This window comes from Thalassophryne amazonica, chromosome 20 (genome assembly GCF_902500255.1).
Source record: "Thalassophryne amazonica chromosome 20, fThaAma1.1, whole genome shotgun sequence".
In the NCBI taxonomy this organism is placed as follows: domain Eukaryota; kingdom Metazoa; phylum Chordata; class Actinopteri; order Batrachoidiformes; family Batrachoididae; genus Thalassophryne; species Thalassophryne amazonica.
This window is the reverse complement of record NC_047122.1, coordinates 46,832,894-47,121,251: the sequence shown is the minus strand read 5'-3', so window position 1 is coordinate 47,121,251 and position 288,358 is coordinate 46,832,894. Positions and strand designations below refer to the sequence as shown.

General features: G+C 42.0%; 7 protein-coding genes and 1 long non-coding RNA gene across 25 annotated transcripts in view; 7 read left to right on the top strand and 1 right to left on the bottom strand.

Moving 5' to 3' along the window:
* Window positions 1-35,588, top strand: part of LOC117501876 — a 120,487-nt gene extending 84,899 nt beyond the window's left edge. Inside the window, exons 39-46 of one of the 2 annotated variants that reach the window (XM_034160842.1) lie at window positions 25,132-25,266; window positions 25,347-25,772; window positions 25,847-25,915; window positions 26,030-26,169; window positions 27,644-27,775; window positions 27,882-27,939; window positions 28,044-28,121; window positions 34,805-35,588. In XM_034160842.1, the coding sequence (XP_034016733.1) occupies window positions 25,132-25,266; window positions 25,347-25,772; window positions 25,847-25,915; window positions 26,030-26,169; window positions 27,644-27,775; window positions 27,882-27,939; window positions 28,044-28,121; window positions 34,805-35,352 (1,586 nt within the window). In that variant the 3' untranslated portion in view covers window positions 35,353-35,588. The remainder of the gene's footprint in view (window positions 1-25,131; window positions 25,267-25,346; window positions 25,773-25,846; window positions 25,916-26,029; window positions 26,170-27,643; window positions 27,776-27,881; window positions 27,940-28,043; window positions 28,122-34,804) is intronic. The other variant, XM_034160843.1, reaches the window with a different exon arrangement.
* An 8,173-nt stretch (window positions 35,589-43,761) lies between these two features.
* si:ch211-199g17.2 lies at window positions 43,762-55,121 on the top strand. 2 transcript variants are annotated; one of them, XM_034160852.1, is made up of 12 exons: window positions 43,762-43,897; window positions 46,759-46,790; window positions 46,893-46,970; window positions 47,919-48,061; window positions 48,148-48,270; window positions 48,369-48,426; window positions 48,515-48,901; window positions 49,679-49,815; window positions 49,921-50,037; window positions 50,150-50,207; window positions 53,396-53,467; window positions 53,590-55,121. In XM_034160852.1, exons 2-12 carry the CDS (start codon window positions 46,781-46,783, stop codon window positions 54,768-54,770), a joined length of 2,364 nt encoding a protein of 787 aa, XP_034016743.1. In that variant the 5' UTR covers window positions 43,762-43,897; window positions 46,759-46,780; the 3' UTR covers window positions 54,771-55,121. The 2 variants fall into 2 exon arrangements, with proteins under 2 accessions (XP_034016743.1, XP_034016742.1); XM_034160851.1 differs by having other exon boundaries at window positions 46,759-46,805.
* Window positions 55,122-58,727: 3,606 nt separating this feature from the next.
* LOC117501719 (regulation of nuclear pre-mRNA domain-containing protein 1A-like) lies at window positions 58,728-80,350 on the top strand. The gene is made up of 7 exons (XM_034160686.1): window positions 58,728-59,105; window positions 64,014-64,143; window positions 74,306-74,412; window positions 74,612-74,706; window positions 74,935-75,061; window positions 76,523-76,698; window positions 79,847-80,350. Exons 1-7 carry the CDS (start codon window positions 58,955-58,957, stop codon window positions 79,943-79,945), a joined length of 885 nt encoding a protein of 294 aa, XP_034016577.1. The 5' UTR covers window positions 58,728-58,954; the 3' UTR covers window positions 79,946-80,350.
* Window positions 80,351-80,984: 634 nt separating this feature from the next.
* On the top strand, window positions 80,985-134,845 carry si:ch211-13c6.2 (uncharacterized protein LOC100000125 homolog). Of its 6 annotated transcripts, none has more exons than XM_034160919.1 (15): window positions 80,985-81,311; window positions 81,935-82,003; window positions 84,907-84,931; window positions 89,128-89,214; window positions 90,686-90,831; window positions 90,941-91,060; window positions 93,509-93,554; window positions 102,618-103,446; window positions 107,147-107,264; window positions 108,104-108,193; window positions 108,281-108,382; window positions 108,512-108,746; window positions 111,771-112,039; window positions 120,831-120,843; window positions 133,841-134,845. In XM_034160919.1, exons 1-13 carry the CDS (start codon window positions 81,252-81,254, stop codon window positions 112,013-112,015), a joined length of 2,172 nt encoding a protein of 723 aa, XP_034016810.1. In that variant the 5' UTR covers window positions 80,985-81,251; the 3' UTR covers window positions 112,016-112,039; window positions 120,831-120,843; window positions 133,841-134,845. The 6 variants fall into 6 exon arrangements, with proteins under 6 accessions (XP_034016810.1, XP_034016809.1, XP_034016808.1 ...); XM_034160918.1 differs by having other exon boundaries at window positions 102,543-103,446; XM_034160917.1 differs by lacking the exons at window positions 120,831-120,843; window positions 133,841-134,845 and adding an exon at window positions 112,144-112,367 and having other exon boundaries at window positions 93,509-93,557; window positions 102,546-103,446.
* nfyc (nuclear transcription factor Y, gamma) lies at window positions 112,556-137,753 on the top strand. Of its 10 annotated transcripts, none has more exons than XM_034160924.1 (11): window positions 112,556-112,684; window positions 128,730-128,839; window positions 128,983-129,051; window positions 130,237-130,350; window positions 131,613-131,708; window positions 133,533-133,709; window positions 135,103-135,171; window positions 135,602-135,760; window positions 136,061-136,165; window positions 136,292-136,351; window positions 137,267-137,753. In XM_034160924.1, the coding sequence occupies exons 2-11, from the start codon at window positions 128,741-128,743 to the stop codon at window positions 137,384-137,386; spliced, it is 1,068 nt and encodes a 355-aa protein (XP_034016815.1). In that variant the 5' UTR covers window positions 112,556-112,684; window positions 128,730-128,740; the 3' UTR covers window positions 137,387-137,753. The 10 variants fall into 10 exon arrangements, with proteins under 10 accessions (XP_034016815.1, XP_034016818.1, XP_034016819.1 ...); XM_034160927.1 differs by having other exon boundaries at window positions 112,582-112,684; window positions 128,733-128,839; XM_034160928.1 differs by lacking the exon at window positions 112,556-112,684 and adding an exon at window positions 120,332-120,463 and having other exon boundaries at window positions 128,733-128,839; window positions 128,980-129,051; window positions 137,270-137,753.
* Window positions 137,754-154,885: 17,132 nt separating this feature from the next.
* Window positions 154,886-262,275, top strand: LOC117501302 (potassium voltage-gated channel subfamily KQT member 4). Its single transcript, XM_034160151.1, is given in 16 exon segments — window positions 154,886-155,526; window positions 232,100-232,190; window positions 236,889-237,015; window positions 239,542-239,717; window positions 240,273-240,398; window positions 241,753-241,863; window positions 241,935-242,030; window positions 242,130-242,218; window positions 245,423-245,516; window positions 245,518-245,549; window positions 249,142-249,198; window positions 250,824-251,053; window positions 251,136-251,235; window positions 259,589-259,720; window positions 259,825-259,963; window positions 260,421-262,275. Coding segments are annotated over 16 exon segments (2,106 nt in total). The 5' UTR covers window positions 154,886-155,224; the 3' UTR covers window positions 260,625-262,275.
* Window positions 161,907-174,405, top strand: LOC117501305. Its single transcript, XR_004558003.1, has 3 exons — window positions 161,907-161,917; window positions 166,098-166,104; window positions 174,319-174,405. It is a non-coding gene; the product is annotated as an uncharacterized LOC117501305 (long non-coding RNA).
* On the bottom strand, window positions 240,225-282,042 carry cfap300 (cilia and flagella associated protein 300). Of its 2 annotated transcripts, XR_004558002.1 has the most exons (9): window positions 281,925-282,042; window positions 281,765-281,846; window positions 278,481-278,550; window positions 278,244-278,401; window positions 277,998-278,170; window positions 269,144-269,210; window positions 267,750-267,853; window positions 241,797-241,958; window positions 240,225-240,335 (listed from the first exon to the last, which is right to left on the bottom strand). XR_004558002.1 is itself a non-coding variant. In XM_034160152.1 (7 exons), the coding sequence occupies exons 1-7, from the start codon at window positions 282,035-282,037 to the stop codon at window positions 267,722-267,724; spliced, it is 795 nt and encodes a 264-aa protein (XP_034016043.1). In that variant the 5' UTR covers window positions 282,038-282,042; the 3' UTR covers window positions 267,665-267,721. The 2 variants fall into 2 exon arrangements, 1 of the variants encoding a protein (XP_034016043.1); XM_034160152.1 differs by lacking the exons at window positions 240,225-240,335; window positions 241,797-241,958 and having other exon boundaries at window positions 267,665-267,853.
* Window positions 282,043-288,358: the final 6,316 nt, after the last annotated feature.

The following is a 288,358-nucleotide window of genomic DNA, read 5'->3' as shown; positions in this document are numbered from 1 at the left end:
ATCGGTACGCATTGTTCCTATCACAACTATGTACTGTGGCATTTATTATTGGACTGGGGTCTTCGTTACTTCTTTTTGGTCTCTGCAATCTGCGGAGGTGATCCTTATTATCATGTCCCGTGCTTATGGCTTTTAATAATAAGCCCAATCCGAAAAAGAAAAGTAGCATAACAAGGACTGTCCATGGGGTCCAGAAACCCTCGTTCTTTTTGTTTTTTTCTTTCGCCATTTCTGCACACTACAGCACACCTATGTTCAGAACAGTGGCTTCTTAATGTCTTCTGCTAGTTTTCGTGTCTAACCTGGATCTTAACACCAAGCTCACACACTATTACTAGTCTTGTCCTACTGTTCTTACTGTTTGTCTGTGTCTGCAGAAATGACTTTCTTACAGTGAGTTAAATGAATCCATGTACTTCTTTCCCCAATTTTCAAGGCTGTGGGTGTTGTGAGTAGTACTTGATGGGGCCCTTCCCATTTAGGTGAATGCCAGTGTTTTCTCTTGATGCTTCTTATCAACACCCAGTCTCCAGGTACCACTTTAGGGTCCTCCTGTGGAGAAATGGGATCATCAGTGTTTGAAGCTCTCCCTCGTTGTCTTTCTAACATCTTTCTCATGTAATCTGCCAAATTGGCTTCCTCAGGTACATCCCAAATTTGCCCATAATATGGCAATCGATATTTTCTGCCAAACAATGTTTCATACGGTGTCAACCCCATGGTACTAGTTATGTTTATATACATTTTTACCAAATCTACACAATGTGTCCATGGTCTGCCTGTTTCCTCCATTGTCTTTCTAAGTCTGTTTTTTTTAAGCACAATGATTTTTGAGATTAACCTGTAGCGCTTCTCCTACGTATTGCACTATTGTATTAACAAAATGCGCTCCATTGTCCGAATAGACTGTTTCTGGTATTCCAAATCGTGGAATGATGTCTTTGCATAATGCTTTAGCCACTGTAAGTGCATCTGCATGTTTTGTAGGGAACAATTCTACCCATTTTGAGAAGGCATCAATTATGACTAAACAAAATTCCTTCCCTTCATGTTTACTCAGCTGTATATAATCCATATGAATCACTTGAAAGGGATATTGTGGTGTTGGAAATTTGCCTCTTTGGGGTCTCAAATTGCCTTGTGAGTTGTGTTTTGCACATATCATGCATGCTCTACAATGCTGTTTTGCATATGCGTCGAACCCATAAAGACAAAAAATAGATTGCAATTGCGATATCATACCCCCTGATGAGACATGCGTCACGCCATGGCTCATGATAGCCGCCCATTTAAACATATTTTTTGGCAATATGGGTTTCTTTTGTGGTCATAAGTACAAATCATTTGCATATGTAGCTCCTCTATTTAACCACATTCGTTTTTCTCTTTCAGTTGCCTGCTGTTGCATGTCAGCAAGCAGTGTATGACCTAAGTGCAAATCTGGAGTGGTTTCCTGTACAACAAAAATAGAAGGAGCTGCTGCTGCCTCTTTTGCTGCTCTGTCAGCAAAATCATTTCCTTTCGAAACACTGTCAGAGCCTTTAGTGTGAGCCGCACATTTGCATATAGCAATTTGTTTAGGCAATTTCACAGCTTTCAGTAGTGCAGTCAGGAGAGTGGCATGAGTCACTGGCTTTCCAGATGATGTCACCATTCCACGCTCTTCCCACAGTTTTGCAAACACATGCACTGTGCTGAAAGCGTACTGGCTGTCTGTATAGATTGTGACAGCCGTACCTTTAAACAGATAGCAAGCTGCAGGTAAAGCAACTAATTCAGCTGCTTGTGCTGAAAATGACGATGGCAATGAAGCCGAATCCAATACTTCTGAATTTGTGACAACAGCATATCCAGATTGTGTTTGTCCATAAGCATTTTTAGTGGAAGAACCATCCACATACACAATTGTACTGTGTGGGATGGGTGTGTCCTGGAGGTCTGGGCGTGCTTTCGTACAGACTGTAGCTACATCAAGACAATTGTGCGGCTCACCATCCTCAGGTAAAGGTATCAATGTGGAGGGATTCAATGTTGTACAGCGCTCCACCGTAAGGTGTGGTTGTGATAATAGCAAGGACATGCACGAAAGATGTCTTGCTGGGGACAAAAGGCTCATGTTTGTCTGCAACAGAAGTGCAGAAGCTGCATGTGGAACTTTCAATGTCAGCTGATGGAATAGAACAACATTGCTGCTACTTTGAACAGCCATAGAGGCTGCAATAACAGCCTGTACACATGGTGGTAGAGCACTTGCCACTGCATCCAATTTAGATGAGTAGTAGGCAACTGGCCTTAATTTTGAGCCATACACTTGTACCAAAACACTAGTCATGAACTTATTCTTACAATCAACTGTTTGAATGAATGGTTTACTATAATCTGGTAGTGCCAAAACTGTGGATGACACTAATGTTTGTTTTACTTTTACAAAAGCTTCCTCAGCTTCTTTGTTCCATTCCAACACGGTTGACATTGAAATATCATCTTTGTACATCAAATCAGAAAGTGGACTAGTCAATTCTGCATAGCAGGGAATCCATGCCCTGCAGTAATTAGTCAGTCCAAGAAATGACATCATCTGCTTTTTAGTTTGTGGTTTTGGAGCGTGCAAAATTGCTTCCTTCCTGTCAGACAGGATCGTGCGCCCAGTGGCTGATAATTCATGTCCTAAATATTTTACTTTATCCCTACACAACTGAACTTTGTTTCTACTCACTTTGTGGCCATTATCAAATAAGAAACATAATAATGCTACTGTGTCAGTTATGCAGTTTTCTCGTGTGTCAGAGGCAATCAAAATGTCATCAACATACACTAATAGTTGGCTATCTGCCGGTGGAACGAAATTGGCTAAACATGCTGACATGACTTGAGAATAAATAGTTGGACTCTCTGCGTAACCCTGCGGTAATCTGGTAAATGTTCATACACTGGTGTTCCTGGCAATATGCCACTATGGACTCTAAATACATTCTCAAATCTGCATCTAAACTCTGTCCATGGCTCTCCTTCTTTCTGTGTTGTCCTGGTAATTTCAGTATAATTTATCTTTGGTCCTAACACACCTTTTGCACGTGTAATCATAGCTTCCACTCTTGTTTTCAAGACTAGATCATCATGTGTCAGTGGTACGCCTTGTTGGTCTGCAGGACTCCAGTCTCCGCGTATCTGACTCCATTTAGGGCCACATGCTTTCATCCACACCTGTTGGACTTCAGGTCCATTAAGGTGGTAAGAATTTCTAATGTTTTCTATATCCTGCATAAATCCCTCGATATCGACACGTGGCGATGGCATTATGTCGACTGCTGCTTTGATATCATCAGCATTCCATGTCCGATATACGAGCATGGTTGATCGCTGTCCTGCTGTTCCTGCACGAGGATTTGGTACTTCTATCATAGGATAGGCATCTCCCTGGTCACTGTGTTCCACCATGGGAGGGGCTGTAGGCACTTTCGCTTGACTGCGTGTTTGTGGTTTTTCTGTTTTTTCACTTTTTACCTTAGGTTTTACTGCCAAATCATACTGTGGTGGCGGCACATCGTCATCCTCTGGTAGAGGAGGATATAAAGGTGTTGTTGTCGCCGACGATTCAGCCGGCGGTGGTTGTTGAGGCTGTTCTGGTTCTCTGTGCTGAATTATCACATCTTCTTCTGCCTTACCTACAGCTTTCTTTTTCCTTGCTTTCTCTAATCGTCGCTTCTCTGCTTCCTTCCATCTGTTCTCTGCTTCCTCCTCCCAAAATGCCACTAAATCGGCCCCTACTTTCTGCATCTTTTTCTCATCACCTTTATGTTCCTGTTCTAACTCCTTCTTTAGCTTCTGTATACTGATCAGGTTCAGTCGTCCGTCAAAGTCATGTTTATTTATCCAGGTCTCCAATTTCTTTGTTGCTTTTGGATTTTTTGCTTCCATAAATTTCCAGTCGTCAGTTGATAAATTTTCCTTATTTTTAGACGTCTTACCCCCCATTTTTATTATCCCTTGTTATAATTTGGACTTCAGACGGGGGCACACCTAGGGTGTTCTAAATCTGAAGTTTTCACTTCTTTGGACGGGACAATTAATTTGCCGTCGTGTGGTTGATTCCTTTCACCTCCCCGTAGGAAGCGGAATCACTTGCCTCTGCTTCCACACACACGGTTGTCACTAACGTTGTCCAAAGTATTACACTTTCACACAGTTATTCTATTTACACTTACACAAAACACTATTTACACATAGAAACACTTTTAATAATCGTACGCGCATTCTTAGGCCAGGGGAGCTCGCCCTCCCGTGGAATTTAACTAATGTCCTGCATTAGGGGACTCCACCGTCCCTGCGAGATTTAACTGCCTTTTTACAGTGCACGTATTTCTACCCGGGATTCCCCTTACGTATTAAAACAGAGGAGTCCGTACCCTCCTTCGGAATTTAACTACGTGCGTCCCTCGCAACCGTAGAGGAGTCCGCCCTCCTTACAGAGTTTAACTGTGTTTCATTAACAGACGATTCTGTATCATCGCTTACGGAGTTTAACTGTTTTATGTGATCTGATCACCACTCACTCAGTACTGTTACAAAGAAATTCTACTCACTGACTCGACCTCCTGCCTGTCTTCTTCGGGAAAATCTCGTCAACCAGACGATGCCAACGGTGGTCGACAATTGCAGACACGATCAATCGATCGGACCTTGGCCAAGGATTTACGTCTGGACTTGGCGACCCCCGCCGGACACCTCCGGTGTTGTTGAGATCCCGGACGAGCCCCCAGTCAATGTTGGGTATTTTCTCCTCCAAACATTCTTAAAACCTTGATAAGACAAACAGAGTCAAGAAACACCAGTGAGACAGAAAGTCAAATTAATCTCGCGCGGAGTGCAGTCAGGCTGTACACCAAGGCTACACTAAAGTCTGGCCTGCTCTCCCGCTCTTTTTATTAGAGAAGCCCTCACCACATAAAAAAAACTTGTCCTAAGGGTGGGGGGGAGCGACGCAAGACAAGTTTCTTCCCGTAACATAAACACATACGTCAATAAGTGCAGCTGTAAGGAAAAACAGTTTCTTTCTTTTACTCTTATCGTCGAAGGTCAGCACATCCCGTTCGTCTGTTGCAGTTATCAGCTGTTCTGCATCTGCCTGGAGTGTCCTGTTCTTCACACTAAGCATCACATCACAACAGTCAAAACAACCTCCAGTTCTTTTACTCCCAGTTCAGCCTGACCCCATCATGCTTCACTCCCAGTCGTTAGCGGCTACACAACAAAGTTGTATAATAATAATAAGTACATCCAGCTCTTCATTCCCAGTTCAGATTGACCCCAGCATGCTAAAACAAGGTTGAATAACAAGCACAGGGTTACGTTAAGACAGGTGCCAAACAGCACAACACCGTTTTCATGGGAAAGAAGACAAAGGTACAAATGTTTAACAGTGATAACATATATACAAAATCTTTAACAGATGTATTTTACGAATAAGTGAAATGAATGATTATATGAGTTGTTTTTCATAGAGTGCAGAGTCAGAGAAAAAGAGGGAGTGAAGAAGATGTCGCAAGTGGGGCAAGAAAAACTGATGTGAAACAATTGACCAAATGATTAAGATGTTGGTAAAATATGAAATGAATAATAAGGAATGAGAATGTTTGTATATGATCATATGAATTGTTTTTATGTGAAAGAGAGTTGTAATGAAATGATTGATTTAAAAGAATGAATTCTCAGAAAAGCTGAAGTGTTAACAGAAAAGAGGAACTTGAGAAATAAGTTACTGGTAGGGGCTGCGGAGATTTCCAGTAAAGCAGAAGGAGAAGGGAGGATGTTTTGAGTCAAAAGTGTCCCCATGGTAGCCAAGATCATCTGAGGACGACTGGAGTCAGGAACATATATAACTTGTTGAAACACCAGAAATCGGGGTTATTCTTCCAGGGAGAGGTGCTGTTGCCACTACTCCCCTGCTACGAGGAGATCACAAGACTTGACCATTTTGTGAGCATCAATTGGAATCGTGGAGTGAGAGGATTGGAGCCGTGCAGAGTCATTTGAGAGATATTACAACGCCCACTCAGGCCGTCCAGTTACGGAGTAGCAGAACGATGGAGGATAACCACTGGCCTTAAGTCTGAGTGGGAAATGTTCAACGATTTCTCTCAAGGAATATCACAGCATACCAGAATGGATTAGATCAACTTGTGGTTGATTGAAGATGGAATAATATCTTTTTTGGATTAACTTTGCTGAAGGATCACAATATCGCACAAGGATCGTGGTCAGCCAACGACTAATAGCTGATGAAGAGGAAATCAAGTTCATCGAGCTGGGGACCTTAACCTCGAAAACCTTCCTCCCTCACTCCCAGGAAAATTTGTTAAGAAATCAATCCAGTCCCAGTCAAAGCAAGATCAGTCAGAATTATTGTATTATATATATATAAAAAAAAAAAAATAATAAATCTCAGCCAATCATTATTTTAATTATATTTGTATTACTGTTGTGAAATCATCACCATATAACCCATGATGAATATGTTATCGGCCCTTGCAAAACCTGCAATAAAACTCCAAGCATGCAGTCAAAGTGTTAAGGCTCGGACATTGGATTATTGATGCTTCTTAAGGTGTGAAAGTTAAGTATATTGGGTGCACAACATCAAAGTGCTCTAAAAGGTTAGTCTGGTTTTCAGTAAAAATAACACATCCTGGGGACTCGCTGTACGAGTCACTAAATTTAAAATCTAGCAACATTCCAAGAGCCCTGATCCATAAGAGGAGAGCTGCCGTTAACGGGCGTGGCCGGTTCATATCCTGGTTCCTGAGGAGGCTATTCAACCGGGGTGCGAGACCAGCTTCAGCGGGGTGGACGTCCGGATGGAGGCAGTGAGCAGCTAGACGAATCTCCTCGACACCAGCTTAAATAGCCTTTGTGTAGCCTTGCCGGGTAATACCCGTGGAGACACGAAGGTCGGACCCCAGAGACGGAGAGCTGGTTTTACACAACCACACTCAGCGGAGGGTGAGCGTGTGCCATGTATCTAGGTAGTGGGATCGGACACGTGGTGCCCGAACAGGGACCAGACAAAGTGTAGTCGGGTCCGAGGAAGAATCCTGGCCAAAGGAGAGTCTTTGCCATTGGGCAGGTGGAAAGCCCCTGAATAGATCACCGTAGAGGACAGTGTTGTGGAGAGTGTCGGCTGATGGCTTGTATAGGTCCAGTAACGGCTTGAAACATATCTGTACTCCAGAGGCGACCACCAGAACGACGAAGTAAAGGAAACAGGAGTAATTATCCCAGGGAGCTGGGATCGGGGACGAGAAGCAGACGGGGATAGCCTGCTGGATTGTCATTAAACGACGAGGAAGGGAAGCAGGCAAGGGAGCCTGCTGGATCGGATCGTCAAGAAAGCAGGTATGAGAGTATACCGTGCAAAATGGTGATCTACAAGAGAGAATAGGATCATCACCCCGTGAGGTTCCTGAGGGGAGAAGCGGGAAAAGGAGCAGCTGATCTGGAATTAACCTCTGGAATTAGCGCTGAATAGCCAAGTAGTCTGTCACTCATCCCTGACTCAAGGCGCCAAGCAGTGAAAATATGGCTGAAGGAGAGCCAGGACCCGTAGCAAACCCTGAATCCGAACATGAAGGGAAAAAAGAAGTGGATTTCCGGCCACACAGATTGGTATTGTATGGACGAGGATATGATACTTGGGCAGAAACAGTTCAGAAATATGTCATAGATCACAGTGTGGAAACTGATGAATGTTTCAAAGAAGACATGACAGGAATTATACACACATTAGGGATATACTATCCAGGTAAGCATAAGGAGGGGCAGATCCTGGCCGTTTTGAAGAGCCCACCAGTCCCAAAGGACAAGATGGGGACCAGAGAGTGGCTTGTATGGTGGTGTAAACGTCTCGGAGAAGAGTGGAAAAGAGGACAAATCACCACCTTAATAAGCCCCGAGAAAATTGGGCCAAAACAGTCGGCGACAAAGAAGTTGCAGAAGGAGAGGCAACTCCCTATGGAGCCATACGACTGGACTATGTACACCGATGGGTCGAAGAAGGGTACAGACAATATAGCTTATTGGGGCTATATTCTGAAGTATCAAGATAGAGAGAAATATCGTCAAAAAGGTCGAACGCCAGGGAGTGCCCAAGCTGGAGAAGTTACAGCAATACTGGAAGGAATCTTGGAGATTTCCAAGAGGAGAGTAAAAAGGGCTAAAGTGGTTACAGACAGTCATTACTGCGCACAAGCCCTGAAAGAGGACTTATCCATTTGGGAAGAAAACGGATTCGAGGGAGCTAAGGGGAAGCCTGTAGCTCATATGGATTTGTGGAGGAAAATAGCCGAGTTGAGGCTAACAATGGACTTAGATGTGGTACATCAGAAGGCCCATGTAAAAGAAGGAGCACATTGGAGCGGGAACGAAGAAGTGGACCGCTATGTGCAGCTGAGAAAAGTCGTCGTTGTCGGGATCGAGAAGTGGGAACAGACACCCAAGGGAAGGGTAGTTCCAAAAGAGTCCGTGAAAGCGATGGTGCTGGCCGTACATGAAGCGCTTGGCCATGCAGGTACCATTCCCACACGGAAGGAGCTGGAGAAGCTGCAACTTTGGATTCCGAGAAACCAAGTCTGGCGAGTCCTCAAAGACTGTGAAGTATGTGGTCGATACAATGCAGGACGACGAGGACAAAGGGTGGATGGTTTCACCATAAAAAGTACTGTTCCATGGGGATCAGTATGCATGGATGTTGCCGGGCCCATGGGGGTGAACGGTAAGAAAGGAGAAAAGTATCTGTTGGTGCTTGTAGACTCTATGTCGGGCTATGTGACTGTTAAGCCTGTGAGAAAAGCCAACGGCAGCAGTGTGATTAACATGTTGGATCAAGTGTGTTCAAATCTGGGGATACCTAGCGAGCTGAGAACGGACAATGGGACACATTTCCGTAATGCTCAGGTCGACCAGTGGTGCCAGGAAAATGGAGTAATGAGAATTTACTCGCCCCCATACACCCCTCAAGCAAATGGAGTTGTGGAAAGGGCTATTGGACTGGTGAAAAACTGGATTGGGAAGAATGCTAACACGAGGGAATGGAGTACTAAGGCCCTGGAAATTGGACAGGCCCTGAATGACCGCCATCGTGCCGGCAGGCCCACCCCTTCGCAAGAACTGAACCAACGCCCATTTTCAACACCGGAAGTGGGGCAGAGTCAGACTAAAAGGGACGGAGAACCAGAACCAAAGATCCCATTTAAGGTTGGGCAGAGGGTGTGGGTGAGAGCTCAAGATCACCTAACCAACACTGCTGTTAAACCTAAGTATGAGACCACAGATACAGTAGTGAAGATACTGGACAGCAACACAGTAGAATTGAAGAAGAAGGGAATTCAAGGAGTAGAGCAGCTGAAGCCAACTCCTAACTAGACGAAACCAGGAGCTAAACATGGCCAAAAACACCCAAGATCTTTCACCCTTCGTCAGAGTGGCCACTGTCAATGGGGTGGTTGCCTTAAGAAGAACAAAAACTGACCTCTGGGCAGGCAGAGCCCTGAGGAAACTATATCATGCAAAGAAAGGATTTTTATCTTGTGAAAAGGAGATATTACAATGGAAAAAAGTTGAGAATCACTGTGTGATTTGCCGCGAAGAAGTACCGCTGACGGTCCAATGGTCGGGACCTGGGATTAGAAAACCCCCAATTCCAAGTGGGGCAAAACATGAGTTCAAGCAAATACTTCACAAGCCAGTGAAGGTTTTGGATGCACTTGTATGTGGGATATGCCAACTAACCCAGTTGCCAAGAATGGTCTTTTACACCCAGTGGGAGATACGTGGAGACGATGTGGATATGCAGGTGTGCTCATGCTATTGGAATGGACATGCGATCGAGTATTGCCTGGTGTGTAAAGCAAAAACTCATATGGGAAGAATTCTGCATGTGGCAAGAGCAGAAGGATGGCAAGTGAGAAGGTTTTTGGACCCCCTGAGGACCTTTCACACCGATGAAGCCTGTTGGGCTAATCCTGCAGCAACAGTTGCACTTGATCAAGCTGAAGGGAATCAAGGCAGCGGTGACGTGAGTCCAACGGCACCAAGTGTCTATTTGATGTTGGAAACAACTAGAGCAGGAGGAGGTAACCAAGCTGCAGGAGGTGGTGAGCGGAAGCCGTCTTTGTTGCATAAAGCTAGTTGTTGCATAAAGTTGGTCCCATGATCCAGAGTATGGGCAAACTTATGACCCTCCAATAGACACAGTGCAAATTCCACTGGTGTTCAGAGTGTATAGAGATCTGGAGCGACCCGGATATACAGACATGATGGGAGGACTGACAGATGAACAGCAAAAAGCCCAAGAAGAAGGATGGATTGGCCCTTGGGAATTGACAACTTGGGCCAAATTGATAGAAGAAGTTCTAAAAAACCCAGAAATTCCACTGGAAGATGCAGAAAAGGTGCCACAAGAAAAAGGGGGCAGAGAAACCCTCATGCATTATTTTACCACTGGACTAGACGCCTGGGGAAATAAAGCAGCAAAACCGAAGAAGAAGTCAGCCGAGTACCACGTGACACCCGAAGAATGGGTGAGAAAGAGGAGGATACAATCTTTGGGGGGAGTGGCTAGCAGAGCAGACACTCCTAGTAGGCCGGACCAAACACTTAGGGTGCGGCTCACAGTGCTGGTGGTGTTGGTCCCCTATGTGGGGGTTTACTCTGTCGGGGCACATGTTGACCTCCTGGAGGAACAGCGGCAGTCGTTACACCAACCGACTCAAGGTGAGGAAAAATCAGGAAAGCCTCAGAGTCGCTGGATGCTTCCCTCCATTTTCCGCGGGATAAGGAAGAAGTAAAAAGAGCGGCTGTTTGCAAAATGTCGCAAGGACCAGATGTAAATAGAGTACCCATTATTAATAATCGAGGAAGATTTGGACCCTATATACAATGTGGCATTGGTGCTGAGAAACTATACTTAAATTGGCCAGAAAAAGATTTTGATGAAGAAGATTGGGAACTAGCATCTAATGGATTTATGTCTCAAATTATGAATATAAAAGAGATGCCGACTTAACAGAGACAACAGGACAAAAATTACTTGCGGAACGAGTGCTTAGTGTGGAAAGTCTGCGGCATTGGTACATAATAGGACGCCGAAAACTACCCCAATCGGTTCCAAGATGTCCAGACACCTACTCTTGGATCATTAGTGATCGATCTCTGCCCCCCTTCTCGGCATGTCTTTTTCCTGGTTCTTTCCCTCAGCCCCAACCAGTCTCAGCAGAAGACTGCCCCTCCCTGAGCCTGGTTCTGCTGGAGGTTTCTTCCTGTTAAAAGGGAGTTTTTCCTTCCCACTGTGGCCAAGTGCTTGCTCATAGGGGGTCGTTTTGACCGTTGGGGTTTTTCATAATTATTGTATGGCCTTGCCTTGCAATATGGAGCGCCTTGGGGCAACTGTTTGTTGTGATTTGGCGTTATATAAGAAAAAAGTTGATTGATTGATTGAACTCAAAGACCTGAGATTCACATTGAGATTGGGGATTAATTACGTTGAGCCACTCCAAGGAGTCTATGTTGAAATATACCTTAACCAATGCTTGATCTGGACAACAAGCCCCAACATGCGACGTCGATTGAACAGACGACTGCAAGATCCAAGATATCCCGTATTAGATAACCAGACATTAAATTTGAGAGTTATCGATCAACCCCTGGCCTGTATGACCTGCCTACCCCCAACCATACCACCAATTTTTGTAAATCAAGACTTCTTCTACCTGTACAGAAGAGGAGTCTGGAACTGTAGTCAAGCAAGGAAAATTCAGCTTCAAATTGAACCCAAGGATCAAGAAGACAAGCCTATAGTTCCCCTTTATCTAGCCCTATCACAAACCAGGTATTCTGGACACCAGTTTTGGCAGCATTGGCAAGATCTATGGAACTATGTACCCCCACATCAAGTACAGAGGATCCCTGAGGGACCCCTCCCTAAACCTGACAGAATAATTGTTACGATGTGGAAGTGGGCGTGGAAAGGAATGGATTCAGAACTTAAGCACCCATCTCCCATCTACACTCATCTCTTTAAGAGACGACTATTCCCTATGGTGGTGCATCTTGGCAGAAAGAGAAGGAGACCGATGGCAGAGTGATAACTCACTCTGAATCATGCTGCGGACCTTCAAACTGGATGAAAATAATGTAAATAGTCTACGATCCGGGCCTGGAGGACTCGCACCATACTTGGAATTACCCTACAAGAAAATATGTTTAAGCTGGCCACAAAAGGATTACAAAGAAAAGGGATGGTTGCTGGGAACAGGAGGATACTTTGTAGATAATGACTCATATAAAAGAACTGCTGACCTTGCAGAGCCTGGAATATACACTCCTCTGGAAGCTATCGTGAACAAAGTTGGACAACACTGGAATTGCCCTGGGGTTGGATGGAAGTTTTACCCAATTCCCCGATGTCCAGACTTATACCCCTGCATCTTGAACATAGTGTATGTACAGAGAAGGGGCTACAGATTTAAAATAAGGTGGGGACCTAATTATGTTGATCCATTACAGGGAATGTATGTGGATATTTGGCTTGGATCTTTCCAGATCTGGACCAGTAGTCCCTATATGTTTAAAAGACTTCAACTACAAGAGGCACGTTCAACTTTTTATTTGATTGAGAACCAAACTTTGCCAATATGCACGACAGTACAGTACCTTGACATCGAGAGAGGCGGAAGTCTCCCGCCTATTAGTGGATGGCGAACCAGAGTACTAGTGGGGCTTTGGCAACCCCCAAAGGCTATACTGATACGACTTGGCATAAAGTCGGGAAGAGGACTATTTCGGAGATCAACTCCTCTGTACTCTGTGATGGCGCAGTATGTCTACAGTGGAACGGCATATTGGGACGCCTATGAGGATATCTTGCACCTACGTAGAGAATTGAATCCTGCATCTTCACAGTGTTTCTACACACCCCAGGGACCACCGCCTGAAATGAAGGAGGTGACAGTCGTCACTTGGAAATGGGCGTGGCGAGGACTAGATATTAGACTTCCATGGCCATCTCCCTTGTTAATCACCCTTCTTCAGCAACGAGCATCAAGCGTCTCTGTTGGGAGCACGAGACAAACAACAGCACCTAAGATCATCTATCTCCGAGATGGGAGAACCACGGGAATACAGCGTGATCACCACGCAACCTCAAAGAACCAACGAAAGACCAAGAGAAAGAGAATTTGGCATAGAAATGCCACTACTGCAACAACAAAAGATGGAGCTGCTGCCACCAGTACCGAGTGAATTCTACTACGAAAATGTTGGAATAAAGCAGCAGCAACAAAGCCAGCCGTGGAAGAAAAAGTGCCTCCAATGTTGGAGTTGGATGGCCAGACTTACAGCATTATTAGTCCGCGTTGCTGTACTTCTAGCTATCCTGTACCACTATGGTAGTACGCCCTGGACCTTAACCCATATCAGGGTCCAGTACGCAACAACTAAAACTTTCCAACAGACATGTTGGGGAGTTGAATCAAGAAACATCTATATGATATGGGACCAGAATTCTACAGAGAAATGGGCAAAGATGAAGAACCTAACCCAGCAGATGCAAAAGAATAAGTGGCTGCAATACTTGAACGACAGTGGGGAATTTCCAACCGTCACCACCAATCACAGCCTGACCACCGGAGCAGACATCCTTCAAAACCTACAAGTGAGGGAGCAAGAGATTATCGTGGCAACCATCTTACGGGTAAAACAAAGAGAGCGAAGAGAAGTAGGCTGCACTTGGATAAGACCTGAACCTGGCGAACCAGCCTGGTATTGCTCATGGGGATGCAGAGTACTGCTGGGCTATCGAGCAGGATATTGGGAAAAAGAAGCTGTTTTTCCAGCATCACCAAGACATGATGTTTGCAGAATGATAATGCCTACCTGGAAACATTGGGGTAATTATAACCTCACCTGTGACAACACCCGCAGCAGAGTGCTGAAAGTGGATACTACATCTACAATAGTCCCTCCATTGAACAATGCTACCGACATAGGAACAGGAATACCATATTCCAAACCAACCACCATCTCACCAGCAGCATTGGTGGGATCCACAAAGATATCACCAACACAGGAAAAAACCAAACCACTCCCTACATCACCAACACAAGATAACCAGCAAGTATTAGAACCAAAAGTTAAAAGTATTGATAACGTGGTTAAAAATAGATGGAAGAAGATTCATGATTATTGTGTAAAAGAAAAAGTGGCAAAATTAGATAGATGTTATTGGAATCGACCTATTGGATGTAAATCTCAAAATTACATGGTGCTTGCACCATTCCGTGGGTCTGGAGTGTTCCACTGATACATTTTGAGGGGAATTTTCCGAAGGGATACACGTGGACTGGTCATAGTTTGCGGGGTCCACATAAAGCAAAATTCTATGTGCAAAAACTACCAAAGCCTGATGAGCTAAGGTCAGTACCTCAGGAAGATTTTAACAAAATTGATCGATGCGTGGCGAATAGAATCTATGGAAGCTTACATGAGACAGAATACCATAATAATTTGGCTGAAGGTTCTGGTAAATCCCCCCGATGTCCCATAGACCAAATTAAGACAGGGAATTGGATAAGATGTGTATATAACTGTACAAAGTTGTTACAGGTTCCAACCATTAAGGGGACCCTTCAAGCATGGCAGGAAGGAGTTAGACGTAGTAAGGACGTCACCTGGTGGGGAATGGAGAAATATGAAGTTGAAGATTGGGTATTCCCCTGTTTAGATCAAAGTGATAATTATTGGGTTAAATATCAATACATCGCCACGGTTTACTCCAGAGACAGAGCTACTTGGTCCAGTGTACTCTGGAGACCAAACCCTTATGTTACGCCACGGCCCTGGAAAATGATTTGTAATAGACGTAATACCACATGCACGATAAGCCTTGCCCGCCAAAATTGTAGAAATGTTCCCGGCTGGGAAGAATATTGTGACGCTTACTATGACGGCGAGTACGACACTTACGGCCATCAAACAGTTTGGGAGAAGAACAGTGCAGGCGAATGGATAAGAGGTTTTCCACCCAACGTTGGATGTGCCAAGGCTGTCAAAAAGGAAGCAGGTCCTAGGCCACATAGTGCCATTTGTTGGTGATGCTTTGATAATGCTTGAGGAAGGATACGCCTTCAAGAAGAGTCTATGTGAAGGACGAGAAATTGTCGGTTACGAATGGTTGGGACCCAATCAGATTTACAATAATGGTACATGTGAATCGCCTGCAGAACATTGGTTGAGCTGTGGAAAAGGAAGAGGTCGGCATGAATGTTCTTGGTGGGAAAGAACGCAAATAGTAGCTGGAGGAATAATCACCACTTTCGCTGCAGAGACCGGAGAAGTCATTAAAGAAGGTCTCGAAGTAGTGACTGGTTGGATTGGACATTTGTTTGGATATCTATCTGTTAATCATAATAGGACTTATTATTGCTGCAGTGATTGGATATGTTTTGTTAAAAGGAAGTTTCGCAGCCGCCCTGCGCTTGTGTGGGAGGAGCACACAACGCAGTGATATGGAGCCCCTCCTCCGTTAGGGGAGGAGCGATGAAGCCTACAAAGCCTGACGCCGAGACACGCCCTGTTCATTCTGCCTTGGGGGAGTGAAGGAAGAAGAAGCATCTACATAACAGCATACCAACTTAAGGAGATAAGTAAAAAGAACAAGAGAGCACAATGTCCAACAATACTGGCGGCATAAATGACACCATCTTCAAAGTGAGTAGAGTGGAGTTTATTGCACTACTGTTAATATGGCTGCTATACTGCTGTGTCGGCCGTTGGGACTTACGACAACCACTGCGAATAGTAACGCTACTACATGGATGTGTCAGATTGGCGATCATCAATCTGCACTATGGTCAGAGTGACCTAGGGTTGTCTTTATTCATCACTCACGTCCTCGGTCGCTTTACTCTCCAGTTTGACTGTTGGGGAATATGGCAGTACACATCAATTACAATTTGGATGGTGATAGATATGACAGCAATCTTTTACGCCCCAGCAGTGATAGCTGACATTGTGTGTGAAGCTGTGATGGCCCTGACCCTATTGGCGTACATAGCTATGTTAACTGGAGCCGTACAACGCAAGAAACCCTGGCTCTACAAACTTGGACTTATCATAATTTGGGCCTTAGGATGGGGAATATTATCAGCTTTATACTGGCTGTCCATGGTTAGTCAACTACTCCTGCTGTTATGGTTTACGACCTATGATGCTTGCTTCCCGCGTACAGCTCCTTCAGCTACAGCGGGAATGGTAACGTCATCACAGTCCCACTCTCCTACGGTGATCATGAGGCGTCTCTGGCGTACATCTGAATAATCCCGACGAACACTTTTGCTTGCTTGCAATATAATAGTTAAAAGACTAATGTTTCCTCTTACACTATAGGGGGATATAAGATGTATTCATTGTCAAGCCACCCTGGAACTTCTTCTGGGAGATAACACCGACTCTGTGGTGCCCGACGTGGTATAGCAACAACTTCGCTGTTCAAGTGGCACGAGGAATAATGGGACGGAAGGATACATCTTTTCTGCCCCAGCTACCATCAGATGCATACATAAAAATTGAGATCGAGGCAGACATGATCTGGCATTCTCTCTTGAGTGATCAAATACGATCTGACACTATAGTGTCTCCAGAAGGATATATGTATTGCCCCGTGTTTACCAAAATGTGGATGTATCCTACGGGAATAAGATTCTCCACAGCTCATCTTGCTGATGGCCGGATCGTGGCCATTGGTCCTTCATTACCACCAGTTCCACGTTCATCTCCACAGCGCACTGCTGAGGTTGGGGTGCAAACCGAGGATATGAACTGGTGTTTGGATGCCCTCACGCAGGTGTTCCTGGATGAACACCTTCAACAGCCCGAGCCTGAGGATATTCACGCTGAAGCTTCACCTCAAACGAAGGATACATCACCACGGCCATCTACACCAATTACATCGTGTTATACACCCGTCACCCCCACTTCACCATGTGCACCATCGTTCCCTGATGGATTATCATCTCAGGAATATGAGGCAACTCTGTCTCCATTGGGATTACCATCACAATCACCACTACTGGATGAACAGCCTTCTGACGGCGACAGCAATCTACAGATGGGCGGAGAGGAGTACGTGGTGCTGGATGAGTGTCGTTCAACTCCAGCTCCTCCTGTTCTGTCTCCAATGGTGGATGAAAAAGAAGTGCTCACCCTTCACCCTGTCGACGATGACGAGGATGTTTTTATGGAGGTATAGAGAGATCGGCAGAGCTTCAAGTCATGGAGGGGGTGTCAAGAAAGATGACTTTAAGCTTGCTTTCGGCTTGTTTTCATCTTGGAATATAATACGAGCCATGGAATTAATATACATGCTATTGGATTAAACTGCACAGTGTTTGGTACCTTACAGAAGTAAGTGAGGTCATACCGGATTTTTCCATTACAAATGGGGAGGCCCACGGAATGAACTCAGTGGTGAAGACGATGGAATATGTCTAAGAATGATTCTAACATGACAAGTATGATTAAATGAAGTATTAATGTGTTAAAATTAAGAGTTGATTAGAAAAAGTATGTTACAAATAAGTGAAATTAATGATTATATGAGTTGTTTTTCATAAAGAGTGCAGAGTCAGAGGAAAAGAGGAAGTGAAGAAGTTGTTTTTCATAAAGAGTGCAGAGTCAGAGAGAAAGAGGAAGTGAAGAAGATGTCGCAAGCAGGGCAAGAAAAGCTGATGATAAACAACTGATCAAATGATTAAGATGTTGGTAAAATATGAAATGAATAATAAGGAATGAAAATGTTTGTATATGATCATATGAATTGTTTTTATGTGAAAGAGAGTTGTAATGAAATGATTGATTGATTCTGGTGGTTGGTTCTCACTGCCGTATTGTATCACTTCCTGTTCCGGAGCACAGCGGTGTTTTGCTGTATCTGTTAGCTGTTTAATCTGCGCAGTTAGATTGATCTAGTTATCTAGATAACGATTTGTTTCACAGTGTAATCTTCACGTGCCTTAACTAAAGCACTCCTTCTGCTGAATCACCTCTAAATTATTTACACATTATTCACTTTGCGTGTTTTTAGTAATCCGCTAGCTTAGCGCAGCTACTAGCTCTTAGCCGATTTAGCATGGCGGCTTCTCCTGTCTCTCCCGCACTTTTCTGCTCTGGGTGTGAAATGTTTAGTTATTCCTCGGCCTCCTTTAGCAGTAACGGTACTTGTAATAAGTGTAGCTTATTCGTAGCTTTGGAGGCCAGGCTGGGCGAATTGGAGACTCGGCTCCGCACCGTGGAAAAGGTAGCTTAGCCGCCGTTAGTTCCCCTCTGGCAGATCCCGAGCAGCCGGGAAAGCAGGCCGACTGGGTGACTGTGAGGAGGAAGCGTAGTTCTAAACAGAAGCCCCGTGTACACCGCCAACCTGTTCACATTTCTAACCGTTTTTCCCCACTCGGCGACACACCCGCCGAGGATCAAACTCTGGTTATTGGCGACTCTGTTTTGAGAAATGTGAAGTTACCGACACCAGCAACCATAGTCAATTGTCTTCCGGGGGCCAGAGCAGGCGACATTGAAGGAAATTTGAAACTGCTGGCTAAGGCTAAGCGTAAATTTGGTAAGATTGTAATTCACGTCGGCAGTAATGACACCCGGTTACGCCAATCGGAGGTCACTAAAATTAACATTGAATCGGTGTGTAACTTTGCAAAAACAATGTCGGACTCTGTAGTTTTCTCTGGGCCCCTCCCCAATCGGACCGGGAGTGACATGTTTAGCCGCATGTTCTCCTTGAATTGCTGGCTGTCTGAGTGGTGTCCAAAAAATGAGGTGGGCTTCATAGATAATTGGCAAAGCTTCTGGGGAAAACCTGGTCTTGTTAGGAGAGACGGCATCCATCCCACTTTGGATGGAGCAGCTCTCATTTCTAGAAATCTGGCCAATTTTCTTAAATCCTCCAAACCGTGACTATCCAGGGTTGGGACTAGGAAGCAGAGTTGTAGTCTTACACACCTCTCTGCAGCTTCTCTCCCCCTGCCATCCCCTCATTACCCCATCCCTGTAGAGACAGTGCCTGCTCCCAGACCACCAATAACCAGCAAAAATCTATTTAAGCATAAAAATTCAAAAAGAAAAAATAATATAGCACCTTCAATTGCACCACAGACTAAAACAGTGAAATGTGGTCTATTAAACATTAGGTCTCTCTCTTCTAAGTCCCTGTTGGTAAATGATATAATAATTGATCAACATATTGATTTATTCTGCCTTACAGAAACCTGGTTACAGCAGGATGAATATGTTAGTTTAAATGAGTCAACACCCCCGAGTCACACTAACTGTCAGAATGCTCGTAGCACGGGCCGAGGCGGAGGATTAGCAGCAATCTTCCATTCCTGCTTATTAATTAATCAAAAACCCAGACAGAGCTTTAATTCATTTGAAAGCTTGACTCTTAGTCTTGTCCATCCAAATTGGAAGTCCCAAAAACCAGTTTTATTTGTTATTATCTATCGTCCACCTGATCGTTACTGTGAGTTTCTCTGAATTTTCAGAGCTTTTGTCTGACTTAGTGCTTAACTCAGATAAGATAATTATAGTGGGCGATTTTAACATCCACACAGATGCTGAGAATGACAGCCTCAACACTGCATTTAATCTATTATTAGACTCTATTGGCTTTGCTCAAAATGTAAATGAGTCCACCCACCACTTTAATCATATCTTAGATCTTGTTCTGACTTATGGTATGGAAATAGAAGACTTAACAGTATTCCCTGAAAACTCCCTTCTGTCTGATCATTTCTTAATAACATTTACATTTACTCTGATGGACTACCCAGCAGTGGGGAATAAGTTTCATTACACTAGAAGTCTTTCAGAAAGCGCTGTAACTAGGTTTAAGGATATGATTCCTTCTTTATGTTCTCTAATGCCATATACCAACACAGTGCAGAGTAGCTACCTAAACTCTGTACGTGAGATAGAGTATCTCGTCAATAGTTTTACATCCTCATTGAAGACAACTTTGGATGCTGTAGCTCCTCTGAAAAGAGAGCTTTAAATCAGAAGTGCCTGACTTCGTGGTATAACTCACAAACTCATAGCTTAAAGCAGATAACCCGTAAGTTGGAGAGGAAGTGGCGTCTCACTAATTTAGAAGATCTTCACTTAGCCTGGAAAAAGAGTCTGTTGCTCTATAAAAAAGCCCTCCGTAAAGCTAGGACATCTTTCTACTCATCACTAATTGAAGAAAATAAGAACAACCCCAGGTTTCTTTTCAGCACTGTAGCCAGGCTGACAAAGAGTCAGAGCTCTATTGAGCTGAGTATTCCATTAACTTTAACTAGTAATGACTTCATGACTTTCTTTGCTAACAAAATTTTAACTATTAGAGAAAAAATTACTCATAACCATCCCAAAGACGTATCGTTATCTTTGGCTGCTTTCAGTGATGCCGGTATTTGGTTAGACTCTTACTCTCCGATTGTCCTGTCTGAGTTATTTTCATTAGTTATTTCATCCAAACCATCAACATGTTTATTAGACCCCATTCCTACCAGGCTGCTCAAGGAAGCCCTACCATTATTTAATGCTTCGATCTTAAATATGATCAATCTATCTTTGTTAGTTGGCTATGTACCACAGGCTTTTAAGGTGGCAGTAATTAAACCATTACTTAAAAAGCCATCACTTGACCCAGCTATCTTAGCTAATTATAGGCCAATCTCCAACCTTCCTTTTCTCTCAAAAATTCTTGAAAGGGTAGTTGTAAAACAGCTAACTGATCATCTGCAGAGGAATGGTCTATTTGAAGAGTTTCAGTCAGGTTTTAGAATTCATCATAGTACAGAAACAGCATTATTGAAGGTTACAAATGATCTTCTTATGGCCTCGGACAGTGGACTCATCTCTGTGCTTGTTCTGTTAGACCTCAGTGCTGCTTTTGATACTGTTGACCATAAAATTTTATTACAGAGATTAGAGCATGCCATAGGTATTAAAGGCACTGCGCTGCGGTGGTTTGAATCATATTTGTCTAATAGGTTACAATTTGTTCATGTAAATGGGGAATCTTCTTCACAGACTAAAGTTAATTATGGAGTTCCACAAGGTTCTGTGCTAGGACCAATTTTATTCACTTTATACATGCTTCCCTTAGGCAGTATTATTAGACGGTATTGCTTAAATTTTCATTGTTACGCAGATGATACCCAGCTTTATCTATCCATGAAGCCAGAGGACACACACCAATTAGCTAAACTGCAGGATTGTCTTACAGACATAAAGACATGGATGACCTCTAATTTCCTGCTTTTAAACTCAGATAAAACTGAAGTTATTGTACTTGGCCCCACAAATCTTAGAAACATGGTGTCTAACCAGATCCTTACTCTGGATGGCATTACCCTGACCTCTAGTAATACTGTGAGAAATCTTGGAGTCATTTTTGATCAGGATATGTCATTCAAAGCGCATATTAAACAAATATGTAGGACTGCTTTTTTGCATTTACGCAATATCTCTAAAATTAGAAAGGTCTTGTCACAGAGTGATGCTGAAAAACTAATTAATGCATTTATTTCCTCTAGGCTGGACTATTGTAATTCATTATTATCAGGTTGTCCTAAAAGTTCCCTAAAAAGCCTTCAGTTAATTCAAAATGCTGCAGTTAGAGTACTAACGGGGACTAGAAGGAGAGAGCATATCTCACCCATATTGGCCTCTCTTCATTGGCTTCCTGTTAATTCTAGAATAGAATTTAAAATTCTTCTTCTTACTTATAAGGTTTTGAATAATCAGGTCCCATCTTATCTTAGGGACCTCGTAGTACCATATCACCCCATTAGAGTGCTTCGCTCTCAGACTGCAGGCTTACTTGTAGTTCCTAGGGTTTGTAAGAGTAGAATGGGAGGCAGAGCCTTCAGCTTTCAGGCTCCTCTCCTGTGGAACCAGCTCCCAATTCAGATCAGGGAGACAGACACCCTCTCTACTTTTAAGATTAGGCTTAAAACTTTCCTTTTTGCTAAAGCTTATAGTTAGGACTGGATCAGGTGACCCTGAACCATCCCTTAGTTATGCTGCTATAGACGTAGACTGCTGGGGGGTTCCCATGATGCACTGTTTGTTTCTCTTTTTGCTCTGTATGCACCACTCTGCATTTAATCATTAGTGATCGATCTCTGCTCCCCTCCACAGCATGTCTTTTTCCTGGTTCTCTCCCTCAGCCCCAACCAGTCCCAGCAGAAGACTGCCCCTCCCTGAGCCTGGTTCTGCTGGAAGTTTCTTCCTGTTAAAAGGGAGTTTTTCCTTCCCACTGTAGCCAAGTGCTTGCTCACAGGGGGTCGTTTTGACCGTTGGGGTTTTACATAATTATTGTATGGCCTTGCCTTACAATATAAAGCGCCTTGGGGCAACAGTTTGTTGTGATTTGGCGCTATATAAAAAAAAAAATTGAAAATTGAAATTGAATTGAATATGATTGATGTGATTCTAAAGAAATTATTTACAAGAATGAATTCTCAGAAAAGCTGAAGTGTTAACAGAAAAGAGGAACTTGAGAAATAAGTTACTGGCAAGGGGCCGCAGATGACTTCCAGTAAGCGAAGGAGAAGGGAGGAGGTTTTGAGTCAACAGCGTCCCCATGGTAACCAAGATCATCTGAATACAACAAGAGTCAAGCACATATATAAACTGTGAAACACCAGGAAACGGGGTTATTCTTCCAGGGAGAGGTGCTGTTGCCACTTCTCCCCTGCTACGAGGAAATCACAAGACTTGACTATCTTGTGAGCAGCAATTGGAATCGTGGAGTGAGAGGATTGGAACCATAAAGATCGTTTGAGAGAGTTTTCAACTCCCACTCAGGCCGTCCAGTCACGGATTAGCAGAACATTGGAGAATAGTCACTGGCCTTAAGTCTGAGTGGGGAATGTTCAACGTTTTCTCTCTCAAGGAACATCACAGCATACCAGAATGGATTAGATCAACTTTTGGTTGATTGAAGAAGGAATAAACTCTTATGTGGATTAACTTCCTGAAGGATTACAACATTACACAAGGATCGTGGTCAGCTAACGATTAATAGCTGATGAAGAGGAAATCAAGTTCATCGAGCTGGGGACTTTAACCTCAAAAACCTTCTTCCCTCACTCCTAGAAAAATTAAGTCAATCCAGTCCCAGTCAAAGTAAGATCAGACAGTATTATTGAATCAAAAACAAAAATCTCTGCCAATCATTATTCTAATTATACTTGAATTACTGTTGTGAAATTATTACCATATAATCTATGTTGATTATGTTATTGACACTTGCAAAACCTGCAATAAATTTCCAAGCATGCAGTTAAAGTGTTAAGGCTCGGACATTGGATTATTGATGCTTCTTAAGGTGTAAAAGTTAAAGTTTATTGGGTGTACAACATCAAAAAGGCTCTAAAAGGTTAGTCTGGTTTTTCTAATGAAAATAACACATCCTGGGGACTCGCTGTACGAGTCACTAAATTCAAAATCTAGCAACATTCCAAGAGCCCTGATCCATAAGAGGAGAGCTGCCGTTAACGGGCGTGGCCGGTTCGTATCCTGGTTCCTAAGGAGGCTATTCAACCGGGGTGCGAGACCAGCTTCAGCGGGGTGGACGTCCGGATGGAGGCAGTGAGCAGCTAGACGAATCTCCTCGCCACCAGCTTGAACAGCCTTTGTGCAGCCCTGCCGGGTAATACCCGTGGAGACACGAAGGTCGGACCCCAGAGACGGAGAGCTGGTTTGTACACAAACACACTCATCGGAGGGTGAGCGTGTGCCGTGTATCTAAAAAAGCGGTATCTGACAGTATCAATTGGAATCGTGGAGTGAGAGGATTGGAGCCGTGCAGAGTCGTTTGAGAGATATTACGACACCCACTCAGGCCGTCCAGTTACGGAGTAGCAGAACGATGGAGGATAACCACTGGCCTTAAGTCTGAGTGGGAAATGTTCAACGATTTCTCTCTCAAGGAATATCACAGCATACCAGAATGGATTAGATCAACTTGTGGTTGATTGAAGATGGAATAATATATGTGGATTAACTTTGCTGAAGGATCACAATATCGCACAAGGATCGTGGTCAGCCAACGACTAATAGCTGATGAAGAGGAAATCAGGTTCATCGAGCTGGGGACCTTAACCTCGAAAACCTTCCTCCCTCACTCCCAGGAAAATTTGTTAAGAAATCAATCCAGTCCCAGTCAAAGCAAGATCAGTCAGAATTATTGTATTATAAAAAAAAAAATTAATAATAATAAATCTCAGCCAATCATTATTTTAATTATATTTGTATTACTGTTGTGAAATCATCACCATATAACCCATGATGAATATGTTATCGGCCCTTGCAAAACCTGCAATAAAACTCCAAGCATGCAGTCAGTGTTAAGGCTCGGACATTGGATTATTGATGCTTCTTAAGGTGTGAAAGTTAAGTATATTGCGGTGCGCAACATCAAAGTGCTCTAAAAGGTTAGTCTGGTTTTCAATAAAAATAACACATCCTGGGGACTCGCTGTATGAGTCACTAAATTTAAAATCTAGCAACATTCCAAGAGCCCTGATCCATAAGAGGAGAGCTGCCGTTAACGGGCTTGGCCGGTTCGTATCCTGGTTCCTGAGGAGGCTATTCAACCGGGGTGCGAGACCAGCTTCAGCGGGGTAGACGTCCGGATGGAGGCAGTGAGCAGCTAGACGAATCTCCTCGACACCAGCTTAAATAGCCTTTGTGTAGCCTTGCTGGGTAATACCCGTGGAGACACGAAGGTCGGACCCCAGAGACGGAGAGCTAGTTTTACACAACCACACTCATCGGAGGGTGAGCGTGTGCCATGTATCTAGGTAGTGGGATCAGACAGTACATATAAAGTTTGATCTGGGTGGAGTGGTTGAACAGACAGCCAGATAAACCAAACTTTTGACCCTAATGACCTTGACTTTTTCAAAAATGAACACCTTAAGGGCAATTCTGGGGTCAACCTACATGCACACAGGAAGTCGTTCAAGTCACTTTGGCATTAAAATTGTTCTCTGCTGATCTGATTGTTGTTGCTCTATTCAGTTACTGAACAGGAACGTTTTGAGAGTGACGTGGACATTCATGCTAAAGTTCAAATCACGGCTACACTTAGGAGCCCTGATGTAGTCCAGCTGAAGACTGATGATGAACTGAATACAGATTCCACAGCGTGTAAAGGTAAATATTTCCAGGTGTGTAGCAATGTTCTCATAATCACTTTTAGTATCATTTTAATTTCTGTTTCTTGTTTGCTTTAGAGGAGAAACACTCTGACTCCCCTCATCTTCTTATCACCGACTCTGAATCTCCACATGCTTCAGTTCCAACCCTCAATAAATGTCAAGAAACGTCTGACACCAAACAGCAGCTGGGGAGGAGTAATTCAGATTTACAGGGGACCCCTGAGCCAGAAGATGGGAAACAGACCATAAAAACCTTGGACCCAGATCTGAAGACTCTAGATGGCTCTGTGAAGAGTCCTGTAAGTTCCCGTCGCAAGGAGAGGCGTGACTTGGATTCAGAGGACAAACCACAGGACGGAAAAAAGATCACATCAGCTGTGGCATCTTCGGAGCCAGAGCTGAAGTCTTCAGCAGCTTCAGGGAACATGAAAGAGCAGAGCTCTGCAAGAATGAGTCAGAGAGACAACCATGTGCTGCAATCCACACAACACACATCACGTGGTAGGTAGTAAAACATTTGTGAGTCAGAGGCGTCTGTGTACTGCACTGATTCCTTACTCTGTGTGTTTGTACAGGAGAAACTGTTGCTGGCAGAAGCTCTTTGTCAACATACTTGAACGTGTTTAATGATAAAACAGCTATAGGTGGATTTGTGTTTTATTTATTTATTTATTTGTTTCTTTTTCTGTGATCTCCCATTATTTCACATCATAAAAAAACAAACAAACTAAAACCTATGCATTGTGGATGCTGAGCAGGTCTGGGCTCTGTGTGGGAGTGCCGGGGGGCATCGATGAACATGGACACATTCTTCTTATGTGAGAGCTGCAGGCAGACGCTCTCCAGGGATGAAATCTGTAAACACATGTTCAGCAGTGAGCACCACTTAAACTACATGGTGGGTGGAATCTGCAGTTTGCACTCAATCATTTCTGGAGTATAAATATTTCTGAAGCCAAAGCGGCTGCTCTCGCATTAATATACAAGGTCTGTCAATAAAGTATAGGTCCTTTTTATTTTTTTCAAAAACTATATGGATTTCATTCATATGTTTTTACGTCAGACATGCTTGAACCCTCGTGCGCATGCGTGAGTTTTTCCACGCCTGTCGGTGACGTCATTCGCCTGTGAGCACTCCTTGTGGGAGGAGTTGTCCAGCCCCACGTCGGAATTCCTTTGTCTGAGAAGTTGCTGAGAGACTGGCGCTTTGTTTGATCAAGATTTTTTCTAAACCTGTGAGACACATCGAAGTGGACATGGTTCGAAAAATTAAGCTGGTTTTCGGTGAAACTTTTAATGGCTGATGAGAGATTTTGAGGTGATACTGTCGCTTTAAGGACTTCCCATGGTGCGAGACATCGCGCAGCGCTCTCAGGCGCCGTCGTCAGCCTGTTTCAAGCTGAAAACCTCCACATTTCAGGCTCTATTGATCCAGGACGTCGTGAGAGAACAGAGAAGTTTCAGAAGAAGTCGGTTTCAGCATTTTATCCGGATATTCCACTGTTAAAGGAGATTTTTTTAATGAAAGACGTGCGGACGGATTGCAGCGTCGGCTCGCAGCCGCCGCGATGCTCCGCCACAGGAAAAACACCTCTGTTGGAAGCCTTAAGGACAAGTTGGAACATGTCCAGCTGTTAAACAATTTCTCATATACTCACTCCACTGAAAGCCATCAAAAGCCGCCTGGATTTTACAAATGGTTATCACCACGGAGGTGTTTTTCCTGTGCCGCTGCACCGCGCCGGCTGCGTCCCGACGCGCGGATCCGTCCGCACGTCTTTCATTAAAAAAATCTCCTTTAACAGTGGAATATCCGGATAAAATGCTGAAACCGACTTCTTCTGAAACTTCTCTGTTCTCTCACGACGTCCTGGATCAATAGAGCCTGAAATGTGGAGGTTTTCAGCTTGAAACAGGCTGACGACGGCGCCTGAGAGCGCTGCGCGACGTCTCGCTCCGTGGGAAGTCCTTAAAGCGACAGTATCACCTCAAAATCTCTCATCAGCCGTTAAAATTTTCACCGAAATCCAGCTTAATTTTTCGAACCGTGTCCACTTCGATGTGTCTCACAGGTTTAGAAAAAATTTTGATCAAACAAAGCGCCAGTCTCTCAGCAACTTCTCAGACAAAGGAATTCTGACGAGGGGCTGGACGACTCCTCCCACAAGGAGTGCTCACAGGCGAATGACGTCACCGACAGGCATGGAAAAACTCACGTATGCGCACGAGGGTTCAAGCATGTCTGACGTAAAAACATATGAATGAAATCCATATAGTTTTTGAAAAAAATAAAAAGGACCTATACTTTATTGACAGCCCTCGTATATATTGTTTTGTTTTGTTTTTTTACCCCCCTGTTATTTTTTTTTTAGCAAAGAGCATACCTGAAGTTCCTCAGTTTCTGGTTTGAGGATGATCTCCACGAATATATGAAACTGACCCTTTTAAAGGAAGTTGCTGGCCTGCTTTCAGACCGTGAACGTTTCAACAAAATAGATTCAGTGGTGATTTAAGTTTTAAGATTTATTACACATTTTCAGATGAAAGCACTTCAAAGTTGAAATGCATGTTCAAATTTTTTACTTTTTTTTTTTATATCTTCTCCTGAAGGTTATACTATTGTCTCTAGATGCTTATGATTTTGCACGGACAGCTCCCTTCAGTGAAGGTAGCAGTAAAGAATAAAGTTTTTCCTGCTCTTGTTCAGCATTAAAGATGTGGGTGTATAGAACACGACATGTTAATTTGCTTTTTTTTTTTTTTTTTTTGTAGCTCTCAATCTGGTTCGAAACATAAGGAAACAGAAGCAGAGCGCCACCTACTGCCCTCTCAGTGCACCACAACAGAAAGGTGAGTAGCCCCTACACGGGATGGGGGGGTTCCCTCTTCTTAATGGAGTTGTAATGCAGCAGTACAGACTGTGTAGCTCTTACAGCTATGCAGGATTGTGGAGCACATCTTCAGCATGAGCCTGAGACTTGGGAGAGTGCCTCCTGTGTGTGGTATCAGTTCAGAAGAAAAGGTCACCACACCTGGATGACTTCAGCAGCTTTAGACCGGTGGCACTGACATCACATCTGATGACCCTGGAAAGGCTGGTCCTTGGTCATCTCCGCCCCCTGGTGAAACCATCAATGGATCCACTTTAGTTTGCGTACCAGCCTGACATCGCAGTAGATGATACTGTCATCTACCTACAACATAAAGCTTTCACTCATCTGGAAAAGCCTGGGAGCACTGTGAGAATTATGTTTTTTGATTTCTCCAGTGCTTTTAATACCGTAGAGCCGGTGCTTCTGAGGGACAACCTGGAGATCACAAGTGTAGACCCCCACCACTCATCTTGGACTACCTCACAGGATGACCACAGTATGTGAGGGCTAGAGACTGTCTCTCTGACGTGGTCATCTGCAGCACAGAGGCCCCCGCAAGGAACAGTCTTGGCTCCCTTTCTCTTCATCCTCTACACTGCAGACTTCATGTACAACTCTGTCAACTATCACCTGCAAAAATTCTCTGACAGCTCTGCTATTATCAATCAATCAATCAATTTTATTTATATAGCGCCAAATCAAAACAAACAGTTGCCCCAAGGCGCTTTATATTGCAAGGCAAAAGCCATACAGTAATTACAGAAAAACCCCAACAGTCAAAACGACCCCCTATGAGCAAGCACTTGGTGACAGTGGGAAGGAAAAACTCCCTTTTAACAGGAAGAAACCTCCAGCAGAACCAGGCTCAGGGAGGGGCAGTCTTCTGCTGGGACTGGTTGGGGCTGAGGGGAGAGAATCAGGAAAAAGACATGCTGTGGAAGAGAGCAGAGATCAATCACTAATGATTAAATGCAGAGTGGTGCATACAGAGCAAAAAGAGAAAGAAACACTCAATGCATCATGGGAACCCCCCAGCAGTCTAAGTCTATAGCAGCATAACTAAGGGATGGTTCGGGGTCACCTGATCCAGTCCTAACTATAAGCTTTAGCAAAAAGGAAAGTTTTAAGCGTAATCTTAAAAGTAGAGAGGGTGTCTGTCTCCCTGATCTGAATTGGGAGCTGGTTCCACAGGAGAGGAGCCTGAAAGCTGAAGGCTCTGCCTCCCATTCTACTCTTACAAACCCTAGGAACTACAAGTAAGCCTGCAGTCTGAGAGCGAAGCACTCTATTGGGGTGATATGGTACTATGAGGTCCCTAAGATAAGATAGGACCTGATTATTCAAAACCTTTTAAGTAAGAAGAAGAATTTTAAATTCTATTCTAGAATTAACAGGAAGCCAATGAAGAGAGGCCAATATGGGTGAGATATGCTCTCTCCTTCTAGTCCCTGTCTCTCTAGTACTCTGGCTGCAGCATTTTGAATTAACTGAAGGCTTTTCAGGGAACTTTTAGGACAACCTGGTAATAATGAATTACAATAGTCCAGCCTAGAGGAAATAAATGCATGAATTAGTTTTTCAGCATCACTCTGAGACAAGACCTTTCTAATTTTAGAGATATTGCGCAAATGCAAAAAAGCAGTCCTACATATTTGTTTAATATGCGCATTGAAGGACATATTGTCTGCCTAATCACCGAGGTTGACAGAAAGTACCAAGGGGTGACCCAAGACTTAGTAGATTGGTGTCTGCGGAACCACCTCCAGATCAATGCGAGGAAAACCAAAGAGCTGGTGATGGATTTCTGCTGGCACAGGCGCTCTCCACCGACACCAGTGAAGATTCAGGAAACGGATATTGAGATAGTGGACTCTTACAGTTCAGTGGGTGTTCACCTAAACAATAAACTGGACTGGTCAAACAACACTACTGCACTTTATAAGAAAAGCAAGAGCAGATTCTACCTGCTGAGGCGACTCGGGTTGTCTGGAGTGCAGGGGGTGCTCCTGAGGACCTTCTTTGACTCTGTAGTGGCATCAGCCATTTTTTTACGGAGTGGTCTGTTGGCGCACAGGCATCACAAGTGCTTAGAGGAGACTTGACAAAGTGATTAGGAGGGCCAGCTCTGTCCTGGGAAGTCCCATGGACTCAGTGCAGGAGGTGGGAGAAAGGAGGATGATGGCTAAAGCCCCTTTCACACCGGGGCTGCTCACAGTTGCTTCCTGTGGTGTCATGATGACGCAGGAATATCTGTGTCAGGTGTCAGGTGCGCGCAGCAGGGCGCAGAGAGGAGGTGACATCGCAGCCTGCAGGTTCTCTGCACAGAGAAGTCAGAGTGCACAGTTTGGCTGCAGACAGACTGTGCACTCTGACTTCTCTTCTACTTTATATTTGTTCTTGTGCAGAGCTGCATGTGGAGATGTCTGGAGTTCTACTTGATGTTGACATGTCCTGTCTCAGGACTTATGTCCTTTTTTTAACTGTGATGTGAGAGTTTGAGCAGAGAACAAAGAACTGATGCCTGCAGCCAGACTTTTTTTTTCTTTTAATTGTTCACATGTGCGCGCGTGAACGAACGTTCATGAGTGGACTAGAGATGTCCGGACTTTTTACTGGATATTTCTGGCAATCAGTCTGTGAGCAGGACTTTTATGGATTTTATTTAAACACATTTGTGAGAGAAGAAGCTGCTGCTGCCTCACAGTGCCTCTCTTCACCAGACAGCTCCACACAGAGAAGGAGCTGAGCTGCAATCAGCATTTTTTTTCCTGTTGTCTTTTTTTTTTTTTCTTTCAGCATGTAGTTACACGGTATAAAAACAATCCTGCATATTTATACTGCGGGAACAATGGAACAGAGCAGGAATCATAAATTGGCTTCTGAGTCACACGCCTCTTTGCCCCGACTTGCGCCTCTTTTCCCCAACTTGTGCTGGAACCACTTCCTTTCTGCGTCGAGCACAGGACGCCAAAAAAATTAAACGGGTTTAATTTTTCGGCGCCCGACTTGCTTCCTCCTTTGCGCCCCTCGCGCTGTTGTGGTGCCGAGCTGCATCGTCTCGGCACTGAGTTGCTTCCACGCGGCGGCGTCATAATGACGCATGGCGCAACCGGGAGCACCCCCGGTGTGAAAGGGCTTTAACTGTCATCCCTGCTGGAGAACGCCTCCCACCCCATGCGTGACATCCAGACTGTATTAGAAAGCCCCTTTAGCAACAGGCTGCTCCACCCAAAGTTGCTGAATGATTCAACAACTGTGCGGAGGTGCCCCAGGATGAGCCTCTCCACTGACTTTACTACATGTGATGTTAGGGCCACAGGTCTGTAGTCATTAAGTGTGTTTGGGTTGTTCTTCTTGGGCACAGGGACCAAACATGAGGTTTTCCACCGCTCAGGAACAACCATCTGGCTCAAGTTGAAGATGTGCTGGAAAATCCCACATAACTGGATAGCACATCCTTCAGCACTCTGGGACTGAGGACATCAGGACCTGCAACCTTTCCAAGACACAGGCGACTAAATTCTCACATGCTCAGCAGTGATTGTGATGAGAGAGGATGGAAAGAGCCCCAGTTGATGGGGGGTCAATGGGTGGGAGGAAGGCTGAGGTGTCTGGGCAGGAGCAAATGGAGACTTCGAGGAGAAGGAGGGTGTAAGGAGGGGGGAGTGGAGGCAGGTTGGTGGGATGAGGGGGTTGTAAATAATAAGGGGTGTGAGGTGAGTGCATGGGGTAGGGGAAGAAATGGGAGGAGCTGGGGGAAGGGTGGGGAGAGTCCATGTAGTCAAAGCAGGTAAACTCACTCCAGAATCCAGTATGTTGTCATGCAGCCACGTCTCCGTATCTTCCTTCCATTGTGATGGAAGGAAGATACGGCCGGTATCTCCTCTTCCTTTGCCATCATCTCCTCCCAGCTCTACAGGTCCGGTATTTCATTCGCATTTCTTTACGGATATCATGTCTTTCTCCGTTCTGGCATCTGTGTCGGAGCTCCATCAGCTGGTCCCTTGTATAAACAAATGAGCCCTGGCGCTGCTCTGCCATGGCTGGGACCCAGCTTTGGAAAAGTAATTCAAACACCAAAAAAAAAAAACACTTGGTTTCGGTGCAAAAGGTTCCTTGTTCAGACCCCACCCCTGCCACATTTCTCCATGTGTAGTTGCGTCAGGAAGGGCGCCTGGCATAGAACTTGTGCCAGTTCAACATGCAGATCCACCTCGGATTTTCTGTGGTGACCCTGAGTGAAAAACAAGGGAGCAGCCGAATAATTTAATTGTAATCGTGAGGTGCAAGTGGCATGTAATCTAAACTTCTGGGAACAAGTGACTTTTAAATTTATGAACTCAAATATTTTGTGGCAATTGATTGCCTCTATTTTTGAGTTCTGTCAACTTGTTCAGGTTTACAGTGTCATAATTGATTAAATGTTGCTGCTCTAGTTCACTCATTTCAAGACAGGTGGCATCACATTTGTAGAGTCCAGCCTAGTTATCTTCTCAGAATCAAATGTATTGCCAAGTAAGTTCTCACATACAAGGAATTTGATGTTGTCATTTGTGCATAAACAATAAAAATAAAAGGGAAAAAAAAATACTTCCACAAAAAGTAAAGGAGTTAAATGGACAAATAAGCATTCCACTGTAGTGGAATGGGGCTGTGCAAAGGCATGCAGATGTACAGTACCTTTCTAGTTAATGTTTTCATTTGTGTCATGAGCAGACTCTAAATGTGACTGTAATTTAAGTGTTTTTGGTAATTGTATGATTTGTTGTTTTGGAAAGTTGCCTCCACCACCAAAACCTTAATTGCAAGAATGGAATTTGTGGACACAGAGGAAAATCATTAGAATGTATGTATTAGAATATATGCCATGTGTGACAAATGATACAAACTGAGGTTCTTTGCAAAGGAATATTTTTGTCCAGTGGTGGGCACATTTCTGCTAATAGCTAATTAGCAGTGTTAACTTTTGCATTAAAGCATTAATTTCTCAGCTAACTTCAAAAACCCTTAGTGGACCAATTAGCCACTAAATTTTGTTCTGCTAACTTTAACTTAGCTCAGTTTTTTGGAATCAAGTTTAATGGTCAAAAGGTTTGTAAACCCTTAGAGTGTTGGCGCTTATACACTAAATCCAATAAATGAATTTAGCACATTGCACGGCAGTTACGAGCATCACCTTGAGGAGTTGAAGGAGTAGTTGAAGGTCAAACCAGAGTAAATGCAATTAATTACATTATTTTACATATGTAATATATTTCTTAAAGGTGTACTACCACTGTTTAAGATTTCTCATAAAAACTATTTTCTTTGGCACCACTATAATTTTATTAGTATTTAAATAAGGGATTTGTATGACATTGACAATATGATTAAAATTTGTGTTGTCTGGAAATAATTTGATTCCCCTGAAGGGAAATGAAAACACATGGACAGATGGACATGAACTACATAGTGACATCATAGATCATGTGGAGGCTTCCCTGTCTTGTGTGAGGGATGCTGGGAAGCACACAGCGGCAGCCAATCAGAGTACAGAAACTTACGGCGACGTCTGCTGGTTGCTCACTCAAAATAAAGGTGGTGGAAAACGCGCCGAAAAAACAGCTTATTTCTGTATAAATCTAATCTCTATAATATTTTAGAAATATTAGTGAGGAATAAACACTTCTAACCATTCTTACGGATGTCGGCATGCAAGCCCCGTGAACGCGCATCACACAAGGAGAAAGAACAAAGATCATTCAAAACCTCTTGAATGTGCACATGCGCTTCCTCCTGTAGACACTGTTAAAAGTAACATAAAATATTCACCATGGAATTCCTCCCAGATAAGTATGTTCTCATTAAACTGAGCTGTAATTTTGCAGCATGCCACAAAATAAACCTACATTGTAATGCTTGGCTTTCAGTAGAAACAAAATTTTGTCAGTTTTATGAAATTTGAAAGTCCGTACAGCTTTAATATTCCTTATTTAATACTTTCTGTACTGTGAATAAATTGTATGTTGAATATAAACTAATTTTATTTGTTCATTTAATTATCTACATTTAAATAATCATCTCCTTGGCATGCTAAAGTTTTTTTTTTTTTTTTTTTGGAAAGCTCAGTGTTCATCCTTTTAACATATTAAAATTTTAGCTTTTTAGGTCTGTTTTTTTCCCAGCCTTCTAAAGGAAAAAAACAAAAAAAGAAGGCCAAAGCTAAATTCATATAATAAAAATTACCAGGTTGTTGTAGCTCCAGCTAACTGTTTCAGCTACATACCAAAAACCATTTAACCAGTTTAAAAACAAACAAAACCTCCCCAAATATCTAACCAACAGCACATTACAAATTACAATATAAGATTGACAGCTGTACAAATTACTTTTACTCAAATACATGCTGCTATTAGACTTTGAAGTCATTTTTAAACAGTTTGATAAACATTTTTAAGTTAGAATACAATATAAATTTAAAATGTGATATTTTACCAATATTTTCATGGACCACTAGGGGTCACTCAGATCACCACACTTTGAGAACTGCTGTAATGGTACCTCAGTTATGGTAACTTTTCAGTTTGCATATTAGCAGTTATTGAAGCTAACTCTTGGGTTAGCTGTGTGGGTGTGTGTGTTTTGTTCTTGTTCATTAATATAAACCACTTTATATTTTAGAAACCATGCGAAGAGGAAAAACTCGTTTTGAAGAGGCTGCAGATACGGCTACAGTTAAAAGAAGGAGGACTCTACCAGATGTTAACACTGACTCCAACATTTATTCTAAAGTTACTTCACACCCTCGACAAAAGCAGGTCAAATGCAAGGACATTGCTGTTGGAACAGCACTCAGATTTCAGGCTTGTCAGCTGAGCTCACAAACACAGCCTTATTTGCTGGCCCAAGAGGAAGATTTGTTTGTAGAAACTCAGAGTTTCTCTGACATGTTTCATAAAACCAGTCCGTCACCCTCGGCACCTTCCAGACAACAATGCTTCCCAACTGAAAGGGCAACATTTGGTGCACCTGTTAAATCTTTGGTCAGACCATCTACTCATAATCCCCAATTTGGGGACCATTTGCCAGCAATTTACAGTCTGTCTCACCCTGGATTCACCTCAGAGATGACTTTTGATAACACCGCCAGTGCACCTATTTCCATGTGTTTTAAGGACAATAATGGACGACCTGAATCAGCATCAAATGCAAGCGTAGAGGGTGACTAATTGGTCTTCTGAATCATGAGAGAGCTAAAAGATGTAAGCCATCCAGCCAACCAGTCCCACAAAAAGGTGAGGTTACCCCTTCCAGTGTCAGTTTTTCAGAAAAACTCAGTTCAGCCATGTTTTCAAACACAGTGGAAAAAATGCCAACTTCCACGAACACGCTAGCCATTGAGAATAAACACAGGCCACCTGTCAACTTCGGACTTACTGCCAACACCAATTATCTGCAATACCAACAATGTGACACAGCTGTTGTAAATATAGGCCAGGACAGTTCTAGTTCCACCTGCCAACCCATACCTCACAGATTCGCACTGTTCCACTGCTGGAGATAATCGGTTACCCAGTGGTTCTATTGTAACTGCCACATCAAACTATACTCTCGAGCTGTGTAAGGGTGACTACAAAGAACTGAAGTACAGTACATCTGGAAAGTATTCACAGTGCTTCACTTTTTCCACATTTTATGTTACAGCCTTGTTCCAAAATTGAATAAATTAATTTTTTTCCCCCTCAAAATTCTACTCACAACACACCATAATGACTACTTGAATTTTTAAAATTTATTTAAAAAAAAAGCACTTAAGTACATAAGTATTCACACCATTTGCTTGATACTGTGTTGATGCACTTTGGCTCCAATTACAGCCTCGAGTCTTCTTGAATATGATGCCACAAGCTTGATGCTCCTATTTTGGGTGGTTTTGCCCATTCCTCTTTGCAGCACTTCTCTAAGTCCTTCAGGTTGTATGGCGAGCGTCGGTGCACAGCCATTTTCAGATCTCTCCAGAGATCTTCAATCAGATTCAGGTCTGGGCTCTGGCTGGGTCACTCAAGGACATTCACAATGTTGTCCTGAAGCCACTCCTTTGATATCTTGACTGTTTGTTTAGGGTCACTATCCTGCTGAAAGATGAACCTTCACACCTGTTGGGAAGGTGTCGTGACACGGACCCACAACAGGGGGTGCTAAGGAACGGACAATGGATAAGCCAACGAGTAACAATTTAATGTTGTGGAAACACACAACGGAATACAGACAGAAATATGGATTGCCAATTATACACCAGGTGACATGTGGGCAGGCTCAAAGATAGAAGACCTCTGGCGAGAGAAGAGCTGATTCCCACACAGCTTCCACCACCAACGGGCCTGAAGAACACCGGAGCCGCCAAATCCCGAGTCCCCAGGTGGTCTCTGCCTTCGGCTGTCGACCCTGGTACTGCTGGCAGAGAACAGAGGAAATCCAGGTGAGTATGAGTTCGCACACTCAGTAGTCCACTCACAGATAATGTTCTTTAAGGAGGGAGCACCTCCACCTCCAATCACACACTCGTGCAGCTCCTGTGTAACCACTTATCTGATATGGAGCGTGATGCAAAGTCGTCGCGGTCACGCCCTTACTCCAGCTCCGATAAGGACACCACAGGGCAAACGGCTGCAAAGAAGAGTTCAGTTCCGCAGAGAAATCTCAATAGAGACGGTTACCTCTTGGTTGCTGATTTCTCGGCGGGGAGGTGGAGTTGTAGTCCGGCTTTTATGGTGATGTGGAAGATGAGTGACAGCTGGTGCAGATGATGAGTGACAGCTGTCACTCTCCGTTGCTCCTACGCCCTCTCGTGCTTGAAGCCCGCACTTCAAGCAGGCGCCATCTGGTGGTGGTGGGCCAGCAGTACCTCCTCTTCAGCGGCCCACACAACCACCCCAGGCTGAGATCAAGAGTGCTCTGGAGCAGGTTACATTGCTGCATCCATCTTTCCCTCAATCCTGACTAGTCTCCCAGTTCCTGCTGCTGAAAAACATCCCCACAGCATGATGCTGTCACCACCATGCTTCACTGTAGGGATGGTGCCTGGTTTCCTCCAAACATGACGCCTGAGCTCAATTTTGAGCTTCATAGCAAAAGCTGTGAATACTGCTGTGATTTCTTATTTTTTATTTTTAATAAATTTGAAGAAAAAATTATTATTTTTTTTACAATGTCATTATGTGGTATCGTGTGTATAAATTTGAGGGAAAAAATTAATTCACTCCATGTGGAAAAAGTGAAGCATGAATACTTCTGGATGCACTGTATGTCCTATACCATTCCCTTATTTTTTCACTTTGGGAGTGTTGAACATGCAGTTGGTGCAAAATATGTTTGTAAATGCAGTTTTCTGTACTGCTGGCAACTTCCCCTTTATAATTTCGGTAACGTTAAACTTCTGCATCTCAGTAGATTTAAATGTTATTTGTTAATTTCAGATTTTGGACAATTTCTTATGCATTAAATGTAATATACTTTGTAATGTGTTTATAATATGCCTTTATAATAGTTAATCTTTAAAGCTTTTTTAAAATAATTAATTTGTTACTCTGTTCAGAATTTCAGGGATTGGACATGTTTAACTTTGTTTTTAATTGATTAATTTTAATATGTTGAGTTCTCATCCATATTATGCTTTAAGTGTAGAGGTTTATGAATTGTTGTTTCAGTTGGGAAATGTATCATAGCCATTAGGAACTTGTAAGATGTGATGGTCTTGATGGTGTTTAATTTTAAGTGAGGTTAAACAGATTTTTTTATTTATATAGAAATAGTGCATCTTTAAATCTACAGATGCTGTAAATGTGAAATATGTTTAATATTTAGATCTTGTATCACATTTCAACATTTTGAGCAATTCACTTATGAGATGTTTTAATAAAATTGATGTGGAATTACTGTTTTCTATGGGATCAAATTTTTGCTATGCTGTTTTTGTTAACTTTTTTTTTTTCCAAGTGACAGGAAAATTTTACAAATTGGAGTCACCAGAACATAAAGACATCATCAAGCTTCTTCACCCTTTACTGGGGGTTTGGTGTGTACCCAGATACAGGGGCTGATCCAGGAATTATTAATGTTATAAACATCACAAAACAGAGACATTGCTTCAGTTTCTCATGAAATAATATATGGATTTTATTTTCAAATACATTGAAAATGTCTTAGGTGCTGATGCAAAAAATTATTTTCATCATAAAAGTTATTAAACAGGCTGCATAATGTATTATATTGAGAACACTTAGGAAAAAAGGTCAAAGCGCATGTGCAGAGAAGATGACATAAATTGGAGATTATACAACCCCTGGCAAAAATTATGGAATCACCGGCCTCAGAGGATGTTCATTCAGTTGTTTAATTTTGTAGAAAAAAAGCAGATCACAGACATGACACAAAACTAAAGTAATTTCAAATGGCAACTTTCTGGCTTTAAGAAACACTATAAGAAATCAAGAAAAAAGATTGTGGCAGTCAGTAACTGTTACTTTTTTAGACCAAGCAGAGGAAAAAAAATATGGAATCACTCAATTCTGAGGAAAAAATGGAATCACCCTGTAAATTTTCATCCCCAAAACTAACACCTGCATCAAATCAGATCTGCTCATTGACATTGACCCTATGTGTCTTTTTGCAAGGAATGTTTTCACAGTTTTTGCTCTATGGCAAGATGCATTATCATCTTGAAAAATGATTTCATCATCCCCAAACATCCTTTCAATTGTCCAAAATATCAACGTAAACTTGTGCATTTATTGATGATGTAATGACAGCCATCTCCCCAGTGCCTTTACCTGACATGCAGCCCCATATCATCAATGACTGTGGAAATTTACATGTTCTCTTCAGGCAGTCATCTTTATAAATCTCATTGGAACGGCACCAAACAAAAGTTCCAGCATCACCACCTTGCCCAATGCAGATTCAAGATTCATCACTGAATATGACTTTCATCCAGTCATCCACAGTCCACAATTGCTTTTCCTTAGCCCATTGTAACCTTGTTTTTTTCTGTTTAGGTGTTAATGATGCCTTTCGTTTAGCTTTTCTGTATGTAAATCCCATTTCCTTTAGGCGGTTTCTTACAGTTCGGTCACAGACGTTGACTCCAGTTTCCTCCCATTCGTTCCTCATTTGTTGTACATTTTTCGATTTTTGAGACATATTGCTTTAAGTTTTCTGTCTTGACGCTTTGATGTCTTCCTTGGTCTACCAGTATGTTTGCTTTTAACAACCTTCCCATGTTGTTTGTATTTGGTCCAGAGTTTAGACACAGCTGACTGTGAACAACCAACATCTTTTGCAACATTGCGTGTTGATTTACCCTCTTTTAAGAGTTTGATAATCCTCTCCTTTGTTTCAATTGACATCTCTCGTGTTGGAGCCATGATTCATGTCAGTCCACTTGGTGCAACAGCTCTCCAAGGTGTGTTCACTCCTTTTTAGATGCAGACTAACGAGCAGATCTGATTTGATGCAGGTGTTAGTTTTGGGGATGAAAATTTACAGGGTGATTCCATAATTTATTCCTCAGAATTGAGTGATTCCATATTTTTTTCCTCTGCTTGGTCTAAAAAAGTAACCGTTACTGACTGCCACAATCTTTTTTTTCTTGATTTCTTATAGTGTTTCTTAAAGCCAGAAAGTTGCCATTTGAAATGACTTTAGTTTTGTGTCATGTCTGTGATCTACTTTTTTTCTACAAAATTAAACAACTGAATGAACATCCTCTGAGGCCAGTGATTCCATAATTTTTGCCAGGGGTTGTAGTCGACCTTTATCTGAAATAAAGTGACAAAGGGAGTGTGATTTTTGTCAGACACATTCTAAACATCTCTGGACAAATCTTGAAAATTTCATGTTCTGCAAAATTTCTTTTATTTGGCCATTTTTGAGCTCATGCTCTTGGACTAGGTGTGCAGTTTCTCCAGTCAGTCTCAAAGGACTAACTGCTTCAGTTGTCAGGGGTGTTTTGGTAGCTTCCCTCACTAGTTTCCCTGCAGTTTTTGAGAGCTGCCTACACCAGACAGATTTAACATTCAGTACCACGCTGTAGTCGTATTTCCTGATGAATGGGGGTAAGACATACTTGTAGAAGCTGTATTGTTTTACTGCTTACTGGCCAAGTAATGTCAACACAAATTTGACTCCAGCTGCAGTTGCTCACAGTACTATCGCAACTAGACATAAATGGGACATGGATGAAGTCATTGTAAAGTTACTGCAGTTGATTATTTGTGATGATAAAGGCTTTGTTGTGCTGAGCTAATAGCATATACAGGTGCTGGTTATATAATTAGAATGTCATGAAAAAGTTTATTTTAGTAATTCCATTCAAAAAATTAAGCTTGTATATTATAATCATTCATTACACACAGATATATTTAAAGTATTTATTTCTTTTAATTTTGATTATTATAACTGACAACTAATGAAAATCCCAAATTCAGTATTCAGAAAATTTGAATATTAAGACCAATACAACAAAAAGGATTTTTAGAAATATTGGCCAACTGAAAAGTATGAGCATGTACAGCACTCAATACGTAGTTGGGGCTCCTTTTGGCTGAATTACTGCAGCAGTGCGGTGTGGCATGGAGTCTGTGGCACTGCTCAGGTGGTATGAGAGCCCAGGTTGCTCTAATAGTGGCCTTCAGCTCTTCTGCATTGTTTGGTCTGGCATGTCTCATCTTCCTCTTCACAATACCCCATAGATTTTTACGGGGTTAAGGTCAGACGGGTTTGTTGGCCAATTAAGAACAGGGATACCGTGGTCCTTAAACCAGGTACTGGTAGCTTTGGCACTGTGTGCAGGTGCCAAGTCCTGTTGGAAAATGAAATCTGCATCTCCATAAAGTTGGTCAGCAGCAGGAAGCATGAAGTGCTCTACAACTTCCTGGTAGACGGCTGCATTGACCTTGGACCTCAGAAAACACAGTGGATCAACACCAGCAGATGACATGGCCCTAAACCATCACTGACTGTGGAATCTTTACACTGGACCTCAAGCAACGTGGATTCTGTGCCTCTCCTCTCTTCCTCCAGACTCTGGGACCTTGATTTCCAAAGGAAATGCAAAATTTACTTTCATCAGAGAACATAACTTTGGACCACTCAGCAGCAGTCCAGTCATTTATGTCTTTAGCCCAGGCAAGATGTCAAGTCAGCAGTCTTCCCCATGACTTGTGTAGCCTACAGAAGTAGACTAAGAGACCAGTTAAAGGTTTTCGCAGGTGTTTGGAGTTAATTTGCTGATTAGTGTGAGATACCAGGTGTCTTCAATATTCAGCATTTTCACAATATTCTAATTTTCTGAGATAGTGAATTTGGGATTTTCATTAGTTGTCAGTTATAATAATCAAAATTAAAATAAACATTTGAAAAATATCAGTCTGTGTAATGAATGAATATAATATACAAGTTTCACTTTCTGAAAACTTAGGAACACTGTAGTCAATGGCCTGGAGTCTGACACACTTGGAAACACCTTTGGGGAAAAAAATCCCTGAAAGCTGCTGTGTTCTGACACACTTGGAAACGAGTCTGGGTAAGTCCCTGCAAGCCCTGAGATGACACAATTATATTCAACCATTTTTAGGATTGTCAAAAAAACAGGAGAAGGCCCAGAGAGTATAAAGGAATCTCACTCTGGTTTTCGCCATCATTGCTTTTAACACGTTAAACTATTATCTTTTTTTTTTTTTGCATTGGACTCTTGACTCCTGAGCCTTATTTTGAAGATCATATAACCATTTGCGAAGCTCTCGAAGAAGTAGTGGACAACTTGTCCAAGCTGTTGCAAGCAGGAATTTTTTTTCCACTTCACAGATCCTCACGGGCGGGCAACTTGCATGTTGCCCGTGAGGATCCATGGGCTCTAGATTGGGTAGTGTTTATAAAATAGGTAGTGTTAGGACTTTGTGGTGTCTCCTGACCTTGCCTTACCCCAGAACCTTGTTCCGCGCATCCGTTGATTAAAAGAAGGAAGTACCAATTATTTATGATAAACACAATTGCCCCGGTAGATGGACCTCTACACAGAGATTTATTAAACAGAATTTAAATGTAACAGAATGAGTAGGATAAGTTTACCATACACAGAATTCTGTGGGTCAGTTCAGCTGCCTGTCCCTGACGTAAGCTTAGTAGGTCATCAGCAGAAGATACTGACACTATCTTTCCCTGGCTCCTTTTTGTACACGTCTTTCATCTGATTGGTCTTGGCGGTTGTGAGGCTGCCAAATTCTCTGAAACGCCTTTGGAGACGGCTTATGGTAGAGACATGAACATTCAATACACGAGCAACAGCTCTGGAGTGTACTCTTTGAGTGTACATGCTGTCCATATTCTTGAGCTGCTTAGGTGGGTAGGGAGAGTTCCTATGGGATAAAAAAGGTTTTCAACCTACCATCCCTGGTTCTCAAGACCAGGCACTTAGTAAGTGGCTCTACTCTCTCTCTCTCTCTCTCTCTCTCTCTCTCTCTCTCTCTCTCTCTCTTTTAAAGATATTTAGATGTACCTTAGTAAACACTAGAAGAGTTCCACCTTAGATTTGGAATGTATAATTGAAGATATACCTTACTGAATTTTCATATCAATATGATATTTAAAATTCTTCTTCTTACTTATAAGGTTTTGAATAATCAGGTCCCATCTTATCTTAGGGACCTCGTAGTACCATATCACCCCAATAGAGCGCTTCGCTCTCAGACTGCAGGCTTACTTGTAGTTCCTAGGGTTTGTAAGAGTAGAATGGGAGGCAGAGCCTTCAGCTTTCAGGCTCCTCTCCTGTGGAACCAGCTCCCAATTCAGATCAGGGAGACAGACACCCTCTCTACTTTTAAGATTAGGCTTAAAACTTTCCTTTTTGCTAAAGCTTATAGTTAGGGCTGGATCAGGTGACCCTGAACCATCCCTTAGTTATGCTGCTATAGACGTAGACTGCTGGGGGGTTCCCATGATGCACTGTTTCTTTCTCTTTTTGCTCTGTATGCACCACTCTGCATTTAATCATTAGTGATCGATCTCTGCTCCCCTCCACAGCATGTCTTTTTCTTGGTTCTCTCCCTCAGCCCCAACCAGTCCCAGCAGAAGACTGCCCCTCCCTGAGCCTGGTTCTGCTGGAGGTTTCTTCCTGTTAAAAGGGAGTTTTTCCTTCCCACTGTAGCCAAGTGCTTGCTCACAGGGGGTCGTTTTGACCGTTGGGGTTTTACATAATTGTTGTATGGCCTTGCCTTACAATATAAGGCGCCTTGGGGCAACTGTTTGTTGTGATTTGGCGCTATATAAAAAAATTGATTGATTGATTGATATACGATATGACTATGATTTGACACAAAGTGCAGCAACAGTGAAACTAAACATTCTTAAACATTAATAATACCACACTCATTTTGCACTCATCATAAGGTTAGGATACCGTGCCCTCCACAAGTATGGAACACTTGGAATTTCACACATTTTAAATTTTAAAAGTCCAGTTATATCACGTTTACAGTCTTTTTTAAATGTATTTATTTGTTTATAATTAGGACTTTTAATGTCTATAAACAGGAAATGATGTGTAGAAACCGGAAATGCGGCGTGTTTCTATTCCAGTCAAACAGAAAGATGGAGCGGCGCTGTTAACATGTTCTGCTTTATGTGGCAGTTTAACCTCTATTTATTTAGAGTTGTATGTTTAATAGCTTTGGGTTCTGTTAACTGTCGCTAACTACACGCAGGCGGCGCTATCGAACGGTAAGTTTGGGCTAACTAAAACTTTCTCAACTAACAAGTTTGTTCCTCTTCACGTCGAGCTGAAACTCGAGGCTTTATCTCCGAAAACTGAGGGGAAAACAACAACAACAAAGCTGCTTTTCCGCTAGATAATGTTTTACCACAAGAGCTTTTACTTCACTTTAATTGCGGTTTTATTTTTTAGGTAGTTAATTCTTCAGATTCCAACATGATATAATGTCGAGGTCCTAGCAAAGAATAAAAGTGCCCGCAAACGTGTTTAATGTTACTTAACTGCTATGAGGAAGCTAAATACGTGTAAATAATTGATTTTTGATTCTTAATGAACAACTTTTGAATCACTAAATAAAAAATTTTCCGGGTGATGTTTTAGGAGTGCGCCATCTGGTGGTGATGATATTTTCAGGACTTGTTGATCGTTTTAATAAAATGTTTGGACAAGCGACTTGTCAATTAAAACCAGTAATTTTCCAGAAATTTGATAATTATTAGTGACAGGTCTATGAATAAAATATTGAAATTTGAGGATATTTTTAGACCTTGTGACTTTAATAAAAGTTGTCATAATGTTGGAAACTTGTAAATGTAGTAATGTCCATGTAAACATAATTTAGGAGGGACAAAGCTTGTTTTAGACCTCTGCGACATGTAATAGAAGTGGACAATCCTACGGAAACAGAATTACAGTCGGAGTAAATTTTCAATGGTTAGATAAAATGGAGCCAGATTTTGCTGTCAGTGTAATTTTGTTACCATGCAATTGCCCACGTACTCCCCAAATGCTTTAGTTTTACTTCTGATTATTAAAAGATCACTGGAACTGCAATGATTAATGCAATTGATGAATCACTCACTCACTCACTCACTCACTCACCTTCAACCACTTACTCCAATTAAGGGTTGCAGAGGAGGGCCAGAGGTGCGCTACACCCTGGACACATTCACACCTGCACACACACCTATGGATAATTTAAAGTTTCCAGTTCACCTAACCTGCATGTCTTTGGAGGTAGGAGGAAGCCGGAACACCCGGAGGGAGCCCACGCAAACACAGGGAGAACATTAGAACCCCACACAGAAAGACCACAGGTGGGAATCGATCCCGTGACCTTGCTGTGGAGCAACAGTACTAACTACTAAGACACCGTGCTGCTATTTTGACAATCATTTTTGATTCAGTTGCTTTTTTTAAATACTCAAATTCTCTGATTTCAGTTTCTCAAATGTGAAACATTTCTCAATTATTTTACTAATTGCTTTGCTCCTATCTGGCAGTGACCTGAATGTGTTGTGGTGGACAAAACAAGACATTTGAAGGTGTCATCTTGGGTTCTGGATAATGCATACATTTCATTTTTCCACCTCATTTATTTATATATATATATATATATATATAAACATTTTATAGTCTTAACTAATTGAAAAAAATAATCGATCGATTAATAAATTATAAAAGTAATCATTAGTTGCAACCCTAAAGACCACTCTCTCGACCCACTCAAATTCATGGTGCCCCCCCCCACCATGACTTTTGGGGGGAGATTGTTATATCACAGGCAAATATCATCTTAATTGAGGTGGTAAAAATGTACAGGGTCGAGACCTCAGTTTGGCACGCTTATAGCTGTGAGACAAACACAGCGTTCAATCCCTGCGCTGTAAAAAAGCAAGGTGCTACTGCTGAGTGATGAGATCACCCGTGGGAGTCATGGAAAACCCGTGGGAAGTAGGATGAATCCATGACTCATCCTACTTCCCACTACAGTATTCAGGAATAACCCTCAAGCCCTGTAAAGTACTTGCTTCTTCTAACAGACAGTAATGTTTGGAAGGATTGGGGAATAAAAATTTCATATTTCACACTATCTCCATATGTAATTTTCTTTCAGGATTTTCTATGGTTGTTTACCATTTTACAAACATTTCTGTCCCATTTTTGAGGGAAAGCTTGTAAAGCAGACACTCGTACAGCCATTCAAACAATGTTTTATTTTGTAATCACTGAAAAGATACTATTCTGTTGCAGGTCAGCTTGATTCACACCGTTCAAATCTTTCCTATCAGACAAATTATTAAGGCTTTCCCTTTTCTCTGTGCAGGCGTATGTGGCTTTATCGTATGTTTCCCACGTCTGTAAATTGTGCTGTCTGTAACATGCCAGGCATTGTAAGCAGATGGCACATTACAACCGAGCCACCGGCAGTTGGAATGCCTTGGTGCAGACTGTCAACCCCTTGTTGGCTTCGTAGATCCTCTCGTCAGAAGTTGTAATTGTACTCCTGACAGAAACTTTAATAAAACAAAAGCAAGCTATAATTGAATTTCTCACCAGCTCTTTCAAGAAGTTTTTTTTTGTGTGTGTATGAATTATTGTTTTAAATCCAGCAGCTATCAGCTTCGTTCTGTTTAGCACCCGAGGCGCCCGCTATAAGGTAAGTTATCACATGTAATGACCTTATTGCCCTTAAACACCATTTGCATTCAGATTTCGCTGAGGGGCCCTTCTGCATGGCTTCCTTTTGTAAACTTGCATATTCCAAGCAGGTCATGGCATGGGAGGCTGTCTATACTTTGTGCCAAACTTTGCAGGCTTTCACTGCATGCAGTTATCTGTGCGCATGAAATGTTCTGGGTCAGAGTGAACTGCAACATTTTTACAAGCAAGGAGTCACCAGTCAATACACCAGTTTGGTCAGAGTTGTTATGTACAATCCTATTTGCAAATGAGCACATACAGTTTCAGGGACAAAATCTGAAGTTAACTGGTGTTTTGTTTAAGTGGAAATGGGTCACTTGGACTCACAACATAATTGGAGCATTAATGTGTTGGCTCAGAATATTTACTTCTCCTATCTGCACAGGTGGTGATTCTACAGCAGCAGCATGGAGCCAGGTGATGCAAGTTGTGGTCAGTTTTCCACTGGGCTCATAAACATTTCCTTTCTCTGGATGTCCATTTTATTTTAATTTTTTTGTTAACATTCTCTGTTTGTAGGCAAACTGAGCAAAAGTGAGCTCTTCCATTCTCTTAAGGTGTATCTGAACAACAAGAACAGACTGCAGCCTATTATAGGTGTGTATTACCATATATCCCAAAGATTAAATATTGTGTCTATCCATAGTAGGGATGGGTATTGATAAGATTTTATCTACCGATTCCACTTATCGATCCGATTCCTTATCGATACCTCTTGTGAATTTTCTGTCTACTAAAAGTAGGCTTTACAGGTTTTCTATGTCAACAGCATTTTACTGAGTCTTAATAAATATGAAATTGGTCACTGGATCCTTAAACTCTGGATATAATAAACTCTACATGGTGGATCCTTGATCTTTGGACATAAATATAAATAAAGTCTGTAGTATTTGTCAAAAGCATTTCCTTTCAGACATTAATGGCATGAATGTCTTTCCATACATCTGAGCTGAGCTCTTGCAGCTGACTGTGCTGCATGTCAGGATGTAATTCATAAAAAATGCAGGACGTCTCATTTTTGGAGGAAAAAAAACATTTTAGTCGATTGTAGTTTCTTTATTACACCATTTGGAAAGAGGTGTCATTTTATTTAAAGCAGCAAATCATTTTGAAGTTATTCATTCTGACCGGACTCTGTCTCAGCAGAGAGCCGCGGAGAGTTTGTAGCTGTGCCGACTTTAATCCACAAAAAAGTGACTCATGATATTTTAATGGCTTTGAGAGGGGTTAAGAAGCTGACTTGCCGCTTCTGAAGAGCAGTGAATCAAAGAACCAACAAGCCAGCTGATCGAAGCACTGCTTCATTGGTTCACGCCGCAGAAGTGGTTGATTAGAGCCGCTGCAGGGTCTGTAGTCAACGTAGAGAAATGATTGTTTTCCGGACAAACACCCTCAAAAACAACAGTCGCTCTGAAGGACCGATAAGGAAATCGTTAAGCAAAAAGGCTATTGATGTCTGTGGATACGATTCCCGAAAAGAACCGGTTCTCAATACCCAACCCTAAGCCATAGTAGAAATGTTTTGTCATTTTGTGGACTTCCCAGGTTTGGGGAGTATTACAGAATGCGTCAAGATGGGTACATCCAACAGAGATGCGTTGTACCTTTGTGAAGTCTGTGTGTGTCGACTTAGTAAAGCGGATGTACGAAACCACATTATGGGAAGCCTGCATAGATTTAACTACATTGTAAGTAGCACCGCATAAGTCACAGTGACGGGGATGGGTACACTCAGAGATCACAGTTTATTTACTGGTGGTATTTTACTTGATAGAAAGCCTGGCATCCCAACTTTGTCGAAGAGTGGAAGGAGAATCCTGACCTTTCCAATCTGGCCTGGCCACTGATGGAGATGGCCAAGTTACTTGAGAAAAGGGAGGGACCTGGGGATGTACAGGTATGACCTGTTGGCTTTGTTTCTGCTTGTAAACTGAGTAGAGTTCAGAAGTCACCTTTTACACCTTTTTGTGTCTTTTGGCCTACTTTGTAATGAAGGTGTTGGAATTTGATGAGGCCCTCTACTGGAAGCTGGTGTCACAGAGTGAGAGTGATGGTTGGTATTTATATATGAATTATAATGTAAATTATTTAAAGTCTCTGTTTTGCTAAAATATGTGCCTTTTCCTCTCTAACAACCACAGCAGTTGCGCTGATAAATTCTGTCCGACACTGGGAGGTACAGAGTGAAAATACCACCTCTACAGAAATGGTATCAGCTGAGTTGGAATCTTGCACTGTCCAACCAGAGAGGATTGTTTTTCCTCCCCACAACCATCAAGGACAGCCTAAGAAACCAACTGTCCAACCCCTCAAGGCTGCTGAGATATTTCTTGGATCCACGACACAGACTAACAAACATCTGTCTCTGATACAGACAACTGTAGCGCCCTCTCTCAAAACAAAACCTCTATTAAAGGAAGCTACTGTATCTCTGATGGGGAGTTCTCAGCTCGCCTGGGAGCCATCTGTGCTTTCTGAGAAATGTAGCAGCTTGCTTGATGGCTATACAGGAACCAAGCCTCTCATTGGTGAGCAGATTTTAGCAGGATGCAGAGTGTACAGTGGGGTGTTGCATAAGTCAAGAAAATGTTTTGATCTGTTCCACCCAAGTTCATCAAATTTTAAGGTTTTTTTTTTTTCCTCATCACATGCCCTTTTTTAATTGGTGACGTACAAGATTGTGGTAGCATTTGTTTGAGTTACGTGGGAATGAAAGGCCAAGACTATGCAGGTTTTCCTTACTTCCAATCAATTCAGCAGGTGATTTCACAGATGATCAGGACTTTAAGTTGAGCAGAGGAGCTCCTCAGTAAAACCCCTTGGTGAGACGATTGGTTGCAAGGAAAACTTGTGCTGTTTTGGCCCTTTATAGCACACAGGTTCTCACGCTTTATCTGTTTGCTCACTGCATCTTACAGTGTCCGTACCTCAGCTTTTCCCAGGCCTAGAAATAAACCAAACCCAATAATATAATTTAATGTCCTACTGTATTTTGAAGCAACATATCCATCTGGGAAAATTGTCTTTCAAATGGTCCCTTTTGCTAGTTTTCCCATGATAAACTAGCACTAGTCCTGTTACCAAAAAATAACTAACAGCAAGTACTCAAGCAGTGGAGGTTTTAAAAATTCTTAACTTGACTTGAGTCCGGCCCATTTAAAGCCTGCTGAAAACCAATGTAAAACATGCAGTTTATCTTCTACTGCACGTCTGTTCCATAAATGAGCATTTTATTTATTAGTAGTATTGCAGATATGACTAATTTATTATTATTATTAAGTTGTTCTTTCTACATGTTGTAACAGGCCTTCACTGTGTGGTTGAGTGTAGAAGTGAAGACGGCCACACACACTGCTTCTTATGCCACTGCTGTCGAGTCCGATCCAACAAAAAGGACATGATTGATCACCTGACCAGCTCCTCCCACTTCTATAACTACTTGGTCAGTGCAAACTGCATTCGTAAAGAAGAGAGATGCTTTAATATTTAGCATCAAAAGGATTATTTATAATGAATGTAAGGCGTAAGTTTGTCACCTTGTATGTAGGTGGAAGTGTGTCCTGATCAGGTGGAGGTGTTGACGGCAGATATGGATGACTGTTCTCAATTGCTTGAGTCACTGGCCAAAAAGGTGGAGGAGAGGGAGGGCAGAGGAGAGCTAACGGTATCATTGTGCTTTTTTTGGTTTGTCCTAGATGACCTGATGGCCACTAAATGAACTTAATGATGATTATTTTATTACCACTAAAAACTTCTCATGTACTTTATATTTCCAGGTGGTAAATTTGCCGAAATCCTGTCGCATGCGAATGAGTGGAAAAAGTTACCACTGGTGTAAGTACACGCATATCCTTATCTACTGTTTTCTTCTACGGTTTGTTGCTCTGTGATGTTACTTTTAAGGTAGGTCTCGCTCCTAATTATTCCACCCCCTCAAATGATCATGTTATTAGGTCCGTATGTACTCAGACACTAGCAGAGCTTTGTTTTGTGTGTCAGCGCAGTTGGATGCAGAAATACAGTTGCATGAGCTCGTAGTGCAGATGTTCAGCTTTGAGGGTTCATTGCATCCAAACCTAAGGAACATAATTGTAATGGTTATATATTTGAAGACACAAAAAATAATAGGGCATCGCAGTCTTGTTTGAACCTTGCTGGATTTGACCACTTATGGGGGCCTGCTCTCTGTTGTGCAATATATACACAGCATAACTTCACACGGAAAAATGGTGTACTGTTTTGTTTTCGGCTGCAATCACCGAAGCAGTCGCGAAAAGTATATACAGTTTTATGTAAAACGTTTGGGCATTCCTGATAATTTCCATGATTTTCCTTTATAAATCATTGGTTGTCTGGATCAGCATTTCCACTTAAATATATCATATAGCAGACAAACAGTGATATTTGAGAAGTGAAATGAAGTTTATAGGATTTACAGAAAGTGTGAAATAATTCCTTAAACAAAATTAGGCAGGTGCATAAATTTGGACACCCCAATAGAAGAAAATACAACAATATTTAGTAGATCCTCTTTTGCAGAAATAACAGCCTTTGAATGCTTCATATAGCTTCCAGTGAGAGTCTGGATTCTGGTTGAAGGTATTGTGGACCATTCTTCTTTAAAAAATATCTCAGGTTTGTTGGTTTCCTAGCATTGACAGTCTGCTTAAAATTACACCACAGATTTTCAATAATATTCAGGTCTGGTGACTGAGATGGCCATTCCAGAACATTGTACTTGTTCCTCTGCATGAGTGCCTTAGTAGATTTTGAGCAGTGTTTAGGGTCGTTGTCTTGTTGAAAGATCCAGCCCCGGCACAACTTCAACTTTGTCACTGATTCATGAACATTGTTCTCAAGAATCTGCAGATATTGACTGGAATCCATGTGAACCTCAACTTTAACAAGATTCCCAGTACCTGCACTGGCCACATAGCCCCACAGCATAATGGAACCACCTCCAAATTTTACTGTAGGTAGCAAGTGTTTGTCTTGGAATTCTGTGTTCATTTTCAGCCATGCATACCGTCCCTTGTTATGTCCATATAACCCAATTTTAGTTTCATCAGTCTACAGCACCTTATTCCAAAATGAAGCTGGCTTGTCCAGATGTGCTTTAGCATACCTCAAGCGACTCTGTGGCATATACGCAGAAAAGGCTTCCTCTGCATTACAGCATCATACAGCATCTCTTTGTACAAAGTGCGCTGTATAGTTGAATGATGCAGAGACACTATCTGCAGCAAGATCATGTTGTAGGTCTTTGGAGCAGCTCTGTGGGTTGACTAGGACTGTTTTCACCATCCTTTGCTTCAGCTTATCTGAGATTTTTCTTGGCCTGCCACTTCGGGCCTTAACTAGTACTGTGCCTGCGGTCTTCCATTTCCTCACCATGTTCCTCACAGTGGAAACTGACAGCTGAAATCTCTGAGATAGCTTTTTGTATCCTTCCCCTAAACCATGATGTTGAACAATCTTTGTTTTCAGGTTATTTGAGAGTTGTTTAGAGGCTCCCATGTTGCCACTCATTACAAGAGATGCAAAGAGGGGAAACACTTGCAAATGGCCACCGTAAATACCCTTTCTCATGATTGGATTCACCTGTGTAAGGAGGTCAAGGGTCAATGAGCTTACCAAACCAAATTTGTGTCACAATAATTAGTGCTAAATGTATTCAAATCAATAAAATGACAAGACTGCTCAAATGTATGCTCCTGCGTAATTTTGTTTAAATAATTGCACACTTTCTGTAAATACTCGAAACTTCATTTCACTTCTCAAATATCAGTGTGTTCGTTTGCTATATGATATATTTAACTGAAATTTCTGATCCAGACAACCAATGATTTATAAAAGAACATCATGAAAATTATCAGGGGTGCCCAAACTTTTGCATACAACTGTATTTTTATTTATTTATTTTTGGTTCCCAGTGGAGAAGAAAAGGCGAGGCAAATGGGAGACATTGTGTCGGTAAGTGTTAGCCTATGCAGCTAACCAGAGTAGCTCCGTTCTCTCGCCTGCAAAACCGCCTCGACACATTTGTGCTCCAGGTCATAAAGAAACCGCAACATGTCTACTTTCCCACCGCATCATCACTTTTTCTTTGCATTTTCACTTTGTTTGCATATGATTTGCCCAAAAACCCATTGAAAATGCAGTGGTTGGTCCACTGGAAGTCTAGAAATTACCTCTCATGCGTCATATTTTACCCCTTTAGCACCCACCCTCAAACAAGACTGTGGTTCCCAATTGGACACTTTGTTGTTGAGTTGTTTCATGACCAGGTGTGTTGCATACATACCCTTTGGACTACTGTTTAAATTGATCAGGAAGAAGTGGAAAGAGCAAATAAATAAATGGTAAATGGACTGCATTTATATAGTGCTTTTCCATTTGAATCAAACGCTCAAAGCGCTTTACAATTATGCCTCACATTCACCCCGATGTCATGGTGCTGCCATACAAGGTGCTCACTACACACCAGGAGCAAAACCCAGGATCTTTGGACTCAAGCCCAACACCTTATGAATGTCACTACCTTAAAATTAAAGCTGGTGTTCTGCACTACAACCTTATAGTCATCATTTGCTTTCATGAAAAACATTACAGAAGAGAGACGGTTTCAAAGGAGATAGATGCATGTTAGCATTTGCTGAATATGTGTTGCAATAATTGATATCCTGCTTTAATATAATTATTGCCCTTAAATCTCTCATAATATGTACTTCATTTACACTTTGCATTAAAATGTATTTTGGATGAATTACCAGACTAGTCAAATAGAAGAAAATTAGTCATCTACTTTGATACTACTTAGTCAGTTGTTCCAGGTCTAAAAAACATGGTAGAGTGTCCCCCCCCCCCGACAAAACATTTGTATTTCAAAAAGTGAGTTGCAGTTGCTGCGTGTTTTATTATATTAAGACTATGAAGACTATAATTTTGTGAGTGCAAACTGTTTTTCTGTGCATGCCCCTTGTGTGTGTGTGTGTGTGTGTGTTTTATTTTTATTTTTCCAGGTGTAAAGATGTTGTCTAATGGTAACAGATGGACAAATAAGAACTTCCGCAAAAGAAAAAGAGCTACAAAAGGTATGTGTGGCTGAAGGAACAAGATTAGTTGAGTTGATCAAGATTTTTGTGGTTTCCTGTTGCTGTTAAACATCCCTGGTTCTGGTTTACACAATTTTATTTCTCTTCATTTTTCCTCTAAGGTCCAGTTACGAATAAGACCTCATATCATGCTGCAGTGCCTTCAAAATGGTCAAAAATGATCAGGAATAAGAAAAAACCTCAGAATGCAACCAGAACGGTCTTTAATGTAAGCCTGCCTATGACCAAAGGTTCACTGCTGCTGGAAAGGACATCGTTCAGCCTGGACATCCCACTATCGCCCACATACTCTCCTTCCCATGACCCAGACTTAATTTTTTCACCAGAGCTGGATGGCTGTGACTCTGAGTCCTTCGACTTTGTTCGTGTATCGCACGGCTCACAGGTGGAACCACATGTCTTTGATGGAGATACAGACATGGAACAGTATGGAGACATGGATGATTATTTCTGTGATGGTGAGAACTTAATTCAGACTGAAGAAGTGTCTGGAACAGAAACACATCAACAAACAGTGTTTAATAACCAGTACCATAATGCTGAGGCACAAAACGGGCCACCACATCCCTCAGTCTTCCATGGAAAGCAGTTTGATAGAATCTCCATCACTTTAGATTCTGTCAGACAAAAGGTTTATCATGAAATGGATGATGAAAGTCACCATTGCGATCAAGAACGATCCATTGCTAATGTTCTCAAGGAATGGCGACATGAATACCGAGAGAAGGAAAAAGGAGGGCTGATTCACAATCAGGACTGGTCATCTCCTTACTACATGGGTGAGGAGATGTACCGTTTGGCTTCTCAGAGTGCCACGGGAGTCCAAGAGAAAGGGACAGAGTTAAATTTGGATGATACTCAGCAGTATTATTACCAACAACCCTACATGGCACAGAACAATACACATCATTGGGTAGGCAGTATGTGGCATCCTGACTTCTCTGGTGAGCGGGCTCATCATTTCAATGCCAATGGTGCCAACGTCCATCCTCACTCGCAAGCTCCACTTACTCACAGTGGTAACATTGTAGTAGATAATACAGTGGAGACAACCATTGGCTATATCTACACAGCTCCACAAAGTTATATGCTACATCCTGTGATCTATCAGGACATCCCGGTCGGCCACAAGGTTAGGTATGACTCCAACTACAGCAACCAGCCCGTCACAAAGTCTGACCAACACTTTCCACATCCAGTCACCAGCAGTCCTGGAGATGGACACTACCCTCTGTCATCCCACCTGGCACAGCCCGGGGTTATGGACCCAATTCTGAACTAAATTGTAAAATACTTTTTGTCTGATTTGATTTCAGGGATTGTGGCTGACTCGTGCTTTCATATGTAACATTTTTTGTTAGTTTAAAACTGAATTATGTTTTGTATTACTACACTTCCAAGGGACTGTATTTCCACTCAGGTATTGTCACTTTTGGGTTAAATCCCTGGTTCCCAACCTGAGGTCCAAGCCTGCATTAGTGGGTCCCCAAAGATTACAGGAAGGGTCTGAAGTTGAGAGAATTAGAAGCACATATGTTAGTCAGAACACATTTGACAATTCAAACTATTTACAAAGATGATCTTTGGATGAACCAAAGGGGGTGGGGGTTATCAGTTTAAAAAAAAAAAAAAAATTTGATTACTTTATTCTTTTGCTACATTTGACCTTTCTTCGGTATAAGAAGGTGGAGCTCCAGCGAAAAGGGTTGGCAACCATTTTTTTTTTTTTTGGTTCTGTTAATGTAGAAGTGACTCATGCACACTAACAGGAGTTGGATGAGCTCATTGAAAGTAGAACAAAACAAAATTTATTCTTAAATTTCAGTTGTAGCAGGGTGTGTCCCCCCCCCCCCCAAATTAATATTGAACTACCACCAGTATTTGCTAAATATGTTATTGCTCTATATCTTTTACAAAAGTCTTTTCCTCACAGTTTAATCCACGCTGCTGTCTGCTCATGTTGTTTTATGGTAAATGGACTACATTTGTATAGCGCTTTTCCATATGCATCAGATGCTCAAAGCGTTTTACAAATAATTCAGTATATCACATGCTTTTTCCATGTTACTAAGCAGCGATTCACTGCGGTTTCTCTTGCAGTTAAAACGTTCTCATTATATACAGCGCTGTGAAAAAGGTATTGCCTCCTTGAGCTTTTACGTGTTATAAATTTGTTTAGGACATCAAAAAACAAAAACATTCAGGTTTGTTATATTAGAATTTCAAAAATTCTGCCCTTTAAACGTACAGTGAAAAGTAATCTCTACACCATGAGACATATTCAGAAAAGACATATTCAGTCTTTGAAATGTTGATGTATCCATCCCCTGACTTGTCTGAAGATAATTGAAAAAGTGTAAAAGTGATGGTTTGTATGTGTTATACTAAAGGGGGCACTTAGTTATTCACACCATCATTTGGGCTTTTAGATTTTTATTTATTTTAATTCATGATGTAGACATTACTTTTCACTGTGAGTTTAAAGGGCAGAATTTTAGAAATTTTAATAGACCATGCTTGAATTTTGTTTTTTAGATGTCCTAAAAAAAATTTAAACATGTAAAAGCTCAAGGGGGCAAAACCTTTTTCGCAACACTGTACAGCAATTTGTTTAATTTCATCCTAAAGATTGGCTATGTTTTTGTGTTATCCTTGAGCTTTTGTCTCGATTGTCCAGCCCCTCTTTTTAGTGCCGTCTACTAAAAACAGGGTCTGGATCTAAGCATGTTTATCAATTGTGAATTGGTGAGAGCGTCTCACAGACTGGGGGTGAGTCTACTTGAGCCTCAGACTCAGGCTGTCTGTGTATCATGTCATGTCACTTTGGCTACATTCGCATTAACTAACCTGAATCCTGACTTTTTATTTTGTCCTGTCAGATTTGGGGCACGTTTGTATATGATCTTACACCTTGCTCAGCTTCATGTCTCTTCGATCAAACATGGATCACTTATAAACATGAAGTACTGGGGTGGGGGGGGGGGGGGGGATAGCCAAGTTGGAATCTGTCTGCTTCAGCCATTAATGTGAATACAATCTTAGTTTACCATGTGATCAAATTTACACTTTGCTCTCTGTCTACATTTCTTTCACGAATCGAGATTTGAAGTTGAACAGTTAAAAACACAAAAGATTCCCCCCCATTGTTCAGCTAACCTGAGCATATCAGACATCTGTCATTTTTGACCACTGCAAGAGAAAATTGTGCAGTGCTGAACTTTTGCAAAATGATGTGTATAATAAATGATTCTTGTGTAGCTTTGTCATTTTTATTAACTATTGCCTGCTGACCTCAGTTAGTATCTGATGTTTGCATTATAACAAGACAAATCAGTATATAATTGAAGTGACATATGAGCATTCATGGCTGTTCCACTGCTAATAATCTTCCCTATGGAACTTGCACCACTTATTGTTTGGTGGAATGAGTTCAAGTGTTGTCGGAAATTACAATCCACAGCAAGAAGCCCTTTGACAGTAGCTGATAGCTGATATTTCAGGATTGTTCAAAAGCCATAAGATGATTGTTCCCAGAAAAGGACAGTGATCAGTGCTCATTTAAAACAGTCCCCCAATTAAACACAGATTAAGACGAAGAGTGCATTTTTAAATGACTTGCAAATAAGGAAAGCTTAGTATCCAAACAAGCTAATTGGGTAGAAAAAAAAAAAATCTTGGGTTACTTACATATCTGATATATGCATGATGTAGACTGATAGGAAACAGACTTTAAAAACCAGATGTTGTATTGAAGAGATGTCGTCACTGGATGAACAGCATCATTACGACAGTGCTGGGGTCTTGAAGCAAGCGTCCCACCGATGTTGCAAACGAGCCCCGACATTACGGCCCGCCCACGTTTTAAGCCTGCGCTCGGCCAACCCCCAGGTGTCCGGGCCTTGCACTGCTGCGTGGGTCAGTGCAGTTATGTGATTGGATGAAGTGTGTTGCATTTGGCATTGTCTGCAGGTGACATGCTCGTGTTGTTATATCTGAACGGTATGTGTTATATCAAAACTTTGTGCTGCCTGTGTTATCGTGATAAGCAAAGAACAGAATATTTCATAGAACCTGTTGTCCCAGACGGAGATATGAAGACAGTTTTATCAGTTTAGACTGTACGCAAGTGATGACATTTTTCGGGTGTGTACGCAAAACATTAAGGTCAAATCTAGTCTGTGTCATGACGTAGTCTGAGGACAAGCGTCGTGGAACATTCCATCCAACAATGATTAACACTGACTTGGGTTTTGTGGACTGGCACATTATGGCAAAGCAGAGGTGTGAGATTTCTTCTCTTTTCTGCTTAGGGATGGTGCCAGCTGTTGAGGTTCTGTGTAATACTTTTTTTTTTTTTTTTTTTTTAAAGCAACAATCAGAATTCCATTCTGCTCAGTCCTACCAACCAGAAAACTGATGTTGCTCTTTTATATGATTTTCTTAAGGGTTCAAATGACAGGTGTGAAATTTCATTCAATCATTAATTCTTTTATTTTGTCATTTATCTATCTGGGTAGCAGACTAAGCAGCTCATCCTGCTCTTCCCTATCTTCAGCTAAGCCCTCTAACTCTTCCTGGATGGTTCTGGGGTGTTTCCAAACCAAATAATTGCACACATCCCAAAATATTCCTCTTGTCATAACTCCAGTAAAGGTAGTTTCCGCCATCTGCAAGGTTTTTTCTTAGATTATAAATGCAAAAGTCAAAATCTAAAACTTCCTTAGATTTAAATAAAACTGGTCTTAGTTTGTCTGTTAAAATTCAAATTAAACACATGGCAGCATTTACAATAACCTTGTTGCATATGAAAAGTGGCAAAACAGGTCAGGGTCAGCTTGAGCTGATCAGTTGTGATTACTTTTCAACAAGATATTATAGGTAGGGCAAACTAAACTAATTTATAATAACTTGGTAAGACGAACAATTTACGTTTCATTTATATGAAAGTGTGAGCTCATTTTAATATGTGAACTTTTCATGAATAATCCTAGAACCACACGTTGAAGTGGTACCAGTTAGTTCCCCATGTCATGAGGATTCAGAATATATATAGTTTTTAGGGCTACATATTATAGTTTGCATGTTTATGCTGGACAGACAAGGACAGGTAGAAGTGGTTATTACCAGGAAAATAAATTTGGACTCTCTCTACTAGTTTCCATTTGCTGCAGCTCGTAATTCTTGTCCAGTTGGCGGCGACACTTCGCTTTGCGAGCGGTCAATGTGACTTGAACGCATCACAATCGATACTACGGAAGTGCCTCTTGCAGGCTGCCTGCCTGGAGAGGCTCCCTTCAACGGCAGCGATAAAACTGTATTCAGCACTTAAACCGACCCCGTTAGACGGCTGGGGAGGATACTATTAACGTGTATGGCTAAACACTCTATCACCGCGGGTTGACTTGCTGTAGGTAGCGTATGTGGGTGCAAGTTTAAATCGGTCCCGTAGTTGCTAATCTGGTCGAGATGTCCGCTTTTTCCGAGGCTGCCTTAGAAAAAAAACTCTCGGAGCTCAGTAACTCTCAGCAAAGTGTTCAGACGTTATCGCTGTGGCTTATTCATCACAGAAAACACTCGAAGACCATCGTCAGCGTTTGGTTCAACGAACTAAAGAAAGGTGAGCGTGCCACACACAGCTAGCTACTCGCAAGTTAGTTGGGCTAGCTAGCGCCAAGTTAGCTTCAGTCTAAAGTTAAATTTTCCTCTCCATCTCGGCAAACGATAACTTCTACACTTATGCAGTGTGTTCGTCCATATGTGTTAATGCTGCTCATGCTAGTCAAATCTGTTTGTTGTCGCAGGTTAAACAGGCCTGCAGTATTTGTATAATATCAGCGATACTTAAGCAAGGCCAAATTTGCTGTTTGCTGCAAAAACACCATTTAATATTTAACCGCAGGATCCTGCTGTCTCCTAGAAAAAGTTCTCAATACCTTGGCTTATGTGTTTTGTTTTGTTTGGTTTTTTTTAACCACATGGGGAAAAAAAGCTGTATTCTGACAATTTATAGAAGTTATGTGGTTTTCTTTACTTTTTACAGCCAGGTGACCTTAGACCTATGGAAGCCTGTTTGCGCCACTTGGAAAAAAGTTTTTTTGATTAATTGCGAGATTCTGACTTAGTATCTCACAATTCTGAGTTGCTGTCTCGCAATTCTGAGATACTTTACGTTATGAAATGCATTGCCCCCTACATGGTCATTCCATTCGATCATTGAAAGCTATTTTCGGTGTGGTTTCACAAACAGTGAGATTTGGACGCTGTTACATGAGGACGATGACATTGAAATAAGCCTCAGAACTTTACAAGAACTTTGGCAAGGAACCATCTCTGGCGCAGGCGAAATAAAACGGATGTTGTCGAGGTGGTGGAGTTCATCCATCAGCAGCTACAGATGTCGGGTCAACAACACGGCTACAGATGGATGCACCAGAAGTGCTGGATGGCTGGCATAACCACGGACAGAGAAACTGTCCATCTGTTGTTAAGACTCATGGATGGTGGTGGCGTAGATTTATGAGCAAGGCATCGCTTGAGACGTGTTGTGCCGGATTCAGCACCCCTGCCGTGAAAAGCACCCCCTTCGCGGGAATGCGCATTTGAACCTCGTTGCCTTTAAACTCACATTTAACAGCACAGATACACAGTTTGCGCAACAAAAACGTACACAAATCAATATGATCCTTATTCTATCTCACGTTGTCTCCAGATATGTGGGAGTGAACAGAATATGTTCATATTTACGAGCACTAATTGGCTGGTTTTGTTCAGTAGGAATGAAGCGTCTGATATTATCATGTTTATTTTATGACGTTTCATCTCCACAATTTCTTTTATACTCACTCGACTGGTAAGCACTGAAAGCTGAGATAGGCTTGTCCCAACTTGTCCCCTGGCACTCCGAAACGGAGGTGTTCCTTTATATCGCTTCATCAGTGAATCGGTCGTGACGCGCGAAGCCTCCGCACGGCTTTCCATGACAAAATCTCTTATTAAAAGTGAAATCTGCCGGAAAATGGCTGATGTCCAGCTCTTGTGATAACCAGAGAAATTGCACATGACGGTCCCAGTTCCACACAGCCATCTGTTTAGAAATGATGTGGTTGTTTCTGCTTCTCGATGGGGCCTCGGACCGCGGCGCGCCGAGCGCCATTGTGGGCCATCCTTAAAGCTGTAGTAACACTCCTTGTTCTCTGTGAAGCCCGTAAAATTTTCACCGAAAGTCAGATAAATTTTTCAAATGGTTTCCAGCTGCCTGTCTCAAACAGTTTCTGAAAAAATTCTGATGGAAAAAAAGCCCAAATCATTCCGCCATTTCCTCGCAATGAAACAGCGACGAGAGGGGTGGACCAGTGCTCACTCAAAGCCTGCCCACAGGCGAATGACACAACCGACAGGTGTGGAAAAACTCACGCATGCGCACGAAGGTTCAAGCTTGGCTGACGTAAAAACATATGAATCAAATCCATATAGTTTTTAAAAAAAAATAAAAAGGTACAATACTTTTCTCACAAACCTCGTACTGTCGCGTCCATTCGTGTTTTTAATGGTGCTGTAGGTATCACAGAGACTACTTTATTTTCAAAAGAATGAAGAAATAATGGACAAACTGTAATTCTCTGGGACTTGATGAGTGCCTGCTCTTTTTGAGATTATCATATTGGTCCATAGCCTTTCTGTTTCTGTTTGCTCTGGAGGAGGCTCAGCGACATGGAAATGTTCTTGAATCGCTGTTTAAACCCAACTGGCTGTAAAAGTGTTCATTAAAGCCAAGACTACAGGGCTTTTTTCCACTGTGTGCACCTGCCATCTGAGAGAAGAGTTTGGTTCAGTTGATCCTTTAAATCTGCATTTTAAGACACATCTGTACTCTGACCTGTAATTTGTGCTTAGTGCATTACTGTCATCTCTTTGGTCACGTTATTCATGTGGGGTGATTTGATCTTAGGTATGATTAGGTGGTCTTAACTGACTTTGGATATTTTGATTGTTTTTTATATATATATATATATATATATATATACATACACACACACATACATACAGTAGTGTTGAGAATAATAGTGCTATGTGACTAAAAAGATTAATCCACGTTTTGAGTATATTTCTTACTGTTACATGGGAAACAAGGTACCAGTAGATTCAGTAAATTCTCACAAATCCAACAAGACCAAGCATTCATGATATGCACACTCTTAAGGCTATGAAATTGGGCTATTAGTAAAAAAAAAAAAGTAGAAAAGGGGTGTTCACAATAATAGTAGTGTGGAATTCAGTCAGTGAGTTTGTCAATTTTGTGGAACAAACAGGTGTGAATCAGGTGTCCTCTATTTAAGGATGAAGCCAGCACCCGTTGAACATGCTTTTCTCTTTGAAAGCCTGAGGAAAATGGGACGTTCAAGACATTGTTCAGAAGAATAGCGTAGTTTGATTAAAAAGTTGATTGGAGAGGGGAAAACTTATACGCACGTGCACAAAATTATAGGCTGTTCATCTGCAATTATCTCCAATGCTTTAAAATGGACCAAAAAAAAAAAACAGACGTGTGGAAGAAAATGGAAAACAACCATCAAAATGGATAGAAGAATAACCAGAATGGCAAAGGCTCACCCATTGATTAGCTCCAGGATGATCAAAGACAGTCTGGAGTTACCTGTAAGTGCTGTGACAGTTAGAAGACACCTGTGTGAAGCTAATTTATTTGCAAGAATCGTCCGCAAAGTCCCTCTGTTAAATAAAAGACATGTGCAGAAGAGGTTCCAGTTTGCCAAAGAACACATCAACTGCCTTAAAGAGAAATGGAGGAATATTTTGTGGACTGATGAAAGTAAAATTGTTCTTTTTGGGTCCAAGGGCTGCAGACAGTTTGTGAGACGACCCCCAAACTCTGAATTCAAGCCACAGTTCACAGTGAAGACAGTGAAGCATGGTGGTGCAAGCATCATGATATGGGCATGTTTCTCCTACTATGGTGTTGGGCCTATATATCGCATACCAGATATCATGGATCAGTTTGGATATGTCAGAATACTTGAAGAGGTCATGTTGCCTTATGCTAAAGAGAACATGCCCTTGAAATGGGTGTTTCAACAAGACAATGACCCCAAGCACACTAGTAAACCAGCAAAATCTTGGTTCCAAACCATCAAAATTAATGCCTCGCAGATGTGAAGAAATCATGAAAAACTGTGGTTACACAACTAAATACTAGTTTAGTGATTCACAGGATTGCTAAAAAAGCAGTTTGAACATAATAGTTTTGAGTTTGTAGCGTCAACGGCAGATGCTACTATTATTGTGAACACCCCCTTTTCTACTTTTTTTTTTACTAATAGCCCAATTTCATAGCCTTAAGAGTGTACATATCATGAATGCTTGAATACTGAATCTACTGGTACCTTGTTTCCCATGTAACAATAAGAAATATACTCAAAACCTGGATTAATCTTTTTAGTCACATAGCACTACTATTATTCTGAACACTACTGTATATGTGTGTCTTTTATCATTAGTCCGATGTTATTGATTTTTATTGTACTGTTCATTTATGGAAATCGCAATGCCCAAAGGCTGAGTTTTTCTTGGCACTGTTTAGTACCAAGAAAACACAGTAATTTCTTTGACTTCTGATTACTAATGTAACAAGCAGTCTGACCAAACTGTCTAATCATGAACAGTTAGCATTTTTCCATCAAAAGACAAAACACCAGCACATCACTTATAAACGTGCCAGCACAACGAAAGTGCAATCAGATATGTTAATGTGCTGCAAACAAGGATAAAAAATTTTTTTACAGGAAAAAAAACAAAAAAAAAACTGCATCAGACATACTGAACAACCTAAAAAATAAAAGATTGTTTAGTCGAAGTGATGATAAGAAAAATAGACAACCTGGTACTGATGACTGGAATCTGTTGTATTCAAATTGCCTGATCTGTGACCTTTTAAAATTGTGGTGCACATGAATTTATACCAAACATTATCACTTTTAAGCTGTTATAAATGTATCAGAGCGTGGTGCTTGAATTGCAGTCTTGCAGTGTGTTTTTTAATGCTCCAGTCTGTTCTGGGGGCTGTATGCAGCAGTGCTTGTATTCTGAATGTTTGTCAAAGCTTGATGGGATTTTATTTTTATTCTGGCACTTTTCCTTGGGGTGCGAGTCAACAACATAATGATATCTCAAGTGGATGTCATATTTTGGGATCATGTCTGAAGGGTTAAAGGAGCACACAGTGGAAATGCCAACTGGGATAGAACATGTCTCAAGAGCTTTTCTTGATGAGCTCAGTGTTGTGAGCTGTTAATACAACAGTGCGATGAACTGAAGGCAAACTGCTTATTAATAGAGATGTTTGCCCTGTAGTAAAAAATTGCGTTGATGTTAAAAGGATTCTCTGTATACATGACTTGTGTTGCCTTGGTATTTCATGTGTCAATATTTATTGATTTATCTTGCTCATCTTGAATCTGTTATAAATTTTGTGTGTGTGTGTGTTCGTGTTCGTTCTTTTGGATGAGTGCAGCTCAGGTATCACGCAAACTGACCTTCCTTTACCTGGCCAACGATGTCATACAAAACAGCAAGAGAAAAGGACCAGAGTTCACGCAGGATTTTGCTCCAGTTATCATCGACTCATTCAAACACGTATTCAGGTCAGAGATAACGCTAATGAAGTTGTTGTGGAAGATGTCTTGTTGAGTTGCAATATTTGGGTCAGAAGTTTATTGTACTTCCGAAATACCCTTTTTCGATAGCATTTTGCATCAAGCCATGTCTCCTAAGAATTTATGTATATGCTCACAAAATTTCATCAAGGTTTAATCGTAACCCTTTTTTTGTTGTTGTTGTTGTTGCTACAGTGTATCCTGAAAGTTTTCACAGCACCTCTTTTTCCACATTTTGTTACAGCGTAATTTCAAAATGGAGTCAATTCATTGTTCCTTCACAATTCTACTCTCAACACCCCATAATGACAATGTTTAAAAAAAAAAAGAAGAGATTTTTGCCAGTTTATTAAAAACAAAAAACTAAAAAAAAAAAAAAAAAAAATCACATGTACGCAAGTATTCACACCCTTTGCTTAATACTTTGTTGGTGCACCTTTGGCAGTAATTACAGCCTGAAGTCTTCTTGAATATGATGCCACTAGCTTGGTGCACCTATCTTTGGGCAGTTTTGCCCATTCCCCTTTGCTGCTCCTCAAGCTCCATCAGGTTGGATGGGGAGCGTCGGCGCACAGCCATTTTCAGATCTCTCCAGATGTTTAATCGGATTCAGGTCTGGGCTCTGGCTGGGCCACTAAAGGACATTCACAGAGTTGTCCTGAAGCCACTCCTTTGATCTGTTAGCTGTGTGCTCTGGATTATTGTCCTGCTGAAAGATGAACCTTCACCACCAGTCTGAGATCAAGAGAGCTCTCTGGAGCAGGTTTTAATCCAGGATGTCTCTGTACATTGCTGCATTTATCTTTCCCTCAATCCTGACTAGTCTCCCAGTTCCAGCTGCTGAAAAACATTCCCACAGCATGATGCTGCCACCACCATAATTCACTGTAGGAGCGGCACCTGGTTTCCTCCAAACATGATGCTTGGCATTCATGCTAAAGAGTCCAGTCTTTGTCTCATCAGACCAGAGAATTTTGTGGTGGAGAGATTCAGAGAGGGGAAAAAATGAAATCCACCTCAGTTTATTTTCATTTATATAACACCATACCACAACAGTTGCCTCAAGCCGCATCACACAAGTAAGATCTGGATTGTTGCTGTCTTGATACAAATTGCACAAAAGCAAATGCATATGGAGAGTGAACTAAGGGGGGTGGGCAGTGGGTTTTTACAATAGTTTTGTGACATGTACTCCCGAGCTGTAGGGAGAGCTTAGTAGATAAAGCAACCAAAAACTGACAAAACTTGTGTAGTCTCCTTTAATCTGCTTACAGAATGACATGGAAGTTCATTATTAGGAAGCTTTTGAATTAAATGTTCAGGAGTGCTTAAAAAACGTCTGGATTCTGAATCTAAGGGCCCTGTCCCACTGGCGTTTAGGAGGATTTGCGTATGGATTGCGCACAAAATTGGTCCATATTCGCCAAACATCCGCAATATCCATGTAACATGCTTGTATGAGTCGGCCGTCATCCGAACATGCCCGTGATCATCCGCAGAGGCACTCCTGTCCGCAGCCAGGATTTTTGAGCTGTTCAAAAATCTGAATGCGGATGACATCCGCCTTACATACTCCATACATACTCAATTCATACACAATACATACTCACTCTATGCGCTGTAGATCTGCCATTAACCGCTGATCTCCGCAACTGATGGGGACTTGCGGTTGGCAGCCGCCTGGGAAAGTGTGTAAAACAGATATATTGCGTGCCCATCATGTCCACATCACAAACTAAAATATGTTGTAGCGAATGCATACAAACTGGCCACGAATAAAGCGTTTTTATTACATCTGCTTTGCAGCTAATTTGTGAATGCATAACAAAGACGTCACGTAAACCCAAAGTACTATATGTGGCAGAAAGCGACATACCTGCCAGTCAGTGCCGGTCCAGCTGTGTAGATCCACAAAGATGTAATAGCTGCTGCAATCCAGGACTTTTATTTAACACCAACAAAAGGAAGAGTTGCTGTTTACCCACAACTCACGCTGACGTGTTTTCTGTAACACTCAAAAAAAAAAAAAGAAAACACCATCTCACACCCCGAGCGGCTTCCCCCCTCCCGCTCCCCATACTCATGAACAGTTAACCCTCGCATGACAACACTCTGTGATCAACTCCAGCAAATGCTCCAGAGACTGTATTGTTGGTGTGAATAGTGATGCCGACAGCCCGAGTGCGTTTCTTTTATGACCACAATGCAGATGCCGTGCACGCGCAACACGTGCACGATGCATTCATAATACACCCGTAATACTGCCGTGATAATCTCAATGTGTCGGATCCGTTTCCTCACTACATGCGTTATATAACCGTGATTGTTCATCATATATTCGCTATATATTATTAATATATCCGTAATTTATACTGGGACATTTGTCATTTTTGGCAATTTTTGTTGCGGACGACATCGAACGCCCGCAATTTGTGTACTCAATTCATGCGCAATTACTCCTCTCTCCAGTGGGACAGGGCCCTAAAATGTGTTCCAGATCTAATTAAAAATAAAATCTCTCATTTTCTAGGACATTATCAATCTGCTTACCAAATTTTGTCAACATCGTCTCAACTTTTTCAGTGAATGGTTGCTTTGTACCAAACATTTTTCTGGATCTCAGTTCCAGAATATATTTTGGATCACCTTCAAAATTGAAACGCTCATTTCTCTTAACATGCTCTATCTACTCACCAAATTTAATTTAAATGCATTAATTATTTTAAGCTATCCTGCTAACAATCAAATAAATGCCGGTGAAAACATTACCTCCTTAGTGGAGGAAATAAAGGGCTCTGTCTTGACTGTCTGTAGTGCATGGCCTAAAGTGCATTTAGGATGTGTACAACTCCACTTTGCTGCAGCCAGTTTGCGCTGTGTAAGCCTGATTTGGCAGATCTCAAATGTTAAGCAGAGCAGGTCATTATTTGGATGGAAGATCAAGCCCCAGTTTCATAAAACAATCAAATTTTTTGTCTACTGCACTTACTTAGTCCACTATGGTTAGTCACCCAACATTAGTCATCTTATCACCATCTCATAATGACGGCTAAACTTGTAGATTAGTTGTGTTAAGGGCTTTTCACACAGAACATGTTCGGGGCATTAAACATCTCACACATCGCTCTAAAACCCATTATTTTCAATGAGAAGCAACACGTCAAAAACAGCTAGCGTGACACTCCACCAGGATCGCGTATTGCCAATTGTTGTCAAGACGCTGCGATCAAAGTTCAACCCAATCCACAATCCAACTTTCAACGCTGCGCAGTGTGACGTAGCTTCTCGCCTCTAATAGAAATGCAGCATCAGGCCAAAACGTAGAAGATGAGAGTGCAGAAATGTCACGGAATTGCTAATTTATACACAAGTTTTCTGAAGAAAAGCTTTCCATTTTTTTTTTTTACCTCTATTAATTTGATTACTGTACATTTTGAAGTAACTGTTTAGTACATTAGTAAACTTGTAATTAAAATAGTTTTAAGTATATAAAAAAGATTCTTTAGAAATTTTTGTTCTTTTGTAATTTAAAACCATAACTGTGGTTGTTGTTTCAGATGAGATAATTTCTTGATTAGCATTATAAGGAACCTTGGACATTTATTTTTAGCTTGAAATGTAATGTGTACATTTTTAAGTAGATTCATTCATATTTGCATTTCAACCAGGAAAAAAGTAATTGTAAATATAAATATGTATTATAAACACAACAGGATATGATATAACAATGACTGCAGTGTATCTGTTAATTAGGATTTCCCAATATGACATAAACCTCATGATATTTTAATTTAGTCATTTCAACATTTAATTATGTCCTCACTGACTATGTGATTGCTTTTAATGTTGTAATCAGAACAGGGTATTTTTTAAAATACAAACCTGACTAATCTAGTGATTGAATGCTTTGAAATTGTTTATAATCTGGACGGGGCTTCTTCTACCTGTGCAAATGTCTTATTAACAGAACTTTGACTTCATGGACATGTATAATGATTCATTCATTTAATGTTAAAATATAAAAGGAAACAGTTGTCCTTTAAAGAGTCTTTGTTTTATTTAGAAATGTAGCAGCAGGTGTTGGTTTTCAGAGATAACAGGTAAGTTGGACGCTCACGACATTTAACCAGATGAAAGTCTCCTCCGCAGCTTCGACATCTTGGTGGAGTTTTTGGAGAGACTTTCCTCACATTTTGAAGAGCAGAGATGTTTTCTTCTGGACTGCAGGTTTTGGTGTTCAGCTCTCACTGAAAGTTCTGAAGTGAATCTGTATTTCTCTCAACAGCAAATGTTGAAATGTTCCTGGTGTGGGACAACTGAAGAAATATGTTTCTTAAAATATAAAGAAACACAAAAGTTAATTTTAAAAAAAAGAACTAAGTTATTTAAAGTATAGATTGAACAATTGATAAATACAAAATGTTCACTCAGCTTGACTGAGTGATTCTGCAGCTAACGGCTAAAGCTAAGCTAATGGATAAATCTTCAGCGGTGTACTGCCATGTTTTATTCTCATCTCAGACAAATGTGCAGAAGTTACATTGCTCAAAGTGTGTGTGTGCGCACATATCTAAAAGTGAAATATTTCGGATTGAGTCGTCTCTCTCTCTCTCTCTCTCTCTCTCTCTCTCTCTCTCTCTCTCTCTCTCTCTCTCTCTCTCTCTCTTTCCCCCCCCCCCCCCCCCCCCGCACCCGGTGTTGTGGTCTGATAGGTCTCCCCCCCTTAGCTTGGCATCACTCCAAACAGATGCTGAACAAAGGCTTCTCTCAGCAGGGTAATGTCTGTCACTTGTTCCTCTGCTTGTGGTTATGACTGGCAGACTTGAGTGTTTCGGTTTTCACTAACTCAAATCCAAGATGGTGATTGTCTTGCTTGTTCACCGGGCTCTCGAAAAGCCAGATAGTGATGTAGAAATCTCTGTCCTCCCGCTGTGTTGGACGAGTTCAACGCGTCCAACACAAGCGACTCCATGTTCAGTGCAAAAGGCCCTTTACGTTTAACTATTTTCATAGCGGCCTCACGAGTGCTGTTGCTAAGAAATGCCTCCAATGTGTGTGAGGTTTGGTTACTTCCGGGTTAGGTATCGTTTGCTACAGCCATGGCCGACTCTGCCGCACCAGAGAAGAAGTGCTCCCGGAAAAAGTCCCCCACGTTCTCCAAAGCGGAGGAAGCTCTCCTTTTGGAGGAATATGAGCGACGTAGGGGTGTTCCAAAGGAACAACATCGGCCCTAGTGCCCAAAAGACAGGCTTGGGAGGAGATAGTGGTGTCCCTCAATAGGGTCTATATTCACAGGTTCAATATAAATGCTGTATGCTTCTGGGAAGATGTCAGGAGAAAATATAAAAACATTGTGCAATCAAGTAAGCATTAATTTGCTAGATAGTTGATGTTGATAGTTGATAGCTAGATGAATTTTTTAAGAAAGTTTTTGCTTAATTTTTTGTCAGATATCTAGTTAAATATGGGTAAGATAAAATTTTAATTCATGGTTATTTTTGACAAACGCCGTACTGGTGGTGGCCCTGTACAAGTTTGCACAGAGGCTGAGAAGGCCATCAGCCTGAATGAGGCCCAGGGCCCTCATTTGCAAACACTTGAGTGGATTTCATAGTGAAACATAGTGTGTGCTAAAACCCAGAAACTGGTGTAAGCACAAAAATATCCAAATGTGTCAAAATGTACGTACACATGGATCCAAGCACATTCCATTTGTACATCCCACTGAACATGGAATTGAGTGCGCATGCAAATATACCAAGCTCCTTCCTTTACATGCCCCTATATAACTATGCAAATCCATGTAAATAGGCCCTCGGAGCTGGGAAGCCTCTTCTGTCAGATCAGTCAGCATGGACACAGAAAAGAAATTGTACTGAGTGTGAGCCACAGATGACTGGTAATGATGTGAAAACATGCAGGGATAGTTTATTTGGTTCCCTGTCAAATGGAATAAACATGAAACTGAAAAAAATGTTAGTGGGAACGTGTGTGTGAGAGAAGCTGTAAACGCTGTGAACTCAGTGGTGCACACACACTGAAGTAAAAAAAAAAAAAAAAAAAAAAGTGAAGTGTGCCGCAGCTGACAGTGTGTGACATTCACAACTTTACACACGTGTTTATTGACAAATTCTGAACACCACTCCCACTGGAATGCCCCGTTGCCAGGAAGTCTTGCGTGGTCAGCACGTGTGCGCACAGACAACCCCTTGCTCCTTGCCGTATTGCGCTCTGGGCCAGCTGCAGTTCTGCTTGCATGTATATTTAACAACCATGCTAGTGATCATAATATCCACTGTTGAGAAGGGCTGGGTTGAGTAAAGCACATTCATATTTAAACTTGGAGAAATTTATGGAGACAATTATGGTAAGTGCAAAGTGTTGACTGATTGAATGTTGTCTCATCCAGGAAATTGTAAGAACTCCAATGCAAATGTGATTATCAAACGAATTGTTCCTTTTGCAGGTGCAATCACTAAACCTCCAGCAGAAACGGCAGCTACAAGCTCCCACATCAAGAAGGCTGATGCGTGGCAGGAGTATCTTCAGTGCAAGATTGATGCTAAGAAAGCACTCCTGCCACTGCAGATACAGTTTTATAAATCTGCTGCCCAGTACTTCGACAGCCAGAGTTGGCCAACATCAGAATTAGTCGACAAAAAGAAATTAGACAAAGAGTAAATTAAACTAAGATAGTTTAATTAATGTTATGTTACATCGTATAATCTTTTCAAATTCAGTCTTAGATTAACAGAACCACTTGTGCCTTAGGATCACTTGAATCCATGTGAAGTGGAGCCAGGGCTTCACAAAGGTTCACTGTTTAATAAAACTTGCGTTAGAAACGTTATGTGGAACTTCAGTTATTTAGAAATCAAAATTCTGCATTGTAAAAATCTGTTACGTTATCAATTCAACTTGTAATATGTTTCAAGCTATGCCAAACTGTACACTAACAACTGGGAAATTCTGTGATTTATTCATGTGCAATAATAAAATGAATAAATTTTTGAAAAATGTCCTTTCATTAATGTTAATTTCATTTCGTACAAACTTTTACAACCTGTCCAGTCAGATGCTATCTTATTAATTATACAAGTCATACATGTATTTAGTCAACTAAGAGGATGTTAAAAAAAAACAAAAACCTGTTGCACTTATGTGCAATATAATTTGTGCCAAAATCATATGATTTTATATTTCACTTTTATTATAACATAGTATTTCAACATTGTGTAATGCTGTATAGGTCAAAATGAATCCTGAAAATCCATGATACTTGCACATATATACAAAGTACTATTATTTTTAATCAAACATATTAATCTATTCCATCTTAAATTGTGTGCAATATAAATTACTCTGTTTTCAACATATTCAATATACCTGTTTAACATTCTATTTGGAACATTCTATTTGGAGCCACTCAACTTAATCTCCAAGTTAAAGTCAGTCAACTGTATATAATGCTTAAATAATATGAAATAAGGCACTGATATCTTCAGGATTTCCTTGAGAGGTGAGGACAGGAGTGGGTATGTTGTTTGGGCTAATTCTGAACCCATCGTTGATATCCTGTGCATCATGATGGTGTGGATCCTGAGGTTGTTGATCTGCTGGTTGTAACTCAGGATCAGCAACCACAGGATTCATCATGATGGAGAATACCAATGTGCAGAATTACACATCTCACAATGACATTAGGGATGGATTCTGTTAAGCCCATGCCAGTTCTTCAACACGAAAGTCTTTGTTTCTAAATACCAAATGTTTGTTCTATTTTAACTCTTGTTTGTGCACTGTTGTATTTCCTTTTTTCTTGACTGTCTGGGTTGATGTAGGGATCATCAGATATGGTTTGCATGGATACCCCCATCACTTAGCAGCATGCCATTCAGCTCACCTACAAAATAGAAGAAAATAATTGTATAAATGTACAGTGTATATCCATTTTTAAAACCCACTGACGCCAAGAGCTCTGCTCAGTGGATACTATTCTTTAAAAATAGAGGATAGTTTATATGCAGTCTACTTTAGGCAGTGCATCAGAAGCCACTGCCTTTGATATATCAGTTATGGATCAGTGGAGAGAACCTATGCACATAGGGGAGGCTGAAAAACCAGATGAGAAACGATTGCCTTCAGTGGGATTTAAACCTGGGACCTCAGTCTTGAAAGTACGTTAGTTTGCAAAAAGTAATGCCAATAAAATTGCTATAGATAAATACTATAACATACCTGTTTCAAATTCCTGACAAATCTGTGACATCCTAAAGATTCTGCTGTCATGGACAGAACCTGGCCACCTTGCAACCACATTTATAAATAAATGCAGCTGGTCACATATCATCTGTAGAAAATAAAATTATCAAGTACCTTAGCCTGTCATTAATGTATAGTTTTAGAAACCCCCAAACTGCTTTGCTGTTTCAGCTGTCAATTAAGATTTTCAAAAATAAATCATTTCAGAAAAAAATTGAAGTGGTTTTATTTATTTAATTTTAACCAGGTTTGTCCCATTGAGATAGAGACCTCTTTTGCATCAAGACCTGGGCTATTACAAAGTTTCCAATTCACCTACCCTGCATGGCTTTAAGTGTGGGAGGAAACCCATGCAAACATGGGAATAATAGTGCAGCAAATAACTGAAAAAATACTTCACATGGTGATACAAGCACCAAATCCAGCACAAATTCTCCTTAGATGTTGCTCTTTTGAAAAAACCGACGGGCCACTTGAATTTTCAATAGGCGGCCACGTAGGGGTCAATTGAAGAATTACCCGGGAGTTAAAATATGAAAATGCTCCAATCATATTGAAAACTATACCACATTATTTGTCTGATCATGAAGATTCCAAAAAGGTATAGTTTGGACAATCTGACTGAACAATCTATAACACTCAATTACAGCGCTACCCCTTTTGTCCTCTAATACGAGGACAAAAGATTACAACTGTCATTTTTTTGTAAGCGATCATGACATTAACGTGGTTGAATAAGCCCAGCATTAGTCTCGTGTTTTCACATACCTGCCGCTCTGTAAAATCCTTACTTTATTAAATTTGTCAGCCTTCCAGGGAACTCGATAAATCGCCTGATGTGCAGAACAAATGCCGAACTCACGTCCCTCACGATTCACCATACAGTTGATTTGGACACGCGGATGGTGTCGCCGATAACCTGCTGAAAGGTCCCACGGGCATAAAAAACCTCAGCGCTATCAAAACCTGAAGAAGGGCTGGCAGGGTGGTGTTCCTCCTCATTTGGTGGTTGATGGCTGGAGCTATCATGTCCATGATGAAAAGGATTATAGGCAGACTGAAGCGGTATCCCTGCTGAACCTCTGCATCCGTAAACATCTCCAATAGATTCTTCTGGTCCTGGAACACCCGCCGCAAGGCAAAGCATGAAGGAAGAGTCCTTCATGCTCCATCAAGTGGTGGTCCATGATATCTGCCATTTTTGAAGCTAGACATTGAAGTTTTGTTGACTAAAATAAGGTTAGCCTCCTCTGTACCAGGCTAAAAATTTGAGTTGGGTAACACAAAGTGCTTTGTGTTTTGCGCAATGACTAAAGTAAAAAAATGAGTCAGCTAAGTGAGTTTAGTCAACTAAAGATTTGACTGCTTCATGAAACCAGGCCCAGGGGCTGTCTGTTTCTCCAGGTAACCCTGGAATTGCAGAAACATTTGCAAAGACCAATTGCGGATCTGTACTGGATCCGTTGACCTGACGGAGTTCACCTGAAAGACAACTCCTCCAATATGACAGGACACGTGAGTTGAGTGCAAATTAAATTGCAGGGTTCAAAATGGTTGTATTTAGTTAATCACTGGCCTGTTTTGGGGAATGATATGAAATAAACCAGTGCCAGATGTCTGTCCCTTTAACAAATAAGCATGCTGGGTGCTGAAATATTTAGATGGTGAGCACAGAAGCGAGATGTTTTCTGGTGAGAAAACTGCAGCAGTCGTCCACCACAGCTCCCTGAGGTGAAGCATTTCAGCACCTCATTCTCCTTCAAACACCCAGTGTCCGTCGTACACCCTGAAGTATTGTAAAAATCTCTCATCAGGCAAGGCTTACAGATCTGTTGAAAATATCTGGACTGTCCTGTGTGTGTTTTTTTTTTTTCCTCATTCTGTCCAGGGAGGGTGAGGAGGGCTGTAAAAAACAGTTGGGTCGGGTTTTGTCCATCTGGCAGGAGCGAGCCGTTTATGAGAATAATTTGCTGGAACAGCTCTCGCAAGTCCTGTGTAAGTTTACAAAAAAACTATAACTGCTTACACCACTGTCTTGCGACGATAAACTCCCCAATTTATTCATGTAGGATTTTGCTTTTTGCTTGCATGATTAGCACATGAAAATTAAAACAATCAGAATGGTCTCTGGTGGTTGAGACGTGAATATAAATTGGACCTTCTCTTTTGCCTTGGGTTTTTTTATCAATCCCAGATGGAGAGAAAAAGCCTAAAAAGAGGTCATATGAGGAGATCCATCCAGATGTCGAAGACTTTGGTTCCCAGTCCTCTCCAGCTGGGCCTCCTCAGGTGCTGGCCTTGATAAATATGACTCTTAATACAACGCTCTATTCTCTCTTTAATGATACCGCTTGTATGGCTGCTTTCTTCTGGATTTATAACATTTACAACTTGCTGCATCTTTTCTTAGTTGCATTTTTAATATTCTCTTTATTCCTTTATTTTCCCCACTTTCATTCTTCTGCTCTTTATTTGGTTTTGTGGCACTCTTGCTTTATCGTCATCCCTATTTCTCAGACAGCCGAGTTAATCCGAGCTCTGCAGGAGCTGGAGAATGCAGCCTCTAGTGATTCAAAGCTCCGTCAGCGCATCTCGTCCCTTCCTGCTGAAGTACAGGACACATCACTGCTTCATAGGATCACAGGTAGGAGGCAGGGTCGAGCACACTGTTAGGTGTTGCATGTATACACTGATCAGCCATAACACTGTGGCCGCTGATAGGTAAAGTAAATGAGATCATCTTGTTACAATGGCACTTATCACTGGGTGGAATGTATTGGGCAGCAATAGTCCATGGGCCAAGCAGAGTTTCTTTACCACTTAAGGGGACGAAACGACACTTTCAATCCAGCCTCAGTGTATCGTGGCCTACACAAGAATGTATGAAAGCCATCCCAGGGTGGTAGCTGCAGCCAGGTAGGGGTCAATGAAGAATTACACAGGTCAAACTTTAAAAATGCTCCAATCATGTTGAAAACTATATCACATTACTTGTCTGATCATAACGATTCCAAAAAGGTATAATTTGGACCAACTATGATGGAATGTTCTGGAGTTATGGGATAAAAACAGCGAAAATGGTCACAATGGTCAGTTTCAGTTTGTACAGGGGTCAAAAGTTAAAGTTGCTCCAATTTCAGTACAAAATGATGCAAATTATTGTTTGGGTCAATAGGGTTCATATAAGGAATAGTTTGCACCATCTGTTATGTTTAGTTATGTTACATGGTGGTAATATATGTCATGTCATAGAATCCAATGGATGTTGACCTTGTTTGACCTTTACTTTGGAGAACAAACATTCAACACAGTTGAATTCAACACAAAATTATTCCATTTATAATTTGCATACTTTTTACTGAAATTGGAGCATCTTTAAGTTTTGACCCCTGTACAAACTGAAATTGACCTTCGTCACCATTTTTGCAATTTTTACCTCATAACTCCAGAACATTCCATCATAGATAGTACAAACTTTATCTTTTTGGAATTGTTATGATCAGACAAGTAATGTTATATAGTTTTCAATATGATTGGAGCATTTTTAAAGTACTGGTACTGATTAGGTCAACGTTGATGACTGGCTCGTGGACTACAAGTTAAACTTTTGTCCTCAAAGTTGATGTGTTGGAAGTGGGGATGCATAAAGACTTGAGTGACGTTGACAAGGGCCAAGTTGTGATGGTAAGACAGCTAGGCCAGAACTAAGATTTTGCGGGATGTTCCCAGTCTGTAGTGGTTAGTACCTACCAAATATGGTCCAAGGAAGGAAAACTGGTAAACTGACAACAGGGTCTTGGGCGGCTGAGGCTCAGTGATGCATGTGAGGAACGAAGGCTGCCCTGTGTGGGCCGAACCAGCAAAAGTATCTACTACTAATGTGTTTGTGCCAGATAAAAGAGCACATCTTCAGAGATCAGGAGTCCTTTCCTTGACCGGTCACAACTGTTTTGGTGGCTAAAAGGGGATTTACACAATGTTGGGCAGGCGGTCACAATGTTATGGCGGCTCGTTGACTGTTGGCTGAATGACCTCCAGATGAACTGTTGGGTGTGGTTATCTTTAAGCGCTGTGCCTCACCCTCTTTCTGCCTTCTGTGTTGCAGATAAAGAATCAGGTGAGCGGCTTTCCCGGCTGGTTGAGGAGGCCTGCATGTTGCTGGCAGACTACAGTGGTCGTCTGGCGGCCGAGATTGATGATCGGAGGCAGCTCACACGCACACTAACAGCCTTTTTACAAAGCCAGAAGGACGGCTTAGCCCACAACGAGCAGAAACTAGAAGTACGTAAGATCCTTTCTTTAATCTCTTTTGCTTAACAATTTTTAACTGCTTTCCCTGCTGTACCATTGTGCTGTCTTGTTGCAGTTTGTCTACATGTGAAATAACCTTGTCTTATGTATTCCAGCATGTCCTGTCCTTATGCAGAGCTCCTGGATTAATTTTTTCTGAGTCGTAATGTTGTTTTTAGATGTGTTGGACAAATGGTGTGTTAAACCTCAGTGTTGGTGTCTTGACTTCCTACAAAGTTGGGTATTGTCCAAAAAGCTTTGCTTCATTTTGTAAATTTGTAAACATATTTACGTCCCACCACTATGGACCCAGCATGTGGGACATAAGGTTGTCTCACTTTCAACGACTGTATTCCTGTTGGTCGTAAACGTTGCAAAGATGGTGACGCCGTATGTTAAAGGCTTCATATTAACACAGTGGAATGCCTTCAGGACGTGATGAGCTGACTTTTGTAAGAGTTCTTTGTAGACGTTATAGTAAAAGCTGAATACATATTGCAACACACATCTTGCTTCACTTGCATATTGATGAGAAAAGCTTATTTTCAGAATTTTTGCAGTATCACAACAGTGCAGCCATCATCTTATCACCGTGGGTATCTTATGTGGAGTAGGTGGTGCTTCGTAGCTTTCAACCCCGAGTCTAGAAATTTTTTTGTTGCAGATCTATTATTTCCTTCAATAATCTACCTTGCCTCATCATGTTACGCTGAACCGCCTTAATTTCAGTGCCATTCTGTGAAGAAACTGGGGTGTTTGATTCTGGTCATCAGGCTGCCATCAGCGTCTTGGCAGGACATGATGCACAGTGTCTTTTTGTTTCTTTTTCCCCGTAGCCATTCTCCTGTTGGCTAACTTTCCTTTATCCACAGGTGAGAGTATAAAATACTTTGTACTTGTCTTCAGTCAGTAAAATCTAAAATAAAAAATGAAATTGGTGTCTTGTTTTTTTATTATTATTTCACTGTAACATGCAGCAGCAACAATTAAACACAACAGCTTATTTTATTTGAGAGAATTGTCAAACAACCATATTTTTGGGGGTTGGGAGGTGGGGGTTACTGTCTACAGGGCAACTGAGATGTATGTTTTGCATGCATTTGTGTGCGTGTGGACATGTGAACACAATGACTCCATAATATAAACATTTGATATACTGTCATTTGTAGATAAGCTGCCCAGATTTGAGTGTTGTTTGATGCATGTATTAGACCTGCAACTAATGATTATCTTAATAATTGAGAAAATAGACTAGTTTTAGGTCCAGAAAATGGTGAAAAATGTTGATCAGTGTTTTCCAGAACCTAAGAGGATTTCTTTATTTGTCTACAACCTAGATATAGTCAGTTTACTGCCAGGTAAGTATAAAGAAAATTAGTAAAACAAACTAGAAAAAAGACATTTCTGACATCCGCCAATCCGGCTCTGGATCACCTCCAAAATTCAGTGGAGTGCCCTAATATCTCTGTGGTGCACATTTTGTCAAAATCTATGCAGTTAGTTGTGACATAATCCTTGGTGGACATAATTATTCACATTTAAGAAGCTAAAATTTGAGAGTTTACATTAAAAGACATAAAGCAATTGATTATCAAAATAGTTGATTTTCCATTAATTGTTGCAGCTCTGTTGTATATTTGTGGGATGTCTATGCTTTGATGACACAAATAGGGGGTGATTCTTTAACTACGGGCACTATTGGCCTTGTAAATGTAATTTCCACCACACCATTGCCTTACAATATAAAGTGCCTTGGGGCAACTGTTGTGATTTGGCGCTATATACATGTGCTCTGATGTTACTGTTTATCTCCATAGAAACTACCCACACAATCTTTCATACAAACTTTTTAAAGGGACATTATTGTTGTGGTGGAAATTACGGCAATAGTGTGGGACAACTACATTTTGTTTAAAAAAAAAATCACAACAGTTGTATGACATTGAATACCCCAGTTATGTTTTGATTATTTTACTGATATTTTATTCAGAGATATTTTAAAACATTAGAAAAAAACGTTTGTTTACTATTCATTTTTTATCATTGAAGATCATAAGTCTGGGTGTGGGACAAGCACAAAACAGCAATATTTGCATATAATGATGCTGAAAAAAGGTGAAAAAGTCATCATAGACTACTAGGACAAATTTCTTCAAACACTTTCATTGTAAAGATAACTATAAAAGTGTGAAATTTCCCATTTTTTCTTTTTTCATAAAATATGATCAAGGGACATAAAAGTGCCCGTAGTCTAAGAATCACCCTAGGATGATGTACAGATACAATCGGGATTGGGGGGGTGTGCAGTTTTTAAGTTAATCCATCTAACAGCACTGTAGAAATATTGCATTTAATGTGCATAAAAAACTTACGAACAGCTGGTAAATGTCAAATGTAATTGGCAGAACATCTGTGAAGACTTTTTTTAATAAAAGCTTTGTAACTCTAATGAAAAATGACCATATATTACTATATAAATGCTGGTTTGCAGATACACACACAAAATTCAAAACCTTACAGGGCATCAGGCACTTGAAGTGCCTTGTTAGGAATTTGGCTTTGTAACACTGGAATTGTTTCTGTTGATATTACTGGGCTTCTCTCTGTACTGATTATAATTACAAAATTCTCACTTTTTAGGTTGATATTGAACTTAAACATTCTGTGGCTTCAGTAGTTGTCATATTACTGTCTACATGAATCAGATGTTTGGCAAATTATACAAAGTCGTATCTGAAAATGAACACATGCAGTAATGTCGGGTCTGTTTGGCATTTGAGTGGCATTTCATATTGTTGTGTGAATGGGGTGATGTCTGTTACCAGAGTTGGTGACTAATCTGTGTGCATTTCTTATATTAATGGGCTACATTTGATACAACACTTTCCCTGCAGTCGTGGACTCTGTAAAATAAAGCTGAACATGTTCCTGTTAAACTTGGGGGGGCTTCTATATGAATTTCCTATTTTTATATTTCATAAAAGAAACTCATTTTGTAAATTTAACAGCCTAAACAACCTGCACTCACTGCTAATTTGCATATTTGTATTTGCATTGTTTTTTCTTTCTGTTGAGAGAGAGACTAATTGTAAGTGATAAAGTTTGAAGAGTTTGTCACTACTTCTTTTTTGTTTCCCAGGAGTATAAGCGGAAACTGGCGAATGTCACGCAAGTCCGAAAGGAGCTGCGCTGCCGTTTGAACAGTCTTCCGACTGGACTCTACAACTCGACAAACTGAAGATTCCACCCGCCTCCCTGAGCCTCCGGACTCACCAGCCTCTTACAGAAACCTCTGTTCTGTCACTTCAATGTTTTTGATTGCAGACATTTCTTTTGATTTCAGGGAAGCGTTCGCGTCCCTGTGGTTTACGTTCTGACTCCGGCATCTTATTTGTCCACATGAGCTCATATCTTTGGCCTGTATGTAGTTACGCAGTGTTCCCTGATGCCTTCACCATACTCATCATGCTGTGGATGAGGCTGGTGTGGTATTTTTGTATTTGTAGTGACATGATCATGCACCAGCACATAGTGTGGCAGTATTCTGACTTCTAACAGTCTCTTTTACTCCTTTAGCTTGTATTATAATTGCCCTCAGTTTTTAATGCAGTGTGACCTTTATAAAAGAATAATACAGAAATCACATCAAAAGCCTGAAACTGATTAGCCATTTTGCCCAACACTGTGTAGTTGTAATTTACATACGGTAAAAGTAATTTGGCAAGGGGGGGGTTGACTCATTTGGTAGCATCTAGTACATATTACCAAGTGTTTCTTGTAAATACTAGTTATACTTGTGAGTCTGTACAATTTGTGTCCGTGCCACAGTGGCATATATAGTGGTCATGCAGACGAATTACTGAGGAATCTGTAGATGTCTGGTAGATTTCCACTGTACTGGAAAAAAAAAAAAAAAAATGAAGGCCTGCTGTGGTCTTGGTTGCTGTCATACTGCTTTATAGTTTTATCCTTGAGTTATTACTGAATGCTGTGCAGCTGCATCACATGTCCTGATGTCCAAATGTTTGTAACACCTGTTTGTACATACAAAGCAAATACTTCTTAGAACCTAAATAAAAAGAAAATACACTTTTTTTTTGCCTCGTTTGTGTCGTGAGATTTACATGCAATATGTTTCCTGGCCAAGAGGGGGCGTGAGCGACCGAAAAATCTTTATAGGATGCGTTCGTTTTTAAAGCCTGCTGTTTAGGACGGAGACCGGTGTACTGAAAAGAAGAAGCCCCGCTCATGCGGGCTGTGCTGACAACAAGGAGCAGACCTTAAGTCCCGTGCAGTTGTACTATAGGCCTTGCTTTCTATTATTTGATAGCATACTTAGAATAACGTAACGCATCCGACGAGAGAAAAATATAAAGGGTGAAAATAAGCGTTATTTTAACTTAACCCATTTTGGTAGCTACGGGCTACGTAAAGGACACGAAGGGTTTGCTAGTAACATTAGCTTGTTTGAGCGTAAGCGCTAGCTAACTAGCAAGCTAACTCCTCGCATTTCCTGAAGAAAAGCGATTTAAGGGGAAAAAACAATGGATGTTCTAGAAACGCCGTACGATGATGAGGTCGTTTCTGAATATATTGATTGTACGGTAGGTTACCTTCCTCTTCTTCATGAAGTCTGTTCACAAATGTGCGTCATTCAGCCGATTTGGGCCATATTAAAATACGAAATGGGGACTGATAATCACGAAATTGGGGCAAAATATAACGAAATAGAGCAGAGTGAACCAGACTGACTTCAAATAATTACTTTTATTTGTTTACCTTTTGTTTTATGTGAGATACGCTCAGTACATGTAGTAGGGGTAGTTGCGCCATCTGGTGTTCGAGAGATGAAACTTCAGTTAATGGATTAGTCTGGTCCAGTTCGCTACGTTTTGTTATCAGTCCCCATTTCGCTCATTCTTTTAAAAGTAATTAATTGAAACATACTTAATCATAATTGGAGTTAGTCATGGTCAGTCTGCTCCATTTCGTTACGTTTTACCCCCGTTTCATTATCAGTCCCCATTTCGCTAAAAATAATAAAGGTAATTAATTGAATCATATTTGGAGTCAGTCTGGGTCAATCTGCCCTATTTTGTTACTTTTTACCCCCATTTCATGATTGTTAAGCTCCATTTTGTCCATTTTGTATTTTAGTATAGCCAGCGGATTTGTCAGTGTTTGTGCTCGTACCTTGGTAATGTTTTTTGTTTCTCTATCCCATCAGATCTGCAATAAATCCATAAGGGGTCAGGCCTTGTACAAAATACACGTGACGACAGTGGGACACACAAAGGTACAAAAGCACAGTTTCTTATTTCAGATACTGACTTTGAGGATTGGCCATAGTATCAGTTTATACTCCCGAAACTATAACTGAAGGGAGTTTATCATTGTGGACTCAGGCTGCTGCTTTTAGAAAGCCAGTCACCTAAACTGCAAAACAAAATCCATACTTTTTCATCTAAAGTTAGATTGAGCCATTACTCTCTCAGGATCAGACACTTTGCCCTTTAGTGTCTTCATGCCTTAATGACCCTGCACCCAAAAATAGAAATAAAATGTTTTTAGTGTAATATGTCCCCATCACAGCTAATTATACCTGGAGTTTAAGTAATTGTGAGCTGACTTTGAGCGCCACCTACAGTATATTCGGCTCCCTTAACTCGCCACACAGTTGGTCCTAAAATTGTAAAAATTTGCTTTTATATATTTGTTTTACTAAAGAAAATGAGTTGGCGCAATAAGGACATCCAAAATGACATGTTGCCAAAGTTCTTTTCAAAGTTTTTTGTTTGTTTGTAACCTTATGTGACGTCTCAATTAATGCACTCTACTGGCAAGGGCACACAGGGGAAAAAAGCCCTCTGTCAGCCCCTTAAAAATTGCTCTCAATCTCTTCAGGTTTTGAGAAAGAGCTCTGAAACCCCCATGCCAACACAATGACAGTTAAGTGAAATTCTGATTGAGGCATTCAGAAAATATTTGTAATGCAGCAGTAATGCTAATTAACCTAATTAAAGTGTGGCCCCATATTCATTGAATGATCCAGAGAAAATGGGTGTAGTTTCTTGAAAGTGTTTTTTAAGAATATTTTCAACAATGAGAGCACCACATTTAGCAGTGGAGGCAGTCGTTGGATCAGTATGTGAAAACCTTAAAATCCATAGAATACCATTATGGGTCACTGAGAAAATTTGTGTTTAGGTGAACTGAAGCTTTAATATGCAGATTTTGCATTTCAGTCAATCATATGCCATCTTCAGGGTCAGTAATTGGAAAGTGAGCAAATGTGATATTGCCTTTCTCTGTCAAAACGTTAATCTCTTAACCAGTTGCATATTGGACAACAACTTTGCTGATCCTGAGCACTCTAGTGTCTCTAGTATTGCAAGTTGTTCACAACATGAACCTTGAATTCCTGTCATAACTAAAGTGCTCAGCCATTTTTTTTTTTAAACAGCTACAAGTAGCTAGAGGTGATGATTGCTTAACATTTTTCTAACCATCTTGAAGACTTTGTTGCAGTCAATTTGGACAGGCATTAACTTTGCAGGGTACATTTCACACGGTGGCGCAAGTGTTTGGGACTGTTGCTTTCAAACAAGAAGGTTCACAGCTCAAGGACACCCATGTCCCGTTCTCCATAAACATCTGGAGTTGCATCCAGCATAAAATCTGTGCCAGATCTCCATACTGAATCAGCTGCGATGACTGTGATCACAACAGGAGAAGCCAAAAGAAAGTGGTACTGCTTTGAAGAGTACATCTTTTGGTTTTGTGACCTGTCAGACCTGATTTATGCTTTGCTTATGTTGTCACATCAGTGTAAGTGGAACTTCGTGATCAAAACTCTGACAAGAACAGCAGCTTTTGTGTTTTCAAAAGCCATGCTGTGAACCTGCGGTTAGAGAAACTTTCCTGCGTCACAAAATTCTTTTTGCCCATTTTAGCAGTCTCTTGTTGCATCTGTCTTGGACCAAATCAATGAAGTGTTGTGAAATCAAAGTGGTTGCTGATGTGTTTCTGCATAGCAACCAATAATAATGGAAAACATTTTAGTAAATTGAATCAAGTTTAATTACACTGACTTGAGTGCTTTATCTGGTCGTGTGTGTGTGTGTGTGTGTGTGTGTGTGTGTGTGTGTGTGTGTGTGTGTGTGTGTGTGTGTGTGTGTGTGTGTGTGTGTGTGTGTGTGTGTGTGTGTGTGTGTGTGTGTGTGTTTTTTATCATTTTTATCATGGAAGATCACTTTGCTTGCAATAAAGTCATTTTGCTGCAGCATGGAACCATATTTCTTGGGATATTTTCCTTTGTCAGTATGTATTTTCAGTGTCACAGGGAGAATATCTTTCAAGCACTCTTTGTCAGATGCAATTTTCTATATTGGCCCCATATGGGGAAAATCAATTTTCCCTGCCACTCCCTTTGACGGTCTTTCAGCTTAGACCTTCTGAAACAACCTTCTCATTTGGCCTTGGTGAAAACATAACCATCAGCAGTTCCTGGAAAATGCCCATGTAAGCATGTCAACATTCTTTGGTGGCTGAAGCCAGTCGTGAAGCTCAGAAGGCTCTTGGTGAAACTTTCTCATAACGAAGACTGGGTGAGATGACAAACATCATAATTTGGGCTCATAACGTATTTTGTGGGAAACTTTGAGCTTGAATGACAGAATCAATACTGACAGTGAACACCTCACCTTTACTTGGATGATTATGGCCTGGTGACACAGAGGGCTCTGCCTGAAGAAGAGGCTGTGAAGATTGGACAACCACTTCAGATTCTTGTTCATTGGTCCATTTCTTCAGATGTTTTGGAGATCAGCGGATGTCACTTGTATGTCCAGCTAGAGATACCCCAAATTGAATTTGGTCCTTCCCATAGGATGTTCCTTGGCCCTCACTTGTGAGGGCAGCATATTTATATGTAACCACTTAACGTTAGGTTCACATGCACGCAAATTAATTTCTATATGTTAATTTTATTTCATATTATGTGCAGAAGACTGGTAAGTATATGCATTTTGGGGGGAAAAGTCTGGACCTTCTTATTCAAGCTTTAGTTTGTGTCTAAAAAAAAAAAAAAAAAGTTTCCATGATTATAACCCTTTCCCTGTTTGTAGTAGCAGTGAATTGTAAGCACTGTTCTGTTTACCCAGACTAAATTTTTACTGCTTTCCTTTTCACTCCTGGCAGAAAGAGGAATCCATGATTGCTCGGGGTAAGTAGATTTCAGCTTCACTTTGATCCGATCCGTTTGGGCCAATCCTGGCCCAGAGTATTTTTGCTGTCTATTCTGACTGGTGATTCAGTCTGCAAGGTAGGTAATAAAGGTTACTGGAACTGTGTCCTAGTTTTAAGGGACAGTATATTTGTGTGGTGGGGTTTTTTGAGGGGTCCATTTGTGGTTTTGCTCTTATCGGAACAGCTATGGATCTTTCCCATCAAAGGAATCTTCATTTCTGTGACACTAATGTGGAAAATGTCATCAACCATTTAAAATTATGTAGATTAACTTGAAATTCTCTTCTTGGGTTATGTTGGACATTTATTCAACATACTTTGTTTGAAAGAAGTCACTGGTAGCCAACATGATTGAAAATCAGGAACACTGGTTGCCAGACTTGTTGCTTCCCAATATCTGATGCACAAGAACATCGGATACTGAAACTGTCTCCAGCCATCCCAAATACTAGAGCTCATATTTAGCACTAATTGTCTCAAATCTGACGGTGTGAGAGTAGGTTCACGTCCAGTCCTCAGATTTTCCATGAACTAGTTTAATGATTTTATCATTTTCCTGGCAGACTGGTTGACTACTAGTAGGTCATGTGGAGTCATAGGCGGTGACTCTTGTTTTTCACCTGAGCAAAGTGTCGCCAGAGAACCTTCGTGTTTCAAATAGATTTTTTTTTTTTTTTTTTTTTTGGGGTAGGGCTTCTTGTTGGTGCAGTTATGCTGTACTAAACGCAAATGGTCTCCTGTGGTTATTGACGGTGACTTCGATGTTCGTATTTTGTCCTAAAGGCGGATTCTGTACCATATATTTTTCAGCAACTTTTATTTCACAAAGCAGCACTGAAAATTGTGTCCTGCGAATTGATATACAGTAAGTAGACCGCAACTTCAGACCTGAAATGCATAAAGTGGAACAGCAGAGACCACGGGGCTGTTTCTACACCTATGCGACCTGGGCAGGTCACCTACAGTTCCACCTGCTGAAAGGATGTCGAGGAACAGGGATCTGTTTATTTATGTATTGATTAATTTGCATTGTGATATACCTCTGTGGTTAAAACTCTTGCCTCATAACAAGAAGGCCTAGAAATCCATTACAGCTCGGGTCCTTCTGTGTGGAGTTTATGTTCTTCCCATGTCCACTTTCTTCCACTGTCAAAATGTGCACATTAGGTTTGTGTTACTCCCTGCGGCCCCTGACTGAATCAAACGTTGGATCGCATTGCTGCTACTTGTATAGCAGCAAGAAAGACTTGAACTTTTGTTCCCTTGCAGAGGTATTTGCATCGCTGGACACGTCTGTTCAGGTACCTCATTACTCCAAAAACTCTTATCAAGCATCAAAGATTGTGGACCTATACAGATGCACATCTGATGGCAGAGCCCAAACAGTCATTGAAAGCCTGGATCATAGTCTTGCTCTTTAACAATCTTAGTCTTGATCCTAGACTATCAGAAATTAATTACTCGAACTCTTCATTCAGCTTCTCCAGTGCTGCATTCAGGATTCCACAAAGATCATGACATCATCCATGAAGTTAATGTTGGTAAACTTTCCTCACCAACAAAGACACCTAAGGCAGGGACTTTGGGGAAAAAAATTGATATGGGCGGCAAGAAAGCACTGCTGACATTTGTGCTTGCATTGAAAGAGTACTTGCAGAGATAAGATGCGGTTGAGTGTCGACTCCTTTTGGCGTGATGCCACATCGCTCCACTCATTGAGAGGCAAGTAATGGACTGAATTGTGTTTTTAAAAATGATCCTTTCAAGTACATTTGCTGGCACAAAGAGTAGTATAACAATTCTGTAAGTTGTTGAAATCCAGGTGATCACTCTCTTCTTTCCAGAGAGAGACAACAAGTACTTTCCTCCAGTTAGCAGAGATACCACTGATCTCCCAGGATGAAATGGCCTGTTTTGCAACACCAAGCAAATGGTGTTTTCACCTCCTTGGAGGAGCTGAGCTCCAATACCACAGTTCCCTCAAGCTTTCCACACCCTCAGTTGTTTGACCACCTTTGCAATGTCACTACTATTTGGTGGTTTGAAACTCCCTGGCGGATCAGCCACCAAAACCTTAGCGTTGACTAAGTAACCGGGACAATGCAACAGAGCCATTAGACTGAGCCTCACCCAAGGTGACAGTGGGATTGGACAGTTGATTTGGAGCAGTGTAGAGTGTAATAACCTAATGATTCCTAAAAAGTGAGTTGAGCTCACAAAAGATCTGTTTGCATGATAATTATGTGCAGTGACAGTTTTCTTTACTACCGATCACCTTGATAAGCAATTTGACCAAATTTCTTCATTTTGACTTGAAGCAACGGCATGTCCATATTGTGTAGCATTGCAAAAGTGTTTATATACAACCCCTGGCAATAATTATGGAATCACCGGCCTCGGAGGATGTTCATTCAGTTGTTTAATTTTGTAGAACAAAAGCAGATCACAGACATGACACAAAACTAAAGTCATTTCAAATGGCAACTTTCTGGCTTTAAGAAACACTATAAGAAATCAGGAAAAATAATTGTGGCAGTCAGTAACGGTTACTTTTTTAGACCAAGCAGAGGGAAAAAAATATGGACTCACTCAATTCTGAGGAATAAATTATGGAATCACCCTGTAAATTTTCATCCCCAAAACTAACACCTGCATCAAATCAGATCTGCTCGTTAGTCTGCATCTAAAAAGGAGTGATCACACCTTGGAGAGCTGTTGCACCAAGTGGACTGACATGAATCATGGTTCCAACACGAGAGATGTCAATTGAAACAAAGGAGAGGATTATCAAACTCTTAAAAGAGGGTAAATCATCACGCAATGTTGCAAAAGATGTTGGTTGTACACAGTCAGCTGTGTCTAAACTCTGGCCCAAATACAAACAACATGGGAAGGTTGTTAAAGGCAAACATACTGGTAGACCAAGGAAGACATCAAAGCGTCAAGACAGAAAACTTAAATCGAAAATGCACAACAAAACAAATGAGGAACGAATGGGAGGAAACCGGAGTCAACGTCTGTGACCGAACTGTAAGAAACCGCCTAAAGGAAATGGGATTTACATACAGAAAAGCTAAACGAAAGCCATCATTAACACCTAAACAGAAAAAAACAAGGTTACAATGGGCTAAGGAAAAGCAATCGTGGACTGTGGATGACTGGATGAAAGTCATATTCAGTGATGAATCTCGAATCTACATTGGGCAAGGTGATGATGCTGGAACTTTTGTTTGGTGCCGTTCCAATGAGATTTATAAAGATGACTGCCTGAAGAGAACATGTAAATTTCCAGTCATTAAATTTCCACAGTCATTGATGATATGGGGCTGCATGTCAGGTAAAGGCACTGGGGAGATGGCTGTCATTAAATCATCAATAAATGCACAAGTTTACGTTGATATTTTGCACACTTTTCTTATCCCATCAATTTTTCAAGATGATAATGCATCTTTCCATAAAGCAAAAACTGTGAAAACATTCCTTGCAAAAAGACACATAGGGTCAATGTCATGGCCTGCAAATAGTCCGGATCTTAATCCAATTGAAAATCTTTGGTGGAAGTTGAAGAAAATGGTCCATGACAAGGCTCCAACCTGCAAAGCTGATCTGGCAACAGCAATCAGAGAAAGTTGGAGCCAGATTGATGAAGAGTACTGTTTGTCACTCATTAAGTCCATGCCTCAGAGACTGCAAGTTGTTATAAAAGCCAGAGGTGGTGCAACACAATACTAGTGATGTGTTGGAGCGTTCTTTTGTTTTTCATGATTCCATAATTTTTTCCTCAGAATTGAGTGATTCCATTTTTTTTTTTTCCCTCTGCTTGGTCTAAAAAGGTAACTGTTACTGACTGCCACAATTTTTTTTCCTGATTTCTTATAGTGTTTCTTAAAGCCAGAAAGTTGCCATTTGAAATGACTTTAGTTTTGTGTCATGTCTGTGATCTGCTTTTTTTCTACAAAATTAAACTGAATGAACATCCTCCGAGGCCGGTGATTCCATAATTTTTGCCAGGGGTTGTGTGTGTGTGTGTGTGTGTATATGTGTATATATATATATATATATATATATATATATATATATATATATATATATATATATATATATATACACTGCGCCCCCCCCCCCCCCCCCCCCCAAAAAAAATTCTAACTTGTTTTATTTTGGGTTTGTAAGGGCACGCCATCCAAAGACATGATGTTCCACTGTTTGATGAAATTAAGGAGTATATACGTTACCTGAAGATTGATGAGCCCATAATTGGTGAGTGACTTGAAAGTGTTTGTATGCACATGGGTGTACATACATAATTTTTCATACACTTGGGCTAAAAAAAACCCTTTGAAACTTGGTTTTCTCCAACTGTACATATGTCATTTCATCAAAAATATGTGTTAAGTCAGAATGTTTACTTTAATACCATGAAAAATTATTTAAAAACGTTTCAAGGTTTCTCATCTGGGATGGATTGGCGTGGCAGGTCTAGGGTCGGGCACACAATGCAACAGCAGATCCTCCACTGTAACGTGATCAGAGTGATGTGAGTTTGGACATGAATTCTGGAAGAAAAACAGCTAAATCATTTCAATATCACAGCCACCATGCACGCAATGATTGGGGATATGTGCTGTAATTTGTATGAATAAAGTTGATTTTTATAAAGCGCAAAATGAATTTCTTGTCAGCTGATGTCCAGTGACTTTGTTAGAAACTTTTGTGCGTGTTCAAATCTGAATAGATCAGGCGGAGAGATTTGTCTTATACTTCTGGGATGAAAAACCATTCTCTCTCTCAAAGCGCTGGACGCTCACATCTATGGTTTTCCAAAGACATTTTTAAGCTTTTTGTTTTTTCTTTAAAACTCTGTGTGGCTGTGTATGTCTTTGCTAAAAACAGCTGATCGACGAAGTGTTATTAATAAATGTTTGTGCTTTTTTCTTTCCATCCAAATGCACCTAAAGTCTCTTTCTGAGGACGACATGATGTAAAAAAAAAAAAAAAAAAAAAAAAAAAACAGTGATAAAACTCTTAGCTGTCAATCTGGTCATGTTTCCTGCATACATAAATTATATCCATACTTCTGCTGAGACAACAAACCAGTGTTGAATCCACACGGGAAGGGGGCTTGGATTGGGGGGGTGGGGACAGCTCCCCACAACAGCCCTAGATTAAAGGTCCACTTTTGAAGACATTACTACTACCAATACTGCTTATAATAATAATAATAATAATAATAATAATTTCAACACCTAAAATGTTTAGGAGTTTAAGTGTTAAGGATTTAATGGTTACATTTAGAAACAGTGTTGGTTAGAAATAAGTTTTACTGTTACAGTGTTGTCCACAGCTGAATATCAGGTCAGGAAAGAGGTTTTTATTTTTTATAAAACAAGTATTTATGTTCGTTGAAGTCAAGAAAGGATGACTATAAAATGATTATTGGCTAAACAGGTTATCATTTTCATGTTGATGGGGCGCGGGGTTTGGCAGCTGCTGAAAGTAACTGATAAACTAGTAATCTAACTTAGTTACTTTTAAAATTGAGTAATCACTAATTGGATTACTTTTTCAAAGTAAATGTGGCAACACTGCTTAACATCCATTGATAAAATGGACTGCATGCTGTTGGGGACAACTGAGTTGAAGTGTTTGGCCAAGCTGTATCTAACGTATGCCCTGGACTTCATGTTCCACATTGTGGAATCTTTAACATTGTTGTGCTCGTATTTTCTAGGTTTGAGCTTCTTGAGAGAAGTGCCCCGTGAATTGACAGACCTACAGCCAGGCCCACGATACCTTTGCACGCTATGTGATATGGATGCAAACATGCCTCATATGATCCAGCATGTGATTGGAAGGAAACATAGGCAGAAATATATGGTAAAGGACCCCCCCCCCCCCCCCCCCCCCAAAAAAAAAACAAAACAACAAAAAACTTAATTGCTGTTCTGTGAGACAAGTGAGTCTGTTTTTGGTTGTTTTAATGTAGCAATTGAAGCGGCCAGACTTGGTGAACTGGGATAAAACAAATATGAGTAGCCAACCAGGAAAAAGCATACGGGCCAGAGCAGAGATAATAGAAAGGCAGGATGGGCAAGGAATTCCAAAGGTGAGACATCCGCTGCATCTAATACAGCGTCCTCCAAAAGTATTGCAACACTTGGTATTTAACACGTTTTAATTTGTTTATGCTACAACCCCAATTCCAATGAAGTTGGGACATTGTGTAAAATGTAAATAAAAATGGAATACAATGATTTGCAAATCCACTTCAACCTATATTCAATTGAATACACCACAAAGACAAGATATTTAATGTTCAAACTGATAAACATTATTGTTTTTGTGCAAACTTTTGCTCATTTTAAAATGGATGCCTGCAACACATTTCAAAGAAGTTGGGACGGGGCAACAAAAGACTGGGAACATTGATGAATGCTCAAAGAACACCTGTTTGGAAACAGGTGAGTGTCATAATTGGGTATAAAAGGCGCATCCCCAAAAGATTCAGCCGTTAACAACCAAAGATGGGGTGAGAACCACTTTGTGAACAACTGCGTGAAAATGTAGTCGAACAGTTTAAGAACAATGTTTCTCAACGTTCAGTTGCAAGGAATTTAGGGATTCCATCATCTACAGTCCATAATATAATCAGAAGATTCAGAGAATCTGGAGAACTTTCTACACATAAGCGGCAAGGCTGAAAACCAACGTTAAATGCCCGTGACCTTCGATCCCTCAGGCGGCACTGCATTAAAAACTAACATCAATGTGTAAAGGATCTTACCACGTGGGCTCAGGAACACTTCAGAAAACCATTGTTAGTTAAGACAGTTCGTCGCTACATCTACAAGTGCAAGGTAAAACTCTACCATGCAAAGCAAAAGCCATACATCAACAACATCCAGAAACGCCGCCGCCTTCTCTGGGCTGAGCTCATTTGAAATGGGCAGACGCAAAGTGGATAAGTGTGCTGTGGCCTGATGAGGCCACATTTCAAATTGTTTTTGGAAATCATGGACATCGTGTCCTCTAGACAAAAGAGGAAAAAGACCATCCAGATTGTTAACAGCACAAAGTTCAAAAGCCAGCATCTGTGATGGTATGGGGGTGTGTTAGTGCCCATGGCATGGGCAACTTACACATCTGTGGCACCATCAATGCTGAAAGGTACATCCAGGTTTTGAAGCAGTACATGCTGCCATCCAAGCAATGTCTTTTTCAGGGACATTCCTGCTTATTTCAGCAAGCTAATGCCAAGCCACATTCTGCACGTGTTACAACAGCGTGGCTTCGTAGTAAAAGAGTGCAGGTACTAGACTGGCCTGCCTGCAGTCCAGACCTGTCGCCCATTGAAAATGTGTGGCGCATTATGAAGTGCAAAATACGACAACGGAGACCCCAGACTGTTGAACGACTGAAGTTGTACATCGAGCAACAATGGGAAAGAATTCCACCTACAAATCTTCAACAAGTAGTGTCCTCAGTTCCCAAAAGCTTATTGAGTGTTGTTAGGAGGAAATGTGATGTAACACAGTGGTAAACATACCACTGTCCTAGCTTTTTTGAAACATGTTGCAGGCATCCATTTCAAAATGAGCAAATATTTGCACACAAATAAAGTTTATCAGTTTGAACATTAAATATCTTGTCTTTGTGGTGTATTCAATTGAATATAGGTTGAAGAGGATTTGCAAATCATTGTATTCTGTTTTTATTTACATTTTACACAATGTCCCAACTTCATTGGATTTGGGGTTGTATGTCAAATACAAAAAAAAAATAAATCAAAAAATAAAAATTTCTAAAATTGTCTTCCTTAAACTCCAACTGAAAGCAAGTCTCTACAACGTGATATGTATTGATTAAAAATATAAAGCCAAGATGATGGGTTGCATAAATAATGTAACACATTGGTATAATCAGTTTTATTCCCAGTTTTCTTTAGACAGGTCAGGGGGTGGATACATGAACATTTCCAAGTCACTGAATATGTCTTGGACTTTTACATCAATTATGAGTAAATACAAATAGTATGGCACTCTATGGTAAATCTGTGGAGTAGACGGTTCTCAAAAACTGAGTGACTGTGCAAGAAGAAGCGTGAGGAAAGGCACCAAGAGAACCCAGAAGAATTTACAGGCTCCCATGCATTTTATATCCCCAGTTATACAGGTTCATGATGAAGTGGTATGGAGGATCATAACATCAAATCTAGGCTTCCATCTCAGATGTACCTTCTGGGAAATTGTAGCTGAACCTTCCTTGATTGTAGCTGATTCTTTACCTTGATTTTAAGAAAATCCTCCTCTATACCACTTACAAAATACAAAACATGCACTATGCACAATTTCTCCAAGCACAGTCAGAGAAGCCTATAATTTCTTGTAGGTTGTTTGGGTGTCTTGGTGGCTTTCATCACTCTTCTCCTTTTGAAATGGCATAAACAAATTAAAATGTGTGAAATACCAAGTGTTTCAATACTTTTGGAGGGCACTGTTTATGAACAAACTCATATGTAAGGTTTTTTTTTCTTAAACTGTTTTGTGTATTTCAGCCAATGAAGAAAAACAGGACAGAAGGATATTCAGATATCACAAAAGGTACCTTTTTGTATACATCCAATTCTATGTATACCCAAATCAAAGACTTTATTCTCTTTTGTATCTTGAAGTTGTAGAACCTTCCCTTTATTAAAAAAGACAAAAAGAAACTGCCATACAAACTAACAAGCTGTTAAACCAACATGAGCTACTTTAAGGGTGGCATCATATACTTACTTCAGGGAAAATTGTGGAGATGGAACTAAATCAGTTAATAAGAGAAAAATGATGAGTCAGACATAATAATGTATAATTTTCATATGGGACTGTGTATATACTGATTTTATTTTCATTATCAGCTTTCATTCGTTTTGCCTTTGTTGAGGAAGTACACAGTGTTAATCTATGCCGATGACTTTCCCAAAGTCATTCCAGTCCTTGGTTGGAACAATTTGAGTATTCATTGTTGAAAAATTGTCTATTGGAATGAGTGAGAGACAACAAAACACTTGTCATGGCTGCAAGATCACAATCTACACACTGATTTCACTCAAAAATTAATTATTTATTCTGCCATATTTGCTTACTTACACTGAACAAATATAAATGCAACACTTTTGTTTTTGCTCTCGTTTTTCATGAGCTGAAAAGATCTAAAGCATTTTATATATACACAAAGGACCCATTTCTCTCAAATATTGTTCCTTAATCTTTGTCAGTGAGCATTTCTCCTTTGCCGAGATAATCCATCCCACCTCACAGGTGTGGCATATCAAGATGCCAATTAGACGGCATGATTATTGCACAGGTGTGCCTTAGGCTGACCACAATAAAAGGCCACTCTGAAATGTTCCGTTTTATCACACAGCACAATGCCACAGATGTCACAGGTTTTGAGGGAGCGTGCACTTGGTATGCTGCTTGCAGGAATGTCCACCAGAGCTGTTTCCCATGAATTGAACATTCAGTTCTCTACCATAAGCTGTCTCCAAAGGTGTTTCAGAGAATTTGTCAGTACATCAAACTGGCCTCACAAATGCAGACCACGTGTAACCACATCAGCCCAGGACCACCACATCCAGCATGTTTACCTCCAAGATGGTCTGAGACCAGCCACCCGGACAGCTGCTGCAACAGTCGATTTGACGAACCAAAGAATTTCTGCACAAACTGTCAGAAATCGGCTCAGGGAAGCTCATCTGCGTACTCGTCATCTTCATTAGGGTCTTGACCTGACTGCAGTTCGTTGTCGTAACTGACTTGAGTGGGTGAATGCTCACATTCGATGGCGTCTGGCTACTGATCACGCTATGTGAAGGAGATTTGTTGCACTGCATGAGACAAATGGTGGTCACACCAGATACTGACTAGTTTTCTGAACCCACCACCACTACCAAATAGAGCAAAACTGAGCATTTCAGAGTGGCCTTTTATTGTGGTCAGCCTAAGGCACACCTGTGCAATAATCATGCTATCTAATCAGCATCTTGATATGCCACACCTGTGAGGTTGAATGGATTATCTCAGCAAAGAAGTGCTCATTGATTGACAGATTTGTGAACAATACGAGGTCTGTTAGAAAAGTATCTGACCTTTTTGTTTTTTTACAAAAACCATATGGATTTGAATCACGTGTGATTGCATCAGCCAAGCTTGAACCTTCGTGCGCATGCGTGAGTTTTTTTTCACGCCTGTTGGTTGCGTCATTCGCCTGTGAGCCGGCTTTGTGTGAGCAGTGGTCCACCCCACTCATCTGATTTTTATTGCGAATAAATGTCTGAACGATTTGGAGCTTTGCTGCATCAATTTTTTCTAGAAACTGTGAGAGACCTCCATGTGGTAACCATTCGGAAAATTCAAATGCTTTGAGGGACGATTTTATGGGGATTACACAGATTAAGGAGTGCTCCAGCCGGTTTAAAGACCGCCCACAGCTGCTGAGAGCGCGCCGTGCTCCGAGCGCCGATCGACAGGCTCAAACCCCGCTGAAACAACCAGATCATTTCCAACGTGAAGGCTTTGTTGATCCAGGACATCATCTGACTTACACAAAAATGGCGGGAGACGTGGACATCAGTACTTTTTCGGCACATTCCACTGTTACAGGAGTTTTTTTCATGGAAAGAAAAGCGGACGGATGCGCCACCGTGCCGTTCATGGCGCGACACAAAACCACCTCCGTGTTGGTCTCACAGGATGGCTTTGAGATGGCTTTCAGACGACTGTTGGTGGGTTTTCAGTCGTGTGACTAACCGAGAAATTGTGGATGAGCCTGGACATGCCAGAACATGTCCTGTGAGGCTTCATCACGGCGTTGCTTTGCGCCATGCGGCTCCACCGCGACGCGTGGAATTCCTCCGCACGTCTGTCTCAATGTGCCGAAAAAGTGCTGATGTCCACGTCTTCCGCAATTCCTGTGCTAGTCAGAGGACGTCCCGGATAAAACACAGCTTCCAGTTTGGAAATGAACGGCACATTCCACTGTTTACAGGAGTTTTTGTCATGGAAAGAGGAGCGGAGGAATTCCGCGCGTCGCGGCTGCGCCGCATGGCACAAAGCAACGCTGTGATGAAGCTTCACAGGACATGTTCTGGCATGTCCAGGCTCATCCACAATTTCTCGGTTAGCCACGCGACTGAAAACCCACCGACAGCCGTCTGAAAGCCATCTCAAAGCCGTCCTGTGAGACCAACACGGAGGTGGTTTTGTCCCGCGGCATAGTGGCGCATTCCTCCGCTCCTCTTTCCATGAAAAAAAACTCCTGTAACAGTGGAATGTGCCGAAAAAGTACTGATGTCCACTTCTCCTGCCATTTTTGTGTAAGTGAGACGACGACCCGGATCAACAAAGCCTTCACGTTGGAAATGATCTGGTTGTTTCAGCGGGGTTTGAGCCTGTTGATCGGCACTCGGAGCGCGGCGCGCTCTCAGCAGCTGTGGGCGCTCTTTAAACCAGCTGGAGCACTCCTTAATCTGTGTAATCCCCATGAAATCGTCCCTCAAAGCCATTTGAATTTTCCGAATGGTTACCACCTGGAGGTCTCTCACAGTTTCTGGAAAAAATTAATGCAGCAAAGCTCCAAATCGTTCAGACATTTATTCGCAATAAAAATCCGACGAGGGGGGTGGACCACTGCTCACAGGTGAATGACGCAACCGACAGGCGTGAAAAAAACTCGCACATGCGCACGAAGGTTCAAGCTTGGCTGATGCAATCACACATGATTCAATGTTTAGCCGCATGTTCTCCTTGAATTGCTGGCTGTCTGAGTGGTGTCCAAAAAATGAGGTGGGCTTCATAGATAATTGGCAAAGCTTCTGGGGAAAACCTGGTCTTGTTAGGAGAGACGGCATCCATCCCACTTTGGATGGAGCAGCTCTCATTTCTAGAAATCTGGCCAATTTTCTTAAATCCTCCAAACCGTGACTATCCAGGGTTGGGACCAGGAAGCAGAGTTGTAGTCTTACACACCTCTCTGCAGCTTCTCTCCCCCTGCCATCCCCTCATTACCCCATCCCCGTAGAGACGGTGCCTGCTCCCAGACCACAAATAACCAGCAAAAATCTATTTAAGCATAAAAATTCAAAAAGAAAAAATAATATAGCACCTTCAACTGCACCACAGACTAAAACAGTTAAATGTGGTCTATTAAACATTAGGTCTCTCTCTTCTAAGTCCCTGTTAGTAAATGATGTAATAATTGATCAACATATTGATTTATTCTGTCTTACAGAAACCTGGTTACAGCAGGATGAATATGTTAGTTTAAATGAGTCAACACCCCCGAGTCACACTAACTGCCAGAATGCTCGTAGCATGGGCCGAGGCGGAGGATTAGCAGCAATCTTCCATTCCAGCTTATTAATTAATCAAAAACCCAGACAGAGCTTTAATTCATTTGAAAGCTTGACTCTTAGTCTTGTCCATCCAAATTGGAAGTCCCAAAAACCAGTTTTATTTGTTATTATCTATCGTCCACCTGGTCGTTACTGTGAGTTTCTCTGTGAATTTTCAGACCTTTTGTCTGACTTAGTGCTTAGCTCAGATAAGATAATTATAGTGGGCGATTTTAACATCCACACAGATGCTGAGAATGACAGCCTCAACACTGCATTTAATCTATTATTAGACTCAATTGGCTTTGCTCAAAATGTAAATGAGTCCACCCACCACTTTAATCATATCTTAGATCTTGTTCTGACTTATGGTATGGAAATTGAAGATTTAACAGTATTCCCTGAAAACTCCCTTCTGTCTGATCATTTCTTAATAACATTTACATTTACTCTGATGGACTACCCAGCAGTGGGGAATAAGTTTCATTACACTAGAAGTCTTTCAGAAAGCGCTGTAACTAGGTTTAAGGATATGATTCCTTCTTTATGTTCTCTAATGCCATATACCAACACAGTGCAGAGTAGCTACCTAAACTCTGTAAGTGAGATAGAGTATCTCGTCAATAGTTTTACATCCTCATTGAAGACAACTTTGGATGCTGTAGCTCCTCTGAAAAAGAGAGCTTTAAATCAGAAGTGCCTGACTCCGTGGTATAACTCACAAACTCGCAGCTTAAAGCAGATAACCCGTAAGTTGGAGAGGAAATGGCGTCTCACTAATTTAGAAGATCTTCACTTAGCCTGGAAAAAGAGTCTGTTGCTCTATAAAAAAGCCCTCCGTAAAGCTAGGACATCTTACTACTCATCACTAATTGAAGAAAATAAGAACAACCCCAGGTTTCTTTTCAGCACTGTAGCCAGGCTGACAGAGTCAGAGCTCTATTGAGCCGAGTATTCCTTTAACTTTAACTAGTAATGACTTCATGACTTTCTTTGCTAATAAAATTTTAACTATTAGAGAAAAAATTACTCATAACCATCCCAAAGACGTATCGTTATCTTTGGCTGCTTTCAGTGATGCCTGTATTTGGTTAGACTCTTTCTCGCTGATTGTTCTGAGTTATTTTCATTAGTTACTTCATCCAAACCATCAACATGTCTATTAGACCCCATTCCTACCAGGCTGCTCAAGGAAGCCCTACCATTATTTAATGCTTTGATCTTAAATATGATCAATCTATCTATTAGTTGGCTATGTACCACAGGCTTTTAAGGTGGCAGTAATTAAACCATTACTTAAAAAGCCATCACTTGACCCAGCTATCTTAGCTAATTATAGGCCAATCTCCAACCTTCCTTTTCTCTCAAAAATTCTTGAAAGGGTAGTTGTAAAACAGCTAACTGATCATCTGCAGAGGAATGGTCTATTTGAAGAGTTTCAGTCAGGTTTTAGAATTCATCATAGTACAGAAACAGCATTAGTGAAGGTTACAAATGATCTTCTTATGGCCTCAGACAGTGGACTCATCTCTGTGCTTGTTCTGTTAGACCTCAGTGCTGCTTTTGAAACTGTTGACCATAAAATTTTATTACAGAGATTAGAGCATGCCATAGGTATTAAAGGCACTGCGCTGCGTTGGTTTGAATCATATTTATCTAATAGATTACAATTTGTTCATGTAAATGAGGAATCTTCTTCACAGACTAAGGTTAATTATGGAGTTCCACAAGGTTCTGTGCTAGGACCAATTTTATTCACTTTATACATGCTTCCCTTAGGCAGTATTATTAGACGGCATTGCTTAAATTTTCATTGTTATGCAGATGATACCCAGCTTTATCTATCCATGAAGCCAGAGGACACACACCAATTAGCTAAACTGCAGGATTGTCTTACAGACATAAAGACATGGATGACCTCTAATTTCCTGCTTTTAAACTCAGATAAAACTGAAGTTATTGTACTTGGCCCCGCAAATCTTAGAAACATGGTGTCTAACCAGATCCTTACTCTGGATGGCATTACCCTGACCTCTAGTAATACTGTGAGAAATCTTGGAGTCATTTTTGATCAGGATATGTCATTCAATGCGCATATTAAACAAATATGTAGGACTGCTTTTTTGCATTTGCGCAATATCTCTAAAATTAGAAAGGTCTTGTCTCAGAGTGATGCTAAAAAACTAATTCATGCATTTATTTCCTCTAGGCTGGACTATTGTAATTCATTATTATCAGGTTGTCCTAAAAGTTCCCTGAAAAGCCTTCAGTTAATTCAAAATGCTGCAGCTAGAGTACTAACAGGGACTAGAAGGAGAGAGCATATCTCACCCATATTGGCCTCTCTTCATTGGCTTCCTGTTAATTCTAGAATAGAATTTAAAATTCTTCTTCTTACTTATAAGGTTTTGAATAATCAGGTCCCATCTTATCTTAGGGACCTCATAGTACCATATCACCCCAATAGAGCGCTTCGCTCTCAGACTGCAGGCTTACTTGTAGTTCCTAGGGTTTGTAAGAGTAGAATGGGAGGCAGAGCCTTCAACTTTCAGGCTCCTCTCCTGTGGAACCAGCTCCCAATTTAGATCAGGGAGACAGACACCCTCTCTACTTTTAAGATTAGGCTTAAAACTTTCCTTTTTGCTAAAGCTTATAGTTAGGGCTGGATCAGGTGACCCTGAACCATCCCTTAGTTATGCTGCTATAGACTTAGACTGCTGGGGGGTTCCCATGATGCACTGAGTGTTTTTCTCTTTTTGCTCTGTATGCACCACTCTGCATTTAATCATTAGTGATTGATCTCTGCTCCCCTCCACAGCATGTCTTTTTCCTGGTTCTCTCCCTCAGCCCCAACCAGTCCCAGCAGAAGACTGCCCCTCCCTGAGCCTGGTTCTGCTGGAGGTTTCTTCCTGTTAAAAGGGAGTTTTTCCTTCCCACTGTCGCCAAGTGCTTGCTCACAGGGGGTCGTTTTGACCGTTGGGGTTTTTACGTAATTATTGTATGGCCTTGCCTTACAATATAAAGCGCCTTGGGGCAACGGTTTGTTGTGATTTGGCGCTATATAAATAAAATTGATTGATTGATTGATTGAAATCCATATGGTTTTTGAAAAAAAATAAAAAGGTCGGATACTGTTCTAACAGACCTCATTTGAGAAAAATACATCTTTTGTGCATATTGAAAGTGTTTGAACTTTTAGTTCAGCTCATGTAAAATGGGAGTAAAAGTGTTGCGTTTTTGTTCAGTGTAGTTTTGACGAGTGTCATGTGAATGGATTGTCCAGGGTCTAATGCATATGTCTACACATTTGTGCCACACAGGGATACATGGTAAAGTCTCTTGTTTGCTCTTCTACCATTGATAATGATAAAATATGCAAAATAAATACATGCATTCAGTCTGACTCCCTCCCCAAATCTTTTACTTTCATCCAGCCTGTGCTGTGGCTGGGGTGGCGTACATGTACGTACTTCACTGTACACTTGTAATATTTTCACGTGAAGGCAGAATTGTCATAGACTACAACCCCTGGCAAAGATTATGGAATCTCCGGCCTTGGAGGATGTTCATTCAGTTGTTTAATTATGTAGAAAAAAAGCAGATCACAGACATGACACAAAACTAAAGTAATTTCAAATGGCAACTTTCTGGCTTTAAGAAACACTATAAAATCAAGAAAAAAAATTGTGGCAGTCAGTAACAGTTACTTTTTTTAGACCAAGCGGAGGGGAAAAAAATATGGACTCACTCAATTCTGTGGAATAAATTATGGAATCACCCTGTAAATTTTCATCCCCAAAACTGACTGGACTGACATGAATCATGGCTCCAACACGAGAGATATCAATTGAAACAAAGGAGAGGATTATCAAACTCTTAAGAGGGTAAATCATCACGCAATGTTGCAAAAGATGTTGGTTGTTCACAGTCAGCTGTGTCTAAACTCTGGCCCAAATACAAACATGGGAAGGTTGTTAAAGGCAAACATACTGGTAGACCAAGGAAGACATCAAAGCGTCAAGACAGAAAACTTAAAGCAATATGTCTCAAAAATCGAAAATGCACAACAAAACAAATGAGGAACGAATGGGAGGAAACTGGAGTCGACGTCTGTGACCGAACTGTAAGAAACTGCCTAAAGGAAATGGGATTTACATACTGAAAAACTAAATGAAAGCCATCATTAACACCTAAACAGAAAAAAACAAGGTTACAATGGGCTAAGGAAAAGCAATCGTGGACTGTGGATGACTGGATGAAAGTCATATTCAGTGATGAATCTTGAATCTGCATTGGGCAAGGTGATGATGCTGGAACTTTTGTTTGGTGCCGTTCCAATGAGATTTATAAAGATGACTGCCTGAAGAGAACATGTAAATTTCCACACTCATTGATGATATGGGGCTGCATGTCAGGTAAAGGCAGTGGGGAGATGGCTGTCATTACATCATCAATAAATGCACAAGTTTATGTTGATATTTTGGACACTTTTCTTATCCCATCAATTGAATGGATGTTTGGGGATGATGAAATAATTTTTCAAGATGATAATGCATCTTGCCATAGAGCAAAAACTGTGAAAACATTCCTTGCAAAAAGACACATAGGGTCAATGTCATGGCCTGCAAATAGTCTGGATCTTAATCCAATTGAACATCTTTGGTGGAAGTTGAAGAAAATGGTCCATGACAAGGCTCCTACCTGCAAAGCTCATCTGACAACACCAATCAGAGAAAGTTGGAGCCAGATTGATGAAGAGTACTGTTTGTCACTCATTAAGTCCATGCCTCAGAGACTGCAAGCTGTTATAAAGCTGTTGTGTTGGAGCGTTCTTTTGTTTTTCATGATTCCATAGTTTTTTCCTCAGAATTGAGTGATTCCATATTTTTTTCCCTCTGCTTGGTCTAAAAAAGTAACCGTTACTGACTGCCACAATTTTTTTTTCCTGATTTCTTATAGTGTGTCTTAAAGCCAGAAAGTTGCCATTTGAAATGACTTTAGTTTTGTGTCATGTCTGTGATCTGCTTTTTTTCTACAAAATTAAACAACTGAATGAACATCCTCCAAGGCCGGTGATTCCATAATTTTTGCCAGGGGTTGTACAATGTGAAGGGGACCACTAAGACTATTTACTAATTGAGTCAATTTTACACAAATGAATCTCTATTGAAATATGTCTCTTAAGACTGTTCTGTTCATTCTTGTCCTGTAGTTGGGCCAAAGCAAAATGTCAGGCACAATGTCCCCCGGACTCTGAACCCCAGAGACTTGCCACCACTTCTTCCAGGTTTAAAGGGTAATCGAGATGAATATGCCCATGGGAGGCGCTCCCTGGATTCACAACATTTCCGCTCATTCTGCACAGATGAACCATACATGCCTGGGACACTCAGACAGTCATACCCACAGGACCATCCTCCTGACAGTCACCTTATGGATGAGCGTGGAAGGGGGGGTTACAGTAGACATGATATTCACAGAAGAGAGATCATGGAACCCGATTATCATAGGCAGTATGAAGAGAGAAATGAGGAACATGAAAGGATGTTTCAACCAGGTGTTTCTTTGCATTCTATGAATGAGATGCCACAGAGCCAGCGTAGGAATGAAGCCAAATACCCAGAAGACCCTCTATTCAGGAGGCCCTACCCTGATAATAATGATGTCCAGTTCCTCTCTGATGAAGTTGGGCATGGGAGAGTTAATTCTGGAGAATATGAGCCCTCACGGCCAATCTACCCAGAAGAAAAAACTTCCGAGTGGGTTCTTGATAAAGAATCTGATAGACATGCCACTATGAGGGGAACAGGTTGGCAGGGACGTACTGAACCAGAGGCCGAGGGCAGGAAGTATCCCTCATCAGTGGAGAGTGAACGTTTTATTATGGTCACTGATTATGGTCACAAAATGAGAGGTCCATATGAAGAGGAACCAAGCCGAACAGGACCACGTACCAACCAGATACCATTGAGCATTTCGAGAAACATATCAAACATCCCAGAGCCATTTAGGCAGTTCCTGCAGGGACCTTCTAATAATAGCAACCACGGCCCAAGTAAGAGAAAAGCTCCCTTCTCAGATGCTAGTGCCGAGGAGATTCAAAGGACAAGTGAGATGTAAGTGTAAAATGCTATACCTGGTCATGTCATTATTTGCTGCTATGAATTAAAGTTGCTGGTTCCCAGGCAAAATGAGTTTTTTTTTTTTTACACATTTTACAAATATGTCTTGATAGTAGCAAGGCTCCCATCTTGACTTAAATGGGAATTGATCGGTAATTCATGCAGATAGTTTGTCCACAGTAGGTTCTGTGATGAATGATATGTGCACAACTTAATCATCGGTCTTATCAGATGGTTTCACCGTGCAGCAAAGTACAGAAAAGTTGGCTTTTATCTATCCATCCATCCATCCATTTTCTTCCGCTTCGTCCGAGGTTGGGTCGCGGGGGGGGGGGAGTAGCTCAAGCAAAGCCGCCCAGACGTCCCGATCCACACACACACCTCCCCCAGCTCCTCTGGGGAAACCATGAGGCGTTCCCAAGCCAGCTGCGAGACGTAGTCCCTCCAGCGTGTCCTGGGTCTTCCCCGGGGCCTCGTCCCGATAGGACGTGCCCGGAACACCTCTCCAGGGGCCATCAGAAAAAAATGCCCGAGCCACCTCAGCTGGCTCCTTTCGACGTGGAGGAGCAGCGGCTCGACTCCGAGCTCCTCCCGAGTAACTGAGCTCCTCACCCTATCTCTAAGGGAACGCCCAGCCACCCTGCGGAGGAAACTCATCTTGGCCATTTGTACTCGTGATCTTGTTCTTTCGGTCATGAGCCAAATCTCATGACCATAGGTGGGGGTTCGGAAGGTAGATCGATCGGTAAAACGAGAGCTTTGCCCCCCCGCTCAGCTCTCCCTTCACCAGGACGGTCCAATACAGCAACCGCATCACTGCAGACGCTGCACCGATCCATCTGTCGATCTCATGCTCCATCCGTCCCTCTCTCGTGAGCAAGACCCCGAGATACTTAAACTCCTCCATTTGAGGCAAGGACACTCTACCGACCTGAAGAGGGCAAAGCACCTTTTTCCGGTCGAGAACCATGGCCTCGGATTTGGAGGTGCTGATTTTCATCCCAGACGCTTCACTCTCGGCTGCAAACCGCTCCAGTGCACGCTGAAGGTCCTGCTTTGACGAAGCCAACAGAAACACATCGTCCACAAACAACAGAGACAAGATTCTGTGGTTCCAAAACCGGACCCCCTCTACACCCTGACTGCGCCTAGAAATTCTGTCCATAAAGGTAATGAACAGAACCGGTGACAAAGGGCAGCCCTGGCGGAGGCCGACTTGCACTTGAAACAGGCTTGACTTACTACCGGCAATGCGAACCAAGCTCCTGCTGCAGTCATACAGGGACCGGATAGCCCTTAAAGGACCCCGTACTCCCGGCGCACCCCCCCACAGGGCGCCTCGAGGGACATGGTCGAACACCTTCTCCAGATCCACAAAACACATGTGGACTGGTTGGGTGAACTTCCATGAACCCTCAAGCATCCGATGGAGGGTGTAGAGCTGGTCCAGTGTGCCGCGGCCAAGACGAAAACCACACTGCTCCTCCTGAATCCGAGGTTCAACTATCGGTCGAATTCTCCTCTCCAGTACTCTGGAATAGACCTTACCGGGAAGGCTGAGGAATGTGATCCCCCTGTAGTTGGAACACACCCTTCTTAAACAGAGGGACCACCATCCCGGTCTGCCAATCCAGAGGCACTGTCCCCAACTGCCATGCGATGTTGCAGAGACGCGTCAACCAAGACAGTCCCACAACATCCAGAGACTTAAGGTATGCCGGACGGATTTCATCCACCCCAGGAGCCTTGCCAACAAGGAGCTTTCTGATCTTCTCAGTGACCTAGGCCTGGGTGATGGATGAGTCTGCCTCCGAGTCCCCAGTCTCTGCTTCAGTGTCTCTGCTTCAGTCTCTGTGACAATGGGATTGAGGAGATCCTTGAAGTATTCCTTCCACCGCCCGACAACATCCCCAGTCAGGGTCAACAGCTCCCCACCTGCACTGTAGACAGTGTTGGTGGAGAGCTGCTTCTGCCTCCGGAGGCGTCGGATGGTTTGCCAGAATTTCTTCGAGGCCGACCGATTGGCCTCCCCAAACTCCTCCCAGACCCGAGTTTTTGCCTCTGTGACCGCACAGGCTGCAGCACGCTTGTCCTGCCGGTACCTGTCAGCTGCCTCCGGAGTCCCACCTGTCACCAAAGACAAGTAGGACTCCTTCTTCAGCTTGACGGCATCCCTTACTTCCGGTGTCCACCACCGGGTTCGGGGATTGCCACCTCGACAGGCACCAGAGACCCTGTGACCACAGCTGTGAGCGGCTGCATTGACAATGGAAGTGGAGAGCATGGTCCACTCGGACTCCATGTCTCCAACCTCCCTCGGGATCTGGGAGAAGCTCTCCCGGAGGTGGGAGTTGAAGACCTCACTGACAGAGGGTTCCGCCAGTCGTTCCCAGCAGTACCTCACGATATGTTTGGGCCTGCCAGGTCTGACCAGCTAACTCCCCTCCCAGCGGATCCAACTCACCACCAGGTGGCGATCGGTTGACAGCTCAGCCCCTCTCTTCACCCGAGTGTCAGAGACACGTGGCCGAAGGTCAGATGATACGACTACAAAGTCGATCATCGATCTCCAGCTCAGGGTGTCCTGGTGCCATGTGCACTTATGGACACCCTTGTGCTCGAACATGGTGTTCGTGATGGACAAACTGTGGCTAGCACAGAAGTCCAACAACCAAACACCACTCGTGTTCAGATTGGGGAGGCTGTGCTTCCTGATCACCCCCCTCCAGGTCTCACTGTTGCTGCCCACGTGGGCATTGAAGTCCCCCAGGAGAACAATGGAGTCCCCAGTCGGAGCACTATCTAGTACCCCTCCCGGGGACTCCAAGAATGTCGGGTACTCTTTACTGCCGCTTGGCCCGTAGGCCGAGACAACAGTGAGAGACCTGTCCCCAACCCGAAGGCGTAGGGACGCGACCCGCTTGTTCACCAGGATGAACTCCAACACATGGCGACTGAGCAGTGCTACCCCCACCCGCTGCCTCTCCCCATGGGCAACGCCAGAAAAGTGGAGCGCCCAGTCCCTCTCCAGGAGTTGGGTACCAGAGCCCAAGCTGTGCGTGGAGGTGAGCCAGATTATCTGTAGTCGGTACCTCTCAACCTCCCTCACAAGCTCAGGCTCCTTCCCCCCCTCCAGTGAGGTGACATTCCACGTCCCGACAGCCAGAGGGTGTGAGTGCGGACTGGGCCGCCGGACCACCTGCCCTTGACCGCCACCCAGTCCTCTCTGCACCCAACTCCCATGGCTCCCTCTGCAGGTGGTGAACCCACAGGAGGGTGGGCCCACGTCGCTCTTTCAGGCTGGGCCCAGCCGGGCCCTGTGGGCTAAGGCCCGACCACCAGGCACTCGCGCGTGAGCTCCAACGCCAGGCCTGGCTCCAGGGTGGGGCCCCGGCTCCGCCATACCGGGCGACATCTCAGTCCTTGATATTATACTGGTCATGGGAGCTTCTGAACTGCCGTTAGTCTGACACGTCCCATAGGACCTGTTTGCCATGGGAGACCCTACCAGGGGCACGAAGCCCCTGACAACTTAGCTCCTAGGATCATCTGGGTACGCAAACTCCCCCACCACAACAAGGTGGTAGTTCAAGGGGGAGTTTAATAGCTTTTATTTATGTAAAATTTGTTTTTCCACTGTGTTAATGCCTTGTTTGTGCATTATTTTTCTGAATGTTTGAATGCTTTATTTTAGGCAAAGAGATGAGTTTGGACCTCCAAATCTGAAGTATCACAATCCTCCACCAGCTGGTGTGCCATCGAACCTGGAAGGCTGGGTAATACAAAATCCTGGCATCTACACTGACTCAGAGGTAGTTGGTTATCCAGATCATGTCAATGGTTGCCATGAACAGAAGCTTTCATCATTTTAAGAAGGTTTTATTTTCCCATCAGACAGGAAAATTACTAAAGTCCTCTGGACAAGGGCCTTAATTCCCATGTTAGTTTTGCTGTTCCTAAGTTCCGGTGTGCTGTTGAGGACTTTGTGTAGCAGCACGTTGACATCTGGGTGTGTGGTTGAATGTGAGGCATCCCTGGAAAGAGCTTTGAATGGAAAAGTGTTGTAGAAATGCAGTCCATTGACCGTTCATTTAGAAGGTCAAACTACTGTACATATGTGCTTCCACATTCCAGTTACCTCAGAGGTCATAAGTCTGAACTGGGAATGATGTCACACCAGAGTTAAATGTGTTCCTGTTTCTACACAACACTGCAAGTCTGAAAACACATGGGACGCCTCCTAAGAAGGGATGTTTCGTGGAGCAGACAGCACCTTAGTGTTTCAGTTTATTGCTCTGTTTGTAGTGCAGTGAAGCCAGTTGCTGTTGGCAACATCTACCAGGTTAGCCAGTAACCAGCTGGTAAACAGTAACTCGTCCACACACAGCAGTAGGACAGTCCTGTGTGCATGACATTAAATTGGACACAAGGCAGCCTTAAAAACAACAACAACAAAAAAGCCACAACTTTTGATGCTTGGAGCAGCCATCTTGGAATTTGTATGAACAGGTTGGAATTACAAATTTAGGGGACATTCCAATTGAAACTTCCTATTTGTAACTGGGAAGTTATAACCTCAAAGTACAACTGGACTGTACCACCATATGTACACCTGAACCATTATATTGATGTCATCTATGTTATTGTTTAGGAACCACATCTTACGGGAACTTACCAAAGGGGGGGCTCAAAGCCATTTTCAGAGAGTACTGCAAACAAAGAGGGCGTCTTTGATATCCTGGTAAGATCATTATATATGATGACAGAGTGTAGGTAGGTCTTTTTTAATAAAAGTATGCCTCTTTAATCACCTTTTTTTTTCTGTTAGAGGAACGTTGAAATTGAGAATGCAGAGCAGGCTGACTTTCTGAAGAACAAGCTTTCCAGTGTTCTGGAAGAATTCAATGCCAAGAAATCTGAAAAGGACATGGTATGTTACCCTGCATGGGTAGTTTTCCTCCTAACATGTAGTTCTGTACACGTTTCTGAAGGTGTGGCATTGTGATAAAGCATGTTTTGTTTCATTTCAATTTAAGTTATTGTTAAATTGCCCTTGTAGCAGAATATCAGAGAGAGAGTGGTCAAGACCTATGATCTGCATGCTGCTCCACAACACCACCATAATAACCCAACATTTGTCGACGGTTTCGAGGGACGACGAGAAGATGCCTACTTTAATGAAGCTCCCAGAGAGAGAGGCTGGACGCATCAGGTTGAAACACCAGGAGAACACCGCCAAGGATACCAGCATGTACAAGATAAACCCAAACGCTTGCGCAGAAGCCGTTTTGATGGTAAAAAAAAAAAAATTCAGTTAGAGTAATTGATAGCCTACTTCAGGATGCCATAATGCATTGACATGCAGTATAAGTTGCACCTGGATTCTGTATTATCAGTTCTTTAATGTGACGTCCATGTTGATTACCGTGTTAGAGTAACAAATTGTCATTGGCTTATCGAAATTTTAGCAGCTACTGCAGTGCGTACGTAAGCAACAGAAAGCCTGTGTGTTTTCACTGGCCCTTCAGATCACTAGGTTAGGAAAGACCTAGATGTAGACAAGTTCACGTATGTCTGTCCCCGCCTATATAAGTCACCAGCATATAAGTTGCAGGAACTTCAAAACTAATAAAAAAAATAAATAAATAAAAATGGGAAAATACAATAATCTTGTATATAATTATCTTTTAAAGCAATTTAGTAACAGATTAGGCACACCTTGTGAGCATTGTCCTCAAATATAAATTAAATGATTCATAGCTTATGATTACACGTTCTCTCCAGTATAATTTCCCACTTGGCCTTCATTAAATTTATAATTCATTGACATCCAAAGTCTGTTAGTGATATATTTTTCAAGTACAGGTTTTTCACCACTTTAATTTATATGAAAACTGTTAAAGCTGTATGACCTCTTTAAATATCACAAAACTAACAAAATTCAGGTTCTACCGAAATCCAAGCATTATCATGTCTGTTTAGTTTTGAAACATGTTGCAAAATTACGGCTCTTTCTGAAGAAGAGAGCATTTACCTAGCGGGAATTGCATAGCAAGTATTTTATTTTCCTTTTTAACACTACAGGATGAAGTGCGTGTGACTGTGTGCACACTTGAAGTCTTGAAATTACCTTTGACCTTGCGTGATGCGTGTACATGGGGCATGCATGCTAACATCCATAAGATGTCTTGTAAATTACTTCAGAGGTGTTACCTGGTTTCAGAAACTGCATTTTTAGATTAAGAAGCATTTATTTCTTTCTAATTTTTACAAAATATATGAGAAATACGAGGTCTGTTAGAAAAGTAACGGACCTTTTTATTTTATGCAAAAAATATATGGATTTGATTCATATGTTTTTACGTCAGCCAAGCTTGAACCTTCGTGCGCATGCGTGAGTTTTTTCACGCCTGTCGGTTGCGTCATTCGCCTGTGGGCAGGCTTTGAGTGAGCGCTGGTCCACCCCCCTCATCGGATTTTTATTGTCAGGGAAATGGCGGAATGATTTGGGCTTTGCTCCATCAGAATTTTTTCAGAAACTGTTAGAGACAGGCAGCTGGAAACCATTCGGAAAATTCATTTGGCTTTTGGTGAAAATTTTTTGGGCTTCACAGAGATTAAGGAGTGTTACTACCGCTTTAAGAACGGCCCACAATGGCGGCGCGCCGTGCTCTGAGCCGCGATCAACAGGCAGAAACGACCATTTCATTTCTAAACGGATGGCTATATGGCTCCGGGACCATCGTGTGCAATTTCTCTGGTTATCACAAGAGCTGGACATCAGCCATTTTCCGGCAGATTTCACTTTTAACAAAAGATGTTGTGGAGTCATGCCCAGCTCTCCACAATTTCTCTTATACTCACTTGACTGGTAAGCCACTGAAAGCCAAGATAGGCATGTCCCAGCTTGTCCTCTGACACTCCAAAATGGACATGTTCTTTGTCTCGCTCCATCAGTGGCTCCGTCATGACGCGCGAAGCCTCCGCACAGCTTTCCATGACAAAATCTCTTGTTAAAAGTGATATCTGCCGGAAAATGGCTGATGTCCAGCTCTTGTGATAACCAGAGAAATTGCACACGATGGTCCCGGAGCCATACAGCCATCCGTTTAGAAATGAAATGGTCGTTTCTGCCTGTCGATCACGGCTCGGAGCGCGGCGCGCCGTGCGCCATTGTGGGCCGTCCTTAAAGCGGTAGTAACACTCCTTAATCTCTCTGAAGCCCAAAAAATTTTCACCGAAAGCCAAATGAATTTTCCGAATGGTTTCCAGCTGCCTGTCTCTAACAGTTTCTGAAAAAATTCTGATGGAGCAAAGCCCAAATCATTCTGCCATTTCCCTGACAATAAAAATCCTACGAGGGGGGTGGACCAGCGCTCACTCAAAGCCTGCCCACAGGCGAGTGACGCAACCGACAGGCGTGAAAAAACTCACGCATGTGCACGAAGGTTCAAGCTTGGCTGATGTAAAAACATATGAATCAAATCCATATATTTTTTGCATAAAATAAAAAGGTCCGTTACTTTTCTAACAGACCTCTTATATTAGATTTATACAGAAAGTAGCTGTTCCTGAACATTTTCTGCCATATTGGATTATTTTGTTTGATCAAACAACCAGTTGATGTGACGTTGCCTCATTACTCTGATTGGCTGTTGCCGTATGCTTCCCAGTATCCCTCGCGCAAGTTCGAGGAGCCCCCACGTGATCTATGGTCACTATCCTAGACTGTTTGGGTTGCTGCCAAATGTAGTTCAAGTCCGTCTGATTCCCCCCCTCCCCCCAGGGGAACTATTTATTAATTTCTTCCAGACAATGCAAATTTTGATCACAGTGGCAATGTCATATTATGAATCCCCTATTTAAATGCTAATAAATTTATAGTGGTGCTAAAGAAAGTTCTTTTCATGTCTTTAAAGAAAAAAACCCAAACACTCTTAGTGTTAATGACAGTTAACACAGGCTACTGGGGGCAGAGCCACATGCAGTGCGTGCTGGGACACCCATGGTGTTAAATACCAATTAGCACAAATCAGATCACATTTTTGACTGCAAATAAATGTGTATATTGGTAGTCTGAAAGTTATTAAATTGAATCGTGAATGCCTGCTCCTCTTTGTGTGGAATAATTCTAGACATTCTACGTGTCCAGCAGTGCAAGTTACTCTTGTGATTCAGTTATGTCATCAGTTAATCTTGTGGTGATTTTTTTTTTTTCTTCTTCAATGAGCTAAAATTACTTTTCTAAGCGCACCCACCACCACCACTTCATAATTCCTTTGAGTTTATAAATACCCCCCTTCTTCTTCCTCTTCCAGAAGATTTTGGGGCACCTGAAATGTCTCAGGCACCACGTTCAGATGAGCAAGCACATTATCCTCCACGGTTCCAGGCACCCATGCAGTCTCGTGATTCCCAACCACCTGATGAGCGCTTTGATCCTTACTCTTCTACACCTCCTAGCCACATGGAACGAGAACACGGGATGCACAGGCGCCCTCAGCATTCCACCAGCTTGGATAAAATCACCTCCACCCTCCTGAAACTTGTGGCGAGAAAATAGTTTCATAAATGTTAATGTTCTGTTGTTTGAATACATGTAAGGTTTCCTTTAAAAAGCAAAAAACAGATAAATAAAAATCACCTCTACCCTCCTGAAACTTGTGGTGAGAAAATAGACTTAGAAATAGATTTTTGTTCATGTTGTTTGAACACATATTTCCTTTAAAAAAAAAAAAAGCAAACAAAAAATATTGTTTTTAGATTAGCTATAGATGTGGTGATGTGAATGTTAAATTGTTTGCTTATTGTCGTGTTCTTCATGTCTTAATATGGCTATGAATAACCACAGCAATATTGGTATTAATCTTGTTTTAGTGCAACCCACATGCAAGAATTAAACGTGATTTAACAAATCTTTACAGTGTACTTTGTGTGGACTGTTAGCAGCACTGGCTTCACCAGTGCTCTTCAAAGTTTTATTTATTTATTTTCGTGCTTAATTGTTTTCTTTGTTGTACAACTGTTGCAACAGCACTGATGGCTGCTGCTGTGAATGGTGCCCGTGAAAAGACGTATCACCTCCCTACAGTCGACGTAAGATTACGTCAGCGCGCTGCTTTTGCGTCAGAAGTCTTTCCAGATCGAATAGCAGCCATCTTGTTTCACTTGCTAGCTAAATAATATAAATAAAAACGCCGAGCTGGACTTCACTCCGAACCCAGAAAACAAAGTGAGTAAGAAACTGAATTTCGTTGAGCTGGTACACGCCTAGTTGGAGAAATTCCGTGTTTAGTTAAGTGGAGGTCATTAGTTTGCTTTTTTTTTCTCATTTGCTGTTCTTGACCAATAGACGATTGTTTTGGAAGCTGAGGACCGGCGCCATTTCCCTCCCCGCACTCTGAGGCGCTTATTGGTGGCCTGCTGACGGGATCACGGGTGGCGCGGAAGCTGCGACTCTGCGTCCGCCATGTTGGTTCTCGTGGATACGAAATTTTAATGGCCTGGCCGTTTCTGTTTTGAACCCGAATGGCGTCGGTTGCAGGACGACCGTAGCCCCTAAAAAGCTTGATTGGTGGAATCTAGTCCGAGGTTTGATTGGTCTGAAGGACATATCCAAACGTTGTCTTTATTGGTTAGGATACTTCTTCACAGCAGCGGAAAGCTTAGCAAATGTTTCAATCGATGACAGCACTCGTCCAGCGGTGGTTCAGACTGCACGTTGCTGGAGTTGGAAATTTGCGTTGCGCCTCAAGCACCAGTATGCATATGATGAGCTAACTAGCTACTTATGACAGTGGTAACAGAGCGACCTTAACTTCTGTGTTTATCAAAATTAACTTGTTTTGTTATGCTGCGGTTGTCACACAACGCACATGGCCAGTTAAAGGGCAGACATGCTTTGTCCTTCAGGATTTCGGGGAAAGTGGTTCTACGTTATGCTAGCTACAAATACCGGTGACCCCTTATGGGGCTTCATAATATATATTTCAAGTAGAGCCTAAATTTGGGCACATCAAAATGTATAGCTTCGTGATTGCTTTTTTTCATATTTTTATTACAAAAAAACCAAGTATTACGCTTCATAACAAATGTATACAACAGACTGAAAAGTTTTATCAAAAACATTTCTGCAGCTTTCAGGATGGCTGGGTGATTTGAATGGATGGTACGGGAACTTCACTAGTCTTAGGTTCCACTAGTTATAAGTTTAATTATGGTGAATTACCATTTTTTGTTTTTCAATTCAACAGCTTGATGTACAGTTAAAGGTGATTAATGGTGTATGTAAACAGAATTGTATGTTTTATTTTTGTAAATTTAACAAAACTGGATCTGGTTTGTTAGCTGTTTGAAAGTATTACATTGATTTGTGAACTTTAAAATCAGTTTGGGGTTGTAATATATACCATCAAAGAATATAAAGAGGTTAGGACCAGTGGACCCTCACCAGACGGTGCATACGACACTATTGATAGAAGAAGAGCCTTTATTGTCATTGTACATACATACAATGAAATGTAGAGATGTTGCCTTGATCAAGGGCAGAGAAAGGAGCAGACCCTAAATAGGTTTTGATTGTGGGAGGAAACCAGAGTGCCCAGAGGAAACCCACGCAAACATGGGGAGAACATGCAAACTCCACACAGAAAGGATGGGATGCGATCTCACAACCTTCTTGCTGTGAGGCACCAGTGCTAACCACTAAGCCACCGTACTGTGTTGGAGTCTGACTTGTTTGACTTTAATTCAGAAAAAGAGTCTCCCCTTTACTGAATTAAAATTACTAGTAGGTTAGCTGTAAATATCGTACACCCAATTATGGCCAATTCAAAAACAAAAGAAAAAAAATCCTCATCTCAAACTTTTGAGTCTGAATGCCATCAATTCTCAGTCATGAGTCCGTACAAGTCTGGCTCTTGTTAATTCCTGCTTTATTCTTAATTCACATTTATTATACTCATTGCTATGGAAGTGCATTGCATTCACTGGATTAAAAAAAAATAGACACCATATCTCATAATTATGAGATCAGGAAAGGTACCACATTGACCGCTGCTTCGCTCAGAACCACATACTGCACATGCATTTCAAATGCATACATTTGTATCCATGAAGCATCCCGTATTGGTTCAACTGCTCCTGCAGAAAGAAAGCGACATACAGCACGTCGGATTGGGTTTTCCTACTGAACAATCCCAACGACTTCAGATGCCTGCACAGTGTTGACATACTAATATTAATACCATCCTCATTTTTAAGAAACATCAGTATTTCCCAGTGTTTCCAACCAAGAAGGCAGTAATAGATTAACTGTGATCGTACCATCATTGCCCACTGATTAGTGAGGATTTTCATGCGACAAGAACTTTTTCTTCATCTTATCTTGTAATTACGAGATAAGGTGTCAATTTTTTTTTTTTTATCCAGTGAATGCAGTGCGCTTCTGTACATTTCAATAGACAATCAATGCAGCCCGAGTTTGTTTTCATCGGGTGGCCAGTCACGGAATTATGAATTCTCACCTTTGGATTCGCCACTTCACCGGAAGTGACGTCTCCACGCCAACCCATAGCATAATATCTTACTCGCATAACAGTGACTTGGCATGATGTTCTCTGTTGCTTCCCAAACAAATATGGCAACTGGGTTGCTATCCTCAGTTCAGCTTGGTTAATAACCAGGCTGGGGTTCAAATTCCAGGCTGACCAGAAAATCACTAAGGAGTCAGGACCCTTGTGCAATGTCCTTAATCACCTAGTTGTTCCAAGTGTATAGTGAGCACCTTGCATGGCAGCACCTTGACATTGGTGTGTGTGTGTCTGTGTGAATGGGTGAATGTGAGGCATACTTGTAAAGCGCTTTGAGCTTCTGATGCAGATGGAAAAGCACTATATAAATGACTCATCTTCTTCTTCAAAATGGAGTTAGTGAATGAGTGAGCTTGCAAAATTTCCATCATTAACCCCATCAAAAGTACTGTGTATTCAGCTTTGAAAGTTTGTTCTGATAGATACAAGTAAGAAACATTGTTCCTCCTATTGTTGGGCATGTTTGGCGTCTTTTTGCATTGTTTTTTGTTTTGTTTTGGATATTCTTTTACATATGTAAGTAGGAATGTTGTCACAGATGGACATGTATGGCTTGTTTACTAAGCACATGTAAAGTAGGCCTTTTGCTTGTATGTGATTTCTGAAGCCTTGTTGTCAATCACAGGGTCCTGGTGGCCATTAAGGCCACTGTTGCTTGTTTGTATGTGTGAATGTGTAGCCTGGCTACCCAGAGGGAGCTGGTGTGTTTATAAAACCAATGGTGTCGTTGATGTATGTTTATCTGTAAACGGTGTCAGTGAGAGCAAACATGTCCCTGCTACGGGCAACACAGGTCATGGGAATGTCTCATTTGCACGGTGACCTTGCCAGGTGCCATGACAGAGGCATGATGGGTGAAGAGACTTGCAGCTAGAGAAAGAACTTTGCTGGTGTGATAGCTGAGCTGAATAGAGTAATCTTAATGCTGCAATGTTCTCTAATCATTAACTGCTGTCGTACCTGCTCGAGTCCCCATGCTCTGCACAAAAATAGAAAATAGAACATTTAGCTTTATTTCTGTTTGGCCTGTGTTATGTTCTAATCTCTTTCAGTTGTTCTACCCCTCCCATTCTGTAACAACTCTCCTCTCTGTCCTTCTCCATCCTTCCGGTTCCCCTCCCCCTCTAGTTTGTCCATTGATGGGACAGGTTTGCTGCTTTTCTTTCTCCTACCATCTTGTTCTTCCTTAGGACAGCAGCTGATGTAGTTCAGGCTGCCAACCCAAGGCTATTCTGACCAAAATCTAATCAGCAAAACCACCACACGTTATCATCAAACTTTATTTTGCGTTTGTTTGCAGATGTGGCATAATTGAGTTGTGCACATATACAGCAGCGTCCTTCCTTGGTGCTCTGAAGGTTACTGTAGAACGCATGTTCATGAAACCAGTGATGACACTTGAAAAGAAGGGGATTGTATGACATTGCTGATGTGTTTTTGTTACTCCTTAATTGTGGAAATTTCTGTGAGCATAGTTGATGGTATCAAGGCAACAGTGCATTCCTGTGAAACTGTATCTTCTCACACATGATTGCCTTCACTGAAAATAAGTGTCAGAAATAAAAGTATACAGTGAATATTGTTAACAGAAAGCTGGAAGAAGTATTCATATATTCTGCTAATTTCAGTATTCATATTTAAGTAAAAGTAGTAATATGGCACTGTCGAAGCACAAGTCCTGTATTGAAAATGTTATTTATGTAATACACACACACACATATGTAATTTAATTTAATCTTTATTTAACCAGGTTAGCCCCATTGCGATGATCTCTTTTACAAAGGAGACCTGGACGATTATAAAGTTTCCAATTCACCTAACCTGCACGTCTTTAGATGTGGGAGGTGTTGCAGACCGAATGGCCCCCCCAAAAATGGTCCGCCCTGCCTTCACTGCGCATGGGTTATTAGCCGTGGTTAACGGATTATCACCTCGTTTCTGCTTAAAACTACACTTTAATCATCATCTATCTCAGTGACAGATATCTGACGCTTTTGTACAACAATCATTTCCATATAAATTCAGCATAATCTCATCATAAAAGATGGAGGAAGCGATCAGAGCGACGCACCTACACAAGCGGCTAGCTGATGCTTTCACTGCGCGTCTGTCATTTCAAAACGTCATAGAGTATTGCCTCGTTTCTGCTTAAAATGCCCTTGTTTCTGCTTAAAACTGATTTTAGAATAATTTAAGAGGTTTTACCTTGTCATCTGATGGTTAATAATCCCATTAATCCATTTGATCACTCTGGATGAAGAGACTCAGTCTCAGACAAGATGCTGAGGTCCAAAATGATACATGCGCATTGGAGGCAGGGTGGACCAATTTTTAAGGGCGGACCATTCGGTCTGCGACACCGGACCATCCAGAGGAAACCCACGCAAACACGAGAAGAACATGCAAACTCCACAAAGAAAGGCCACAGGTGGAAATTTATCTCATGACCTTCTTGCTGTGAGACACAACAGTGCCAACCGTGTTGCCATATATAGGGTGTCCCAAAAAAAATACAACATTTAAAACACTCGGTTTGTCCCTTAAATGCTAGAAACTTAATCACTTATGTTTCTTTTTTACTTGCAGAGACCCTGAAGTTTATGTTGATGCCAAGCAAGACTCAGGAAAATGCCAAGATTAACCATACTACAGCAAACAAAAATTATTGAGTTTTGGCACCAGACCAAGAGTGTCAAACAGGTGCAGCGACTTTATGCTAGACTGACAAAATACAGGGCCAATATTGACATTGGTATGAAAGACTTCAACCTTTCAGCTTTCTATCCAGCCATAAATTTATTTCCTAGACATATGCTTTGACCATTTTCTTTGCTGATAAAATGTTGCATATTTTTTGGGACACCGGATAGATATATATATATATATATACACTCAACAAAAATATAAACGCAACACTTTTGGTTTTGCTCCCATTTTGTATGAGATGAACTCAAAGATCTAAAACTTTTTCCACATACACAATATCACCATTTCTCTCAAATATTGTTCACAAACCAGTCTAAATCTGTGATAGTGAGCACTTCTCCTTTGCTGAGATAATCCATCCCACCTCACAGGTGTGCCATACCAAGATGTTGATTAGACACCATGATTAGTGCACAGGTGTGCCTTAGACTGCCCACAATAAAAGGCCACTCTGAAAGGTGCATTTTTATCACACAGCACAATGCCACAGATGTCACAAGATTTGAGGGAGCGTGCAGTTGGCATGCTGACAGCAGGAATGTCAACCAGAGCTGTTGCTCGTGTATTGAATGTTCATGTCTCTACCATAAGCCATCTCCAAAGTCGTTTCAGAGAATTTGGCAGTACATCCAACCAGCCTCACAACCGCAGACCACGTGTAACCACACCAGCCCAGGACCTCCACATCCAGCATGTTCACCTCCAAGATCGTCTGAGACCAGCCACTCGGACAGCTGCTGAAACAATCGGTTTGCATAACCAAAGAATTTCTGCACAAACTGTCAGAAACCGTCTCAGGGAAGCTCATCTGCATGCTCGTCGTCCTCATCGGGGTCTCGACCTGACTCCAGTTCGTCGTCGTAACCGGCTTGAGTGGGCAAATGCTCACATTCGCTGGTGTTTGGCACGTTGGAGAGGTGTTCTCTTCACGGATGATGCGAAGGAGATGTGTTGCACTGCATGAGGCAAATGGTGGTCACACCAGATACTGACTGGTATCCCCCCCCAATAAAACAAAACTGCTCCTTTCAGAGTGGCCTTTTATTGTGGGCAGTCTAAGGCACACCTGTGCAGTAATCATGGTGTCTAATCAGCATCTTGGTATGGCACACCTGTGAGGTGGGATGGATAATCTCAGCAAAGGAGAAGTGCTCACTATCACAGATTTCGACTGGTATGTGAACAATATTTGAGGGAAATGGTGATATTGTGTATGTGGAAAAAGTTTTAGATCTTTGAGTTCATCTCATACAAAATGGGAGCAAAACCAAAAGTGTTGCATTTATATTTTTGTTGAGTATACATATATATATATACACAGTGGCTTGCAAAAGTATTCAGCCCCTTGGTATTTCACGCATTTTAATTTGTTTATGGCATTTCATATACAAAAAGTAAATCAGGCTTCTCAATATAAAAATTTCTAAACTTATCTTCCTTAGACTCAAACTGAAAACAAATCTCTACAACTTGATATAAATTAATTAAAAATATAAAAGCCAAGATGATGGGTTGCATAAGTAATCAGTCCCTTTGGTATAATACCTGTAAATAATCAGTTTAATTGCCAGTTTTCTTCAGACAAGTCAGGAGATGGATACATGAACATTTCCATGTCACTGAATATGTCTTGAACTTTATTTACATCAGTTATGAAGAAATACAAACAATATGGCACTCTATGTTAAATCTGTGTGGAGTAGACAGTTCTCAAAAACTGAGTGACTGTGCCAGAAGAAGAACAGTGAGGAAAGCCACCAAGACACCCAGACAGCCTTGAAGAAGTTTTAGGCTTCTGTGGCTGTGATTGGAGAAATTGTGCACAGTGCAAATTCTGCATTTTGTATCTCCAGTTATACAGCTTCCTGATGAAGTGGTACAGAGGAGGGTCTTCTTTCACTGCTGGAACCTCAATTTCTCTGAGGGAGTCTTCCCAAGGGATCAATAAAGTTCTGTCTAATCTAATACTTTTGGATTAGAATTGTTACTGCATTAATGTGTTAATCACTTTAATGTTTCAACTGGTAAATATGGAGCAAATTTTTATTTTTATACTTTGTGACCCTCTTTCCCGACCAGTGAAGTCATATGCATATAATAATAAGATTTATTTATTAATTATATATTTGTTAATCGTGAATCTCTATCTTCAAAGTATTCACTAAAGCTGTCAGATAAATATAGTGGAGTAGAAAGTACACTATTTCCCTCTGAGATATATTGGAGTATATAGAAGTATACACGAGCAAAAAATAAAGTGCAAGTACCCTGAATTTGTAAAGTAGTCTACTTGAGTAAATGTGCATACTTTTTTTTTTTTTACCACTGATAGCAAGTAGTGTGGCGCTTACCTGTGGCTGTGTGCAAGGATGAATGAGAAAGCAAGGACAAAATGTGCGCGTGTAGTACGTGTGTATGGCAGTGCACACTTATGAGGCAGCGAGTCTGCCCAGTGTGCTTTTGTACTTTAAATCATGTGGATGCAACATGCGGCATCCTTTCTGACACTTCTTTCAGCCAGTGAGGCTCAACGTGGCTGCTTGCGTCACACAGCCATTAGCCTGTAGCAGCAGCGAGGAGGCGGGGCCGGGAAGACATTTAGTTTGACATTGTAAATAAGCAGAGAGCAGTTGTCAGAGAGCAGCCCGTGGAAGCTTTCTCATCCGTCCAGCAGCAGAAGAGGCAGGAAGCGTCAGAGGGCGAACAATGCTCAGGCAAGCCACTCCCAGCGCACACTTACACACTTCTTATGAGGCTTTCCACAACTTTTGTTGCTGTTTTTCACCTATCTGCATAGTACTCGTACCCTTTTCTTTGCTCTGACCCCTATCCTGCAGCTCAAGGTAACTTGGAGCAGGAAGTTGGCTGTCGGTGAAAGAGGGGGTTGGGCGTAGGATGGCGGAGTAGGGGACGTATCAGAGCTGATTGGTGGGTGCAGGAGCCAATGGATAAGCACGGGAGTGCTCTTTGATTGGCTGCATGGGTTTGAGTGAGTTGGGAGGTGGGTGTGAGGCGGGGTTTGAGTATCGTGTAGCATGCTAGATTGGCTACTCTGAATGTTAAAGGGGAAGCAGTCTACAGATTTTTGTCTTTGAGTCGGGAGTGTCTCTGTACTGTTTGTTCACTGATGTGCTGCTTTTCTGTGTCCGAGCAGGGGTCAGCCCAAAGACAAAAGCACAGGTCACGAGGGGGAGAGGGAGAGAGAATCAGAGAAGGAAAGGTCAGTTAGTTGAGTGGACTTGGTGAAAGAGGAGAGTCAGGTCTGTATGTGCAGACAAGAGGAGAACATTAGGGGGTATGATGAAGGGGACTGGGACAGTGCAAAAGGGAAGAGAGACAGAAGGGGGAGGGCTGCTGGTGGTAGTGGTGGGGGGCGGCTTTGCTCCTCTCTCTGTGTCCAGGCCAAGTCTCTTCAAAGAAGTCCCGTGGATCCAGAGTGCCTTTTGTGTGTTGATGAAATCGGGGGGACTTGAGGAAGTGAGTTTTTCAGCCAACTTCTTTGACTCTTCTCACTGTTGCTGCTGATTTCAAGGGGACTTGCACAAGGCTATCTGTTTGCATGTGCTCTACCCTGTTCTCCTTCAGCCGGGCACAGCATTCCTCATGAGGGTTAGAGTGGTAAGTGACCTGTATCATTTCCCTGTAAGATTAATTTCTTCGTATGTTGATTCTGCACTGAGCAGTCCGTGTCCTTCACTCATCACTTCAGTGCAGCGTTGTTGGTGTCAGCATTTGGAATGTTGCAGCATCTGTTGTACCTAAATCTTGCAGTGATGGGTAATTTTATCAGTCTGCCGCATTTTCATTTTGTACCTTAAAGCAACAAATGTAAAGCAAAGACTGTGCTGATATACAACACATGCTTACTTAATGCCCCGTTATTGACTTCATAGAAGTACTTGGCTACCAGGCTCTGACTTTGTGCTGTTTACTGTCAGTGATGCTGAGGTCCCGGAGCTCTGTGGCTGCAGCACCTCAGGGTGCCCCCCCCCCCCCCCCACGTGCGTCCTTGTTATCACTGACAGTGATGCAGAGCCGAGCAGCAAAACTAAAAGAGGCTTATTTTGTTTAGCCGTTTCTGAGAGTATATCTCCGTGTCAGCCGCTGTTGGTGTCAGTGTTCCCAAGGGTCAAGGTGCAGCTGGTTGCAGTGACCTCTGGACCCTTCGGGCTCCCCACCCTGATGGTGCCAGACACCCAGATGGGACAGATTCTCAGTCTGTCAGCTTCAGGGACAGGAGGCATAATCGTTTGATCTGATCTCTTCTGAAGGAATTGTCACAAGTTGCCTCCTTTCACACATTTCTTCGAATCTCCTCCTCTTCCCTCCCTTTACTCCATAATTGAAAATTTCTTTCTATTGGTGGTCTTTGGGGGGGGTGAGGTGGTGGTGGGGGGGGGGGGGGTGCGCAAGTCCCATCAGGGAAAGGGAGAGAGTGAGAGATAGGGGAACTAAAAATAACTCTAAGTTGAAGCTCTTGCTGCCAAATCCCAGGGTTGGCTGCTGTCTGCATCAGATTTGAATATCATTTGTGCCCCATGCTGTACAATAGACACACGGGGAGGGGAAAAAGTATACAAAGCACACAACAAATAGACAGAAAGGACTTTGACCTTATCGCAAAGGTGACCGCATAAGCCATATGTGCACCCTTTTGCCCTTGCTTCCCCTGTTTTTTTTTTTTGTTTGTTTGTTTTTTTTAAACATGTACATTCACGAAAGCAAGGATGGACAGCTAGGGGGAGTCTGTTCCAGTGTGTAATATGCAGGTAGCTTTAGTCCCGCCTACCTTGACGCCAGAGGCTGGGCCTAGCGACGGATGAAGGTCACAAGAATGTCAGATTGGCTTCTGCAGTGTCTGTCAGAAATAAGAGGGAAGCAAGTAGAGCCAAATGAAAGGACACAGAGGATGCAAAAGTCCAACAGGGATAGAAAAGATATATGTACACTGTTTTTTTTTTTTTTTTTTTTTAATTTATTTTAATTTAGCTTCCTAAAAAGTACACAGCTCAAACCACTGGGGTCACTAAGGTGCTGCAGTGAAAGTTGAAAAACCCGTCTCTCTGTATTATTCCCCTCTCCTTTTCTTTCTTTCATCTCTCTGTCTGTCTCCTGCTCTCTTTCCCTCCTCCCTCCCTGGTTTCTCTCTCCTCTGTTGAATGACCTTGAGAGATCAGTGACTAGCACTTCCTGGGGTGGGCTCGAAGCAGAACCAAGGGCAAAGTTTCCAGAGCCGTTTGGTTGGTTGGTTCGGTCCAGCAATGCTGAAGGGAAGTTGTCAGTGAATATTACAGCTAGCACATCAGTCAGTATGAAACACACCATCACTACAAAATACTGTACATGTGGTATATGTTCAAGTAGTTAATCTGTAATTCCTAGCTCAGAACTTGTTTTTTGTTTTGGTTTAAGTAGATCATTTACTTTGTGTGTTGCACCTGTCCCAGTTTGGCCCCTGTTTTTATTTGACATTGAGTTCATCAAGGTGAACACTTTAATAATCCAGGATTTGTCAACACACCCTTGTAATTTATGAACACAGCGTAAAACCGGTTGTAGTCAGTGTGATATTTGTTAACAAGGCTGTGTCATTAAACACTAAATGTTACATATTAAACTTAAGTAATTTTATTTGTGGGACTTTCTGTGAGCAGAACTGCTAAAAGTCCATGCAGGATAGAAATAATTTCTGTGATAAACTTTGTTGGTGTTTCGGTAATGCAGATGGGTCAATAATGCATGTTGTGTAAATGGTTTTTGGGTTAAGAGCCAGTTATAATTTGACTGAAATATTTCCTAAGAACTGCTTGTTCTGGGATCGCTATCAGTTCTCCACAGCTGCTCATAGAAAATTGAACTTTTACATAGTGTAGCAACACACGTTTGTTCCAAAGTTAGTACATGTTTCAGTTGTAATCTAGGCCAACTCTTTTTTCACAAGTAGTATCTGTAATAATTGTAACATTTCTTCTCTGATATGATTGGAGAAAAATATTTTTTTTACATTCTTCATGCCACCTGCTCTTTCTCTTTGGTGTTAACACAACCCCGTATCCATGTATCCATCTGATTCATGAGGAATTGGGAAAAAAGAGTAAGACGAAGTGTAAAATAACAGCGACTATTGTCTATAATGACATGTCTTTTATTATCATTTAAAATGTAATATGCAGTGAATTATAGCCTGTACAGTAAAATTAATAACTTAAACCCGTACAGTAAAATTAATAAACTTGCATCCGTTTTCATTGTGATTTTAAATAATTAGCCAGTTGTAGCCATTGTAGTTGTTGCTTATAGAAGTTCTCAGTTTTTCCACACTCTTTGATTAATACATTTATGAACTCATCAGACCTATTAAAATGAGGCTTTGACTGGGTTTTGCATCATTGTGTGTTTTTTGGTTTGGTACAGCCTCTTCCTGCCTGGGTCATATCCTCTGACTGCACCTGTCTCATTAGGTGTCAGCTGTGCTTTAGCAAACGATCTGGGATGATGATATTACATTTTCTCCACCACAGTGTTGATCTGGCACTGAAACACCTTGAGGGAAAAGTTCACTTAGCTCAGAGGAAAAAAAAAATCCACTCTGTCGCAAATAGGCCTTCAGTTTGTCCCAAATGCCTTTCCTCATTATTCATTAACACCAGGTCATTAAGAAGGCAGTTTACTGCAAAACATTCCACATTAACAAAAGGCCAATTAATGCATTTCTTCAAATATATTCTGTCAAGGGGTGAAACGTAATACAAACCCTATGGTAAAAAAAAAAAACTCTGGTCTCTGTTATGTATTTTAAAAAGCATTTGAATCTTTTTCCCACCTTCGGACCTTTGACTTTTTTGCGTGCTATGCTCCAAATGCCTCTTAGTTTTTTAGACAGGAATTAAGGGCTCATGCGCTGTGGTGTAATGTAAAGTGATCATTTGATGTGACATGCCAGTAAAAGAGGGAGGGAGGGATGAGACAGGAGAGATGAGAGACGAGAGGGCTGGCAGAACAACATTAGCGCTGATTCAGCTACTGCAAGCAGCAGAGCAGCATTGACTTTCTTAGAGAAGTTGGGGGTTGTGCGTATATATATGTGTGTGTGTGTGTGCGCGTTTGGGCGGTGGGGGGGTAAAACAAGAGGTAAAGAGAAACGCACACCAAAGACTGGTGAAGGATGGGAAAGTGTGAAGAAGAGACAGGAAGAGAAATGCAGAATCTGAGAAAAAGGACAAGCAAGATGCTGTGTTGGACACTGACGACAAAGTGCAGACATTAGATTTGTCCTCACAGCACTGCAAAGTTGGTAGGAAATCCAACACCGGTATTACTCTGTCTCAATGACCTGATGAAGGACAACAGAGCTGCAGGGAATAGGAGAGGAGAGATGCACAGCGCAGGACAACACAAACTATTGTAATATACAGTAGCAGCCAATGACAACGAGGCAGTGATGAACTTCTCTGATTGATATTATTATTAATGGACTGATCTGTAATATTATTCACAATCTAACAAAGTCAAAAGAAAGTATTCCACAACCTATTGTATTTATGTAGGACACTGCTAAATGATTCTTGCTGTAGGTTAGCCCCAAACAATATCGTCCCTAGTTTTCTCTGTCAACCTCTTTTTCAGATTCTGGAATATTGACTTTTGTTAACTGTGAGGATTTCCAAAGTTGATTTTCCTTTGTTCAGAGCACAGCTCCACTCACAAGTGTTTGACTGGTATTGGGTCCAGACCATAGAAGGTATAACTAGGGTTTTAACACTGAGTCAGGAGAATATACGAGGTCTGTCAATAAAGTATAGGTCCTTTTTATTTTTTTCGTCGTCCAGACAGGCGTGGAAAAACTCACGCATGCGCATGAGGGTTAAAGCATGTCTGACGTAAAAACATATGAATGAAATCCATATAGTTTTTGGAAAAAAATAAAAAGGACCTATACTTTATTGACAGCCCTCGTATGTTGTGCATTTATTTGTAAGGAAGCCGAGAGGTCCATTTTAAACTATCTGACATACGCCCTTAGTTATTATGGTGATGCTGTACAATAGATTGCCTTGCTGGTGAACCAACACATATAATAGTTATGCAACATTCACCTTAGCTCTGATTTGCAGTGACTATTGCATATTGAAGCTACACAAGTGGGACACAGCAGAGAGGGTTGCATTAAAGGTCCCCGTGTCTAAGCCACCCATGTCCAATTCTCCATGTACATCTGGAGTTGGATCAGGAAGGTCATCCAGTGTAAAATTTGTGCCAAATCAACATGGTGATGCACAGCAGATCCTCTGTGGTGACTCCAAGCAAAACAAGAGAAGCTCAAAGGAATGAGTTCATTTCAGTGTTAATTTTGTTAAATGTTTCTTCAAATATCTTCAGTGTTAAAACTTTTGTGAAGTTAGCAAGAGCAACTGTTGTTGCATTGACTAGCTTGTTGGACAGCCAGCTGGCTGGTTTACCTACTGCGGTCAAATGACTATATTAATGTCTTGATGTTTTCATTCTTACAGCAAGTGCACTGTCAAGTTATGAATTTAACCAATATTTGCTAATTTTCAGAGTTGACATTTTAAAACCAAGAGTTGTACAAACATGTTTTTTTTGTTTTTTTTAAATATCAGTGGCCTTGTTTATTCTTAGTCAGTGTAAGTTTGTTTATTGTTACCTCTATAGCCATTTTTGGTTAGATGGAGAAGAACATAGTACAAGCCAAATATGTTTCCTTCCTCTCCCACCATGTAGTTTTACTTGTTCATTGTACCCACTTTTTATACAATGGGTTACATTTAAAACGAAGAAGAAAAAGGGGGAACATTTATTTATTTTTTTGTTTGGAGTTCCAACTTCACCCTGAATGCATAACACCTTTTCTCTTTATTTATTTCTTCATTTTTTCTTGTTGTACTTGCTATCTAATTTCTTCTCATATATTGACTTCCCCTCTGCCCTTCCTGCTGCTGTGGTTAGTCTTTCATTGCATATTTAGATTGAAGGTCACAGGGTCACAGAGAGAGGGGGTTGTGTGCATGTGTAATTTAATAACAGCTCAGTTCTCCTAGAGTGTTGTCAAAGAAAAGGCAGGAGCTAATGAGAAACAAAGCATGTGTTCAAGCAGAAGATGGTACTAAGGTGGCTTCTTGCACACATCTTCTATAAGGTATAGTGCACATACAGATCTGCATAGTTGTGTTATTCTAACTTTATGACAATATCAAGTGATATAGAAGTGGTAAAATGCTGCTGGGCAAGAAGAAGTAATTGCTTGTGATTGAGAGAAGTATTTCACGTTCCTTGAATGTATATATTTTTATGGTCATGCTTTCCATTTTCGAGACAACAAAAGAACTGAGAGCAGTTCGTCTATCAAGCAGAGGCGAAAAACTACAAATACCATCAGTTGTTCTTCTCTTGTGGAATGCTGGGATTTTTATTTATTTGTTTGTTTTTTAAATGACTGCAGGATTTCAATCAAACTTGAAATGGAACTGGACACTACAGCCATCAGACTGAACAGGGGTGACATTGTCAAGGTCAATCACTAGCCTGGCGTGCCACAGCCACAAATGGCCTGATTGATTTATATAAATCCACCCCGCATTCTGCCATTCTTTCTCATTGATTAAAACGACTCCAGCTGACTGACAGGAACGGATGCAGCTTTGTTTTTTTGTTGTTGTTCAGTAACTATCTTTCCTAACGAAACGTAATCCGGGTCTGAATGAGTGATTTATCACTGTAAAAGATTTACAAATTCAATTTACAAGTAACAGTCAGATGGATTTGGCATAAGTAGTGGACGTGTCAAGTCATTCAAAACAATCTCTAGTTAACTTAGTGGGTGAGAAGCTTGGCAGAGTGTTTGAAAAGGCTGTTGTCTTTAGCCCTGGTCTTTCAGCTAGACCAAAGCTGGATTTATTCATGCTTGTTGGACCAATATGACAAAGTAAGAGAGGAGATACCCCCACTCCAACTTATTTTTTTAATACATTCTCATGTCTGTCTCTTTCTGATCTCTTTTTGTCTTGTTTGACCCATATATAGCTTGTCTGACTGTGGTCCTTTATTTATCTTACCTCCCGCTCTTAATGCCTTTGGTGCTTTGTGTCAGTGCTGGATTAATGTTGAACTGTACGAGGCAGTGAAGCACTACCCCATCCTCCCAGCACACAAAAACACACCCCATCTTTCTTAAGTAGCTTCAAACACTACTGTCTTGTTCTGTCCCCCTCCCCCTTTTCTCTCTCCCCCATTTACCACTTTGTACTGGTTCTTCGCACATTGAGATAGGTGACACCCCCCCCCCCCCAAAAAAAAAAAAAAAAAGCTAACCAGACACTGCGTGCTCAGACAAGCAGACCAATATTCCTTCAGCAAATTCCTGGCATGCCATAGTAACCTGCTGGATCCTCTTACAAACCTTCGTGCTCCTTGTAGTGGTGCTGGCTGTTACGTATATGTACATGCGTGTTTCCTCCACAACTTTTTGCTAGTTTATTTTATGTGTTTGTGTCCACAAAGTGCATTCATCATGAGACTTACTCTGTGAAGCACACATACATGCTCTTCCAAGTTCTTGAGTGCTGTCCTCACTGCTTTGCCTCAGCAGTTGACTTGGACATGTGACATGCTTGTGTTTGTAGAATAGTTGCAGCCATATGCCAGACGGTTATAGATCAATTCCCATTCAGGTAGTGGGCAGCTAGTCAGATTGTGTGATTCTGTGCTGATTGTATCATCATTCAACCAGGATTTGAAAAGAAGTGTGTTGGTGTGCTAGATTTCACTGTATTATAATTAGAGGCTGTAATGCGATATGTGGTTGTGATCCACAGGATCAGACTGGTCTGGACTGTCATTGAGACTATGTTCTATGTCCCTTGTGGGTGATGGGTTTATGAATTCTCATGGCCCATATGTTTAATTTGTAATACAGATTGTTTTTCTTTCACCCATCCCCTCCCCTGTCATTTATTCATGCAGCAGAGTAGAGAATGTCTGCAGATGCTTTTGGTGCTGGGGGCAGCGATGCCCAGCAAACCCTTCAGTCCTTCTGGCCACGTGTCATGGAGGAGATCAGGAACTTGACTATGGTATGCCTGTTAAATCACAAAGAGAAACACGTGCGCACACACACACACACACACACACTCACTCACTCATATATATATTTTTATAAACAGTTTGTATTTTTGTTCTTTGTCTCCACCTAAATGCCATCTGTTCCTTTCAGAAGGATTTTCGTGTGCAGGAGTTGCCTTTGGCCCGAATCAAGAAAATCATGAAGCTGGATGAGGATGTCAAGGTAAGAGTAGAGCTGAATAAATGAGCTATTTTCTAAAACATAAAAATTATATTTAAGGATATAGCAAGCACCATTTGGCACTTCTCTCAAAAGCTCAGCAATGAAATACGTCCTGACACGTAAAAGATAAAAGTAATATATTAGTATATTTCAGTCATTTAAAATGATTATAGCTGAACTCAAAATTGTTAAAAAGCAGTGATGGTTTAGTCTTATTTCTCAAAACAGTGATCTAATACAATTTTAGTATTTACGCTTTCATGTAGTCATGGTAACTAGAACCTTATTGCGCAGTACATCATGTCATTCATACAGTGGGACAAATAATGACTGTCATGTGACATACGACCCACCAATCAAATGTCAAGTATCTATTTACCTGTGATATAATCCATTATACTATTCCAATGAATTCTGAATGATTGTGTTCTTTACTGTGGTATAATCCTTCTGCTGCGCCCTTAGCTTTTGTGTAAATGTGCTCAAGCTGAAAGCTGGGACACTATATGCTTCTGTAAGTAGCCCTGCTGGCAGTGTTTTTGTCAGAGGCATCACCCACAAAGGCTTTTACTGAAGTTTATGTACAGTTTTCCGAAAATGAAACATCAATGAAACGGGTAAAGGCAGAGATGAAAGAGCTGTGATCACTTCATTGTTGTGAATTTCCTTCGATGAATCATACCCTTTGTTTTGATTTTGACTGATTCCTGCAGATAAATAAAATATTGCAAGCTATTGTTTCAATAGCCTTGGTGAATGTATTTATTATGTAATTCCAAGATGCACATGGACACACACACACACACATACACACGCACACGGACACACACACATATATATATATATATATATATATAATATATATATAATTTGTACAAATATGTAGGCTTTATTTGTACAAATATGTAGGCTTTATTTGTGTCTGCTTTTATAAGACTTAACTACTAAAAGCAAATTAAAGTATTAATAAAATTATCTACTTAAAACATAAAAAAATAAAATGAAGAATTCTCCATCACATTCCCCAGATGGACTGTGTTTGGCAACCCTGTGGTTGCCAGCCATGACCGCACTCTCTGTGATGGTTCTAATTTTCTACAGCGAGGGTCATTTTGTAACAGAACAAAGTGATGTGTGATAGCTGTGAGTGTCTTTAACCAGGTGTAAAACCCCTCCTTTGTGCAGATGATCAGTGCAGAGGCTCCGGTCCTGTTTGCCAAAGCAGCTCAGATCTTCATCACAGAGTTGACACTCAGAGCATGGATCCACACTGAGGACAACAAGAGGCGCACACTGCAGGTCAGTTACACACATACATCAATTATTTTTTATCGTCAGGCGAACCAGAACACACGAGAAAGAACAAACTGTCTGGTGCTTTTTCAACAACTCCTTCTCTTTTCTCTTATCCTATTTCTATTGTTGGAAAATTTCATATTCATCTATTGTACTCATATTGCCATTACTTTATCATATTTGCCTACCTTTCGGCTTCTTTTCTTTCATAACATCTCACATTTTCTTTCACACCCCTCCTTTGACTGTCTGTGGTTTTCTGCTTTCTGTGGACATTTATCATCTAAAGCATCCTTTGAGAATAATTCCTCTGTTTCACCTGTTTATATTGTTATTTATATGTTGAATTGGTTTTGAAAGCACAGCCAGGCAGGTACTGGTGACCTACTTCGCCCTCAAGTCTATTTCACCTCTCTGCTCTCCCAGACTTGGAACATAAAATGTGAAATGCAGGAATACTTAAAGAATCAGATTACAGCTTGTCACACCTGAATATCAGTGGAGCAGAACACAAAAGACTTTAAGTCCACTTTATCCATTCATATAATCTCTGAGAGATTAGTTAGTCATAGTCTTTGAACTGTGACTTTGAAAACACTGGTTTTGTTATTGTTTTGGTCTGCTTATGTACACAGTTCTTTTTTTAAAATTGGGAAATTCTCTGAAGTGTGTTCAGCATGTTTCACATGGAAATGTCATTTAATATTAATTTTACTGTTGTACCACCAGTGGACACATTTGGTATGTGTGATGCTTCAAGTTATGAATATGTGATTTTCTTATGTCTATTATTGGACCTGCTCAGGTCTCTCAGTTTTCACATTTGTGAATAGACATATGTGTAACGCCTGAACCCTATTGTGAAGAGGGCATGCCAGTTGAGGTCACTATAGTAACTTGCATCAATAGAGCAAGTGTAGATGTGACCTGGTGTTACTAGATATTAATCAAGCTGCTATAAATAGCGTGTAGTGCAGGGAGTGCCACAATGGGGGGTCTTGACAGGCAATATCCTGTGGAAAATTCCACAGAGACGATACAGCGCTATGGACATAAGAAGGGATATAGCAACTGCTCATGAGGGCACGAAGGTGTTATTCTTGCTCATTTCCACCAATCTCAGTAGCTGTCATACCAGAGCGTCCAGCTTTCCATGAGCTTTCGTTTTAGTTGCTGAAAGGAAGTAAAAAAATAAATAAAATTTGTTGACATTTTGAACTATAATGTGTACATTTGACTTTTCTTTATACATTTTATGTTTACAGAGAAATGACATTGCCATGGCAATAACAAAGTTTGACCAGTTTGACTTCTTGATCGACATTGTACCCCGGGACGACTTGAAGCCTCCTAAACGACAGGTAGGAAAAGATGCTGTAGATGTAGTCTCCCTTCAGAACTTTGGTACAGCTTACTCATCAAAGCTTGTGGCTTTGACAGAGGTTTCAGATCATTGGCGTCTTCATCTCAGGTTCTGTAGCTTTCAGGTGCTGTAAACATCCTTGACTGGAAGCTGGGGTTTGGACAGTAAGGGCTTTCAGTCGGATGTTTGCAGCCTCCGTTTGCCTGTGTCAGCCATCATTAAATGTGATGCATCATTAGTGAGGGGAAAAAAGCACATTCCCATCAAGCTATTGAATATGATCTGTTCTGGGACTTTAAGTTATGCTGCCAATAAATAACACTGGCACAGTGGTTATCCTTAGGTCCTGCTGGAATGACGTCTTGTCAAACAAACGATTACTTATGGAGACACAATGAGGAGATTCACTTGCCAAGTGGTGCGTTTCTTTGAGCATGATCCAGCATGCAGGTGCCTCAGTTTTGAGAAACCCAACAGCTGGAAAAGGCCGGGGGGGCTCATTCCACCTGACTGGGGCAGGTAGATGGTTACTTTCTAGAGGTGGGGATGGATTGGTTATCTGCCTGGTTGGTTGCCATTCAGGACCCAAGACAGTTCCATAGTGCAGTGCCTGCTCCCAAACTTGCCCTGACAGTGGATAGTATGCTTGTCTCCCAGCAAGAAGGTCCGGAGATTAGTTCCACTAGTGCTCTGTTCCTTCCTGTGTGGCATTTGGAAATTCTCGCTGCTTGTCTGGGAGTTTCCTCTGAGAACTCTTTTTTTTTTTTTTTTTTTTTTTTTTAATTATTATTATTAATATTTTAAATTACAGCCGTCTGATGTAATTTTTGGTGGGCCCGATACAATACCAATATTAGGTAGTAAAGAATTTACAATATAGGCATACAAATGGCAATTATCCTAACATTTCATTATCAAACCCTCTTGCCAAAGAAATTTAATTGAGGCATGATGTTCTACAGTTTAAACATGAACTTTATTATAAAATAACGATAAATATAACAAACGACCAACCAACGTATGTCATTAGTTAAAATGTTCCTTTGATTGCCATTGACCAATTCACCTGCAGAGGACATATTTTGTTACATGTAATATACTGTAACAGTAAAGACATTCTCCGGTCTCATTACAGAAAAGATTAGGGGTTTGCCTGTATCGAAAGCTGTTGCACTGTATAGAAATTGGAGCTGATTGATGGAGGATTGAGATATTAAAATGTGTTATCAAGACTGTCTCCAGGCGTGTAAACATCCTACACTCTCAGCTGTGTTGTCATGGAGCTGGGAGAGGGGTGTTTACGCTTCTGGTGATGGAGAAACCACATCACGACGCCCTGGACACTAATCAGCTATGAAGGAGAACGACACGTCGCATTCACTGATTCCAGTAAACCTAGGTTTTGAGGCAGCAAGCGTCCAGCCTGCTGAAGTGTCACGAAGAAACCGAATCCTGACAAGGTCTGAGGATATATTGTTTTTGTGAATTAGCCTGTTATGTGAAAGATTATTTTTCATATATGCATCAGTAACCATCACATTGTTCATGTGAATTGTTGGTTTGGTTAGATTTTATGCATATCAACATGTTTAGCTAGCCTAGCATTTGCTCACCCTTACAGCCATATTGACCAGTGTAATCCATGTAATGGATCTTGAGTCCAGATTACATTACTCTTCACCAGCCACAACTCATCAGTTATTTACCAGATCTGTCCTCCTCTACCCTTACACGAGCAAAAATAATTGATGGAGACCTAATGGACTCACAGGCCTGTTTTGATGTGTATGTGTGTGTGTATTTGCACGTGTGTCATAACCAGGAGGAGATGCGCCAGTCTGTAGCTCCAGCAGAGCCGGTGCAGTACTACTTCACTTTGGCCCAGCAACCAGGAGCTGTACAGGTGCAGGGCCAACAACAGGGCCAGCAGACCGGCGCGCAGACGGCCACAACTATCCAGCCCGGACAGATCATCATTGCACAGCCACAGCAAGGACAGGTAGCAATGCAGTTTGTCACACACACATGTCACAGATGGCAAAATCCACAAACTGGGATGTAAATGTGCATCATTGCTCAGAAACTCACAAACTACCAGCCCTGTTCATAACACCCAAGAAAATAAAATTATTCTTGTTTATTTGAATACGTGCACACACAACACCTGAGTGGTTACAAATCTCTCAAGTAGGTTGTTATGTAGCACATTCTGAAGCCCAGCCTGGTCAGGGGGAATCCTGCAGTCTTGCTGTTCCGAGGATCAGAACATTTATCTTTATTTGTATTAGTCACTAACTCAAGAGCCAGACTCTTTCCCACCAGCAGGAACAAGTGAATCTCACTCACTGAACACAGAACTACACACACGTGCACACCGTACCTTTGATGTCCTCATTTGACTGGCATACATTACACAAATATAAAAACAGATGGGTAATAGATTGCCTTTGTAGCACGAGCACGCAAATGTAATCTCTAATTCTAAGATAGCCAACACCTCAATCAGCCTATTTAGGGACACCTTTCACTCGTCTCTGTTTCTAATTATGTGTCAGTCCTGCAGCCTTTTCTCAGTTCATGGTCTCAGTCTCTAGCTTGTTCTCAGCATGTTGTGTAGTTCGTTGTGCTGTTGTGGAGCTTCACGCTGCTTTAGCAGACTGCCTTAAGACGAGCCGTCGCACTTCTTTCGTCCTGGCTGCATTCATTATCACAGATGCTGACGGCGGAGGGGGCAAACTTTGACAGTCACCTGTAAATCCACATGGCAGTGTTTTAAATTCCTGATCCCAATAGCGTATTTGTGATCGTTAAGTCTTTACACATTAGTTAAAGGGGGAGTTTATGGAAATGCTGCACGGCTGACTTGGTCAGTGTGAGCTTTTTTTTTTTTTTTTTTCCCCCCTCTCTCTGCATCCCCATTATACTGCTCAGTCATCACGTCACATCTCTGCTTTTCTAAATGTTCACTGATGTGGAAAAAAGAAGCTCAATAGGTACCTGATATGATTAGAAGAGCAGATTTTCATATTGATAATGTTTTCTTGTAAAAGGCACCATATGGTTGAAATTCACAGAAAACATAGTGGGATGTGGAATTACGATGGGATCAGATTTCATTTCATCCCCTTTATGCATTTTTTTAAAACCTGCCAAAACTCTTTTTTTTTTAACCTTTTTTTTTTGTCATTTCACCTCAAAACCTATTTAATTTATAATCCTTGCTGCATATAAATCACTTTGTTTCAATATAAGCACTTTCTGTGCATGCTCTGCCAACATGCTTACACTCATAATAAGTCCCCCCCCCCCCTCAGTCACTGCCTTCTCACTTTCTGTGTTTCTCCCATTTTCTCACTCTCCCCTTCTCGGCCATTTATTCTGTTGGCCTTCAGATGTTGCAAGGTGCCACCATGCAGCAGTTACAGCAAGTGCAGGTGCAATCACAGGGCACGCCCATTACGGTAAACACACATGCATGAGCATTTATTTTGTATGCTATTTGTATACACACACATACACATGCAAAGTGGCTGACGCTTGGTGCCACAACCTGAATAGGTGACCATGATGTCTGGGGTCAATGGCAGCTGAAGATCAGGTGACCTTTCCTCAATGGTGTGATGGAGAATAGAGAGAGTGATCTTCAGACAGTATCATCCTGTTTTGCAGAAGCTACCTCATGATCTCTTAACGTTCAAAGTTTAGACATGCATGACCTCCACTCTTGGTTAAAATCTAATTTCACACATGTTGGTGATCTCTTGGCTCATTGCCTTTTTGTGTCAGTCAAACATGCAACTCAGACCTCGTGGTTATTCTTCAACTAATGTTACTTTGTTGTTTTTCTGTCTCAATCTCTCTCTCTCTCCTTTTTTAAAACCTCTCCAATAGAGCGCTCCAGTGGCTATGCAGGTGGGCGAGGGCCAACAGGTACAGATTGTGCAAGCTGCTGCAGCTCAAGGTCAGGGTCAGACTGCTCAGGCACAAGGCCAGACTATGCAGGTCATGCAGCAGATCATCACCAACACAGGAGAGATTCAGCAGATTCCAGTAAGAAATGGAGCTGATCTGAGGATCAAAGTGAATTATGTAAAGGAAAAATGGGAAGAGTTAAGTTAACCAAGTGGAAGATAGGATATAAAGTCCAGTTTAAAGAAGAGATAATATTGTAGTAGCTCTTGAACGTGGTCATTTAAGTCTCTGTCCTTTAGAAGGTTAAATATCCACCAGAGGAACATGAGTAAACATCATTTCTGTAGTGCAGAATACAAAAATGGCTGTGACCTCTGCATTCAAATGACCTTTCCTCTAAACTAGTCTTTGTCTCCCCCATGTGTTGGTTAAATGTAGGTGCAACTAAACACAGGCCAGCTGCAGTACATCCGTCTGGCGCAGCCTGTGTCTGGAGCCCAAGTGGTCCAAGGACAGATTCAGACTCTCGCCAACACACAGCAGGTAAACACAGCACCAGAAAAAAACAAACAAAACTAACCAAAACCTACATGGAATCTGAACATTTACACTGTTCAGTGACGTTTGTTGTGTCAGAATGTCAGATTTACTCATTTGACGTGTTTTCAGATTACACAGACTGAGGTACAGCAAGGACAGCAGCAGTTCAACCAGTTCACTGACGGACAGGTAACTTACACAATACAACTCCGCCTTTGGCAGTCATGACACACATATACTCGTATTGAATTGTCAGTAGGCTAGTTTAACAATCCGAGGCACATGGTGTAAACTGCATAGTGCAAGTGGATTTTGGGGTGTGTCTGGTGCACCTCACATGTGAACCCACGGAGGGCAGTGTTGCCAAGCAACTTTGAAAAGTTACTTTATACAGTTACATTGTACAGTTACTTCATTCAGCAGCTGCGGACAGCTGCTGAATGTAAATAGTAATAATCTAAGTTGGTTATTTTTAAGACTGAGTACACAGTAACTTAGTTACTTTGCTGAGTACTCAGTCTTAAGTGTAACCAAGTTAGATTACTAGTTACCTTATTAGTTACATTACTTGTTAGTTACAAGTTGTCAGCAGCTCCTAATAAAGTAACTGCATAAAGTTGCTAATGAAGTAACTGTATAAAGTAACCAATGAAATAACTTTTTAAAGTAACTGTGGCAACACTGACTGAGGGAGGAAAAACAGCAGAAATATATGGTAGAAATGAGCGTTATTAAGCTTTTTCCCATTAAATGTTTTTTTTCTTATAATTTTTATTTTCAGTTTAGATTTGTTGTTGTTTAATGAGCAATGATACGAGCACCAATAATCTGTCTAAGTCGTATCTGAACTGTCTAAATATCATTAAAACTCGAGTTGTTTTGCGCCGCGTTTTAGACTGTTAGCCTTCATCTGTTGTTACCTGACACCTGAGCCAATTAAACAAATGTTTTTTTCTTTAGCCCTTATTTGTGACCCGTCAGCATTTTTACATTTCTCATTTTAATGTCCGAGCAAGCTGCTAACTGGTGAAAGATCATTTTTAAAACACAGTTCCATGCTGTTCACATCCAAAGACTAACAATTTCATTCTCTGTGATCGACAGCAGTTATATCAGATTCAGCAGGTGACAATGCCAGCGGGACAGGAGCTGGCCCAGCCCATGTTTATTCAGTCCACCAACCAGACAGGAGATGCACAAGTCACTCAGGTCAGCACCGACTGAGCCAACCAGGAATCTTCATACACATGGCGCAAACCAGCCTACGTGAAGCTGACGGATACGAACACCAACTCTGACAAAGAACGCTTGCTAGTTGATTCTCAGCACTCATGTTGAGACAGGGGACTTAAAATCTTACACCGCACAGTTTAGTTTCAATTCATTTACTACAGCAGATCAAAAAATAAAAAATACACCAAAGGGACACAGTGATTCACTGACAGTTTACTTTTTTGTTCTGCCACAGTCCTAAATGCAAATCTCATTGTTACCAATTTTATTTATCTCTCACTTTACTCATCTCATGTACAAATGTCAAGATGTTTGTCTCTGTTCCTGGTACTTTTTTGTATGGAAACGCGTTATTAAAAATACAGGATACATGAGCTTGGAGATAATAATATCCTTCAGTATTTCTGTACATTTTCATTTCTTTCTGGGAATACATGGCACATGTATCCCTTCAGTCTTTGTCACGTAGTTAATAAAATTAAGTCATGTAAAGTAACTTTCAAAAGTCAATCTCATGTTTCTCTGTTGTGTTGTTTCCACGTAAAAGGTGACGCATGAATCATTTTGTAGGGGCTGCACATTGTATAGGTTAACTTTGTGTGTGCGTTAATGTGATGGTGTGTCATTCAGAGAAGCACCCACCCTTAAATCATCTTTGTTCTTTTGTCCAATTTTACCTCCTTTCTTTGTACTTGCTTCTTTCTGTCTTTGGAGTGGAGAAAAGAAAATCCTCTGCCTCTATGCAGCTTCAAAATGCTCTATCAGGTTGGTGTAAGTCTTCTCTACAAACCTGTCTGTTTTAAGAGTGAGAAGGAGGGGAAAAAAGACTTGTATACAGAACTTTTTTTTTTTTGTTAAACTTTATGGTTAAACTTTTTTGTAATTCTTTTATACAGGTTTATCCTTTGGCCCTGTATTTTTAACTACCTTTTCATTTTGTACAGTAATTCTCTTTCTCTGTGTTGTTCTTTGTGCATGTAGTGAAACTGCCAATGTGAAATGCAATGGACAGGTACAAGTTTATTTTTGTTTGTTTTTGTAAACAAACTTTGTGGAAAAAAAAAATAAAATCCAAAAACAACTTGTTTAAGGGCGTCTTGGTGGTTTTATTGACTATTTAACACTACACTACACATTTTTCGCATTTTTGTTTTCACACTTTGTATTTTAGGTGAGGTGGTTTCGTGGTTAGCGCTGTTGCCTCAGCAAGAAGTTCATGGGATCGATTCGTGCCTGGTGTGGCATTTCTCCCCGTGTTCCCATGGAAGGGTCGGAGGTCCCTCTGGGTGCTCTGGTTGTCCCACTTCCAAAGACATGCAGGTTAGGTAGACTGAATGTGTTTGGTTGTCTGTATGTGTATGTGTGGTTGTCTAGCACAGTGGAGTTGGATGTTATGGGCACTCCAGATGAGGTTAGTGTTGGGCCGGCTCGCGAGCCCATTAGCATCAGCTTAGAAATGCCGGCTGTGGAGGACGGCTTTCAGACTGTGGCTAAGCGGAGGAAGCCCCGTAGTTCTTGGTGCCCGGTTGTGGCACCCCGATCACACCAGTGCGAACTGTGAATCGGTTCTCCCCCTTGGATTTGCCAAATGTGAATTCTCTGAGCCCACAAGTGACTTCCACTCCTGTCTCCAGGCCGAAACACCGGACTTTAGTGATAGGGGATTCTGTCACCTGCAAAGTCAGGTTACAGATGCCGGCTGACGTTAAAAGTATTCCTGGGGCCACAGCTCCCGACATTGCATCTCATCTTAGGGTGCTGACGCTGCAGAAGGGAAGACAGACAAAGGAACATGACATGAGATATAGTCACATAGTTATTCACGTTGGCACCAATGATATCAGGATGAAGCACTCAGAGGTCATAAAAATGGACATAGAGAGGACTTGTGACCTTGCCAGAAAGATGTGTCGGCATCGATTAATAGTCTCTGGTCCCCTCCCCTCCCGGGGTACTGATGAGGCGTTTAGCAGGCTGACATCATTAAATAGGTGGCTGGCGCAGTTTTGTAGACAGCAAGGCTTTAGCTTTATTGATAACTGGCCTTCGTTCTGGGGCCACCGTGGCTTGCTGATGCCGGACGGCCTCCACCCTACTGGGGAAGGCGCCGCCATCTTGTCTGCGAACATAGATAGAGCTCTACAGGGAGGGTAACATTAGGAATCTACAGCAGGCCACGGAGCAGGTGATTAGAGACCCTGCAAGGCTTATGACAAATGTGGATGTGGAATCCATTAGCTTAGTGGGAAATTTAGTGCAGAAAATCCACTATGGTGATAGTGCAGTTTATTTGCCAGAGAGGGAATTTCAACAAGTTGAGACTGTGGCCTGCTTCCGTAGTCGTGTCCGTAAAAATCATAGAGGGATATGTTTTCCAAACTTAATACCCATTACTATATTGGATGATGTTGAAATTGAGGATGGCCCAGTGGTTGTTCCAGCAATAGCAAAGATTTCGTGTCTGCTACCCACAACACGCGTGGAATGTCTCAAACCCAAACCTACTTCTAGGCATCTTATATATGCTACTCTGGAACCACCCCTAAACCCAAACAGTTCAACTGTCAACCCCACTGAGGTCCTTAGACTGGGTCTCATTAACGTAAGGTCACTGTCCTCAAAATCATTGTTGATAAGTGATCTAATTATTGATCATCACTTAGCTATGATTGGGCTATGTGAAACCTGGCTTAAACCTACAGCTGTCCTCCCCTTAAATGAGGCCTGCCCACCAGCATATACATTTAGTCACGTCCCACGTGATGCGAAGCAAGGCGGGGGTGTTGCTCTTATTTATAAATCTAGGTTTAGCTTATTAGCTGTTGGGGGTTACAAATATCACTCAATTGAGCATCTGATTCTCTGCTCTGCTCAGGATATTACACATTGCCAAGGTCAAGAATAAAAATCAGTCGTATTACTTTGTCACTGTATATAGGCCTCCTGGCCCATATTCTGAATTCTTAGATGAATTTGGTGCATTCATCTCTAACTTGTCAACTAGTGTAGATAACATTCTGATCATTGGTGACTTTAACATTCATATAAATATGCCTTCTGTTCCCCTCAGCAAATTAGTTATGGAAATTGTGGATGCATTAGGATTTCGGCAATGCATTCGGGATTCGACGCACATTAGTGGAAATACCTTGGATCTGGTTCTCACACGTGGTGTTGCTGTCACAAATATTGACATCATGCCTCTTACATCAGTGGTGTCTGATGACTCAAGTTTACAGTTTCGCTGCCGTGTTTAGTGGAACAACAACCTTATATATCTTTACGGCGATGCATCAACTCCTCAACTAAGACTGAACTCGAAGCCACATTAGAAATACTACTAGGACTACTTTCTTCCACCTGCGAAATATAGCGAAGATTTGTCCAATCCTGTCTATGGCTGATGCTGAGACCCTGATCCATGCATTTATATCTTCTAGATTGGACTACTACAATGTTCTATTTTCTAGTTTACTGCAGTCTAGCATTAGGGGTCTCCAATTAGTTCAAAATGCTGCAGCCAGACTTTTGACACGAAGCAGAAAGTTCGACCACATTACACCCATTTTGGCATCCCTTCACTGGCTTCCTGTCCCAGTTAGATCAGATTTTAAGGTTCTGCTACTAACCTATAAAATTATTCATGGACTGGCACCCTCCTACCTAGCTGACCTAATTAAACCTTACGTACCGGCCCGGGCTTTATGTTCTCAGGGTGCAGGACTACTTTGTGCCCCTAAGGTGAATAAGAAGTTTGCGGGTCACAGAGCTTTCTCTTATCGTGCCCCTGTTCTGTGGAATGATCTCCCTGCATCAATAAAACAGTCAGATTCTGTGGAGACTTTCAAGTCCAGACTCAAGACGCACTTATTTACCCTTTCATATGGCTAGCATACTGGTACAGTTTTGTTTTACGCTTTTTACTCTTTTAATTCATTTATTAGTAATTGGAGCGGGCCGCGGCCTCAACTTTACCTAAATTCTGGGTCTTTTAGTGAAGTTTAGGGCTAGTGGCCGGCGATCACCTTAGTATTTCTCTGTTTTTCTTGTTGTTTAATGCTGACAAATTATACAGTATTTTTTTGTCTTTCTGATGCCTGATTCTGTTTTTTCTCTCTGTTTAAGGTGCAGCTCCATCCAGAGATGGGAGTTGTATTCGTGTTAGCGATCCTCCTGTCCTGTGTGCCAATAGCATTTCTTGTATATTCGCCTGTGAATTGTTCTGTAATTTATGTTTTGTAGCATGGCCCAAGCAGAGGGTCACCCCTTTGAGTCTGGTCTGCTTGAGGTTTCTTCCTCAGAGGGAGTTTTTCCTTGCCACTGTTGCTCTGGGGGTTGGTAAGGTTAGACGTTACCTGTGTGAAGCGCTTTGAGGCAACTCTGTTGTGATTTGGCGCTATATAAATGAAAATAAATTGTAAATTGAATTGAACCCTTCCAGTCACCATACAAAAAGACCAGGCAGACATCACCTCACCAGAGCCACAAATATGGTTGTTCTTCCTTGTGTACACTGTAATACATGTTTTATCCATGCTAGTAGAGTCCCCACTCTCCCTTCAATAAATTGCCAGAGGGGGGCAGCACTGGTGTAAGAATCTAATCAGTCACTGCACCTATTGCCAAACAGGTTTAGTTTTTCATCAGTGGCATTGTTTTTACAGTACAGACAGATTAAAAGTGTCTATATTTGTCTGACCACGACGTGTAATCAGCATTTACTCACCTTCCGTCTACGCTACAGTGTCAGGCCATGACCATGTCTGATGGTTTTGTTTTTGCCTTTCTCATTTTGGAAGAGCTTCCCTGAAACTGGGACCAGTTCACAGTAGAGTCACGTGTTATTTGGCTGGCTTTGTTCCTCAGAGCTCAGACTGTGCTCTTTATCCAACTTAAAAAGAAGTATTTATAATGAACCAGGACATTTGTTTTGTTGAGCCAACACAAAACACCTTCAAGACTTGTCGATAGTCAAACAGGGACTTTAAAGTACTTCACTTCCTATTCATGTGTATATGTACAACAAGATGATTCTTTAGTTGCACCTCGGTTGTCGGTGCCGCAAGAAAACAGGAGCTGAAGCAGAGAGGCCTTTGCTTTCACAAACACCTTAATCTCCAAACAATGACCACATTAATGAGCGTAGACTCGTGCTCGACTCTGTCGCAGTGGTGAGGACTGTGAGAATGTCTGAGATTAGGTCAAGTGTGAAAAAGATTATCCAGTGGTATTTTTCTTGGCTGCTATGTCTGGTCAGATCAAGGCAACCTTGACCAGCTGAACTGGTCCTGACTGCCTTGGCTGTGGTCTGGGCCTCGTGATTGGCCCACACCACCAGTTTGTCTCAAGCCAATAACAGGTGCAAGTTCATTTGTGGACTTTTATTTATATCTTTTCACTCTTGTTAAATTGCTTAGTTTTTTTAATTAAATCAACATCAAACCCTCGTACTTTCTCCAAGTCTTGGCATTTGATTGTTGCATAATGTGATCTTTTGCTGATCCTTTAAAGTCTCTCAGCCCTCATCTCACTTCAGAAGGGTCTCACATTTCAGGGTCAGGTCAGTAACAATAGTGTGCTCGGACCTGAACTGGAATCAGATTTGGTTTAAAAGCAAGTTATTTGGAAACAGGAAAAAACAAAACAACAACAAAAAAAACTAGAGCACCACACTTGTAGAGCGCAAATCTCCGTCAGCACTAGTTTCCACTTCGATAAAATTTCACCTTGGAAAAAATATAAAGGTCAAAGTCCTGTTAGAAGTGGCTTTTCATGAGCTAAATTAGATGTGATCAAATGTCAAGAGTATGTACAGTAGTGTTCAGAATAATAGTAGTGCTATGTGACTAAAAAGATTAATCCAGGTTTTGAGTATATTTCTTATTGTTACATGGGAAACAAGGTACCAGTAGATTCAGTAGATTCTCACAAATCCACCAAGACCAATCATGATATGTACACTCTTAAGGCTATGAAATTGGGCTATTAGTAAAAAAAAGCAGAAAAGGGTGTTCACAATAATAGTAGCATCTGCTGTTGACGCTACAAACTCAAAACTATTATGTTCAAACTGCTTTTTTAGCAATCCTGTGAATCACTAAACTAGTATTTAGTTGTATAACCACAGTTTTTCATGATTTCTTCACATCTGTGAGGCATTAATTTTGTTGGTTTGGAACCAAGATTTTGCTGGTTTACTAGTGTGCTTGGGGTCATTGTCTTGTTGAAACACCCATTTCAAGGGCATGTCCTCTTTAGCATAAGGCAACATGACCTCTTCAAGTATTTTGACATATCCAAACTGATCCATGATACCTGGTATGCCATACATAGGCCCAACACCATAGTAGGAGAAACATGCCCATATCATGATGCTTGCACCACCATGCTTCACTGTCTTCACTGTGAACTGTGGCTTGAATTCAGAGTTTGGGGGTCGTCTCACAAACTGTCTGCGGCCCTTGGACCCAAAAAGAACAATTTTACTCTCATCAGTCCACAAAATATTCCTCTATTTCTCTTTAGGCCAGTTGATGTGTTCTTTGGCAAATTGTAACCTCTTCTGCATATGTCTTTTATTTAACAGAGGGACTTTGCGGACGATTCTTGCAAATAAATTAGCTTCACACAGGCGTCTTCTAACTGTCACAGCACTTACAGGTAACTCCAGACTGTCTTTGATCATCCTGGAGCTGATCAATGGGTGAGCCTTTGCCATTCTGGTTATTCTTCTATCCATTTTGATGGTTGTTTTACATTTTCTTCCACGCATCTCTGTTTTTTTTGTCCATTTTAAAGCATTGGAGATCATTGTAGATGAACAGCCTATAATTTTTTGCACTATAAGTTTTCCCCTCTCCAATCAATTTTTTAATCAAACTGCACTGTTCTTCTGAACGTCTTGAACGTCCCATTTTCCTCAGGCTTTCAAAGAGAAAAGCATGTTCAACAGGTGCTGGCTTCTTCCTTAAATAGGGGACACCTGATTCACACCTGTTTGTTCCACAAAATTGACAAACTCACTGACTGAATGCCACACTACTATTATTGTGAACACCCCCTTTTCTACTTTTTTTTTACTAATAACCCAATTTCATAGCCTTAAGAGTGTGCATATCATCAATGCTTGGTCTTGTTGGATTTGTGAGAATCTACTGAATCTACTGGTACCTTGTTTCCCATGTAACAATAAGAAATATACTCAAAACCTGGATTGAGCTTTTTAGTCACATAGCACTATTATTATTCTGAACACTACTGTATGTAGTTCATGCACTTGAAGTTTTTTGTGGTGCTGTCAAGTTTTTTCAGTTTCTGAATTCTTTTTCAGATAATTTTCACAGGTCAATGGTGATCTCTGCTATGCACAATTTGTTACTGCTTTTAGGCACTTGGTTTCCAACTGATAACTGGAAGATAGAGAAACAGGCATAAAATTGTTGGAACCTCCATCCAATTTTATGGTGTAGGTTGAGTCCACAGATCCTGTCTATTTCATGACCATAACAGAAGAAGACACCCACTCCCACTTCTGAATGGAGCTGCACCTCGGACAGAGAGAAAAAAACAGAATCAGGTGGTAGAAAGACTATAAATAAGGTATAATTTGTCAGCATTAGCAACAAGAAAAACAAAAGAAATACTAAGGTGATTGCCAGCCACTAGCCCTAAGCTTCACTAAAAGACCCAGACTTTAGATAAAGCTGAAGCAGTGACCCGCTGTGTTTACTAATAAAATGAATTGTGCTTTGTTACTTATGCTCGGTGGATTTCTGATGACATCCTGCTCAATACGCCAACCGACAGGAGGATGACTTGTTTCATACATTGTTCCATTTTTGCCCATGTATGGCCCGTCAATGTGGTCCTGAACAGGAGATCCACTGTTTCCTACAGATTGATTATCTAGTAGGCCTAATGGGGGCAGTGCTTGAGCTCGGGTTCTTTCACAGGATCTTCTGTAAGCTCTGGCTCATCCGCCAGTCCTTGCCCGATCTCTACCTGCTCCCCTTGCAGCAAATCCCAATCACCCCACTTTGAGCATTAAATATCTGCCTCAATGCTTCTGCAGCAGTAAATCTTGCCATTCCAGGTAGCCATGATTCACTGCAAAATATTGCAATTTAGTGATTAGAATAGAAAAATTGAAATAGAATGAAAGCCTATCATGTTAAAAACTACTTTGACCAAGCAAAATTTCCCTGCAGGGGACAACAAAGTATATTTCATTGACTGAAAAAACATATATATCCTTCTGGGGTCATAAATAAGCCCACTTGGTGGCTTGGTGTCAGAGAAGAGGATGTTGAGAAAACTGCTCACCATCTGGGACAACACCTCCCACCCCCTACATGCCACACTGATGTCCTGTCACAGCACCTTCAGCAAAAGACTGAGGCTGCCGAGGTCCACAGAACACCACAGGACGTCCTTCCTACCTGTGGCAATCAGACTGTATAACTCCTCCCCCTTCTGCAGGATGAACACATGACGATCAGAGTTTTTCAGTTACTCAGAGCTATGTAAAATACTGTCAAGATCTTGTCTAAGTGTCTTTAGTCATTTTGCATGGATATGATGTACTCACTGTTCTCACTGTTTAAAAAAAAGCAATGTTTACTGTTTCGACACTCAAAACAATTTCCTTCGGTATTAATGAAGTTATTATTATTATTATTATAAATATTATTATTATTATTATTTCAAACAAGATGCTTTAATTCATTAATTTCAAATTGGGGAGGTGATGGTCAAGGCAGTGGGCTTGTGAGCAGAGGATCGCTGGTTCCAATTCACCTCAGACTGGAAAAATGACAAAGGACCCTTGAGCAAGGACCTAAATCTCTAAGTTGTTCCTGGGGTGCAGCTGAGCTCCCTCCGTGGCAGCGCCCTGACATTGACATGTGAGTAGGTGATGTGAGTCATCACTGTTAAGCGCTTTATGAATGTGTTGTATAAATGCAGTCTATTTACCATTTAAATACAGAATTTACAGACACATCACTGGAATTATGTCCTCGCTCAGCACGCAGCCATTCAGGTTGACTCTAATCCATCGTGGAATATTGTTTTCTTCTTGAGTGAGGCATTTACAAAGTTTTACACATATGATCCTCTTCATGTGTTTGACTCTCATGAATGCTTCTGCATCTACAGATGGAGGAGGGTGACATTTAGGAGTGAATAAAACCTTAAACTTCATCCGAATCTTCTGATCATATTTTATGACTGCTAATGGACATTCATTTTAATGGTTTGATGCTGATCTGTCTGATACATAAATGATTGTAACTTCTGATTGCTGCATGTTTCTGATCTCTACATGTTTGTCTGTGTTGTTGCTGAGTGTTTTGTCCAAATCTTTACAGTGTGGAGTTGCATGAGGTCATGGGTTTTGGAGGAGGTGCCTACACCACCACCACCTTCTCTAACCTTCTAAGCGGTTGTGGGTAAAACTTCGCCTGCTTCCAGGAGGCACTCGCTCAGTCTCTGCTGTAAAAGCAGACAGACTAATAAATTACAAAGGACCCTTTGAGTGGTTATGAATAAGCCACTGACTAAGGTCTTGAACCAAATACTGTTATTTCCTGAAGTACGAGTCATGGGGTTTTGGATTATTAATACTCGCGTTTGATGCTGTAAAAGGCAGATGAGCAGAGAAAAGCGCTAATGCACTAACGAACATTTTCCACACACATGCTACAGTCATGCCTGCCGGGGGGAATTGTTTTCAGTCCTCTGTATGTCTGTCTGTTTCTGCATGAACAAAATAACTTGACTTTTGATTTGATTTGGACCAAACATCATGGAATGATTGAGCGTCAGGACCTGTACACTTCCAGGTCCCTGAGGCGAGCAAGGATGATAGTGGCCAATCCCTCTCACCCAGGACACAACGTTTTTGTCACCCTCCCCTCTGGCAGATGGCTGAGGTCCATCAGGACTAAAACCTCCAGACTCAAAAACAGCTTTGTTCCATCTACAGCTAGACTCACAAATAATGGCAGAGACCCCCAGTTACCCCCCCTCCCCCCCCCACACACACACACACGCACACACTTCCACAAAGTGCTGTACTGTACAAGGGACTGTACATCAGCACACCAATCACATGCTTTTGCACAGCCCCATTCCACTACGTTATATTTATTTAACAGTGAACAGAGTTTTGCCTATTTGACTATTTGACTCTTTTACTCCTTACAGAAGTATTTCTCCTTTTCTTTTTTATTGTTGTTTATACACCAATAACACCAGATCAAATTCCTTGTATGTGAGAACTTATTCAGCAATGAATTCAATTCTGATTCTGATTCTAAAGTGATTTGATTTTGAGAAAAATCTGTTAAAAATCAAGACCAAATTGTGACCCAAAGCTTTGATATAAGAGACATTTAAAAAGCTTTTCTGTTAGATAAGTTAACCAGGGTACATCCTGATAAGTACTTCGTTGGGAGATCACTTAAGAACACTAGATGCTGTGTGTGTTTCTCCATGTAGAAGTGGAGTTCCATCAGGAAGGGCATCCGGTGTTAAACCTGTGCCAAATCCCAATGCACATCACTACTGGATCTGTTGCGGCAACCCTGAGCATCTGGGAGCAGCTGAAAGGAAGAAAAAAGAAGAAGAAGAATTTATAATGCTCCTTTAGTTCCCAGCTGACTTGGGAATGTCTTGGGATCCTCCAGGAAAAGTTAGAGGACTTGGCCGAAGATATGGAAGTGTGGGATGAGCTGCTTGGTCTACTGCCATCGTGACCCAAACCCGGATAAACTGTAGAAAATGAATGAATGAATGCTGTTTTGAGAAATAGGTTAAATGTCTGGCAGCTATGAAATGTGTGGTTTGGATTAAAGATGGTGTGGGAGGGTTATGTGTTAGTCACGGTTAAAGATCACACCCAAAGAAAGAGATCATTTGAAAGATTCAGTATCAAACGTACACTTTGTGTTTTTAATCTAACACTTTGTGATGGCTGGGGTGTGTTGCTCAGAGGAGCTCTTATTGCAACTGCACTATTGTTTGGCAGTTGCTGACCCAGTGTCACCTCTCCAAAAGACTATCACCAGACTCACCACAACAACAACAACACAAACCCAACACATCAGGCCCTGTATCAACAATTCATCCGTCCTCTCTCCTCTGATGTTTTCTGTTAAGAAAAAAAAAAAAAAAACCAGACAAAAAGCAGAAAAAAACATTAAATAAAGACAAACAGGACTGTGGTCTGGGAAAGTCCTTAAGTGGTGTAAGTGAACGTCCAAGTGAGCAACAGAAACAAAAGGTTGGCGGGGTCGGATGGAGTGAATTTGTACTTTACTGTGTATAGTGCACAGTTGCTGATGTGAGTATTTTTAAGTTCCCATAGATTCCCTGAGTGGTTGTGGGCTCCCGGCAGGCTCTGCAGGGCGTGAGTGAACGCTGCTCGCAGCAAAGCGAAGAGTATCACGGAAAAACGCGAGGGGAGAGAGGTGAGCGCACCAACCGCCTCCTTATACAGAGCCCCCAATGTCTGCTTTAACCCCTTAACGCCCGAATTTATATAGCTGTATATAAAAAATGTTTTGTGTGTGTTTTTGCCTTTAAGTAGATGGTCAATAATGTTGAGATTATTAATTTCACTTTTGCACAAAAACTAGATAGTAATATTGGGTATTCTGGTAATGACTTTATGTTATAATGTTATAATAATAATGATGGTATGTTGCGACAACGGGCATACAGGTCAATTTGGTAAGTTGCATATTTGAGTCAGAGATTGTAGCATATATGCGACGATGGGCGTTAAGGGGTTAAGCTCACCCCCACTTGTGGTTCCAGCCAGGAGTGCCATCACTCTGATCGGCGGTCTTGAGGTTTTTCTTGAATCAGTTGCCTTGTGAGGTTGTGTGAGGTTGTGTGAGGTTGTGTGAGGTATTCGACCATCCACTCGACATGTTGTAGTCTGATCTCGTGCAGCTGCCGTGTTATTGTCACAGATTCTGACTTCAGTCTGAAAGCGACTTTGCGTTCTGACCGACCGTCGAATACTGGTTAAACGTGACACTGGAGCTTGGCTGGATGTGGACCAGAGGGCGGGATCGTGTGGCGTTCCTCTGTGTAGTTTTGATGTGGGTACATACAGGAGAGGCCTGTCCGTCGATCTTTAGCCTGGTGGCGAGCGCTGAGAGACGGAGAGCAGGAGACACAAAGAAATCATGGAGGGGAAAAAGAAACTTGGCAAAGGGAGAAGCTAAAAAATGGGCAGTAGATTCCCAATGTGGGATCTCCTTTTGTTGAGGTTTACCTCTTGTTAAAAATACACAAGTCTTTTCAACTTTACCTTACTTCCAAAATTACCAAAAGTGCCCCCCTTTTTCCTCACATCAACATCACCAAAACATAATGAGTTGTGATTTTCAACATGAGTGGAAAATTCAAATTAGAAATATGTCCTTTTTAAACTTGCTTGTACTGACATTTTGAAACCATTTTTTTTTAACAGTAATATAAAGTTACATGCGTATTGCCCGTGGGGATCCAACACACTATAACACTAGACTGGGTTGTGTTTATAAAATAAGTAGCTGACATTTTTGAACTATTATGCAAAGTTTCTTTAATGAGTTGGAATGGTGTGTGAGTCCAGAAAGTTTTTAGAATCTTAGACCTCAACAATTTTTAGAGGAAGAACTCAACTTTTTAAAATTTCCTTTTAATTACTTATTTTTTAAATGTTAATTTACTGTCTTAATATATTTACAATTTTTTTAGGTTCTTCTTAGCATATGCACACTATTATTACTATTAATTATTATTTTTTTCTATTCTGTTATTTGATTTCTAAATGAACCACAATGGAAATAAGTTTTTCACTTTGTGACATCAGTGTATTTTTAATGTATTTACAATTATATTATTTACTTACATTGAACTTACTAAATAAAATCACGCACACACTCACACACTTACACAGTGGCCACTTTGCTTTTAATATATACAGTGGTCCCTCGTTTATCACGGAAGTTACGTTGTAAAAATAGCCCGCGATAGGTGAATTCCACAAAGTAGTCAGCGTTATTTTTTTTTACAATTATTATAGATGTTTTAAGGCTGTAAAACCCCTCACTACACACATTTTCTCACTTTTCTCTCCTGTGTAAACACTCTCAGAGTTTTTCCGAGTGATACGGGTAGTTGTTGGCACTCTTTTTTTCTTCTGAGCGAGAAGATTCTTATAAACAGACACACGCAGAACACAATGCGCGTGCTTTTCTTCGCTGCTAGAGCGCTCTGCATCAAAACAGCGAGTGTAGTCTCTGGACCTGTTGCCAGATTTTGGCTGCAACTAAGCACAGCAGACAGTTAAAAAAAGAAGAAGCATGCAAAATTGCACTAAAAAAAATCCGCGAAACAGCGAGACTGCGAAAGGTGAACTGCGATATAGCGAGGCACCACTGTATCTGATTTACTGCCCCCTGCTGGAATGACGTTTGAGTCCAGAATGTAATTAGCAACATCCATTGTTCACTGTTGTTTGCTAGTATCCCTAATTTCTCCAAATATATTTGTCCTATCAAGTTTCTGTTTTTGCGGTGTTCATCCTTGGCCCAAAATACATAAGCATGCCAGACAGCAAATGTCAGCTCTCTCTGGTTTGTTGGTGAGCGAAGATACACGTACATACAGGCCATTTGGCTTTTAATATATAGTGTTGTGAAAGTGTAGTGACACGGACCCACAACAGGGGGCGCAAATGAACGGTCAATAGATGAGCCAAAAAGTAACAATTTAATGTTGTGAAGGTGCACAACGAATATACAAACAATCTCAGAATCTGATAACAGTCAATCCACAAAGGTGACGTGTGGGCAGGCTCGAGGATAGAAGACATATGTCCTGAGAAGAGCCGGAACCACACGATTTCCGCCGCCACCGAACCTGGTGAATACTGGAGCCGCCAAGTCCCGAATTCCCAGGTGATCACCGTCCCCGACTGTCGGATCTGGTACTGCTGGCGAAGAGCAAAGACAGTCAAGTGTGGGTGTGTGTACACCCCGTAACAACAACGGTGGGAATGCCACCTCCACCTCTAACACACACTCGTGCAGCGTCTGTGTAACCACTTATCTGACGGGAAGTAGGACGAAACAGTCGCGACCCACGCCGGTCCTCTGGTTAGACAGCTGCAACACAATAGCTCTTGGAATCAATCAATACAGGCAGAGAAAGTTACCTCCATAGAAGTACGATATCTCGGCGATGAGGTGGAGATGACGTCTGGGTTTTATGGAGTGAGATGATGAAGAATGAGTGACAGCTGTCAGGAAATAATGAGTGACAGCTGTCACTCCCGGCTGTGTCCGTGACGGCAGCGCCCTCTCGTGCCTGAAGCCCGCACTTCAGGCAGGGCGCCCTCTGGTGGTGGGCCAGCAGTACCTCCTCTTCTGGCGGCCCACACAACATATAGAAGATTCTCCTGCGCACCGTTCTAAGGGCAGTAAAGATGAACATAAACTGCTGTGCTTTCTTTATTAGGATTAAATTTCTCATGATGAAATTAGTGCAGCAAAATTAACATGCACCCAATTTTTAAAATAAAATTCCAGGAGGAAAAATGCAAGTAGTAGTACTTCACTTCACTGCAGTGCAAAGGTTGACGGCTTGCACTCCCAGAATTTTTTTTATTTTTAGATGCCATTTTGTTTCATATGTCACCACAAAATACAACCACAGAAAAAATACACTTTATAATCTGTTTGTTATTCATTTGAACTTGTTTTATAGAATTTTGAATGTGATGCTGGTGGCATTACAAGTAACAGAGAACATTTGAATAGAGGGTTCAGAAACAGCATTTAGCAGAATTGTGCCCCCCCCCAGTTATAGTAAATAACTGTTATTTTCTGGAAGAATGTTCCATGGGATCAAATTAAAACTTGGGGTCACTGAGTAATTTTAGAAATGTTATAATTTTATAGATTATAAAATATGATTTATATCCAGAACGGAAGGGTGTGCTCCTCCTCTCACCCAGTGACCACTCCTATCCCCCCCCTCCACGACTGTATCTGGAAAAAGCGAGTACAGAAAATGAATGAATGTATGAATATGATTACCGCGGTAAATGGAGGCATTATTTAATGCGGGTCAAAGAGGGCTTTATCTTGTCATTTACATTAAATCCGTTCAATTGGAGCAAATTGAAACTTGAGATTATTTAACCACAAGATCTGCTCCCTGACCTCAGTGGTTGTCAAGACAAAAGAAAGAATTATTTAATCTCACTCGTCAAAACAGACATTTCTCTTTATTTTCTGAAAAAAAAAAAACTCCATTATATCAACTAGTGCCTGAGATGTGTTTTATATCATCACCTGACGTGTGCATTTATTTGTTGTCACCAAAGAGCCAACTGATGATTCCATTTTATAGCAAACTAGGAGTTGGAGACAAGTGTGTGAGGAATGTCATGTAGACATGATTTCAGCTCCAATGAATCTGTGAACAGATGCTCCTTCAGAAAAAATAGATTATTATAACATAGTTTGGCATTTGACAGCGGTGTTGTGGACGATCAGATGATCCGGTGAAGCTGGCAGGAGTTTGGGGACCACCTCACAATGACAGGTGGTCCCCCACCCACAGGGTCCTGTGCTCCATAACCATATGTTTGTGTCATAACCACAAGCCGTGCACGCGTGTCAGTCATAGGTTTAAAAAAGCCGTGATCAGGGCTGCACCTGTTCCTGCTCCTAAACTCCTGCAGCCATGGATTCAGCCTGGAAGCCTGTTTGTTCCCACAACAACACACGAATTGTAGTTTCATTTGTGTGACGGCAAAAAAATATCGGAGCTTTTACTGAGCACGGCATAATGCGCTCAGTAATAATTTCCTGCAGTTATTTTTGTCATATAGCTAAAATGTCCTCAGGATCTGTCAAAATAACACAGATTTTAATTAAGTTTGATGCAGAGGATTAAAGAAGAGGTTAAATTTGGATTAAGATCAGCATCAAGAAGTGGATGCTGATAGTTCATCCTACCTTTGATCCTGATCCCATTGATTTCTGATCCTAATTACTTTGATCCTGATTGCTTCAGGACTCAGGATAAAAGGACACAAATGAATTTGATGCACATTTCTGCATCAAAACTGGATGTTACCTTTGATATTAATCCTCATTCAGTTGATCCTGATTGCTGATTCGCTCAGGAATCAAAATAAAAAGGAATATCTGTCCTTTGATCCTTTAGTTAATCATAATTGCAAAGTTACATTTAAAATGGCAGCAAAGAACTAATTCAGTTATTAGGACAATCAGGCATTATCACCAACAAAGGTCATGCTGAAAGGTGAGGAATCAGGATCAAAGATGAGTTGTCGAACAAAGGTCAAGATGAAATGTGAGTGACCAGTATCAAAGATAAGCTATCATGAACAAAGGTGAGGATGAAAAGTGAGTAATAAGGGTGAAAGATGACTCATATAGATCAAAGATCAGGATTAAAGGTGAGTGATCAGGGTCAGGGTCAACAATGAGCAATCAAACAAAAGGTCAAGATGAAAGGTGAATGATCAGGATCGACAATTGGGAGTAAAGTAAGCCAACATGAACAAAGGATTAAAGATGTCTGATCAGGATCGAAGACTGGGATGAAACATGATTAATCATGAGTAAAGGTCATGAAAAATATGGTATCAAACAATGGTCAGGATCATAAATAACTGGTCAGGATCAAAGATAAGTTATGAACAAAAATCACCATGAAAGACGAGTGATCAGGATCAAAGATGAGTTATGGACAAAGGTCAGGATCAAAGACAAGTTATCACAAACAAAGGTCATCATGAAAGATGAGTGATCAGGTTCAAAGATGAGTTATCATGAACAAAAGTCAGGATGAAAGATGACTGATCAGGATCAAAGTTGAGCAATGGCTCAAGGTCACAGGTCAGCAATTAGACACACGAAGCTGCGCATTCAAGAGATCACAGAAGAGCCAAAAAGCATCTCACACTGAAAGAGAAAAAAAGGAAAATGTCATCAACAACAAAGATGATTTGTGACTCGGCAGAGGCAGGCGCACTTTAAGCAGCAGTTCAAGTTGACAACTTTGCCACAAGCGTCTCACTTCCTGGCTTCTTAAACAAGCCAAACTCTGTGTATTTTTTTTCCAGTCGTTCTCTCCTCTGTCACTGCGCGCATCCTCGCTCGTGGATCCTGCGCGCACAGTCCCACCGTCCGCCAGCGCAGCAGCTCTCCACAGCTTCCAGCGGCAGACGTGCGTGTGTGTGTGTGTGCGCGTGGCGTTCCGTCAGTCCCCCCCCCCCCCCCCTCCCCTCCCCTCTCTCAGTCCGTCACCTCCGATTCCTGACATCACACTGATGTTCTTTACTTTCTGAAGCGGAGAGACGCACGAAGAGGAGCCGAGCGCAGGCTGGCGGCGGGTCTCACAGCAAACCAACTTTCTCACTATGCGCTCGGTGCCGCATCGATTCAGAAGTGCGCGTGAAAGTGCTTTTATGGTAACGGATGGAGTGTAGCTGTTGGCGGCTCTTAATATTGACTTTTCCTCGGAACGCGTTAACTGTTGCCGTAATTGATCCTTAAAGATGATCAGCCACGTTCCGGTCCGACGCACCCGTCAGAGTATCGTGCACGTTTTCTTTAGCGCTCGCGGTTTGATTTACAGATAACTTCCATGTGCGCTCAGGGATGACATTCAGTCGTCTGTGCTTTGATTCGTAGCTCCGCTCCTGCTGACTGAACCGAGCCCCGTGCGCGCTATGACTTGGTTCAAACTTTGCGCTGCGGCCGCGCCGCTGAACCGCTGAGGGCGCACATCATGTTAGGAAGCCCGTCGAACAACGGCGGCCTCAGGATGCTGGTGCCACCGGCTCCGAACGATGACAGGCGGGTGGAGTTCGTGGCTCTAACCGCCGTGCACACGGAGAGGAGCGAGCCGTCCACCCCGGAGCGCAGCCACCCGTCGCACCGCACGGGTCTGCTGGGCACCCCGCGGCCCGGGCCCCCCGGACCTCGGGCCAACACCTCCGCCTCAAGCAAACGCTTCAGAAAGTTGCAGAACTGTCTGTACAACGTGCTGGAAAGACCACGAGGATGGGCGTTCATCTACCACGCGTTCATGTAAGTGGAGTCTCCAAACACTTTCACTTTGCGCTTTTCTCGCACGCGTTTTTCCCGATCACGTGCTTTTGATTTACGCACACACCGACAGGCTTTTGATTCATTTTCCAGTTAACAAAGTGCCGTTAGTTATTCGGCAGTTAACTCAATCACATGCTGTACATCATCTCAACAAGGGGCCAACTGTTCATTTCCCTCTTGTCTCAGTGTTAAATCGTCAGGACCCCGCGCGCATTAAATCCAGCTTCTCCCACAATTCCACAAGATAACAAAGTGTTGTAGTGATTATTTTTATTTTATTTGTTTTTCTTCAGGTGGACATGCTTTAATTAATAAAAGTCCAGAAGTGTGACTCATTTGGACAATAACCTTTTTAAAAGTAACTTAAAGAACAACCCAGAGGTCTCTAATCCTGCATGTTTTCCATGCCTACTTACTTTATAGTGGCACCTGATTAATTAACTCTGGTGTTCTCAGCTCTTGATTGGCTGAGCTGGCTGACTCAATCACATGCAGAGTAGGTGTTTTCCTGGTGCTGGATTGGGGATCCCTGCAGTAGACCCCATGGCTGAGTACAGCGGCAGTACTGAATGCGTCACTTGGGCTGAAACATAGACTTGCTGATGTCAACAGCTGTGCAAAGTAATGCTAGCAGTACTTCGGTGCTTATAGCGCCCCGTTGTCAACCAGGGTTATAGGTTTATTTTATGTTTTGACAATATATGACTGGGTTAAAATCCAGGGCTGGAGTGCACCTGTGACTTGACCTACTTGGGTTGACCAAATACAGGTTCCCACTTCCTGCTTTTGCATGCGCGCGCTTAGTGGCACCTGAATTTGGTGAAATGTGGTCAACAGCTCTTGACAGCAACATTTTTGTGACAAATGAAGCAAAATGACAAAAGTAAAAACCACTGGCTGTGTTGCCAATCCACTAAGGCCTTAAATGACTAATCCCTTATTGGTAGCAGGGGGAAATACATGATTGTTTTTATGCTAAAAGCACCAAATTTTACACAGACATTGATACAAAGTTTGAGACCTGAACTTTTATGATGTAACAAAAGTTTAAAATGAAGTGCTTCAGCTTAAATTTTTGAAAAAGTGCAAAATTTGTGATTTGTGCTTGAATAAAAAGCTACGTACAACTTAAAGAGCAATCAAAGTGCAATAAACTTGCATCAGCGTTATTGTACTCAATGGCGACATTGTTCCCATCAGCTGACAGTCACAATATAGTTCCCAGCTAAATAAGAGATGCAGTATTTATTTTTGGAAAGTCACGATAATGTGGTTAGTATAACATCATACACAGAAACATACTGTTTTTGGTTTGTTTGTTGTTTTTTCCCCCACTAGATCCAAATCAAAGTTTCACTCATTACAGGAAGCAATGTTCATTTTATTATTTTCTTCATTAAAAAAAAACAAAAAACAGCACATTCTGATGGGTGAATAATTTTGGAGGAAAAATAAACAGGAGAAAGCGAGAACCCTTGAATGGGCAGAATCCTTGAGAATCCCAGAAGTGTGATTTAGGGTGCTTTCACACTTGCAAAATAGCAAATGTGAAAACTGCCTCGGACCACGATTTGGATCAAAAGACTAGAATTAGGTCTGACCAAAAGAGGTGGTCTTGATGCAGATCAAATTTAAATGTGGTCCATTTTGTTTGCTGTGTGAAAAACATTTTATTGGATACTTCAGCCTTTTGGACCAATAACAGTAAGTTGAGGAAGGTTATCATCACCCATTAAAACAGTAGCTGACAAAAACAAATGGACAATAATTCAGTTATTTGGAGCAACAGAGTTTGGGTGTTTACACAGCGTTATATTAAAAACAACCCAATCTCGCCACATTTTGTGACAGCATCACGAAATGTAAATTAATCTATTAGTTTATGTGATGGTATCACAAATTTATTCGTGATGGCAGCATGAAATGTAGGGGGACGCGGAGGGGGGCTCAGTTAGGGTTAGGGGAAGGGGTAGGGTTATAAATGTAAAAAAAAAAATACATCATAAAAATGTAACTCATTTTGTGATGGGAGCATGAAAAAGAGTTAAAACACGATGCTCTGAGCAGTGCTTCAAATTATCATTATTATTATTATTATTAATTTTTTTTTTGCAAGAGTTCGACTCTGTAAAATCACTTAAATTATCCCCATTTTACCGGATTAAAACTGGGTGATTCTCTGCACTTAAATAGTACATCGCTTGCTGTCCATCTTTTTTCCCCGTTAAAGATAAAACATCTTTTTATAAAAATGTTTATTTATGGGTTTTTTTTTTTTTTTTTTTGCTACGGCAGGTGGTAAAAGTTGAAAATTCTTAACTTTAGTTTGCATGTGCTGTTATGTGATGCTGGTAAAAATACCACGTCATAGTGCCATTGCAACATAAAGAATATGTTCATTTATTTAACTGTGTCAAACTGACAACAAGCAGATGTCAGACACACGTACCAATCAGTGTCAAGTCTGAGAAGACACAGGCACCATAGATGATGTCGGCACATAAGTACCATATTTTCTAAACTGTAGGTCACACCAGAGTATAAGTAGCATTTATGTTTGAAATGTATATTTCACAGGAATGCAGGAAAAACACTACAAATCTACAAAGACTATTCTGTCGCACACTGGCTTAAGGAAAGTAGGCTAAATATCTTTAATGCTATGTACCCCCCCACTGGACTGAAAATGTACCAAGCTATTTTTTTAATTGATTGATTGATTTATTATTAAAATTCCATTGTTTAAAATGGATACAATAATGTAATAAAATGACAACACAATAAAGCGACTAGCACTTATTTGCTTTGTGATTTTTAGTGGGGGGGAGTTACACCCCAATCTTTTTGACATCTTAATTGCAAGACCTCCCAAACTAGTAAAAAAAAAAAAAAAAAATCTGCTACTTATATTGCAGTGTGAAAACAAAATGAACTGGACTAAATGTAAATATATACGCCCCTAAAAATCCGTCCACCTTTTGCATCTGTGCATGCGTCTTTTTGGACCATGACAGCATGTCTGAGATGGAGTCTCTTTGTCCAAAGCAATCAAATGGATTAATGGGATTATTAACCATCAGATGATGAAGGTAAAACCTCTTTAATCATTCTAAAGTCAGTTTTAAGCAGAAACAAGGCCATTTTAAGCAGAAACTCGACAAAAATTCTGTGACACTTTGAAATGACTGACGCGCAGTGAACGCATCAGCTAGCAGCTTCTTTAGCCGCAGCGCTCTGATCGCTTTTGCTGCTTTTTTGATGAAATAATGCTGAATTTATGTCGAAATGATTGTTGTACAAAAGCTTCAGATATCTGTCGCTGAGATAGATGATGACTGGAGTGCTGTTTGAGGCAGAAACGAGGTGTTAATCTGTGAACCGGGGGACTGATTTTTAGGGGGGCAGTTTGGTCGGCAACGCCGGTCTTTCAGGTCTCAAAACAACCTCAATCACCAACACAGCAAATGAGTGCATAAACTAAATAAATGAATAAAAAAAAAATCAGCTAGAATCCTGGAAAAAAGTGATATGAATGAAGGAAACGTGCTCCTTAATTGTTAAATAATATTGCTAGAGGTTGGAGTCGAGACTCCTGAAGGACAGGTGTTCATAATGGTGGCAGGTCAGGACACTGGACGCAGAGGTGGATGGACATTACCGGCTTGACTTGTGTTCAGTCTCTTCCATATTTTGCAAAAGTTTGTAGACAGTGAGAGCAGTACATTTTGTGACAGACAGACTGACACATGAGTTCTGAATGGTCATTCTAGGACAGGTGTCCATCAGCAGTATTCCTCCAGTTGTCTGTTTGGGACAGAGGACAGAGGTTCATATGTGGGACCTCCGTGAAGCGTGCTGTGCCTTCTTAGCTGTTGTTCGTGTGACTCCAGCTGTCTGTCTGCCGGTGCCACTAGGTTAATCCCGCTGCACTGCTGCCACTCTCCTACGTGTTCTTGTCATATATGTACTTTGACGTTTCCAAATTCACGCTAGCAAACTCTCGTCTTGCTCCACACTTCTTCTCACCACTGTTGCACTGTGCAGGGACAACTTGCATGTCTCACGCTGAGTGATGGCTTTTGCAGGGGAATTGCCGGTGCTGTTCCCCCTGAACATTACAGGCGTGGGATTGGATGGCAGCTCGGCTGTTGCTGTTGTTTTCCTGAGAGAGCGGCCGGACAGGAGCTCAGTAGTGCCCAGCTCATGTTTCATATGCCACGGACTGGACTCAGTTTGGAAGTGAGCCTCTTCAGTGATGACTGTTTAGATGAGAAAACAACATACCTGGGTAGAAAATCTCTGCGTTCCATTTTTGTTCATTAGTTCTTCCCTGTGTGCTTCACAGTGGCTGGATTAAAGTGACATTGAGATGGGTGTTTTCTGCAAGACACATCCAGAATCATTCAATCTGGATCACTTTGGTAAACCTTAATGAGATGGTGCCCCCTTGTTTGTTTTTTTTTTTTTGCAATTTCAGGAGTCTGTACATCAACACACAATCTGCAGTTACTCTGAATCCTTGCAGAGCTACAAGTACCTTTTAAATAAGAGGAATGCTTGTTTGTTCCAGTACTCCTCCCAGTTCCTTTGGCTGATTTCCACTAAACTTGATATACAGATGACAGTCAACCCCAGAATTGCATTTAAAGGGTTTGTTTTGGCAGAGGTCAAGGTTGTTGGGCTCAAAGGTCAAAGTGAAAATTTCTGTTGTCCATCAAGCTTGGTACATATACGGGTAGGTGAGTTCTGGAATTGTGTAGGTCTCTTTTTTAGGTCTCCCTTGAAAAAGAGATCTTTTGATCTCAATGGGACAAACCTGGTGAAATAAAGGTTACAAACATACAAACAAGGTAACATCCGGTTATTAGGGTCAAAGGTCAAAAATATGGCACACACTTTGGTGTCCACCAAATTTGGCACACCTGTAGGGTTTTCAGGTATACGAGGTCTGTCAATAAAGTATAGTCCTTTTTATTTTTTTCAAAAACTATATGGATTTCATTCATATGTTTTTACGTCAGACATGCTTGAACCCTTGTGCGCATGCGTGAGTTTTTCCACGCCTGTCAGTGACGTCATTCGCCTGTGAGCACTCCTTGTGGGAGGAGTCGTCCAGCCCCTTGTCGGAATTCCTTTGTCTGAGAAGTTGCTGAGAGACTGGCGCTTTGTTTGATCAAAATTTTTTCTAAACCTGTGAGACACATCGAAGTGGACACGGTTCGAAAAATTAAGCTGGTTTTCAGTGAAAATTTTAATGGCTGATGAGAGATTTTGAGGTGATACTGTCGCTTTAAGGACTTCCCACGGTGCGAGACGTCGCGCAGCGCTCTCAGGCGCCGTCGTCAGCCTGTTTCAAGCTGAAAACCTCTACATTTCAGGCTCTATTGATCCAGGACGTCGTGAGAGAACAGAGAAGTTTCAGAAGAAGTCGGTTTCAGCATTTTATCCAGATATTCCACTGTTAAAGGAGATTTTTTTTAATGAAAGACGTGCGGACGGATTGCAGCGTCGGCTCGCAGCTGCCGCGATGCTCCGCCACAGGAAAACACCTCCGTTGGAAGCCTTAAGGACAAGTTGGAACATGTCCAGCTGTTAAACAATTTCTCATATACTCACTCCACTGAAAGCCATCAAAACCCGCCTGGATTTTACAAATGGTTATCAACACGGAGGTGTTTTTCCTGTGCCACCGCACCGCGCCGGCTGCGTCCCGACGCGCGGACCCGTCCGCACGTCTTTCATTAAAAAAATCTCCTTTAACAGTGGAATATCCGGATAAAATGCTGAAACTGACTTCTTCTGAAACTTCTCTGTTCTCTCACGACGTCCTGGATCAATAGAGCCTGAAATGTGGAGGTTTTCAGCTTGAAACAGGCTGACGATGGTGCCTGGGAGCGCTGAGCGACGTCTCGCACCGTGGGAAGTCCTTAAAGCGACAGTATCACCTCAAAATCTCTCATCAGCCGTTAAAATTTTCACTGAAAACCAGCTTAATTTTTTGAACCGTGTCCAGTTTTTGAAAAAAATAAAAAGGACCTATACTTTATTGACAGCCTTCGTATTTGACAATTGTGAATCATTGGTGCCAAGGTGGGCAGCACAGTGGCTTAGTGATTAGCACTGTTGCCTCACAGCGAGAAGGTCGTGGGTTAAATTCCCGTGGCCTTTCTGTGTGGAGTTTGCATGTTCTCCCCGTGTTTGTGTGGGTTTCCTCTGGGTGCTCCAGTTTCCTCCCACATCCAAAGACATGCGGGTTAGGTGGATTGGAATCTTTAAAAATTGTCCTTAGTAGCAGGGGTGGTGGCCAAGTGGTTAACGCGCTTGGTTTCAGTTCGGAAGGTTCTGGGTTCAAATTGCCACATTTCTCCATGTAATGTGGAGTTGCGTCAGGAAGGGCATCCGGCGTAAAACCTGTGCCAAATCAACATGCAGATCCACCTTGGATTTGCTGTGGCGACCCCGAGTGCAAACAAGGGAGCAGCCGAAGGGACTTACTAGGTGTGTGTGAGTGTGTCTGTGTTTGTTTGTGTGTTTGTGGCCCTGCGACAGACTGGCGTCCTGTCCTGGTTGTACCCCGCCTCGCGCCCTATGACTGCTGGGATAGGCTACAGCCCCCCGCGAGCCTTAATTGGACTAAGCGATAGAAGAATGAATGAATGAATGGTACCAAGGTCATGTCTGCAAAGGTCAAAATCAATGAACTTGATTCAGTTTGGACCAAATGTGACACACACTTGGGTATATTGACCTGTCCTGCCACGGTCAACCAGAGGCAAATCATTTGGGTGAAGGTCAAGATCATTGGGGTCAAATGTGAACATGCTGTAGCTCTGACAGTCTGAGGTTTTCACTAAAACACTCACAAAGATCACTTATAATATTCTGACATTGGAGATGCAGCAATAAATATATATATTTTTTGCTTGACATTAGGTACAGACATGCCCACCTGAGAGTTTCATTCCCATGATGCTCCATCACCCTGTGCTGTGCGTTTCTTTTGACTAATGGCACGTGAGGCATGTACCGTGCTGTGAAGAAAATTCACTGTAACAGGAAGCTCCATTAAGGCACCATTGATCTATTGTAATTAAATTAAGGCGTGCACTGCTGTGTCGGGCACTCCACTCGGATCCCTTAATTAGTCCCATGTTATGTCGTAGGGGGATGCCCAAACAGATATGCCGCTTCTACAGAGTTTGCTTTTCCAGGTTTGTGTGAAGAACTTCTCCGCTGTAATGTCTCTCCACGGGCGCACGCTTGACTTTAACCACACTCTTTCCGCCGCTCCTCGGACTCGCCAGCCTGCAGCAGCTGAACATCAGAAGCATCTAAACAGCGACACTTTGTCCAAAATCAGTTAAATGTGGTGAAGGTTTCATGCAGTCTTCCTGAAGCTCCCCCTGCTGTAAGCAAAATTTAAACTTGAAAAATCCATGTTTGTTTGAGTGATGCATCACCTCAGTGAGGAATATTTTTAGGCCTAAACATTATGTGTTTTTAACACACCTGGTGACCTATATAAGCTTGCTGAGAAGATGTATAATATCCTCTTTAGTGTTCTGCCTCCTAAACAGTTGAAGTTATAATATTATAAACTGTCCAACATCTGCAGGTTGGACGTCTCTTGTACATTAGACACTCATTCACTTTTGCAAGTATAACAGCTGTGTGCTAATTCTCATCTGGCTTTTAGTTCATCCTCTCTCCTCTTGTCTCCAGTTAAATGAGATGTCAGCAGACTCACCTAAAAGCCCCGTTTCTTTGCAGTCAACAGAATTGGCGGCCGGCGGGGTGTGGCGGTTAGGGTAGAACACAGAGGCTCGTTAAATGAGACAATAGTTTTCCCGAAACCATCCTCTTATATGTGGAAAAACAGTCCACTATGAAGAATTCCTCGGCTCATCCAGCCGTGTCCGTTACCTGGAGACACAGCAGGTTCTTGTGTACCTCTGGAGCCCTTGTTATAAATGGTGCATGGACTGTTTGAAATGTTAAGTGGATCTTGTCTTTTAATGATCTATGTCGTAGCGCCGCGCTTTCGTTGCCACTTTTGAATCTTGCCTGTTTCACCTGCAATAAACTGTTAGTCTGAGCTGATTTCCATCTTTTTAAGGACATCCAAACATGACCAGATTTGGAAGTAAATGTGAGTTGCCACAGGCGAATACGACAAATTGCTGTTACATTTTAAATGAGACATTCTTCATGGAAGCAAAAGCGAGATGCCTTTGCCTAAAGCTAAAACAATTAAAATTCAGTAAATATTTTAATAATCAACCATATATCCAACAGAATTCACTCAATGGTTCTTTTCTGTTTTATTTCTTGCTCTGTAATAGTGTCGAGCTGAGTTTGGGGAGTTTTCAATTTCAATTTATTTTCATTTATACAGCGCCAAATCACAACAAGGTTGCCTCAAGGTGCTTCACACAAGTAAGGTCTAACCTTACCAAACCCCAGGGCAAGCACACAGGTGACAGTGGTAAGAAAAAACTCCCTCTGAGGAAGAAACCTCAAGCAGACCAGACTCAAAGGGGTGACCCTGTACTTGGGCCATGCAACAGACACAAATTACAAAACAATTCACAAAACGAATATACAGGAAATGTTGCCGGTGCACAGGACAGGAGGGTTTCAGAAAGAGACACCACACCCATCTCTGGATGGAGCCGCACCTGAAACACAGAAAAAAAAACCAAAAACAGAATCAGGCATCAGAAAGACAACAAATACAGTAGAATTTGTCAGCATTTAAGGAACAAGAAAAACAAAAGAAATACTGAGGTGTTCGCCGGCCACTAGCCCTAAGCTTCACTTAAAGACCTAGAATTTAGATAAAGTTGAGGCCGCGGCCCACTCAGTTTCCTAATAAAATGAATTTAAAAGAGTAAAAAGCATAGTAACATACTAGGCCATACGAAAGGGAAAATAAGTACGTCTTAAGTCTGGACTTGAAAGTCTCTACAGAATCTGACTGTTTTATTGATGCAGGGAGATCATTCCACAGAACAGGGGCACGATAAGAGAAAGCTCTATGACCCACAGACTTCGTATTCACCCTAGGGACACAAAGTAGCCCTGCACCATAAGAACGCAAAGCCCGGGCCGGAACGTAGGGTTTAATTAGGTCAGCTAAGTAGGGGGGTGTCAGTCCGTGAATAATTTTATAGGTTAGTAGTGTAGCAGCTGCACTCTGCGTTGTGTTGTTATGACTCATTGTTATGGCCCATTTGCTCTCCTCGGCATGCGAATTCACAATCCTCGGCATGGGAGTCGGACTCTCTAACCAGAAAATATACAACTGAACGTTAAAAAGACAGGAATTAAATAATGGATGGAACAAGTGGCTGGGGATTGTACAAAAATTTATTGTTGTGATTGCAAATTAGTGATCGCTAAAATTAGGTCACAAATCCCTGATAGGGTTACTCCGTTCAATGCCAACTAATGCCAATGTGGTGGAAATCCAAGAAGTAACATCCTGATCTGTTCTGGGGCTGGTATGTTCCTTCTAGTGCAGTTGATAGGGCCCAGTTTCAGGAAACAGTAATACTAAGTCGAGTACTGATCAGGTAAAGTGATTAAAAATGTGCCGCTCATATATTAGGGACCCTTCACACATAGTACGTATGTGGCCGAATTGCGCATGAAGCAGGAATCTTATGCAATACGTGTAAAATCGGCGCTGCCTCTAACGCCTCGTACACCTGTTGCTACAACTATTTGCATACACCAGCGGCTGAAAAGCAGAGTGTGCCCTGCGAGAGCCCATTCAATCTCTCTAGCGGCAGGCGTCGGCCAAATTCCAGGTGACACACATGAAGATGTAACACTGCTCGCTTGGCACTTAGAAAATGTGTGGCCATTCGTGCTATTAGCACAAAAACAGCCGGCAGACAATCACTTTCGAGCTGGATGTGATATTTGTCTAAGTGCCCTCACGACTGTGATGTTGTCAAGTACACATGTGGCGTGCCAGAGTGTCGGCTCCTCCTACAACACATGGTGTGTGTGGTTCACTTGCAGAGTGGACAGGGGGCGAGGCAGGCAGCCAACAGCAGTAGCAGTTGACATCTCTCTGTCCTGGGCGTCACAGCTGCAGAACACGTACCATGTTGACAGACACGCGCGTGTGTGCTTGCTGTCCTCATGTGGAAATACATAAAAACATATATCGCTTTTGCGACGGGCTGCAGAGTGTGCACATTGACAGGCTGTCCCAGCTGAAATGGACTGTCATTTCATGTGGACACGCAGCAGGCAATCTGAATGTCACATCTGTCTGACAGGACACACACGCGGGCTTGATCTGATAAGTGTGTCCTGTGAGCAGCGCATCGCAGGATTACATGACAAGCCAACAGTGTGACAAATACACTACTTAAAGTCACGTATCAGCTGATATGCCAAAAACGCCATTTGGTCAGTTATCACAGCGGTTTTTTTCTCTTAAAAAAATTTATGTCCCTGATGATTTTAGTCATTTCACACTCCTGTTATAAGACAGTGATTGTAGTGCAGTGGCAAAGTTTCCATCTGGTAATCAGAGCTTTTGTAAATTGTAGATTTGAATCCCGTGAGTGGCATTTATTTTTTATTTAACCAGGGTTATTTAACCATCCAGTTATGTATTGTGTCCCCTTTTATTTATTATGTATATCAACTCAGTGATATTCAATAATTATACAGCTGTTTTTTATTTTATTTTTCTCCACATCAGCAGCGTGATGTGGTGCATCATGTCCCAGCTGCTTGCACTGTGTTCACGCCTGCCTGTCGGCTCAATGTCTTCATGGTTCACACATACGAGCTGTTCTGCCGTGATTCATCCTGATTTCCTGATTTGTACTTATTTGTACTATGTGTGAAGGGGCCCTTATCAATGTTACTAGGCTGTGAGCTGAGGCATGTGTCATGTAAAACAAAATTAGTGAAAAGGAAAATATCTCCATCCCCTCTAGTTTAATATAATAACTTAAAAAGCAATAAGTATCATTATCATTTAAGTCAGCAAATTAAAAGGGTATGTAATGAGGACAAACTCATTAAAGCGGAGCTTTGACATTTTTTTTCCAACCTGGACTTTATTTTTAGACATTGTGGGGTTCATTTTGCCACTCTGGACAAAAGTAAATTTAACTGGTGCAGTACGAATTGAGTAAAACACACACCATCATGGGCTAACGGGCTATATAATGTAAAAGCACGAGGCAAGCTAACAACATGTCATTAGAAATGCCACTCATCTGTAATTGTAACAGTGGACAGCAGCGATGCTGGATGGCAGCGAGGCTAAGGTCAGCAGCTAACTTTATTTAGAATTGCCATTTAAGAATGTTTCTTTACATTTAGTGAGGTAATCACACACATTTACCTCTGTAGGGATCCTCACAGTGCTATTATAAACTAACGTTTTTATCTGTTCTTTGGTGACAAGAAGCATTTTATTGAATGTTTTTAGCTTGCCCTGAGCTATTATGTTATATAGCCAGTCAGCCTGTAATAGTTTATGCTCCTAATCAATACTGTCCCGATTAAATTTTTGTCCTGAGTGAAAAAATGGACCTCATAATTTCTAAAACTACAGTCCAAGTTGAAAAGAACTTCCCTTTTAAAATCAACAGAACTCTGATACATCAGAAAAATCCAAAAGTAAATTTGTTTTGCTTATGTAATATCCACCTACTGGGTGGTTCATGAGAATGACTTTGTGTGAAACGATCGGTTACTTGGGGAGGCTAGCATTGCTTGCAATGTGAGGGAGCATTGGCAGTGCTGAAGACCCCAACCACAAAAGAAGGCCAAACAGACGCCCATGTTTAACCTGGCTGCTGCAGGTAGATGGTAACTTATGAGAGGTGGGGATGAGACAGACAAGTGCAATGAATGAGACAGAGATGAAAGAAAACAGAAAAAACAACTAAACATCATGATATGCAAACGGAAAGAAATGACCCCAAAAACTAGTACATGTTAAAGTGGACAGACCAGCCAGAATATAAAAGACTAAGACAAAACTAGAACGGAACTGACCATGGCTAGAGTATAAAAACTAAGAACAAAATGGCAAACAAATCCACAGACGACAGAATAACAGATAATGCCTAAAATGACTAAACAGAAGACTAAGTGATAAACTGAAAACAAAAGCAGAGACAAAAGTAAACTTCACAGAAAAGGCCAGACTAAAGCATAATACAAGAAATTAAATAAACAGAACAAAACCAAGACTGAAGTGAAAACTAAGGTAACAATTAATGAAAACAATGTGGCAAAACAGCTACTAAGACAAAACTACACAATACATGAATGATGAACAGAAAACAAAACCAATGAAAACATGAACTTGGCAGGAATGCAAATACAGATGCACAGATCAATGAAAAAGTCATAACAGAAAGCACATCAAGGGCAGGACCATGACAGCACCCCTCCCCCATGGGCCCACACCGGGGGCCCACAAACCCCCCCAAGAACACAACAAGAACCAAGGCACAAACCGACCACGGGAGGGGGGATGGGGGAACGGTTGGAGGGCACAGACAACAGAGTGAATGGGCCAGAACCCAAGGGAACCGCCTACAAAAAGGGCAGCATCAACTGGGTGGCCAAAACACCATGGAGGGACAAAAAGCCCTGCAGGAGGGTGACAAAGCAAAAAACAAGGAACAAACAGGCAGTCAGGCAAACAAACAAGCATGGAGTCCAGGGGACGACGGCGAAGCCCATGACGATAAGCAGGAGGCTCAGGAGGTTGGCCAGAAGGGAGACAGGGCCTCGTGACAGAGGTAGCAAGTGGACCTGGGTCAGGTGCATGACCCAAACCCTGGCGAGCAGAAGGGCAGGAGGGAAGGGCTAACATTACTCCAGAACCAAGGAACCAGAGACCAAACATAGTACCGGGCCCCCAGAATAGGGAAGGCTGCAAATTAATGCCCAAACTCCATATTACCATGCAAGGAAGTCCAAAAAACAGGGAGATTGACAGACAAACAGCCAAATCTAGGGGCCTACGCCTGATAATACTGACACTGAACATAAACAAAAATGCCACAGTAAGAGGATTAACGAACCCAGCAAATGAATTAGATACAGCATAATAGTGAATAAACCACCGAGATAAAAAGCTATGGGAGCCACTGACATACATGATGTTATCAAAAGAGTTTGAGGAAGCAAAAAACTGCTTAGCTGAAGCGTGCAAAAAGTAAAAAAAACTGACACAAAAGATTAGGGAGGCGAACAGGAACCAACCACTCCAGAATGGACCAGGGGGGTATCTTGATTGAGCCCAAATACGGAGCACCAACCAGTTCCCAACAAAAAAGCAAACAATGAAAGGACCAGACCAACAGGATCTCTCTTAAACACATATCAAAAGACATGGTTGCTATTAGCTTAGCACCATAACAATACAAGAGCAATACATTGTGGAAAAAGGTTCTATGCAAACCTGCCACAAAACGAAAACTGCAGAAAAACCACCAAAAAAGCATGTTCAAAAAAGAAAATAAAAAACTCACAGTTCTGTAGATCGTAATCCCCAAGGGCACCCTTGAGGGTGGCGTTGATGATTGGTTCAGATGTAGTGTGGAGGTCATGGATATGTCCGTGCCTTCAATAGTCGTGCACGCTGTGGGTAGACGCAGAAACGTCGCCGAAGACTTTGAATATGAATACGTAAGTGATGTCTCATGCGGGGTGTGACAGGCTGAAGGCTCGAGTGGTGTGACCTTCTCCTGTAGTTCAGTCGCAGCTTCGTGGGACAGGAGATGCTCTGATGAGTCTGAACGTGGGCGCACAGCAGAAACACATGCTGCTGGGTTCTGGGATGTCGTGCTCGCCGTGGAAGGCTCCTGTTGCATGCGCGGTGCTGGGAGCAGTGGTGTACTCGGAGAAGAGTGGATGACAGCGAGCTCAGGAGGCGGGCATGGAGGAATTAGGTCGGTGGGCACGAGCGCTGCTGAGGACTGGAAGGAATTGCACGCTGTGGATGACTGCTGACACGGCCGTGCTTCGGTGAGTTGTAACGGCTTCAATGTTTCTGTTGGTTCACAATCAGTGGACTTTGTGAGGCAGTCAGGTTGCATGACTTCTCCAGGTGACTCTACAAGCAAAGTTGGAGACAAGAGCGCTTCTGCTCCCATCAAAGAGACAACCACAGACGTTCCTTCCCCTGCTGGCAGCACAGGGAACGTGAGTGGGCCTGCTTCCTCCTGCGGCGTGCACTTGGCAGACAGGACGCGGGGTATGCAAGGTTCCACAGGATCCGGTGGCATGCGTGTTGAGTCATTTCGGAGCTTTCGTGGCATCAGAACAGGGATCCGACGAGGCGTGACTTGTGGTGATGCCACACGGCTGCGGGACCGAACCTCTTGGCTGGCACTTCTCAGCCGGCTTCAGCGTTTAGCGCCGAGGCGCAGGTGTGGGTAGCTGAGGAGGCGGGACGGATGAAGGTGTGGCAGTCTCTTGGTCACACAGAGACGGTGAAGGAAGCGTCGTGACTGGTGTCGATGCTGATTGCTGGTAGCGCACCGGTGCGTCAGACAGAGGCAGCGTGACTGCAGCGTTGGACAGCGTGATAGATTGGGGCGTGTCCGAGCAGGACTCTAGAATGTCGGCTTCAAACAGAAACGTCATTGGGTCGTCAATGTAGGTGGGGATCCGACCTTGCATAAACAGAGACTTGATGTTGGCGAGTTCTGGATAAGATGACATGATTCCCGGCTTATCCTGTAGGATGCGGTCTAATGCCGGAAAACTCCGTTGTCGTTCCTGCCGACCTGTGCTGTCCAGATATTCATAAAATAAGTCCTGAATCTTAAAGAACACAGTGGCCGTGTCCTGTAGTGCTAAGTACTCTGACTCAGACTCCTCTTCCTTATCACCATCAATCCAGTCAGATTCGTCGTCTTCTGACGGTAGGTAGGCCTCTGGGTGTTTCATCCAATTGGGCCGCTTTTGTTCACAAAAAACATCGTCAAGGCGTAGAAGCTCCGGAAAATAGTCAAACAGCCAAGGATGTAGATTCACCAGGTTCCAGGCTTGGTCTAAATAATCATACTTCTCTTCTGGAGCATAACAGTCTCGAAAGCAGACAAAAAAAAAGAGAGATCAGAAAAAAATCCTCTTTATCACCTCTAAATCTGGGAGAGCAGCAACAGAGTCCAAGGCAGGAGTGGAACTTGCAGGCTCCATGTTCTGGCCAGTTTGAATTGGCAGACCGGGCGGGGGCCCGTCTACTATGGTGGCTGTGTCCTGTAGATATGACCCTTCTGTCTCTGATGTGTAGTCATCATCCAGGTCGGTCCACTCAGACTCGCTGTCAAGGAGCTGGTGTGTGGGCGGCAAGTGCGTTTCTGGCTGGGAGGCTTCCTGCCGCAAACAAGTTGTCCAGATCTTCTAATTCTGGAAAAAGATCGTACAGCCAGGAGTTCTCCTCCACCAGGTTCCAAGCTTTGTCCAAAAAGTCAATTTTTTTCTTCGGGGTGTAACAGGAGTGAAAAGTTAAAGAAACAATTTACCTCAGAAAAAATGTCCTTGATGAGGGCCATGTCCGGGTCCTTGGCAGAGAGAGAGTTGTCAGACATGACTGGGAGTGAGCTTGCTGAGTCCCGTTTACGGCCAGTTCGTTCTGTCAGGAGCTCGGGGTGATGTGGCACCAAAGGTTGTGGGACCCAAACGCAAAAACTCACAGACAATGGAATTGAAATTGAAAGGCTTTATCAGTCAAAAAATGAGCTTGGATTCTGTACACAGTTAGGCAGTCATGGATGCAGAGGTACAGATAGTCGGCAGGCCAGGGCGTTGTCAAAAAGGCAGGCTCAGGTCTTTAACACAAGCAGACAAAGTACGTGGGCAGCGGCAAGACGAGGTCACAAAACAGAGCTGGGTCAGTACACAGCAAAACAAGGCAGAGCTATGAAAAGGCTGGTACGAGGACTGTGAAAATCAACAAACAGGCGGGGCTTGAGTGAAGACAGAGAGTTTAAATAACCAAAGTGGAAATGAGGAAAGTGAGAACAGGTGTGTTGGAAGAACCAGGAAGAGGGCGTGGCAAACAGAAGAAACAGAAAAGTTCAGGTGGGCGTGACTTAGTGCAAAAATGCTGAACAGCAAAAACCAAAAGGTAATTCTGATGAAGAAAAAACAGAAATAACAAAATGCAGAGACAAGTGCAATGAGACAGAGATGAAAGAAAACAGAAAAAACAACTAAACATCATGACATGCAAACGGAAAGAAATGACCCCAAAAACTAGTACATGTTAAAGTGGACAGACCAGCCAGAATATAAAAGACTAAGACAAAACTAGAACAGAACTGACCATGGCTAGAGTATAAAAACTAAGAACAAAATGGCAAACAAACCCACAGACGACAGAATAACAGATAATGCCTAAAATGACTAAACAGAAGACTAAGTGATAAACTGAAAACAAAAGCAGAGACAAAAGTAAACTTCACAGAAAAGGCCAGACTAAAGCATAATACAAGAAATTAAATAAACAGAACAAAACCAAGACTGAAGTGAAAACTAAGGTAACAATTAATGAAAACAATGTGGCAAAACAGCTACTAAGACAAAACTACACAATACATGAACGATGAACAGAAAACAAAACCAATGAAAACATGAACATGGCAGGAATGCAAATACACATGTACAGAACAAGAAAGCACAGATCAATGAAAAAGTCATAACAGAAAGCACATCAAGGGCAGGACCATGACAGTTATATCCATAACAGATCTTACAGTACAGATACATTTCCTTTCCTTCACATGGGCGACAGAAATAATGTGAAATATTGTGCCCATTATAGCTGTGACACCATGGGCAGCTGCACCCCACTGCTGCCACACATTGCATGCGTCAGAGGCTCAGAGCTGTATGGGTTTTACCACTGTAATATACATATTATTACATGATCACCATCTAACTCCATAGGAGGTAGGCTGTGGAACTGTTTTGCCAGCCCATGACACCATGAATATACATGTGAACTGACCTCTGGTACAGCCTTAGATGCATTTCACAGCGCAGGGCGGACAACGGCCAGGGAAGCTCCTCTCGCTCCGCCTGCACTGTTTGCCAATGACACCAGCCGACAAATGCACCGTCCACCACGGCATAAAAAGATTATTTATGCAGGCGCTATCCTGAGCGTGCCCGCTGGTGATCGAAACGGGCAAAGCTTAGCCAGCCCGTGCGCTCTGTGTCCTGACAACAGCAGCCCACAAATGCACCGTCCACCACGGCATACAATATAATCCATGCAGGTGCTGTCCTGTGCGCGCTGCACGTGGGTGGTCCAACCAGTCAGAATGTAGCTGCTGTCCAGTGCGCTCTGTTAGCTGATGACACAGCCACTCCATGTGGTCACCACTTCGCTGTTGTCATGCTGTGTCTGTGGGCTTGATGCCAACAGTCAGTCATGTGTGGCAGACATGTCCATCCTGCCACTGCTATGCCCTGCTCAGGTTAGTGCGTGCAAAGGTTCGGGTGGATGAGCAAATCGTGTATGAGTGGGTGTGTGACAGCACTTGGATGCATCCGTCCACCAGTCGGAGCACTTTATTTATGTTTCTGGCGCAGGCTGACAGCAGTCTGTGTCTCCGTACTGTTGTCCGACAACGTTTGGGTTGCGGTTGTGTGGGTGTGCATGACACAGTCCGGACTGGATCTGCCCACATTCATCGTCTGGCGGCCCTACAAGGCTGTCCGACTATCTGTCCCTCCCGACTGCGCCTCGAGGTTTGTTTGTGTTTTTCCCCCTGTTCCTGCTGATTCTTGCGATGTATGACAGGGGTCTTATTTTCAGATTGATAACAGTTACATTGTACAACTCAAATACCACAGTCACAACTCCAACACAACCCTACAGAAAGGATTTCATATGAAGGTGTCCAAAGCAGACACTTTTTCCTTCTCTCTCCATGTGTTTCAACATACACGTAGATGCGAAGTTGTATGTAATTTGAAGTGAGGTCACAGTTTATTTTATTTACAATGCCACCACCACCTGTTTTACAAAGAAGCAGCAAAATTGGAAATGTGAATAACTCATCGTCATTAGATGCGAGCTTTGGGCCGTTGGTGCATCAGCGTGTGTTTCAGTAAAGCTGCTGGAATACGTTGGTGTGTCCCGCTCTTTCCTAAACAAACTCCACACACTTAAAATTAAACAAATGCATTCATACATGCATCACCCTGCAAATGGCTGCACAGATAAGAGAACGTTTTAATGCTCGCATTTAATAATGCATCGTTGATGCTTTCAAGGAACTTACTCTGTACTCATTAACGTGACAGGGGAGTGGATGCCGTTACGTCTACCCCTCCCTACCTGCATCCGTGTGTCTTAGTTGGAAGTTTGACTAATTTTTTTTTCTTTTCAAAATTCATTTCTCATGCTGTATAAAGGCAACACCTTTGAGCATCCGCGTTCGTGGAAATGGGGTTTACTTTAACCTTCCTCCAGTGCCGCCTCAAGTCGCAGCACATGTTTATGAGAGCTGGAGGTTAAAGCCACATTATTTATAGAGGTGGAAGGAGATACCAACAGCTTAATGCGCTTCAGAATGCCGCGCTGATGCACTGGACGGCATTTTAACCACAGGAGTTCATAAAATGTAGTCTCTATGGCCGCAGTTAATTTTCACATCTTTTGTGCCAGCCGCGCTGTACGCAGAATGCACTTTGCAAAGCTTTTTATTAACGGTCAGTTGTCTTTCTGACATTATTAAACTCATTTAAGCCACACAGCGTGTTGATTAGGCAGCACAGTGGGCTTAGCGGTTGGCACTGTCGCCTCACAGCAAGAAGGTCATGGGATTGATTTCCGTCTGTGGCCTTTCTGTGTGGAGTTTGCAGGTTCTCCCCGTGGCTGTGTGAGTTCTCTCCGAGTGCTCCGGCATCCTCCCACAAACAAACGCATGAATGTTAGGTGGATTGGAAACTTTAAAATATCCGTAGATGTGAATGTGTTTGACATTCTGTCCAGGGTGTACCGTGCCTCACACCCCGTGACTGCTGGGATAGGCTCCAGCCCCCTGTGACACTTAATTGGAGTAAACAGTTGAAGAAGAGTGTGTGAGTGAGCGTGTCGGTCTGTTCTTGCACTCATCCCTCCTGGCTGACTTCACAAATATCCTTTCTCACCTTTAGCCTGCACTGATTTATTTATTTTTGGTAACCAGTTGACACTGAAATCACCTTCCTTTAGCGTTCCTCTAAAAGCAGTGAATTGGTTTATTTCACTTAGCGTTCTCAGTAATATCAGCATTTTTGTTTATTTGCTTTAATTTAATTGTGGAGTCGATGACTTGAAGTCGTGCATTTTTAACTGCTCAGGATTGCAGATTGGATGCATATTGTTCAATTATTGCAACTGCTTTCTTTTTTTTTCTTTCTTTTTTGTTTTTGTTTTTTATCTTTTTGCCTCAGCAGGTGTGTAAATTCTGCTCCATTAACAGTTCTTTATAGCCCAACTGACTTTGCTCTTCTGTCGCTTTCTCTCTCCTCTGTCATCGTTCCTGATTCTTGAGCGGGAATATCGTTTTTATTTACTATACCGCTCTGTGCTGTTGACGTCCACTTTGCAAATGCAGCTAACCAGCCAAGGAGCACTTTTCTTCTCAGGAGCTCTCTGTAGGAATCTGGGGGAGAAGAGAAGATTTTACCAGCAAGAAAAACTAAGTAAAAGGATAATTACTTAAAGGGGATAGAGCAGGGGTGGGCAATTAATTTTTACAAGGGGCCACATGAGGGACCTGAATTGTGTCAAGGGGCCATACCAATGGTATCTTTAGCTTAATTCTGCCCAACTGTCTTCCATTGTAAAATGCACTTAGTTACATAATGTGTATCATTCAGTTCATGAATATCTGAAGTTTTTAATAATGAGAACTGTTGTATGCTAAAAATTTCACATTTAATTACTAATTCGCAGCTGCAGTATACAGGTAGAGTGAAAAACAGAAGACACGTGGTCTGAAACATCTTACAGGTGTGAACCACACGAAATCCAGTCAAGTCACATATATAAACACACAATGACACGTTCGCTCTTTTAGCTTCACAATAAAAGCATCTGACTAGTTTAACCAGGCATTTTCAGAATAAAATAAATTTCTGGCAACTGAATTTTTTACCATTACTGCAGTTCTTCCAACATGGCAACTTTTCACATTATAACTGTAAATATTGTAAATAAAACAATTCTACTCAACTTTTTTCATTGGAAAATGCAATTAATTGCATATTTTGAATAGCTGGTACTGGTAACTGGGAGAATAAAACTATTCTGTAACTATTTATAATTAGGCTATATGAAATTGTAGTGTAGAGGTCAAATACAGGCATACAATAATACATCAAACAATATCTTGCAATGTTTTCAACCTCATTTCACCTCTTCAGTGAGAATAATCCAGTCGGTTCTGGGCTTCAACAAGGGCATTGAAATCTGGCTGAATGTCAGAAGTGGCTATGCGCAGAACAGCTGAGAGGTGGTCATCAGTGATAGAGGATCTGTGTTTAGATTTGTTGAACTTCATCACTGAGAATGTCTGTTCACACACGAATGTAGAGCCAAAGAGGGCTAGGATACTCTGAGCATGTCTCCTCAGGTGTGGAAAGCTCTCCTTTTTCAGAGAGGAGTAAAAGTCCAGCAGTGAGACCGACCTAAAGTGCTCTGCCAGAAGTATGTCAGACTGTAGGTCAATGAGTTCCATCTGAACATCACTTGGTGCATTATCAACACTAAAGCTGAAGGGAAAAGAAACCATGTGCATTTCACTTTCAAGAGTTTTGAAATCTTGAAATCTCCTTGAAAACTCTTCATGCAGAGCTTCTAACATGGTTGCGTACTTGTGGAGGTGATTGGCTGATCTTGTGGTTTCCTTTAGTGTTGGCAAGTGGGTCAGAATGTTGTCCTTCACTTGGTTCGAGAGAAGCTGCAGCTTTCTCATGAAAGCCTTCACTGCACTGTACATCTCATACACAAAAGCACCCTTGCACTGCAGTTTGACATTTAGTTCATTCATAAGTGCAGTCACATCCACGGCAAATCCGAGGTCTGCCACCCAGTCTTCATCTGAAAGCTTTGGGATGTCATGTCTTTTCTTAACACAGAAAGCCTGAATCTGGTCTTTCAGGTCCCAGACACTTTTCAGTACTTTGCCCAAGCTGAGCCACCTGACAGCACAGTGATAGCTTATTTCACTATGTTCAGTCTCATTTTCCTCCAGAAGTGCAACAAATTGTCTGTGATTTAATGCTCTCGCTCTGATGAAGTTCACTATTTTAGTTACAGCATCAACAACGTGATTAATTTGCAACACTGTCTTACATAAAACTTCCTGATATATAATGCAATGTAAAAATGTTAATTTCTGCACAGGGTTGATTTCTGTCACTTTATCCTGCATTCTCTTTAGAAGCCCAACATTCTTCCCTGTCAGATTTGGACAACCGTCCGTTGTCACACCTGTTAGCTTTTCCCATTTCAGTCCTAATTTGTCCAAACATGCATTTACCTCTGTGAACAAGTCCAGACCAGTGGTTGTCCCTTTCATTGACTGCATGGCTGCCAGCTCCTCTGTGATTTGAAAGTCCGCACTTATCCCACGTAAAAAAATTAGTAGCTGGTTGGTGTCACGTACATCGCAGCTTTCATCTAATGCCAGAGAAAAACAGTCAAAGTCGGCGGCTCTGTTCTTCAGCTGAAGCTCCAAGTTTCTAGCGATGTCCTCCACCCGCCTCGTGACAGTGCGTCGGGAGAGTGACACGTTCTCAAACGCGTTCTTTTTCTCTGGACAAATCAGTGAAACAGAGTCCAATAAGCACTCCTTAACAAACTCTCCGTCAGAAAACGCTTTACTTTTTCTGGCGATTTTGTGAGAGATTACATAACTTGTCCTGACGGCTGCATCTCTGGTGGTGTGAAGTTTGGTAAAAAGTCCTTGTCGGGCTTGCAGTTTTGCGAGCAATGCAGGAGACTCCCTCACGCGCTCTTCATCTGACAAATTTCTGTAATTATCCTCATGCTTAGTCGTGTAGTGGCGATTCAAATTGTAATCTTTAAACACAGCAGCTTCTGTACCACAAATTAAGCACACGGCTTTACCTTTAATTTCTGTAAAGAAATACTTGGCAGTCCAAGTCTTATTGAAAACACGACATTCGTTATCGATTTTTCTTTTCTTAGCATGAGCTGACATTTTGAGGGTGACCTGGCTAGCATCACATCCCGCTGTTCACCTTCACACACATACGGAATAGGCGCGAGCGTATTTTCAAAATAAAAGCAGCACAGTTGTATTTCATGCATAACATCGTTATTTTTTCAATTTATTTTTTAATTTATGATTGGCCTCACGCGGGCCGGACAGGGATGCAGAAAGGGCCAGATGTGGCCCGCGGGCCGTGGTTTGCCCAGGTCTGGGATAGAGAATCAAAATCATCTTTTTCATGTTTTTGGTGTTAGTTCAGAGTCTCCCCGCTGTGGGGAAAACACACGAAGTGCCAGCAAGTGTCAGAACCTCTGTTTCAAGTATTTCTCCTTTTTTGAATTGCCGCCAGAAAATTGGCCAATCCGTGTTTGAGGGAAACATTGCGTCACATTTTCACCAATAGCACCCCCCCACACACACACACACCCACACCCACCCCTTTTCACACACGCCCCTTCGAAATTAATTATTCATAAGGTTGTGCCCACCCATTCATACCACTGGAAGAGGAGCAATGGCGAGCTACAGGTGTGCCTTCCCAGGCTGTCATAGCGGACTACGATCTTTCCATATTCTTCCCACGGAAAGCAATGTACGTGATCAATGGCTTTTATTCATTTTTAACCGCATCCCCAGTACATACAACCGCCGACTATTTCTTTGCTCTGCGCATTTCACAAACCTTGCACAATTTGGAGCTGGCTTCAGTCGGCATTTAATACGCAGTAGAGGGTCAGTTCCGACTTTGCGACAAAATCAACCCCAGCAATCAGTACAGCCTGTAAGTATCACATTTTCTTTTGTTTTAAATTTGTTTTTAAATTTATTTCGGATCAATTTTTTATTATCATTATTATTTTGTGACTGGACTTTATGTCACAGTCAGCCTCTGGGTGACTTCATGTTGGTGGGCGAGGAACAAGATTTATCACTCAACAGCAATGTTGAAACGTGATCTGTTAAATAAGTTAGTGAAGATTACTGTCGTCTCGTTTTCAGAGTGGTTTTCAGGGTTTTCAGTGAGCGCAAGGGCAGCCAATCAAACAACGGCAACCGATCAGCGCCAACACCTAGGTGCATTTCATAATGAGGTTGCCAAATAAGCTCTGAAACGACGCCATTAAGGGCAAGCGACGCATTCTAAACCCAGCATAGTAACATTGTAAATTTTGGGATACGCCAAAACCGGACAATTATGGATTACATCTATTTGTTTCATAAAAAGAGGTAATATATTCAAAAACTTCAACGTTTTAACATTGTTTTACACTAAGAATACTTTAGGTATCACTGTTGTGCTATTGCATCTGAACTACAACAATACTGGCATATCCTCTAACCTTATATACCTCGGTGAAGAATTTTGGTGTTTTTACCTTATGAAAAATGGTGATTATAGGGTATGTCTGTTTATTGTGTGAAAACGGGTAGTGCATCCCAAGATTTTGGTTCATAGAGTTGTGTGTGTGTGTGTGTGTGTGTGTGTGTGTGTGTGTGTGTGTGTGTGCATGTATACCCATGTTGGCCCCCGAATTAATATTTTTGGTAACTTATTACACATACACACGGGAGAATTATCTTTAGTTCTCTGTGAAAATAGCTCAGTTTTGATCCAATGGGGACTAAACTTGGCGGAATGCTTAACTGTCAAAGTGATTTATCAAGTTTGGAAGCCATGGCTCTCTGCATCCACCACACTACGGAATCAGTCTGGGTCATGGATGGCAACCACCAAGGCAGGCAACTGGTGCAGCCACACTTCTTGGTTGTAACTATCTGCTGCAGCCAAGTCTCAGGGCTCCTTCACACAAAACACAATTTAAATTGAGTAGTGCACGTAGGAACTACATGCCAATCATGAAAAATCGGAGCTGCCTCCAACGCCTTGTACACGTGTCACTATTGCCTGTAACACCTCGTACATCTATTGCTACAACTGTTTGCACACACCAGCGGCTGAAAGACAGAGTGTGCGCTGCGAGAGCCCATTCGATCCCTCTCTCCGCAGGTGTCAGCCAAATTCCAGGTGACACACATGAACATAACACGGCTCGCTTGGCACTTAGAAAATGTGTGGCCATTTACGCAGGTAGCATAAACACAGTCAGCAGATGATCACATTTGAGCTGGATGTAAATTTGTCTAATTGCCCCCACAAGTGTGGCATTGCAAAAAACAAAAACGTGTTCTGCATGTGTATCACATGTGTGTGACTGTGTTATGCTCCCCTCCCCCGAAACACATATAGTGTACGTGTGGTTAACACAACCCCCGCCCCGCTCCCCCCAACACGTGGCGTGCCGGGGGGGGGGCACACTTGCATAAAATGCTGATATGTATGCTGCACAGATATGATCTCATGGGGGCCGGACAGGCGGATCTGAGCTCACACAGCACAGCGAGGTGCTTGTCAGCTGCTGACTATAGACTCAGTGAGTCTCTAGTCAAAGAATGACACATTGGTGTGTGCACTGGACGCACAGGGGGTGTGGCTGCCGACTGCCACAGCTGTTGAGATCTCTGGTTCTGGACGTCCCAGGTGGAGAATACATACTGTGTTTGGAAGGACATGAACTTACAACTGTCCACTGTGATGCACGTGTGTCTGCTTGCTGTCCGCAACTGAGAGACCTGGATTTGTCAGAACTCTGGTGTTTGTGTACACAGTCTTGGTGAAGGACCACCACTCCTTCAGCAGTCATCAGTCTCTTCTAATTCAGTGAATTCTTCACAATGAGGGTCTGGAACGATGCTCATACCACTGTTGATCTGCACCCATCAACCTGTTGAACTCGTGTTCCAGTTTTCCCCTAATTGAGATGGAAACTCAGTCACTTGGATTATTTCACTTCCAGTTTCAACAGTGTTTAGTGGCAGGTTTGGCGTCCTTGTCACTGTAAAATCACTCACCCAGTTCAGATCCATAATGGGTGGAGACTGACTGAGGTGTTGACATTCCCATCGGGATGCAGGTAACATTCCACAATCTGCTCTGAAGAAACTCACTGATGTTCTTTGACTGCGCACCCTTCAAAAGAAGCAAACCCTCATAATGGGATGTGTTTGCATGGAAGCTGGCAGGTGCAGATTTAAGGTTTGTTGCTATATTCATTTCTCCTTTCAGAGCAAATTATTTTTCCCAGGAGAGCAGGAATCACATTTCTCACAATCTCCAGTCCAGGTCTGTTGCTGACTTTCCTCTGAGAACATGTGCGCTGGCACACGTACAGCCGGGACCTTGAGGAAAGCCTTGTTTCATTCTGTTGTAGGTGGGTGAAAAGTTGAGCTGTTGATCTACAGCCATCTGTGTGTGTTCGGGCTGTAGTTCCCAAAATGAGCCGGGAATAATGTTGACAGGAGTGCCAGAGAAAGAATGTATTTGGGTTAGACAAGATCTACCAAACACGCAAGATCTTTGTAACAAAGCAGGGAGGGCATCGCAGGAAAAAAAAAGAAGCAAATTCATAGTTCTCTGTGTATCTCTGAAAAGCTTCTGCAGAGTTGGTGTGTTTGTTTAAAGCTGAAGTTACAAATACTGACACTTGTTATTCTCTTCTGCCATCACTCATTTTTATCAACCCATTAGCCCAGAGGACTACTGCTGTATCCCTTAGGCTCTATCTGTCCAGCCCTGCTGCCACTCTATCATCCTGAAATAACATTTACGTTTCCAGATTGCTCATGTTGCCTTTTTTAATTATTTAAATTATGACACTATTAAAGCTCAGTGTACTTCTCCTGATTTTTCACACATGAAGCGATGCCCGAAATGTGATGATGACTCTCCTGATGGATGGAGCTAGTTATAGAACTAGCTGCATGATGAACCACAAATGTCTTAAAACATCTGAAATAGGTTGGTTACTTCATAAATCTGACTGACATTAGACTACTACATGCAAGACTTAAATAAACACATCTATATTATAATAGCCAAGTGGCCTCTGTGTGTGTGTGTGTGTGTGTGTATGGCTTCTTTCACACAAAAACCAGGGAGAGATGACATTTGCCGTTTGGTATTCTTATGTATTTTGGGTAAAGGATGAATGCTGCAAAAAACAGAAAGTTGATAGGACAAACATTTTTGGAGAAATTAGGAATTGTAGCGAAGCAGTTAATAATAGACACTGTGCTGCAATGCGCCATGGGAGTTCAGGGTTTTAAATGGTGTTATTGTGGTTCATATTAGTTTAACAGTGTTGTATTGATTTATTGTCAGGGGCTGCACAGTGTGCCCACCAATTTAATATGGAGTTGCATCAGGAAGGGCATCCAGTGTAAAACTTGTGCCAAATCAACATGCAGATCCACCTGGGATCCGATCAGCCGAAGGCACTAACTACATGATGATTACCGTGAGATGCACTTAACTCCCCTTCTCACTTTCATGGTTAAACATCCCAGAAGCTCATGGTTTCAAACCTTGTCCTTTTGTTTTTAACCACGGGTGAATTTTGAAGCTGTTCAAATGATTAATTTTGTTTCTGTCTTGACCTTTGACATTCTTTGGGAGTGCCTTCCATTTCTGTGAATCCTGTAACATTGTCATACCTGGAATAATGTCACAGAGGGTTGATACAGATGTGAGTTGTATACTATGGGGGTGCTACTGTTGTTTTTGTACATGTTGCATGGTATATAATCCCAGTGCATTACATCATTGTACACTAGATCACATTCATGGGTAACTGTGAGCTTTACATGCCGCTTTGTCTCAGTTATACATCATAAATTTCTGCAATGCATCTCTGTGAAAGTGAGATTGAGGCTTTATAGTACAATGGAACAGCTATAACAAAAATCTGTTGCAAAGCATGTCTTTGTTGTGTGATATATTTGTATTGCTTATTGTGGTTTTAATTATGTCATCTTGTTGGTGGAAAAAAAATAAATAAATCAATAAACCAGTAGTTAGCCACAGGACAAGTATGTCCAGTGCTTCCCAAGGCAGTGGACTATGAGACACTCTATATTATTACCCGAAGCCATCAAATATGGCCATCTGATATTACGAAAACTTTGTGTCCCTCCATCTTTCTGTGCTCAGCATAAGTCTAGTCCTATTACTGCCAATCTTCAAATTCACAGGGAACATTCTTGGGGCACAGACCTTGAACAAGTTCAAAATGGCTCACCTTGATGTATTTTAAGACGTTAAAAAGTCACATTCGGTTTCAATCTGTTCCGTTTTTTTTTTTTTTTTTTTGAGTGGCGGGGGTGAACGGCAATCAGAATATAGTGGCACCACTGACGTCAGTGGCTGGTCTCTCTAAAAACTCTTCATTTATGTGTTTACATAACATGTTTGTCAAATATTCTGTAAATGCTAGCCAGAAATAAACACTTCTAAAACCGAAAACACTGTTTTTACAACCTAATAGTACATCTGACAAGCTATTTAGTGGACGTCAGTGTGGTGACGTCACAGCCTGGTAGCTAGCTGCAAACCATTTCATTTGTGTGGAAATATAACCTCTTTGTCATATATTATGTAAAAGCTAGCGAGAAATGAACACTTCTAAAACTGAAAACGCTGTTTTGTAACCTGATAACACCTCTGGAGTGATTTACAAGACACTTTGCAGACGTCAGTCTGTGCGCTAACTCAAAGCTAACTTCCGCTGCTGTTAAAAGCTCATAAATGTAAATATTATCAGTTATCAAGTTGTTTTACCAATTAATATGGCTTTATGCACCCTTTAACACACCCTTCGGCCTCAGGGTGTATGGTTTTTGTATATTCATTGGTTAAACAACTTGATAATGATTTTATTATATACCTATAAATGATAAATGCATGCAGAACACAATGCACGTGCTCTCCCTTTGCTCACTGCCTCCGGGGGTACGGATGCGGGACCCGTAAAGAATCCAAGTCATGGCCACGGAGCTCTGCGGCTGCGGTTACAGAGACCATGCAGCGGGCGCTGCACATCAAAACAGCGAGCGTAGTCTCTGGACCTGTTGCTGCATACAGCTCGGCACAGCAGACAGGGGGGCGGTGTGAGTGGCCTGCTGCGGCGCTTACCGAGCCCGCAGACTCAGTAAGCGCATCGGAGGCAGTGAGAGCAATTGCCCGCCTGATAAGGACGCAGAACACAATGCGCTGTTAAAAAAAAAGAAGCAGCATGCAAAATTGCACTAAAAAAATTCTGCGAAACTGCGAGGCCGCAAAAGGGAGTTACGTTCTAAAAATAACCCGCGATAGGCAAAATCCGTGAAGTAGTCAGCATTATTTTTTACAATTATTATAGATGTTTTAAGTAAAACCCCTCACTACACACTTTATACACTTTTCTCAAACAGCCATTAACATTTTCTCACTTTTCTCTCCTGTGTAAACACTCAAAGTTCAAACCTTAGTAGAAAAATAATAGAACGTTTTCCTATAAATAATTATGATGGCTTTTAGTACTAACAAGTTTAATTTTAATGATCAACCTATGAGGTTGGACACGCAAGAAATTATTAATAGTGACTCACCAGTATTTCACAGTTCCTCTGACCGCGCCTCTTCGTCGTGGCACCGCTCTGCTGTCCGGATTGGCTGATTACTTGGGTGGTATGAAAAATATTACCAGTCCATGAAAAGGGTGTATTGCTATTTATTCTTTAGTGTTTTATCCAATCATATTGGCATATCATTTCTAGGTATATGATAATGTTTATGATTGATTGATAGAGGGGCTTTACTGAACATGTACAAATTGTAAGTTAGACAGTAGGGTGTATGTAAATAATAAATGTATAAAGCGAGAGAGAGAGAGAGACTTTGCACTGGGATACCAATTAAACAAGTGCAAATTATAACGAAGGCAATTCTCATACCTCAGAGGGTATTTTAGCATTGTGTTATATTTTTAAATTGCTGGGGTGTGTTTATATTTATATTTACATTTGTTTTTGCATAAGTTTGAAAAAGCAACAGATCATAAGTTTAGGATAAATTACTTATCATGAATTTAATTTTTGAAGTGGCACTAATGACAACACTCATACTGAACATAATTTCACTTGCATAGACTGATTTTGGAGATCAAGCAATAATTGCAGATGGGCTTTCTGAGGTCCCAGATAGCTTTTCTGATTTCCTTTTCTAACTTTCAGAATTTAGTAAATTAGCATATGGTCCATTGATACTTATGTGTATACACTAGTCCCTAGAGGTAACTATTTTTGGTTTCAAATCTGGGCAAATGCAGTCCTAGAAAATTCAAAATGTGACCAACAAGAAACAGGTGTTGTAAACAAGTCAGTGCTGCTAAAAATACAAACTTGCAGAAATAAATATACTATTCAGACATGGTTTTGTGCATAAGACTGACATGGTATGCACATAAGACTGGCATAGCATGTTTCAAGTACACACATATATGGTGTGGGGGACATACCATACTCTGTCCTCCCTGGTTGAAAAGGTGGGAGGGACATGTCCCACCTATCCCCCACCAAATTGCACCCATGCTTTAAATAACTTTAATTGTTGAAGTCTCGTGTCAAACGAAGCTGGCGGGATTTGTGTCATTTTTTTCTTCTTTTTGTATGACTGTAAATTGACAACATTTGGGTTTGAAACTGTTTGAAATAAACAATGTAAAGTTTTTTGAAATTGTGATGGATTTCTGATATTTTTATGGAACTCGGAGAAGTTATCAAGTCATTTAGAAATGCTTGACACTGAAACTGTTCAGTTTTCATTCCAGCCAGTCATAACTGAGCTGAATGTTGCAGTTGGTTGGATGTGAGGGGAGCAGATCTCAGTGGTGTGATCGGGGCAGCAGTACCTTTGAATCACAGATTGTGTCTCTCTCTGGCTCCTACTGGTATTGGATTTTCTTCTCTGTCCACGTGTTTGTAACTTCATCCCATCAGGCACGTGTGCTGCGGATGTGAGCAGTGGAGATTTACTGGAGTTCTCAGACAGAGCGAGATGCACGACTGCAGACTGATGACCTGATGTGTATGAATGACTGAGACACACGAACTGCCACTCAAACCGTCTCAGGTTATTTCTACTTTTGCTTTAGAGAATTGTCTCCATCTCTTCGCTGTCCGTGTTGTGGGATCCCCCTGCCCCAAACCCCTCACCGTTGCTGCTGCACCCACATAGCCGCCTGAGTTTAAGTGTTGTTAAGATCATTTTAATTTATAACAGCAGCCACTATAAACATGTGAGGAAGCAGCACCATGGAGACAGAGCTCAAACAAAATCACAGTGTGGGACGGTATTTATAAGACCTGCCTTGCCTGCACCGTGCGTGTTTACATGTGCGTGCGCGCCCGTGTGTGTGCCATTGCTCATGTGGCCGAGTGTGCACCCTGTCAGAAAAGGTCTTGATCGGCCAGTTTTTGCATTTGCATAATGTGCATGCGCTCATGCCTGCATGGGTTTATGGAGATTGTGTGTGTTTCTCAGCGTGTGCAAATTCCTGGCCAGTTGTATTGCGGGGATGCAAATAAAAAATAATCAAATGTTAATGACGAAGCCATAATGACACCAGCTGCCTGGCACACTTGTTAGATAGTTGTGTGTGCATGTTTTGTCACCTGCTGAAAGAAACTAACATTTTCAGAATTGGTGCACTTGATCCTTGTATGACTCTGACTGATAAGGGCCACAACACTCAAGACAACAAACGCTTACAAAATCAGTTAGGTTCAGTGCATCCGGAAAGTATTCACAGAGCTTCACTTTTTCCACATTTAGTTATGTTACAGCTTTACTCCAAAATGGAATAAATTCATTTTTCCCATCAAAATTCTATACACAATACCCCATAATGACAACATGAAAAAAATCTTTTTTTTTTCATTTTTGCAAATTTATTAAAAATAAAAAAACTAAGAAATCACATGTACATAAGTATTCACACCCTTTTCCCAATACTTTGTTGATGCACCTTTGGCAGCAATTACAGCCTCAAGTCTTGGTGCACCTATCTTTGGGCAGTCTTGTTCATTCCTCTTTGCAGCACCTCTCAAGCTCCATCAGGTTGGATGGGGAGTGTCAGTGCACAGCCATTTTCAGATCTCTCCAGAGATGTTCAATCATATTCAGGTCTGGGTTCTGGCTGGGTCACTCAAGGACATTCACAGAGTTGTCCTGAAGCCACTCCTTTGATATCTTGGCTGTGTGTTTAGGGCCATCATCCTGCTGAAAGATGAACCGTCGCTGCAGCCTGAGGTCAAGAGCACTCTGGTGCAGGTTTTCATCCAGGATGTCTCTGTATATTGCGGCATTCATCTTTCCCTCAAGCCTTATTAGTCTCCCAGTTCCAACCACTGAAAAACATCCCCACAGCATGATGCTGCCACCATCATGCTTCACTGTAGGGATTGTGCCTGGTTTCCTCCAAACATGATGCCTGACATTCACACCAAAGGGTTTAATCGTTGTCTCATCAGACCAGAGAATTTTGTCCAATTGACTCCAATTAAGCTGTAGAAACATCTCAAGGATGATCAGTGGAAACTTGATGCACCTGAGCTCAATTTGGAGCTTCTTGACAAAGGCTGTGAATACTTATGTACATGCGATTTCATCTATTTTGGAATAAGGCTGTAACATAACAAAATGTGGAAAAAGTGAAGCGCTGTGAATACTTTCCAGATGCACCGTACATTAGACCTCTTCAAATTAGACCTTTTTCATCAAACGTATGCAAACTGATATTATTCCCATTCTCCAAGGTCTAAATTAACTAAATATACCAGTTACTTTGATCTTGGACCTTGGCTATGCCTGCCTCAAGAGCCATGTAGTTTTTTTCAAAAATGCTGCAAAATTCAGGATATTATGTCCTTGTTTTCTTTGTAGCTTCCCAGAGGTTAATGCTATAGCATTGAAAGTGGTACCAAATGAAAGCTAATAAAATTGTCTTGCATATGGTGTGAAACACATGAACACCTGTGTAAATTTTAACTAATTTTAATGCACAAACACATATTTTTGATGCTTGGAAAGGATGACGTCATATGATACATAACTTTATCTCAAAAATGTTACTCTATAGTCTATACAGCTTTAGTAAAGCTGTATAGACTATAGAGCTATAGAACTATAGGCTATAGAGCTCATGAAAAATGAGAGCAAAAACAAAAGTGTTGGATTTATATTTTTGTTCAGTGTATAATTATTTCCTGGAGGTTAATGCAAAATATTAAAATGCATGTTTTGTTTTAATAGCAGTGCTAATATATTCAGTTTCATTTGGCTCATTGTAAATGAATATTTTACTCATTACTTCCAGTGAAATTTATGATTTTGTTTACTTGGTGATAATTTGGCTTTTTACTTGTCAAACTTGTCATGTGACGTTCACTGAGTTTGACGCAGCATACAGCTTTAGTAAAGCTGTATAGACTATAAAGTAACATTTTTGAGATAAAGTTATGTATCATATGATGTCATCCTTTCCAAGCATCAAAAATATGTATGTTTGTGCATTAAAATTAGTTAAAATTTACACAGGTGTTCATGTGTTTCACACCATATGCAAGACAATTTTGTTAGCTTTCATTTGGTACCACTTGTTATGTGTCGACGCGGGTTGAGGAGTGGACCTGCGTCTGACGGAACCCAGCGCCAAAACAACCAGAAAGCGGTTCCAATAACAAAACAATTTATTTTCCCCCTTTGGTGCATAACAAAGTGTACAAACAAAAAATGCTTCTGTCTGGCGGAGTGAAGGACGGCGCGCTCTCCAGCGCCCAAAAGGATCGAAGCCCGGCGTTTCTGGACCCACGTTCACCGCCAAACACCCCCCAGGTGGACATGACAAACCGATTCTGCGAAGGATAGAAAAGGTGAGGTAAGTCAGCAGCTACAACTAATATCCTTCAAAGGCACACACTATCAGCAACACATTCAGGTCTGAATTTAAGCTTTATGTAAATGAGCAGCTTCTCACAACAGGTGGAGGATCATCAGTCCGCACGCCACGGCAGTGAGACGCGAGCTACACAATTCTCATCAATGTTCACATATACTGCGTAACAAAATACCAAGTTACTGTTAACAATTATTCAGACAATCAAATCACCTCTGATGTGTGCTGACAGCATGTGTCCCTCACCCGTCCTCCTTCACAGGCACGATGTGTCAAACCCAGGCGCGGTCCTCAGCGTCTCACAAACGAACATCACAAGGTCAAGTTCCCGGCAATTCTGCTCGAATCACACATGGCTTAAATGCAGAACGCCATCTCATTATCTGCTTCAGCTGAAAGTCTTTAAGGTTGCACGTGAGCACCATCCACAGGTGCTGCACATTACGTTGATGAGGGTGAAGGACTCTTCTGCCAGCACCTTCTCCACAGACAAATCAGTTTGCATACCACCTGGAGAGCAAAGAAAAGAAAAGAACACCAAAACATCCAGCCACACCCCCCAACACACAACACCACTTTCAATGCTATAGCATTAACCTCTGGGAAGCTACAAAGAAAACAAGGACATAATATCCCGAATTTTGTAGCGTTTTTGAAAAAACTGCATGGCTCTTGAGGCAGGCATAGCCAAGGTCCAAGATCAAAGTAACTGGTATATTTAGTTAAGTTAGACCTTGGAGAATGGGAATAATATCAGTTTGCATAAGTTTGATGAAAAAGGTCTAATTTGAAGAGGTCTAACCGTACATGCATCAATAAAACATCATGCAAATTAAAAAATAAAAAAACAAAAACTTGCAAATACAGAGAACATAAAACTAACCCGGAGTATATGCAACAATTTAATTTGATAGTGGGTCTGCTGTAAGTTTGCCCAATGCTCATGTAGCGACTTGCTCTGCATTGTGATTTTGACTCCTCTCACTTGCTCCCATCGGGACGTCAACTCACAATTTTTGCCATAGGAGGGGGACACTGTCCAGTCGGCGAAACCCTGGGCTCTGGCCTGAGTATCCTTTGGCTGGTGATGGACTGCGGCCCATTGACAAACATTACACAGCGACTCTCGCTGGCCTCCATCTCACACACACAAACACAGAAATGCTTTGCAAAGCTTCACAACACAATGGAAGTATTAACAACACATTAGAAGTATTCAAAACAGAAATTCGACCTTTAAGGATGGACTGTTCAGTCCATTATGATGCTCTATTATTTATCTCTGTCTGCTCGACAGAGCTGAGTAAGTTTATATATTGGTGATTTTGCCCATATGCTACCTACATTTTCATGTTTTATTATTTTCGTTGCAATGCACTGAAGAGTACAAGGATATTTCATAAAGTTCCCAGCCTCAGAAAATGTCACAGTTCAAAGATTGTTCTTGCATTATTTATTAACGGTGTCCCTTAACTTCAATGCACTTGGGCCACCGATCGTCAAACTTCGTTATCCCTTCACAAAGAATGTCACATCTTGAGTCTTTCACATTGTCATTATTATTATTATTATTATTGTGCGTAGAACTTTGAATAAAAAATAAATCTCATCCATTTTGGAATAAGGCTGTAACATAACAAAATGTGGAAAAACTGCAGCGCTGTGAATACTTTCTGGATGCACCGTACATGCATCAATAAAACATAATGCAAATTTCGGGGTGAGGCAGAGAACATTTTGAAGTAACCTCATAGAAGTCAGAGCACTTCCATTGTGTTGTTTGTGTTATGTCCTGTTGTGACTCTCTGCAAAGTATTTTGCATTTGCATATGCTTTCTGAATTTGCAGCAGACACATACATACATACATTCATTTTCTATACCTGTTTACTCCAATCAAGGGTCACGGTGAAGCTGGAGCTCATCCCAGCAATACAGCAGACACATTATCAAATTATATTGTTGCATATGATATAGCTTATGCTTGCCTTCTCTGTGTTTGCAAGCATTTTTACCCAAGGCCAGCCATCGGGTATTGCGACGGCTTTGTGTCCGTGCCATCTGTCTGTGCTCAGCACAAGTCCAGTCCTATCGCTGCCAGGGTCTTCAAATTATTGGGACACAGACCTTGGACAAGTTCAAAGATGGCTAACCTTGACATATTTTAAGAGGTTAAAAAGTCACATTCTGTTTTCCTATTTTTATGCTATAAATCATGAAAATCCATTTTTTAAAGGGGTGACGGCCAGTCAGAGTAGACTGGCACCGTGACGTCACTGGCTGGTCTCGCTTCGTTTATGGCTAAATATAACCTGTTTCTTATTATGTAAAAGCTAACAAGAAATAAACACTTCTAAAACTGAAAACACCATTTTGGAGCCTGCTAACACCTCTGGAGTGATTTACAAGACATCCCGTGGACAATACCATGGTGACTTCACTGGCTGGTGTAGCTAGCTGCTAACTACGCTTCGTTTTTGTGTAAATCTAACCTCTTTCTCATATATTATGTAAAGCTAGCAACAAATAAACACTGCTAAAACTGAAAACGCTGTTTTTAAATCTAACCTCTTTCTCATATATTATGTAAAGCTAACAACAAATAAACACTTCTAAAACTGAAAATGCTGTTTTTGTAACCTGATAACACCTCTGGAGTGATTTACAAGACATCCCGTGGACAATAGCGTGGTGACTTCAGTGGCTGGTGTGGCTAGCTGCTAACTACGCTTTGTTTTTGTGTAAATCTAACCTCTTTCTTATATATTATGTAAAGCTAGCAACAAATAAACACTTCTAAAACTGAAAATGCTGTTTTTGTAACCTGATAACACTTCTGGAGTGATTTACAAGACATCCCGTGGACTATAGCGTGGTGACTTCACTGGCTGGTGTAGCTAGCTGCTAACTACGCTTCGTTTTTGTGTAAATCTAACCTCTTTCTCGTATATTATGTAAAGCTAGCAACAAATAAACACTTCTAAAACTGAAAATGCTGTTTTTGTAACCTGATAACATCTCTGGAGTGATTTACAAGACCTCTCGTGGACGTCAGCGTGCACACGCACCATACTCAGTCAAAGCTAACTTCTGCCCTTTTCAAAAGCTCATGTATACGCCCACGCATACCCTCCTGCAGATGCCATTAAAAGAAAAATAAAATATTGTTTGTGATTGATTGAGTTTATTCTGCAACATCAATATAAACATACAGAGGTGAATGTATCAGTGATACACTTCCTACTTCCACTTACATTTCCATTGTGGTCCTTGTGAAATTATTACATGATAAAGTAGAGGGGCTTGATTGAACATTTCCAAATTGTACATAAGACAATAGGATCTTAATAATTCATCTAAATATGACTGTATAATTAATTCATATACTTTGCACTGAGATACCAAGTGAACAACTGCAAATTATAAAGAAGACAATGCTCATACAGCTGAGGGTATTTTAACATTGCGTTATATTTCAGTTTGTGTTGTGAAAGTGACATGACACGGACCCACAACAGGGGGCGGTAATGAACGGACAATGGATAAGCCAAAAGTAACAATTTAATGTTGTGAATCGCACAACGACGTACAGACAATAACAATATGGTGGACTGTCAATCATACACCAGGTGACGTGTGGGCAGGCTCGACGATAGAAGACGCCTGGCGAGAGAAGAGCCAGATCCCCACACAGCTTCCACCACCAACGGAGCTGAAGAACACCAGAGCCGCCAAGCCCTGCGCCCCAGGTGGCCGCTGTCTTCAGCAGTCAGACCCGGTACTGCTGGCAGAAAACAGAGACAGTCCTGATGAGTGTGAGTTCGCACACTCAGTAATCCCACAGTCAGTGTTCAGTAAAGGAGGGAGAACCTCCACCTCCAATCACACACTCGTGCAGCTCCTGGTTAACCACTTATCTGGGTTGGGATGTGAGGCGAAGCCGTCGCTGTCACACCAAACGCCAATTCCCCAGACAAGGCAACACTCCAGGAAAACGGCTGCAACAGAAGTTCAGGTTATATACACACAAAGTGTCAGTCAGCAGAGAAATTACCTGAAGGGTAGCTGATTTCTCGGCGGAGAGGTGGAGTTGCAGTCCGGCCTTTATGGTGGTGGTGATGAGTAGTGGATGAGTGACAGCTGGTACGGATGATGAGTGACAGCTGTCACTCCTGGTTGCTCCGACGCCCTCTCGTGCTTGAAGCCCGCACTTCAAGCAGGGCGCCATCTTGTGGTGGTGGGCCAGCAGTACCTCCTCTTCAGCGGCCCACACAACAGTTTGCAAGCCGTTTTAATGCAGCTACCTGTTGTTGACTTGATGCATGCATGCATTTTTTTGTTTTAAATTTGTCATTGTTTTCTGCATTTGTTAGTGTTGTCTTAATTTGGTAAAGCTGTGGCCTTTATCAGCCACGTACATAGTGATGGGTATCAGATAGGGCTGAACTTTGCTTCTCTTGCTGTATACTGGGGGTGAAAGCAGAGGAGCTGCAGCTGGTGCCCAAAAAGTATTGTATAATAATAGAAAAAATAATTAACTCCAGTGAGTTTCCATGTTAATTTACATTAGATGTGTAAATTGAGTGTATTTTCATTTTATTAAAATACAGGAAAAATCTTAAATGCACACAAAAAATTACAGATTTTTGAAAATTCTTATCATGATTGCAGTATAGTTGCTGTTTGTGCTTGCTGGATGTTTCGTCTCCCTGTGCGCCTTCCTTCACCCTCTCTTGAAGTGATTCCTTGTCATCAGTTTTGTGCAGAAGCAGAAGGAGGGAGAACATTTTCCTTTCCCACACGGCTACATCTGCTGCTGCTCTGGTTTCGTGCCGTGCTGGTTTCCTCCTGTTTTTACAACACAGAATGACTCTAATGAAAAGTTATTAATGGTTATTTTCAGCAGCCAAAGTTGAAACATGTTTTGGTGCTAAAAAGTGCAGGAATGCATTCCACGCGATGTGTGACACACGAGCGTAAACCTGCCACATGAAACTTTCCACGCCGTGATGTCACACAGCAGTCATGCTCTACTCTTTTTAATGAACTCTATTTGCGGCTGCACCACACATGCAAAGACGATGAATTTCTCACGACATGCTTGAGCCACATTGAAGTCTGCCTGCATCGCCGCTCTTCTCTTGGCGCTGAGATTAAAGCGATGTCAGCAAGTGTGCAATGAGACCTCACAGACGATACCTCATCTCTCTGTTTTCCATTCTGGCTCCCTTCGTACCGCTGTCCCTCTGTTTGTCCAATTCCTTACTCAACAACCTATTTCTGTCTTTTGGCAACTTTTTTGCTCATCACTTATCATTTTTTTGACTCACTTGCTGCTTTAATTTCTACTCACCCCCCATTTCTGTCCACTGCATCTGCTCTGGTGTCATGTCTTTTCCTCTTCCTCTGTCTCTTCTCAACGTTCCCTCACACTTATCAGCGCTCCATCAATTACTGTGGACCTCTGGCTGTCAGACCTTGACCTGCTGTGGGGTCCTGTGACGCCCGAGCAGTGTCAGAGTGCACGTTGGACGAGGACAGGAAACTGAGTGGAGGAGTAAGGAAAGCAAACAACGACCAGACACAACAGAGAGGAAAAACCAAAACAAGAGAGAGAGGGAAGGAGAAGTCTGGATGGTGATAGAGCAGGATTCTTTTGGAGGATGAATAATTCAGCGGTGTATTAGCTCTTCTGTTCTAACCTGGCCTCTCACCGAATTGACTGGAATGAGGTGACCAGGGGACGCAGGTGTAACCACAGGTGACCCGCTCTGACCACTTACTCTGTTAAAGCTACACTTCAAAGCGAAGGAGGGAAATATAGACTGTATATATGCTGGACAAACCCTCCATGATGTCGCCCATTGGTTTCATGAAGAGCAGATTTTAAGCTTAAATAGGGCAGCTTCAAATAAATGGGAAAGGAAGTGGAGCGTGGGCAAGAGTGCCGTGGCCTGGGCAGGACAAATAATGCCCAAACATACATCCATGTTAGCGTTACCAAATAAGCTAAAGCTATCAGGCTAATCTTGGGTTGGGTGTTTTATTAATGCATATCTATAGTAGACAAGATGGTGATTTTTGTGACTGGTGGCTTGGAAGTGGGTGTTAAAAATCGCAATTGGCTCATTGCCTCAATAACAGTGGAGCAGATGTCACCAAGATACCAATACCTCCTAATGATTCTACGGTGCATCCGGAAAATACTCATAGCGCTTCACTTTTTCCACATTTTGTTGTGTTACAGCCTTATTCCAAAATGGATTAAATTATATTTCCCCTCAAAATTCTACACACAATACCCCATAATGACAATGTGAAAAAAGTTTTTTTTTTTTTAGATTTTTGCACATTTATTAAAAATAAAACACCTCAAATCAGATGTACATAAGTATTCACAGGGGTGGTGGCCAAGTGGTTAATGTGCTTGGTTTTATTGTAGAATGTTCCCAGTTCAAACCCATCCCTGCCACATTTCTCCATGTAATATGGAGTTGCGTCAGGAAGGGCATCAGGTGTAAAACTTGTGCCAATTCAACATGCAGGCCCACCTAGAATCTGCTGTGGTGACCCTGAGTGAAAAGCAAGGGAGCAGCTGAAGGGACTTACTTCTTACATGTACATAAGTATTCACAGCCTTTGCCATGAAGCTCCAAATTGAGCTCAGGTGCCTCCTGTTTCCACTGATCATCCTTGAGATGTTTCCACAGCTTCACTGGAGTACACCTGGGTAAATTCAGTTGATTGGACATGATTTGGAAAGACACACACCTGTCTACTCATAAGGTCTCACAGTTGACAGTGTATGTCAGAGGACAAAGCAAGCATGAAGTCAAAGGAATTGTCTGTAGACCTCTGAGACAGGATTGTCTCAAGGCACAAATCTGGGGAAGGTTACAGAAACATTTCTGCTGCTTTGAAAGTCCCAATGAGCACAGTGGCCTCCATTATCTGTAAAGAGAAGAATTTGGGGTCCACCTGGACTCTTCCTAGAGCTCAACGCCCATCTAAACTGAGCGATTGGGGGAGAAGGGCCTAAGTCAGGGAGGTGACCAAGAACCCGGTGGTCACTCTGTCAGAGCTCCAGCATTCCTCTGTGGAGAGAGAAGAACCTTCCAGAAGGACAAACACCTCTGCAGCAATGCACCAATCAGGCCTGTATGGTAGAGTGGCCAGACGGAAGTAACTCCTTAGTAAAAGACACATGGCAGCCGACCTGGAGTTTGCCAAAAGGCACCTGAAGGACTCTCAGACCATGAGAAACAAAATTCTTTGGTCTGATGAGACAAAGACTGAACTCTTTGTTTTGAATGCCAGGCGTCATGTTCGGAGGAAACCAGTCACCATCCCTACAGTGAAGCATGGTGGTGGCAGCATCATGCCGTGGGGATGTTTTTCAGCAGCAGGAACTGGGAGACTAGTCAGGATTGAGGGAAAGATGAACGCAGCAATGTACAGAGACATCCTGGATGAAAACCTGTTCCAGAGCACTCTTGAACTGGGGTGACGGCTCATCTTTCAGCAGGAGAATGGACCTAAACACACAGCCAAGATATCAAAGGAGCGGCTTCAGGACAACTTTGTGAATGTCCTTGAGTGGTCCAGCCAGAGCCCAGACCTGAATCTACTTGAACATCTCTGGAGAGATCTGAAAATGGCTGTGCATCGCCGCTCCCCATCCAACCTGATGGAGCTTGAGAGATGCTGCAAAGAGGAATGAGAAAAACTGCCCAACGATAGGTGCACCAAGCTTGTGGCATCATATTCAAGAGGACTTGAGGCTGTAATTGCTGTCAAAGATGCATCAACAAAGTATTGAGCAACGGGTGTGAATCGTTATTTCTTAGATTTTCATTTTTATAAATTTGCAAAAAATGTATTTTTTTCATGTTGTCATTCTGTGGTGTTGAGGGTAGAATTTTGAGGGGAAAAATTTTTTTTTCTCCATTTTGGAATAAGGCTGCAACATAACAAAATGTGAAAGAACTGAAGCACTGAAATACTTTCTGGATGCACGTATGTTATGCCACAAAGTTCCCAGCAAAGAATTTGTTGTTGTCATAGCAAACTTTTTCGTAATGGTGACATCACCACAATGTAAGTCTATAGAGTCCCAGCAAAGTTGCTTTAACATCGTAGGATGACAAAGTGGAACCAGTATTTATGTAAATACTCACAAAAGCCTGTTTATTCACCTTGAAAGTTTGTGGCAAATTTTCTCTGCCCCCCACCCCACCCCCACTACTACTCCACATTGGCTCTCAAATGTATCTAAAGCACAGAGAGTGGCAGAGCTCTCTGTTCTCATGATGATGAATTTTCCATGAACATTAAGAACGTGAATGAATATATGTACAAACTTTGAATCTCAACTGTCAAACACACATTTTACCCTATTTTGAAACATTGAGAAAATTGCAGGATATACATTGGTGTTCCCTCATGGTCACAGAACTGGAATGTTGCCGGTGGCCAATTCCATTCCCACCGTTTCATTCCTTTTTTTTCTTTTCTTTTTTTGTTATTAATAAAACAGAACTATAAAACACTGGATGCGTTGTGACAAAAGACAAAAATCATCAAGAGACTTAATCTTCATGACTAAAATAAATAATCTTAACTAAAATGAGAAAAAAGAAAGAGAAGCAAAAAAAAAACCCCCCAAAAAAAAAAAAACAAAAAAAAAATTGAAATAATAATTCTTACTTTTCCAAGTACCTTTTCCCGGGCATATATTTTTGCGTACCATTTTTCTAATTTTCACCATTTTTCTAATTTTCATTGGAAAAAGTTTCCTACCATGAATTTGTCAGTCTATTTGTCCTGCATTTGTTCATAGAATTTTGCATTTGTGTGGCAGATATAATCCAAACTTGTGCAGAGTCACTTTTATCCCCCCGGGAAGATCTATGACACTGGTTTTCAAACTGAGGTGTGCCCCCCGAGGGGTGCCAGAGTTCTTTGGGGGAAGCGCAAAAAATAACTGTAAGCACTGTTAACCAACAGAAGGGGAAAAAAGGAAAAATGTTCATTGTTAGTTAACATGCCAGGAGCAAAAAGGATATATTATTAGTGTGTAAATCTACCAGAGTTTGGGACAACCAAAAAAAAAAAAGAAGCAGAGGACGATCTTCATTGCTCCTCTCTACAGTGCATCACCGCAACAGCCGCCTGTGCGCGTCAAAGACCCTGACTCATTGCTCGCACTAAACAAGAGGTGAGACTAGATGAGAGACTAAATATGTATAAAAGTTGCATTAATATTATTTATGTTAAAATGTGTTAGTTATGGCGGCACAGTGAATTAGTGGTTAGCACTGTTGCCTCACAGCGAGAAGGTCGTGGGTTCAATTCCCGGGGCCTTTGTGTGGAGTTTGCATGTTCTCCCCATGTTTGCGTGGGTTTCCTCCGGGTGCTCCGGTTTCCTCCCACATCCAAAGACATGCGGGTTAGGTGGACTGGGATCTTTAAATTGTCCATAGGTGGTGTGTGTGTGGTTGTGTCTGTGTTTGTCTGTTGTGGCCCTGTGACAGACTGGCGTCCTGTCCTGGGTGTACCCTGCCTCACGCCCTATGACTGCTGGGATAGGCCCCTCGTGACCCTTAATTGGACTAAGCGGTAGAAGATGGATGGATGGATGTGTTAGTTATGTCAAAGACATTTAAAAACATACACAGAGATGTTTAAATGTTAAAAAAACCCAATGTTTAAAATATGACAAAAGGTAAAAATAGAAGAAAAGAAAGTTTTTTAAAAACATTTAAAATGTTTAAAAAGGCTGTAAAATGTGTAAATGCATAGATAGCTGCTTAAAAACACATAAATATATTTAAAATGTGTTTAACATGTAAAAGAATAAAAAGAAACACACGAAGATGTTGAAATTGTGCGTATGTGTGTCGTGGGGGTGGGGGGCAGCTATTCATTTGTTCTCTGGGGGGGTTCACTCTCCCACACTTTGAAAACGCCTGATCTATGAAATTCTCGACATAGCTTCAGATGGTTATTGTAATTTGCCAACTCTAATCATTATATTTTACTGTTTTGCAGGGAAGCAAAGCCAACAGACGTCGAATCGCAAGATTTACAGCAGCACAAGCATTTAGACTGATTCTTGATGCTCAGAATGAGGATGAAAAGCACGATGGACAAATATATTAGAGTGAAATAAATATGAAGAACCCTAAACAATCATTTATATAGAAGTATTCCAATATAAAGTCATTGGGGTCATAAATAACCCCACTCGGTCACACTGGTCACTAAATTAACTTGGTCGCTTGAGGGTTAAGGGCAACAAAAAGTTGCCGGTTTCAGTTTCACAGCCGTGCTGATGTTTATCACGTTTATCACTTCCAGACATTTAAACGCAGCGCTGCTCTGGTCTAGGCGCGGCTGTGAAGGTTGGGGCGTGCTGATGGGTAGAAGTGCGGAGCTGTACGTGAAGAGCGCGGCTGTCCGCAGTGCGCCCCCTCTCTTGCGGGAGGCCCTCAGCCGTGTTAAAATAGCTGCTCCAGAAACTTGAAAGAGGGATTCACAGTGTGTAAATTTAATGAATGCTCTCTATCCTGCCTAATGTTTTGTTAGCTCACAGGGGGAGGTGTGTCGGATGGAAAAAATAACACTGCACAGTACATACATGAGATATTTATGATTCCAAACTAAAGCAAACAGAAGGCCAAGTCCAGCCATTGAAAACTTACTTCCTGTGCTATATTCAAAAAGCAAACAAAGGTCAATAGATTTTTCTTTTTTTGTGTGTGTGTGTGATGCAATCTTGCAGTTAACTTTATTAAAACGTGACTACATCTTGACTGTAAGTGGATCATGCAACAGTGTGTCGGGAACTGTAAGCGATCACGACAGTTAAAAAAAAAAGAAATCACAGACAGGATGACAATTCCAACTGTGTTTTAATTTTTTTTTTTTTTCATTAGATGATGGGGCCGTGTTGGTGGCATTGGTTGATGTCAAAGGAGCAAAAATGGCTTCTGACTGACAGATCTTCTGCACTGAGCAAGATGTTTCGTTTGATTCCATGCTTGATGTAGTGTGACCTGTTTGTGTGGGGTAACAGTGGGCCTCATTCATGAACCATTTTTACAAAGATTCTGGCATTCATGGATGTTTTTCCTATCCAGGATTTGTTCTTGGGTAAACTCAGGAGTTCTCTTATGCACATTTCAGTGCCGACATGTTGTCACATTGGTTGCGTTGTCTGCTTATGTGAAGGTCATTAAAATACAATATTGCAGTGATATGTCCGTGATATCTATGTTCATTATTATATGTTACATTTTGGTAATTGACAAAGTATTTTTTTATATTAAAGTAAAAACTGAGAGTCCCATTAAGTTAAGTGAACTTCTCATTTACTCCACTTGTAATGGCAAGTTTAGGATACTGGACTCAAGTTATGTTTTCAAATCTGAACTTAAAGCTATCCATTGTCTTCAGTAATTGTGAGTTGAAACAAAGCTTATGTTTAAGGTGAGATAACTGATGTTCATTTGGAGGGAGGGGATGGAAGTGCTGCCTCGGGGCCCAGGTCTGTATCCAGACACTCAGTCAATGGTGCTCCTAAAAAGTAGGGTGGGAGAAAATTAAATATAAAATTATTTAGATTTTCCCATAGCCTACCTGAGAGCGCCGTCTCCTTGATGATGTCCCCCAGTGTGCTCGCCCAGCTCAGACAGCTTTTGGGTGTCTGCTATTTTCTTCTTAAGGACAGCTTAAGAAGGAATCTAAGAAGATTTTTAAGATATTGGTGAATGAGGCCCAAAGTGCCTTGAGGAAGAATGTTTTGTAAACGTCTTAAATTTCTCAATCTTTTTAATTCAGCAACATCCAGATAATTGTGGACGTGTAAAGCTCCTGAATTCCACCTCTAAGTGTGCATATGTTCACAAGAAGAGTGTATTTCCATAATTAACACCCCAAAAATACCAAATAAGGCTGTGTCCACCGCCCGTACATGTCAGAGGTGCCCAGGATTCAAGAGGAATTATTTGTCTATTTATTGGTTTTCTTTCTAGAGAATGTCTTTAACATCCTGGTATCAGATCACTGTAGAATAAATTCTGAGATTTGTTCAAGCCAGTGAATGGGGGGTTGCTAATGGGACTATATAATTTTATTGTTTCTTAAATTGATATTGCTCTGAAATGTGAATAAATTTAGAATTATTCTCATTACAGAGCTGAATGGGAAAATGTCAACATAATTTCAGCATGTTATGACAGATTTTCAAACTAAAAACTTCAAAAATAATGAAATATTCAAGGAATTACTGAAACTATAGGCTGTGGTGACAGCAGACATGACTCCTACACTCTAAAAATGAAATTTTGTATCAACTTTAGTTGTCAACTGGTCCCACAAACCACACTTTGTTTTTAACAGTAAACATATGTGTTGCAATTTACTTTTTCTATTGAAACAACCAGATGTCATAGCTATATTAAATAAATATTAGACAGCCAGCAGAAGGCAGAAAAGTGCTTCAAAAAATTTTTTTTTTGGCATTTTTTGTTACAAGCAGGCATCTATGCTAGATCAAGTCCTTATATAGTAAGTTTTCACATCAGGGGCGATGCCAAAAATAAAAATAATTTTTTGGCCATTTTTGGGCCAAAAACCCCCATTTTTGGGTCAAAGTTCAAAAATGGTCCAATCCTTTTCATAAATCCTTTTGATTTTTGGTAAAACTATGATTTGATGTCATCAAGACATAGTTTTACCAAAATCATATTAATATATGTTTTTCCATAACATGGGTGGTAATCAGTTTAATTTTTTATGGAATGCCCCTTTAAGGTAACTAAAATTTGTCAATTTGGTACTAATAACAAAAAAAAAAAAAAGTCAGTGGGTGTACTGAACTTATTTTGAATGGTTCTGATACTTGAGGTATCAAGTGTATGTTGTGTAATGGAAACAATGAATCATAAAAAATGATTTTAATAAATTAGCCATAGTGTACTCTAAAATGTCTGTCTTCTTTGCTTTTATATTCTGATTTTCTTTATATTCACAAAAAACATACTTATGCAGTTTTTATATTTAATTAATGTGCTTGATGTAAAAGAGGCCAATTATGATCAATTTTGATGTCATAACCATTTTGAAGTTGGATAAAGTTAATCAATAGACCCATCTTATCTGACATAATTGTATTTTCATAGCTAAGACTGGCATAATGGTCTATGTAAGTTGTCTTATTGGTTTTCTTGTGCAAGAAAACATAGACACCAAAATTGTCATAATCGGACCATCATAACAGATTTTATGAATTTGACACTTCATGAAAAGTGCGTTGACCTTTCCACATTTTCGGTCATTGTGATGTAACCCAAGGTCAAAAATAGGTCAAACTATATATTTTTAAACTGTACTCGTCAAGACGAGTAATTTGATATGCATATCAAAAGGATTGGACCATTTTTGAATTTTGACCCCAAAATGGGGCTTTTTGGCCCAAAAATGGCCAAAAAAAGATTTTTATTTTTGGCATCGCCCCTGATGTGAAACCTTACTATATAAGGACTTGATCTAGCATAGATGCCTGCTTGTAACAAAAAAATGCAGAAAATTTTTTTTTTTCGAAGCACTTTTCTGCCTTCTGCTGGCTGTCTGTATAGGATGCAGGGTATATAGGGAGAAGGATGCTAAGAATGGAGCCACCAGACAGGAAGAAAAGAGGGAGGCCAAAGAGGAGGTTTATGGATGCAATGAGGGAGGACATGGAGGCGGTTGGTGTTACAGAAGAAAATACAGAGGACAGAGAGAGACGAGACTCATGACCTGCTGTGACGACTACTAATGGGAACAGCAAAAAAGAATAAGACTACAGGTGTGTAGGTTGTCTTCATACCTATAACCCCCCCCCCCCCCCTCCCAAAAAAGGAGTTTGGTGAATGCAGGAATCTCTCTTAAATCTTTCGTGCACACCACTTCTGAGTAAAACTGTGGGAATAAGTGGTTTTTCCATGAAGCCCAATTTTAGCAAGTATTGATCGGAAGTCGATGTGCCCTGAAGTGTTGATGAAGCCCAGATATGTCCAGCAGGTGGCAGACAAGCTGCAGCGAAGTTGGCCCACACCTGCACCTAATTTGTTATGTGTCGACGCGGGTTGAGGAGCGGACCTGCGTCCGACGGAACCCAGCGCTAAAATAACCAGAAAGCGGTTCCAATAACAAAACAATTTATTACTTCACCCTCTGGTGCAAAACAAGGTGTATAGACAAAAGATGCGTCAGTCTGGTGGAGTGAAGGCTGGCACGCTCTCCAGCGCCTAAAAGGATCGAAGCCCGGCGCTTCTGGACTCACTTTACCGCCAAACACCCCCCAGGTGGACACGACAAACCGACTCTCTGCGAAGGATAGAAGAGGTGAGGTAAGTCAGCAGTTACAAGCAATATCCTTCAAAAGGCACACACTATCAGCAACACATTCAGGTCTGTATTTAAGCTTTATGTAAATGAGCAGCTTCTCACAACAGCTGGAGGATCAGTTGTCCGCACGCCACAGCAGTGAGAAGCGAGCTGCACAATTCTCATCACAATTCAAATATACTGCGTAACAAAATACCAAGTTACTATCAACAAGTAGTTAAACAATTAATCACCTCTGATGTGTGCTGACAGCATGTGTCCCTCACCCTTCCTGCTTCACAGGCACGATGTGTCAAACCCAGGCGCGGTCCTCAGCGTCTCATAAACGAACATCACAAGGTCGCGTTCCCGGCAATTCTGCTTGAATCACACATGGCTTAAATGCAGAACGCAATCTCATTATCTGCTTCAGCTGAAAGTCCTCAAGGCTGCACGAATGCAGAATGCCATCTCATTATCTGCTTCAGCTGAAAGTCTTTAAGGCTGCACGTGAGCACCATCCACAGGTGCTGCACATACTGTTGATGAGGGTGAAGGACTCTTCTGCCAGCACCTTCTCCACAGACAAATCAGTTTTCATACCACCTGGAGAGCAAAGAAAAGAAAAGAACACCAAAATGTCCAGCCACACCCCCCCAACACACAACAATTTCTATGATCCATTCAGCATTCTCTAACCAGATGGGAGTGTTTACCGGGTGACAGTCATATTTATGATGGGATGGATTATTCTGTTCTCTCTCTTCTCTAAAGCCGAGGAAAAAGCAATTAGGAAATACAAAATCAGAAAACTGATGTGTCTTGAGCATCAGGCCATACAGTGTTACTATTATTGTGAACACCCCCTTTTCTACTTTTTTTTTTTTTTTTTTTACTAATAGCCCAATTTCATAGCCTTAAGAGTGTGCATATCATGAATGCTTGGTCTTGTTGGATTTGTGAGAATCTGCTGAATCTACTGGTACCTTGTTTCCCATGTAACAATAAGAACTCAAAACCTGGATTAATCTTTTTAGTCACATAGCACTACTATTATTCTGAACACTACTGTATGTCTGATCGGTTCAACGCGAGAATACTCCCAGAAACAAATTCCCGTTCCAGTTGATTCAGTCTATTTGGAAATAACACCGATTGTACGTTAAAATATGAACATTGTTGGGAAAGTGTCGGTACACGGACCCACAACAGGGGGCGCAAAGGAACGGACAATGGAGTAGGTCAAATAACAACACTTTACTGTTGTGAATGTGCACAACAAATACAACAGATTACAACAATAGATCAGAATCAATTCACAAAGGTGTCGTGTGGGCAGGCTCGAAGATAGGAGACACCTGTCCAAAGCAGAACCGGAACCACACGATTTCCTCCGCCACCAGACCCCGGGAATACTGGAGCCGCCAAGTCCCGAATTCCCAGGTGGCCACTGCCTCCGCGTGTCGGACCTGGTACTGCTGGCGAGGAACAAAAACACAATTAAAGGTGGGCGCGTTTGCACCCAGTAATCCGCACGGCAGGAAAGCTACCTCCACCTCTCGTTGGAAAAAAGGTCTGTTATCACTCACAAAAATCACAAAAGGTTACTGTCAAGTCCACCTCTCCTTGGAAAAAAGGTCTGTTATCACTCACAAAAATCACAAAAGGTTACTGTCAAGCAGTCAGCTGAGAATATTACCTTCCAGGTAGAACGATATCTTTGCAAAGAGGTGGAGACGTAGTCCTGCTGATGTACCCCTGCTGATTGGTAACAGCTGTTGCAGGTGATGCGTGACAGCTGTCACCCTAGCTGCTCCTGTGAGGCGGCTGCGCCCTCTGGTGCCTGGAGCCCGCACTCCAGGCAGGGCGCCCTCTGGTGGTGGGCCAGCAGTACCTCCTCTTCTGGCGGCCCACACAACAAACATGTCAACTTTGAAAAGTTCAATACATTTTGGTTGCACAAACGCGAAAAATCTGGAATGGAACTTGAAAAATTTCTGGCAAGACATCAATGAAAATGGCACGCATGCGCGGTGTTAGCGTTGTATTATATTAGACTTGCCAGTTCATGCACATTGATGTGTATTATCAACCTGCCTTTCAATTTCAATTTATTTTCATTTATATAGCGCCAAATCACAACAAAGTTGCCTCAAGGCACTTCACACAAGTAAGGTCCAACCTTACCAACCCCCAGAACAAGCACACAGGCGACAGTGGTAAGGAAAAACTCTGATGATTTGAGGAAGAAACCTCAAGCAGACCAGACGTAAAGGGGCGACCCTCTGCTTGGGCCATGCTACCAACATAATTTACAAAACAAATATACAGGAAATGTTGCCGGTGCACAGGGTAGGAGGGTTGCAGAAGTAGACACCATGCTCATCTATGGATGGAGCCGCACCTCAAACGGAGAGGAAAAAAAAACAGAATCAGGCATCAGAAAGACAACAAATACAGTATAATTAGTCAGCATTAAGCAACAAGAAAAACAGAAGAAATACTAAGGTGATTACCGGCCGCTAGCCATAAGCTTCACTAAAAGACCCAGAATTTAGATAATGTTGAGGTCGCGGCCGCAACTTTCAGTTGCCTTTCACTTTCCTTACCTCTCTGACTTGTACAGAGAGCATCAGCAGAGACGGACTGACTTCCTGTGTTGTTGTTGGGATTCAACAGAGCCTCACATGCACTGGCCATAATATAGAATAGAATAGAATAGAATGCTTTTTATTGTCATTATACACAAGGTACAACGAAATTAAAAGAAATGATAACAATTAAGTAATTATAACAAATAATAGCAGTTGCATATATGTTCAACTCAAACAAGTGTGTTTACATGTTGTAAATTATTCCTGGTAATCTGGTTAATCTGAATCTCATCTAGTATGTTTTTTTCCTGCACGTTTTTAGACATGTTATACTTGTGTAGACTTTAGCTTAACACTTATAACTTTAAATTTTTTAAAAATATCAACTTTTTACATGTTTTTAGAAGAATCCCCCCCCCAAAGTATATTATAGTAGAGGAGGGTGTTAGCCAAGTTCAAATCCATCATGAACAACTCCTCTGACCCCCTGCACTGGACTGTAGTGGAGCTGAACAGCTCGTTCAGTGACAGGCTGAGGCACCCCCAGTGCAAGAAGGAACAATACTGCAGGTCGTTCCTCCCTGCTGCTGTCCGGCTGTACAATAACACTGTGAAATAACCACATGCAATAATATGTCCACAAATCATGTGCAATAACAACTCGTTTACAAGTCCCTGCACTAATGTCACCTTATCACATCTACACTCCATTTCACATATTGTAAAGAAGATGCTCCCATCTCCTTTTCAATCCCAATCACGTTTATATAGAGAGGTCCCTCATTTATCGTGGGAGTTCCGTTCTAAAAATAACCCGCGATAAGCGAAATCCGCAAAGTAGTCAGTGCTATTTTTTGCAATTATTATAGATGATTTTAGGCTGTAAAATCCCTCACTACACACTTTATACACTTTTCTCAAACAGGCATTAACATTTTCTCACTTTTCTCTCCTGTGTAAACACTCTCTTTTTTCTTTAGGGTGAGAAGATTATAAACAGACACACAGAACTCTCCCTTCACTCACTGCCTCTGGAGGTACGGATGCGGGACCCGCAAAGAATCTAAGTCCTCTCTCGGTGGCCACGGAGGTCTGCGGCTGCGGTCAACATCCGCATCAAAATAACGAGCGTAGTCTCTGGACATGTTGCCAGATTTGGCGTAGCTCCGCACAGCAGACAAGGAGGGCGGTGTGAGTGGGCCCGCTGCTGCGTTTACCGAGCCCGCAGACTCAGTAAGCGCATCGGAGGCAGTGAGTGCAATCATGGTGATACCGACCGGTGCCACGACCGGCCCCGCCTGATAAGGACGCAGAACACAATATATATATATATATATATATTCTATTTCTGCCTCATTTCTTATGTCTTGTACTGTTACAAGTATTATTATTATTGCTTATCCTTGCACACACTGTTTGATGAACATTTTCCTCTACTTGCACCCATCTTGTGTGTTTTTTAAGAGCTGACGTAACATATGAATTTCTCCTCTGTGAGATCAATAAAGTTTATCTCTATCTTTATATGTCATAAATTTGATTGCAATTCACATTAATTTATAAATTCCTCTTTTCCTTTTCTTCTGTTATAGCAAACACCCAAAGCATTAATAATAATAATAATAATAATAATAATGATAATCATCATCATCATCAAGCTTTTCTTGTCTATAGGGCAGATGTAGGGCACATAATTTAAAATAAGTTGTCTCCATGCATGTTGTTTGTTCCTGCCCTGTCATCTTCCATTACTCCTTACTGTCAGAGTTTGTATTTTTTGTATTATGTTTGGTCTGTTTAGTTATGTTGCTTGATTGGTTTTGATGCATGTGTGTTATCTTGCTGGTCTTTTTCCTGCTTGAGTTTTTCATTCCCTATCTCTCTTGTCTGTCTCTTGGTGCTTGGTGATGGGTTTTTCACTCTGTTTGGCCACACCCTTGTTCTGATTCTTTCCACACACCTGTTCCTAATCTGTAGCTCATCATCTGGGTGTATATAAGATTGACTGGTTGCACTAGTTCCTTGCCAGATTGATGCACCTTGTGTCTTCTTTCCAGCTCTGTTCATGTTTTTTCCTAGTCATGCTTGCCTCGTCGTGTTTTTTTTGATCACCTGCCTGTTTTCCTGACTACGCCTTAGCTTGATGATTTTTGTACTACTACTTATTTTGGACTGCTTTCACATGTACTGATCTCTGCAAAGTTGTTCACTAAACTGTTTTGAACTACAGAGCTGTTAGTCTGTCTTGCATTTATGTCCATCCATTCCTGACCATCAAACCTGCTACTTACAAAGTGATCTTCCAACAGGGAATTTAAATTAATTGCAATGAGAGCAATAATGAATAGATGGAGCCAGTGGTGGGCACAGATCCACTAACCGCTAATTAGCAAAGCTAACTTTTTTTGTTAGCAGATTAGCTTTTCAGATAACTTCAAAAACCATTAGCGGACTGATTAGCTTCCTCTAAATTTAGTTCTGCTAACTTTCATTCCACAAACATTTTTTCGCTGGCATAGTTAGTAAAGCTGCATAGTCAAAAAACCTTTCTAAACCCTAAAATCATACATGTTGGTTCCTGTCTGCTATGTGTTTTGCAGCAGTCAGGCAGCTATGAGGAGCTGAGCTCAACTCTACCCCAGCAGAAGGAGCCTGAGTGTCAGGTTGTTATATAAAAAAAAGTTGTTTACATTCAACATACAGTGCACCAGACATGTGGCACAAGTCATGAAAAGCAAAGCAGGTTTGACTTATGGTTTTGATTTATATACCAAATTAATCTGGATAGTTAAATTACATTCATGTCAACTCTGTGAAAGTGAAAATATAACACATATGTTTTAATTTTAAAATAATGCACTAATTCTGAAGGTTCAAACATTAATACACACAAATGCCAAAAGGCATTATGGGAAAATGAGCCTCCACTCATCATTGGTTGGTTGATTGATTTTTTTTTTTTATTCGTAAAAACCAACACACAAGTTACTGTAATGGGTGTGTTGTTTTTTCTTTTTTTACTTGTAAAAAAAGGCATTGCTAAGCTGATAATTCTGTTTAAGTGTGATTTAGTGTAACAAATAGCAACCGTGTGATATTTGGGCAGGTGCTATTCTCACTGCCATCCAGTAGATGGCAGTGTTCTATGCATTTTGACCCATAACTCAAAACCATAAGTCAAACCTGCTTTGCTTTTCATGACTTCTGCCTCACATCTGGGGCACTGTATATGTTAAATGTAAATGACTCTTCCTTACAGCAGTGGGCAGGGCGCACAAAGACAGAAGCATTGACTCGTTGAGTTTGTGATGGTGCTTAAACTCAAAACTGGCTTATCAGTAGGTGATAGTGTACTGGAGTCAGTACTGAAAATTAGTGGTTAGCTGTAGCTTCCGCTGAGTCTGATGAACTACTGTGGTGCTCTGATCACTTCCCCTGTCTTTTTACTATGAAATAATTCTGAATTTATGTGGAAATGATTGTTGTACAAAAGCTTCAGATATCTGTCACTGAGACAGATGATGACTGGAGTGCAGTTTGAAGCACAAACGATGTGATAATCGGTGAACCGCGGCTGATGATTTGAAATACCATTGCTGTGGTCCGAAATGATGCATGCTCCGTGAAGGCAGGGCGGACTGATTTTTAGGGGGGACCGTTCAGTTGGCGGCACCGGCACTCTTAGCTGGAACTGCCATGTTGTTTACATGCTGCGAGAAGGTGAAAGGTGAGCAGTGATTGGTTCAGACGAATCACACGGGGATCCGCTTTTCATTGAAGAAATTATTAAACTCTGTTTTTTTCCTCGGGTTTGTATCTATCTCCCTGCTGTGTCGATTTTTTTTTATTTTTTTGAGTTGAACTCTGTGAAATGTACTTTTGTATATTTTTAACAAAATTATAGCCTAAAGATCATTTAGACCAACTTTACTGGAACGGAATGGGAAGAATGATTTTTCATTCGTGCGCCTAAGAACTCGCCACCTTGTGCTCTGCCAATAGCCACATTTGAAGTCTCAGATTTTTGTGGCGAAGTCTTGTGGTTTTTTTTCTTGCCAGTAAATATCATTGTTCACCCTGCACAAATACAGAAATCCACTTTAGATGATGGCAGATCGTTGCAGCTTGATGCTTTATAAACACTCATAAAGATGAAATTATCAGTAATAATATAATAATAATTTATTAATTTATATAGCGCCAAATCACGAGTAATCGCCTCAAGGCGCTTCACAAACATCATTTAAAAGCAGAATAAAATGAAATAAGATTAAAACACAATAAAACAAATTTAACCATAAAAAGGTAAAAGAAGTAAAATAAATAAAAAGAATAAAAAAAGACAAAAAATACTAGATAAAACAGGGAGAACAAATGTGTCTTCAGCCTGGCTATCAGTGTCGTCTGAACATTATTGTACCATTGTGTCCTTAGTAAAAACTGCCTGTCCACTCCTCCCCAAAACCCACTGACCACCAGGGTTGTGTGCGCCCCTTATTTACTCTCGCACATCCCTTGCTTCCAAACAGCTGGGCCATTCCCATTACCCCCCAGTTCAAATGTCACACCCACCAACTTTTTTTTCTTCTCAAGAGCTGCCCCTGACCTGCTCCATCAATCACTGCACATCCCTGCTGCCATGGTAACCGCATTAGACCTGTCACAGAGTAATGATGACTGGCCCGAAATTCACTTGTATTCTTGGTCAAGGAGGGGGGTGAAGTGAGTGTGGGGTGAAGATGCTGAGGAGTGGTTACTTCTAGTGAGCTGCTCCCAAGATACATACTGTGGATGGATACGGACGACTACAGGTATCTGATTATAGTTTTCAGTTACAATATGTGATCATTCAGGCTGCAACTAATAATTATTTGGATTATTATAGCCAACAGTTGAAAAAACCCCTCTAATATACAGGGGTATGAAACACCCATTTTTTTAAGAATGGGTTTTTTTGTGGATAAACTCATGAATGGGTTATCTGGTGCAAAATTTGTTCTTAAACTGCCTTTTGCAGTAAAGTACTGTTGGAATTTTATGTTCAACTCGAGCGCAAACCTCCACCAACACTAGTTTCCAATTCCACAATTTTTTACCTTGGAAAAAATTTTCAAGGACAAAGTCCCGTTAGAAGTGACTTTTCATAAGATAAAATATAATACAAAATATAGATCAAAAGGGCTTTTCAATGTTAAAAAGAATCAAATGTCCGCTAAATCCGCAATGCAGATAAAACGTCTTTGAGAGCGCCAGTTTGCACCTCAGTGTCACAAATGAGCGTGATTGAGGCATTTTTCATTGGGATATAATGCAAAATGTACACCATATGGGTTTTTCAATATTAAATTCAAAATCCACAATCCAGATCAGATCCATCAGACTTTGTCAGGCGATAGTGAGTGCCAGTCTGCACCTCACTTTCAAATATGAGAGTGATTGGGGCATGTTTGATTAAGATATAATGTAAAATATACATTAAATTGGATTTTCAATGTCAGATTTAAATGGCCTCAAAATCTCTAATCTGTCAGTCGATAAAGGATACCATCCTACATAATGAAAGAAATTTGATCTTTTTTGACAGAGTTATGAATTTTTGAAAATTTGTTCAATGTTAAATATAGGGATTTTCCCAAGATTTTTTCTGACTTTGCACTTTGACTGTATGAATCTTCAGTAAAAAAAAAAAAAAAAAAAAAAAATTAATGACAATATATGAAAAATTGTGGGCTCCAGGCTGTTCACAGACAGACAAACAAACAGGGGTGACAACATAACCTCCGCCAGTGAAGTTTGAGGAGGTAATAATCACATGGAAATCCTGCCCATAACTGAATTGAGTTCATCCAGTGAGTCATTTGTTTGTGTGATACGTTAAAAAAACTGACTCATTGGATTGGATTCCATCTAATAAATATATGTAGTCCCAACTCAGTTAAATTACATTATCTTTCATGGATGTGTTTATATTTATTAGATGGAAAGCCTGCTCATAATTAAATTGAGTTTGTCCAAAGAGTCATTTTTTGAGTGTATATAAGATTACAGTTGTTACAGAACCAGCTTGGAACTATGTCATGAGTTAGAGTGCACTGTTGTTTGGTACTCACAATACGTCTTGGTTTGAATACTTCAAGCAGTAGCTAACAGTTCCAACAAATCTCTCTGTTGCTGTACATCACATTTTTGTGTATCTCATATTGGACCAGAAATGCAGACATGCCATTGGAAGGGTTGGAAGGAAGGAGACTAGTCAAAGAGCGGTCCAAGAATCTTCAAAAATGCATTTTTTTTTTTTTTTTTTGCCTGTGGCGAGGTGATTAGACGAGTAACGTGAGTAACGTGAGTAACGCCTATCACTGTTATGCCGCAGTGTGCCAAGTTCTAGTTAATTTTTCTTAAGAGGATGCATTATGAAGTGACAGGTTTTTGGGTGGGAATCTTTTGTGTGTGTGTGTGTGTGCAATTCAGTTTCATAGTCCTGTGATGTGCTACTGCACTTCCCTGTGTGCAGGGTGCACTCGCGGTGGTCCAATGTGAAGGTGTCTCACTGTTGTACTTTCTATGTACCAGAAACAGACTATACTGGACTTTAGACCAGATCTTTTTTTTTTTTGTCATCTCTGGCTCTCGTGCCTTCTGGTGTCAGACGATATTAACACATCAGCTCTGCTCCTGACTGCATCTCAGCATCAGACCAACACGCCCACGTGCAGAGGTGTGAAATCCGGCTCTCAAAAACTCTCCCATGTCTTGCTTCTACCTGTGCACCTAAAACAGGTGATCTCAATAATTAGCTCATCCACTTGCCTGAAGAGCTGAACTAATTACAATCAGCTGGTTTATTGGGAAGATGGAACAAATATGTGGCTGGACTTTTACTTTCTGAAGCTGGATTTGACACCTTGGAGCACACGTGCTATTTAACAAATGTGGGCGCACGGCGTGTAAATAACTGTGTCGGGTGGAAAGTAGTAATGATGGTACTGCTGCACTGTGCGGCACTTGATGTCTGGTGGAAGATCAGGTCCTTCAAGTTATAACTAATCTTTAGTCCATAAGGTGATGAGATTTTCACACAGTGGATTGGATCGTGTTCCTTCCCTTCTGTGTCATAAACCCTTAAATAACAGTAAAGAGAGTTACTGCTTTGGTGATATAAGTAAGAGAAATGGTTATGTTTTGTAATCAGTACAAAACCGAATGACTCGATTTAAAAAAAAAAAAAAGTTCTGCAGAAACTGGAGATTTATATGGGAAGGCACCTTTGGATATTTGTTATAGATTCACAGGGCTGGATCTAATAACCTCAGTATCTGAAAAAGCTCAGCCTCATTTTTGTAACACTCCACACTTTTATGTTTTTATCCACTCTGTCCCAAGATTTGGAAGAGTGTGTGTGTGTGTGTGTGTGTGTGTGTGTGTGTGCATGTTGCAGTTTCTGCTCCTCTTCATGGTCTAAATATTCCAAAGTGATTGCATGTGCAATGATGCTGCGAACTATAAAAATCTGGAACCAAATGGATCCAAAAGAAACCACCGAAAATGTTACTTGAAAGTCACATTTTTAAGCCTCATTCCCAGGATTGGGAATGTGGAACTGTTTTGTGTCCAATGCCGTGAGGTGCTGCTGATAAATCACAGAAATCACAGTTTGGACTCATGAAGAACTTCACTGTTTATCCAACTTTTTTTTTTTTTTTAAATGTGAACACAGGAGGGGCTTTGATTAATTGAAGGCAGTGAACAAACGGCTCAGTTATGATATGATGTAACACTGTATGAAGGGTCTGGCTGTGTGTGTGTGTGTGTGTGTGTGTGTGTGTGTGTGTGTGTGTGTGTGTGTGTGTGTGTGTGTGTGTGTGAGAGATAGCGGATACTTTTGGGGCTGCCTTGACTCGGAGTGACATTTTCCAGCAAGGAAAAATGAATCAGTCTCATTGCCACTCTGTTTGAAATGCATCACGTGTAAACAGACGGGAGCGGTGAACGCAGCGGTGGTGCAGAGGGATTTACGGCCGTGCTGTCGCGAGCTGTATGAGAACATCTGCTTGTATATGAAGGAGCTTTTCCATCTTATGTAGATGCTCAAATACTCCTCAAATTCACACACACACACAAACACACACACACACACACACACACACACACTGATGTCAGGGTGCTGCAACATAATGCAATGGTGCTCAACTGCACACCGGGAGCACTTTAAGGGTTAAGGACGTTGCCCGAGGGACCAGTGACTGGGAATCGAACGAAGGATCCACAAGCTGTTTAATGTGCCAGAGTTACACTTTTGTTTTTCTACTAATTCAGACTTGATCTTGTTTTGGAGTCTTCCTGAAGGTTGTGGCGTTAAAAGGGAACCAAACATTCCTCTCGGATGTTACGAAACCTTCTGTCGACTCTTTCCTCGCCCTTCTTCAGGCGTGCACCAGGAGGTGTGAATCGCTCGCTCAGCTTCTTTCCCTGTGAAAAAGCACTTTTCATCTCTTATTTGTCTTGTTTTTTGTTTTTTTTGCTGCCTTGAAAACCTTGTTGTTCCCGAAGCGGGGTGGGGGGTGGGGGTGTTAACGGGCGTGTTCTGGAGCTGTGCTGCGTTTTCTACCTGCACACATTGTGCCGTGCCTGCAGTCGCTATTTAAGGAGCAGGAAACGCTATTAATATCTTTCTACTGTTTCCACCTTTCTACCCTCCATCTCCTCTTCTCTCCTAGTTCTCTTTCTGTGCTGATGACACTCTTTACTCAGGACGGGGCTCAGCATTTCCTCTCTTGAACCCTTTTCCGATATGCAAGCTGTGACGTTTGCGGGCCTCGTTTTGCTGTTTAAATCTCCAACGTTTTCACTGTTTAAAAAGTGAAAATTGCTTAATTAATCATGCAAAAACTTTTTCTTTATTACAACACCGTAAAATGAAAAATTGGTACTTTGCAAAATGCATATGCTTGAATTGGCGAGCCGTTACGTAATACAGCGAGGGATCATTCAGTCAGGGTCAAGGGTCAAAAACTGTGTGAGCCTGTGAGATAACAGTCAGCTGGAGATGCTCTGCGTACGCTGCTGTGCTTCACGACACATGATTACTACATCTACTACTGTCTACATGTTCCACTAAACACTCCCTCCAAATTGGCCAGACTAATAGGGCAGCGCAGTCTCATTTGATCCCCTACGTGATTTGACCACATTTGTGGGGCCGGCATGAACACGTGTGGGAGTTTCAGCCCAAACCATTCAGCCCAGCTTAGTAAACTTAAAAACATATTCGCTGTCACCTAATGGACCTGCCGGTTTAAAATGATTTCTGCTGAAACCCCCATCCTCTGAATGGTTTGTGCTGACACTTCCACTCTCCGCCTGTGGATTAGTCTCTTCCCACAAACGTCATCAATTCTAATGGGAAAATGGTGCACTGTTTTGTTTTTGGCTGCAATCACCAAAGCAGTTGCGAAAAGTGCAGGGTAGACGAGGCAAATGGGAGACGTCATGTCGGTAAGTGTTAGCTTACACAGCTAACCAGAGTAGCTGCATTCTCTCGCCTGCACAACCGCCGTGACACGTTTGAGCAGCCCACTGAAACCCACTCACACGTGTCCTTGGACATTACATCATATCACAGAAACCGTTGCTCACACAGTCTTAACGTTCATGCCAAATTATTTGCAATACACACGTTTCTATCTGCTGTACTGTAAACCAAAGTACGAGGTCTGTTAGAAAAGTATCCGTTTGCAAAGTTTTGTATTCCTCCTTTGTTGAATATGAACTTCAGTTGAATTAGTCAGTATTTGGGTTGTGCAATATGTTTGTTGTAATAAATAGTGTTGGTAAAAACGTGCATTAACTGTATAAAAGGCTTCGTGTGGTTTACTTTCATTTCATTAAGGTACTAGAGAAGTGATGGTCTAGAGGTTAGAGAAAGATGTAATGTGTAATGGAAAAGGGGCTTTAGGTCCCTTGGCCAAGCTCCTTAATCCCCATGTTGGTCCTTCATTGCAGCACCCTGACATCCGCGTGTGAATGGGTGAATGCAACGCATTACTGTAAACAACTCTGAGCGTGTGCTGATGGAATCGGGCTATACAACTCCAGTGCAATCCATTCCCTATCCATAAACATATCTGCCATTTATGTACGGACGTCTCGTGATCAAGCAGATTTAAAACGGTCACGTCGTCATCTCATATGTCTGTTGTGCGTACAAACCCAGACATATCTTTTGTAGATGGGGTGGGATCTTACGCCTTTACAGGTGTGGTGCTCGAAAAGTGAGTGTCGGCCAAAATGTGCTTTGCCTGACAAACTGTAGGTAATGAAGGCCAAACAAACTGTTTTAAGGCAGATGGGAACACTGCATGTACACAGGTATACTGACTTAAAATTCTTCATTCCGTGATTTGCAGAGCAAACAGAGACATAAAGAAGTTAGTCAGTGAGTGGGTCTGCAGACTTTCTGTTAGGAACTCTGTAAAATCCACTGCATATTCAGCTCTGAAAGTTTGGATTCTGTTAGATACAGAAGAACACGAGTGAACCTACTATTTTGGGCACTGTTGGCCTCTAAGAGCTTTCAGTTATTACGTCCGCCAAAGACATAATAAAATCATCTGCATTTATTTATTTATTTGTCTGTCTATTTAGCAGGATTATATCAAGACTACTGACAGGTTTTGACAAAATATTCCCCACAGAGAGATATGATGCCAAGGAAGACTCCCATTTAAATTTTGGAGGTGATCTGGATGCTAGATCAAAATTTCACTTTATATAGGCTTTTAAGGATTACGTCAAATCTACTTTACAGATTCTCACCAAATTTGCACCACAGATAGATATTAGGCCATGGAAGACTCCACTGAATTTGGAAGGTGATCCAGATTCAGATTCTGGATCAGGATTTCAGTTTGTACTCTTCACTTTGTCGGATTTTGAGGATGGATTTTCACCAAAGTTTCACCACACATTGGTGTTAGGCCTTGGAAGACTCCATTAAATTTTCGAGGTGATCTGGATCCGGATCCAGATTCTGGATCAGGATTTCACTTTGTAGACTTTTAAGGATTACGTCAAAAATACTTCATGGATACGACATCATGATGTAAAACCAACATCAGGAATATACTCCCTTGTTTCAACTTGTGAATTAAATATCAGATTGCAACATCTTGATCAGTCAGACCGTTCTGGATCAGTGTGCAATTGCATCGTGCCATAAAATCCGGATCCTGTTAAAATCCGGGTCACAATGTGAATCAAATATTCAATATGTTATTTTAAATCCTTATCTTATTAAGTCCTTGGCGGATGTCAGAAATCTCGGATTGCTCTTGTTTGTTTTTGCATTGGCTTAACCCTGTTTATACTAAGAACCTTTCAGTATAAATTGGGTAAAATGAGAATGTTAGCGCGGTGGGACATGTCTGGGCTTGTTCAGGCGGGCACATGTGAAGCCACTAAAGCCACTGTCACATGTAAAGATGAACATTTAAAAATGTTCCAGATCAAATTCAAAATAAAGTCTTTCACTTTAGAGCACATTATCCATCTGATCAATGCATTTCATCAACGTCTTCTCACAGCCTGGTACGGTGGCTTAGTGGTTACCACTGTTGCCTCACAGCAAGAAGGTCCTGGGATTGCTTCCTGCTCGGTCCTTTCTGTGTGGAATTTGCATGTTGTCTGCGTGGGTTTCCTCCGAGCACTCAAAGTCATGCTTATTTTGGGTCCGCTCCTTTCTCTGCCCCTAACCAAGGCAGCATCTCTAAATCTGGAGTTGGTCCCCGAGCACCTGACTGCAGCTCCTCACTGCTCCTGGATTGTGTCTAACTGTAATTAGGATGGGTTAAATGCAGAGGACACATTTCGTTGTTTGCATGTACAATGACAGTAAAGGCCCTTACTTATAACTTTTTGAGACAAATGTTGCCATGTACCAATAGGTCCCCTGGATCTGTGTTCTAGAATATATTCCACATCACTTTCAAAACTGAGTCACATATTTCTTGGAACATTATCCACCTGCTCACCATATTTCATTGAACTACATTTATTACTTTTTGAGTTATTCTGCTAACAGACAAATAAACATACAAACGCCAGTGAAGACATTACCTCTTTGGCAAAGGTAACCCCCCCAACAAACACTATTAATATTTTACAGTTAAATCCCTACAACTGTTCAAGCATGCATGCAAAGGCGCAGTGTAACTTTTAGTCTTTCTGTCAGTTTTGTAACAGACAGACGCCACGATGTGCAGCGCCAGCGCGCTCCCAGACTTGACCTGACCTGACCTTTTTTTTACACAACACAAATGGCTGTATTGATGCCTTTACGGTGTCAAACCTCACGTGTAATCACGTTCTTGCTGGGGAGGCCGAGCTTTCGTTGCCAGTGTAAACAAGCATTTGCGGCAACTTGTTTCCAACATTGCGTCGTTATAGATGTGAGTTCAACCAAAATATGTATTTAGGTGTTTAACTAAGATAATCATAAGTCTTTAATGTGAGTTTTATAGGGTTGTGTGTCAGGAACCGGTTCTTTTCAGGTATCCTTAAGAAATGATTCGATCCATCAACATCAGTAGCCTTTTTGCTTAACGATTCCCTTATCGGTCCTTCAGAGTGGCTGTTGTTTTTGGGGGTGTTTGTCAGGAAAATGATCATTTCTCTACACTGATTACAGACCCTGCAGCTGGTCTGTGTATAATCAACCGTTTCTGCAGCAAGGCTTTGCTTTGAACTTTGAACCAGTGAAGCAGTGCTTCGATCTGCTGCTTCATTGGTTCTTTGTTTTATTTTGCTTTATCTTAATTTTTCCCCCCTAAAACCTTAAAGAGACTATGTCTGTGAGTAATATTTACATTTTTATGTTAAACTGACCTGTTATGGTCTTCTGAAACAGTTGATAGATGTATTTTATAACTTAAAAACAGGACCGATGCTAACGCTTTAGCATGTCTATGGCATTTTCAATGTTAAAGTTAGCATTAAGCTGAGCCATTATCAAGCCTCCCTCCCCAGTGCGCAAAGGATTCTGGGATACTCTAAAACTGTGAATGCAGAAGTGTTTTTCAAAATGCGTGGAGCTGTAGGTGTGACCTGCTAAAGTCTCACTCGTGTGCGCGCCTCCTCGAGGTCAATCAATTAATCAATCAATTTTTTTATATAGCGCCAAATCACAACAAACAGTTGCCCCAAGGCGCTTTATATTGTAAGGCAAGGCCATACAATAATGATGTAAAACCCCAACGGTCAAAACGACCCCCTGTGAGCAAGCACTTGGCTACAGTGGGAAGGAAAAACTCCCTTTTAACAGGAAGAAACCTCCAGCAGAACCAGGCTCAGGGAGGGGCAGTCTTCTGCTGGGACTGGTTGGGGCTGAGGGAGAGAACCAGGAAAAAGACATGCTGTGGAGGGGAGCAGAGATCGATCACTAATGATTAAATGCAGAGTGGTGCATACAGAGCAAAAAGAGAAAGAAACAGTGCATCATGGGAACCCCCCAGCAGTCTACGTCTATAGCAGCATAACTAAGGGATGGTTCAGGGTCACCTGATCCAACCCTAACTATAAGCTTTAGCAAAAAGGAAAGTTTTAAGCCTAATCTTAAAAGTAGAGAGGGTGTCTGTCTCCCTGATCTGAATTGGGAGCTGGTTCCACAGGAGAGGAGCCTGAAAGCTGAAGGCTCTGCCTCCCATTCTACTCTTACAAACCCTAGGAACTACAAGTAAGCCTGCAGTCTGAGAGCGAAGCGCTCTATTGGGGTGATATGGTACTATGAGGTCCCTAAGATAAGATGGGACCTGATTATTCAAAACCTTATAAGTAAGAAGAAGAATTTTAAATTCTATTCTAGAATTAACAGGAAGCCAATGAAGAGAGGCCAATATGGGTGAGATATGCTCTCTCCTTCTAGTCCCCGTCAGTACTCTAGCTGCAGCATTTTGAATTAACTGAAGGCTTTTTAGGGAACTTTTAGGACAACCTGATAATAATGAATTACAATAGTCCAGCCTAGAGGAAATAAATGCATGAATTAGTTTTTCAGCATCACTCTGAGACAAGACCTTTCTGATTTTAGAGATATTGCGTAAATGCAAAAAAGCAGTCCTACATATTTGTTTAATATGCGCTTTGAATGGCATATCCCGATCAAAAATGACTCCAAGATTTCTCACAGTATTACTAGAGGTCAGGGTAATGCCATCCAGAGTAAGGATCTGGTTAGACACCATGTTTCTAAGATTTGTGGGGCCAAGTACAATAACTTCAGTTTTATCTGAGTTTAAAAGCAGGAAATTAGAGGTCATCCATGTCTTTATGTCTGTAAGACAATCCTGCAGTTTAGCTAATTGGTGTGTGTCCTCTGGCTTCATGGATAGATAAAGCTGGGTATCATCTGCGTAACAATGAAAATTTAAGGTGCGACGCGTTGCCTTCAAAGGCCACACCCACTACGAGTAAATCTATTGTGATTGAGCCTTTTCAGTTTGTTTGAGGAGCTCTCTCTGTCGATGGAGTGCATGCGTGCTCGTGCGAGCTTTCTTGTTTGCGTGTTTGTGCACCTGCCGTGGGTCACCGGCTGAAAACCTGTTTCGAGCCTCATCGATCAGCTGTGGCAGCGCTGTACACACACACACACACACACACACACACACACACACACACACACACACACACACACACACACACACACACTCACACACTCACGGTGGTTTGTGAGAATGACATGACCTCCGGGCTCTTTCACTTTTTGTCCACCGTCATCCTTCACCTGCACATTTCCTCCCGGTTACTCCTTCACCCGACTTTGCCTCGGGCTGCTCTCTTTCCCTCTGCATCATCAACTATCCATCTTTACATCTTTCTTCCTCAGCTCCTGCCCCCCCCGGTCTTCTCCGTTGCCCCGTGCTGATCCTCTCCTCTCTCCGCCCCTCCCTCTGTTGTGTGTAACTGATAGCTGCTTTATCATCGTGAGGTGATTCAATCCAAGGCGCGTTCTCTCGCTGTATCTGCCGAGGGAGGATGCTGACCAGCACAAACACGCAGCACAATGCAATAACACACAGCGAAGTGTGTGTGTGTGTGTGTTAGAGCAGTATTTTCACAGGTCAGTCACAGTGATGTGAGATCCTTCTTTTCACTTCTGTATGCTTACAGGAAAACGACCGTAAAAGCGCCCTGTCTTGCTTCCATTAATGGAGGTCTGATTGCCCTGCAGGCTGCTCAACTTTTTATCTGCTGGCTGCCCATCCAGCAGCATCAAGGCGACGGCCCTCCGGAGCACCAAGAGCTACGTGCCAGACCGTATGCACGCTGTCCGTATAGAGAACTTCAGTGTGACGATGCCGTGGATTTGAATGAACTGCACCGTTTCTCTGAAGCGTTCCTTTTTTCCTTTTCGTCTTACTGTGTTTGCACTTTTCTTGATTCGCCACAGTGTCTGCGAGACAAATTATACTCAGCGGGCTCGCGAAGAAAAGTCAGATATTGTGCGTGTATATAGCAGAGCATGCATTATTCTTTGTAAAAGTTCTGGAGCAATTACTAATGCAAGACAGCCGAACAATTACCCTCCTGAGTGGCTGACCTGCATAAAATGAAATCATTCACTACAACATGATGGTGTGTTTGATGCGGGACGCGACACGTGGGACGTCCTCGCATAAACAAGATCCTTTCAGAAGGTTTTTGAGTCGTGCGCTCATTTCTCTCATCTCCCCCTCACAGGGATGCGTTACTAAGTAATGCGTTACACTAATCTGACTGCTCTCTGATTGTCGGTCACCTGCATCACTCAAAAACAAATCGGATCAGATTGAAACAGAATGTGACATTTTAACCTCTTATAATACTTCTTAAAATACATCAAGGTTAAATATCTTTGAACTTGTCCAAGGTCTGTGTCCCAAGAATGTTCCCTGTGAATTTGAAGAGTCTGGCAGGAATAGTACTGAGCATAGACAAACCGACAACAGAAAAGCCTTCACAATACTTGATGGCAGATTTGATGGCCTCAGGTAAGAATTGCCAGTATTTAGTACAATCAACTCCATAACTATCAATGACAGTTATTGCAAGAGAACATAACACCACATAACATCACTCAATGGAAATGCTTTCATTTTGCAATTGCTGTTTTTTTTTTTTTTTGGTGACATTCTGAAAATATGACTTGAATTTTGTACAAATTTGAAATGGAAACCTGCCTTTGAGTGCTTGCATTCTCAGTTATTTAACCCTTTGATTTAACCTTTATTTAACCAGGTAAGTTATTAAGAAAAAAAAAAATCTTATTTACAATAACGACCTGGTGGATAGGGAAAACAGAGGTAAATCACAAATGTGGATCAAACAATACATTTTACAGTATATACAGTACAACAGACTAGAATTAGTAAGAGACAATAACATTCTCAGTCATAAAAAACAAAAACAAAATACTTTATTTTAGTCAAAGCATGAGCAGGTTTCAGCCAGCAGATTCTTTAAAATACGCTTAAAATTTCCTATCGGTGCTCAGATTTAATGCCTTTTGAATCTTGTTCCAGTCTTTTGCTGCAGCATAAATAAAGGATAGTTCTCCATATTTTGATTTGATATTAGGTACATTAACCAAGAGGAGTTGGGCTGAGCGTGTACTATATGAAGTAACTCTTACAGAATAGTAGAGCTCTCACAAAAGCTGAAAATTCTCCTGTGCTGTTTTATCTACATCACACATTATCATATACCACATGCCTTTATGAGGTCACACTGCCACTGTCGGAGGGAGGATTTTCATTCACGAAAGCTCATCTAATCTAGCCACAAGTCTCCCATGTGCCTTCTGGAACGCTATCACTGAAATTTCATGTTATTTTAAGAAAATCCTTCTATGTGCCACTCCACTATCAAGTCACATCAGGAAGCATGTGAAGAGTTCAGATGGAAAACCCAGTAAGTACTTTTTTTTAAAATAGAGAAAAATGCAGTTGAAAATGGAGATTTAAAGGAAACCATATTCGGAAATGCACAGATTTTTCATCAATTAAATGAAAACAGTTTGTTCAAGTTCTTTCATATTTTGCACACTGATGGTCCCCTTGACAGCCAAATACATGTTGGCCTCAACTAAAAATTTATGGTTTTGGAGATACTGGGTTTTGCATCTGAACTCTTAATGTGTTGGTGCACATCCACCATTCCACCGCCTTGGGCCCTGGATGGCAACCATCCCAGCAGACAACCGATCCATTCCTATCTCACGGAAAATGACTGTCTCTCTGCTGCAGCCAGGTGAAGCATAGGCATCACCTTGACCTTCTCAAGCTGGCGGGATCCTCAACACTGATGCACCTGCATGCTGGATCATGCACAGCGAAACAGAACGCATAGCCAAAACGTCATATTTGCCACTCCCTCACCAAGTGATACTCCTCATCTGAGTGTCCCTATGTGACTGCTCTTTTAACACAAGGCACTGCAGCAACGCCCAAAGATCCGCTCAAGGGACCGAGTACCAAAGACGTCCAGTCATCACCATGGGCCACTGCTTTAGTGTGCAAATCTCACAACCATAAAGAAAGACAGGAAGCACCAGGACAAAAAATGTTTGGACCTTTGTTCTTCCTCAAAGAAGGCCTGTCCAGCTCTTCCCATCTGTGCCTCAATCTCAAAGGCCAAGCGGCGCAGTGGCATGGAAGTCACTGCCGAGACAAGTTCAAACGAGTCCAGGAGGTTGAGGTGGGCGATATCGGGAATTTTGGTATTGATCCGATACCAAGTAAACACAGGCCCAGTATCGCCGATATCGATACAGATACTAATACGTTTTCATACTTAAGCTTCATAGATCCAAAGGATCCAAAAGACCTAGGATAGAATTTCGCCAAACATTATACACGACACCAAAATACTTTGTCACAATCAACATTTTTTGTTTCAAAAATATCACTCAACACAACTTAAAACAAAATCTCCTGAGATAGAGGGCTGACAAACCACAATACAAGGGTGCGCTGCTCCGTGTTGTGTGACACAGCGCAGTGCTGCTCTTACAGACAGAGAGTAGACTTTGATGAATCTGCGTGCACAGCAGTCAGTGCGTGCAGGAGAGAAAAAAAGCTTGAGTATCGATCTTTTTACACGAGGATCGTTCAATATCAATACCAGCGTTGGTATCGATATTATCGATATTAGGATCGATCCGCCCACCTCTACCAGGAGGTCATTGAAAGGTTGACTGTTTGACTTGATACACGGGTCTACGGCCAAATTGCTTCTGAAATAAAGTGTCAAACTTTGTTAATTTTGAGCCACTGAGAATGAAAATGTTGTTTGAAATTGTTGATTAGCTGTAGTTTTAAGAACTGTTACTATTGTGCTACTAAGGATTATATATAACCCTTTTGCTGATTTTTTTTAAGTGTTACAAAAAGAGAACGTGAAATATTATACAAACAGTAAGAGAAACAAAAAAGACCTGCGTTTATGATTTTTCATGAAAAGTCTACTGTTAACACAATATAATTGTGTAGACGCAAAATGTAAAACCTTATATATATATATATATATATATATATATATATATATATATATATATATATATATATATATATATATATATATATATATATGAAACAGTAGCCAATTAGCCATGATTATTGACATATTTGAATTCAACATGTCAAAATCCACAATAAATAGCCCATTTTTTATTGTGGATCATAATGTTTTATTTTCAACGTGGTCTGTGATTCAAACTTCACTCTGCCTTTGAAAAATGTTGAATATTATCTTTGGGCTGTGCTTTTTTTTCCTCCTTCAAATAATGGGCAATGCTGAAATTTACATAGTTGGATGAACTCAGCATTGATGCTGCAGGTTTAAATGAGGGCGGCACATGCTTTGATTCAAGACCTGAAGGAGATGAGCTCTGAAGCATTTGTTACACGACACCATCAGAATTCTACTTTGTGATGATCCGATGCACATGCATAAGTTGAGATATTGAGCAGTGCCGGCGCTAATCCACTGCATGTAATGGATAATATTCTCTTGTATTCAGGTTAATGCTGCTTTCAGATCTCCATTCTACGGGAAGGCGACGTGTGCATTTTGCAAACGTCAGGCTGTCGATCTGTGCTGCAACTCGTTTCCTGTCATAAAACATAAGCAAATGAACAATCCCACCTGAGATGCTGCCCCAACTAATCGCCTCTCCTTATGGAAATACACACAGCACTTTGAGTTAATTGAGGGCAAAAATGGTTTAGTCAGCACATCAGAGTTGATGAACGACCAACACTCATTGTTTGCAGGAATCATTTGAGTGTGTTTTTGCAAAGCAGCTGCACTGCAGCGAAACCACAAACTTTTCCTCGCACGTGTCGCTGCGCTGAGAAATACACAGTAACCTAGGACCTGTTTGAATTCACACTCTGTGTACGGTGTCTTTTTATCGCCATAAGTTCCACATTGTGCTTCTATTTGTAGTGTGCCGCCATCTGGAACTGCGGTTGGGCAGGCAGCAGAACCAAAAGCAGTTGGAGAACTCCTCACACGTGTGCTGACAAACTGTGCATTTTAAGATGTGACAATGAAATTCAGATGAATGATTGCAGACAGATTAGAAGGGAATGTTTGACTTTCCAAATCAAATCAAATCAATTTTATTTATATAGCGCCAAATCACAACAAACAGTTGCCCCAAGGCGCTTTATATTGTAAGGCAAAGCCATACAATAATTACGGAAAAACCCCAACGGTCAAAACGACCCCCTGTGAGCAAGCACTTGGCAACAGTGGGAAGGAAAAACTCCATTTTAACAGGAAGAAACCTCCAGCAGAACCAGGCTCAGGGAGGGGCAGTCTTCTGCTGGGACTGGTTGGGGCTGAGGGAGAGAACCGGGAAAAAGACATGCTGTGGAGGGGAGCAGAGATCAATCACTAATGATTAAATGCAGAGTGGTGCATACAGAGCAAAAAGAGAAAGAAACAGTACATCATGGGAACCCCCCAGCAGTCTACGTCTATAGCAGCATAACTAAGGGATGGTTCAGGGTCACCTGATCCAGCCCTAACTATAAGCTTTAGCAAAAAGGAAAGTTTTAAGCCTAATCTTAAAAGTAGAGAGGGTGTCTGTCTCCCTGATCTGAATTGGGAGCTGGTTCCACAGGAGAGGAGCCTGAAAGCTGAAGGCTCTGCCTCCCATTCTACTCTTACAAACCCTAGGAACTACAAGTAAGCCTGCAGTCTGAGAGCGAAGCGCTCTATTGGGGTGATATGGTACTATGAGGTCCCTAAGATAAAAAGGGACCTGACTAGTCAAAACCTTATAAGTAAGAAGAAGAATTTTAAATTCTATTCTAGAATTAACAGGAAGCCAATGAAGAGAAGCCAATATGGGTGAAATATGCTCTCTCCTTCTAGTCCCCGTCAGTACTCTAGCTGCAGCATTTTGAATTAACTGAAGGCTTTTCAGGGAACTTTTAGGACAACCTGTGCACTGGGTTTACACAGAATCAGTGCGATCAGCTCTGCTGTTCTTTACCCTTGTTATGGAGCTGATGTCACATCCATAAAAATAAAAGTTGTATCTTCCCAACCTTCCTCTCACTGCACTTTGACTCAGAGAGAACACAAAAAGAAGAACGACTCTTAATCATCGCCGTGTTCTTCCCCTGCCCTTTGTAATGATTATGGATGGATTCATTTAATTGCAGTTTTATTCTGTTCCTTTTAGCTTCAGTCCTTTTTTGCCGTTAAGGTTGTGTTTTCACCAGAATCTGTGTTTAGCAGGGTTACTCAAACATTATTTCACAGATTTTTGTAAAATTCAACATCTTTATTGTGTCTGTTCCAAGCCACGCCCAACGTTTTTAGGAAACTCATTGGGCGTGGATTCGAACAGACACAATAAAGAGGCCGAATTTAAACACCCTCAGTCCAGCATTGAGTTATAATGATAACAGTTATACAATGGAAGAAAGAAAAAAAAACTTCAGCTGAATGGGTAGATGGAGAAAGACGTGTGCATGTTTATCTCAGTAAATGCAAAGAGTTTTTTCTCTAATTATACAGGCATCTCCTTATTTTACCCCCCTCACATACATTAGAAGCAGTGCTGCTGTACGTTGCTCTGTTCTCATCACTGGTGTTTCACTGATTGTTAAAATCTGCTTTTTTTTCCCGACCTTTTGATGTAACATCTTGAAATGGCTCATTTTTCAACCACGTACTCTTGGCGTGAAACTCTGTGATCACATTACTAATCGAACACAAACGCATGCCTGTGTGAAGCCTCAAGAACCACTTTAGTGTCCAGAAAGTGTTTCTGGACGTCACACCTGGACCAGCTGGACTTGTAGCAGCTGCCACCGAGCTGATCCCGTCTCACACTCGCTCGGCGCAGAAAGGAGTCTGCAGTGGTGCGTTTGTGTGCAAATGCTTTCTCTTACAGATGGCAACCTCAATCTTTTTTTCTCCCCTCCGACGGCGCAGCCAGTGAGCTCGACCCCACGATGTGCAGGGACTCACTCAGTCAGACATATAACATATATCGCTTGTGAGCAAGATGAGTCCAGTTGGTACTGGCCAGATTTGTCGTGACACTTTGTACATGCATTATGCATACTGACCCCAAGGAAGGTTTTGTGGTCAAAAGGTCAAGGTCCCTGGAGTGTACTTTGGAAAATTGTTGTGAGCACAGTAACCTGGCACGTGTGTTAGTGAAGCCTCTTGATTTTGTAGGTTAAATGTCACAATCACTGAACTATACTGCAGAAGAGCACCACTTGTCAATGGTAAGCTTATCCACGTTTGTCCAGACCACCGTGAGTTACTGCACACTATGTGCTTTTTCCTTGTACCTGGCGGGTTTTTTTCTTGACACTGAAATGTTCTTCTGATGCAGTCATTGTCATGTTATGACAGCAGAACCATGCAGTACTGTGGTGCAGTGGTTAGCACTCTTACTTCCTTGCAATCCTTCCTGCCCGTAACCTATGTGCATCTGGAGTTGTGTCACGAAGAGCATCCTGTCGTCTGTAAACATGTTGATTTCCACTAAACTTTGATATGTAGATGAAGTTTGATGTCAGAATTGCCCTTAACCAGTTTGCTTTGGGAAAGGCCAAAGTCACTGGGGATTGTTTTTCACTCTAGTTTGCACAAAACGTGGCAAAAGTAAGGAGGTAGTTTTTGGAATTTGTCTTGAAAAGTGGAGTCAAGGTTATGGATGTCAAAGGTTAAAATTTTGCTTTACCCTCTGATTTGTGCCAAACTTGACACATGCTGGAGAGTTCCTGAATTGCCCAGCTGATGAGGAAGTGGGGGAGGTGTTGGTCTAGTTGTTAAGGCGTTGGGGTTGAGACCAGAAGATCCTCGGTTCAAATCCCAGCTTGACTGGAAAATCACTAAGGGCCCTTGGACAATGCTCTAGTTGGTTCCGGTGTGTAGTGAGTACATTGTATGGCAGCACCCTCACATCGGGATGAATGTGAGGCATTATTGTAAAGCCCTTTGAGCTTCTGATGCAGATGGAAAAGCGCTATATAAATGCAGTCCATTCACCATTTAGTCCATTTCTGACGTCAGATTTGTTAAAGAGGAACTATGCAGCTCTAGTCAGTTTTTCGTTGTTTAAAAACTGTTGAGGTTTGTGGTTCTAAAAATATTCTGGACTTACACACCATTCCAACTCATAGAAACTTTGCACAGTTTATTACCAGAAAAATGTCAGTTACCTAGTTTATAAACACTACCCAACGTGCTAGTGCTTGTAATAAATCCAGCGTGTCATCATGAGTTATTGACTGAGACCTTTTTAGTAGCTACGTCTCACGTGTTTCTTGAAAGTGAATGTCACGGTTGATATTTGTGGTGCCTTTTAGGATTTTGTTTACTCTTTAAGAATTGTTACTTGCTGCCTTCTCGTGCTCTCTGGTGGCCCCCCCACCCCTCCGTGTTAGTTATTCCTTGTGCTCTTCCTTTGACATCTGCTCCGTGTGTAGTTTTAGCAGCTTTTTTTCCCGTCACCTTGGCTCCCGGTTTCCAGTGTGCATTAACTTCCTCCTTGATTGTTTCATGCATCTGTGCCAGATGGTCTTACCTTCTTTTTCGTGTTCTTCCTCCCTGTTTGTGTCACAGTTACTGACCTACTCTGCATCTGCCTGCTTCCTAAGTAACGCCTGCCATTTCCTGATTTGTCGCTTTGGTGTGTTTGACTGCCTGGTTGATTACCTGGATTACTTCCTCACTGCTTCCTTCTTGGACATCGTTAGCTGTTGGACTGTCTGTCCGTGCACTGACTGTTAATCTTTGTCCTCGAAAAATATCTCTTCCCCTGTTCACACTTTGATGACCGTGTGTGATGGGCTTCTGGCGCTGTGTGCTCTGATTGTTCGCCCGCGTCCCCTAAAACATTACAGAATATATACACAAACATACACAACAAGAGCTCTTAGAACATAAGAGAGTTCACTTTAATTTATGTTGGGTTTGATACTGAAGTAGTTGTCAACCTGAAGTGGCCAGAATCCTCATCAGTACGGCAGTTTTTTTTTCCAGCAGTACTGCAGGGTGTATTGTGTTAATCTTTTTTTTATACTTTTCTGCAGAAAATTAGTATTTTCATCAATATATCCAACACAGTTTCTCTTTGGAATCACCTACACTTGGTTTTGTTTTGTTTCGTACAGTCAAATCTAGGGCTGCAGCATTTTTGAAATGGAGTATTCTAGCAATTATTTAATCGATTAATCGAGTAATCACTTAAAAGTACATTTGTGTTTTTAAACATCATCAATCAGGGTTCTAGCTATGACCATTTTAGTACCAGGTAAATTATCTGATTGTGGCTCCAGGAGCCTGCGGCCCCCTGAAGCTATAGGGTTTCATACCACTAAAACATTCTTGGAAGGCCTTAGTTCAACTAATTTTGGGTGGTTTTATATGCATTGAGCACAAGAATAATAAACCAAAAATTATGTTGTAATATTTGTAAGATTCAATAATATTTGTATTATTGAAGAATATTGTATTAAAGAATATTTCTAAGATTTGTAAGACAAATTCTTTTTTTGCATGTTTCTGTCAAAGTCTAAAGCCCCGTTTACACATAGGCGGTAAGAGCTTCCGGAAGCGTCCCGGAAGAGTTTTTGGCCGTCTTAAGGATCACACTCCGTTGTTAATGCCGGCAGTAGGGGGCGTGGCTTAGTTCCGGCTTTACCGGGAATTGTCAAAAAAATTAATTCCGGGAGCACTCCCGGAGAATTCGCGTGACGACGGAGACAACGCGAACAACGACGTTTGATACTTTTTAATCACCGTTTCATCCTGCCCCTTCCTGTAGTGCCGCAGTTTACACCACCGTAATTGGCAGCTGGCGTTGTATCCCTAATCAACGGCGTGTAAAACGGCGAGAGCCCACATTGGTGTCCTCAAGGGCGTTTTAACCGGCAACAGAGGCAGACAAAACGGCGGCGCTAGCGGACAGTACACCGTTCTAAACGCCACCTCCCGGTTAACAGTGTTGCAAACGGCTGATAGACGGCGGGCAATATAAAAACGCTAGCGCGCTGCATGCAGGCCTCTCACTCGCGGCCAGCTCCAGATATTTTTGCAGAGAAGCTCCAGTATGCCTCCGAAAAGAAAATTGGCAGCAGCAAGGACTTACCAAGAGGTCTGGTTCAGAAGCAGAGGGTAGCCCTGTGGTGGAGACGGAGCAACACGTTGAGGAGGGTAAAAGGAAGGAGAATAAAAGGATGAGTATGATCTCCCTCCCCCTGCAGTGACAGAGGCATGTATTCCTGCTGCTTCAGCCTATTATACTCTGGGGGCGGTGCCTATATGCAAAAGTTCCTGGAGTAACGCCGGATTTGCCTGGATAAATCCAGTGGTACACAGGGCATTATCGGCGGCAGCAGAACACCGCCATTCTCACGCGCATCTTAACCTGCGATTGTAAAGGATAGAACTGGGTATTAACCCCCGTTGCCTGACGTGTGCCGGATGCTACGGCGTCAAAACGCCGCTTTATTTGGCGGATTTAGCGGCGTTTTATCCGTGTATTTGTGGATAGTACGGCGGCCAAAACGCCGGCAAAATGCTCTGCCCCTTTCCACCGCGAAAACAGCCGAAACTACCGCGAACTTCGGTCTACGTACTGCCTGCCGACAAAACCGTCTATGTGTAAACTAGGTTTAAGTTAATAAATTAAATAACATTGAAAATGTTAAAAACACACTAATATTTAATGGACATAGCATTTACTCTCTTCTTCAAAAATGACAAACAGTAGTTTTTAATCCACTGAAGCAGACAGTTTTTCCTATCATCCCGACAAGTTTTTTTTCAACAATTTGAGTGGGATTGCATTATTTTTTCTTTTTAAAAAATATAACACCTCATTGTCGAACCTGCTGTTTTAAATGAAAAACTTTGAGTCCATTTTTCACTTTCCTCTTTCGCCGACGCTGCAATCCGTCTGCACATCTTTCATTAAAAAAATCTTCTTTAACAGTGGAATATCCAGATAAAATGCTGAAACCGACTTCTTCTGAAACTTCTCTGTTCTCTCACGATGTCCTGGATCAATAGAGCCTGAAATGTGGAGGTTTTCAGCTTGAAACAGGCTGACGACGGCGCCGTGGGAAGTCCTTAAAGCGACAGTATCACCTCAAAATCTCTCATCAGCCGTTAAAATTTTCACTGAAAACCAGCTTAATTTTTCGAACCGTGTCCACTTCGATGTGTCTCACAGGTTTAGAAAAAATTTTGATCAAACAAAGCGCCAGTCTCTCAGCAACTTCTCAGACAAAGGAATTCTGACGAGGGGCTGGACGACTCCTCCCACAAGGAGTGCTCACAGGCGAATGACATCACCGACAGGCGTGGAAAAACTCACGCATGCGCACGAGGGTTCAAGCATGTCTGACGTAAAAACATATGAATGAAATCCATATAGTTTTTGAAAAAAATAAAAAGGACCTATACTTTATTGACAGACCTCGTATATATATTTGGGCATGCAGTGTGGGCAGCAAAGTAAGAATTTCATTGCACAGGGAAACATGTTTCTTTACTGTGCATATGACAATAAAAGCTTTGAATCTTGAATCTTTACTTTGTGTTCTCTTAAATGGCTTAATTTTACTCTGTGTGTTGCGTTGGAAAGTTTTAGCTTTTGGTGCTACATTGATTAGCTGTTACACGGCTTATGCGCATGCTCTCGTCATCTTCTGTTTTTTTCTGGGGACATTAAATGAAGCTTCGAGGTACAGATTTTGTCTTGATCATTTCTTGTAATTAAATTATTGGAGTTGACTAATCGTTTCAGCCTGGATCATATTAGGAATCAACAAAACTTTTCTTGCTTATTTGCTTTTCTAATTTACTCACTTTATTAATGGTGACCACAGAGCACTTTAATGCGTTTAATTCAGTGTGTGCGTGTTTCTTCTCCAATTGGATTATTCTAATTATTTACATCAAGAGGATTTTCAACTCTAATGTGAATTTTTGTGTTTCAGATTCGTGCTCGTGTTCAGCTGCCTGGTGTTGTCCGTGTTCTCCACCATCCCCGACTACCAAGCGTTCGCCAACGAATCCCTCTTCCTCCTGGTACGACACCAACCTCTTGCACGCACGCACTTTTTGTCAGTATCTATTTGCTTTTCAAACTTTGCTTATGTCTTTATTTTCTTGCATTCCTTTGTGCCGGCTGCATTCGTACATGGTCGTGCACACGTTCTGTAGCTCTGAGACACAGATGGCCGCGTAAGCAAGTGTGCGGATTCAGGTGTTGTTGACTATGCAAGAAATCACAGACATGAACCACTAATCTTAAAGGCTGTCCCACACCCTCCACTCCCTCCCTCTGTGCTCCGGTTGTTTTGCTCTTTTTTACCTACTTACTTCTTTTTGCTCCTTTTTTTTTGGCCATACCTTTACATGTTATGTAATTGCCAGACTCTTGACTTCCACATTTCCTTCATTCACTATTTGGATCAATCGCCCATCCATTAGCAGGAAATCAGCCATCAGCAGACTTTACTGATACGAACATTTCCTCTAATGCCAGATTGTTTCAGTCAGCACACGTTGCACAGTCCAAGAAGTTAAAAAGTAACTGAGAGAATATAAAGGAGTAGATTCAGAATGAGATTTGTGCAGTAACTTTAACAACTTGTCAATACATTCATGTTCTTTACAAGATAGACACTCAAAGAACCCACGTCTCTGTTCTCCCTGTATGTCTCTCTTAACATTTTCCTTTTTTTCCTGACTGGTAGAGGATTTAATTATTACGTATTTCTAACCTTTTCTGTCTCCCTGATTGGTGATCTTTAATCCTGATTAATGATCGTTGTGCCTTGTGATACTGGTTACTAATACTGGTTCTTTGATCCCCACCTTAGATACCATACTGATTGCTGAACTTTGATCTAGATATTTGCTACTAATTACTGATCTTTGATCCTCGCTGAACTAATCTACAATCCTGATCAAAGGCAAAATCAGTTTAAAATCAACCTAGTCATAGCGGTTATGTTTTATCGCTGTTTGTCTGTTTTGCTTTGTTCCTGAAATCTGGCTCAAAGATCACTGAAATAATCAGAAATCCTGATCGCAGGACCATAAGAATCCAGATCGCATATCAAATATCAAAGACAGCTTCAGGATGAAAGAAATTAGGATCAACCATTGACATTCAAAGAACAGTGATCATTGGAAAGCTCTATTCTTTGATTTTTGTACCAAAATTTAATCAGCTGTTCTTTGACCCGAGGCCTACCTCCCCACTAAATTTGTTTGAAATCAGATCCTGAGATATAACAAACAAACAAACAAACCATAATGAAAATATAACCTTCTTGGTGAGGTAAATGTATGTGGCACAGGATGTGGTAAAGATGTGTAAATCAATCAATCAATCAACTTTTTTCTTATATAGCGCCAAATCACAACAAACAGTTGCCCCAAGGCGCTCCATATTGTAAGGCAAGGCCATACAATAATTATGAAAAACCCCAACGGTCAAAACGACCCCCTATGAGCAAGCACTTGGCCACAGTGGGAAGGAAAAACTCCCTTTTAACAGGAAGAAACCTCCAGCAGAACCAGGCTCAGGGAGGGGCAGTCTTTTGCTGAGACTGGTTGGGGCTGAGGGAAAGAACCAGGAAAAAGACATGCCGAGAAGGGGGGCAGAGATCGATCACTAATGATTAAACGCAGAGTGATGCACACGGAGCAAAAAGAGAAAGAAACAGTGCATCATGGGAACCCCCCCACAGTCTACGTCTAAAGCAACATAACCAAGGGATGGTCCAGGGTCACCCGATCCAGCCCTAACTATAAGCCTTAGCGAAAAGGAAAGTTTTAAGCGTAATCTTAAAAGTAGAGAGGGTATCTGTCTCCCTGATCTGAATTGGGAGCTGGTTCCACAGGAGAGGAGCCTGAAAGCTGAAGGCTCTGCCTCCCATTCTACTCTTACAAACCCTAGGAACTACAAGTAAGCCTGCAGTCTGAGAGCGAAGCGCTCTAATGGGGTAATATGGTACTACGAGGTCCCTAAGATAAGATGGGACCTGATTATTCAAAACCTTATAAGTAAGAAGAAGAATTTTAAATTCTATTCTAGAATTAACAGGAAGCCAATGAAGAGAGGCCAACACGGGTGAGATATGCTCTCTCCTGCTAGTCCCCGTCAGTACTCTAGCTGCAGCATTCTGAACCAACTGAAGGCTTTTTAGGGAACTTTTAGGACAACCTGATAATAATGAATTACAATAGTCCAGCCTAGAGGAAATAAATGCATGAATTAGTTTTTCAGCATCACTCTGAGACAAGACCTTTCTGATTTTAGAGATATTGCGTAAATGCAAAAAGGCAGTCCTACATATTTGTTTAATATGCGCTTTGAATGACATATCCTGATCAAAAATGACTCCAAGATTTCTCACAGTATTACTAGAGATCAGGGAAATGCCATCCAGAGTAACGATCTGGTTAGACACCATGCTTCTAAGATTTGTGGGGCCAAGTACAATAACTTCAGTTTTATCTGAGTTTAAAAGCAGGAAATTAGAGGTCATCCATGTCTTTATGTCTGTAAGACAATCCTGCAGTTTAGCCAATTGGTGTGTATCCTCTGGCTTCATGGATAGATAAAGCTGGGTATCATCTGCGTAACAATGAAAATTTAAGCAATACTGTCTAATAATACTGCCTAAGGGAAGCATGTATAAAGTGAATAAAATTGGTCCTAGCACAGAACCTTGTGGAACTCCATAATTAACTTTAGTCTGTGAAGAAGATTCCCCATTTACATGAACAAACTGTAATCTATTAGACAAATATGATTCAAACCACCGCAGCGCAGTGCCTTTAATACCTATGACATGCTCTAATCTCTGTAATAAAATTTTATGGTCAACAGTATCAAAAGCAGCACTGAGGTCCAACAGAACAAGCACAGAGATAAGTCCACTGTCCGAAGCCATAAGAAGATCATTTGTAACCTTCACTAATGCTGTTTCTGTACTATGATGAATTCTAAAACCTGACTGAAACTCTTCAAATAGACCATTCCTCTGCAGGTGATCAGTTAGCTGTTTTACAACTACCCTCTCAAGAATCTTTGAGAGAAAAGGAAGGTTGGAGATTGGCCTATAATTAGCTAAGATAGCTGGGTCAAGTGATGGCTTTTTAAGTAATGGTTTAATTACTGCCACCTTAAAGGCCTGTGGTACATAACCAACTAACAAAGATAGATTGATCATATTTAAGATTGAAGCATTAAATAATGGTAGGACTTCCTTGAGCAGCCTGGCAGGAATGGGGTCTAATAAACATGTTGATGGTTTGGATGAAGTAACTAATGAAAATAACTCAGACAGAACAATCGGAGAGAAAGAGTCTAACCAAATACCGGCATCACTGAAAGCAGCCAAAGATAACGATACATCTTTGGGATGGTTATGAGTAATTTTTTCTCTAATAGTCAAAATTTTGTTAGCAAAGAAAGTCATGAAGTCATTACTAGTTAAAGTTAATGGAATACTCAGCTCAATAGAGCTCTGACTCTTTGTCAGCCTGGCTACAGTGCTGAAAAGAAACCTGGGGTTGTTCTTATTTTCTTCAATTAGTGATGAGTAGAAAGATGTCCTAGCTTTACGGAGGGCTTTTTTATAGAGCAACAAACTCTTTTTCCAGGCTAAGTGAAGATCTTCTAAATTAGTGAGACGCCATTTCCTCTCCAACTTACGGGTTATCTGCTTTAAGCTACGAGTTTGTGAGTTATACCACGGAGTCAGACACTTCTGATTTAAAGCTCTCTTTTTCAGAGGAGCTACAGCATCCAAAGTTGTCTTCAATGAGGATGTAAAACTATTGACGAGATACTCTAACTCCCTTACAGAGTTTAGGTAGCTACTCTGCTCTGTGTTGGTATATGACATTAGAGAACATAAAGAAGGAATCATAACCTTAAACCTAGTTACAGCGCTTTCTGAAAGACTTCTAGTGTAATGAAACTTATTCCCCACTGCAGGGTAGTCCATCAGGGTAAATGTAAATGTTAATAAAAATGATCAGACAGAAGGGAGTTTTCAGGGAATACTGTTAAGTCTTCTATTTCCATACCATAAGTCAGAACAAGATCTAAAATATGATTAAAGTGGTGGGTGGACTCATTTACTTTTTGAGCACTTACTTTTTACTAAATAAGACATCTTTCGCATACAGTACACATATTTATTTGCTGTCTTGTAGATTAGAAAACTAGCTCCCCCCCCCAAACCGGAACTATGTCAGATACGACAAAACTCACTCGATAAACGGTGACCAACACTCATGTTTGCTTGCCGTTTGTCATCACACTCTTGGGACGTAAATGCAAAACTGCTTCGCTTTAACCGGCTGTGTACAATTTCCATTCCACACTGAGAGGAAATGAGCATTTACAACTGTGAAATGAAACTGACATGTTGAGTAATTCATGAATTAAAATGAAGAAAAACAAAAGTGTGCTTTAAGTAAAAAAAAATTTCCTTAAAAGTTACTTTTGTTTTTAGAAGTTATGACTCAAACTGGAGGGAAACTGATGAAATTGTAGGAAACTACCACATGAGACACTGTCTGAAACTGCTGCCTGTCACCAAGTCTGACAATCTATGAATAAAAACAAAATCTGGAAAAAAAATTTTTTTTTTTTTTTGGATTGGTTGCATGAATAAATTGAACACATCGGAAATGAGATGATTCTCCTCTCACTTTGACTAATGTCTCTGACTTTCCTCTGTGTGTGTGTGTGTGTAGGAGTTTGTGATGATTGTGGTGTTTGGGTTGGAGTACTTCATCAGAATCTGGGCGGCTGGCTGCTGCTGCCGATACCGCGGATGGCGGGGACGGCTGAGATTTGCCAGGAAGCCTTTCTGTGTCATCGGTAAGTCCTATGGGTTGCTGCGGACTTTACCCGAGCGCCCTCTGGTGCCCATTTTTGACAGATGAAAACATCGCCGAACTCTGTACAAATACATGTAACTTGGTCACTTTTCAAAAGGGTCAGACTCGTCAATAAAGTCAACTTAATGTACAATCGCATCAGCTAGCAGCTCGTGTTGCCGCGGCGCTCTGATCACTTCCTTCGTCTTTTATGATGAAATAATGCTGAATTTATGTGGAAATGATTGTTGTACAAAAGCTTCAGATATCTGTTGCTGAGATAGATGATGACTGGATTGAAGTTTGCTTTTGATACTGTTGACTATAAAATTTTATTACAGAGATTAGAGCATGTCATAGGTATTAAAGGCACTGCGCTGCGGTGGTTTGAATCATATTTGTCTAATAGATTACAGTTTGTTCATGTAAATGGGGAATCTTCTTCACAGACTAAAGTTAATTATGGAGTTCCACAAGGTTCTGTGCTAGGACCAATTTTATTCACTTTATACATGCTTCCCTTAGGCAGTATTATTAGACGGTATTGCTTAAATTTTCATTGTTACGCAGATGATACCCAGCTTTATCTATCCATGAAGCCAGAGGACACACACCAATTAGCTAAACTGCAGGATTGTCTTACAGACATAAAGACATGGATGACCTCTAATTTCCTGCTTTTAAACTCAGATAAAACTGAAGTTATTGTACTTGGCCCCACAAATCTTAGAAGCATGGTGTCTAACCAGATCTTTACTCTGGATGGCATTTCCCTGACCTCTAGTAATACTGTGAGAAATCTTGGAGTCATTTTTGATCAGGATATGTCATTCAAAGCGCATATTAAACAAATATGTAGGACTGCCTTTTTGCATTTACGCAATATCTCTAAAATCAGAAAGGTCTTGTCTCAGAGTGATGCTGAAAAACTAATTCATGCATTTATTTCCTCTAGGCTGGACTATTGTAATTCTTTATTATCAGGTTGTCCTAAAAGTTCCCTAAAAAGCCTTCAGTTAATTCAAAATGCTGCAGCTAGAGTACTGACGGGGACTAGCAGGAGAGAGCATATCTCACCCGTGTTGGCCTCTCTTCATTGGCTTCCTGTTAATTCTAGAATAGAATTTAAAATTCTTCTTCTTACTTATAAGGTTTTGAATAATCAGGTCCCATCTTATCTCAGGGACCTCGTAGTACCATATCACCCTAATAGAGCGCTTCGCTCTCAGACTGCAGGCTTACTTGTAGTTCCTAGGGTTTGTAAGAGTAGAATGGGAGGCAGAGCCTTCAGCTTTCAGGCTCCTCTCCTGTGGAACCAGCTCCCAATTCAGATCAGGGAGACAGATACCCTCTCTACTTTTAAGATTAGGCTTAAAACTTTCCTTTTCGCTAAGGCTTATAGTTAGGGCTGGATCGGGTGACCCTGGACTATCCCTTGGTTATGCTGCTTTAGACGTAGACTGTGGGGGGGTTCCCATGATGCACTGTTTCTTTCTCTTTTTGCTCTGTATGCATCACTCCGCATTTAATCATTAGTGATCGATCTCTGCCCCCCTCCACAGCATGTCTTTTTCCTGGTTCTTTCCCTCAGCCCCAACCAGTCTCAGCAGAAGACTGCCCCTCCCTGAGCCTGGTTCTGCTGGAGGTTTCTTCCTGTTAAGAGGGAGTTTTTCCTTCCCACTGTTGCCAAGTGCTTGCTCACAGGGGGTCGTTTTGACCGTTGGGGTTTTTCATGATTGTTGTATGGCCTTGCCTTACAATATAAAGCGCCTTGGGGCAACTGTTTGTTGTGATTTGGCGCTATATAAAAAAAAAGTTGATTGATTGATTGATTGAAGTTTGAAGCAGAAACAAGGTGATAATCAGTGAACCGCGGCTAATGACGCATGCACAGTGAAGGCAGGGTTGACCGATTTTTAGGGGGGACTGTTCAGTCTGTGACACTGGTGTTTGTCCTCTGATTCTACATCTTGAAACAGAAGAGGGTTTTTCAAACACCCCCCCCCCCCCCCCCCAATGAAAGGGGGTGAAACATTGGTGCACTGTTTTGATTAACTCCTCCCCCGTGGCTGTTTTGCAATCCCTCCAGGGTTCTCACCAGTGCAGTTGAGCATAGGGGGCCTCTATGCTGTGATTTAAGCAGCATAGGGGGCTTTTCTATTTTTTGTTTCTTTTTTAATGTCGCACATGTCGCACATTATTTAACGTGTCATTTAGCAACACAAAACGGCCCTCAAAATGCAGGAAATAGTGTTTCAAACAGTTATATATTTCAAAATGTTCTCAGTGAGGATGCCCCCGGACCCTCCTACAATACTTGTGCCTGCAAAGCTCGTCGCGTGGCTATGCCCAGCGAAGTTCCCCTTGTGCTGTGAAAAATGCTGGTGAGAACCCTGCCCTTATTCTTCAAATCTGAGAGTTTATGAAAAAAAATGAAAGTGAAGTGACTAATATATCTCCAATATGCGCTCTTGCCCATGCACATCTTATCACTTTGTTTTCTTTCTGTTCATTATCTTCTTCGCAGATTTCATAGTGTTTGTGGCGTCGGTGGCGGTGATCGCTGCGGGCACGCAGGGGAACATCTTTGCCACCTCGGCCCTGCGTAGCATGCGCTTCTTACAGATTTTGCGCATGGTTCGTATGGACCGGCGAGGTGGAACCTGGAAACTCTTGGGCTCGGTGGTTTACGCTCACAGCAAGGTGGGAATGAACACCTGCTGAATTTTATACTCATCTCAGATGCACCTTAATGCACAAACACATTTTTCTCTGGTTTTGGATCTGAGTGCATTTTGCCTTCAAAGCCATTTTTAAGCTGCAGAAAATGTAGAGCAGGTGCAAGCTGAGGGCTGGAGGCTGATGATGGTCATCGCTGGGATATGTAATTTTCTCACAAGTACAAATTTAGTGATGACCATTCAGGATTTTGTAACACTTTCTCTGTCAGGACCCCCCTCCCCCTCCCCCTTTAGATATTCAGGTCGGACAGTAATTTGTTGGTGTTTGTGCTGGTGTTAACAGTTGACACATGCTGAACACGGCCAGGCAGCAGTGACGGCAATGAAATGATTCATCAGCTGTTCAGCCAAGTCAAAGTGTGAGCCAGTTTGTGATGATGTTGGGAGTTTAGCCAGTAATACTGATAGCGATACGATAATGACAGCAGGGATCACGGCAACAAAGATGCTGTTGCTGCTAATTATGACAGCTGCTGGCAGTAATGATTGATTCCTCTCTCTCTCTCTGTTAATCCAGGAGCTGATTACGGCCTGGTATATCGGGTTCCTGGTCCTGATCTTTGCCTCCTTCCTTGTGTACCTGGCAGAGAAAGACAGCAACACTGAATTCAACACCTATGCAGACTCCCTCTGGTGGGGAACGGTGAGTACTGCACAATGTATGTGTAGGAAATAATCTTGGAGATGAATGATGCATCGCTGCAGGAGAAGAGGGCAAATTCCTCTGACCCACGTTCTGATGAATATATCGCACAGTGCACACTTACGGAGTCATGCCGTCACTGGACAGAGGCGTTTGGTGATGCTGATGTCTTTGCAGGGGTAAGAAGGCTCCAGGTCTTTAGGGTCCTGGTGCTTCCTGTCTTACTGTATTGTTGTGAGACTTGCATGCTAACCATTGACCCGATGTCTTTGGTATTGAATCTCTTTGGTGGATCCTTGAGTACTTTGTGTCAAAGGCTTGCACTGGGAGACTCAGATAAAGACTATTGCTTGCACTGGGAGACTATAAAGATAAAGACTATTGCTTGCACTGGGAGACTATAAAGATAAAGACTATCACTTGCACTGGGAGACTATAAAGATAATGACTATTGCTTGCACTAGGAGAGAACATCTACTGTGGACTTATGTCCATGTGGTGTGTTTCCCTGGCCATGATCCAGCACACAGGTGCCTCAGTGTTGAGGACCCCAGTGGCTGGAGGTCTGTTGTGAAAGTGTAGTGACACGGACCCACAACAGGGGGCGCAAATGAACGGTCAATAGATGAGCCAAAAAGTAACAATTTAATGTTGTGAAGGTGCACAACGAATATTCAGACAATCTCAGAATCTGATAACAGTCAATCCACAAAGGTGACGTGTGGGCAGGCTCGAGGATAGAAGACGTCTGTCCTGAGAAGAGCCGGAACCACACGATTTCCGCCGCCACCGAACCTGGTGAATACTGGAGCCGCCAAGTCCCGAATTCCCAGGTGATCACCGTCCCCGACTGTCGGATCTGGTACTGCTGGCGAAGAGCAAAGACAGTCAAGTGTGGGTGTGTGTACACCCCGTAACAACAACGGTGGGAATGCTACCTCCACCTCTACCACACACTCGTGCAGCGTCTGTGTAACCACTTATCTAAATCTGCAGGCTGAGAAGGTTACCTCCATAGAAGTACGATATCTCGGCGATGAGGTGGAGATGAAGTCTGGGTTTTATGGAGTGAGATGATGAAGCATGAATGAGTGACAGCTGTCACTCCCGGCTGTGTCCGTGGCGGCAGCGCCCTCTCGTGCCTGAAGCCCGCACTTCAGGCAGGGCGCCCTCTGGTGGTGGGCCAACAGTACCGCCTCTTCTGGCGGCCTACACAACAAGGTCAACAGGTTCCCTATGTTTCACCTGTCTGCAGCAAGCAGATGTGCACTTTCGAGAGGTTCTGTACTGTGGTGGACGTTGCACCAGCACATGCTCCCAAACCTGACCTGCGTGTACTTCCTCCCACACTTAGATCACACTGACCACCATTGGCTACGGCGATAAGGCTCCCCGTACCTGGCAAGGACGTCTCCTCGCTGCTGTCTTCGCTCTTCTGGGAGTTTCCTTCTTCGCGTTGCCTGCTGTAAGTCTTTTCACACTTGCTCGCACCCCTCACCATCTCAGGCAGCACCACTGACTTTGGTGTGATCTCAGGGAATTCTGGGGTCAGGCTTCGCTCTAAAGGTTCAAGAGCAGCACAGGCAAAAGCACTTTGAGAAAAGGAGGATGCCTGCCGCCAACCTCATACAGGTAAAAGTCACACCAGCTGTTGTCTAATAACCTCAGTGTGTAGATTCTCTCTGCACGTCCACATCATGCCGTGTGCACTGTGTGTTTGTCTTTCTCCAGGCTGCATGGCGTCTCTACTCCACAGATGCCAAGCGCTCCTATCTAACAGCCACATGGTACTTTTATGACAGCATGCTGCCGTCCTTCAGGTAGGACGTCCTGTCACTTGCCGATGAATTCCACCATCAAAACGTTGTTGAACTGTTTGTTGAAAATAAACTCAGACAGAGATTTGACTCGTGCACGGCAGTTACTTCCAATGTTGTTTGCCCCATATTAAAAAAAAAAAAAATGTGTATATATATATATATATATATATATATATATATATATATATATATATATATATATATATATATACAGTAGTGTTCAGAATAATAGTAGTGCTATGTGACTAAAAAGGTTAATCCAGGTTTTGAGTATATTTCTTATTGTTACATGGGAAACAAGGTACCAGTAGATTCAGTAGATTCTCACAAATCCAACAAGACCAAGCATTCATGATATGCACACTCTTAAGGCTATGAAATTGGGCTATTAGTAAAAAAAAAGTAGAAAAGGATGTTCACAATAATAGTAGTATCTGCTGTTGACGCTACAAACTCAAAACTATTATGTTCAAACTGCTTTTTTTAGCAAACCTGAATCACTAAACTAGTATTTAGTTGTATAACCACTGTTTTTCATGATTTCTTCACATCTGCGAGGCATTCATTTTGTTGGTTTGTGACCAAGATTTTGCCCATTTACTAGTGTGCTTGGGGTCACTGTCTTGTTGAAACACCCGGTATACCTGGTATGTGATATATAGGCCCAACATCATAGTAGGAGAAACATGCCCATATCATGATGCTTGCACCACCATGCTTCACTGTCTTCACTGTGAACTGTGGCTTGAATTCAGAGTTTGGGGGTCATCTCACAAACTGTCTGCGGCCCTTGGACCCAAAAAGAACAATTTTACTCTCATCAGTTCACAAAATATTCCTCCATTTCTCTTTAGGCCAGTTGATGTGTTCTTTGGCAAATTGTAACCCCTTCTGCACGTCTTTTATTTAACAGAAGCACTTTGCGGGGGATTCTTGCAAATAAATTAGCTTCACACAGGCGTCTTCTAACTGTCACAGCACTTACAGGTAACTCTAGACTGTCTTTGATCATCCTGGAGCTGATCAATGGGTGAGCCTTTTTTCTGGTTATTCTTCTATCCGTTTTGATGGTTGTTTTCCGTTTTCTTCCACGCGTCTCTGTTTTTTTGTCCATTTTAAAGCATTGGCGATCATTGTAGATGAACAGCCTATAATTTGTTGCACCTGCGTATAAGTTTTCCCCTCTCCAATCAACTTTTTAATCAAATTACGCTGTTCTTCTGAACAATATCTTGAACATCCCATTTTCCTCAGGCTTTCAAAGAGAAAAGCATGTTCAACAGGTGCTGGCTTCATCCTTACATAGGGGACACCTGATTTGCACCTGTTTGTTCCACAAAATTGACAAACTCACTGACTGAATGCCACACTACTATTATTGTGAACACCCCCTTTTCTACTTTTTTTTTTACTAATAGCCCAATTTCATAGCCTTAAGAGTGTGCATATCATGAATGCTTGGTCTTGTTGGATTTGTGAGAATCTACTGGTACCTTGTTTCCCATGTAACAATAAGAAATTCGTGGTCTATTAGAAAAGAAACCGACCTTTTTATTTTTTTCAAAAACTATATGGATTTGAATCACGTGCGATTACATCAGATAAGCTTGAACCCTCGTGCGCATGCGTGAGTTTTTTCACGCCTGTTGGTTGCGTCATTCGCCTGTGGGCAGGCTTTGAGTGAGGAGTGGTCCACCCCTCCCGTCTATTTTTTCATTGTTTAGGAATGGCTCAGAGACTGCCGCTTTGCTTGATCAAAATTTTTTCAGAAACTGTAAGGCACATCCGAGAAGGACACCATTCGAGAAATTCAGCTGGTTTTCGGTGAAAATTTTAAGGGCTGATGAGAGATTATGGAGTGTTACTGTCGCTTTAAGGACAACCCACAGAGCCGGAGGGCGCGCCGCGCTCCGAGCCGCCGTCGTCAGCCTGTTTCGAGCTGAAAACTTCCAAATTTAAGCCTCTGTTGACCCAGGACGTCGTGAGAGAACAGAGAAGTTTCATAAGAGGTCGGGATCAGCAGTTTATCTGGACATTCCACTGTTAAAGGAGATTTTGTAATGAAAGACGTGCGGACGGATTCGCGCGTCGGCAGGCAGCCGCTCATGGCCCGGCGCCACAGAGAAACACCTCCGTGTTGATAACCTTTCGTAAAATTCAGGTGGCTTTCGATGGTTTTCATTCGAGTGAGTATCCGAGAAACTGTTTAACAGCTGGGCAGTAACACTCCATAATCTCTCATCAGCCCTTAAAATTTTCATTGAAAACCAGCTGAATTTCTCGAATGGTGTCCACTCGGATGTGCCTTACAGTTTCTGAAAAATTTTGATCAAGCAAAGCGGCAGTCTCTGAGCCATTCCTAAACAATGAAAAAATAGACGGGAGGGGTGGACCACTCCTCACTCAAAGCCTGCCCACAGGCGAATGACGCAACCGACAGTCGTGAAAAACTCTTGCATGCCCACGAGGGTTCAAGTTTGTCTGATGTAATCGCACGTGATTCAAATCCATATAGTTTAAAAAAAAACGGATACTTTTCTAATAGACCTCGTATACTCAAAACCTGAATTAATCTTTTTAGTCACATAGCACTACTATTATTCTGAACACTACTGTATATATATAAAAATAAAAGAGCCTCTTGAAGAGAAAAAGATATAGAAGTAACATTGGAGTTTAAGTCATAGGACCTCCAAAACTAGTTAAAAACAAACAAACAAAAAAAGCAACCTATCGTCCGGAAAAAAGGTACATGTCACATCAACATCATTTGTATAATGCCTAAATAGATCCTTGCCATTTGCTTGGTTGATTTTACATGATTTTTGTCCCGTTCTATAGAAAAACGGTCCATTGTGAGATTTATGTCTTTTTTTTTTTGGTGCACTTTGTTGCCATTTCCTGTTCATTTTGGTTGCATGCATTTTTCTCCAATGAAAGACTCCACTGGATCTATTTAGGTGTCACATAAAACAAATAATGACTGTTTTCCATTCATGCAATGTAAATAATATTTTCACAAGTTGAAAATAATTAGAACTTAATTTGGACTTACACATTGTGTATTTCCTGTTTCTTACATTTCCCTCTTCTTTGGATCATTTGGCATTTCTGTGAGTTGTCACTATTTGTTGACTTTTGTTCATCTGCCATGTGTTTATTATTATTATTTTTTTTATTTTTATTTGTGCATGTGTGTGTCAGAGAACTGACGCTACTGTTCAGTCACCTGCAGCGACAACGTAATACCAAGAAGGTTCTCCACAACTCCCATCACACGCTGCTGTCTGGGCTGCGGCCCCTACAGCTCCCCCTACCTGTCGGGGGACAGGTACGCATGCCATTGCCTCCCACACAGAACATCGAGAGACCAGGTGTGCACCAACATACGCGAGTCACAAAAACACCGAGCGGGTGTTGTAGAGCAGTCGTTGTCCTCCGTTCAACAGGTGCAATAAAGACTAACCACTGCTTCCCAGGCCTTTCTGCATGGGCGTGTGGTCTATCTAAGAATGTTTCACAAAGTCTTCTTCTGAGATCACTATGTTCCAGACAATGTACCCCTCTCCGCCACGTCTTTGTCTATCTATGTCATACTTTCTCCACTGTCCACTCACTGGTCTGTTTTCCTTTCTTTCCCTTTATTTCCATTGTATCTCCTCCATGCCATACATCCTCCATCCTTCATCTGTTTGCAGGAAGGCAGACGTTCCATGCAGGTTTGTTCTTTAAGGGATATCGGGGTATACACATGGGATTCAACAGGTTTCATGGCACAAACCTTAAACAAGAGCCCAGGAAGGGGCTGACTGTACCTAATCTGTATCAGACTTGCATAAGGACAGGAGCACATTCAGCAGATATGAATAATAAACGTTTCGCAGCTTGATTTGATGACCTGTTCCCATCTTGTGATGATTCATGGGCTGAACTGATGAATATACTCAGGTGAAACATTGCCTACCACCTTTTGCATGACTCACCCCAACCCAACTCCTCACCGAGTGTGTCTCTGTAATCCACAATTGCCTCTCAGATTGGATGTTAAAAATTTTCAGAGTTTCAAACCGGGACAGCACCTTAACTCCAATGGAAAAAATCTGAAGTGCAGTAATTATTGACTGAGTTCAGGCTATAGAGCAGAGGTGGGCATGAAGCACCAAGACTGTGCAGGTTTGACTTGTTACTGATCATTTCAGCAGGTGATTTCCACAGAGTATGTAACGGACAAACCCATAGGTTCTCTGAGCTGGTTGAAGCTGAAATGGGGCGCTTCCAAATATTGACATCTTGGCAGTGTCTGACTGCCTAACATCTGGCCATCCCACAGTGGGGAAAACGTGGAGCATGGGCAAGACCAGAGACCTTTTATTCAGAGAATAACGACAACTGAGAACATGGTGCCATTTTGGGGCCAGTTGTGCTGAACTACTGAATGAACCTTTTATGTTTTCAATGTTTTATTTATTTATTTATTTTATCAGTTAACCACTTACAGCAACATATCCATGTACAGGTACTATCAAAATAAATATAAAAATAGTTAAGCTATCAAATTTACATGAATTTACAATTCATGATGATTTATTTAATTAATTTAAAGCCTGATTCATGCTTCTGCAGCTCTGTAACTCTGTGTCATGACGCCGAACTGCGTGACAGTTTTAAAGTTCTCTGTCGCTGGATTATGCTTTATTCTGGACTAATTTGTCCCTCTACAAGCTTTTCTTTCTACAATCATCACCTCCAATTCAAAGGTAAGGTGAACATTTCCTCTTTTTCTGATTCCGTATTGTAAATTTGCAGACTTTTCTGCCAAACGTATGTGATCCTGAAATGCGATCAGCATGCACACTGCAAAAATTGTTAAAATATGAGAGGAAAGAGTGAAAGCAGAAAAGAATCAAATCACAGCCTTTTGCTGTGTTTGATTTAACAGTTGTGAGTCTGAGCTCAGTTTTAAAAAAATCAACAGTCTGGCTTTTAATCATGGAAATGACTCCAGTCCCACTTTCCTCGAATCGGTGAGCGTCAGCGCTGAAATTTAATTTTATACTTCTGTTACTTTGCACTTCCAGACTGCTCTGGGTTTTTAATGAAAATACAACCCCAATTCCAATGAAGTTGGGACGTTGTGTAAAATGTAAATAAAAACAGAATACAATGACTTGCAAATCCTCTTCAACCTATATCCATTTGAATACACCACAAAGACAAGATATTTGGCATCTATATCAAAATGAGCAAATATTTGCACAAAAAAGTCTATCAGTTTGAACATTAAATATCTTGTCTAAATAAAATAGCTGTATTTACATGTGGATAGGTTAACAGCAAATGCTATTTTGACCCCAAACGGCACCACAAGTCATGTGACCATTTTTTTCTTCCGCTCGTCATGTTGCTACGCTCTGCACAAAGGGACTCTAGGCAAGACCAACGTAACCTGGGAGGAAGGAAGCCCAAAAGCACCCCCCATCCCTGATTTTCAAAATAAGCTAAAGATGGTATAACCTTGGTTTGGGTGTTTCATTAGCTCATATTTTTGTTTGCAGACTGGGCGGTGGTTTTCATAACCGGCATATTACCTAACAGTAACAGTAGTGCTAACGTTAGCAAGCACTTGCTACCCAGTAATTTGTTCAATGTTGGTAATATACAAATGAAATAATACTAAAATTCCCCTCAACAGAAATATTGGTGCACCGACTTGTTACTTGGTCATTTACTACAATTAACCACACAGCAAGCCATATTATCTCATATTTATAATCGAGTGCTTAGAAAAGAACAAACATAATCAAATCCACAACAGTTAGCTGTCTCAGCTAGCTGCAAACATGAACCGCTGAGTCACATTAGCTGTCACTCAAAGCGACCATGTCCCTAAATTATTCATAATTTTATGACTTAAAACAGCTTAAAGCAATCTGTTATTAAAAAAAAAAAAAAATCACCCTGTACACATTGTTTCCAAATTAGAAACATAAGAAAATTATGTGGACACATTGTGATCATGTACAACTGACGTAGATTCAAAACTACAGCACATATTTTGGCAAAATTATCACCACCACAGATACATATTAGTCTATAGAAGACTCCATTCAATTTTGGAGGTGATCCAGATCCGGATACTGGATCAGGTTTCACTTTATATAGGCTTTGAAGGATTGCTTTTAGCAGGATTACGTCAAAACACCTGCATGGATTTTCTTGAAATTTTCAACACAGATACATATTAGGCCATGGAATACTCCATTAAATTTTGGAGGTGATCCAAATCCTGATTCTGGATCAAGATTTCACTTTATATAAGATTTGAAGGATTATGTCAAAACTAATTCATGGATTCTCACCAAATTTGCACCGCAGATAGATATTAGGGCATGAAAGACTTCACTGAATTTTGGAGGTAATCCGGATACAGATTGGCAGATGTCAGAAATCTCTGATTACTCTTGCTTCCTAGTGTATTGAGACAAAATTGTTTATTGTATATCAGGCTATAAACATGTTTATTTCTAACGTAGAGTTGGTGATTTTTAACATGGGGGTTGAGGACGAGTGACTCCCTTTTGGATCCAGCCTCAAGTGGAAAATCAAGGAAATGCAAGATTTGGCACTTTGGCATTGGAGTCATAATAATACTTTAAGATAAGAAGAGGAGCTCATCAGTAAAACCACCTGCTGAGGCGATTCATTACAAGTAAAAGCTGCACTGACCATTTGTTTCCCACTTCTGCTACTGATAAAGGAAAAGTCTATTTGGACTATTGAGACTTCACTCCTCCACCTGTCCTGGTTTCCTTTCTTACATTTTATCCTCACGGGTTTCCACGTAAAACTCTCATTCTCTGCTTCATTCTTCCATTTGTCTTTTCCCTTCACCCTCTTACCCTCTGACTTGTGTGTCTCCCCAGTCAGCTCCTTTCTAAAAAACGGGGTCTCTTCCGGATTCACGGTGGCCGTAAGCAGAGGTATCCACAGCAAAAAGCCTGTGCACGGGGCACGTTAGACTGTCACCCGAAGGAAAACTCCTTCCTTTCATGCACACATCCTGCTCAACTTGCCTGACAGACTCAAGTTTTTTGGACCGGTGGAACAGCTTCCTAATGTCTCAAGTTATCGTTAAAGCATCAAGCCACTCCAGTGAGTGAGCAAAAGATAGAGGTCGTGAGATGTGTGCAAACCCTCTCTGATACTTTGAACAGGCGCTGTTCTCAGGTCCACAAATACTTGAGTCCTTTACTATAAAGAGAATGAAAGGTCCCTCAGTAAGACTGAGAGGATTGTTTCTTTGCTTGAGCTGATTTCATTTGCTTTGGCTTGAAAAGCTGCGCGTTTCAAACGTGATATGGTTTTGGTCATATTTAAAACATGTGCTTTTCTTCTCTGCAACGTGTTGTTTCATTGGAAATGTTCAACAAAACAACATACGAGTGCACAGGAATCACCCTGCTTTCGGTTCGCTTCATCGTTTCGATCTTTGCCTGCTCTTTTGTCTGATGGTTAAAATGATTCCGCATGCACTGTAAAGCACGGTAAGTTAATTTAACTCAAAATATGTTGAAAATGATTCCATTGAAAAAAATAAAATAATGTAATTGGCACCACCCCAAAAAATTGGTGCCACTTAAGCTTTTTATGTAATCTGTCAACAGTTTTTTTTGAGTTACAGTATTCATCATGTATGCAAAATTGTGTCAAACCTGAGGAAAGATTGAGTGAGTTTTGTAACTAAAGACATCCGAATCATTTTTTCCCAAACAGAATGCAAAGGTACTTCACTCTATCTTTGTCTGTTTTTTGTTTTTTCCTTTAGTCTGTGGTCGACTTGAAGAATTTCAGTTTGCTTGTGTTGAATGCATTTTCCTTTAACGTCCCCTAACTGTCATGCAAACGGCTTGCCACATTGCACCCGTCAAAGAGTATATCATCATATAAACGAGGCAGGAATTGCTCTGTAGTGCATGATGTTTGCATCATTGTACGGATCTGTGGACAGTGTGCAACATGTGTGAGCGGGCTCTCGAGGCTCTTATAACGGCAGCTGAAATGGTTACCAAATAACTTTCCACCTGTGAATAGATGAGCTCACACACACGCCTTTTATGTGGCTGCACTTTGAAACTAATTTTTTTGTGATGCTTATTCACTCTGCTGACGGGATTAAGGCAGCGTGTCTTTATTCTGATGGCCTGTGGAGTATTTTCCGCCATCCCAGCACTCCTGCAAGTCTTGAATCAGGTTTCAGTCTGATTTTGCTGAATCAGATGCTATGATAGGCATATAAAAATCAGCAAATCCTCAGGGCAGAATCAGTTTTTAGCTATGCTGAGTGGTCCCCAGGGTTAAACCGGCTCCATAAGTCAGCTAGTGTGTCCAAATGGAATATTTTGTCTGTTTGTTGGGTGTGCGTTGAAATCTTAATGACTTTTGTATTACGCTCGGGCTGCTCCTCTGCTGTATTCAGCATCCAGGATAACACAGTTTAGTTCTCCATCAAGCTCAGTGGTGTAGAAAATGTGATCACACAGTGTCTATCATGACCAGAAAGATGTGTCAACCTACAGCTGTTTGAATGTTTCATTTTCAATGTCAGTGGTAAAATAGGATTCAGGGACCGGATCAGAATGAACAATTCCCGATCATCCCAAACAATTCGGAGCAAGGCCTCGCCGCTACCCCCAGGCTCCAGTGTGCGGCTCTCTCCCAGCCAAGAAAACGTCCCAGAAGCCTCCAGTCCAGGCAAAGTGCAGAAAAGCTGGAGCTTTAACGACCGCACACGCTTCCGTACTTCCCTTCGCCTCAAACCGCGTCCAGCAGCTGATGGTAGGTGCCACTAAAAACAGCCCAGTCATCTCTGCAGGGATCTGTCATGAATATAATAATGCCTCCATCTCCCTGGTTCCAGTGGAGGGGGTCGCGGAGGACAGCGTGGAAGACAAACCATATTGTGATGTGGCCATGGAGGATGTAATCCCAGCGGTGAAGACGCTGATACGAGCTGTGAGGTGAGTCATTTGAAGGGTGTTTTCACACTTTGTCCTCAATTTTCTGAGATTAAAATGTGAAAAACAGGACAGATTTTGTTGTAGAATCTTGTTTCTTCACTTGGAATACAAGTTCAAGTGTTGCACCGTTTGGTTGTGACCGTGTGATGAAAAGAACACATTTCCTGTACAGGCATATCGGCAACATGAGTGTCTCTTATATGTTCGGTGACCACAGCTGAACACATGCCTTCCCCATGAAGGCACTGCTGTGTGCAGTTTCTGCTGACTGAGCAGAAATGTCTACTTACAGGAGGTAACAAAGTCCTCCAGCAGGGAGGGTTAGTTCCCCGGTGACTTTGTCACCGAGTGGAGCCAGTTCATTCAAACGGCTCACGTGAATGGTGGTGTGACAGAGTAGCTTATTCCAGAGACTGTACACCGACACCGTAGAGATGGGAACAGCACCAACACCCTGTCGTGGAAACTCAGGATGGAGTCCCTGATTGCCAGACAAGAGTCTAAAGGCACCTTGACACTTCCACAAATGTGATTCCCGCACTGGCACGCAATCTAGTGTGCCACTGAGTAAGCTTGTTGTAAAGTGTTGTAAACTGCGCGTGGCTGCAAGCCAGTGAGCCAACTTTGAAATGTTCAAAACTTCTGGCATGCATTTATTTTGTGAGCTAGCTGTGAATATTGCCCAACATATTCAAAAACAGTGTCTCACTGCGTGCAATACGTCTCATTGCCGCAATGCAGCGCATCTGAATGATTATGACAAGATGTTACATCTGTGATAAACATAACTTTACAGATACATTATCTAAATCATAAGAAGGAATGAAAATGCAACTGATTTACCAATCCATTACAATATATATAATTACCTTTGAGACAAGATTCCAAATGCATTCTCCACCGCACAACGTGCACGAGAGAAACTGAAGCTGCAGGTAATTTCTCTGTGATTCTGGGAGCGATAAGAGATGGTTTCATCAGCCATCTGCTGAGAGCAAATGCATCACCGGCTATGAAATGATTATTTTATATAATGTGGCATCCAGCGGGACAAAGCGGGTTGCACTGGCATGACGAGTTGCACAGCAGTGCAGGGATCAAATTCGTGTGAGTGTAAAAGTGGCTTTAGTGTTTTAGCTGTGTTCAGTTCTTTAAAATAATTTATTTTGCCAGCAAAAGGAAGTAAATTCACAGTCATAAAAAAAATACAAAACAAAATAAAAAAAAAAAAACCCTAAAACAAAACACCACCAGAACAGCTTCAAAACACAATGGTTTGCGGTCACCTTTATACATTAAGGGGTCACTTTCTCCGCCCCAATTGGGCGGTCTTAGCAAATCTTACACCAATGAAAACAGCTGTTAATGACATCATCTTTTCCAAGCAATGTGCAGGTGTGATAAGATCACTTCTTGGTAAATCCCCAGGCTTTGGGGGTTCAACTCTGGGTCATCGGGTCACCTTGTGAGGTTACTCTGTGTCACTTTCTGTTACCTTTCCTTTAAAACCCAAATTATCATCATTTTCACTGATATGTTTGATTTTAAAATTTTCCTTTTCTTTAAAATTAAGTGCTTTACTCAAATTACACTCAGTAAAACACAACTAAACCATCTTCTGGCATTTGCGTATCATCACAACAAGCTTGTTATTAGTGCGTCATCTGTCTTTGGTAAAAAAAAAACAAAAAAAAAAAAAACAGTACAATGGAAGCTCATAACAGTGTGACAATGATTGCACAATTTAGACAAGAACAGCAGATTAAGTCTTTTGCTGCTTTTGATATTGACTGCTCTTAAGCAGCAGAAAGTGGCTGCACCACGAACCACCAAAATCCTAAAGTGGAGGCTTGCAGTAGTTCGTAACAGTTTTGTTTGTACTATACGTGTTGGGAAAGTGTAAGGATACGGACCCACAACAGGGGGCGTAAATGAACAGACAATAGATGAGCCAAAATACAACACTTTACTGTTGTGAAATGTGCACAACGAGAATACAGATAAACATAGAATTTGGGTTACAATCAAAATATACAAGGTGACGTGTGGGCAGGCTCGAGGATAGAAGATGTCCGTCCAGAGAGGAGCCGGCACCCACACGATTTCCACCGCCACCGAACCCGGAGAATACTGGAGCCGCCAAGTCCCGAGTCCCCAGGTGATCACCGTCTCCGGCTGTCGGATCTGGTACTGTTGGCAGGAAGCAGAAAGAATCAAGGGTGGGTGTGGCCACACACCCAGCAAACAGTCAGCAAAACAGTCTGTAGTTTCACACGGAGGGAAAACCTCCACCTCCAATCCAGAAACTCTGCACGTGCAGTATTTGTGAGTACTTATCACAGTTTGGCGTGGGGAGCGAAGACGTCAGCCCTCCACATACCACAAACCCAGCCTACAGCTGCAAGCACTCACAGGAACGACTGCAAAAAGTACAGAAGCAAAAACTGTATGCGTATGACTCATAAACGGCTGAGCTGATTACCTTTTTGGCTAGAAGATATCTCGGCAGGGAGGTGGAGTCGCTGCCAAGCTTTTATGGAGAAGATGATGATGAGGTGGTGATGAGTGACAGCTGTCAGGTGGTGATGAGAGACAGCTGTCACTCCCGGCAGCTCCCGTGAGGCGGCTGCGCCCTCTCGTGCCTGAAGCCCGCACTTCAGGCAGGGCGCCCTCTGGTGGTGGGCCAGCAATACCTCCTCTTCAGCGGCTCACACAATACGAGGTCGGTCCAAAAAGTAATGGACCTTTTAATTTTTTTTAAAAACTATATGGATTTGAATCACGTGTGATTGCATCAGCCAAGCTTGAACCTTCGTGCGCATGCATGAGTTTTTTCACACCTGTCGGTTGCGTCATTCACCTGTGAGCAGGCTTTGAGTGAGCACTGGTCCACCCCCCTTATCGGATTTTCATTGTCAGGAAAATGTCTGAATGATTTGGAGCTTTGCTGCATCAAATTTTTCCAGAAACTGTGAGAGACCTCCAGGTGGACACCATTTGCTAAATTCAGATGGCTTTTAGGTACGATTTTATGGGGATCACACAGATTGAGGAGTATTACAGCCGGTTTAAAGACCGCCCACAGTGGCTGAGAGCACGCCGCATTCCGAGCGGTGATCGACAGGCTCAAACAACCAGATCATTTCCAAACTGAATGCTGTGTTGATCCGGGATGTCGTCTGACTACCACAGAAATGGCCGAAGACGTGGATATCAAGACTTTTTCAGCACATTCCACTGTTACAGAAGTTTTTGTCATGGAAAGAGGAGTGGAGGAATGCGCCACCGTGCCGCGAATGGCGTTGCACGAAAACCACCTCCGTATTGGTCTCACAGGACGGCTTTGAGATGACTTTCGGTGGATTTTCAGTCGTGTGACTATCCGAGAAATTGTGGATTAGCTGGACATGCCAGAACATGTCCTGTGAGACTTCATCACGGCGTTGCTTTGCGCCATGTGGCTCCGTCCCGACGCACGAATTCCTGTGGTTTTGTCCCGCGCCATTCGCGGCACGGTGGCGCATTCCTCAGCTCCTCTTTCCATGACAAAAACTCCTGTAACAGTGTAATGTGTCGAAAAAGTCTTGATGTCCACGTCTTCTGCTATTTCTGTGGTAGTCAGACGACGTCCCGGATCAACACAGCGTTCAGTTTGGAAATGATCTGGGCGTTTGAGCCTGTCGATTGCCGCTCGGAACACGGCGTGCTTTCAGCTGCCGGGGGTCGGTCTTTAAACCGGCTGTAACACTCCTCAATCTGTGTAATCCCCATAAAATCGTCCCTGAAAGCCATCTGAATTTAGCGAATGGTGTCCACCTGGCTGTCTCTCACAATTTCTGGAAAAATTTGATGCAGCAAAGCTCCAAATCATTCAGACATTTCCCTGACAATAAAAATCCAACAAGGGGGGTGGACCACTGCTCACACAAGGCCTGCTCACAGGCGAATGACGCAACTGACAGGCATGAAAAAACTCACGCATGCGCACGAAGGTTCAAGCTTGGCTGATGCGATCACACGTGATTCAAATCCATATAGTTTTTGAAAAAATAAAAAGGTCTGTTACTTTTTGGACAGACCTCGTACTTGATGAGGTTTCTAGTAGATTCTTTGGGCTTGGCCTACAACCAAAATGCTTGAGAAATAAATATAGTCTGAATTCGCTAATTTTGTACCAGGCACTGAGAATAAAATATGTTTGAAATTGTTGATTGGCTCTAGTTTTTTTTTTTTTTTTTTTGATATGTTACAACTATGCTACTAAGGATTAATATATAACCCTTTCACTTTTTTAAAAGAACAAGTGAACAAGTGAAATATTATTACATAAACAATCAGAGAAACATGAAAAGACCTATGCTTATGATTTATCATGAAAACTCCATCAACACAATATAATTATGTAGCTGTAAAATGCTAAAACTTAGAATATCTTTGAAACAGAAACCAATCAGCCATTTTTATTGTCATAGTTGTATTCAGCATGCCAAAATCCATAATAAAAATCACATTTTATTTCTGAAGCAGACTTCTAAAAAATTGTAGACCAGTATGATCATACCACAGTGGTGTCCAAACTATTCCAGAAAGGGCCAAGAGGGTGCAGGATTTCGTTAACATCCCTTTGGGCAGGTGAGATGAGTTCATCAGTGAAATCACCTGCTGGAGTCAGTGGCTGCAAGGAAAACTTGCACCCTCTTGGCCCTTTCTGGAATAGTTTGGACACCACTGTCATACCATGATATTTGCTTTCATATAACCTTCTTATGTTAACATTGTCCAGTGTCACCTGTATGCCAGAATTTATTTTACAATTTCCAAAAATCATCAATTTTGGTCTGTACACATTTAATGATAATTATTCCCATCAAGTCAGCTTTTAATTTACCACTTTCTGTTATGGTTAAACCAGAAAACAAGGTTAGGACCCAAAATGAAGGGAGTCAGGATGATGAAATCAAATAACAAATTTATTATGTGAACAGAATCAATTGAAAATTGTAGAAATGCGAGGAAGGAGACACTGGAGCAGGGAGACGCCGGCTTGACCAGAATGACGGAGTGAGTTCCCGGACCAGATGGTGGGTGGCAACAGAACCAGGACCAGGCAACCGCAACAGAGCTGACAGGTGGCAGGAACACTGGAAACACAAGGAAGATGTCAAAAACTAGTCAAAAAGGAGCAAAAGAGCAGAACAAAAACTGAGGCCAGGTACCACACAGGCAGAACTGAGTTTGTGGCGATTGTGGAGAGGAAGGACCGGGGTTTATAACAGGTGGCGCTGACTGAAAACAGGTGAGATAATCAACTCCATGACGCAGCCACCTGTAGACACAGAAGGGGAGGGGAAGCAGAGCAGACACCGCGGCAGCACAACCGTTTCATTTGTGAGCAGAGTCAAAAACTGCTGCAAATCATCTCCAGTGCAAAAAATACTATCATCAGCAAAGAGAATAAAGTGCAAAGTAAATATCAAACACTTTACATATATCATTCATGTATATGAGGAAGAGTTTTGGAACTGATACTGACCCCTGGGGGACTCCACAAATAATGTCCATTCTAATTTATAGTTTCCCATCTTCACAAATCATTGCCAGTTTCACCCAGTCTAACGCTACTGTTCTTATACCATAAATTTTTTTTAAGTTAACAAAAGCACCTGTTGCATACCTTTTTGTAAGGAGAATTTGTGATTTCTTCTATGAATTCAATTAGCGCCAGTGAAGTTGATATATGTGGCGTAAGACTGTACTATTAATATTTTTGTGCTACCAGTAAAATTCTGGAATCTGTTATCAAAAGGTTTATTTCTAGTATATTGGAGAACTGTGAAAGTTAAGAAACAGGCCTGTAATTTGTGAAGTGGTGTCAAACTCCAGTTTTGTACAGTAGCACAGTTTTAGCAATTTTCATTTTATCTGGAAATGTACCAGATTATAGTGATAAATTATATAGAAATGTTGATGGCTTTGAAATCCCATCAACTGCTTTTTAAACTAATGTCATATCAATATTATCCCAGTCAGCAGATGCTTTATTCTGACATTTATTCGCAATGTCTGGTTTCTCTTTCATCTACTGTCATTTTTCTGTCTGTAAAATGCAGATTCTTGCACCAGACCAGGTCTTTGTGCTGAAGCTTCACTTTCGAGAGACGCACCTGGTTTATCACTGTCTGGTTGCTTGAAGAAAAGACTGTGTTGTTTATGTTTGGATGATTTAGCTTGAGGAAGATGATGGAGAAAAGAAGGCAGAATCTATTATGCGTTCTCTACTACAACTCTCCTCCTGTATCAATCCAATACTGCACAACCCCCCCCCCCCCCCCCAAAAAAAAAATCTGCAACTTTGCAATCTTGGGTGAAGTGCCCATTTTATAAAATAATGAGTTCATGCGTATTTACTATTTATAATGAATCTTAAGTCATCATTTTTTTGTAGAATATCAGCTGGATTTTTTTTTCTTTGTGGTGTTTTTTTTTTCCGTAGAATGACCGAGTACACACAGACACTGTGTTCGGTTTTGTTCCTCACCTGGCATGTAAGTCTCGCCGCTGCACTGTTTCATCCTTTTTGGCCATCCTCGGCGACGTGTCAGCAGAAGAGTCATTTCTAAGTCGCAGATAAACCTTGCCATCGGAGACTACAGGGAATCTGTGTTTGCTGAATTGCGAAAAACATTTGTACCAGCTGTGCAAGCACTTCGGGGCACAGATGACACTTTCCGTCCGTCCAGTCACTGCTGTTTTTTTAATGTCTCAACTTTCTAATACCAGGGAGGTTATAGCTTTTGGTGAGTTGTGCTAGGTGTGCTACACCACTGCTGGTGCCTGCTGCTTTTCTGGGGGGTGGTGGGGGACTACACAATCCTGACCAGGTATTATAAAAACCATTTCATCACTCAAGAAAAACAGTCAGCATTTTCAACAAACCCTTAGAGGATCCAAATCAGAAGTCGCCCCCTCTCGTTTCCCCAGCTTTTTCTTTTCTGCACACCTGAGACCCACCCTAGCGATTTATAAAAAAAGAAGAAAAAAAAATCTGCATCTACCTGCAAAATACGAAGAGATCGCCTGCAAAAATACCCCAAACGCAGGAGTCATCAAGAACCAGAGTGCTGTGTGAGGGAGAAGAGTCCGCTGACGGCTACTACAGCACCAGCTGCAGACCACCACTCCACCTCCTCTCGCTCCTCTTGTCTTTTTTTTTGTTGCAACACCGGTCATCACTACACAAAACTGTATGTGGCTGCAAATGCAAACGCTGCAAACTTCAACAAAGGTTACAGCTGTTATTTAAGGAACTGACCCCGCTCCTGCTCGGCCCACATGTGCGCACGGGCGTGCAGGTGTGCAAATGCATTACAGTATTTTTATGTGTGTGCGTGCGCACGGGCGTGCAGGTGTGCAAATGCATTACAGTATTTTTATGTGTGTGCGTGCGCACGTATGTGCGATTGCACACTAAGAAAAGTTCACCCTCTTCCTGTTCTCCTGCTTTCTAGCCCTTTTGATGTTGTTTCTTTTCTTCTTCTTGGGAGGCCGTGTGGGCATATTTTAGTGGACTTAGTCATCTGGATGTAAGAGATACAGGAAAAACAAATCCCCGCTTCCTCACCCTCCCGCACTCCTGTCTCTCCCACTGTGACTTGTGGTGTAATCCATCACAGGGTGAGATGACTGCTTGAGTGTGCGCGTATTCTATGTTTGCGTTTCTGCACAGCCAGCACGTCTGCCTATCACATAAGTGATAAGAGAGGAAGTGAATGACCCACCCGGTAGGAAAACCCCCCAAAACAAAACAGGTATTAAAACACACACACATAAACTTCCCTCCCATTATCTTGTCCTCGTGACTTCTAGCGTGGAACCGGAATGACGCTGGTGGGAGATGTTGCCAGTGATGCTTTTGTGTGGGGTCAACTTCCCTCCCTCCTTCCTGTTCTCCCCCGTATGTGATGACGTTTAGCTGCATCCCCTCAGAATAGGAGCAGCTGCATGCAGCCAGCAGCTGCACGCTGACAGCAGGGCAGATAGAGGTGTCAGCATTGCCCAGTACTATCTGTGAAGATGTGCTAATTGCTGAAACGGCAAATTCCGATAAGCAAATGTCTCTGGAAATCGTTGTCATCACCATAATATATCCACATAGTTTAGCAGTGGGGGCTCCCCGTGGAGCCGTGTGCTCTCTTTATGGGGCTGTTTGTGAACGATAAGGTCACGCTGACCATAATTAATCTTGTTATTCACACAGCGGTCCACATCATTTGATAGTTGTCTGGTCCTGCGTTTTTCTAAAGGTTTACTGGCTCTGCCAGTGACAGTGAGTCTGGTGTGTTTGTGTGCGTAGGATTTTGAAGTTTCTTGTGGCTAAGAGGAAATTTAAGGAGACGCTGCGTCCGTATGACGTGAAGGATGTCATAGAGCAGTACTCCGCTGGACACCTGGATATGCTGGGTCGGATAAAGAGCTTGCAGTTGCGGTAAGTTTCTCGAAAATGGCACTTTGCAACAACAACAACAAAAAATTCAGTGATTACATCTCTAACTGCATTGTCGTTGATGTGTTTTTTATTTAATGTAAAAGGGTAGACCAAATAATTGGGCGGGGGGCCATCCAGCCAGATAAGAAGATGCGCCCTGAAAAAGGAGAGAAAACACCCCCAGAACTGGACCCACTGGATGAGCTAAGCATGATGGGACGTGTAGTCAAAGTGGAGAAACAGGTGACCAAATAGTCTGACTTCTGTGACACTTACGTATGCTTGTCTGTGGGTCCATGTGAGAGTTAAACTTTTTTTTTGACCATGATGAACCTCAACAAAATGTATCTGATCTTCACCACATTTGAACTGGAAATCCCAAATAAGGAAAAATTTAAGCATGATTAGGTTTCAAGACCCTCAAAAGGCTGCCTTCTTTACTGAACAGAGTATTGATTACTACCATTTATTAGCCACAGCGGCTGTAGTTCCCTCTCCTCCCAAGTATCGGTTAGCTCTTTTTCATGTCCCTACCTGAACCAATCCACAAATGATACACACACACACACACACACACACACAAAAAATTTGTCTACATAAATGATAGACTTTTCAGCTTCACATGTGGAAGCCCAGACAGTATGAGACACGACACCTTTTACACTCCAGTGCGTGTGTGTGTGTGTGTGTGATTGCACAGGTGCAGTCTATAGAGAACAAGCTGGACCTCTTGCTGAACGTCTACTCCCAGTGCCTAAAGAAAGGCTCGTCCAACTTTACCCTTTCCTCCCTCCTGGACCCTGACCTGACGTCTGACTACCACAGCCCCACGGACCAAAGAGACCTTTTCCCTTCCGCTAACACACTCAACATCTCCCAGTCTGAGAGTGGCACTTTGGAGTGACAGTGCCTGAACTGTCAGCTTCACTTCGTTAATACTTTTCATGATTTGTCTACAAAGACTCGTGCCCCCAGACTCAAGTTTGCACCCCGTTTCCTCAGAGAATGGATGGAGGCTACCAGCCGTGGCTCCACATGAGCTCGAGCCTCAGCCAAAGCCGCTCGCCGCACACCGAGACAAAAGGATGAATGAACACTACGCAACTACTACTTGACTACTGAACCAATTTCACCCCCTCATACTCTCTATGCTTACTTCAAAGCTGCAACTGTGTAGATAATTTTTCAAAATGTCTGGAGCAACCTCTGGTTTTTCTTGCTGCTTGAATCAGCTGACTGATAGTTCAATCAGCACCGGCGTGCCAGTCTTTTTTATTTATTTTTTATTTTAAGAATCTTTCATAATGGAGTTGTATATTAAAGGCGTAACCACGGGTGTGTGTATTGCGAAGGAGGCTAAGCTACCACCGTCAGTTGTAACTGCATCACTTTTATGTGATATGTCATAAAGTTCAGCCCACTTGTCTTCATTATGTGACACCTCTATCTCAGCGATATCAGGATGTTTGTTCATGTAAGCTCACGGGCACAGGCTTGGAAAGGGCGAGGACTGGTTGCAATCTGAAACTTCACCAATAGATGTCACTGTAAATTACATTATGCACCTTTAACAAATTTATTAACAAGCTTCCACCCGTTCCATAGATTATTTCAAGTTGCACCTTGCCCTTACTGAAAATTGTGGTTCAACTCGCCATGTACAGAGAGTCAAGATACAAAGGGGGGGGGGGGGCCCTCCAGCTTTTTAATATACAACTCTATGGCTTTTGGAGAACTTGACTGCCCCCGAGTAAGGGATGTGCACTGCACAGCGCTGTTTGCTGGTTTCATTTTTCGGATCTCTGTTCTTGCTTTCAGACATCTGTTATCCAGCAGGCCCACATGCAAAAAAGAGAGGAAAAAACAAAAGCTTTTTGTGCTCATTCATGTGAGCAATGTAAGTACTTATTTAGGGATCCCCACTTTTACCTCTTTGATTGTTCCAGTGATCTAAAGCTAACGCGCCCCTTTAATCCCCTCTGTCTTGCAGCCCACCCTACACACATGCACGTTGTCAGGGAAACAAAAAACAAAAACACTTTCCTGCTGTTCATTGCTCACATGTAGCCTCAGGTCAGCTGGTTCAGGTAGTCGGTACTAATTCAACCCGCTTCATGTTAAGGGGGATTCTTCTCACTCTTTTAACCATTAGAGACTCCCGTATATGTTATATGTACGTGAGTCAGCAGCTGTGGAGGCGACATAGAAACGGGCCAGTTTTTAATGGCAAACATCCTTAAAGGGTGCAGCGCATGAATTTCAGGCCATTATCACTTTGAATGCACGTGTCTTAGGAAACTGCCTTACAGCTTCACGACAAGTTGTGTAATCAGTATTGATCTTTTATTATTTTTTCCCTTTATCTTTTTTTTTTTAAATGTATGAAGCACACTGAACGCTCTGTGCTAGCACGGACAAAACTGGAGAGTGTACAGACACACACATACACACACAGCAATTTCTTAAATACTCCAGGAGGCACTTGATAAATTCATGTTTGTCATGTATAGATTTGTTTTTATTTGTTTTGTATCAATGCACTTGATTTTGTGCATAAAAAACATGATTGTTAAAGTCAATGTAGATTTTACATGAACATATTTAAATCTACAGTTAATTATTGATGGTAAATAATGTAGCATTTTTGTCAACTTAAATGGTGGGTGCAGCTGTAAGTACTAGAGCCCGACCCATATGGACTTTATGGGGTCTGATACCAATATTGGCGAGCAAAAAATTTATGATACCAATGTATCTGCCGACAAACATAAAAAAATGCAATGATTCCTTAACATTTTATCAAACCCTTATGGCAAAGAAATACGTTTCTTTGAGGCTCGATTAATTGAGGCTCAATTTTTCTTACAGTTTAAACATGAACTTTATTGGTAATGAGCATAAATACGAGGTCTGTTAGAAAAGTAACGGACCTTTTTATTTTATGCAAAAAATATATGGATTTGATTCATGTTTTTACGTCAGCCAAGCTTGAACCTTCGTGCGCATGCGTGAGTTTTTTCATGCCTGTCGGTTGCGTCATTCGTCTGTGGGCAGGCTTTGAGTGAGCACTGGTCCACCCCTCTCGTCATTGTTTCATTGCGAGGAAATGGCGGAATGATTTGGGCTTTGCTCCATCAGAATTTTTTCAGAAACTGTTAGAGACAGGCACCTGGAAACCATTCGGAAAATTAATTTGGCTTTCAGTGAAAAGTTTTGGGCTTCACAGAGATTAAGGAGTGTTACTACCGCTTTATGGATGGCCCACAATGGCGCACGGCGCGCCATGCTCCGAGCCGTGATCGACAGGCAGAAACGACCATTTCATTTCTAAACGGATGGCTGTATGGATCCGTGACCATCGTGTGCAATTTCTCTGGTTATCACAAGAGCTGGACATCAACCATTTTCCGGCAGATTTCACTTTTAACAAGAGATTTTGTCATGGAAAGCCGCGTGGAGGACAAGTTGGGACATGCCTATCTCGGCTTTCAGTGGCTTACCAGTCGAGTGAGTATAAGAGAAATTGTGGAGAGCTGGGCATGTCCCAACTTGTCCTCTGACACTTCAAAACGGTGGTGTTCTTTGTCTCGCTCCATCAGCGAATCCGTCGTGACGCACGAAGCCTCCTCTCGGCTTTCCATGACAAAATCTCTTGTTAAAAGTGAAATCTCCCAGAAAATGGTTGATGTCCAGCTCTTGTGATAACCAGAGAAATTGCACACGATGGTCCCGGAGCCATACAGCCATCCGTTTAGAAATGAAATGGTCATTTCTGCCTGTCGATCGTGGCTCGGAGCGCGGCGCGCCGTGCGCCATTATGGGCCATCCTTAAAGCGGTAGTAACACTCCTTAATCTCTGTGAAGCCCAAAAAATTTTCACCGAAAGCCAAATGAATTTTCCGAATGGTTTCTAGCTGCCTGTCTCTAACAGTTTCTGAAAAAATTCTGACGGAGCAAAGCCCAAATCATTCCGCCATTTCCTCGCAATGAAAAAACGCCGAGAGGGGTGGACCAGTGCTCACTCAAAGCCTGCCCACAGGTGAATGATGCAACCGACAGACGTGAAAAAACTCACGCATGCACACGAAGGTTCAAGCTTGGCTGACGTAAAAACATATGAATCAAATCCATATACAACCCCTGGCAATAATTATGGAATCACCGGCCTCGGAGGATGTTCATTCAGTTGTTTAATTTTGTAGAAAAAAAGCAGATCACAGACATGACACAAAACTAAAGTCATTTCAAATGGCAACTTTCTGGCTTTAAGAAACACTATAAGAAATCAGGAAAAAAAATTGTGGCAGTCAGTAACGGTTACTTTTTTAGACCAAGCAGAGGGAAAAAAATATGGAATCACTCAATTCTGAGGAAAAAATTATGCAATCATGAAAAACAAAAGAACACTCCAACATATCACTAGTATTTTGTTGCACCACCTCTGGCTTTTATAACAGCTTACAGCCTCTGAGGCATGGACTTAATGAGTGACAAACAGTACTCTTCATCAATCTGGCTCCAACTTTCTCTGATTGCTGTTGCCAGATCAGCTTTGCAGGTTGGAGCCTTGTCATGGACCATTTTCTTCAACTTCCACCAAAGATTTTCAATTGGATTAAGATCCGGACTATTTGCAGGCCATGACATTGACCCTATGTGTCTTTTTGCAAGGAATGTTTTCACAGTTTTTGCTCTATGGCAAGATGCATTATCATCTTGAAAAATGATTTCATCATCCCCAAACATCCTTTCAATTGATGGGATAAGAAAAGTGTACAAAATATCAACGTAAACTTGTGCATTTATTGATGATGTAATGACAGCCATCTCCCCAGTGCCTTTACCTGACATGCAGCCCTCATATCATCAATGACTGTGGAAATTTACGTTCTCTTCAGGCAGTCATCTTTATAAATCTCATTGGAACGGCACCAAACAAAAGTTCCAGCATCATCACCTTGCCCAATGCAGATTCAAGATTCATCACTGAATATGACTTTCATCCAGTCATCCACAGTCCACGATTGCTTTTCCTTAGCCCATTGTAACCTTGTTTTTTTCTGTTTAGGTGTTAATGATGGCTTTCGTTTAGCTTTTCTGTATGTAAATCCCATTTCCTTTAGGTGGTTTCTTACAGTTCGGTCACAGACGTTGACTCGTTTCCTCCCATTCGTTCCTCATTTGTTTTGTTGCGCATTTTCGATTTTTGAGACATATTGCTTTAAGTTTTCTGTCTTGACGCTTTGATGTCTTCCTTGGTCTACCAGTATGTTTGCCTTTAACAACCTTCCCATGTTGTTTGTATTTGGTCCAGAGTTTAGACACAGCTGACTGTGAACAACCAACATCTTTTGCAACATTGCGTGATGATTTACCCTCTTTTAAGAGTTTGATAATCCTCTCCTTTGTTTCAATTGACATCTCTCGTGTTGGAGCCATGATTCATGTCAGTCCACTTGGTGCAACAGCTCTCCAAGGTGTGATCACTCCTTTTTAGATGCAGACTAACGAGCAGATCTGATTTGATGCAGGTGTTCGTTTTGGGATGAAAATTTACAGGGTGATCCCATAATTTATTCCTCAGAATTGAGTGAGTCCATATTTTTTTCCCTCTGCTTGGTCTAAAAAAGTAACTGTTACTGACTGCCACAAATTTTTTTTCTTGATTTCTTATAGTGTTTCTTAAAGCCAGAAAGTTGCCATTTGAAATGACTTTAGTTTTGTGTCATGTCTGCGATCTGCTTTTTTTCTACAAAATTAAACAACTGAATGAACATCCTCCGAGGCCGGTGATTCCATAATTATTGCCAGGGGTTGTATTTTTTGCATAAAATAAAAAGGTCTGTTACTTTTCTAACAGACCTCGTATATCCAATAACCAACCAATCTACGTCACGCTGCTGTCACTTAGGCAGTTGCCCTTTCACATCCCTGAGCATTTGCACAAAAAAGTACACTTCTCATCTATTGTGGCCCCACCCAGCTAGCAGCGTAGCATCCACTTGTCTCTTGTCACTATAAAACACCCACTCTTATTGAAAATGAATGGCAGCTGGTCGCTTTGGATCTCTCTTTTAGCTTTTAGGTGATGGAGGTTCTAGCTATGCTTGATAGCATTGTAAGCTAAGCGTCAGGACTCCCTCTGCTAGACAACTTACATAATGACACCATTTTCAATAGCCAGAATGTTTTCCTGCATTATTTACTTGGTAAAATAAAACTTTTCATACTGACAAAAATAACGACACAAACAGGTTTGTGAAAGGATCCTATCGGCAAAACTCCTATACTGGTCGGGCTCCGGTAACTACACACAGCTGATCAGGTTGAAACACGCATGCACGTGATCTGCGGGGTTTGTGGACATTTTTCTATTTTTAATGGCATCAGAAGGCTGTTACCAGCTTCAACTCCTTTTCATCGGTCTCCACGTAAGTTTCAATTCATTCATTTTGTCCAGTCAAGCCAGTTGACTCAGGTGCTCCACTTTTTCATTCAAAGCGAGCAGAGACAACAAACGGTGTATGTATTTCAATGCTCACTCTTCTTAACGTGATCTGATGCTTGTTTATGTTTTAGAGTATTTTTACAGTCATTTCACTGAGAACTACTATTTGTCTTTATCCTTATACGTACTTACTAGAGGCATTACTAGATTGAAGAGTGCTATCATCACTTGGAATGTTGCGCTTCATGGTAATGTATGAGGTCGCTGTGCTGCATGTTGTTGTTGTTGTTAGTGGTTGCCCCAGTAGTTATGAAAAAACAAAAACTGTAGGATGTCTCCTTTAAAGTCTTGGTTTCAAGATATGAAAGGAAACAATTGGTGCCTTCTATGTTCTCATTCTGTAGCTGATATGGTGCGGCTGTGCTATGACACAGCTGTCTGCCACACAAACGTATGCACAGTAAATGCTGCTTTGATGAGAATATTTCATAGATGCCGCGTTTTATCGAGATGTCACATCAGGATAGCCATGGTGATTTTTGCAAAACCTTTATCAAACACGTAATTTTAGACTTTAGGGTGTTTTGCAATCTTTGTGAACACCGTGATCTTTGATATTTTATGAAACTTAGTGTACGTTTAGCTTATCATTGTGACTACACCAGGACCTCCGGGCACCCATGGTACCCTTGTTCAAAAATTGTCAGATATCTCATGTGGCGGGTTTTCAGAGGTGTGGTCATTTGTATCATGACAAGAAAGTCTGCAGGCATGTGTCCTTTCATAAGCATGTCACATAGAATGGCTTCCACACAACTACCTCTGAGGCCACTAGGGGGCGCTAGTCTAGCAATCCAAGTATGAGATACTGTAACTGATTGCCAAACTGACATGAATGCTATGCATGACTCTGGAATCTGCACGTTCTCTTTTTCCACACTGTTTCTCATTCAATTTGACTATCCACCATCCACTGACTTGCTGCCATTTGACATTCCAGCTCGTTGCCCTTTAACTGCTCTTTTAGGTATTGGAACTAATGTTTAAAAAGAAACATTGACAGATCAAAGCAATAAATATAATGCAAAAACACCAAGTCTTCCAAATCCAACTGATGTAGTTACTGGATAATAAATGGCACTTAATGAATTTCTTATTTTCTAATCTAATGCACACCTCTATTTGATCTTTGAAAGAGATACAAACAAATGCGTATCTACTGAGAATAAAATTAGCTCACTTGACTAACTTATTAATTTATTTGTTTGAATAAAGCTCTTTGGACTTATGTTTTGTCTGTTATCCATTTGTGATCCAGTTTTATTTGAGCATAAAAAAAAAAAAAGAAAACACATCTGTTTTTAACACATTTTGATTCCTGCAACTGCTGGTGCATTTTACTGATAAAGCAAGATTTTTCATAAAGGTAATGCAGGAAACCATGGACTTAAAATGGAGACATGACACTGGTCTTTAAGGTAAACTAAAGCATTTTGCAGGGAGAATATGTCCAGCTGGAGTCTTTTCACTAAAAACCCACAAGGTCTTCACTCTTACAATGTCATATCTCCTACCCCATACCAATGGCAAAACAATGTCACATGTCGTCTGAAAGGATCAACAATCAAATAGGCGAATGTCTGTTCCTCCTCTTCTCTCTGTGGATAACATTGCCCACTCTCATCCTGCAGGAGATAAATAACACTGTTCTTCAATTATTTGGTTAAAACTGTGACATCAATCAGCTTTTTGTATTTACTACTGTATTTTCAAAGACTGCATTCTATGGCCACAAGCTGACACCATCTACACTCATAACAAGCTTCTTCTGTACACTAATATGAAATGAAACGTTAAGCTGGATGCCAACATCCATAAAACAAGAAGATCTGAATGAGCAGGACATGTTGGGTCTTAAAGAATAAGTGAAGTGAATAAACCAGGCTCTCAAACTGAAAGACCACATTCTTGAATATAGAGAGGGGATAACCTTTATACTACTTGGTGCTTGACTTGTTTGCACTTTGCGGGACAGCCTGAGGGCAACAAGCATCACAGCTAGGCTAAGGAAAGGCTAACTATGCTTTAAAAATGCCATCATTTAAAAATATTTTTACATTTAGCGAGGTAAATGTGCACACATTCAGTTCCTTGATGGTTTTTGTCTGCTCAGTGATGACAAGAAGCAGTTTACTCTTCAGTTCTTTGTGCCTTGCACAATAATATTAATTAGCTCATTAGCTTCTGCCCTCAAATGAAGTATTTGCATTATAAATAAATAATACAATTAATTTTGCTTGTTGTTGCATGGAGTAACAGCATGTTTCAAAAATAAATGCAATTTATAGACTAATGCAACCAACTGAAACATATTCCACCACCCACACCCACCCACCCGTCATGAATTTTTGGGCAGATGTGACTAATATTCCATTGCAACATACAGCCCCAAAAATACGTTGGTTAAAGGTTGAATGACTTGAATCTGGAGGAAAACAACTACTCGTAAATGCACCGAAAGGGGAAATGATACAATCTCTTGGCTGCCAGTAGAGGGCAGTATATGCTCTGATCATGTTAAGAGTGTATGGGACTCAGCTGAGCTCCGAACTGTAGCGTTGACTGGTCTCTGAAATGACTTTTACCAATGATAAAGCTGAAATCCTGCCAGCAGTGCAGTGCAGTTTGCAATTATTCCAATTGAGTAAGTAGATGACTGTGAGATTAAAACCTGTTAGGCAAAAGTTTGAGTGGACCATCATGGGAGGGAAATAATGCTGGACCATGGTGTTTTGGTGAAACAAGTTTACATTTGCTTGTAGCTAGTATTAAGTGTAAATGTAGTTTGACTGCCAAGGCCCCTTCATGTTAGGCATTTCTTACTGTAGAGCATGTTAAACTGGTAGCCTTGTATGTCAAACTGTATCATAAGCTGAGTATTGTTACACTGCTCTTTTAGAAAACCAGTCACTTACATAAGCACAGACTTTGAGCACTGTAGAGACGATGCTGATCTTCTTCGTCTCAGTGTCTTTCTGCACACTACAGAATGTAAGAGAAAATGTGATATCATGACTCTTCATGACAAGTCCCAGTACAGAGTTAAGCCAATATTTATTTGGACATTGGCAATGTCTTGTTGATATTGGTTCAAAATTCAAAAATGGTCCAATCCTTTTGATATGCATATCAAATTACTCATCTTGACGAGTAGAGTTCAAAAATATATAGTTTGACCTATTTTTGACCTTGCGTTATGTCACAATGACCAAAAATGTGGAAAGGTCAGTGCACTTTTCGTGAAGGGTCAAATTCATAAAATCTGTTATGATGGTCCGATTATGACACTTTTGGTGTCTAATTATATGTTTTCTTGCATGAGAAGACCAATAAGACAACTTTCATAGACCATTATGCCAGTCTTAGCCACACTCAACAAAAATATAAACGCAACACTTTTGGTTTTGCTCCCATTTTGTATGAGATGAACTCAAAGATCTAAAACTTTTTCCACATACACAATATCACCATTTCCCTCAAATATTGTTCACAAACCAGTCTAAATCTGTGATAGTGAGCACTTCTCCTTTGCTGAGATAATCCATCCCACCTCACAGGTGTGCCATGTCAAGATGCTGATTAGACACCATGATTAGTGCACAGGTGTGCCTTAGACTGTCCACAATAAAAGGCCACTCTGAAAGGTGCAGTTTTGTTTTATTGGGGGGGATACCAGTCAGTATCTGGTGTGACCACCATTTGCCTCATGCAGTGCAACACATCTCCTTAGAGTTGATCAGGTTGTCAATTGTGGAATGTTGGTCCACTCCTCTTCAATGGCTGTGCGAAGTTGCTGGATATTGGCAGGAACTGGTACACGCTGTTGTATACGCCGGTCCAGAGCATCCCAAACATGCTCAATGGGTGACATGTCCGGTGAGTATGCCGGCCATGCAAGAACTGGGACATTTTCAGCTTCCAAGAATTGTGTACAGATCCTTGCAACATGGGGCCGTGCATTATCCTGCTGCAACATGAGGTGATGTTCTTGGATGTATGGCACAACAATGGGCCTCAGGATCTTGTCACAGTATCTCTGTGCATTCAAAATGCCATCAATAAAATGCACCTGTGTTCTTCGTCCATAACAGACGCCTGCCCATACCATAACCCCACCACCACCATGGGCCACTCGATCCACAACATTGACATCAGAAAACCGCTCACCCACACGACGCCACACACGCTGTCTGCCATCTGCCCTGGACAGTGTGAACCGGGATTCATCCATGAAGAGAACACCTCTCCAACGTGCCAAATGTCAGCGAATGTGAGCATTTGTCATTCTTCTCTACAAGAGTCAGATAGAAGTCAGACTTCCAGAGCAAGAATTTTAGCTGAGGAAGCTTCTGCAATTTGAAGTGAAACATCCTCGCGTCAAGCAACCCAGTCCAGTCGAAGATTCAAGCTTCTCTACTAAGCATTTGCCCACTCAAGTCGGTTACGATGACGAACTGGAGTCAGGTCGAGACCCCGATGAGGACGACGAGCATGCAGATGAGCTTCCCTGCCTGAGACAGTTTCTGACAGTTTGTGCAGAAATTCTTTGGTTATGCAAACCGATTGTTTCAGCAGCTGTCCGAGTGGCTGGTCTCAGACGATCTTGGAGGTGAACATGCTGGATGTGGAGGTCCTGGGCTGGTGTGGTAAAGTTTTAGATCTTTGAGTTCATCTCATACAAAATGGGAGCAAAACCAAAAGTGTTGCGTTTATATTTTTGTTGAGTGTATGAAAATACAATTATGTCAGAAAATCCAAGTTCTGAAATGGGTATGTCCATAGACCCTAGAACTTTCTAGGGTCTATGATCATACATATTAACTGGCCTATTTTACCTTGAGCACCTTTATTGCAGATCAAAAATACTTAATATTTATATATATTTTGGTGAATATGAAGAAAACAAAATAAAGAAAATAAAGACATTTTAGAGTATATGATGATGGTCAATTTATCAGAATCATAGTTGGGCTAGGTTGCCTAGGTTGGCAACTAAAATTACAAAATTCACAGGTTATTTAATATTGATTTCAATTACGAGAGAAAAACTGCATGAAAAAGCAATTTAAAATGTAAAACATGTTCCATGTGGCTTTCCATACAAGAAGCAGCATGATGCATAGGTGACAGGAGGGGTACAGGCTGGATGTAAACATTTGCATATGAAAAGTGTTGTGTGGGCCGCTGAAGAGGAGGTACTGCTGGCCCACCACCACCAGAGGGCGCCCTGCTTGGAGTGCGGGCTCCAAGCACGAGAGGGCGCCAGACCCAGAAGAAGTGACAGCTGTCACTCATCGCACCAGCTGTCACTCATCTACACCACTATATAAGCCGGACTGCAACTCCACCTCCCCGCCGAGAAATCGACTACCGAAGAGGTAATTTCTCTGCTGACTCATATCGTTGAGTGATAATCTGAACTTCTTTTGCAGCCGTTATCCTGTGGTGTTCGTCCTTATCTGTGGAATTGGCGTTTGGTGTGACAGCGACGGCTTCGCCTCACACCCCAAACCAGATAAGTGGTTTAAACAGGAGCTGCACGAGTGTGTGATTGGAGGTGGAGGTGCTCCCTCCTAACTGTGTGCAGACTGTGGATTACTGAGTGTGCGGACTCACACTCATTCATCTTGTCTTTGCTTTCTGCCAGCAGTACCAGGGTCGACAGCCGAAGACGGAGGCCACCTGGGGACTCAGGACTTGGCGGCTCCGGTGTTCTTCAGACCGTTGGTGGTGGAAGCCGTGTGGGACGCGGCTTCTCTCTCGTCGGGGGTCTTCTATCTTCGAGCCTGCCCACACGTCACCTGGTGTTAATTGACTTTGCAAATTTTGTGTATTTAGTTGTGTGTTGTCACAACATTAAATTGTTACTTTTTGGCTTATTCATTGTCCGTTCATTTGCGCCCCCTGTTGTGGGTCCGTACTACGACACCTTCCCAACAGGATTTCTCGGCCATTCGTCATGGATTCCGAGGGGCGTCAACCCGAGCTTGAACGGCCAATGGAAGAGCCAGGAGCGCAGTCGTCAGCGGGAGGCGTGTTGAGTGAGCTGCAGCAGATCTTAACCGCCTTCACGGCTCGGCTAGATTTAGTGATCGAGCAGAATGTTCTCCTTAACCGGAGGGTGGAGGCTCTCACCGCCAGGGTGGAAGCGTGCGATCAGGGCGCTGCTGCAGCCACTCCTCTTGCTGGTCCTGGGCCCGTAACAGACGTTCCACTGGTTGTTCAACGACCCCCCCCCACCGTCCCCTGAAGCATACATAAGCCCTCCGGAACCGTACGGGGGCTGTGTGGAGACGTGCGCACACTTCCTCATGCAGTGTTCGCTCGTCTTTTCACAGCGTCCTGTCATGTACGAGTCAGACGCCAGCCGGGTGGCTTATGTTATTAATCTGCTTCGAGGAGAGGCACGCGCCTGGGCTACGGCGCTTTGGGAGCGGAATTCACGGCTCCTAACGTCTTATGCTGGGTTTATACGGGAGTTCAAACAAGTGTTTGACCATCCCAACAGAGGCGAGACCGCTTCGAGCGTGCTGCTGTCAATGAGACAGGGGCGTCGCAGCGCAGCCGAGTATGCAGTCGAGTTCCGCATCGCGGCAGCGAGGTCCGGCTGGAATAACGTTGCGCTCCGCGCCGCCTTCGTAAATGGACTGTCGCCGGTCCTGAAGGAGCACCTGCTGGCTAAGGAGGAACCGCGGGATTTTGACAGGCTTGTCGATTTGGTTATACGCTTAGACAACCATTTAAATGAGCATCGTCGAGAGCAGGCCGGGGGGCGTGACCGGGCACGAGCCGTCCCTCCCCCTTCCGGTTCCGAAAAGGTGACGTCGTCCCCACGCTTCACTGCCAGAGAGCTCCGTGTGGCTACAGCTCCCCCTGCTGAGGAGGCTATGGACACGAGCAGGGCCAAAGTAAAAACAAACGTCAGACAAAGGAGGCTGGCCCACGGGGAGTGTTTTGTCTGTGGCTCTTGTGAGCATATGCAGAAGGACTGCCCCAAAACGGTCAAACTACAACGCCCGTCCTTAGAAACTGGGCTAAGGGTGGGCCATAACACGCACGCGGGAAATCCCGCAAATCTGCACGAATCCCAGTGACGATCCTTTGTGGGGATCTAACCCTTCACGCCCCAGCACTGGTAGACACGGGGTCGGAAGGGAATCTGCTGGATAGCAGATGGACAAGGAAGTAGGGCTCCCCCTGGTGGCTCTGCCGGCACCATTGCAGGTGCGAGCACTAGATGGCACCCTGCTTCCATTAATCACACATCAGACACAGCCAGTGACCTTGGTTGTGTCTGGAAATCACAGGGAGGAGATAGTGTTCCATGTAACACCTTCTACCTCCCGAGTGATTTTGGGATTTCCATGGATGGTGAAGCACAATCCCCGGATAGATTGGAAGTCCAGGGTTGTGACGCAGTGGAGCGAAACCTGCCACCGGGAGTGTATAGGATCCTCGGTTCCTCCCGGCACGACGGCTAATGAGGAGGTCAAAGTCCCCCCCAATCTATCGGCGGTGCCAAAGGAGTACCATGATCTTGCTGACGTCTTCAGCAAAGATCTGGCGCTCACTCTTCCCCCCGCACCGACCGTACGATTGGTGCCATCGATTTGGTCCCGGGCGCTGAGTACCCGTCCAGTAGGTTGTACAACCTCTCACGTCCGGAACGCGAATCAATGAGACCTACATCCGGGACTCTTTAGCTTGCCGGGCTGATCCGGAACTCCACCTCCCCGATGGGTGCTGGTTTCTTTTTTTGTGGGCAAAAAGGACGGCGGACTCCATCCATGCATTGATTACAGAGGGCTGAACGAGATCACGGTTCGCAACCGATACCCGTTACCTCTGTTGGATTCAGTGTTCACGCCCCTGCATGGAGCCCAAATTTTCACAAAATTGGATCTTAGAAACGCGTACCACCTGGTTCGGATCCGAAAGGGAGACGAATGGAAGACGGCATTTAACACCCCGTTAGGGTCACTTTGAGTAACTGGTCATAGCCGTTCGGCCTCACTAACGCCCCCCGCGACGTTCCAAGCTTTGGTAAATGACGTCCTTGTGGGACTTCCTGCATCGGTTCGTCTTCGTATATCTGGACGATATACCATCTTTTCCCCGGACCCTGAGACCCATGTCCAGCATGTACGTCAGGTCCTACAGCGGTTGTTGGAGAACCGGCTGTTTGTGAAGGGCGAGAAGTGCGAGTTCCACCGCACTTCTTTGTCCTACTTGGGGTTCATCATCTCCTCCAACTCCGTCGCCCCTGATGCGGCCAAGGTTGCGGCGGTGAGAGATTGGCCCCAACCAACAAGCCACAGGAAACTGCAGCAGTTCCTCGGCTTTGCAAATTTCTACAGGAGGTTCATTAAAGGCTACAGTCAGGTAGTTAGCCCCCTGACTGCCCTGACCTCCACCAAGGTCCCCTTCACCTGGTTGGATCGGTGCGAAGCAGCGTTCAAGGAGTTGAAACGCCGGTTCTCGACTGCACCAGTTCTGGTGCAGCCTGATCCTGATCGCCAGTACATAGTGGAAGTGGACGCCTCTGACTCAGGGATAGGAGCCGTGCTGTCCCAGAGCGTGGAGGCTGATAAGGTTCTCCATCCTTGTGCCTATTTTTCCCGCAGGTTGACCCCAGCTGAACGGAACTATGACGTCGGCAATCGGGAGCTCCTCGCGGTGAAGGAGGCTCTTGAAGAGTGGAGACACCTACTGGAGTGGGCGTCATTGCCTTTCACGGTTTTCACGGACCATCGGAACCTGGAGTACATCCGGACCGCCAAGCGGCTGAACCCCAGGCAAGCCCGCTGGTCTCTGTTCTTCGGGGCGTTTTGACTTCCGGATCACGTACCGCCCCGGGACCAAGAACCAAAAATCGGATGCGTTGTCCCGGGTGCACGAAGAGGAAGCCAAGGCGGGGCTGTCGAACCCCACCGAGACCATCATCCCCGAGTCCACTGTCGTGGCCTCCCTTACCTGGGACGTGGAGAAGACCGTCCGGGAGGCCCTGGCAAGGAGCCCGGACCCGGGGAGCGGCCCCAAGAACAGACTGTACGTCCCACCAGAGGCCAGAGCTGCTGTATTGGACTTCTGTCATCCAAGCTCTCCTGTCATCCGGGAGTGCATAGGACCGTGGCAGTGGTCCAGCAGCGCTTCTGGTGGGCGTCCCTGGAAATCGACGTTCGGGACTACGTCCAGGCCTGTACCATCTGCGCCAGGGCAAGGCAGACCATCGGAGGACCTCGGGACTCCTCCAACCCCTGCCGGTGCCTCACCGCACCTGGTCTCACATCGGCCTGGACTTCATCACGGGCCTCCCGCTGTCCCAGGGCAACACCATCATTCTCACGATAGTGGACCGGTTCTCCAAGGCGGCCCACTTCGTGGCCCTCCCGAAGCTCCCGACGGCCCAGGAGATGGCAGACCTCCTGGTCCACCACGTCATGCGGCTGCATGGGATACCATCGGACATCGTATCAGATCGTGGTCCCCAGTTCTCTTCGCAAGTTTGGAGGAGCTTCTGTAAGGAACTGGGGGCCACCGTGAGCCTCTCGTCCGGGTACCACCCCCAGACAAACGGCCAGGCAGAGCGGGCTAACCAGGAGTTGGAGCAGGCCCTTCGCTGCGTCACCTCCACGCGCCCGGCAGACTGGAGTCACCATCTGGCCTGGATCGAGTATGCCCATAACAGCCAAGTCTCGTCTGCTACCGGCCTCTCCCCTTTTGAGGCATGTTTGGGGTACCAGCCCCCATTGTTCCCGCTGGTGGAGGGAGAGGTCGGTGTGCCCTCGGTCCAGGCCCACCTCAGGAGGTGCCGCCGGGTGTGGCGGACCGCCCGCTCTGCCCTGTTGAAGGCCCGGACAAGGGCCAAGACCCATGCGGACCGCCGGCGTTCCCCGGCCCCCACATACCAGCCCAGGCAGGAGGTGTGGCTTTCAACAAAGGACATCCCCCTCTGTGTGGACTCCCCTAAGTTGAAAGACAGATACATTGGACCATTTAAAATCCTCAAAATCATCAACCCGGTCGCAGTGAAGCTCCAACTCCCAGCTTCACTGCGGATCCACCCTGTATTCCATGTGTCCCGCATCAAGCCACACCACACCTCGCCCCTCTGTGCACCTGGACCTACGCCCCCTCCTGCCCAGCTCATCGACGGGGAGCCTGCTTGGACAGTCCGCAGGCTCCTGGACGTCCGTCGTAAGGGCCGGGGGTTCCAATATCTGGTGGACTGAGAGGGGTATGGACCTGAAGAACGCTCCTGGGTGAAGAGGAGCTTCATCCTGGACCCGGCCCTCCTGGCCGATTTCTACAAAAAACACCCGGACAAGCCAGGTCGGGTGCCAGGAGGCGCCCATTGAGGGGGGGGTCCTGTTGTGTGGGCCGCTGAATAGGAGGTACTGCTGGCCCACCACCACCAGAGGGCGCCCTGCTTGGAGTGCGGGCTCCAAGCACGAGAGGACGCCAGACCCAGAAGAAGTGACAGCTGTCACTCATCGCACCAGCTGTCACTCATCTACACCACTATATAAGCCGGACTGCAACTCCACCTCCTCGCCGAGAAATCGACTACCGAAGAGGTAATTTCTCTGCTGACTCATATCGTTGAGTGATAATCTGAACTTCTTTTGCAGCCGTTATCCTGTGGTGTTCGTCCTTATCTGTGGAACTGGCGTTTGGTGTGACAGCGACGGCTTCGCCTCACACCCCAAACCAGATAAGTGGTTTAAACAGGAGCTGCACGAGTGTGTGATTGGAGGTGGAGGTGCTCCCTCCTAACTGTGTGCAGACTTTGGATTACTGAGTGTGCAGACTCACACTCATTCATCTTGTCTTTGCTTTCTGCCAGCAGTACCAGGGTCGACAGCCGAAGACGGAGGCCACCTGGGGACTCGGGACTTGGCGGCTCCGGTGTTCTTCAGACCGTTGGTGGTGGAAGCCGTGTGGGACGCGGCTTCTCTCTCGTTGGGGGTCTTCTATCTTCGAGCCTGCCCACACGTCACCTGGTGTTAATTGACTTTGCAAATTTTGTGTATTAGTTGTGTGGTTGTCACAACATTAAATTGTTACTTTTTGGCTTATTCATTGTCCGTTCATTTGCGCCCCCTGTTGTGGGTCCGTGCTACGACACCTTCCCAACAGAAAAGAACTTTTTCCCATTGCTCAGAGGTTTGAGGAGATACAAGTCAACCTTTTGTAGCTGTTGTTAGGTAAGTTTCGCATATTTTGCTAATTTCCAGTAATATGTTGTTGCATATAGAAAAGTAAAGTGGAAAATGTAGGTTATGTGGCATTTCAAGTCAAGGTTGCTCCAAGCACATGGTCATCTGGATAGCTTCAAGGTATATAATTGACAAGTATCACATTCCATAAGCTTGGCATCGCCCCTGATGTGAAACCTTACTATATAAGGACTTGATATAGCATAGATGCCTGCTTGTAACAAAAAATGCCAAAAAAAAAAAAAAAAAAAAAAAAAAAATTTGAAGCACTTTTCTGCCTTCTGCTGGCTGTCTGTAATCCACTGTTACTATTTTATTTAAAGCAGTGTGCTGTAGTCAAATACAACATATGGATTTTGATCATAAATGGCAGTATGCTCCAAAACCAGAAATCATGTGAACCAGAAGACACTCTGAAGTCCTATTTATTCTTTGCTTTCAAATACACTAAAAGCAACAACAAAAACCACATGCGGTGAAAGCTAAAACAAAAACTGACATTGTCCAAATATAAATGGACCTAACTGTTTATGTGCTGCTGTGGATGAACCTGATCAGGTCTTTGTAGATTTTCCTTGTGGCACTGATGTAAGGATCAATAGTGTCTTCATACTGACAGAGCTCCCCTCCAAGGCACAGGTGCTTGAAAAGGCAAAACAGGAACTCCCTTCGGTCCTCTTTTCCAAGCTCACAGTAGTGCTCAGACTCCTCATCCTGCAGCATCTGCAGGAGCAGAGGAGGCCCAACTCAGTGTCCCATACGATAGGAGACAGGCACATGAAAATGAGACGCTCACCTGTCTCAGTTCATCGTAATCTGGGTACATATCGTGGTAGCATTTCACTATATGTCCAGATGGTCTCACAACCCCACAGGAGTAGATTGGATCAAACAGCTCCATGGAGACCGCAGTGCATGGCACCACCTCCACAGTAACAGACACCACTGGTTTGTCTAAGACACATGCACACAGAGAATTAACAACCATTTCACAGAGTTTTGGCCAACCTGTAGTTTTATGAAGTGTTCATACCAAGAGGAACCCATGCTCCAGCCTCCAACTTCATTAGACTGGCTGCTACATGTGGGTCACTGAAAAAACACTAAATACAGTAACATGAGGAGCTGTCAAATATTGTTAAAATACCAGTGTGCCAAGGCAAGAGCTAACTGAAATTTAGTTCTAAAACTGACACTCAGAAAATGGTACAACAGGTTCCACACAAATTACAGGAATTTAAAAAAAAAAGATTCATTTAAGGACTAATCAAAAGACTACAATAAAATTAGCATAATCAAGTCAGGCAGGCAGGTGTGGGAGTATGACCCAGACAAACCTTTGGTCTAACATACAACCCCTGGCAAAAATTATGGAATCACCGGCCTCGGATGATGTTCATTCAGTTGTTTAATTTTGTAGAAAAAAAGCAGATCACAGACATGACACAAAACTAAAGTCATTTCAAATGGCAACTTTCTGGCTTTAAGAAACACTATAAGAAATCAAGAAAAAAGATTGTGACAGTCAGTAACGGTTACTTTTTTAGACCAAGCAGAGGAAAAAAAATATGGAATCACTCAATTCTGAGGAATAAATTATGGAATCACCCTGTAAATTTTCATCCCCCAAACTAACACCTGCATCAAATCAGATCTGCTCGTGACATTGACCCTATGCCATGACATTGACCCTATGTGTCTTTTTGCAAGGAATGTTTTCACAGTTTTTGCTCTATGGCAAGCTGCATTATCATCTTGAAAATGATTTCATCATCCCCAAACATCCTTTCAATTGTCCAAAATATCAACGTAAACTTGTGCATTTATTGATGATGTAATGACAGCCATCTCCCCAGTGCCTTTACCTGACATGCAGCCCCATATCATCAATGACTGTGGAAATTTACATGTTCTCTTCAGGCAGTCATCTTTATAAATCTCATTGGAACGGCACCAAACAAAAGTTCCAGCATCATCACCTTGCCCAATGCAGATTCGAGATTCATCACTGAATATGACTTTCATCCAGTCATCCACAGTCCACAATTGCTTTTCCTTAGCCCATTGTAACCTTGTTTTTTTCTGTTTAGGTGTTAATAATGGCTTTTGTTTAGCTTTTCTGTATGTAAATCCCATTTCCTTTAGGCGGTTTCTTACAGTTCGGTCACAGACGTTGACTCCAGTTTCCTCCCATTCGTTCCTCATTTGTTTTGTTGTGCATTTTTCGATTTTTGAGACATATTGCTTTAAGTTTTCTATCTTGACGCTTTGATGTCTTCCTTGGTCTACCAGTATGTTTGCCTTTAACAACCTTCCCATGTTGTTTGTATTTGGTCCAGAGTTTAGACACAGCTGACTGTGAACAACCAACATCTTTTGCAACACTGCGTGATGATTTACCCTCTTTTAAGAGTTTGATAATCCTCTCCTTTGTTTCAATTGACATCTCTCGTGTTGGAGCCATGATTCATGTCAGTCCACTTGGTGCAACAGCTCTCCAAGGTGTAATCACTCCTTTTTAGATGCAGACTAACGAGCAGATCTGATATGATGCAGGTGTTAGTTTTGGGGATGAAAATTTACAGGGTGATTCCATAATTTTTTCCTCAGAATTGAGTGATTCCATATTTTTTTCCTCTGCTTGGTCTAAAAAAGTAACCGTTACTGACTGCCACAATCTTTTTTTCTTGATTTCTTATAGTGTTTCTTAAAGCCAGAAAGTTGCCATTTGAAATGACTTTAGTTTTGTGTCATGTCTGTAATCTGCTTTTTTTCTACAAAATTAAACAACTGAATGAACATCCTCCGAGGCCGGTGATTCCATCATTTTTGCCAGGGGTTGTACACTTGAATGTGCAAGTCAACTTGTGACAAAGCAGAGAGACATGGAAAATGTATAGGATAAATTGGACTGTTCTGTTCACTCAACAGCAAGTAGTTGGCACTGAATCCTACTGAGAATAAAAAAGTAAGTCCCTTGTTTGCACTCGGGGTCACCACAGCAAATCTGAGGTGGATCTGCATGTTGAATTGGTACAAGTTTTACTCTGAATGCTCTTCCTGACGCACCATTACATGGAGAAATACTGAGAATAACCTCTGCAAATTTAGATAATATGACCCCATTAAACAGATTAAGAATAATATGACAGCGGCGCAAAGCTCGCTCTTATTGTAGACGAAGGCACAAACTGGAAATGGCACAAAACAATCTGCAAATGGCACAAAAATCTATCAATAAGGGAAAAAGCCACCTACTGGACAACACTGTCGTAAAAAGCCGCAAACCAATGGTAGACAAATGGATCCTTTCGATCCTTGAAGGGCGCGAACTGTGTGAAATAAAACTCCACAAATTAGCGTTGCTACGGACGCAATATGTTTTGGTACTGGTGGTGCCGCCATTCCCGCTATGAATCGATCCTTTCGATCCTTGAAGGGCGCGAATCGTGTGAAATAAAACTCCCCAAATTAGCGTTGCTACGGACGCAACATGTTTTGGTACTGGTAGTGCCACCATTCCCACTTTGAATCGATCCTTTCGATCCTTGAAGGGCGCGAACCATGGAGACCTGCTTTGTGAGTATTCCTAGTGTTGTGATTAGCTTGCCTGAGTATTTTAAAATAGAAAATATTTGAAAAACGTAAATTTCACAGTGCTAAAATACTAAATTGGTAATTTTTTTCACAAAGAAAGGCTAGAAAAGCTGTGTGACACTTGCAACTGATTCTCAATTATTTTCAATTATGCCAAAAAAAGTGATCTCTAATTCGAAAGACAAATATGTCTGCTACAATTTCAGCTTTTTTACTTTACAATTCATCGCTACAACAAAAAAAGAAGGGAAAAAAAAAGCACTGTGATAAACTATTGAACACAGTGTTTCTTCAATAATTTGTCTTTTATTTCTAAGTTTCAATTGTAATTTAAATCTCATGGAAAATGGAGACTATAGCATAGAGGGTGAAGGGCTAAAAACTTATTTCTTTATATAATTACAATATTGTCGTAAAAAAGAATCGCAATGACATTTGTAAAGTAGCCTATCACTGCTTTGAGGTTCTGCAACAATTATTCAATTTTAAATTATTGTTTCATGATATATACAGATAGTGAACAGCTTTGCTCATTAATGTCAGCGACATCAAACATATTACAATATGTTTGACTGAAATCCCACCATGACTTCAGTGTTATTATTATCAACGCTAGAACTTTATTAATCCCTTGGAAATACTCCCTCAGGGAAATTTAAGATTGTTAATAATAATAATAATAATATTATTATTATTATCTTGCACAGGTAAGACTCTTACCTGTGCAAACGTTTTACCGTGGTAAGGGTAGAAGTTCTGGTCAAAGCTGTAACACTGAGTTGAAATCCTCCCCAACATGGACCTGAGAGAACACACGCATTCCTGAAACAGACTCACTGCAACAAAACTACAAAACAGACAGTCCTGTAAAGTAAGTTACCATTTCATCAACAGCCTTAAAATGTCTTTGTCCTGTAGGAAAGACAGCCTTTTGGACGGAAGAGGACCGAAGAAAAAAGTTTGTTCCAAAACGCAGTTCGGTCCCGTTGCCATGTTTACTTGTTGCTACGGAAACGGGGAGTGGATGTCCCTCGTGCTCGTGTTTGTAGTCTTTTATTGGCCAATGAGCCGCAATGTGATGAGTAACAGCCAATGAGCTTCTGGGCTCAGCTGCTCGTTCTCGTTTGATGAATGGAACAGCGTGAGCCATCTTCCTTTTTTCGCTCCAATCCCAGGTTTAGTTACTTGTTACCAAAGCAAGGTGTTACAAATGTTAATTAAATATTAATTTGACATATCATCACCTTCCGAAAAGTCGCGTTGACTTAGGCCATTAATTTAGGAAGGTGACGATATTTAACTTTCATTCATTATTATATACTATTTAAATAAACATATTTCATGTTTTTCTAATACATGTTTTTCTATACATAATTCAGATTATATATATATATATATATATATATATATATATATATATATATATATATATATATATATATATATATATATATAATGTTTGCTAATAGTAAAGAATGAGTATGTAATTTAAAATGTAGTTGCAATCATTTTCCAATAAAAATGTGAGATTTCTTTTTCCAAATTGCAACGAAGAAAGCAATCAGTTACCAAGTTCTAATTCTCATTTTCATAAAAAAAAAAAAAAAAAAGATTTTGTTTTCAACTATTGTGAAAAGCCTGATTAAATACAACCATATTTTATTACCAGTTCCGGAAGAGGCCACCTAAAAGTAATTATTTTGTTAAATAGTCACACTGTATTTTACTTACTTATATTTATTCATAAATATTTGCTATGAAGTTGTTTTTGCTGAGATTTTAAATTCTTTCCTCGCGTGCAAATATATGCGTGCGTCTGTCTTCACAGTCACTAGAGGGAGACAATGTCACGCTTTGTGGAACACTCTCTTGACTGCATGTGTATTTTTCTAGCAAAAACGTCTTCCACTTATTCATTAGTTCTTTCTTCATCGTTTCTCGGAGCTCCTTGATTCATCTTCATGCATTCATTTCTTTCTGCTGACACCTATTGTATTTTCATAAATAACTAAAATTACCTCAGATGCTTAATGTGTTTCACATTTTGAAGCACTGAGGTGAACTGACATATCAGTAAATAGGTGGCTGTTTTGATATTTTACATTATATTGGCCTCAGACAATGTTCTCATAAATTTGATACCATTTTGCAGCAACACCTGCGTGCGCCGAGGTCACAGTGGTCATCTTCTGATGTTTGTCTCCTTAACATTGTGGGATAAATTTGCTTTTGAGCTGGTGAATCAGTTTAGTCTTCTTGTACACCAGGAGTTGAATTTTTAAAAATAAATATACAGTAGATCTTCTACTCCTTAAAAATTTCCACAAATAATCATTTCATTCCAGACATTCCACGGTGGTCAAAGATGTGGGATTTGTGTTTTTATTTATTTATCCAAATTCCTGCATAGGATGAGCAGACCCAGATTTTCCCCATAAAAGGAGCAAGAATTTATCTGATCTGGACACCATGAAGTCAGAATTGTTCGGTGTCACATTGTCCCTTAAATCACTTTGCCTATTATCCAACAAAAAGCTCAAAGTGGAACTAAACTTTAGATGTCACATGTCAGAATTATGACCACAGTATAACAACATTAAACCACTGACCTTTTAATTAAGACGGGTGACATGATTTACTTCCACTAAAGATCATTTTACCCACAGATCATAAAATTGTACAGAACAATCAAGGACGTATATGTTTTCATCTGTGTCTGTTTGATGGCTTGTTGGCAGAAAAACTATAAGAAAAAAATAATTTTCGTGAATCTTGGACCAGTTAATAAAGAACCCATTAAATTTTGGTGTGGATCCAGATCAAGTGGTAGATCCAGTAATATTATTTTGTTTACTTTTGTTGATGACATCATTGACTAATCATTAATATGTCCGACAAGGACATAATAAAATCCATCCATCCATTTTCTTCCGCTTTATCCGGAGTCAGGTCGCGGGGGCAGCAGCTCAAGCAAAGCCGCCCAGACCTCCCGATCCACACACACCTCCTCCAGCTCCTCCCGGGGAACCCCAAGGCGTTCTCAAGCCAGCCGAGAGATGTAGTCCCTCCAGCGTGTCCTGGGTCTTCCCCGGGGCCTCCTCCCAGTGGGACGTGCCCGGAACACCTCTCCAGCGAGGCGTCCAAGGGGCATCCGGAAAAGATGCCCAAGCCACCTCAACTGACTCCTTTCGACGTGGAGGAGCAGCGGCTCGACTCCGAGCTCCTCCCGAGTGACTGAGCTCCTCACCCTATCTCTAAGGGAGCGCCCAGCCACCCTGCGGAGGAAACTCATCTCGGCCGCTTGTACTCGCGATCTCGTTCTTTCGGTCATGAGCCAAATCTCATGACCATAGGTGCGGATCGGAACGTAGATCGATCGGTAAATCGAGAGCTTTGCCCCCCTACTCAGCTCTCTCTTCACCACGACGGTCCGATACAGTGACCGCATCACTGCAGATGCTGCACCGATCCGTCTATCGATCTCACGCTTCATCCATCCCCCGAGATACTTAAACTCCTCCACTTGAGGCAAGGACACTCCACCGACCTGAAGAGGGCAAAGCACCTTTTTCCGGTCGAGAACCATGGCCTCGGATTTGGAGGTGCTGATTTTCATCCCGGACAGCCTCACACTCGGCTGCAAACCACCCCAGTGCACGCTGAAGGTCTGATTTGACGAAGCCAACAGAACCATATTGTCCGCAAACAGCAGAGACGAGATTCTGTGGTTCCCAAACCAGACCCCCTCTACACTCTGGCTGCGCCTAGAAATTCTGTCCATAGAAATTCTGTCCTGGCGGAGGCCAACGTGCAATGGAAACAGGTTTGTCTTACTACAGGCAATGCGAACCAAGCTCCTGCTGTGGTCGTACAGGGACTGGATAGCCCTTATCAAAGGACCCCGGACCCCGTACTCCCGGAGCACTCCCCACAGGGTGCCCCGAGGGACACGGTCGAATGCCTTCTCCAGATCCACAAAACACGTGGACTGGTTGGGCAAACTCCCATGAACCCTCGAGAACCCGATGGAGCGTGTAGAGCTGGTCCAGTGTGCCGCGACCAGGACGAAAACCACACTGCTCCTCCTGAATCCGAGGTTCGACCATCGGTCGAATTCTCTTCTCCAGTACTCTGGAATAGACCTTACCAGGGAGGCTGAGGAGTGTGATCCCCCTATAGTTGGAACACACCCTCCGGTCCCCCTTCTTAAACAGAGGGACCACCACCCCGGTCTGCCAATCCAGAGGCACTGTCCCCGATCGCCATGCGATGTTGCAGAGGCGTGTCAGCCAAGACAGCCCCACAACATCCAGAGACTTAAGGTACTCAGGACGGATTTCATCCATCCCAGGAGCCTTGCCACCGAGGAGCTTTCTAACCACCTCGCTGACTTCGGCCTGGGTAATGGATGAGTCCGCCTCCGAGTCCCCAGTCTCTGCTTCCTCTTCGGAAGACGTGACGATGGGATTGAGGAGATCCTCGAAGTACTCCTTTCACTGCCCGACAACATCCCCAGTCAGGGTCAACAGCTCCCCACCCGCACCGTAAACAGTGCTGGTGGAGAGCTGCTTCCGCCTCCTGAGGCGTCGGACGGTTTGCCAGAATCTCTTCGAGGCCGACCGATAGTCCTCCTCCATAGCCTCCCCGAACTCCTCCCAGACCCGAGTTTTTGCCTCTGCGACTGCACGGGCTGCTGCACGCTTGGCCTGCCGGTTACTGTCAGCTGCCTCTACATAATAAAATCATTGGCGTTTATCGCACAGTGTCTTAGTGGTTAGCACTGTTGCCTCACAGCAAGAAGGTCATGTGATCAATTCCCACCTGTGGCCTTTCTATGTGGAGTTTGCATGTTTTCCCCGTATTTGCGTGGGTTCCCTCCAGGTGCTCCAGCTTCCTCCCACATCTAAAGACATACAGGTTAGGTGAATTGGAAACTTTAAAAAAGAATTGTCCAGGTCTCCCTTGTAAAAGAGATCTTGATCTCAGTGGGACAAACCTGGTTAAATAAAGGTTAAATTAATTAAATCTGTCTGACTGTTAGCAGGATTATGTCAAACCTCCTGCACCAATTTTGATGAAATCTTCACCACAGATAGCTATTAGGCCATGGAAGATTCCACTGAATTTTGAAGGTGATCTGGTCCAAGATCCAGATTCTGGATCAAGATTTCCCTTTATAAAGGCTTTGAAGGATTGTGTCAAAACTACTTCGCGGATTCTCACCAAATTTGCACCACAGATAGATATTGGGGCATGGAAGACACCACTGATTTTTGGAGGTGATATGGATCTGGATTGGTGGATGTCAGGAATCTTGGTTTGCTCTTGTTATGCATGTCTTTAGAAGTGAGAGAAAGCCAGAGCAAACTCAGGGAAAACATGCAAACTCCACACCAAAAGCCCCATATCCTTTTATATTATGAATATATAATTCTAACCCTAAGTATTGCACTTAATTTTCCATACGATATCATACGAAGTACTTCTTGAAAATATGGTGATTAAATTTTTTGGTGTATTCCAAAGTGTCAAAGTGTCAGCAATAGTTTGTGTCCTTTGACTATCTTTCCAGTTCATTGCAGAAGCTTTGATGCTCTGATGGTTGGCTTAGATCCAGCTGTTCTAGTCCAAAATAAAAAACCCAGAAGAGCAACGAGGGAAAGAAAGAAAACCACACCAAATGGACGTTTTGACACTTTATAGCCAAATTGTTATCCTGCTGTAAATGAGTTTAATCCTCCGTATTCATGTTCTCATTGTCTGCTTGATTGCTAGGAATTGTTTGTACTTCATCCCTGAGGATGAAGGATTAGGATCTGCATGATGATGACCTCCACAGAGTATTCAGTCCTTTGTGTCCAAGTGTAATCAGGCTGAGATTGAGGAAGACACATTGCATTTTTGTTTTATTACCATTAATTTGTCGATCATCAGCTGTTGAGTGAGTGAAGCCCATCCTCACAGATGGCACTGTTTCATTTGTAATGAGCTATAATTGGTGAGTGGTGGATTGTAATTAAGATATTTGGGATCCAAATTCTCCAGAATATGGACATGTGGTTAATTGTTTCCACATGCAGGAATAATATAGAAGAGGAATGCAATAAATGGACCAGGATGGAGTTGTTTGTACAGATAACACAAATTCCAACTCTGATTTCTTTCCCAAGATTTGGACACTTTAGGTGACTGGGATGAAGCTGATTGTTCCACCTTGGCAAAATGCCGATCATACCTCGGAAGTGTTTACGGTCACATCTGTCCGCGCTCACCTGTCCTGCTGTGGTAAGAACAAGTTTACACAGGAGTGAGGTGGTGGGAAATGACAGTGAGACACTCTGAGTGATCATGTTTAGGTAAGAACACGTCCAGGCAGGTGTCTGCTGTTTGGTAAATGCTACTGAATTCATAGTTTCTGACCCCAGTGACTCATTCTGTTCTGAACTGTCAGTGCAAGCTGTGATTTCCATTCCAAAATGTTACTCAAATAGTTAGTTGTGTGTGACTCCAATTTCTAAAAGCCCCAACAAGGGAAACTTCAACAGGATCACTGCACCAGGACAACCATATCTCCATTTTTAATGTCTCACCACTATGGTGCACGGGTCATGAGGCCAGACCTGATACTTAAACTAAAGGTACCCTCTCGGGAGTAAGTGACTAGTCATTATTACATCTGCTAAGGACATAATAAAATAACTGGTGTGTATTTATTTGTCTGTCTGTCTGTTAGCAGGATTACGTCAAAACTACTGCACAGATTCTCACCAAATTTTCACCACAGATAGACATTAGGGCATTGAAGACTCTACTGAATTTTGGAGCTGATCCAGATCTGGATTCAAATTCTGGATCAAGATTTCAATTTATATAGGCTTTGAAGGATTACGTCAAAACTGTTTCATGGATTCTCAGTAAATTTTCACCACAGATAGATATTAGGGCATGGAAGACTCCACTGGATTTTGCAGGTGATCCAGATCTGGATTTTGCATCAAGATTCACTTTATGCTGGCTTTGTAGGATTTCGTCAAAACTACTTCATGGATTCTCAGCAAATTTTCACCACAGATAGATATTAGAGCATGGAAGACTCTACTGAATTTTGGAGCTGATCCGGATCTGGATTCAAATTCTGGATCAAGATTTCAATTTATATAGGCTTTGAAGGATTACGTCAAAACTGTTTCATGGATTCTCAGTAAATTTTCACCACAGATAGATATTAGGGCATGGAAGACTCCACTGGATTTTGCAGGTGATCCGGATCCAGATTGGGGACGTCAGATGTCTCGGATTGCTCTTGTTTTGCAT

What these genes read in the sequence shown, in the direction of transcription:
- si:ch211-199g17.2 (XM_034160851.1), top strand. Translation starts at nt 46,781, where the DNA reads ATGGAGCCAGGTGATGCAAGTTGTG. An exon ending in CAGACTGCAGCCTATTATAG is followed by an intron (nt 46,971 to 47,918) that starts GTGTGTATTACC and finishes TGGACTTCCCAG; the next exon opens with GTTTGGGGAGTATTACAGAA. An exon ending in GTCACAGAGTGAGAGTGATG is followed by an intron (nt 48,427 to 48,514) that starts GTTGGTATTTAT and finishes TAACAACCACAG; the next exon opens with CAGTTGCGCTGATAAATTCT.
- LOC117501719 (XM_034160686.1), top strand. Translation starts at nt 58,955, where the DNA reads ATGTCCGCTTTTTCCGAGGCTGCCTTAGAAAAAAAACTCTCGGAGCTC. An exon ending in GTTCAACGAACTAAAGAAAG is followed by an intron (nt 59,106 to 64,013) that starts GTGAGCGTGCCA and finishes GGATGAGTGCAG; the next exon opens with CTCAGGTATCACGCAAACTG. An exon ending in ACTGCTTCATAGGATCACAG is followed by an intron (nt 75,062 to 76,522) that starts GTAGGAGGCAGG and finishes TCTGTGTTGCAG; the next exon opens with ATAAAGAATCAGGTGAGCGG.
- si:ch211-13c6.2 (XM_034160918.1), top strand. Translation starts at nt 81,252, where the DNA reads ATGGATGTTCTAGAAACGCCGTACGATGATGAGGTCGTTTCTGAATAT. An exon ending in ATTCAAAGGACAAGTGAGAT is followed by an intron (nt 103,447 to 107,146) that starts GTAAGTGTAAAA and finishes GCTTTATTTTAG; the next exon opens with GCAAAGAGATGAGTTTGGAC. An exon ending in AGGGCGTCTTTGATATCCTG is followed by an intron (nt 108,194 to 108,280) that starts GTAAGATCATTA and finishes TTTTTCTGTTAG; the next exon opens with AGGAACGTTGAAATTGAGAA.
- nfyc (XM_034160922.1), top strand. Translation starts at nt 128,741, where the DNA reads ATGTCTGCAGATGCTTTTGGTGCTGGGGGCAGCGATGCCCAGCAAACC. An exon ending in AGATCAGGAACTTGACTATG is followed by an intron (nt 128,840 to 128,979) that starts GTATGCCTGTTA and finishes TGTTCCTTTCAG; the next exon opens with AAGGATTTTCGTGTGCAGGA. An exon ending in TGAAGCCTCCTAAACGACAG is followed by an intron (nt 131,709 to 133,532) that starts GTAGGAAAAGAT and finishes TGTCATAACCAG; the next exon opens with GAGGAGATGCGCCAGTCTGT.
- cfap300 (XM_034160152.1), bottom strand. Translation starts at nt 282,037, where the DNA reads ATGGCAACGGGACCGAACTGCGTTTTGGAACAAACTTTTTTCTTCGGT. An exon ending in ACGGTAAAACGTTTGCACAG is followed by an intron (nt 278,551 to 281,764) that starts GTAAGAGTCTTA and finishes TACTGTATTTAG; the next exon opens with TGTTTTTTCAGTGACCCACA. An exon ending in TGGAGCATGGGTTCCTCTTG is followed by an intron (nt 278,402 to 278,480) that starts GTATGAACACTT and finishes CATGTGTCTTAG; the next exon opens with ACAAACCAGTGGTGTCTGTT.